At 40.9% G+C, this 241,189-nt stretch overlaps 3 protein-coding genes across 9 annotated transcripts; 2 read left to right on the top strand and 1 right to left on the bottom strand.

Annotated features, from left to right (window-relative positions):
* The first annotated feature begins 1,905 nt into the window (after positions 1 to 1,905).
* arfgap2 (ADP-ribosylation factor GTPase activating protein 2) lies at positions 1,906 to 16,675 on the top strand. 2 transcript variants are annotated; one of them, XM_061245908.1, is made up of 17 exons: positions 1,906 to 2,042; positions 3,565 to 3,683; positions 3,898 to 3,970; positions 4,816 to 4,947; positions 5,410 to 5,490; positions 6,801 to 6,903; positions 7,432 to 7,488; positions 8,059 to 8,103; positions 9,814 to 9,866; positions 10,334 to 10,470; positions 10,989 to 11,120; positions 11,595 to 11,723; positions 12,671 to 12,820; positions 13,155 to 13,281; positions 13,624 to 13,714; positions 14,104 to 14,225; positions 14,627 to 16,675. In XM_061245908.1, the coding sequence occupies exons 1-17, from the start codon at positions 1,971 to 1,973 to the stop codon at positions 14,645 to 14,647; spliced, it is 1,644 nt and encodes a 547-aa protein (XP_061101892.1). In that variant the 5' UTR covers positions 1,906 to 1,970; the 3' UTR covers positions 14,648 to 16,675. The 2 variants fall into 2 exon arrangements, with proteins under 2 accessions (XP_061101892.1, XP_061101893.1); XM_061245909.1 differs by lacking the exon at positions 8,059 to 8,103.
* Positions 16,676 to 18,706: 2,031 nt separating this feature from the next.
* Positions 18,707 to 32,726, bottom strand: LOC133130794 (peroxisomal membrane protein PEX16-like). Its single transcript, XM_061245638.1, has 11 exons — positions 32,482 to 32,726; positions 32,050 to 32,085; positions 31,701 to 31,777; positions 29,053 to 29,186; positions 25,666 to 25,766; positions 24,301 to 24,381; positions 23,850 to 23,999; positions 23,261 to 23,333; positions 22,030 to 22,149; positions 20,680 to 20,744; positions 18,707 to 19,706 (listed from the first exon to the last, which is right to left on the bottom strand). Exons 1-11 carry the CDS (start codon positions 32,606 to 32,608, stop codon positions 19,648 to 19,650), a joined length of 1,023 nt encoding a protein of 340 aa, XP_061101622.1. The 5' UTR covers positions 32,609 to 32,726; the 3' UTR covers positions 18,707 to 19,647.
* Positions 32,727 to 35,581: 2,855 nt separating this feature from the next.
* large2 (LARGE xylosyl- and glucuronyltransferase 2) lies at positions 35,582 to 214,359 on the top strand. 6 transcript variants are annotated; one of them, XM_061245633.1, is made up of 18 exons: positions 35,582 to 35,655; positions 75,444 to 75,535; positions 131,408 to 131,463; positions 170,776 to 170,857; positions 199,028 to 199,209; positions 201,143 to 201,432; positions 201,808 to 201,890; positions 202,274 to 202,397; positions 202,893 to 203,064; positions 203,313 to 203,417; positions 203,567 to 203,679; positions 203,921 to 204,046; positions 204,475 to 204,630; positions 205,728 to 205,891; positions 207,312 to 207,590; positions 210,284 to 210,430; positions 212,036 to 212,231; positions 212,719 to 214,359. In XM_061245633.1, the coding sequence occupies exons 5-18, from the start codon at positions 199,110 to 199,112 to the stop codon at positions 212,914 to 212,916; spliced, it is 2,253 nt and encodes a 750-aa protein (XP_061101617.1). In that variant the 5' UTR covers positions 35,582 to 35,655; positions 75,444 to 75,535; positions 131,408 to 131,463; positions 170,776 to 170,857; positions 199,028 to 199,109; the 3' UTR covers positions 212,917 to 214,359. The 6 variants fall into 6 exon arrangements, with proteins under 6 accessions (XP_061101617.1, XP_061101616.1, XP_061101618.1 ...); XM_061245632.1 differs by lacking the exon at positions 35,582 to 35,655 and adding an exon at positions 35,684 to 35,818; XM_061245634.1 differs by lacking the exons at positions 35,582 to 35,655; positions 75,444 to 75,535 and adding an exon at positions 35,684 to 35,818.
* The last annotated feature ends 26,830 nt before the right edge of the window (positions 214,360 to 241,189 follow it).

Raw genomic sequence — 241,189 nt, 5'->3', positions numbered from 1 at the left:
TTGGTTGATTACATTGAGACTAAGTGTGTCATTTTATGCCACAAAAGGTATTAATTTGATTTACTTCAAGTGATATGGACAATTACAGGGGAGATTTCTCTTGAATTGACTGCTTCTGATTGGCTGTAAACATCGGCTGAACAACTGCTTTCTGTTTTCTTTATAATATCTGTGGACTTCCTTTTCCTTTGATATTGTTGTTTTAGGTTTCAGCTAATATGATCACTGCTTATGAAACTTGAGATCAGTGGGAAGACCGTACACAATGTATTAAAGTGGAAGGCGCGTCAAAGGCAAAGTTGTCGACAAGGAAACTAAGAATGAAAAGGCTGTGCTTGCACCACAAAGCTGTATGCTGTGCGCTGGAGAATTCTCTGTAATAATGAGATCCTCAGCAATAATTCAGCATTATCACTATAGCTGAAGTCCATTGGATGTGACACCTTTACATCACTGAGGCTTGCACCGTATAGTAGTGGGCTATCAGGAAGCTGTCCGGTTTGAATATGTAGAGAAGGCTTAATTTGGACTGAATTTGGTCTTGATGCTTTAACACTGCAGTTTCTGTTTCTTCCTTTGAAAGAAGAATGTTTAGAAGCCATACATTCACATTGTTGCTAATGTTATTCACCATAATTGTGGATTGCGTTCATGTAGCATCTAATAATAATTTGTTCGCAGAGGTTTAGCTACTGGTATAGCCACAATATGATGTGCAAAGCTGGACCCTGGAGCAATGCGGGGTTAAGGCCTTGCTCAAGGGCCCAACAGCTGTGCATATCATATTGTGGCTATACCACGGCTTGAACCATCAACCTTCCAGGTCCCAGTCATTTACCTTAGCCACTAGGCTACAGGTTCCACAGCATATTTGATCCTATGATCCCAGACCAACTGAGCCAATTTGGGAATTTTGCAATGATATCTGGGATCCCCCTACACAGTATGACAAGTTCCTGGAGAACTTGGATGGCCAAAGTGTGACCCTCAATTTAGCATCTCACTTGAAAGAACTCCTTAATGGCACTATGTTCCCATGACTGAACAGAAGCAATATTTGGTCAATTATTTGGCCTAGGAGCACTATCTGACAAATCTAAGGATTTACTGCCACCTACTGTAGGGAGTCTAGATTAAAGTACAGATTGAGTCATGTCTATCGGTTATTCAGGATTGATTTTGTCATAATAACAGTATTTAGGTTTTATACCATGTTCAGAAATCATTGTGAAGTACAAAAGGCCATTAAGAAGCTCAAGCACACAAAAACAATTCATGTCATGACTACAAATAGACCGCAAATGATTCCTATGTACACCCACTCTCTAACAGTAGCAACATCAATGTCAGAGTCGGTATACTGCCAACACCTAAGTGGTGTCTGTCCCTTTTATTTACCCAGGGAGTTTCATCAAATACTTCTTAGCGTTAGTTTACATTCATCCGAGGCCAAATGAGAAAAATGTAAATGACTTAATTTACAAAGTGACACACAAGCTTCAGTCACAATCTCCTGACGCCTCCAGCCTTGTTATGGGTGTCATTTAAAATTATATTAACAGTTTTTAATCGATATGTCCTACTCGATTAAATAAAACTTTGTTTCAACCTGGGGGGGTAGGTCGGTCTGTGCCAAGGACCCAGTCACGTTTTCCAAATTTGGCACGCCTTTCTGAAATGAAACTATGAGGTCCGTCGATTTATTTATTTTTTTACCTTGGGGCACTGCATCGAACGTAAAGCTTCATTAGCTTGTTCATTTATATCTGTGAGTGAGCTGATATACAAATTCGAAAGGAAAATTAACATTCACTCTCTGTCTGACGTTTATAGTTCTTTGGAAACTCCCTGTCACCGAAATCCCATGAGTTACGTGGCTCTCCTCTTGCGGAAGAGGAGGTGCGTCAGGTGTACTGTTTGACCAATACTGCTGTCCGTAGTTTTAGTTTGATGTATGCGAAGGTGGCAAGATGGCGTTGGAGCCGAACAAGACCGAAATTTTGACAATTTTTAAAAGACTAAGGTCTATTCCAACTAACAAGGTAACGACCGCCCACTTAATAAGGTTCACGCGCCGTCTCTTCATCTTTGTGTTGAAATGAAATATTTTAGTAAATTATTCGATGTTACCGTCGCTTTCTTATTTTGTAACCCGGCAGTTAAGCCAGACAGTTAGCTAGCTAACTAGGTAGCATAGCTAACATTATGTAGCGTTGGCATTATGGATGCTTATAATCGCTAGCTAATGTAAGCTGACATGTTGTATTCACTAGGGCCCATAAATTAAGTATTATACCCTGTAACCAGTAACGTTAGTGATACGCGAGTAATATTAGCACAGTTAGCTATACAGCTATACATAATCTTTAACGGGTAGTTGTTAATGCAAACAGGAAATTGCTAGCCAGAACAGCTAACGTTGGTTGTGGTAGGCCGTCGGCTACTTGCTGAACAAATACTATAGGCTAACTTTGCTAACCGACATTACCTACTTAGCTACATTTCGCCTCGTGGTTAGCTAACTTACGTAACGTTAGTGGACCACGTAAATCTTTTTCAAGTTGGCTAGCAGTAACAATTCCTTATTTAACAACATTTTGGGAATTCGTCCTTTTTCCGTAAACGTGAGCGTTCTACGTAACGAACATATGGTGGGACGCCTCTTTGAGTGTATTTACAATGAACGTTGAGCAGGTTGACAAGGATTTTCAGACTCTACTCCTTAACCTTTGAAAGTCTTGTTTTAAGTTTAGACTTTGAAGTCGAAACCATACCCTTATTGGGTCATTGTGTATGCCTTTTTTCGTTCCGCGGGCTTGAAGACTAACGTTAACCTTTGAATCTATTGGATTCTAGTGGCCTTATTACTATTATTTTTTAAATGGCATGAGCAGTGTTGGTTAGCAGGGTATATACAGTACATTGGCTTCTATACTGAAATTTTATAAAGGATGTTTGACAGATTTGAATACAAGAGAGCCCACGCATATTCGACTTGTCTTTACCGGTGTCGTGTTGCCCAGCCTCTAAAATACCTAGGTCTATCTACAGCCTCAATTGCCATGTATTCTTAAGACATGTATTTATGGTCTCAGCCCAGTACTATATGTGTTTACACAGTGCCGTTGCCCTGGATGGTTTACGCGGCTTAACCTATGTCCAGGATATTATTTGCATTTTGACGTTTGCTTATGACATTCAGATTAAGGCTCTTGGTGCTGCTAGAAACGCCTCCGCTGCTACCCCCTCAATGCTACCAAACAGGGAATCCACTTCACTTTAGAAAATCTAATACTGAATCTGCCCTCTAGGAGTGAGGTTGCAGATGCCTTCTCTACTTGACTTCTGACAACAAACCCAATTCTCGCTTTTGAGCGGTTATTTGAAAAGAATTGTCTTTGGGAACAGTTATTTTTCATTTGTTTAGATTGGTAAACAAAATGAACAGGATGAAATGGAATGGCTTTCTTCTATCTATGGTGCTTGCCTCCAGTGGAAAAGCTCACAGATGTATCTTATCTTTGTAAAAGGTTCATTATAAACTTTGCGATGTCTATGTTTTAGGCCTGCTTTGACTGCGCTGCTAAGAACCCAAGCTGGGCCAGCATACCGTATGGAGTCTTCCTGTGTATCGACTGCTCCGGTCTCCACCGATCTCTAGGAGTTCACCTTAGCTTCATCAGGTATCCGTTGACCTTTCCGCTGTGTCTCTAGCGTGCATGAATGGTTGCTTTCAAGAACCTCCCGCTATCCAAAATCTCATTACATTACAAATTGAAACAATTGATTGTTAATTTAGGGGTATTCATTGGACGGATTTTTCTTTGTGTCTCTGAGATCTCTCTGAAAATGAGTTGGCTTTTATTCAATACCCTTTTTGTTCCTTCTCCCGGCCAGATCCACAGAACTCGATTCTAACTGGAACTGGTTTCAGCTGAGATGTATGCAGGTTGGAGGCAACACCAATGCGGTTAGTATTCGCACGGACTCTGAATCATCACACATACGGTCTGATATATCTGCTGTAGGAGAAAATAAATTGCATAATGTCAAGAACACTTTGCTAAATTAATTTAGTCTTGGGATATGTATTGATCTGATGATTGGCAATGAATAATTGCTATGTAATGCTTGTTAAATACTGTCAATGTCAAATTATAAATGTTATATTCAACAAGCTAATCTACTGACCTGGCTCACTAGCAAATATTAGTTTGCTTAAGTTGGCAAGCTAGCTGGAATTGCCTCCAGGATGGGCATTGAGTTGTGATGTTCTTAACTGGGGCAATTGAACACCTCTAGTGTTAAGTAATAATTTCTATTTGTACAATATTTTCTATACATAGGATGTACAGTAAATCACAGCATTAGAGGTAACAAGCAAAGCAAGTCATTGTATTGGAAGTTCCGGATATTCCATCTGAATATCATGATTAATTAGGAAATGTTTTTGTTAATAAGCAAAAAGCACTTCCTCAGAAAGTGTTAAACTGGCTAACATCAGAAACTTTCTTGTTAGTCAGTTGTGCCGAACAAGAGCCCCTGAAAAAACATGCACACTGCAGTTTAATGCACGGGTCCCATGCGTATTTTGTTGAATGGCGCAACAGTGCACTGCTGTTGTTTAATGGTATGGGAAATGCTGCTATTCTTGAAGTGTAGTAGCCTGCACTCTGTTAATTGTCAATTAACGCTGCTAGGTGACTTTGCCCGTCTCTCGCCCTGACGAGCTTTGGCCTCCACAGCAGGTGCACTGGGGCAACGCTGAGCTGGTCACTCGGTCCTTAAGCCACTGTTTTTCCTCTTTCTTTGAAGGCCGCATTCTTCCGACAGCACGGGTGCACCACCAGCGACACCAACGCCAAGTACAACAGCCGAGCCGCACAGATGTACCGCGAAAAGATCCGGCAGTTGGCGAACGCGGCCCTGTCCAAATATGGATCTGATGTGAGTCACAGCTGCAGAATCCTGTAAACAATAGCCACTGGAGACGGTGGTTAGCATCCTGGTGTGTTAGTGGGTTTACGGTTCTTTGCCCCTGCATTTATCTGCATTTTAAGTTCCTTTAGGGAGGGGTAGTTCTGGAATCCCATGTAAATTCAGATGTGTAAGGAGCGGTCTGTCTTTGACATGAAGATAAATCTTGCATTTGGAAAATGAGCACAGAACGATTCAAAGCGATTTGGTGCCTCAAACGACACGTTGGCCTGTTGAGTCATCAGCTGTTGGACAACGTTATCTTATCTGAGCTTTATGTAACTGAGATAGTATGTTCAATTGACAGTTGGAAATAGTTGTGTTGCACACCATTAGTCCATAAGTCCCCACCAAGTGATGCATGGTGCACATTATAATTGATTCTTTTTAGCCCAAACCCTGGAGTGTACTGAAAAAAATGTTATGTTTCAGCTGTGGATTGAGACTCCTGGCAGTGCTCAAACTGCAGCCATCGATAAGAAAGAGACCGATTTCTTTGCGGAGCATACTCAGGTAATTACTTCTCAAGTTCCCTGTCACTCCCCTTCATTATGCCATCAGCTGCATTGTCACCAGTTCACATTTAAAGTCCTACTGTGTAGTATTTCTACCTTGGAAAATATTTAAAAAATAACCATGCTAAGGTGTAACTGCGATGCACTTCTGCCATTTTTTTCTTTACCTGTATTTGTTCTAAGATGTGTTCTGGACGTTTGTGGGCACGGTGCTCTTTTCTGTGTGCAGAGGGGTTGTGTGTATCTACACAGCCTGCGGAGCGGGTGTCGGGTTTCAGTCGCGCAGCGTTTGTCGTTCGCCGCTGCAATGGCAGAGGTGAAGGAGAGAAAATACTGTGAAGTGAAACGGCCTACGGGGCTTGTTCAAAATCCAGTCAACCTCGGAATTGCTTTTCCTCAATGCCGTTCGGTATAGAAAAACAGATATGAAGATAAACACGGATTTCAAATGTAAAAGCAGAGGCGAGTGGGCGGTGTTAAGCACGGAGGAGGAGATGCCTTTGAATGTAAACACAAGACCGCAGCATGGCTAAAAAATCCTGCATATTATGCCTTTAAAAATATTGCAATTTTTTTTTCTATGGAGGTACGATCTTTGTGGGAAATCAAGGAGCCACACTTGGGATGCTATTAAACCTAACAAAAGTGCAGTTAAAGTATGTAGTTCACATTGAAATATTGAAGTGCAATTTGGTTGACATTGATGGACAGTGTATGTTCAAGGTTCATAAGCTCTGATGGATATTCAGTAACTCTTTTACGATGTGTCTGGCTGAGCTGATGGAATTGAATTAAGCAGGAGACACTTTAGAGATATAATCAGGAAGTAATTTCTTGCATATTACGGCAATACCAGTTATGAATAGGAGTTGGCGCTCTCATGCAAAACCGTGCTATTCAGTTTTATGTTATTACTCTTTTGAAAGTAAGTCATCTGAAAATTTCAAGTTAAACGCTTTGCTTCTGACCTTTAGAATGCTACCTTTTAAGTTCGGGCTGCTTAAATCTACAAATGGATATTTTTATGTGGATTTTTCTGACTTTATTGCAAATATCATAAGCCATTTTGCTTTGAGGGTTTCAGGGTTGTGTCCTGTGGCCGGTTGCCATGACAACAGGCAGAAACTCTGCTGCACTTTTGTTTAACGGAGCGTGGTCGGATGTTCACGTCCAGATCAAACTATCACAGAGACGCTGAACATTTGGAATGGAAAAGGGGTCAGGGTAGTTATATAAGAGCCAGTGTGCGTGGTGTGTTTGTAGCTTTAGCGCGTCGATGCTAATCCTCATTCCCACCGCACCCTGCAGGCTGTGAACAGCTGGGACTTGGCCCCCTCTCTGTCGGAGCAGAACGGTGCCGACAGCCCCCCGGCAGAGGAGTCGGCCAAAGTGAGCGAGACCAGCAGTGCCCGTGAGTGCTCCTCCGCGTTCATAACCGCTTTGAAAAGGCTGCACAGTGGGACTGAAAGCAAGGATTATCATAAGTGGGATGTTTCTATGTGTCATTACATTACATTACAATTACATTCCTTCCCTGGAGTAATGTAAAGGTTAAGGGCCTTGCTCAAGTGCCCAACGGCTATGCGGATATTATTGTGGCTACACCGGGGATCGAACCACCGACCTTGCTGGTCCCAGTCATTTACCTTAGCCACTACGCTACAGGCAGCCCTATGAGTCATAAGGACTCATACTCTGATTGCGCTTGCCGTTATCTGCGGTGAAGTAACTGGCTCTAGCCGTATGGCGTGTTGTCAGTCTTGTGCTGACTCGATAACCCTATAACCACCAAGTGAGGAAAATGCATCTTACGATGACTTGTTCTGTTGACTTAACCAAGGGTCTGTATTGACCCGTTTGTTCGTGTTTTCTGACTGGTGAATCTGTGCTCCAGCCAGAATTTTCATTTTAATATATTTTTCTAAACTATCTTTCCTAGAGCTGGAGGAGGGGCCAAGCATCGAAGGTCTGAGCACGTCTCCCAAAGCTGTTATGGGTGAGTCTCCGTCCTGGAACACCTAAAGCACAGCACCGTAGCAACTAGCAGGACCTGCACTCCTCACTTCTCACCCCTCCACCTTCCCTCCTCATGACCCTGGTTTGTAGAGTAGACTTGAATAACCCAGTCAAACCGCTCTGGAATCTGCACTCTCTTTCGGAGAAAACCCCAGAGGTGAAGCCTTGCCTTCATTGGCCATTTGCTGAATTCCACTGCGAATTGGTTCTGATGTTTGACTTCCCTTTATCCCGGAATCCGTGACCGAGAGGCCGTGCACTTACCTTTAAGAGAGAAGCGGCTTGCACTGTGACCTTATTAGCCAGTGTAGGCCTCTGTACATGAACAGTGCTGTACATGAACTGTGTAAAATGGCAGGATAATGGAGTTCTCCCACCCTACAGCAAGCCCGATGTTAGTTGGGGAATATTTTGTTCAACTGTTAAGACCCAGCAAGAATTTTAAGTCAGGAATATTTCCCTTGACTGTTAAGGTTGCAGTGTACCTTGAGACTTCTATGTCCATGTTCTGTGAAGTACACTCTTAACAGCTGTTTATTTTGTCACGTAGAACAATCAATGCGTTTGTCGTCCGACGAACCTCCGCCTTCTAAAGGTGATTAAAAGCACGATGCGGCTGACAGCCTAACGGATCTGGCTGGATCCCAGGCATGGTTCTGCTTGGCGTACTGACTCAACCCCTCCTTCCACCATGAGTGCTAACGCATATCTCCCGCAACATCACAGGTTCACCTGCTCAACTAACATGTTTTCTCTGCATCGCTCAGGGGCTGTAGTCACAGTGATATAACTCTGCTGGTACTGAGGCCTTAATGGCCTGTATGATCTTGGGCACTCTCAATAAAAACTGAGGTGCTGACTGTGGTAATGCCACCTGTGAAACCATATTAAAGCGAGGTTTTTAGTCTGTAAACCACATTAAAGCGAGGTTTTTACTCTGATAATGCCACCTCTGAAACCACATTAAAGCAAGGTTTTTACTTGTATGGTAATGCCACCTGTGAAACCACATTAAAGCAAGGTTTTTACTCTATGGTAATGCCACCTCTGTCGTATGGGAAGTGATATAGACTGCCGTCACTAATTGAGCTTTCTGTAGATACTGTATGTTGCTCTGGGTAAGAGAACCTGCCAAGTGATTGTTATGAAACTGCACAATGAGACTGTCCTCTCCAATGACTCATTTACAAATGAAATGTTTACTTTTGGAGATATGACCACCCCAAAATTGGTCTCTGATGGAGGGGGGAAAAAGAACATTTGTAGGGCCAAATATCTCCAAAACCAAACTAGATGCATGTTTTTGTGGTTGGATGGATTCTACATGCAAAAGTATCCCCACATGCACATTTAAAGTGTCTTACAGCTTTTCTTTAGAAAACTCTAAAAGCCTCATTTTGTGCCGTGAAGCGTTGTTCATCACGACCCCCAGATAAATGGCTCTACCGGGTAAACAGAATGGAGAATTTAGCTAAAACCTTTTGTCTACCAACACACAAACAAATCCGGTGGTGTGGTGTGACCTCCTTGGCTCGCCCCTGTGCATTCACGATTAGCCTTTTGGTTCTTCTGATGTTGCGTAAATACACCTGCTCGATTGGAAATGGTGGGCAGCCAGTTAGTAGGCTCATAAGTCATAATTCAAATCCTGCGTTGTAAGTTGCTTTGTATATGAGCATCTGCTAAGTGAACCTAATGGAATATCCGTTCCATTATCATCCATCTACTTGTATACGCTTTGACGTAATACTGTATATCTCGGTTGTAGAATGGGGTAAGCAATCAGGTTACTTTAGTACTGAGCCTCTTGCAGCTAAGTGCCGCCAAGCCGACTTGCAGTGGGTGGCACTGATAAATGAGATTAAATAAAGTGCAATTAATTTGCAGCTTTCAACGGGGGAGAAAAACTAGTGAAATGACGCTGTGGTCTTACGACATTAAATTCCGTTGTCTAACGTGGTAGAAATACAGGTGAAAAGCATTTTTCCTGGTGGAACAGTGACTGAACAGCTGAATTTGAACAGGAGAATAACGCAGTCCCCTGCAGTGTTAGAGCTTGTGTCTCCCATGCGCACTGGCATCTTGCTTCGCTGTTGCATGAAATGCCGTGTCTGATTCTTTTTATAAAGGTGTAAAAATGCCACCATGACGAGCTGGAGAGATATGAACTGGGAGGGGGAAGGGTTCAAAGTGCATACTGAAGTCTGTGTTGTGAAACTGATAAAAGGGTGTTTGTACAGTTTGTATTTATGGCATTATCAGCAGTGTGCTGTAGGATTGATGTGCACTCTTCTTGTTGTTGTAGATGTGAAGCCCTCCATCATCGGGAAGAAGAAACCCACAGCAGCGAAAAAGGGGGTATGTTATCGGATCGTTTTTCTTTATGGAGTAATCAGTTTGTGGGTCGTGCTGCTCCTTGCAGTTTTTCAGCTGGGTGTCAGACAAAATGATTTTAAACAAACGGTGCGAATTGGCTGCCATAAAGCATATTTGCAGTTAAATGGTGCTGGTTTTGATTTGCACATTGTTTATCAGCAGTGCTGCTGTAAGTATGAAATAAATTCCACCTGTTTTTTTTTTTGTTTTTGTTTTTTTTCTGCTGATTTGCAGATTCATGTTGATATGTTACAAATGCACTTGGGCTGATGAAATTTTTATATACCTTTTTTTTGATGTATTGGAATAGTTAGCATCAGGGAATGCAGGAAATAAAAAATGTTTTGTCTGTCTGTCTGTCTGTCTATAATATCTGTGTCTATATCTGTGTCTATATCTGTGTCTATATCTGTGTCTATATCTGTGTCTGTCTGTGTGTCTGTCTCCAGCTGGGTGCGAAGAAGGGCCTGGGGGCTCAGAAGGTGAGCAGTAAGAGCTTCACAGAGATGGAGAAGCAGGCCCAGGTGGCTGAGAAGCTGAGGGAGGAGCACGCCGTGGAGGTCAAGAAGCAGGCTGAGGAGTCCATGTGAGTGTCAGAGTGCATGCAGGCTTAATGCATGGGGTTCCTCCTGGATCGTCCTGCAATCGCAATTCCTTTTACATTACATTACATTAAAGGCATTTAGCAGACGTTCTTATCCAGAGTGACGTGCAATGAAGTCCAAATCAAACCCAAAAAATCTTTTGTAGGAATTATCGTAACTTTCAGTTAAGATTAACAGTCCTAATCTGAATAGTGCAGAAGATATCTTTTCTCATTTACTAAAATGCAAGTTGAGTAAGTAATTTTATACTTAAGTATGTCTGACTGCAAACCAATTGTACTGAAAGTATGAAAATCATTTTAATGTAACTGCTGCAGTTTTCTTGTTAATATTCGCCAAATGTGTAGTTTGAAGAAATTTCAACTGATAATGGAAGCACTTTTGAAATTGTTTTCTATATTACATCTATATTTATATCCTCCTTTGAGAAAGCCTGTAGACTGTGGCTGAGGAAGCTGGCTTTGGTTTGGTGTTAACACTCCTCTCTCTCTCTCTGTAGTGTGGCCTCCATGCGGCTGGCCTACAAGGAGCTGGAGATCGACAGGAAGTTGGAGGAGAAGAAGATCCAGACCCTGGAGGGGAAGAAGAGAGAGCAGGCTGAGAGGCTGGGGATGGGTTTTGGGAACAGGAGGTGAGGCTTCAGCCTGGGGGAAAGTGTTTTAAGTGTGACATCTGGGCTGAGAAGACGCGATTTGCTGATTCCAGCTTCAGGCTTAAAGCTTATGGAGGCAGAGCCTCAGTGTTTGACTGTATCCAGAGGCGGCATTACAGAAGCTCTCTGTATCCATTCAGCATCAAGGAAATGTCCCAGAACGTAGGTACTGTTTGTTTCACTGGATGGCGAAGAGAATGAAAGTCAAAATGGAAAAGCAACTGGAATGCAAAGAATGAATTTTTGTCATTTTCATGGAAAGTTCTGGTCTGACTTTTCAGAGTTTGCAGGCCTGAGAGCTCCTGGTGCCTTTGCGGTGTTGTTTGAATTAAAAAAAAAAGAGTTTCTGGAAGTTCCACAGATTGTCATGGAAAATTTGCTGTTATTTTCCTGAATACCGTGGTCTGAGGTTTGGGAGTGGAGCAGGTCTGAGAGCTCTCTGTGCCTTTGCAGTGCCGTGTCCCACTCGGTCATGTCGGAGATGCAGGTCATCGAGCAGGAGACTCCCACCGGGGCGAAGACCTCCTCCCGCTCAAAGCTGGACATGTTTGATGAACCTGGCTTCACCTCTGGGCCTCCAAAGTAAGTAGCTCTGGCTGTTTCACAAACCACAATAAGGGTAGCTGGACCATACACAGTCCAGAGGCTTTTACACAAACCACAATAAGGGTAGCTGGACCATACACAGTCCAGAGGCTTTTACACAAACCACACTAAGGGTAGCTGGACCTTACACAGTCCAGAGGCTTTTACACAAACCACACTAAGGGTAGATGGAACATGACGATAATTGAGTTAACTGCACTGTAAAAATCCGGACCTCCCTAAAATCTGGAACGTGGACTGAAATAAAAAGAGATGTTCCAGGCCTTACGCTGTTTAGTTGTATGACTAACTTCAATCCTGCTTTGTGGAATAGGTCTCTTGACTCAAAGGCCCTGGGTATTAGTGCTGGGATTGTTTGTTATAAAGCCATGGCATCCTTAGTGTGTGCAGTGTAAACCCAGGCTCTGTACCAACTGCAGAGAAATTGGTAAAATTTCCATATAGCCGTTTGTGTGGGGAGATTATGTTTTCCAGGGTCTCTTGGAGTTTTTGTGCAGTGGAAAATGATTATTAATGGTATTAACTGCTTTAGACTTGCGGCTGGTTTAAAACCGTGGCTTTCAGGCTTGAAAACATGGTGGTTAAAAATTGTGGTTCTTGGCTTTAAGCCTCGATCTTCTGTGACCAAAACATAACAAGCATGTTAGCCTTATATTGAGACTTTATTATTATTCCTTAACTTTTTTGCCAAATAAGACAAATATTGCCTACGAGGTAAGAGTTTGATTTCAAGGATAGAACAAGAACTTTTATTTGTCAAGCAGATCTCATCTCAAGATTTGCCAATGTTAGAATAATTTCACTTGTCAGGCAAACTACCTTAAAACAAGCTATTACTTTGTCCTGGAGAGAAAAAAAGGTCTCGAGTGTGATTAAGTCAGAGACGGCGAGTTTGTGCAGTGAGTGACGGCTCTCTCCGGCAGGTACAAGGACAACCCCTTCACCTCCAGCGATGGCTTCGGCTCGCGCTGGGACTCGGACAGCGGCTCGACCTTCTCCTCCTGGGCCCTGGAGAAAGAGGAGCCCAAGGAGAGCGAGGTGACCATCTCCAGCATCCAGCCCATCGGAGAGCGGTGAGGCCCTGTCCTGGGATCCTGGTTAAGGGCGGCGATGCCTGCGATGCGTGCACTGATTGGTCAGAAGTTTAGTAACCGTGGAGAGAATTCTCAGTTCTCAATTGGCTGCTGTATACAGCACTGTCTAGATGGTTCATCTACTGTTCCCTTGCCTTTGGAGGCCAGTCATGCTATTAAATTAATTCACAAATGAAATGACACCGTTTAGAAGAAATTGGTATTGTCAAAGACTCATGCGCAGTGGTGTGTTGGATGCTGTGGCTGGGAGGGAGGTGTCGGTGGGTTTGCCCAGCACTGGAGTGTGCTTTAACTTCAGCCCGCATGCCCGCAGGTTGCCGAGCCGACGGAAGCCGGAAGCTTCCGTCCCTGTGGCGGAGTCGAGCGAGGCGCGGCAGAAGTTCGCCAACGCCAAAGCCATTTCTTCTGACATGTTCTTTGGGAGAGAGAGCAACGCAGAGGTAAGCTAGGTGGCTGCCTACTATTTTCCAGACGACATTTCACGAAGTCGACAAACAAACGCTAGCTGGCTAATCCTAGATTGTTTAACTTAGAAATAGAATATACAAGTATTAGAAGCTGAAACTTCAGAAGTGTGGAGCGGAATTCAGCAGGGGACAGAGGAGGTAGTCGCACAAGCATCAGCATTGATATTGAAAGTATAATGTGTAATTCTGATGGAAAACGGGCATTAGGATGTAATGAAGTGTAAAGTATGAAACGGAGGTGAAAGTAAAGCCTGTATATTAGCCTATATGTTCACACTGTGATGTTAGCATTTATCCGGTGCGGTGTGTTTTCAGTATGAGGCGAAGACTCGTCTGGAGAGCATGGCCGGCAGCACGTCCATCAGCTCGGCGGACCTCTTTGGCGAGGGCGGCGACCGCTCCGCAGGTCAGTGCAGCTCGGCGGCCATCTTAAGTGATGGCAGAGCCCTGCTCCATTTTACTTTGCTTTGCTGTAGAGGTGTTAATGTTTATGTTTACAAAGGAACATGCGCTCAAAGCAAATTGCGTGGTGCTACTTGTAGTACGTACAGCGCTGAACTATGTATTACCTGCATGTTATTTCAGTAGCCGCATGGTCCAAAATGAGTGAAATTCCTTTGCAGCATTTGAAAATTCAGGACGCGCTATGTTTACATAACGTAACTACTGAAATATAAGTAGTGAAACTGAAGTGTGGCAGTATCACAGTTTAGAAAAATGAGGGTGTTCCTGCTGTTCCCCTACCCAAGCGTATCCTGAAAGTGCCTTTAACGCGTGTCTGTGCGGTCCCTCCAGGGGCGTCAGGCTTCGACAGTGTGCTCCCGTCAGGCCCGGACATCGCTCAGTTCAAGCAGGGGGTGAAGACCGTGGCGGGCAAAATGGCCGTGCTGGCTAACGGAGTGATGAACACAATTCAGGTACTGCTGCTCGGATCATTATCGCCATCATGCTCCTGCCGTCGCGCACGACTGGAACAGTCGGCAGTAACCCTGGAGTCTAAAGGCCCATCCACAGCAAGAACGATAACTATGAACTTTGTTTTAAAAAAATAGTTTGAACTCAAGTGCATGAGTTACACAACTACACGACATTGTTACTCAACTATAACAACAACTGAAAGTGACTATAACAATATTCTTGGGATCATTTTAAGAGCTTTTTTTCAGCTGCTGGAACAATTAAACACTGATAGTCAATAGAAATCCAACCAAATTTACAAGCCGTCATGTGCAACGTTATGATTCAGCAGTGTGGATGCTCACATCATTATAGTTCTTGGTGTGGATGGACTTTAATGGTGTTTTTTCCCCCTGTGCAGGATCGCTACGGATCATACTAAACACAGTGGGCGGAGAATTGGGAGAACTCCAAGCCAAAAAGTATCACCACGGTAGACCTCGTATCGCTATCCACGGACTCTTCTCATTCAAGGGGATTGATTCAGACGTCGGGGGGAGGGGGGTGCTGGGGTGTGAAAACATTTGGAATTGCATGACTTTGATCTTGGCCACCTCAACCTCTCCATCTGCCCACCGGCCCAGACTTTTCTAGACGAGTGACTGAAACAGTATTGTATCTTTCTTTTAAGGAAATCGAGGAGATGGGAGAGGAAAAAAAAGCTTTAGGTATCAGTGTGTTCATGGCATTTCTTTTGAAGTTTTTCTATACAGTTTCATCTGTATTTACAAAGTAATTACCGATTTAATTTGTTAAGAAATATTTAACTCAACCTTTTAAGTTCAGTTGTTAGTTGTACACATACATGAATTATGTTTTTCTTTTTTAATGTAGTAATGTTCAAATTGGTTTATATTTTTCTGCATTGAGCTCTTCTGGAAAAGGACTTCAAAACTGAAGAAATTTTATTATTTCGTTTTTCTTGCGTATAATTTGCTAGGAAATTATGATACCAGCCCTTTGCCTAATTTCATAGTCGAAAGCTCCTACCATTTGGTCTCACCTCACAACTTAAAATAATTGTCAAAACAATGCCTTCTAATGGTTTTAATATATCTGCTTCAGGAAATATCCTGAGTTTTAAAATGTTCTGCACAGGCTTTTTGTTTAGTCATTTCCCTTTCTTTTTTTTTTTTTTACCAGAGTTGCAGAAATGAGTTGCAATGACTCTTCATTTTCACTGGGAATAATGGTTTTGGATGGGCATCTTAAGCTGTGCTGTTCTATTCACTTGTTGGCCATTTCGTGAATGGAACATTTCCCTTTTGACAACTTTACTGCTTTATAACTTTACCAATCACTACTTCAAAGTCTTCTGAATCATGCTGTGTCTTCTCATATAGGAAACAGAAGTCTATACATCTCTATCAAAATAATCTCCCAGACTGTGTCCCCCATATTGGCGGTAATGCTAAATGATTAAAATGACAGTTATATGGTCTCCCAAGCCTTGGGGGTTCAGCAGAAACCAGACGGGTGTTGAGGTGAGGATATCCTCACGCCACATGTCATCTTACGATCGGCAGGAACCAAGGCCAAGCAAGCCCTATTACAGGCCCTCAAGGTGTAGCTGGGTGAACTGTGAACTGGTGGGACCTATGAGTTTACTCGCTGTGCCTACAGTAGCACTAAGGCAAGAAAAGGAAGGTTCATCAAAAGCCAACAGTAACTGAACTCTTCAGGACTCTATTCTTTCTGTTGCATTGACACACACACCACTTTCGTTGCTCATGGATGGTGCAGCTCTTGTATGTACCTGAAGTGACAGTTTTAAGCGCAGTATATGCACACACAATACAGTTTGTGGCATAAGGTATTGTCATAGGAAGTCACTGCAGTGAAGTTCATTTTGAGAATTGCCGCAGTGCAGTAAAGATCATGGCTTTGCCAGACATTGTGCTTGATTTCACTGTGAGTTCTATGCGAGTCACATCAAGTGTGATTTTTCCTTTGGTTTTAATAACACACAAAGCACATAACAGATTGGTATATTTTAATTGTCTACCTTATACTGTATATGCTTATGAAAAACAATACATCTTGGTCAGATACAAGTATAATTTTATGCCCCCAAAAGATGTACAGTATACGAGTAGGTTATATAATGTCAAGGACAAATGTGGGGGTTTAGGACTGATGATGACAGTCATCTAATGGTTGTCATTAAGGGATTGTGGGTTTTTAGAAATGAGTGATCGAATGGTTGTCATTGAGGGATGTAGGTTTGTGTTCTGGCCACAGCTGTGGTTCTAGCCAATCCATGTTTGTCCACTGTTTGCCCTGCCTGTCTTATTTGTGCCCCTGTGATGTGTAAAAAAACAAAACAAAAAAAAAACTCCTAAAATACAGTTATTTATTGTAGGAAACTAAAGATGCTACTAAATTTGTGTCAATAAAGGTTTAAAATTCAGCTGTTTCCTGTATGTTGAACAGAATGGTAGGGAGAGGGTAAATGTGAAGCATAGTTGATCAGCATTGCGGTCTATATTCAAAACGGAATCACACTAAGTAACTAAAGGTTCTTCTCATTGGATTATATCTCAAATATACCTAATTAAGTACTAATGCCAGATAACCTTCTTGATGGTTTGTTCAAATACCAGATAAATGGGGTGGGGCGAGAAGCAGTAACTAGAGAGGCGACATGGCTCAGGCAGTAAGAGCAGTCGTCTGGCAGTCGGAGGGTTGCTGGTTTGAACCCCCGCCCAGGCTGTGTCGAAGTGTCCCTGAGCAAGACACCTTACCCCCAAATGCTCTTGACGAGCTGATCGGTGCCTTGCATGGCAGCCAATCGCCGTGAGTGTGTGAGTGTGTGTATGAATGGCTGAATGAGAAGCATCAATTGTACAGCGCTTTGGATAAAGTCGCTATATAATTGCCAACCATTTACCATGGGTAATTTTCCAATAACATCAAAGTACTTTGAAGAGAGGTTACTAAAATGATTGCCGAATTGAGATAAAGCCTATTTTATTTGTTGAGTTGAGCACTTTGGCCATCAAAGATTGAGACAAGGACAAAAAAAGGCAAGATGGTTCTGATTCGCTCACACTTAAGTCTGCATATCTTGTTCAAAACTGATAATCTTGGGGTTTAACTCCTGACCTTTGTGCTTCCATGTAGCTTGCTAGGCTGAAGTAACATGAGCATTGGCAGGGCCCGACAGTGAATCACTTATAACCCAGAGCAATGAGCAGGTTTCACCTCAGGGGCAAAGGGGGGGTTTGGCCCTCATTCCTGCTCCATCAGCTTGATACTGATGACGTGCCATATAATACTGGATGCCATATTTTATTAAAAGGGTAAACATCTCTGCCAGTGCCAATTGGTGTTACCTCTCTCCTCTTATACTCTGTAGACTGTGTGTTGATTGCAGACAACTGGCGTATCCTTAAGATTTGGCTGAAGAAATGTGTTTCAGACAGCAGCATTATCGTTGAAATGGAAAAGAATTATGGAAAAGAATGATGCATTGTCTAGGCTATACTTTTAAGTCATGCATCATTATTCATACTATGGAAACAAAACCTTTGGTTGAGAACTCCGTTCAACCAAGAATTTGCCATCAGTGAACTGTAAAATACCACTTTTTGCCAATAGATGGCACCCACATATAATGGATGGGGAGAATGGGATTTTCTTTAGTTAGCTAGCTAGTGGGCCAAATTGAATATTTAATGTAAGTGAATGTACAGTAGTTAGCCATGACTGTTTAATTGGTCAATTAATTTTGGACAAATAATTATGTATAGGCCCATATACATACATACTGTAAGTTATGTATCTGCTTCTGCACTTTTATCCAGAATGGCATGCAGTAGGCCTATATGAATGAGATCATAGAAATATACACTATATACTCCACAATACACACTTTAATCAATTAATTACCCTAGTTTAGAAATTGTATGCTACGTACCAACAGAGTTTGTGGGCAAGCTATGCTGAAAGAGTGATACAAGATATTTGGTCCCATATAGGATACATGGACATTGGAAATAAATCATGCTTTAGAAAACTGCAAAATAAGTATATTGCCTCTTACTTGAATATGCAAAATTGGCAATACACTTTACTGTTAACTACTTTCAAGATTAATTATTTGAAAGATTTGAATATTAAACAATCTGCCCAGTGGTGAGCATATGGTGTTTGACGTGTAGTAGATGTTATCCGTGGCTGATACCTTGATGGAGAGCAGGCTGATGTTAGTGTTAGGGCTCATCAATTTACTTACCTGACTTTTGAGGCTTTCAGCAAATGCAAACATTTCACGTAAAACATTCAGGTATTGAGGTATGCTACATGAAGGTGCCCATAGTGTAAAGTGTGCTTCAACATTAATTCCTGAATTTGCACAGGACTAATGTATGACTTCTCAAGTCTCGTATATAACACCACAAGCAGGCAAAGAACAAAAAGTTATGGGAAAACGTACCAATACATCTGATCATTTTGAGATTTATTGAAAGGTTTTACAAATTTTTTTACAAGATTTACAAAATCATAGACAATTACATACCCCCATAATAATAAAACGGTCTTGATTCTTCAGGATCTCTTAACCTTTTCCCAAAAAGCCTTCACAACTTTTATATGTTCCTTGTATTAACAAAAGCCATTTTCACAAACCTCCATAAATTACCAGCTGGGTCCAATTAGTGCCAAGACCCTATGGAAATGGCTCATTAAAATCATAACGTGAGTGTCTGGTGGGATGTACAATACCCATTAGCGCAGGAATTCTCAATATTGTCAGATCATTTAATTCACAGTTATATCCGTGCCTCGTGCGCCCATCCTCTGAGAGAGTGCCTGAATGAAACGGGGGCACGGACGGGTAGCCAGCCCGCTAGTGCGTGCCAGCCCAGTGCCCGCGCACTTCATCAGGGCAGCCGACTCACTCACAGAAAACTACAATCAGAGACATGCTGGTACCTGCTTGTTTAATGCAGGAGATATCTTTCATTACACAGTAATAACTGCAGGGTAAATAATACTTACTATTTAAGGAACACTCAAAAGTATGACGAATATGACAACTGACGTCAGGACAAAAAGAAAAATGTAAAATGTATCCAAAAGGATTATCCCCCAAAAAGAAATCACAATAAATAGGAATCTAATATAATTAATATAATGTCCTTTCGATGTAATGGATACCTACCGCAGTGACTCAATTGAAAAGTAAAACATAGATGAGGTTGTTCACAATTTAGTCAGACGCATTATATTTTTACAAACAGTTTTGTGGAGGTTGTGAGTTTTTCTTTGAAAAAACCAAACTGCTGGCAGAGATGTATACTGGGATATCCCATCATGCATGGTTCATCTTCCTCTGAAGCCTTTTTTCCTTGTGTAACACATCCATATGCGATGATCTCACCCCCAATTGTAAAAGTAAATCTTCTGCCAGACTGGGAGGTAGTCCATCAGAGGACCTGCGGAAACACATAACACCGAATGACCAATCCAGAAAATGGCCTTCTCTTTAAACACCTTGAGGATACGCATAACACCAAATGACCAACACAGAAAATGGCCTTCTCTTTAAACACCTTGAGGATACGCATAACGCCAAATGACCAACACAGAAAATGGCCTTCTCTTTACACCTTGAGGATACGCATAACACCAAATGACCAATCCAGAAAATGGCCTTCTCTTTAAGCACCCTGAAAACACACATAATAATGAATGAGCAATCCAGAAAATGCCCTTCTCTTTAAACACCCTGAGGATACGCATAACACCGAAAGACCAATCCAGAAAATGCCCTTCTCTTTAAACACCCTGAGGAGATACGCAAAACACTGAATGACCAATCCAGAAACTGGCCTTCTCTTTAAGCACCCTGAAAACACATAATACCGAATGAGCAATGCACAAAATTACCTTCTATTTAAACAGCCTGAGGATAGGCTTAAGATTGAATGATCAATGCATGAAATTCCCTTCTCTTTAAACACACTTAGTACACACATAACACTGAATGACCAATGCACAAAATGGCCTTCTCTTTAAACACCCTGAGTACACACATAACACTGAATGACCAATGCACAAAATGGCCTTCTCTTTAAACACCCTGAGTACACACATAACACTGAATGACCAATGCACAAAATGGCCTTCTCTTTAAACACCCTGAGTACACACATAACACTGAATGACCAATGCACAAAATGGCCTTCTCTTTAAACACCCTGAGTACACACATAACACCGAATGACCAATGCACAAAATTGCCTTCTCTTTAAACACCCAGAGGATACGCATAACACCGAATGACCAATGCATAAACTGGCCTTTTTAAATGCTCAATCAAAGTAATATGCACAGTCTTACAGATGTTGTGCTTAAAAAAAAAAAGTCAGCTGTTTTGAGAGGGGCGCTGCAATGATTTATACTCACGTGTGAGGAATCCAAAACCTGGTATTTGGTCTGTGAGAAATCTGAGCAGAAACAGAATCTTTGTCCTGTATAAATAGAATGAAATGTGATGAAAGCTGAAAAGATGGCAGACGTGTCTATTAATACCCTGTTCTCCCAAATGCTTTACATTCCAGAGGGCTGTCAACTGCGCTGAAATATACCACTGTGACCCCCACGTCCCCCCCAGTGCCAATCTATACGCTTACTGAAGTGTGTTTTCAATAAGACTCCATCTGCCTATGAAAATACTTGCCAAAGTTTTCACGTAATATTGTAAACCTGAAGATTATGATGGTTGTAATGTATGCCTCACATTGATAATCGTGCACAAAGATTTGCAACATTTCACTGGATTATTTACATTAGCACAGCTTTACTGCACATTAGCATAAATTAGTACAGACCACTTTGTACAACCACTTTGTTCAACAGGACAACTGTATCACTGCTGCAGATTAGACTAAATGAATCCCAGTAATGACCTATCTTTTCCAGAGACAGATACTGGGGGGAATGAATGAAGAAATGTGGTGGCAGGCGCGGTGCTTTAGCTGTGTCTGCCTCAGACGCCTGCCTTTCTCAAAGGTGCAAGAGGTTAAGGCGTCTTTAAATTATCCAGCAACAGTCAATACGGAAGTTAAGAGCAACATAATAATCTTGAATACGTTACTCAAATTGCACACCTTTCCAATTAGGGACAGAAGAATGAGGACCGATGTCCAGTCAGAGAGAATCAGAGCAACGGAGATGCTCTCACTCTCACTCACTCACACACACTCACTCACTCACTCACTCACTCACTCACTCACTCACTCACTCACTCACTCACTCACACTCTCACTCACTCACTCTCACACACTCACTCACACTCACACACACTCACTCTCTCACTCACTCTCTCACTCACTCACACTCACTCACTCACTCACACTCACACACACTCTCTCACTCACACTCACTCACTCACTCACTCTCACACACTCACTCACTCTCACTCACTCATTCACTCACTCACACACTCACTCACACACTCACTCTCTCACTCACTCTCACTCACTCTCACACACTCACTCACACTCACACACACTCTCTCACTCACTCTCTCACACACACTCACTCACACTCACACACACTCACACTCACTCACACTCTCACTCTCACACACACAGGCTCTTACTCAGAGTATCGGTCATAGAAGCACACACAGGCTCTTACTCAGAGTATCGGTCATAGAAGCACACACAGGCTCTTACTCAGAGTATCGGTCATAGAAGCACACACAGGCTCTTACTCAGAGTATCGGTCATAGAAGCACACACAGGCTCTTACTCAGAGTATCGGTCGTAGAAGGGGGATCTGAGCAGGTAGAAGCAGAGCAGTAGCGCTCTGCGTCTCATCTCCGCTCGCTCCGGACCATTCAGAGACTTCGTTTCACTCATGAGGCCGAAGCTGGGGGAAGATAAATAGCGTTACACTACTCCACTGTACACAGGACAGGGGGTACGTCCTGTTAGAGAGTGTGTGTGTGTGTGTGTGTAAAACTGGGGGAAGATAAACAGCGTTACACTACTCCCCCACACACAGCAGAGGGTACATCCTGTTAGAGAGAGTTTGTGTATGTGTGTGTGTGTGTGTGTGTGTGTAAAACTGTGGGAAGATAAACAGCGTCACACTACTCTACCACACACACTCCACTGTACACAGCACAGAGGGTACATCCTGTTAGAGAGTGTGTGTGTGTGTGTGTGCATAAACCTGGGGGAAGATAAACAGCGTTACACTACTCCACTACAAACACTCCACTGTACACAGCACAGAGGGTACATCCTGTTAGAGAGTGTGTGTGTGTGTGTGTGCATAAACCTGGGGGAAGATAAACAGCGTTACACTACTCCACTACAAACACTCCACTGTACACAGCACAGAGGGTACGTCCTGTTAAGAGTGAATGTGTGTGTGTGTGTGTGTGTGTAAAACTGGGGGAAGATAAACAGCGTTCCACTACTCCAACACACACACTCCACTGTAAACAGCAGAGTCCTGTTAGAGTGTGTGTGTGTGTACACAGCAGAGGGTATGTTCTGTGAGAGTGTGTGTGTGTGTGTGTGTGTGTGTATGTGTACACAGCAGAGGATACATTCTGTGAGAGTGTGTGTGTGTGTGTGTGTGTGTGTGTGTATGTGTACACAGCAGAGGGTACATTCTGTGAGAGTGTGTGTGTGTGTGTGTGTATGTATGTGTACACAGCAGAGGGTACATTCTGTGAGAGTGTGTGTGTGTGTGTATGTGTGTACACAGCAGAAGTACATTATGTGAGAGTGTGTGTGTGTGTGTGTGTGTGTGTGTGTGTGTGTACTCAGCAGAGGGTACATTCTGTGAGTGTGTGTGTGCATGTGTGTGTGAGTGTGTGTGTACACAGCAGAGGGTACATTCTGTGAGTGTGTGTGTGCATGTGTGTGTGAGTGTGTGTGTACACAGCAGAAGTACATTGTGTGCCGTGGGTAACACGGAGCTCTGCGGAATGCCTTCAGCCCACAGCTACCTGAGAGGCTGCCATTACCTTGTTACTTCCAAGAGAGCCGAAATGAGCCAGGGCTTCCACGATTTCCTCCCACAAAGCCGGAGGCAGAGCACTTTGATAGGAGTGTGTGAAGGAAAGAAAGCCACATCCACAAACAAAGCCCTCCACAGCCATGGGAGCTTTATGCAGGTGAAAAAAATGACAAGATGGCTGCCTGACAAAGCCTGCTGCCGAAACCCTGTCAACATTTGAAATGCTAGACAGTCAGTCTTGAGATAACTTTTAATGGGTAATTCTGAGATGATTAAATGCGTGTAAAACTAATGGATCCCCTAATCTAGTCAATGGGTGTCGATCAAATCAATCCCATTATCAGTCTTATCAATGCATTTTTTCTGTGAGTCTGTGGCACTCCTGTGTGTTCACTGCTCATGTCGGACGATTCTCACATTTATAGCCCTCCAACAGGACTTTTACTACTTGGAATTTGGACACTTAAGACAAGCATATTTTTTCTAAAAGATCTCAAGTCTTGTTAAGTCACTTTTCGCAGTGCGGGTAAAAACATTTGAAGCTGTGAAAGCAGTCGGTACGCAGAGCCAGTGGCTGTTTGAGCGGGCGAGGATACAGTGGACCAGCGGTCGGCTGATGAACATAGACTCAGCGATAGTCTCCTGCAGACCCAGCGGAGTGGAGGCTGGGTGCGGGTCCTCCTGGGGCCTGCCCCTCCTCCTCTCCTGCCGAGGGGCTCCCCACAGACGGGTGTGCAGGGCGGGCTCTGGGGTATAAGGTAAATGTGCATTTATATAGGGCTTTCATCCACAGCACTTTACCATTAATGCCTCTCACACACCAAGTGTGAAAGGCTGCCATGCAAAGGCACCAATCAGCTCAAAGGGAGAATTTAGGGGTTAGGCGTTGTGCTCAGGGACACTTCAACACACCCAGGCTGGGGGACTGAGCCAGCAACCCTCCGATTGCCAGATTATGTCTAATGTCACCCCCATATGCTGAAAGCAGTTTTGGCCAACCACCTCAAAGCACACCACAATGAAAGAGGGGGTTTGGGGGGTTCTTACCACCGCTCAGCGGCCGCACCACCCTTCCGGATCGCTGCCCCACGAAGGTGGGCTCCATCTCTGCACCTTCACTCTCCTCATCTGCAGAAAAACATTCATGTCCAATCTGTCCATTTGAACAGAGGCTGTTACTGCTAACAGAGCAGAAGTGCATTACCACTGCGGCTACGCTTGAGTGTAACATAACATAATGATGATAATTCAGCCCAGCAAAGCTTGCCTTTTCCTACCACTAAAGTATACCTACTGCTTAGTTTCCCCATCATGGTCTGGAAAACCCCCAGTGTTTCTGCCTCCACTACATGTCCTGGCAAGCTATTCCACACAGTGGCCACTCTGTGTGGAAAGAATACTTCCTAATGTCTGTACGGAATTTATCCATTGCTAATTTCCATTTATGCCCACACACATTAGTGCCAATACTTCATCACGGCACAATCGATTAGAACTACCGTGTTTCACACAGTGGGATTTTGGGCAAAACCAGACACAAACCGTCCTTTATTAAACTGTAATTTAAACACACCTTATTCTGCTAGTTCTCAATAGTTCATTTCCTTGGTATAAATTTAGACCAAAAATATATTCATGTAGAAGAGGATTCCAGCAGACATCATTGCCTCAGTCAGTTTACTTTCAAATTTGCTGATGGCAGCCTTAACAGAATACGGGTCACTTCTCCTATGCACAGTAATATTTTTTTTCTAATCCTTCATTTTACCTGGGGAGATCTATTGAGAACATGTTCTCTTTTGCAAGGATGCCCTGGGAGAACAGTTGCCAGTTGGGCGAGAGAGAGAGAGAGAGAGAGCGGGGTAAAGCAGTTTTTGGGTTAAGGGCCTTGCTCAAGGGCCAACAGCAGGGTTCTTTTTTCCCCCATTCAGGACATGCCTGTGATTATCTTACCATCTATTAAGAGTTTTCCTAATGGACTTGGATGGCTGTGTTTTTCTTCTTCCAGGCGAATGTTAAACAACTTTCCCTGGGAGCCTATCAGGCCACAAGCACAGCTGTGCAGTTCCTCAATGGAGGGTCAGTGGGCCCTAGTGTACTATGAACTAATCTTTCTCCTCTTCTCCTTCCCTGCGTATGGACAGGAAGGTCTGATTAGACCATGTTGGGCGTTAGTCTATAGGATAGGAATGTATGGTGGGAGTGAGGAGGGGGTAGAGGGCGAAGCCATTGAGAGGAAACTCCAAAGCAGTATGCTGTTGTTTCCTGGCCATAAGGGTTAACAGATGTAAGTTTATTTTAAAGTGGTGGTATAGCTTTTATTCACATCTCTACAACCATCACAACTTCAGAAAAACCCACATTAAAGATGAACAGAACTGTAGAACTGCAGAGGTGAATCCTGCTTCTTACCCAAGCTTCTGAGATGCCTCTCTCTGTCCAAGGGGAGGATGGGTGGAGATGTCTGGATCCCGGACTTGTACCAGAACAGCAGCAGGATTCTCAGGATGGCTCTGAAGGAGAGCGAGACTTATTACACCTCACCCTCGCCCACACAGCAATTCAGCCAGGGCGCTGGAAACGGCCTCCATCCCTCATTTCACCGCGACAGGAGAAATCACTGACACAGCGATACCGGGACAGTGGAGGGACCTGCTAATCCTCTATGGCTGCAGCAGTGCTAACGGTCGCCACTGCGCTAACAGAAGCCTGGGCAGATATTAAGCGCTAATGATTAGCCGCTCTCGCGCGGCGTAATACGAAAGTAAATGAATCCACGCTGTGCCTGCTCGAACTCCAGGCCTCGGTACAAAGTGTTCCCAACATAATGAAAGATAACAGCTGCGACAGCGCAGAGCAAATACAGGCTGTTTTGTATTTATGTAATTCTGGATTATTCACAAGCATTATTACATTGTGTTCAACAACTGCGAAATGTTTGCAAATTGTGATTTTTTTTTTTCTCGCCAGAACAGACTTGTTTGTAATGTCATATTTATCCTTGACTTAAGTAGTTCCCAAATCATAAAGTCTGTTGACAGCTGGCTCTCGACGATAAACATTGCCCTCCCCACTGGAAGATAAGTACGACAAGGTTTATGCAGAGTGTACTGTAATTATGTGTACCTGTGCATAAAGTGCAAATGTGTGTTCGCCCACGTTGGCAAATTAACAGCACTACCTTCGCTGTTGTTGTAGTGAGCTCTGTCCTAGCAACCAATTTGGTTTTGGGTTTATGCTGCTAGTTCAGGAGAAGTACACAATTAGGAGAAGTTACATTAATGCGATCTTCAGACTAGGCATATACACATTTGGGTTAAAGCTTGAAGGTTGCTATTTTTGCATATTTGCCTTTGGGTGACCAATATTTAATATGCTTCAATAAAAAAACATTCAACAGATTGCTAGCTGTTCAAAATGGAGAAACAAGCAGTCTAATCTATTAAGCCATTAAATGTTGTCTTGAATGTTCAGTGACCAGTGCTGGTTGGACATTGCTCATGTTGATTTTGTGAAGGTGTTCCCCCTGAGATGAGGAGATGATGTATACACTCACCGAGCACTTTATTATTTATGCGATTATCTAATCAGCTAATCGTGGGGCAGATGTGCAATGCATAAAATCATGCTGATACAGGTCAAGAGCTTCAGTTAATGTTCACATCAACCACCAGAATGGGGAAAAAATGTGATCTAAGAGACATTGATTGTTAGTGGTAGAGAGGGTGGCTTGAGTATCTCTCCTGGGATTTTCAAGCACACTAGTCTCTTGAGCTTGCAGAGAATGGTGCGAAAAGTGAGCAGCAGTTCTGCGGGCAGAAATGCCTTGTTAATGAGAGAGGTCAGAGGAGAAGGACCAGACTGGTCAAAGCTGACAGGAAGATGACAGTAAGGCAAATAACCACACATTACAACAGTGGTATGCAGACACAACTGAACACACAATGCGTCAAACCTCTTAACTGGATAGGCTACAGCAGCAGAAGACTTAATAAATCTAAAAGAATAAGTCTACCTAATGAAGTGCTCACTGATTGTATATTCTTATGAAAGTAATAATTACTGATGTGCAAACAGATGTTAGTGTAGCTCAGGCGAGATCAGAAAATTCGGACAACACAACTACATGCACACACACATGCACGCGCACACACCCGACCAAGCCAGCCGCATAAATTTTGCTACCAACTTCTCAACTTTGCCAACTTTCAACGTGATCCTCTGCTCTGTCATAAAAAGACATTTTATGGCCAGAACCAGACATGAATATGCAAAAGTAATAAAGACCTACAGACTAGCATATCCATGAATTATGCCTTTCCCTTTAATTACCAGACCGACATGTTCCTTTTTTTCCCCCTCCTTAAAATTTCTCCCTAATTCTAAGTTGGCTATTTCTGCATCTGTGCCACCCAGACCCTGTACAAGCCCAATGCACACTTTATACTACGATAAAACTAAATTACTGCATAGAAGTTTCTGTAGTCTGAAGTCTGAAATCTTTCGGACTGAATAGTACTTTGAATTGCAGGTGTCTTCATTACTGATCCAAATGTGGGCTTCATTTCAATAATGAAGGCTTTGAAATGAAATAAAGGCAGCCCGTAACAAATTAAATTATACTTCAGGGTAATCTCCCTTCGCACTCAATAAAATTAATGACTTTTTCACCCGATAACAGCACATTATAAGGGTTTACCGGTTCCTATAAACTGTGGATTAATTAATGCATGAGGCCAACGTGTGAAAGAGTGAGCAGGGGGGTAAACCCTGCTCCAAAAAATCTCAGGTGCTGAACCCAGTTCCTTCAGTCATCCATTGTCCATAATCACTCATTTCCATTGTCTTATAACAATCAAATAAATCATTTGTTATTTAGCTGACACTTTTTGTCCAAAGCGACAGTTGATTAGACTAAGGGACAATACGGTTATCGTGGCTAAACCGGGGCTTGAACCACCAACCTTCCACTCGGCTACAGGCTGCCCTAGTCTTAATTAGGCCATTTCAACCAACTGCCAATAAAGAGAGAGAGAACTAGAGAACATGGTAAGGAAAACATGGTAACACTTTAAAATAAGGTTACCTGAACTGGCATTAACTAATGTAGTTGCTAACTAACTTCTCATAGTTCACTCTGCACAACGTTTGTTTATGTATATGAACATAATTACATCACATTAACAACTACATTAGTTAATGCTAATTCATATTGGAATTAAAAAAGAAACAGTTCATGTATTTGACAATGGTTAACTTATGCAATATGTTCATCCTATGTTCGCTAACGTATAAATATTCATGTAAATAATACAGTGTGCTGGCTTTCATTATTACTCAGCACTTAATGGGTCAATTAAACCTGGTTTTTGGATCTGAATGAGTTGCTGAAATGAAGGTGAAAATGAAAACCAGCAGACCCTACAGCTATCCAGGACCAGGAGTGAGGATCACTGCTCTAGTTAGCTTATGAATGTATTTGTACATCAATTCATTCATGTTAACAACTACATTAGCTAATGCCAATTCCTGTACATTATTGTAGTGTGTAAGTGTAAGTGTGACCTAAAACGATTTGTGTTGGCTTGAATAAGCATTATGCTTTATGGTCTGGACGAGGGCTGTAGTAGTCTGATGGACACGTGTGAATTAACTGGAACCAGTGAACAGGCCCAGAATCGATGACGCTGGCCTGCCTGATTAATGTCAGTTCTGACGCTGGCCTGCCTGATTAATGTCAGTTCTCACAGGGGTCCGAGAGCCCAGGCCAGGCCACGGTGAAGGAGAAGAGGTCCTTACTTGCTGATCTGGAGGAGGACGATGACCAGCCATCGGCCCACTTCCCCCCACAGCCTGCTGGCACCCAGCTCAATGAAGACCTCCAGGTACTCCAGCACCGACAGCCAGGTGAGCAGCCTCTGCTCAGACAGAGACTGGAAGAAAGCGCACACAATCTCTGTAGTTATTGTTTTATTTTGGTCCTTAAAACAATAGTAACAATGTGAAGAAATGTTGTATTTTGTTACAACAACAAAATACAACGATAAATCAACGCATCAAGACAATAATGCAATTAATAAAAGGTATAGGCTGAAGCCTTAGCTTATTAAACCTATTCTTCTCACAATATGAAATGATATACAAACTAAAACAAACTAGTAGAAAACACACACATTCAGGCAGGCATATACACACACAAATATTTTCCTGAGCAACGAAGGACATTTTTTCCATCCAATGGCAAAGATTGCCACAGCCAAATTACTTTTTAAGCATAGAGGTCTGTGGAATTAAATTACATTATTTTTAAAAGACTACATTTTTCCAAATTCAAATTCAAGTTTTTTTTCTTCTTTTTTTTAAAGCTGCAGCAAGATGGCAGTGTTGTTTATTTCTTTAACTTCATAAAACCCTCAGAAAACAGAGAGGCCTCTTACAGTCGTACCTATTATACAGAAGATTCTTCTTCCTGTCTATACACCTGTTAATGCAAATATTCAATCAGCCAATCATGTAGCAGCAACTAAATACATAAACGCATGCAGGTGGGGTCAAGAGGTTCAGCTGTTTTTCAGACCAAATGTCAGAATGGGGAACAAATGTGATCTAAGTGTGGACCGTGATCGGATTGATGGGGGTGGTTTGATTTTTTCAGAATAAGCAGTTCTATAAAGCTATTAAATGTTGGCCTGACCAGTGCTGTTGGATATTGCTCATATTGATTTTGTGAGTAAAGGTATTCCCCCTGAGATGATGAGATGATGTATACACTCACCGAGCACTTTATTAGGAACATTTTCACTTTATTACACCTAGCAGTGCAATGCATACAACCATGTAGAGTCAGGAGCTTCAGTTAATGTTCACATCAACCATCAGGATGTGAACAAAATGTGAACTATGTGACCTTGATTGTTGATGTCAGACAGGGTGGTTTGAGTATCTCAGAAACCGCTAATCTCATCGGTTTTTCACGCATGACAGTCTCTAGAGTTTGCAGAGAATGGTGCGCAAAACAAACAGCATTCAGTGAGCAGCAGTTCTGCGTGCAAAAGCATCGTGTTAATGAGAGAGACTGGTCAAAGCTGTCAAGAAGGCGACAGTAATGCAAATACCAACACATTACAACAGTGCAGAAGAGCATCTCTGAACACATAATGCATCAAACATCGAATTGGATAGGCTACAACAGCAAAAGACTTATTAAGTCTAAAAAATAAGTCTAATAAATACCTAATAAAGTGCTCACTGAGTGTATATGAAGACATGTGCTCCATAGGGGGATGTTTTCCAACTACAAAACCTGTGAGCTTTCCTGTGCTGTTACAGACCTGTATCTTTAAAAAGAGCATAACTACTACCAGGTCATCTCCATACTAAAATCCTTCACAAGCTATAGGCTCTCCAATATTTTTGGTTTCACAAATTAGGCCTAAGCAGCCCCGTATAAACCCAATATAAATTTGCTGATGACAACGTCACGCGTATTAATGGGATACGTGTCACTTTTCCCATTCACTGTGAGCACAGTTCTTCAGTATCATCACGATATTGCTGATTATTATTGATGATTATTTTAAAATACTTCTGGGAAATTTGTGAGACTGTCCATAGGTATTTTAGCTAACCTTCCAGGCAGGAATACCGAAAGAGCTGTTGTGCCATTAGTGAATGCACAATAAGTTATTATTATAAATAAAGTACACTATATAAATACATTTTGATTTAAGATTAGGCTAGAAAATAAAGAGGCTTCAGGAATGGCAGATTGGCCACGAGAAAGGCTTATAGACAAATGATAATGATAAAGAAATCATCTTCAAGCATCAGAGGTTCAGTGTAGGTTTGTTCCAGTACATAGCACTGTGGGTGCTATGGGTCTTTGTCCCAAACATTATGGAGGGCACTGTATATGTTGAACCGGTTTCATATTTGGATGGCATGATACCTAATCATTTTACTCGGTGCTCAGTGCCCAGACAGAATGAATCACTCATGTCTTGTAGTTTCATGTAATATTGTGTTTCATTGTGCATGTTGTTTTTCTGTTCTTTTGCCAGTGTCCTCCAGGGTGACTTTCAGGGTTATAAATGTTGTATGTGCATAATAGCAATAACAATTAGCAAGTGAAACAAAAAATAATGACTATAACTCAATTTGCACTACCATATCCACTGGTATACATAGTGTAGTAAGCAGACAGGACTGGTGATCAGGACTGCCCCCACCACATATTCCTATGTAGCTCCATTTCCTGACAAATGCACAGTAAAAATCGTGACGCGAGCCCCAGATCAGAGCTACAGAAAAGAATAACATGAAATGTTGGCAAAACAGAGGGCCTCGCCACGGCGATCTTCCAGCTGAGACAATCTGGAAACAAAAGTCTCCATTAGCCCCGAGGCTAAATAATTCCCCACCTGACAACTTTAAACAGCTGCACTCACCGCAGGAAGAGCTCGGCTCTGACCCCGGCGCAATATCCCATCATTCAGCAGGACCAGCAGGTTGGAGGCGGAATACACTGAAGGACAAAGCAGCGCACACTACCTTAAAGCTCAGAGGTATTGAGGCTCTACAGAGTACAGTAAGCAAGAAGTCACAAGTTTAATTACGGCTGCTCGGCCAATAGCATTTCAGATGTAGGTAAAACACCTGACCTTGTATGTATTAAAAAACGGTGCCAGAGTTCATCACGTATACTGCGAGTGCACAGTATCAAGAACACCCGTTAGGGTCTAAGCCTGCAATCCACCTGCTTGGGAATTCTGAAGTCTTTGAGAGAGCACTGCTTACCTAGCGCAGAGAGTTCATGGGAGTCAGAAAACCGACCTGCAACAAAAACAGCAGCACAGGTTATAACCCTTATACCGTACATGTTTGTATAACATGTTTTTAAATGCATTTTGTGGGCATAATTATTTCAGAGGACGTGGTTTTAGTAATCATTCCTTGCGTCAAAAGTATGTATGTATGCATATATCCATACCTTTGACACAATGAATAGTGTATCACAAAGAACAGGCCAATGCACTGAATTATACATTTCTTCTTTCACAGAAGGTCTTGTTCAATGTTTTGGTGAAACAATTAAAATAAATATGCATAAATAATATTAATATTATTAATAATATATACACTATATTAGGTGGCATTAGGTGCCATTTCTGACAACGTGCAATTAATACGAAATCGGCTTTCTCGTTTCACCGTTTTTAAAAATAGTACCTGCAATGAGATACGAAAGTGTTCGGACAGTGCTTTCCAGATGCGACGTGGCTGAAGGGTTCTTCGTTACATATTCCTGGTATTTTTGGAAAAGACGGTCAAGTCTCTCTAGCCATTTTGCTGACATTTTGTCAGTTTTGTGGTTAGTTATGAAGACACCGTGTGAAAAACAAACCGAAACCAAAAGGTGAAACTCTGAAGACACGATACTCTAAAGTGAATTAAACTTCCGCATCGACGTTTCCTTCCCATAACACGGATTTCACTTCCTGTATACAGAAATTTTAAAGAGACAGTTACAATTCAAATATGTCATAATGTACGTCTATAGTAGTATGCTGTTGATTGAGCAATAGGTAATAATAATAATAATAATAATAATAATAATAATAATAATAATAATAATAATTTAAAGAATAAATAAATAATAATAATAATAATAATAATAATAATAATAATAATAATAATAATAGATTCTATAAAAGAAGAATAACTATACAACTAGAACAAAGTATTTAATTTCACAATGCAACTATAGTGGATATAGGGATTACATTAGTAGAATGCATGTTACGAACACTCACAGAAGCTGAAATGCAGTCTTGACTTATTAAAATGGGTTAAAGCATTAAGGATCAGTTCCACCTGCTCCCAATTGTATGCAATTTTATAACAGTTTTGTATTTTATTTCATTTTATTAATTTTATATCACTATTATGATGATCAATTTTATATCTTATTATTGTTGTATTTCATCTCTTCATTGATCTTTAAAAAAATATTTTTTATGTTAAGTGCATTGCACTGCAATCATGCATGGAAGGCGCTATGTAAATAAAGTTTACAATGAAGGCACATAATTGATTGATTTCAAATAAAACAGCAATACCCAGTCAGTTACCAGCTCAGAACTGCACTCACTGACCACTATATTGGGTACAACTCTGCACCAGCTCGTTAATGCAAATATCTAATCAGCCAATCATGTGCCAGCAACTGAATGCATACAAACTTGCAGGCATGGTGAAAGGGTTTAGTTGTTATTCAGACCAAACATCAGGGGGGAGAACAATTGTGATCTAAGTGACTTTGACCATGGAATGATTGACGGCGGTGGTTTGATTTTTTCAGAATCTCCTGATATTTTCCCACACAACTGTCTCTTGAGTTTACAGAGAATGATGCAAAAAACAAAAAAAACTGAATGGCAGTTCTGTGGGCAAAAATGCTTTGGGTAGCATCCCTCTGAACAGCATCTCTTAACACACAACAGGTTGAATCTTGAAGCAGATGACCTAAAGCAGCAGAAAATCACACTGGGTTCTACTCCTGTATGCTAAGAACAGGAAACTGAGGCTACAGTGGGAACAAGCTTCCCAAAATTGGACTGATGAAGGCTGTTGCATAGTCTGGTGAATTTATGCTGCGACATGCAGATGGCAGTGTCAGAATTTGGCATAAACAACATCGCTCCATGATCCATCCTGCCTTGTCTCAACGGTTCAGGCTGGTGGTGTGTGGTAATGGTGTGTGGTGTGGGGAGTACTTTCTTGGCCCCTTAGGGCAAATGTAATATTGTTTAAGTGACACAGCCTACCTAAGTATTGTTGCTCACATGTGAATTCCTTTATGGTCACAGTCTACCTATTTTCTGATAGGTACTTCAAGCAGGGCACCATGCCATGTCATCACAAGTTGGTTTCACAAACAACTCAATGAGTTCAGTGTACTCCAATGCCCTCCACAGTCACCAGCTCGCAATCCAACAGAGCATCGTGGGAGAATTGCAGCATGAGTGCCTAATAAAGTGGTCACTGAGTGTATAGAAATGTAATTTTTATCTACATCAATATATCATACATAATGTACCTCTGTTCAAGACCTAGAAGTTATGCAAGTGATTGAACCAATTAAATGGCTGTTTGAATGTTATTCTCACTGTTGGAAAGATAGTTACTGAAACCACATTCCACCACATTTATTTTAATTTCTAATGTACTTAGAAATGTTAATGTACTGTTCACCTTTTTTTGTCTTCCTGCCACTGTTTATCTAAGAGGAGACACGTTTATGGAAACTGCACACATTTGTGGGAAAGTTCTGACCTAGCCTAAAATTAAAGGTTTCAAATGGTAGTATAGCCATACCACAAATGATTAGATTGGGTTACTGTACACAGTGCATGCTATGATGAGCTAAAACCACCATCTCTCAAATGACATTTATTTGGAGAAGTTGTCAGAGTTTGGGGCTTTTTGTGTATTTTAGCCATGCAGCTTTATTAACATTATTAACATGGTAGTGATTTTGTTTTTGGCGGGATTCCCTTCATCACAGATATATTTGCAAGATCTATGGGTAGTCCACTGTGTGACCTTTCACCTCCTGATTCAGTGTTCCAAGAGGATTTTTGTAATATCAGGCAGAATACTAGTAATCCTTCTTATAAACTGTTTGCACTGATGCCATTTATAGAAACAATTTCTTTCCTTTTCCATAATCTTTTGAAATCTACTTTCATTGGTAGTCTGGGATTAAAACTCTGCCTTGCTTTTTTATGTAGCAGTGTGTATTTTTTTCCATTTCTTATCTTGATACATGCTGATTTTATGTAAATGTAAATGTATATTTGAGACTTGTGTGGCATGTGGAATAATTATGTACATCCCCTCTTACTTGTAGCATACATAAAACAAAAGTATGTATATATATATATATATATATATATATATATATATATATATAAGCAGTAACGTTAATAATAATAAGCACAAGACTTTAAAGCCACACAATATTTTATTGGCCTGAATATGTCAACATCTTTCTTGTAGGGTTTCAATGTTTAATTTTACAATGTCAATTTCGGGTTTTTATAGTAGTTAATCTTGCGATTCTGACAAAATTACCTTATTTAGTACCTGCTGTATGGATAAAATCGCGTAATAATGAAACGATATTTATTCATGTAATGCCTGTTGAATTAAACAGTACTAGAGGAAGCAGGGAACTGACACGCAGTTTAATGCACCCCCCCCCCCCCAATAGAAATTGTATCCTGTACGCTCGCTTCTGTCCCTAAAACTATTGGCTGAGAGTGTGAGTAGGCAACAGCTGCTGTGTCCACACGAGTGCCCCGAGAACTGGTGAAATCGATGGGACGCAGCAGAAAACAGGTACATCGGATCAGTTGCAGAACAGATAGAGAAAGAGAGCGCTGCATAGCCTACTGATAAGAGAAATAGCTAGATATTTAAATTGAAACGTTGTGAACAGGGTTTCACTGGATTTCGCAGATCGTTCGAAAATCCAGCGGAAATAGCAGTATGCAGACGTAAGGTACGTGGCTATTGTGGAAGATAAAGACACAAACTAGTTTTTTTCTTCTTTAAGCTGTCGCTGTATACATATTTTTTTTAGGTTAATGTGTATTTTCCCCTGCTCTATCCAATTGCATTAGTGTGGTTGACTCAGCTACACCCTTAGTGTAGGACATAGGCTGTTTCTTTTTTCAGATAGCCGTCTTCCCAGAATGTTTCTCGTTGTATATTAAATAGGAGTTGACATAGTGATAGCGCTGCTTCTTTAGGGTTAACGTGAGTTTAGTAGCCTATAGGTTGTCCATATATTTGCTAATATAAGAACTTATGTCATAGGCTGCCATTCCTGTTGCAAGCGAAATCAGACCCGAGTTAATGATTTTGATCTGAGTTACCGTTACAACTAGATGAAAGTAGGCTATCACTGTGAAAATATTTTCATAATTTATGAATTAGAAAACGTACCGGCAAAACACTGTGTACGGCTCATTTTAGTTTGGGTATTAGAATGAATGTTGGCTACATTTAAATAAACGCATGAAATAGTGGCTAGTTACATTCATAACGTTGCTTGCAGCTTGCTATTTTTACATGCCGGTGTGGACGTGATTGCTCATCTCAATCAATTAAACAGAAATGAATTGCTTTGATTGAACTTGGAAATCGCAATTGAAGGAGAGGACGTACTATAATTCAGAAGAATAAATAAACCTGAATTGTGATAGGTCCATTTCCGAAGAAAAAAAAAGTATTTTGCGTAAGATGCAGAATTTAAAAAATTCCCTGTCGAATATGCTCGTCGATAGTATTCAATTACTGTTCGACTGAAAATGAGTAGCCTCATTCAGGTAAATGAGCAAATCTGTTCGAAATAAAGTGTTTCATCTGGGCTATTGCGTGTAACCTAAGCGTTTGGAGTGGTCAAGATTTCGAGATCACAAGAAGCGAGATTCATAGCTCTTGGTTGATCCACTGTTGTGTGGCCTGCGCCTATCCGGTCCTGTCAAGTCAAATAACAGTGACCATGTGACTTGGTTTTGGGATCCGTTCATCATATAATATACAGTATATAGACATTATAATATCAAGATAATTACCATAGCACAATGCGTCATTCGTGAACTCGGTTATGTTATGTGTTATCTTTTGAACTAACAGCAAAGGGTATTGCAGGAATTAACCTGCTGATTCAGTTTACTGGACGCGCCCGACGCCACTCTGAGCTAAGGGTTGCTGGGGCTCTAATGTGTATGATAGGTCTAATGGACATGGGGAAAGTCGATAGTTCACTCGATGAAATGTGTCTACTTTATGACTGCAAAGGCAATAATTAATTTAATTTCTATATTTTTGCGTGTCATTCTCAAAGGTTCGAGTTCCTGTATATGCCCTTTTTCATGATCAGAAAGATGAGCAAAGACGTTTGTTGAGCAAGTCATTTTTGTAGAGGGAACAGAAACTATCGATTGAAGAGGAGCTTTTTTTGACGATGTTTTGGCCCTACCATTGTAGTCATCTACTTGAAGTTATTCTAGAAATTTTGCTTTGAAGTGGTAGAACAGAACTGGATTAAGTATGATAAAGCCAGAGGTTGGTTAGTTTTATGGTGGATAGCAGGTTACATAAGCCCATTCATCAGCATTCCTTGCCTTTTCCACACAGTAATTCAATAATATTTTCTGTTACATCCTTCATATTACATATTTGTTTCTGAACACTATGGCTCAATTGCAGTGTTCTGAGTTGGAGTTTGAACTGCAGGTTTAAACCTCAAGGCCTTAGAGCAGATATCCAAAGTTGTAGACTATGATTTAGCTATTCCGTTAAAATGTTAAAATGCAGATCAGTGGTTTAAACTCCAGCTAAGCACACTGCAATTGACCCAGTGATTCTGGTAGTTTTGCATAATTTCATTTTCTGGATAGGTGAATTTGACAGGACTACTTGCAAGCTGCACCTTCAGAGCATTAAATTAAATTACATTTAAGGTATTGTAGTTGCATAACAGATGTCTTTTTCGAAACTTGGCTTTATTGTTTGCAAAATAGTGGAATAAACTGGAGCAACATCTGTGAGTACTGTATATCTAATACTTATAGTCTTACATTGACTTAGTTAGTAGGATCTTCACTCCTGTCTCTTGCTGTGAAAATGTTGCTGTGTAAATCACGTTTCCAGAGTTCAACAAAACAAAACAGTCTATTGAAACAATGACGATAAACATCAGAGCTTTGTGAGCCCCAGGCTTGCTGTGTCTGCATCTGAAATTATTCTATTTCGTCCAAGGGTAGCGATTTCTGCTTGTGATTGTTCTGCTTTCAAATTCAGGCTACGTATTCTACCTCTACTGTGTATGACGTATAACAGAGGCACTCTAGTGGTGCTTGAGGTCAGGAGGGTTTGAGATCTTTTTTGTTAGAGGCAAAGGAGACAAGTTATAGCATCATCAGGAGCTCTGTTTAACTCTGTTTAAGTTGTTTCAAATGCTTTATTGATGTTTGTTTCATTTTGAGAAGCTTTCTATCTCTATTATCTCACAGAAAAATGGCTGTGCTTCAGTGCAGTTCACACCTCTTGCTCTGTTGTTCCCCAGATTAATGCCCTGCTCTTTTGCTGCGTCGACTTCCTGACCGAGATGAATGAATTCTTAGCAGACTTTGTAGTGCAGTATTATAAATTCTGTGTCTTACATTGAGCGCCTCTGCTATTTTTTTTTTTTTACCTTTTCATCATGGTCATGGGTGGGCTGCTTTTTCTTTCTTTTGAAAAATGAAGGACAGCCGAGTCCATTGTGACTTCAGCCGGGGTGAGAAGAAACCAAAGAGGAAGAGAAAACAAAATACACAAATCTGGATCATTTAATCATGATTCTTAATGGGTTGTAGCACTCTTTAACACTACATTGATGTAAGCACACGCGTGATCCATGTGGTTCTGCTCCATTTAGTGCAGTCATGCGTATACACCTTCAGACTTGCATTTCATTTCAGTTTTTATACATCAGCAAAACATTAATGATGATGTACTGTGCAGATGGAATGGGTTGATTTCAAAGCCAGGTTTGTCCCTGTAATGCACACAGAGTTGGAGCTTGTCTCGCTTCTTATGGTTTCTAGTGGCTACTCAAAGTTATTCAAAAAAAACAACAAAACAAACAAAACAAAACAATAAAATTGTCTTTTGAAGGCAATTCCTCTACATTTATTTTCTGAGAAGCCATTGTATTGCTGTAATTGTTTGCATAAAGGCCAATTCAGTTTTTACAAGAATTTTTATAGTTTTCTGACTTGGATGACAATGACTTCAAAACCATTCTTATTTCTGGATGGGAAGGTAAAATTAAATTGCTTAGGTTATTTCTGGCCGCCTCTCAATTCTAAATTATGTGTAGCAGTACTGACCAGCTTGTTTGTTACTGCCCCTCTGCTTGACCAAGAAGGAGGTACATGCATCTATAATTGCACATTTCCTATCAATATGACAGTTCCAGATAAAGATTTCTATTGGACCTTGGTAGCCAGGTAGCCCATATGTGAATAATCCACTTTGGCCAATTCCTATGAACTGTGGCTTATGTTACTTAAAGATAAAAACTTACTGCACAATAATGTAGCCTATTATTTATTCAACACCTAGCTAACTATGCATGGAATTACAATTAATATATATTTAACATGACAGTTAGCAGGCTAGCTGGAAAGAAATTGCCACTAGTAGAGACAAAATCATAGGTTAGCAGCAGAGGTTAAGTGTCCATTGATCTGGTTAGAGATGAGTAATTGGCTAGATAGCATCAATATCTGTGCTATCGTATAATTTTATTTTCTTATATTTTTCTGACCAATATCTATTTTCACATATCCTGACCTCAAACGTGCTTTGTCAGAGCTTACAAAGCCACATGTACAGTGATGCAATTTTGCCAAAGATGACACAGTAAAAGAGAAAGCCCCATTTTAGAATACCTTTTTTCGAATTAAAAGTAATTGTTCCGCCGAGCAATGCAGGACCTGTTACCCCCTGGAGCTCATGAAATATCACCTCCGTATTTTTTGAGTTAAAGGATCATAGCTTAAGTGTGGTTTTTGGTTGAGCTGTGTTGATGACATCTGCGTTCTGTGGGTCCCCCTGTGGAAACCCTCCCTTTTCCTAATGATTGATCGCTGTGACGAGGAGGAAGCAGAGGCTGTGGTCCTTTCCATGCGAGAATGTTGACTCTTCTTTTCTCTCTCCTGTCCCAAATGCATTGGAAGTAGAGATCCTTTTCCATCACTTCGTGTGGGGCTTGGGGACCTGAATGTGCAGTTTATTTTTAAAGCCCCCCCTTGCCTTTTTTTTTTCTTTTTGTGTGTGTGTGTGTGTGTGTGTGTGTGTGTGTGTGTGTGCCTGTCAGGCCCTTTGCTGACTGTTGTGTTATCTGTTGATGATGAAGTGGATAGCTTGTCCACCACTGTAATGTGGCTGTAAATATGGCGGGTGCTTGTCCGTTAAAGGTAACGTTGAAAAACATGGCTCTTTCTGTGCAGGATTCATTAATCTACATTCAAAGTTGCCAATTATCTTGAAATTGCCTCTTGAAATTTTCATGGTTTTGGCCTCGTCATCTATAAAATAAAAAAAAACAAGGTTATCCGTAGTATCACAGCATTTCCAGCCACATATTTTGCTAATTATTTCCTATTTTTGTGCTGGATAGATGAAACATGTAGGCAAGATGAAACATGCCTTGTGTTTTTCGGCCAACGAGGAGCGTGTTTGGATATTAGAACAATGATTCATACTCATTTCAAATGAAATAGGATATTCAGTGTGCATTAAATATACATTTTAAGACAAAAGAAACCCTGAGTGCTTTGTGTGGCGTATTTGACTGTGGGGTTTATTCGCAGTCACGCATCCCCTGACCCAGAATCTGACCCTGATTACACCAGGTCTGACTGTGGCCAGCAGCCCCATGGGGTAGCCTATAATTGGCCGTCGCCTATGCTGGACGTTGTGTCCTCTGCCACAGTAACTAATGTACAGCTCGGCGGCTGTTCCAGAGGCCACGCCTGATGTTGCGTGCCCCCCTGAATTCATCTTATTTTGCTTTGAGGAAGCCCAGGGACACCACGAGGGGTTCAAGTTTGGGTGAGATGCGTGGCACAGTCCAGAGGACAGACGAATCTCTATCTACAGTCAGGTCCATAAATATTTGGACGCTGACAAAGTTATTGTTATGCTGACTTCCAGCTTTAATTTGAGGGTAATTACATCTAAATCGGGTGAACGGTTAGGAATTACAGCCCTTCTTATACATCACCCCCCATTTTTGGGGCTCAAAATTAATCTGACAAATTTACATAATCATAGATTACATTGTCATTTTTTATACTTGGTTATCCTTTGTATGCCATGACCTCCTGATGTCTGTGACCTATCAACATCATCAGAGTCTGGATATCTTATTTTAAGATTGTCCTACAAGCGATACTAAAACTTTGCATTTGAATATGTGATTCTATTGAGGTAGAGGGTTGATTCCTCCCATTGTACTTTGTCCGCTGTGGTTCTTCTAACTGCTACTCTCCTTACTGTCTGGGTGCGTCTGAAAGGGCGGGTTGTCCAATTGCATGTTTGGATACTTGGGGTTTAAGGACAAATTAAATGGTACATGTGTCTTATGTATTTAATTGCATTTAAAAGCCTTAGGGGAGATTGTATAATGTAATGCTAAAGGCAGTCCAGTGTAGAGCTATTTCTGGTTAAAGTAGTTTTTTATTACATAAATGAAATTATCCTGTCCTCCAGGTGGGCTGCTCCTTTGAAGGCCGTGTTTAATTAAAACGCATCGCCGTTCCTGATGAAATGCACAGCTCGCTGTCCTATTCTACGGCGAGTCGAGATTCGGTGTCATCACTGAAAATAACTATGGTAACGAGAAGCCGAAGGATGGCCCGAAGTGAGAGGTGGATGCTATTCCCGTCTGCGTATGGTCTGGTCGTAAAGCGGTCTGAGGACCAGCTCTTCCAGGGGGAAGACCGTCCAGCATTAAACTCCATTTGACTCCACAGACACTGCAGGGGGGACTCAGTGACGGGCAGGCCTTCAGATTTCATTAACATCAAATAAAATATTCATCAGTGATCTTAAAAAACGTTCGAGAGCTGGTAAAAATATGAGCTGTGGAGTGATATGAATATGCCAGATGTAATTTTGGATAATTTGTTTTGGTGTTAAGGGGTAACAGTATAAATTGGAGAGTTTCCTGGTATTATTGGCATGTGCTGTAGAGCCAACTGAGATACCCATGTTGATCTTTTTCACAGCGTTACAGTGATATTAAAAAATGCCACTAGTGTATTCTGATTAAAGTCTAATGGCCAGTAATACATGGCACAATAGGCAGTATGGCCAAGCACGGCACAAGGGGCCATTGGGTATTAGTCAGTGTTAGAGAGGGGCTTTAAAGAGGTTGAGCTTCACGGACATGCTGTATACCATGCTGAGTCACATTTACCAATGACAAACAGTAGCAGCTGGAAATAATCTTCATCCAAAAAATGTTTCAGGCTGGTGTTCTTTAAGACAGGCCTGATGAAAATTAACAATGACATTTGTGTTTGTCCATGCCCATGTATGGTTAAGGGTTAGCATGGTATAGTAGAGTAGAGTAGTTTGCTCCAACGAATGAGAGCGATTGATTGTGTGTTAAATGTAATAGCGAATGCCCTAAAGCCAATACCTTGTGAAACACATGAAATGGATGGTGATAGCACAGCTTGCTTGTTAGTTAATTTACAGCTAATGTCAACTGGCTTGTTAACTTTGCTCACTAACTTAATGTGACTACTTTAAGTAGCTAATTAAAATAATGTCACTCACTTGTCAGTCTAGCTAAAACGCTTTGTCTGTAGGAAAATCTGGTACCCGCTCAGTTCTCTTTTGTCTTCTTTACCTTTTTTGCCCTGTCGGAGATGCTTCAGTGGTATTAAAAGTATTTGCATTTGATGCCAATAATATTTACATGCATTACATCAAGGGAACAGCACTTAGGGTATATCACATCTCAGCACAACATAAACTTACAAATACATGCAAGCATTATTTATTTATTTCAAGCAAACACAATTTCGGTTCATGTCTCCGAAATGAACTTGCCATACACTGTTTAGAAAATTTTTATTAGTATTTATGTAAGTCACAGTTAAACTTTGATGTACTGTATGTACCTGGCTCTATTTAAAATAATAGATAAGTAAAAATAACAATAGAGGCTGCAAAAAGGCTGCACTCTCAGAAATAAAGTGACAGTGGAGGTACATTTTTGTTCTTCAATGGTCAAAATTACAGGACAGTAGTACAGTAATGTACAGTAATGTTCTCTTTGGGTACAGATTTCCAAGCAAAAAAGGAAAAAAATGCTATATTGCTGGCTAGGGTACTATAGGTACAATTTTATGTACCTATAAGGTACTGCCCCCGCGACAAGCATTTGTACATTTTCAGGCTCTTTCCATACCTTTATTTCTGAGAGTGTAGGCTACTCTTCCTGGATAAGGTGCATCAGTGGTAGTTTGGTCCTCTTGAACCTGAGGGGTCCAGTGCTGGAGAGGAGTGATCGTCCCCACCTCCAGTATTTGATTTCTCTTCACTCCTAAATGTTGGATTCTGAAAAAGCCAAGCCTTCCACACTTTGGAGGGATCAAGGGCAGCAACTTTATAGCACTCTAATGTCCGCCTGCCCGCTGGCTGCGATCCCAAAATCGCAATCCCACGTCAGTACCCACGTCACAATCCCACGTCACAACGTGGTTTTCCCATGCAGTGTTGTGTTTATGTAGAACTGTGGATGTGCACCTACTCTGGGATAACATTGTCATACCTGTCCTGAAGCAACTGTTTAATGATGTAGTGGCACTGTTCAGCGAAATTATAACAGTAAGAGTCTCTTAAGCCTCTTTTGAGAAATCAAGTGCACTATGTCACATTATAGTGCACGGTTGACGCTGTTTGGTTGTAGCATATTATTAAAGTGCAGCTTCTTTCTCCTTTCTGATATATTTTATTAAAGCTATTATTTTAAAAACTGGAGAAATAATACCTCACTTTCCAATACGGTACCCCTCATGTAAGCACATTTTTGGATTGGCTATTTAAAATGGCCACCATCATTGTTACCATTAAGTGAGCAAAATGTCATAAAATCCATGCATGAGATCCCAACTGGAAGAATATTCTAAGGGCTGTAGCTCGACTATGAAAAAGCTAGCCATTTACCAGCATTGGTCAGTCCATATTAAGATCAGTTCAAGTCAGTATTATTTGTATTGAGTTTCTTACAGTGACACTGTCACAGAGAAGTGTTGCAAAGAAAACAAAAAGATTTGGCCAAAACTAGGCCTGTACCTCCAAAAGGCCATTGACAAGACTTTAATATGCTCTTTTGATGAGAGTCTGAATGCTCATCTAGAAATAGATATCTCAGTGTCAAGACTTGATGGCTCTGTAAGCGTATAAATTCCGTAGGTCTACTGGGAGCTCTCGTGATCAGCCCACAGTACTGCTAATATGAGGTTTTTAAGTCTCTGGAGGGATTATCCCTGCGTGCTCTCAGTCTGCATGTACCAACATGGTATCTGACAGTTTCCAGCTCTTCAACACTGGCTGCATTGAATGTGCTTCACTCTTGAAATTAGTCACCAACTTCTTTGGTGTCTCATTCCTTCAAATCTTGCTGTGCCGTTGTCAGAAAATCTAAACAGTTTACCGTTCATCCCACTACAAATAGTTCATCTTCTTATTCATGTCCTTATTTGCATCCTTTTTGCCGTAGTGATTTTGACAAAAAATGCTCAACAGGAAATTGAGGCGACAGCATTATTAACGGTGTTAGGTAATTGATTAATTAATTATCTGCTTGTTAAAATAAATTGCTGCTTGTGTCAATCTACGAGAGAAGCCCCTCCCTCACCCCCCACCCACAAGATATGCACAATGCTCTCTCTCTCTTCGGATCAATAGTAATAATCCTTTTTCCGCTTAGTCAATACCGAGCAACTTAATTTACATTGTTTACCTTTAACCATTTGAGAAACAATTCCACAATAGACTCGTAATTACAGTTTATGCAGGGGGTCCCACAGCTAGCCACTTTATGCTTTTAAGAATTGCCTCTGCTGATTTAGGTAATTGCTATTATTTCTAAATGGCAAAATCAATTACTTTGTGATTAACATATGAATCTAACCAAGGGTTCTACTTTGATTTTGGCTGAGTAACACCATTTTTTACAAGCAATGGTTCCACAAGAAACTGCAGATTCTTTGTTGTTGTTGTTGTTGTTTCTCAGTAATAAACTGTTTTTCAGTGTATGAAGGGGATCTGTGAGAAATCATCTTGAATTATGTTCACGCTGATTTTTTCTCATAACTTTTTGTGACCTCCAAAGTACACTGCATTTGATACAGTTAAGGTGAAGACAGAGCTAGCAGGAGTGCCTTGGATTCTGTGAAATCCAGTGGGAATGCATTTTGTGCATTGGACACCATTATAGAATGGCACAAATAATTCCTGATAGGAAATTTAAAATAAAGTTAATAAAGTTAAATTAATTTTACTTCTGTCATGCAAAGATTCCCGTATTTGGAAGCAGTAGTTCACAGTATTCAGGAGTTGTCTCTTTAAAAACCATGGCACAGGAGAATAGGGCTAATCGTTCTACTCAGTGCTGGGTGAATCAAGGAAAATGGAAGTGTGAAAATAGGAAATTTATCTGTGGATTTACAAAAAGCATAGAATGCTTGTTTTGCCACCCCACAAAATACGGAACCATTGTTGATAAAGCACTGCAAAAAAGAAGACGTTTTTTACAGGTTCATCCTGTAACCATTTTGATAGAAAAAAAAAACATTAAAGCTATAAGAATAGAAAAAATATTGCCAATAAACCCACTCCGGCCTGCATGTGGGTTAATATTGCCCAGATACAACTTTTTTTATTCATTGAAATTACTCTTGAAGGAGTACAAAATTGATTTTGTCCAGTTTGATGATGTGTGAAAGGTTTTTATCTAGTATATGTTTCTGGTATATCTAGCCATATTTAGACTTGCAGATCAATTTTTCAGAGCTGTAATGCTGAGATATTTCCTTTCTTTCCTTTTTCTGCGACCTTGCCGAAGGGGAGAGGCTTGTGTGTCTCAAACACCCTGAGAACTGTGCCGGTTGGTTTTTTTTAAACAACCGGATTGGCTTTGGGTCAGAGACCAGGCAAACAACAGCCCACTGGTCCAGTAGGTTGGGGGTTAGGAGTGCAGCCAGAAACGCCACCCTGAAGAACAATTAAGGTTCCAGAAACCTTCACAAGGAAAACCCAAAATCAACCCGTGCCAAGGCAACAGAAGGACATTGACATTAATGCAACCTTCATGACACCTGAGAGCCAAAACCAGTCGGAAGCTACCACACAGAAATCTCTTCTGAGACAAAGGCAAATATTAGAGATTAGATGTTGGATGGATAATGTACAAATCAATAAAAACAGTGCAAGTACCCAGAGAGTCTGAGCTGCACCACATAATGGCTCTAATGGTTCTCCCCAGACAAAGAAAACAAACAACAAAAAAACAACAAAAATGTCATGTCAATTTAAAACGGACAAGCTAGTTACTAGAAGAGAAGTTGATGTAGGCAGCAACTAATACTTTGTTACCTCCAACTCAACAGCAGCAAATCCACCTCCAACTCAACAGCAGCAAATGCACTTCAAACTCAACAGCAGCATATCCACCTCAAACTCAACAACATCAACATGTACGAAGTGCAGTCAACCACCCCAGGGAAATTTAGCAAACTGCCTCAATCTCTAAAACCTGTATAAGAGCAGAACCACCATTACAATTTACAAAACCTAAAGTGAACCTAAGTCAAAACATAAATAGAGCTTTTCAAATTAATTATATGAATTTAAGTAAATCATATATAATAAAGTATATGATTTGTATGATCTGTATGGCTCAGAATTCTGGAAAATCACAAAATACAGTAGCAAACAAACTTTAACCTGCATCCACAAATCCCGCAAAATCATCTAGAAAATGGCCCCTGAACATCACAACCCAAAGCTTAAGAGACACGTACAACCAGGAAGACATCACGATGGACCTGTCCAAAAAGGGCTTGAGCTGGATTGGGCAGTGCCTGGGGAGAACAGCACAAACAGACTCAAAGTGCAGGACACTAGAAGAGAAGAGAAGAAAGCGAACAAAGGGAAGACCAAGGGTGGATGCACCTTGTGGAGGCATTTTGTGCCACTTGGCAAGGAAGTAATGCTGAGATATTCTAAAATCAACATTTAATTACTGCAAATGTTATGCTTGTAAAACTCTTCCTATGACAGTGTTTTGATACATTATACATCTGAGATTGTCACAGTGTTTGTTGTGAAATTATATAGGTTGACTTGGCCAAAAGCATGATTAATTACACAGGATTTTGAAGCATCCTTTCTGGCCAAAAATAGTATTTGCCTGTTTCAGTTCTGCAGAAGTAAATGAACTGACCAAAAAGAAGCGATAAGCACTGCATATAAATCAAACTGATATGAAGGCACAGCTCGTGCATAATTAATTGAAGCACAGTCAAGTTAACTTGTGAAGATTAATAAAGAGCTCAGATTCTCATTAGCGGGCCTTCAGTTTAGAGTTTAATGGACTCAAAGTGGATATATTGTCTATCAGAACCTCAGTGGAGTAACTTGCGTCTTTGTATTTTAAAGTTGGATAGCAACCAGGACATTTGTGGTTGCCTCTTGGGGTGATGACAGAGAAGAATGAGGCCAGCCCTGCTTTCTGCCGCAGAGTTGTGAAAACATGGAGCAGGCATCCGTTATTGGTACTGGAACTGCCCTAATCCAGTGTGATGGGGTTAAATGTCTAGGGCCTGTCTCCATATTTGATGTCTGCTGCACAATACTATACGTTTCAGATATCTTGTTTATCTTTGCTATATCCAGAGCTTGCACTAGGAGCAGACGCCAAACCATCCATTAGAACCTTTTAAACAAAGAGCTTGAAGCACTTTAATGTACCTGGCATTATTTCCAACTGGTCTTCAGTCCAACCTGCAGATTTGCATGGCATTTAGGCCAGACAATAATGCTAATTGGTGTGCTGTGTGCAGTCTGCTTGCTACTGGTTGAGTACCACAGATGTAAGCTGTTCAGCTGATCAACCACAGGACATCTAGAGCTGTCATAAAATCCAGAAAGGCGTATCTTCAAAAGAAGTTTGGTTTTAAATAGCTGTAAACAGCGGTAACTATCCGCGAACACGCGTCTTAGCAATTGAGAGTTCATTTTCATTTTCACCCTCGAAGAGAGTTCGTAAAGTGCAAGATAAAATTAATGACACAGACGTTTTACAGTGGGATCATTTTGTGTGGAAAAAAGTGAACATTTCATCTGAAATAGCCAGCAACTTGAGGATCACTTCAAAGCCATATTGCTTTTTTATTTTTCATTTGGACAACTTGATGAGGATATTCTAAATATATAGAGTATTATGTTTCATAGCTATGTTAGAAAAGTTGCATATATTGAATAGCGACATTCAAGTGATGTTAGCATCCACTGTAAATAACAGACAGCTTTCATTCTACTGTCACTGCACAAGAAAAATACATTCTGTCTCGTGAAAAAAACATATTTTATTTAGTAGAAAACTCACAAAGAGCATGATGATAATTAGCACATTATGTAAACTGCTTTTCAAATGTCAATTTATCTTCCGGTCTTTGGGTGAGAATCAGCCTTTTATTATATTTTCATCATTAAGCCTTTTGAGAATTATGACAGTTCACCAGATGATTCAGATCCATCCTGTTTATACATATCCCATAGTTTATTCAAGGTCCCCATTAAAACTGGTTGAAAAAGTAGGAATATTTTGTGAAAGAACAGAATAATATTGTTCATTATTAAGCAACGAATACCTTTATAAAGTCTTATACCTTTAAAGCTTTTTTATTTCTTAGCTTTAAAGCTTTTTAAAACTCAGCATCGCTTAAGTCTGCCTGAGAGCTTCTAAACCTCTGGCAAGGTGAAAATCGCACCCTGCTCCATCAAACCCGAACAGGGCTCTACCTCTCAGATCCATCGTAGGCTGGCCGAAGACTGACAAGTACGGAATAGAAATAAAAAGTCACAGTAATTGGCTGATTTTCTCTCTTGGATGGTGTCCATAAATCAACAGTATTGAAAAGTCTACAAAACAAAGTGGGGGGGAAAGTGAAATGAACTATGGAGCCAGCCCCCCTCCCCCCATCTGTCTCCATTTATATTCCCAGAGCCTGAAGGGTCCCTGGGCCCTTTTTAATGATGTAAAAATAGTGAGCTGTGTTAAAGCCAGTGGCAGCCTCCCTGACTGATGTTCAGAGGATTTTCCCCGATGATCCCAAGCCACCGGGCACTGAGAGCCAAGTGCCTCCAGCCCAAACCGCAAATGCATTGCGGGGACGAAAGCGAAAGGCTACTTTTAGCCACTGCGGTGACGGATGGATTAATCCCTGGATTTTCAAATCACAACAGACTCATTTAACCGGAATCAGAACATCGAGAGTTTATGGGGTGAAAAGTACAATCGGTGCGTACGGTCGTGTTTTTGCGAGCGTCTTCGGTCTTGTGAGAATATAATTATTGGTGCCATGGATGATTGCCGCTGGAAAGTGGGTCAGGTGTCAGAAGCGTGCTGCCTAATCCAGAACAGTCACCTCCGGGGAACAGGAAACGTATTACTGTGTGAGTCTATGAGGTCAGAAGCACTGGGAAAAAGTTCTGTCATTTTTTTGCCCTCTTCTATACTGTGAGCTATTATGTTCTGATCAATTTCAATATTTACCCATAGCAGAGTGTGGCAGATATGAATACTGGTCTCTCCAAGTTGCTGTAATTGCTTTTTCTTAAGACAGATGCGATGTACGGAAGAAAGGGCTTTAATAGAAATATGATGAAGTGTTTATCCGCTGTTTCGTCTGATAAAATGGCTCCCAGAGAGGTAGAGGATTAATGTGAACGGTGCAGAAATTTCCATCGCCAAATTAACTGTACATTTTAATTAAGAGGTTTTCATAAATTCACAAGAGGATATTCTTGGTGTCCCCCCCCCCCCCTCCTGGATAGATAGATTAACATCTGGATCTAGATTAAGAAATATGAGATTCCAATTTCAAAGGTCAAGAGCATTGTTTGCGATGCTTGTGGTGGTAATTAGCTGTAATCAGAACGTGAATGTATGCTGATGTGCGAATTCCTCGCGGCCACGTTGGTGAAAGGCTGTAAAGGCTGTAAAAGGGGGCCCTTTATGTGCATGTTTTATGTCAAGGCAGATGGTTTTCACAAGGTGTCAAGGAGATTTGGAATTCACATCATGTCAGCTGTGGCCAAGCCTGCAACCTTCAAACTGCACAAGGGCCTCTTCTATTTTATCATACAAAGACATGCGCGTTAGGCTACTTGGGGGCATTAACAGGGCGTTGCTGCAAAAGAGCATGCGTGCTCAGTCAACTTACCCTGTATAAATAATGGTTAATAAATAAATAAATAAATAACACGACTAGTTTACTTAACCAAATAAAGTGCCCTCGAAAATGATTAACTATAAAATACACTAACCAAGCACTTTATTAGGTATGTATTAGACTTTCAGACTTCTACTGCTGTAGCCTATACACTTAGAGTTATGATGTGTTGTGTGTTCAGAGATGCTCTTATGCATACCACTGTTGTAATGTGTGGTTATTTGCGTTACTGTCACCTTCCAGTCGGCCATTGTTTTCTGACGTCTCTCATTAGCAAGGCGTTTCTTTCTGCAGAACGGCTGCTCACTGGATTTAGAGACTCTAGGGACTAGTGTGCGTGACAATCCCAGGAGATCAGCAGTTTCTGGCTGCTCAAACCACCTTGTCTGCCACCAACAATCATTCCACGGTCAAAGTCACTTAGATCATATTTTTTTCCCCATTCTTCATTAACTGCAGCTCCTGACCCGTTTCTACATGATTGTATGCATTGCACTGCTGCCACACAATTGGCTGATTAGATAATCGCATGAATAAGTAGTTGTAATAAAGTAAAAATGTGCCAAATAAAGAGCTCGGTGAATGTATATACAGGCCATTATCTGTATTTGGTGCAAAATTATATTAATGCATACTAATACAGTCACTCAAATAAAATTATTTTGTTGTTTTTTTTACAAAAATAAATTTGTCACAATTATTTGCAGACAAAATATACCTGTTGTGGCCTGTTTACTTGTTGGCTTCCTGTTTCACTTTGGTAATAATGTAAAAATAAAAAATCTGTGTGTGATCCGTTACCATGTAGAAAGGAGATGGGAAGAACTGTGGACCTTCACAAGTCAGGCAATGGTTACAAATAAGTAAATAGAAATCTGAAGATAGCTCTTTATACTCAATATTTAGGTCAATGATTAAGTTAAGAAGTTAAAGACCACTTTAATTTGTAAACCAGCTTGGGAGAGGATGCAAGTGTTTCTTGCTTCTATTCACAATAAGTGCACCTTAGGTACACAAAGTTTCTAAATCTGACACCACCTCCATGCCAACAGGCGTTTTGGAAAGGCTGCCAGGAAAAACCTCTATAGAGACATTCACAAAAATAAGCATCTGGCGTTTGCTAAATGGCATTGTAAGTGTTGTGGTCAGATGAGAACAAAATTAATCTTCTTGGCCCATATGCCAGCAGTGGGGCATCAGAAGGGAATGATGCTTATGCGGTAAAAGGTGTCATACCTACCGTGAAATATGGTGGATCTTTGGTGTTATGGGGTTGATTTCATCTACTTGTCTTGGGGCTCTTGTGTGGGCGAATTGAATAATGAACCATCAACCAAGTTCAAAGACATATTTGTCAAAATCTTGATTCTCTCTGCCAGGATGCCCAAATTTGGCCACGAATGGATCTTTCAGCAAGTCAACGATCCCAAGAATATCTGATAATGAACCAGGAAATGGTTACTGCTTTCTAATGGCTTTCCATTCTCATTATCTAGTCTAGGCCAAAGGAATTTCTACGGAGGAATGGTCAAATACACCTCTCCTAATATACTCACCAATCTCATGAACTGTTAGAGCAGATGACTCAGCCTTAAGCTTCAACCCACAGGGGTGTGAATAGTCGTGACATATTTCTTTTTTGAAAAATCCTTTTTCTTGCGCATATATTATATAAGGAATATCATTTTCCATTTTTGAATAGGCTTATGCAGGTCTATTTTTTACAGCTTTCTATCCATATTATCAAAGGTGTCAATAATTTTGGTCAACACTTTTAAATCCATCTTTCCATGAAAAGAGTTTTCAGCTGCCATGTGTAAGTTTCATGTGGAGAACCCAAATGAAATCAATCCGTGGAGAATTCTAAAGTGCATTCTGACTCATCCTTAGGCTTAGCCTGCTCAGTAACTGCAATATTATTTCCCCCTTAAATTAGAATTGAAGGTCTGAAACAATATTTACAACAATTGGTTTCTCAGAATTTAGGCCTAACATTATGTTTCTGTGAATAGACGCATAAGTCTTACATGGACTGAAATCATGAGGTACTTTCAGTTAAATCGTATCTTCATTATGTGGACCAGTTATCGGGCCAGGTCATTCCAAATAGTAATCAATTCTTGGACTGACATCAACATGCTGCACTGTATAAACCTATATTTTTAACTGTTTTTATCTATGGATGCATTTATCTATGGGTTAAGGAAATGTAAAATGGCAGATGAGGCCTATGGCATTGGGTACAGTAAACATTTTGCAGGAGAGCACGTGATTGTCTACAGTATGCTCTTCTGAGTTGATGAAGGGGGTAGTTATTGGGACTGGCCTAGAAAAACAATTAAATGTTGGAAAAAAAAGTTGATGAGGCTTAAAATGGTTAAATGAGGCTGCACACGCACCAGAGGGAATGTGAGGGTTTCTGGGAAGGCTGGCGGGGGTGAAGTTTAATTTACCCTTCCCAGTGCTCTCATGAGGTGTGCTGCAACAATAACTTTACATTTCCACATGGTGAGCACTGAACATTGGTTGAAAAGAGCAGAGAACAAAGAACAAAACAAAGGCATTTCTTACAGTACATTTAATACAGGAGCTGTGCTGCTGGAAAGTGTATGTGTGGAACCCTAACTCTGGGAGCAAAGTTAACTGCACTGACATCTTTGTAGACTACACATATATTTATTTAATGTTATATAATTTTTTATGGTCATATTAAAATGTAAGATGCCATAAATCTTTAACGTTTCTTTGAAAATATGGTAATAAATTGGTCTGTATGACACAGAATGGCAAAGTTTAAAAAACATTAAATATGACATAAAATTTCTGATCTCATAAACGATATCATAAAAACGGGCCCTACAGTAGCATTTTATCGATGGCTATATGCATGTTAGACAGATTCACACTTCACCCATTATGACCCGCTATGGTAAATCCCCCTCAAAAATGTGCGTTCTAAAAGCAGATGTGTTAACAACTAGCAGCATACATGGTTTGATTTCAAGGGATTTTTCAATTATCTTTCTACTCTAAGTAAGCACTTTATTTGATATATATTTTGACGTATTGGTCTTCTGCTGCTGTAGCCTATTCACTTAGAGGTTTTATGTGTTGTGCATTCAGAGATGCTCTTCCGCATACCACTGTTGTAATGTGAGGTTATTTGCGTTACTGTCAGTCTGGCAATTGTCCTCAGACCTCTCTCATTAACAAGCCGTTTCTGTCTGCAGAACTGCTGCTCACTGGATTTTTTAGTTTTTTGCACCATTCTTTGCAAACTTTACAGACTGTTGTGCTTGAAAATCCCTGGAGATCAGCAGTTTCTGAGATACTCAAACCACTCTGTCTGGCACAAACAATCATTCCAAGGTCAAAGTCACTTAAATCATATTTCTTCTCCATTCTGGTACAGGTCTACCCAATAAATTGTTCACTGAGTGTACATTTCCATCCATCCATCCATTATCTGAACCTGCTTATCCTGAACAGGGTCCCAGGGGGGCTGGAGCCTATCCCAGCATACATTGGGCGAAAGGCAGGAATACACCCTGGACAGGTCGCCAGTCCATCGCAGGGCACACACACCATTCACTCACACACTCATACCTACGGGCAATTTAGACTCTCCAATCAGCCTAACCTGCATGTCTTTGGACTGTGGGAGGAAACCGGAGTACCCGGAGGAAACCCACGCAGACACAGGGCGAACATGCAAACTCCACGCAGAGAGGCCCCGGCCGACCGGGATTCGAACCCAGGACCTCCTTGCTGTGAGGTGCAAGTGTATATTTATTTTTTGAATTAGATTTTATGAATAAACCATTCGCTACATGTGCATTTTTGTTTTCCTGTTTTTCCTTACATACTTTTTCAAATTACTGAATGAGGACTTAAAAAATAATGAAACTTTGCAGCATCTTGTTTCACTGTTCAGCATCATATATTTTAAAGTTGTCTGTACAGTTAATTTTCAGTTTATGCTTTTATTTTTATTTTTACAAAATCAATAAATAAAAACCCAGCATGAAACGAATTGTACAAAAAAAAAAATTAAGATAGTGTACACACACCAGCCACTTTATTGGGTGTACCTGTCCATTACCAGGTAGGATCCCCTTTTGCCCACAGAACAGCCTTTCATGGGATGGATTCAGCAAGGTTCTAAAAACGTACCTGAGGCATTTTTGTCCGTGCTGACTCGATAGCTTCATGCAGCTCCTGTAGATATTTTGGTCACACACTCATGTGGCAGACCTCCCATTCCACCATATCCCAAAGGTGCTCTGGAGTAAACTGAAGTCACTGCCATGTTCACGGAACCAGCATGAGGTGACGTGTGATTCGCGACATGATGCATTATCCTGCTGGATGTATCCTTTTGAAAAAGAGTAGACTGTGGCCATAAAGGGAGGGTCATGGTCAGCAACAATTCTTAGGCATGGTGTGGCTGTATAAATTCAAACTCATTTCCTGGGTTAATTTCTAGCAGTAATTATTGGTCATTGTAATAATTAATATTTTTTTCATTTTAGATGTTACATTAAGTTAAGTTAAAACATCTGCAAAAACAAGTTGTCAGACGTTTGTATGTTTAAATTCATAATTATTTTGTGTATGAATCATTTTCTGTAATTTGATATTGTCACTTTAAGATGGTCTCCAAACTTTGATATTAAGCTTAGAAATAAGATGTATTGCAGTGGTGGTTGGTGTTGTGGAAAACTTCCCCTTGGACTGATTATTGGTCTCAACCTGTTTTCAGTCATTTTCCTTGATTTTCTATACAGTGATTCATTCACAAAATGCTATTAGGCTATTTAGCGACTAATATAAATTTTTTTATTTGTATAGCAAAATTGTTCACATTTTATCAACATTATATACCTGCATGTTGACCTCTTCCTTCCCAGCACCAGCACTCATATCATAGACTTGTAATGCATAGATTTTCAACAATGTTGAAGCGCAGGTTTCATTATAGCTGGTTATGCTGAATGCTAACATGGTAGTTAACAGAGTGGTGCATCTTTGTTTACTTTGTGATTCAAATGGATTTTTCAAAATGAAATGTATCATTTAATTTCCCTAACATGATGTGAAGAAGCCGTGTGTTACTTGCTGATTGATTCGTCAGATTGTTGGCACAGTAATGTGTGAGAACAGTTTGAAGCCAACGATCAGTTTAAAGGAAAGTCTTGTCTTCAATTGTCCAGTTTTGGTGATCTCTGCTTGCTGTGGCCTCATCTTCCTGTTCTTAGCTGACAGGAGAACATTGTGTCAGACCTTCTCAATACTTTTTTGACTATTAAGCCTATTAAGCCTCTAGGCTCAGCTCTAAAATGAACTGAACAGTTTTGGAGTTAATTTGGTCTTTGGCTATCCAATCTTATATCTTGGAACTTTACTTTGAATTTTTCTATTGGGAGTTCCCATGCTTATTTGAACTAGTTGCTATAGATTATGTTCGCTTTTATTTTGCATCCTGGAACTTTCCAAACATTGTGTATTTGAAGGAATGGGAAATACCCATTAATGATGCTCAACAATTAATATGGGCATGAGCTAGTAAAATCCTCATGATAGTTATCGAAAATATACTGACAAATTATGATTAGTGCTGTAGTTATTTTGTATGCATCACTTCCAAGTGTTATTCAGTATTAACATGCTGAAAATAAGCAGAGTCACCTCCTCATAAATGTAATGTCCAACTTGTAAGGCACAGATTCTATTTGCATAATAGTATCGGCTGACTGATTTGCTGTAGATTAAATAAATTCTTTAGATCTATTTCTTTGGGTGACCAATACATTTCCATTTATACTTACAAATGTTTCCACACAAAAAAAATAAAAATTCTGAATTGCATGAAATGCTCAATAAAGACTGCTCTAAACTGAAGTGGTCTGGTTTAACATCCACCTGTGTTATCTGGACATTTCTACTTTTTTAAATTAGTGACTAAATACTTTCCAAGGGATATGATGTTTAAAATGTGCCAAACAAAAACACATTCAATGTGTCTGTGTTTTTTTAGGTTGTGTAATAATCTAGAAATATTGTTGCACATGCAATTAAAAATGCAGCTCTGGGCTAGATGCTATTTTCTCAGGAGATAAGAATAAGTCTCTTTGATTCTATCTGTCTAGTAGTCAGCCAGTTGCTGCAGAATCAGAACCCAATTTCCAGATGTCAGTGGTCAGGCTGCCCTCACCCATCCGTCTAAGAACAACCGCACAATATTAATTTTCTTGAATTGCACCCTGGATGGTTGTTTGTGGGCTATATTTTCAGGACTGGGATAAGAGACCTGTTCTTGTTGATTCACAAAGCTTTGAAAGATCCCATAAGGTGTCTCAGATGAGAGGGAGCTGAGATTATGTTTTGCGGTTGTGCCAAGGTGGTAGAGATACTGTTAAGCTCCGCAAAATATAGGTTTTTGCAGACATACTGTATTTTGCCCAGAAGGTGGTAATTTCAACGGTTTATTCTGAGATTGGATCAGGTCTCGAACCTGCCACAATGCAGTTCACACTTAACTTCAAACAGCAAATTTGAGTTGTAGTTACAGAATTCACTGGGTGGTACTAGTTGTGCAGTGGATAAACGTGACTTGTGAATCAAATGCTTGACAAGTCAAGTTCATTTGTGTGCCCTATAGAGGACATGAGTCCATCCAACCATTCATCCATTTTCTAAACTGTTTGTTCATGGAGAGATTTGTGGGAGATGATTTTCAGGAGCCGCTTACAGCATACAATGGGCAAGAGGCAGTATTACACTCTGGACAGGTCTCCAAGCCATCAGAGATATTCAGATATTCTCTCACACAATGGGCAATTTGGAGTACCTGGCGGAAACTCATGGGGAGAACATGCAAATTCCACACAGGAAGGCCTTGGTCAGGATTCAGACTCTGTGCCTTCTTGTTGTGAGGCAGAAATGGATATTCACTGTGCCACTATACCGTCTCTGGTCGTAATCTCAAGAACCGTATAGTCTGCTATGATGAAACCTACACTACAAGGGACATTCAATAAAAATAAAGTAAATCATATTTTGGAAAGTAATTTCACCCAAGACACTTGTATTATGTCAAAAATATTAAAATAAACTTTTTTCTGCCGTATTCTCTTGGGAGATTATACATTTTCAAAAATGACTCATGGCGCTAAAAGATTATTTTTCAGAGCATAACACATTTTACTCTAGCTTTTGGCAGCGGAATATTAGCCCCCATTCTTTTTCAGAGTTGATGTGAGAGACAGAGAGCTGAACTGTGAGTTTATATATAACTATTGTTGTGTAACATAGGTGTTCATCCACAGTATTTGGGCTGCATAGCAGCGTGTGCACATCCAACTGTGCTGGATAAACAAAACTGACAGGAGACCACTCTCTTTGGTGGATTAAAGGGACTAAGCCCTGAATTATTACAGATATCTTGCATCTTCTGAATTATGGCACAGGCCTGTATATTGACAGAATTCTAATTTACATTGTGGGCCTGTGGAGCACTTCTTGAATCTGGGGAAGGGGGAAGTCATATTTCTTGCAAAAGCAGCCTGCCATGGTTTATGCTGAGGCTTTTGAGAAAGTAAAGGTTAAGTCGCCAATAAAATGGGGGAGGTTTTATAAAGTGCCTGCCAGTCAGATGGCCATTGTGAAGTTTCCCTTGTGGCCTCTCCAACAATGGCATTCAATGGTGGATTAAGGTGATGAAAGTACGTCAAGAGTGGCATGATGTGCTGCAGTGGACATTGTAGGTGTCTGTGTGTGTGTGTGTGTGTGTGTGTGGGAGGGTGTTCCAGACTGTATAACAAAAGCTACCGCACCCTGCAGGCTAGCCATTTAATTGAGTTCCGTCTTCGTTTTGAAATTGTACTAACAGTGTACATTTGTGTGGTTTTAAGTACCAAAAACGATCTCCAGTACCTCTCTTTGGGCTTTACCAAGAGCAGGCTGTTTTAGTGACTGTGTCTTTAAGGCTCATTGATATCAATGACCCACTGTTCTGATTCGCTGGCTTGCTCCAATGAACTGAACGCTGTCTGTGCACATGCACATTTTCTTCATACAGATTTTGGATTGGATTTATTTTGGGACTGCATTTTGATACTTTCACACCTTCAACTCCTGTATCACCCACATATCCAAGGGAAATCATTTCCCACTATGTGGGACCTTTAATGATAATTTGGTTTCAGATATGTTGGATTTACAAGGGCGACACATTTGGATGACATTGTTGTCCTGCTCATTAAACCCTGGAGTGCCCTGTGGATAAGGGCATTGTCATCCAGGAGGACACCCCTCCCGGCAGGAAAGAAATGCTGCAATATGGGATGGAGGTGATTACTCAAAAGCATTAAGAAGTGATTAACATTGACCTTGCTTTCTTGGGCGATGAGTGCACCTAGACTCTGCCAGCAAAATGAGCCCCTCACTATTGCCGAGCCATCAGGTCCCTTCACTGTTAGAATCCAGCAGTCGGGCCCTGTAGGCTTGTTCAGGTGTGTGCAGAACGTGCTCTTGTCTCTTTGTTGAGAAGGTCAATTTATCTGACCAGATGATGTTTCTCCACAGCTCAGTTGCCTATAGCTCATAATCCTGGCACCATATTAATCACAAACATGTATTGCTAGATGTTGGTTGTGCGGTGGAGCTTGACTATGGTGTCCTTCTCTGTAAACTTCTCAGTGGTCTGTTCATGTTAAAGAGCCTGCACATGCCCAAGCATGAAATTTGAGTGAATCAACGGATTTGGTTGCTGGCCTGTTTAGCCAGTCTCTTTGTGTATGATTTATTTATCTCAGAATTCCATGCTAACATGTCCTGATGAAAAAAATAACAGCCCAGGCTAGGTTTTGAAACAGCTACTAGCTGGTTGACCAGTTCAGATCAGCTCCCCGCTCAACATGGTTTGACTAGCTCAAGCTAGTCTAATTAAGTTTGGTAGCTGGTAATTTCGAGCAGGTCATAGGTGGATTTTACAGCAGGGTATACACCGTTCCTTGTGACACCTCAACAAGTTGAGCTGTCTTCTTCTCTGAATCACCTGCCAAATGTGCCCAAACAATCATCTATTTGAAGGTCACTGAGGTCTCATTTTCTAGCCGTGCTAATTTGAGGCATCCGGGCCAGCTCAGCATTTTTGTACAGGGCACGCTTGAATGTTAACTGCTTAAATAACTCAGAGACCATACCTGTGGGGAAGCATCTGCTTTCAGCATACTTTATGTACCTCATTATTATTATTATTTTGGCCACTTAGTGAGTGGAGGTAGCTAGAAAAGTTATGGCACTATAATGTACACCTGAAGCCTGATAAAATTCTGTAGCAGCCTAATTTTGCGCTGAACAATAACAGTGCCTGCATGTAAAGTCTGAAGTACCATTACCTCGTCACAAGCAGCCAGGATGCCGCTTCTTGCCGCCTCTGTGTAATTGTGACTTGTGCCATCAGTATGCTGCAGGGATTGCACTACACACACGGCTACGGCAGTCAGCCTGTACCTCCTCGATTGAGCAGATGAGTTCCTCTTATTTGGTGCGACAGGGATAGTATCATGCTGACTGAAACTTTCCCTCCCTAGTTATGTTCCTCCCTGAGGGGGCGGCGTGCCACCATCGGCACTGACACGGTAATGATTTAAAACCAGACTGTGGGATGTTTTAGCTGGATGCATCACCCGATAGTGCAGATACTGCCGCCTTTTATTATCCATAGCTTACAGGGCCTCTTTGATATGGGGCTGCTCTTGAATCGGTGTCTTAGCTGGCCGATGGTGTGGTATGCTTTGTTCATTTAACATTTAATACGAGAATATCTTGTACAAATATAGGGGAATGCTCTCATCCCTCCCTTTACAGTTATTGTAGCAGGCTCCATTAACTGTGGCATGTAAGGCTCAGATCCCCCAGGCTGTTTAGCCAGGTTGTGAGGCTTTCTGATTTAAGTGCTTTGTCTGATTCGGGATTCATCTCACTTTTGCGAGCGGATCATGGTGCTTGGCTGTAACCGATTTTATTTATTATTTTTGCAGTGACCTCTGTCTAATGCAACTTATGCATGTTTAATTCAAATGCTATTCCCTCTGCCAGATATGAACTGCCTTTTCTATCCTTCTAGACAACAGGCATATGTTTTCCTTGACATTCTGGGCTAAGGGTTAGAAATGTGGTTGGGAAAAAAACATATTAATTGGTGTAAGAACGCTTTGAGTGTCCTCCATATTTGCTGACATTGTTTTTATCTATTCACTGCAATCACAATACAGCGATTCCTCATGCTGATTTCAATGCAAGGTGAGGCATAACTGGCCTTCTTTTATCTGTATTCTATGTTCATCATTTTGACGGGTTTGGAATCTTTGTGCCTGAATATTTCCAGTATGTTATTGTATTTGTTTCTTTATTGAGCACTGAGCATTTATTGAACTTGGCTGTTAAGGTCATTTGCATCTGCATTCCCCAAACGGGCTAAAAGGAATCCATTAGAACACAAAAACATTACCTCACCACATAGCAGTAGCACATACACAACAATGTCCAGCAATGCATCACACTCAGTATAGAACAAGACATGGTTGTAAGAAAAAGCTTGTACAAAGCTTTGGCCTTTAAAGGGCAGGATTTTATTTTCCAGTTTCCCAAAGTAGTTTGAAGGTTGTTTTTTTTCCTTCAAATTTTTGTTCAGTCTCATCAAAATATCATGGGTGAATAATTGTATAAGAAGCTGATTGCAAGTGGTGCCATGCTTTGGTTGATTAATTATTTTGTACAGTGCAAATTGGCATAATATAACAGCGGATCAGTGCCAGGCTTTTTTTACGAGATCCTTCTGTAGTAGCTGCTTTCCTACCAGTCTGATTTGTGACCGAAAAACATTGTCGTATGTAAATTAAAATGTGTTTAAAGACTAGACTGAAAATTTAAAACTAATTCAGGTTTTCATTTTACATCAAGAAAATATACTTTGATGATTGTCATCACAATTACAAATGATACTGGAGAGTGAAGATATTGATATAACCTACAGTACTTGTTAGTTGCAAAATAAATAGAAGACTTTGCTTTATATTAAAGCATCCTGTGACCTCATATAAGCTGGCACCAAATAAAATGAGAAACTCACAGTAACTATACCATGATGGAACATTAAACGATGATACTGTGGTGGTGCTTGCACATAAAAGAACAAGCTTGCAGTGGCCTTGAAATCGTTTCTGAAGCTACATTTGTGCTATTCCCAGGCTACCTCTCATTAATTTAGCAGCGGAATCGTGCTAATCAGCGTCTCTGAAAGCCCTTTTCCCAAGACTTCCTTTTTGCTGTCTTTGCTCAACAAGCTGCCGGCTCCTCTCCGATGAGAACTGATCCGATAATGTCAACAGGATCACTTCAGCTGCTCCAGTGGGTGTTTCTGGAGGTACGGATCACTGGACGGAGCCCCCGCGGTCACCCGCTAATTGTGGAAGGAAAACGGGCAGAATGAGCTTGAGGGGTGGGTGTACTTTTGGACCGAAATGGTAACAGTTGTTCAGGGACTGAGTGTCCCCCCAATGCCACATAGGAGCCAGGGTGCAGATATAGCCCATGCTGTTAGCAGACAAGGAGTGCTGGCCAGGGACACTTCAGCTCTTTGGCTGCAGGGTTTTTAGGGGTGTGGGAGACTGGAGGCTCCAGGAAAACATTGTTTTGCGAATAAGTATATTTGGAGTTTATTCGTGGGGGACCTTCTGTTCTTCTTTCGGTGTGTTATTCTGTTTCTTCAATCTCTGGAAAAAGATGTGCTCCTGATGCGAAATCTACCTGCCAGGCATACAGCAGCCTTGTGTGAGATGTAAGATGGAAGTGTATAAGAGAAGAAAAATTTGCAAGAACAACAACACAACTTTGTTCAGACAAGCGAGCTGTTTACCTACATGGTCCCTATAGTCATGCTCAACGGATTTTTTAAGGAGAAATGTTCGCGATTCAAGATTCATCAACTTGATTGGCATTCTTTCAGTTCTATACTATCATGTGTTCATTATTTTGCAGCAGAAATGTTCTTTTTTCCAAAAACAATTCAGTGAGCTTTGCATTTGTATATTTACACAAGGATGAAAGGACAAACTGTCAGGTTGTCTTATGCATTTTATTGTTTATCAAGCTTTGGGCATTTCCCTCAAAAGCCATTGAAATAACAGTCACAGACAGAAGGTATCCGAGATGCTATGCCTCATCTCTTCAGTGATTATGTTAACAATGCTTCTTGCCTGATGTTTGGGGTGGAGGCGCTGCATAAAAGGGTGCGATTGTCGACAGCCTGTGTGTGTGTGTGTGTGTGTGTGTGTGTATTATTCATATCAGTGCTATGAGTTCTTTGGTGAGTCATTGAAAGGAGCGGAGATTCTATAATAACCACAATGACTGAGAAACGGCTAGTACTGAATGTAACCATAGACTGTTCTCCACACACACACACACACACACACACTATTAATTCACACTAAGCACCTTTGTGGTAGGATTAATCCTGTGTTCCATACTCACCTCTTAATGGAATCTTAACTTCGCTGTTGCCTGGCAGTAAAGAATGACCCCCCCTAATCTTCACTCCGAATCGGCAGTGAAACTTCTTGGCCGAACGTCTGCATGAAGGGGAGGGATGGTAATGGCAGGATCTGACCTTTCATTGAGACCCATCCTGGGTGACCCGAAAAGCATATTCCGCTTGTTCTGCGTAACCCACTTTCCTGTGACATGGTTGTGACCGTGCCATTTATCTACTCCACCACTCTGTTTTGTGGCCTGCACTCCTTGTGTGCGTTTACATAAACTCTGCTTTATTGCACACAGCCAGATTTAAAGCCCCCTAGCCCGGCTCAGCTCTCAGTACATGGACTAATGTGGGCAATTATGCATGACCCAGGGGGTGAAGAACTGCTTACCCACCTGCAAAGGCAATCTGACGAGCCCACAGTGCCTTCCCTCCAAGCTCGTTCCCCAGCCTGACAAACTGACACCAGACTGCTGACTTTGTACTTTGCTCTCTGTTCTCTGTCATTTACATGCTATCACAGAAAACGTCTTGCGATTGTTGCTTAATACAGGACATTTTTTCTGTGAAGCCCTTGTGGAATAATAACTAATATCTGATCGGTCGGGGGTTTAACCCCTTTGAGATTGAGGCCGCTGACAGTCCCAACTGTACTGTAAATTCAGAAATGAGCCCGGTACCCCTGTTAGCCTTCTGTACTTTCAGAGTGTAATAATAATGTCTCCAAAATTTTCCTATGTATATATTTATGGCTTTGGAAAGAGAGCTGCAGTGAAGGGAAAATGGCATGTGTAATGAAGTGGAGGAAATGATCGTTATGCATTAGCTGATATTGGATATTTGATGAAAACCATTACAGCAGAACTTCCGTATGCTCAGATTGTAACCAGTTGTCGGAATGATTTACCACTAGAGGACTGCAAGGTTGACACTGCTAGTTTTTATAATAATATGAGTCTCCACTGCAACATTCACCCAAGAGTGCGGTTTTAGTGGTTGTGGGATGTGGGAAGCTCAAGTCATTGAATGTGTCACGACGGGGAGGACAGAGGAACCAGAAGCAGACACAGGGGTGTGGAAAAAATGGCAGGTTTAATGCAAAAGCAGGGGCAGACAGAGCGGAGTCAAAAAAGGTCAAAAACCAGGAGGTCAATCCAAAAAGGCAGAGGTACAAATATCCAAAGAGCAAAGAAGAGTCCAGGGAAGCAGGCAGGGGTCAAAACCAGATGGGCAAGGGCAAGGGCAAGGGCAAGGGCAAGGGCAAGGGCAAGGGCAAGGAGGCTAGAACTAGGGGACGGAATCAAGGGCTCAGGACAAGAAAACAGGACTAGACGAACTAGCAGCGTGCAACTGAAAAGGACAGGTATAAATACACAGGGGAATGAGACAAACTAGGCGGGGCATGGGAGTGAGGGCAGTCTAACAAATAAACATCAGGTGAGACACATGAAAGGGTAATAGGACAATAACGAGGGGGAAACGAAAACGCGGACTGGATTCACAAAGACACACATGTAATACAAACGGCTCCGGACAAGAGAGTAGACAATTGCAGAGAATCAGGAGATGCAGAGATACAGAGAGACAGGTGCGAATACTTCGCTGAAACTAAGCAAGTAATCAGTGATAGAATAGGGAGGCGGAGTTACAGAACAGAATTGAAACTGGAGATGCGTTAGTAAGTTAGTTAAGTGATTTAAATTACAAATACCCAAAACTAGTGAATGTTAGTTTGTTAGTTTGACAAACATATTAGTGTGTTAGTATAATTAGTACTGTACAAATTCTATGTTAGTTGGCATTAGTATATTAGTGCTATGTACAAACATGAAATGGAGAGAGAGCAGGAAGTAAAGAATGCAAGATTGGAAGGAAGGTTGAACCCCGGAACTACCGTAAACTCCCGAATAGTGGGGCACGCAGACAAGGGAGTGACTGGGCAAGTAAACATTCAGACTCAGACATCACAGGGGAAGACGAGTGCAAAGACTAATGACTATAAACAGAACACCAGACATGAAATATGAAAAATAATAAATTACAAGAATAATGATGATAAACAAAGATGAACTAACCCAGGACAGAATACAGGAACATAACAGAATGGGCAATATGTGAAAGTAACCTTGCTGTCTCCCAATGCAATGCCAAGGTTACTGTTTATTCCCCTTCCTTGTTCAAAGTTATAACTCGGTCTGTCTTTTCAAGACAGTCTTATTAACTTTATAATGTAAGGTTAATGAATTATGCTCACTTTTCACCTTTCAAGTACAATGTGACTTTTCTCAGGGTCTTAGTTGAATCAAAAGGGTGGAGAGAATTTTGGTAGTTGTAATGATAATTGTGTCTGCCATTCAATATTATTTTATACTACTTTATAGTGTGTAGGCCCAGTTGTGTGTACATATTGTTTTTGAAAAAACTCTTTTTGTATCCCTCATATTGTGACCCTTCTGTGGCTTCAAGTTGTATTAATAATGTCTGACAACTTTAGAAATAAAAAATCAGTAATTAATTGACATTAATACTTCTTTCATAAATGTGGGAACTTGGTTGCCGTTTGCAATCGTGCTAGAATGTATAGCGACAGTGCTGGCATTGGCATTGTCGACACGACCAAGCGAATAACGATTATTGATCGACCATAATCTCAATATCATACATCGAATCTCAATGCATGAAATGGAATTCTTATGACTAACAACTGTCATTACTGTCATTTTTAAATGCTAGAAATTCATTCTGGAAATTAATTAACTGCTCATTTTTACTGTAGCATATTTGCACATAAAATATGTTTGTGTGGATTCAGCTCAGGTACTGCTGAACAACAACAGGGCTAGAAGTTCAGCTTGCTGCACGCCCACAGAAAGCATTTTTACGGTGGGCGGGTAAATACCTGTTTTGGAAACAATATCCTCACGCCAGTACAATAATCCAAACTAATATCATCTAACCATCCTCAATGTTCTTCAAATAAACATGACTGCAGTGTTCTATAGCAGTACCTTATTCATTTCTCTTTTAAATGAGTAAAAAGCTATGCTGCTGTAATTGAAATTCTTCCCATGCCCAATGGATATTTTCCTTCCAGCAGTCTGTAAGAATGCCACCATACACAAGTTGTTGTGCTGTTGACTGTGATAACAGTAGTGCTATCCTCAGGGATACCTTTAGATATTTCCGTGCACCGCGAGTAGAACTCACCACTATTTCAGATCTTTGTGAATTGCCTTAGGTGCATTCTCCTTATTTCCTGTTTGCGTCTCATGGCAAAGAGCAAGGTGTTGCTAAAGCGTAGCATTGGTGTTCATTAAAAGTAGCTTTAAACTAAAGATGTTTGCCTTCTTACTCGGGAGAGAACAACCTATCCTTCACTCCCATTTATGGATGCAATAAATATATGTATATGAAATAATATGAATACATATGAAATGTAGACACATTCTGTTGACAAGGTGCAAACTGTGGTGTTCATTTTTTTTATTTGTGACCTATGGTACAGTGTTGATCATGACAGATTTTCTGTGTGTTTTGGAAAGCAAACTGAGACATAATGATGAAGAGATGCAAGAGGTGTTGTCATTTCCCTCCTTTCTGAGAGCAGAAGACCAGAATGTAAAGGCTGATCTGTGTTTCCCTGCAGTACAGTCATACTACTCATCTCAGATTGTATTGTATTGAACTAAAATAATCTGCCCTCGTCTGTTGAAAATTCATTTTATTCATTTTAACCTGTCACATTGGCTTGCAGTTAAATTATTGGCTCCATGGTTTCTATGCATTCTTTTGATGTACACGTATGCGAGCATAAATGAATCAGTCTGAATGAGATAGGGATTGGGATTTCCATTAAATCCGACTGACATTTAGAATAAATCTTCGGCGTCAGCTATTCTGCAACATTAAGAATGGGAAACCTCAGTCTTGTCAGTTTAACAATCAGTCATTATTTTAAATGTGATAGGAAATATATTTACAGGTGTACTTCTGGGAACAGCGCTGACAGTGGAGCTATGAAAGAATTCGGTGGTATAGTGTAGGACATGACAAGGGCGATTTGTCAATGCCTTGTCCAGGAACGTACCACAACCTCAGAGACAGGACTGTAAGTCAATTTCAGAAGACACTGTAGAGCGGTATGGATTGAATTGGGGGCAATCAATGGGAGATACGTGGTGGTCCAGGCAACGACTGGCTCTCCATTACTGCTCTTTAATTGCAAGGGGTCATTCAATCCACTTTTGGTGATCCTTGGTACTGATTTGTGCCTATTGACATCAGGGTATGTGGGAGGGGTGGACCATTTTCTCATAACCCCAAGAGGGGCCTACTCAATATCTCAAAAGACCCCAGCCTCCATAGAGCTGGCCAGAAAGGCTGTATGGTCTGTTTTTGTCAATCTGGGAGTAGAGAAAGGCTAAAGGGGGTAGATATTCTGCAGGGTTGAATGTCTATTCTTATTGTAGGGCGGCCTGTGGCATAGTGGTTAAGGTAAATGACTGGGACACGCAAGGCTCTAATCCCAGTGTAGCCACAATAAGATCTGCACAGCCGTTGGGCCCTTGAGCAAGGCCCTTAACCCTGCATTGCTCCAGGGGAGGATTGTCTCCTGCTTAGTCTAATCAACTGTATGTCACTGTGGGTAAGAGCGTCTGCCAAATGCCAATAATGTAATGTAATGTAATATCAGCAGCCTTTGTAACATTTGTGGCAATATAATAGAAGCAATTAGTAGACTGGAGTTCAAAACAAGGTATCAAACAAAGGATACAATCATAGTGTAATTCTGGCTGTAGTGGATGTAATGGTTGGGTAGGCACAGGGTAGAACAGGCTCTTAAGGCAGAGAAAGTCAGTGCCTTACCATCAGCTTTCCACTGGTGGTGCAAGTGTTGAATGTCCCAAATTGCACACCTTTCCAGTGTTTACCAAGAGCAAGCTGTTTTAGTGATTGTGTCATTAGACTCATTAATCCTCTGTTTTGATTGGCTGGTTAGCTCCACAACAAACTGAATGTTGTCTGTGCAGAGTGCTTCAATGTGACAACAATGGTTAATGAACCCTGGGAATTCACAAGGTGGACACAGTCCCTAGCTAACCAGACCTGGGTTTGACTAAGCTTGCCTAGTGTAAGCCCCGCCCATCTGCTCCTCCTTGCATGCTGAAATGCTCCAGGCAGGATCAGTAGAGCACAGAAAAGTATTTGAATCCAAAACAAATACTACTTGAAACCAGGTTTGTGGCTTTCCTGGCTTCACTGTAATGTATGGCCCTGGTCATCTGAGTCAGGGGAAGGTGTGTCTTTGTGTGCAGGGACACGTTCCCCTTGCTAAAGAGCCAGCTCAGGTCTTCTCTCGGTCACCAGTCTCTAAAGAAAGAAGCAGGTGCACAGATATCGCCTATGCTGTGCATGAATAATGGGGCCCATAGGTCTAACTTGGGTTTGACTCTGGAAATGGCTGAGTCAGTCGTGAACGCTGCTGTGTCTCAACATAATAAATGAGCTTTTTTCTTTTTTTTACAAGCGCACAACACAAATTCTGGATATAAAACTGGGTATTCAGGTTTATTCCTCAAAACAAATGGTGCCATGATATGAAAAATTAATGTGTTGGGTAAATGTTTCCATTTAAACCTAAAATAAATCTCCTCCCTGGGAAATGTGAAACCAGGCTGAAGCTTTGTACACTTCACTCCAAAGCAACATGCAAAACAGTGCATATCAAGGCCATATAGCAAGCAACCGAACACGCTAGATAAGGTACAATTCATATAGGATTAGTTGTAAGGGCATGGACATATGTCCGAGTTATATGTCTGGAGTCAGAGTTTTGAATATGATCCTAGTAGCTACTGGTGGCCAGTACAGTGACTGTAGCAGGGGCGTGACATTTTGGAAGGTTGAAGACGAGCCGTGACGAGATGTCATCCAGGCAGGCAGATATTTTCTCATTGACATGTAGGGAAGGGAAAGACAGGAAAAGTTGAGTATCATCAGCATAAGAGTGATACAAAAAGCCATGTGATTCAATTAATGAGCCAAGAGATTTTGAGTAGAGGGAAAACAGCAGAGGTCCCAGTACAGAGCCCTGTGGGACTCCTGTGAGAAGGGAATGAGGCGCACAAACAGGCCCCCTCCAGGCGACCTGGTAGGACTGCTAGATAGGATGCAAACTAAGAGAGGGCAGTCCCAGAAATGCCCATCTCAGTCAAGGTGGCAATCAGGAGTTGGTGGTTGATTGTGTCAAATGCTGCAGACAGGTCAAGGCAAGCGCCTCCGTCACAGCCAGGAAGCAGTCTTTTTCGAGTGCCCGGGTCAGAAGCTGGACTGGTGATGGTCGAGCAGGTCGTGCTGCTGGTAAAACAAAGCTTGTTCTAGAGCTTTGCGCAGTAAGGGAAATAGTGATACCGATCGATAGTTCTTAACATCAGAGGGGTCTAAGGATGGAACAAAGAGCATACAGGTAAAGGTGTAAGGCACAAGATAGGTGTGGGCAGGGAGTAGTGTAGATCATGTAGGATTTTAGCATTAGGGACTGAAGGAGAGGTGCAAAGTGGCTGCCAGAGGCCTCTGGTAAAGAATACAAATAGGTGCGTGATTAGCTAATACAAAAAAAGCTGATGAGTACAGCTAAACGACAGGTGAAGCTAGCTACAGCAAATGAGCACAATAACACAAAAGGAACACTTAAGCTAAAGAAAGATACCCTGTGACTAACAATTCATTCAAATGACTAACAGCCAAATCTAAAAATCTAAAAATGAAAATGATATGCTTAGCTTCCCGTCTACAAACAATGCTTGATTTACATGCACATTCAAATTCAAATGAAAAGTGTAAACCCTGTCCATCTGCTCCTCCTTGCAGGCTCAAATGCACCAGGCAAGATCAATAGAGCACAGAAAAATATTTGAATCCGAAACAAATTTGAACCTCGGTCTGCCTGCTAATTGTCCATGACTTTGGTCATTTGATGGAGCTTCTCATAATTACCAGTGTTGTACTACTATTTGTACTAATCACTAAAATGAACGACTCACCATTACTCCAGTTTTCACCTATATCCTTTGCCTGAAAATTATGCATATGATTTGCATGGTACTTCAAATACATAGACTACGTGAAAATTGACAATCTTTGCATAGAGATTGAATTTAGAATTCTAGAATAAATCTTCTGGCTCATGCGGCAAAATTATTGCTGCTGCTTTTTCAAGTGACATGTATTTTGCATGTATGACTAGTATAGTAGTGCAAGTGGTGCAATAATAGATTGGAAGGTATTGAAAATAATACCACTGGCATTTTTATGTACCTTGGCTTACGTAATATTGGTCCGACCTTGTCAGTCTGCTTTTCCATGCAAGCCAGGAACACTTTCTCTGTTCCCTGTGTGCAGTCTGATGAACAGTAAGCAGAGTGAATATAAAGGAACCGATCAACCAAAGATTCCTGTGGAATACAACCACAGCAGATTGCATGTTTCGGAATCGCAGCCTCTTTTAACCATGAAACAGATTTGTTCCACCTGTACAGTGTTCAGTGCTAGCACTAACCCTTCAGTGTGAGCTAGAGTCACTTGTGAGACTATTAAAAACCAGAAACAATGAATGAATGACAGTTACAATGTATGTACAGATTATCTAATCATAAAGAGACTGTACTGTACTTACATACTGAATGACAGCATTATTAGGTAGACCTGTACGCCAGCTCATAGTGTGAAAGAAAAATTGAGTGAGCAGCAGTTCTATGGGCAGAAACGCCTTCAAGAATGCGACAGTAAGTCAAATAACCACACGTTATAGCAGTGGTATGCAGGAGAGCACCTCTGAAAACACAACAAACCTTGATGTGGATGGGCTACAGCAGCAGAAGACCAAAGTCCAAAAAATAGGTCTCAATAAATATCTAATAAAGTGGTCACTGAGTGTATGGTTCTGACGTATCCTGTATTCTTCAGATGCAGATCATGCAGTGGTAGTCTGTGTGTAACATCCTGATATTTTGAGCGTTACATTACACCCCATTGCAATCTTTCACTTCAACATCCTTCTAACTGATTTGTTTGAGTAGCATAGAACAGTCAACACAACAGTCACGTAGACTATAGAGTGACGAGAGGTAGTTTTATATTTTATATAAATGCATATAATAGAGCATTTTCCAAAGTGCAGATAACTTCAATCCAACTGGAATTACTTGAAGATTTATTTATATCTTGAAACTTTCCACATTGGAGAGGCCTGTCCTAGCAGTTCAGTGATTAATTCATTTGGGTGGAATCATTATGAGAGAAAATCAGAAGCCTTTCAACTCGCCGGAAAAGATTGCAACGTATGACTCACTGACACCAAAACTTGACTGTTGTGTCAACTCATTTTCTCACATAAAGTACGTGTCTGCTAAATAAATGCAGTGTGAAATGATAACAATAAAGGGCAATGTTATTAAAGGTGAATCTGTCCTGGCTATGTATCAGTACTTTGCAGTAATAGGCTTAGAGCAGTCACATAGACAATCCCGCGCACTTCCTTGCAGTAAACCATTCAAATGAAACTCCCATCTCCTCCCCTATTTCCAATTTATTTATTTATTTGTTTCCTTTTGAAGTGTGACCTTTGTTCCAGACTCTTGTTTACTTGGGAAGCAGTGGAGCACCCAATTAGTTGAGCTTTAAAAAAACCTTCTGTTCCAGCTCTCTCATGTAGCAGAACACCGTCTCATCCTCTGCTTCCATTGGTTGATCTAGTAAACAAGAATTATGATTCTGGGCTTTTTATATTACCGAAACATTGATACTAATGGTCTAGAAAGAAGAGATTAATGGTGCACTTCAAATGGCCTCCATTCAAAACTAATACTCTATTATTAGGCACAAGGAACAGGCCTTTCAGCATTTTATATAAAGTAGATGGCATATAATGAAAATTGATTTTTTTGAAAGTGCTTCTTTCATGTCATTTTGACCTCTAGTCTAAACTTTGTTTTTACCTGGTCCCGTCCATAGTCTTTCCACTATATGTTTTCTATTATTATTGCTATTATTATTATTATTATTATTATTATTGACTATTATTTTGTCAGTCAGTTCAAATAAAAACTTACTTGTTAAAGCCAGTATAGAAAAGACTAGCAAAGATAATTATACATTTGATTTAATATCTTTTATGTTTGTGCTACTAGGTCACAGTCATGCAGAAATGTATGATTTTTGGTGAATGTATGTTTTTTTCCCCGTAGTTTGGCATGCCCAATCATAATTTACTACTTCTGATCTCTGTTATTGATTTTGGAAATTTCAGGCAAGCACATGCTCCACTCCAAAACATGTGATGACTGCAAGTTGTTCTTGCGCAGACAGTCAGAAGAAGAAAACATTACATTACATAGCACTTAATTAGCTGATACATTCATCCAAAGCGACTTGCAGTTGATGTGACTAAGCAGGAGCAATGTGGGGTTAAGGGCCTTGCTCAAGAGCCCAAAGCATGGATGTTATTGTGGTTAAAAGGGCCAGGGTGGGTGCAGGTTTCTGTTTTATCACAATGACATCTGATTCTACTTGTCAAGGTCTTGATTGCAGACCATGATTAGCTAATTCATTAGCTTTTCAGATTAGATCGGAGACTCCTGGTGAAAAGGCATCGAGTTATACATTTGTTAAAATGTTTTCTTTTAGTTGTATGCAATATTCATTCGGTTTTGTCATTGACAGTGTTCTGGTATTACCAGTGAACATTACGGTTTTAAACCATAAGCTGTTAAGACCATTTAAATATGACATTGCCATATGTTTGCACAACACACAGCGCCAAATGAAGGAGCCAGTCCTAGCATAGACACACATACAGAAAGAAAACAGCATCCTAATTTGCACATTGCACAGTCCCTCTATGATGAGATAACCTGTACATACTTTGCTCACAATATGGCTTTTTCCTTTTTTTGTGTGAACACATAACACCATACTTCCCATATCAACTTCCCTCACATGTAGAATATGTTTGTCTTCCCTTTTTTAAATGAAATATCACTAATTATGAAATGTTATGCTCTCTGTCTTATACCGACTTCCCCTTTTATTTGAATGGATCACCTAAAAGCAATATTCAGTGTGATGTCTCTAAAATGAACCTCTTGCTGTATCTGGCTATACTGTATGTTTTAAGCACTTAGCCAGGCTTGTCTTCCGCAGCATCTACCCTACTGAAAGGACTCAAACACAATTAAGCACCATTATCTTTTCAAAATGTCTTCCTCTAGCCTATTATTTGAAAACAATTTGGAAATGCAATCGCATGTAGCATTTAGTATAGTCATTAAAGCATTTGGTAAGTGCTTTTATGTCCATCAAACTGTCATACAGTATGTGGTGCAAATATGATATTTCATCAATATATTGTTTCCTCTGAATATAAACCACTTTGGGCTGACCTAAATCAAACTGTCCCTCAAATGTTACAGTAAGTGACACTGCTTTTGTATTGCCGGACAGAAAACCATTATCTTTTCATTTTCATGCTCATAATATCCATCTGGTGATTAAAAGAGAAAAATGTTTCCAAGCTCTTTTGATCGCAAATATGAATCTGCATTTCCGGCCGTCTGTGTGCGCTTGAGTACAAGCACTCAGAAGCACTGAGCCTGTGCTTTTCTTTGTAATGATGCCTGAAGGTAAGTTGTTGGTGAGAAACTCTGCAGTGAGAGGCTAGCTAGGAGCAGTGATTGGTTTGGAGATGTCTGTGGAGAAAGGACTAAAAGGCTGATGCGAGTGCTCAAAGAAGGAGTAACACTCTTGCAACTGCGGATGTGTTCAGCAGCAAATGCTTTTCCTGGTACAAAGCTAGGCTGTCTGTACGTTTCATGGCCGCTCATTTGTATGAACCATTCAGTTTTCTTGTTTCTGATGCGTGTGCTCCAGAATGCCAAGCTTTGAGATAATTAATTAAATTGTTGGTTACTGTCCTTTTCAAAAGATTTATCCAAACACCTTGAGCCTTTGCTCATAAGTGGGAACATGGCCTTTGTTCAAGAAAATGTCATGGTATTATTTATTTTCAAGGACACCAAAGGGTGATCTTAATAGTCTCATTTACAACATGGATTGAAATAGACATAATTAATGATAGTAAGCCAACTTACTTTTAAGTAGATTAAAACTATTTCACTATTGGACAATTTCACAAAAGCGGAGTGGTCACTATGACTTTTCACACAAGTAGCTAATACAACGCATATTAGCAATTAATTATTAATCCCTCCATGCATTGTTTGTCTATAGTTTTAGTAACTGGAATGGATGGAAATGAAGCACCTGTTGCTTAATGGGGAAAATAAGTTGATTCACATTTAATTCCCCATATGCAAATGTACTCAGAATGAGAAATGTGTCTGCTCATCCTACATACATGGAGTAGTCAGAGGAGTTTTGGTGGAGAGTGAAAAAAATTAAAATGTTGCCTTAGTGAGAGGATGTTTCAGATTCTGTGATTCATCGCCCATGCCCAGAATACACTTAGTGGACGGATCAATGATTGAGCTTCAGGGTTTTTGTACTGGTTAAAGTCCTGCTTCTCCGTGAGTTCTATTGAACACAGACTCAATGGAATACTCCATTGAAAAAAGGCTTGCCACTCGCTTATTTTTTTACTCAGTTTGAGTATTGAGTGTGGCTATTTACAGATGTTCTTGTTCTTCTACCTTACATTATCTGAAACTTGACCCACTATGTCCTGCTGTTTTACCTGAATAGGACCACCTTATGTAGTTAGGTTAGCTGAACATCCCTTGCTACACAGATGATGCAATGTCTTGGTCTAAAAGGCTATCTTATGAATGAGGTTTTTATCTTTGCAAAGCATGCTTGTTTATTCTAGTCCATAGTCAGATTGAGCCTAAATTTCAGTCCCTTATTATCTCATTGCCAGATGATAGTAGATTTATTTCTTTTGTTAATAGCACTTGTTACTGAAGATAACTGGCTACAGGAACTTTAATGCCAGACACTTGTTTTATGTATTGTTATGTGTGTTCCTCTTTGAGATGTGTTTTTATGCATTGTGCTGCCAATTGGCCCGGCATCCCATGTAAAAGAGATTTGCCTCAGTGGGAATTTCCTGGTAAAATACAGGTTTATACTGTATATTAGGATAATTTTGTAATACTGTACAGTATGTGTCCAGATGAATATATCAGCTTCTGTAGTGCATTTCCCATTGCACTGATTGCACCCTGATAATCCACTGAATTATACTTCTTAAACATAATGTAATAAATGCAGCCAATAAACTGAAAATTGAAATGAGCAATTGGACCAAACATTTTGATTTTGATGAGAATTCCACATTACAGAGCTTACGGGAGAGGCCCATCGGTTCAGAATTAAATAAATGTGACATGATAGTGGCAGATGAAGAATTCCCAAAGACAACGAGTTGCCCTTGCCTACAATTTACTCATCCACTTGACTTTCCAGAGTACAAAACTAATCCATTAATGCTTTCCCTTTAACCTGAATGTGACTTTCTCTGCATGCAGCCAAGAAAGCCTTTTAGAACAGAAGAATAGAGGCCTAAGTGAAGTTGGATCGAAGGCTCCCTGGCGATGAAGATGGTACTCTGATCTCTTCGGTAAGTCTGCTGTTTCTTACAGACAGTGCTGTATAATGTAGTGGTGAATTATTCATTTATTAAGTTATTCGTTTAGAGAATATTCTGTGCTTCTGTACGTCGCTCAGGATACGAATGACTGCTAAGTGAGTGTGATGTAATGCAATGACGATCTTATTGGCAGGCAGGAGGATTCATACTGCAAAAATAAAAAATAACTTATGCTTATTATTTTATATAATCTTATATTTAGACTTAAAATTGTATTTCTTTTTTTCAAAATAAGATAAAAATATTGACTTGAATCAGAAATGTTTGCCTGATTTCAAGATTCGCCAATGGAATAAGAAAATATCACTTGTTGAGCAAACATTTACCTAAAACAAGCTGGTATTTTCTACTAGAAAATGCTTTTTAAGCTAAGAAGAAAGAAAAATTCTATTTACCCACTTTTTGTCTGGTAGTAAAAATATAATTTTGCTAAATTAAGCTGAATACAATTCTCAACATGGTGAGACAATCAGTAAAACATATTACACAGACAATTATGAATATGAATCCGGTAGAGAAGTCTCCCTCTTGGAATACACCAATATAATAAGAAAGCCAAATCATCTTTGCACCCAATAACGTTGCATTTACAACATAGTCAATCATAGGTCAATTCAGTTGTTATGGCAAGTTGTGCATTTCTGAAATCCAGACCTCAGTCAGTCGATGGCACGAACAAGTGGTTTCTGTTACTTGAATGGCCACCAGTGACATTTCATAGTTACAACCAGCTGACAGCAATTGATTGCAGATTATTATCTATTGATTGTATCCTTTCTGAAATACAGTGCTGTGGTACATGTCTCAGGTTGCCATGTTACTGGCAGTTGTGAGACAGCAGCCTGTGCCCTAGTGGTTATGGTACCGGACTAGGACCTGCAGGGCTGGTGGTTCAATTCCTCGTGTAGCCATGATAAGGTCCGCAGAGCTGTTGGGCCCTTGAACAAGCCCCTTAACCCCACAATGTTCCAGGGGGGGATTGTCCCCTGCTTAGTCTAATCAAGTGTAAGTTTCTTTGGATAAAAGCGTCAGCTAAATAACATATAATGTAATGTAAGCTCAAGACATACTGTATATAGTTAAAGGACATGTACACTTGCAGTGCTTCCTAAAAACAGTATTATCCATTAAATGATGTCAGTGAGATATCTTGGCAAAATGGGTTGTGTAGTTTATTCAAGGACCAAGGTACTCTTGAATTCTTGGCACCTTAGCCCTTTGAATACCCACACTCTTTGGAGAGTTTCACTTCCGAGAACAGATTTAAAGGTGCAGTATATACAGTTTCACCCTTTTGGCAACAAATGCAATTTGCTTGAATATTGAGGTGAAGTTGAATACAACAGACAGACATGACTGGCTTAAGGGGAAAACACACACCAAGAATGTCCATGATTGGGATCGCCTCATGGTGGCCCTGGTAGAGCAACTGAGCGATATGTACATACACATATGTACATACCCAGCAAACTGACAGCTGTGTTACAGACTTGTAGGCACACTTTGAAAATGAGGATTTGCTAAAAGAAATGCAGGCATTATGAACATTACCAATGTATGTTTCATAAAAGAGGGGAAATTCTATGATTCTCTAGTCTGGCAATAGTCCGACCAAGTCTTGAGTCTGACTAATAGCTATAAATGCAATCCAATATAAGAAATAAATAATGTATCTGTTTCAGTTATACACTGTAGACTGCGTGTTTAATGGCATTCGAGTGAAAAAAAAGTTGCACACTGCACCTTTTAATCAAGAATCCATGCAGCATTTTAGGTGAAAGTATGCAATTTTACTGGTTATTCGTTTTTGAAGATATCTTCACTGTCTTTTAATGTGTACAGGTATGTTCTTTGTATATTGATTTGCCCTGCTGGTCAGGTCCCCATTGTATAAGAGATTATTTAGCTCAATGGGGCTGTCTAGTTAAATAAAGGTTTAATAAATAAACTTGTACAAATGTGTTTTGTACTGGGCCACAACTGGTCTTTAGGGTAAAAAGGAAAATATTATTTTTAATTAGGCCATTTCTTAGTTTACTGTAGGCCATTTTTGGTGGAGGTCTTTATCCCATTTGTCTAATATGTTTGAAGCAAGCCATTAAGCAATGCACAAAGGCATTTAGAGCAATGGAATATGTGGTCTTCCTCATGGGGAAATGTTAACAAGAGAAATGCAGACATCGTTATTACAGCCAGTGCTCTCTGGCCATTAGCTATGAAGAGCGGTGCTGTAAGAGAGAAAAACAGCACATGAAAAATGAATAAGGCTATACAGGAACTGGGCATACTGTAAACACATTAAGCTCTGAGCTTACAGGGAAATATACTTCTGTGCATTTTTTTCCAAGCAATTAGCACAGCATTTTACTTTTTTGTGACTCAAGCCTTGAGGTCAAGGTTGAACATCACCAGGACTCACTGAACCTGTTGGCATTTAGACATAGATTAAGAAGTAAAGAAGTAAAATGTGTAGCCTCCTATTTATGTTAGTATCAGTATTCTCTCACCATTTATTTTTTTGCTGAACGGAAGAGCATAGTGCATATACAGTAGATGTGGCTAGTTTTCACATTACCGCTGTAAAAAACAACAAATCAAGCTTTGTCTTCATACATTTGTACAATTATCTGTTTATGAGTCTGCTTCCCCTGTGCCTGGTAATAGTAGTTCAAGGTGCTAGCAACCACTACAGGGCCCAGAAAAAGAATTAAGCAAATGACCATATGGGCTGTCAACCTGAATTTCAGCAATTATCCTCAAGAGATTAATTGAAATAAATCAGCACGGACAGTCCCCTCTTTATGACGGCTTCTCTCTACATTGTTCCACACAACCGTGTGACATTTTACTGATTTAAACTGGGCACATCACTCAGCCTAAAGTCATGAAAATGCTGGCTCATATTTTATTTTGGTCACCTCTGCCAATTTCTGGTGAAATTAAGATTATGAATAAAGACTATAAAATTGTATCTGGCAATTTTATTTCAGAAACTCATCAGTTAATAATATTCACTTGCATTATTCATTTATTTGGCAGCCATCTCTCCTAGAATAACACAATGAAAGCAATACAAATATTGTTCGCAGTGCTTTCCTGATAGTACACAATCACTATTGTTCAAAATATACGCGTACACCAGGCATACAGTATTATTGGACGAACCTTATATTTACAAGTCATCCAACATGAGCAGTGCTTCCCACAATATTAAAAATGTTCAGGTATGGATATTTCAAACACATTGCATTGATTAATTGACATATGATCTGGCCACGTCTTTCTTGTAATAGGCATTTCCTAGTTTAATAAAAGTTAAAGAAAATAAATCATATGATTTGTGTCAACAAACATGCACATGCTGTCATTCATCTTATCGCCTGATTAAATGGCAAATTAACGATCAACTGAGACAGTCGCCACCAGTAATTAAACGATTCTTTGACCCCAGCTTGAAATAGAGACTCTGTCAACTGGTGGTGGAGGACTGAAATATACACTGTATGATTGTTTAAACCCTATTATTTCCCTGGGTCCAAGTGATTAGTAATGACATAATACAATGAACAGTGGGGAAGTGACTTGCAGTGACAGGGCTATGAATTGAACTCATGTTAATCCACCTATCGAAAATTGGTTGCTTTCCATATTTTGTAAATAATGTTATTTCTAACATGTCCAGTTCATGTGCTAAATGAAACTTAACCCATTTCATGTTGATTGGTATTAATAGGTGTCTGGGCATAGGCTGCATGGATAGTGCTGACAGCTATTATTTATCTGTATATATTTTTTTACAAACCAATGAAATAAAATCTATGCAGAACTATCGAGAGGAGAGGTGAGACCATGGGCCAGATTTCCTAACCCGCTTATCCTGAACAGGGTTGCAGGGGGGCTGGAGCCTATCCCAGCGTACATTGGGCGAAAGGCAGGAATACACCCTGGACAGGTCACCAGTCCATCGCAGGGCACACACACCATTCACTCGCACACTCATACCTATGGGCAATTTAGACTCTCCAATCAGCCTAACCTGCATGTCTTTGGACTGTGGGAGGAAACCGGAGTACCCGGAGGAAACCCATGCAGACACGGGGAGAACATGCAAACTCCGCACAGAGAGGCCCCGGCCGACAGGGATTCGAACCCAGGACCTCCTTGCTGTGAGGCGGCAGTGCTACCCACTGCACCATCCGTGCCGCCTGGGCCAGATTTCCGTACATGAAATTTGCAGCGTGAAATGTGGCTTGACGAGGGTATGTTGGTGCGGTCACAGTCATCCTGAAATGAACGTCTTATTTACGAAGGCTACTGCTCATTACGCAATCAGTGAATGGGACTGCCTGCATTTTGCAATTGAGGCAGATCTTAAACAGCTGGTAAGTGCATTGAATCTCTTCACTGCATGTGGGGATATCCATGTATTTTGTGCCATGTAAAAGTTTTATTTGTATTTTTTTTGGCCATGTGAAAGTTTATCCAGCACCAGGACAAAATGTGCAGGTAATCTAGCTGTGGCGGCAGTTCTCATTTGAATTAGACAGGATTACTTAGTATTTTGTATTAGAATGACATTGTCATTATTGCGGCCATGTTAGGCCTATTTCTTCTATATGTCACTGTGCGATGTCATTAAATGTGCAGTAGAAATCGCAGGCACAATGTTGTTCCATCATTGTTCCATGCACAAAGCCAACAGTTAAAATAAAGGGCAATGTTTCTAATTAAAATCTAAGATTTATCTCGGAAATTGGCATTATTACCACTCATTTTTTTTATATCACACTTTTTCACGATTTTCACCCGTTTATAAAGATGAAAAATAAAACAGATTTTTGAATAAAATATAAGCTCCTTTTGTATAGCGTACCGCCCCAGTGACAGGCACCTCTACAGCCACCTTTCGTACCTTTATTTCTGAGACTGTAAACAAGCTCACAGGAAGAGAAAACTCCAACCTGTACACATGCATTAATATGCCCACTTGGAGCTTATTTCAACAGAACAATGCACCTGCTCTGGACTACAGCAGATACATTCCCCTCTCTGCTCTCGCTGTGATTACTGGAGAGCTGTCACCGTCAGACCCTATGTATCGACAGATGATCAAAGAGTGTGCTGTGGACTCTTGTCTCAAATTTGTTTACATATTCTCGGTATTGATGGAGAGCCGGCATCAGGGGCACTGTATTTTATTTGCGGAGCGTATTGCTTTGATATTGCACTGCCAGTGTGTACGTAGACAGAATCATGAGCGATTTAAAATGATAACGTCCCAAAATATACGTCGATATTATTATTTTTTGCCTTGGGGCTATGTCAATTTGACATAGTCCTACTGCATAATAAATAATTTGTATTTTTTTCTTCTCTATGTATTCATTGTTAGCTTTAATCCACAAAAACAATGGTCTGTGTATCTAGGGGTCTATGCATCCACAGGTAAAACACTTTTGAGGCAGATTTACCTCCCTGTAATCTCAAACCAATTATTTCAGATATGTTGTTATGTCTACAGAATTATTAAACTGCCAAATGAGCCCACGTGACTGAACAACTGGATCTTGAGCCAGCGTCGCTCTTTTTTTCTTTTGTCCATGGTCTTTGGTCACAGAAGCCTTGGCCAGTCTCGATCCAGGTACTCTGTTTGCTGCTTGCATTTTGCAGAATGGAGGACTGAGGCGTTTTCACAGGTTGTTATCACTCAATTATTATGAAGGTGATCACCTGACCTTCTGCTTGCCCACAATTCCCTTACCTCATCTGCTCATATTAAATTAATCTTTGTCCTGGCAAAATTACATTTAAGGTGAATATGTGCTTCTTCTGAAGGCCCTCTCCTTCAGAGTTCCTGAAAGGGTCAACTTTGTTGATCCTTGGATGCAAACTCTTGATTCATGCATAGGATTCTGATTCAGGCTCTTGAACAGTAAAATAGGGCAATAATTTCGTTCATGCGATGAAGCATTGGCCCATGGGATACAAGGGTTGAAATCAGTACTATATGAACTAATCTTTCTGCTCTCTACATAGTGACAACAGGGGTTTGCGCCTAATTATGGACATTTGACTTGCTTCAGCATTGAAACGCTGACTTTTATGATATTTCATTTTTTATTGTTGGGAGGCATTTTATATTTGTCTACTTGATAAAGCATTATGTTCCTGGTATACTACGATTCCTTCAATTGTTTGTAAGTCACACCTTTTGATAGCCTACATTGTAATGGCTGTAGTGCTATCTCCCCTTCAGTCTTAATTGCTGTCATTGTGAAACCATTCTTATTGTTATTTCTCTATTATGCAGGTAGAAGAATTGGAATGAAATTTAATTTCTCTCTTTGTGCATGTAAAGTTCTCAGAGTTTGCTACAGTGGGGCCTCTCTGTTCTTCCTCTCCTGCTTTAAGAGCACTGTTATCATATACACTCACTGAGCACTTTATTAGAAACACCTGTACACCTACATATTCATGTCATTATCTAATCAGCCAATTATGAGGCAGCAGTGCAATGCATACAATCATGTAGATATGGGTCAGGAGCTTCTGGTAATGTTCACATCAACCATCAGAGTGGGGGGAAAAATGTGATCTAAGTGACTTTGACTGTGGAATGATTGTTGGTGCCAGACAGGGTTGTTTGAGTATCTCAGAAACTGCTAGTCTCCTGCGCACAACAGTCACTAGAGTTTGCAGAGAATGGTGCACAAAAAAAAAAAACATCCAGTGAGCAGCAGTTCTGTAGGCAGAAACGCATTGTTAATCAGAAAGGTCAGAGGAAAATGGCCAGACAGGTCAAAACTGACAGGAAGGTGACAGTAACGCAAATAACCACACATTACAACAGTGGTATGCAGAAGAGCATCTCTGAACACACAGCGTGTCAAACTTCTAAGTGGACAGGCTACAGCAGCAGAAGACTTAATAAGTCTAGAAAATAAGTATAATAAATACCGAATAAAGGATATATACAGTTGCACTCACTGAGTGCAACTGTATATATCGAAACAGGCAGTGTCAGCCAACAGCTTCTCTCCACACAGCAGCCATAAGCAGTGCACTCAGAGAGCCGTTAATGCACGGCCTACAGGAGTCAGTCGGGCAGTGAACACTGCTGTCCCTGCTGACGGAGCCCCTGTCACGCCGTATATCTCTTGGGTGACGCAACGCCAATTGGGCTGCCGGCCACAGTCGGCACTGACAGGGGTAGGATTCGTCAGAGGCTGCGGTTCTCACTCCTGCGCTGTGAGCAACACTTTCACCGAGTGAGCGCCTGTGAGACTGTCACAGGAAATGCTGGCTAAAGTCATGGAGCAGTCGTGACAAAGCTGTGGAACATCGCGCGAAACTGGAAAAGAGGCAGAACATGGAGTGTTTAAAAGCATTAATTTGTCCAATTAGCCAATAGATGTCATGGGCAGCAGTGGAAAGTGAATGGAATAGCAACTGTATTAACAGTAACATGTGCTAGCAGTGCTTCAGAGTGCTTCAGAGGGCAGCTGCTGCTAGTAACAAACACAACTGAAATTCATTGATATGCTGGTGCATTTGATCGCTTTGGTCCATCACAGAAAGAAATAGTAAGCAGCAATAAAATGTTGTTACAAAAATATGCGATCAGAAATCAAATTCAGTGAAATCCACCTTAAAATAGGCCTGTATCGTGAATCATGATAGTAGCCCACATATTGCTTTAAAACAACAATAAACAAATATAAGCCTTTGTGTTGTTGATATAATCATTATGTTTTATTATTTCTGCAGTTCTGAATGTGGCATTTGGCTTCGGGCATACCACTTATATGTGTGTTTGTGAGTGCGTGTGTGTGTGTGTGTGTGAATTACAACTTTCCTTATGCTAGTATTTGTGACTTGTGGATCAAAACCATTTTGGTCCAATTGATCTGCAAATATTTCTACTTGCTTGCCTGAGCATGTTGTTAGGAGGGTCTGGCAACATCAGCCATATTAATCAGGTAAATGCACTTCTGTTTCTCCCAGAGTGCAATCTGCTGTGGGTGAGAGTGTCTGCTAAATGAATGTAATGCAATATAAATATGCTATCGTCTAATGCGCTGTTAATGCTCTTTGTTTTATGGTCTCAGGGAATACAAAAGCCTTTCTATATATATGACCATCTCTCTGAAGTATACATTGAACATTGCTATTGAAAGAAGAAAGGAGCAGTATGCATCAGCTCTTCAAATGTGGGTTTTCTTTAGGAATTCCAGGTTGGTGGAGCTGTTTGAGGTTTGACAGTGTGAGATACATTTTGTAACATACAGTGTAGGAGCAAATACATTCATGATTGCTGCTAAAATGCCTCTCCATCATAATTTCTGCAAAGACCACAGCTCACGCGTTTAATTGCACCTGAGGTTATGAAACCAATTCTGCTTCCATCCAATTCCCTTGTTTTAGCTGACATGGCATAACATTTTAATTTGTGCATTCTTAGAGAAATATAATTTATCCTCCAAGGGAGCAGTGGTGGTTAGGTGGTTGTTGTTGGTTGGGGGGTGGAGGAGGGGGGATAATGGCAGTTGGTTTGTAACTCAATCTGCAAAGCCATTTTTTGCTAGCCATTTGATTGTGAGGGGCATTATTTTATTTGCTATCCAAAACAGATACACTTTATATAGCAAATCCATATTGCAAATGCTTTTTGCGCTGGGAAATCATCTGGGTTTCCTGGAAATTACATCATTGTTCCTAATCAAATACATACGCCTTTCTACACCCTGGCAGAAATCTGTACCCTGAAACTCATCTCCACGGCACCTCTACAAGAGATACATTTTCTGATGGTGTGGAGTCAGGCATTGTAACATTGAAGCATTAACCCAGGAATTCAGCGCCAGATCTTTAAACTGTTCATAGCTGCAGTGTGTAATGGAGTAGGCTTTCCTCTAACAGCAGAGGGACACAGCGAGAGGTCATCCTCAGAGATGGGAAAGCCGTCGCATTTTCATCTCGCCTCACACTTGTGGCAGCTTAATTGAAACCGTTACTCGGATCAAAGGTCAAATTGCGTAGTTGCTGCGGGTGGTATTTCCTTGAGGTCGGATGGTGATGGATAATATATACACACCCTCAAGGCTCCTTCTGTTTTTCTAGCTATGGCATGAAGGTCAGGAAGACCATTCTCAAGTAGCCTTATGTTTACCTCATAAACATGTATAAGCACTACCACTCTGCTTTGGTGGAGTGTAATAAATCACGGGATGGCGCTGTGCTTTACTATAGCTCTGAGATAAGGCAGTCAGCACTTATTTATCTGTTTTTGATGTTCCTTCTGGGAGGGGTGAAATACAGGATAAACATTGTGATGGAGTGTGAGGTGGAGTACCTTAATATGCGCGAGAGCATTCTGTCCACCCTTTCTTTATATGGAAGAGTTTGAAACATACAGAACTTTAAACGCCCGTGCGTTGGACGACGTCGTTTTTCAATGTTGTTTTTTCTTACTATCAGAACAAACGTGAACTGAGATGGCCCTTAGCTTAAAGGAAGTTTAAAAGTGTTCTCTTCCTGGTTTTAGTATCTAAAATGCCGACAAAACATCCCTCTCCCCCTACTCCTCCTGCAATCACCTCTCTGTGTTAACAACCTTTCTGTTGTCAACCTCATCCAATAACTATGCACCAACATACGTCATGTCACACGGGAAATCTTTTTACTCTTTTTTTGTTTTACAAATCGGAAGCTCCGGGCGGATATGAAAAGCTCAATATGAAATATTGCCGTTGAATCACACGGCAAACAACCTGGTTTCTAACAAACCAGTCTCTGTGGTTTAATGGTAACTGAATCTCATTCTGTGCAAGCAGTGCTCATTGTTTGTGAAAACCATTGATAGCATCCTGGCAGAGCTGCTCAATTTGCAGGAGTTTGAGGACATTTACAAAGGTCATACTTGTCAGTGAGATTGGCATTATTTCCGATTGGCTCACCCGGAATGGCACACCACAAGCCACAGTGTTCTCTTGAATCCAGCAGAAAGGCATTCATTATAAATGTTTACAAATCAGTGCCTCAGTCTTAGATTTTGTAAATGATACTTTTTAAGTACAGAAAAGCTGCATTGAAACTTAGGGATAAAGTGTGCTGTGGTTAGATGAGATTACAGATGGGATTGTTACAGTATATGTTACAGTTTGTCCTGGCCTTGACTGGGAACTCTCTATAAACCTATGCTGATGAGATAGCAGCAGACCCTTCCTGTGTTGGCTGTTTAACTTTCTCTGCCATTTGCCTCATCCATCATAAATCACCGAGTTATCATCTCCAGTACTGTGTGCGTGTAGGCCTGAGTGAAAGGGACCATAAATCAGGATTTATTGTCAAGAACTCCTGCAGGGACAGCAGGCTTACCTCACTGTCGATCTGGGCCCTTTACCTGTAACAGGCCCGGGGGAAGGCTCTCTCCTCCACCGACCGGACCAACGTGCTCAACTCAACATAACCGCGTATGACGCATGAGCTGCTCTATGCACCTAGTATCTTTACCTTCTCATACTTTGTTTAGACAGCATGTGGCAGCTGAGGTAGGGAATTCTTTTTTCTCCCAGTGCAGGCAAAATGCCCACCCACATCATTTCTGCTCTGTCCTTCAGACAGGAACAAAATGGCTGCATTCTTGTTCATTCAAATGATTTTAAGGGTATTTTCCTTTGTGGGATGTTTTAAAGTGATAGCAATGTACTCATAACTTTGTACTCTTTTTATGTGGTTATAGAGGGATGTGGTCGGGTTACTGTTTTGTGGTCAGCTTTCCTCATGAATAGCCGGAATGCCATGATCCACAAGTTTTGGGAATTATTGTTTAATACTGAATACAGTACTGTAAACAGTGTCACCAGCTTAATCATTGCTGTTGTCAAACATCTGATGACCATTTATTTAGTGAAACGTTCAAATTATGTTCAGATCACACTCATTTCATCCAAACCTCTGAGATACTGTAATAAATAAATGCACTTGAAGGTTTGCTAAATCAGCTCATATATTTAGATGTGCTTCTGTGTGGAGCTTTTTGAAAATCTCATTTTGCGTTTACACTCCCTGCACAACTTCCAATTTATGTTTCTGCTGCTGACAGAATTACAGGATTTACTCATGGTCAGGGGATAATCTGCTGTATCCTTTGGTAATCATTGCTTGTAATCAATAAAGTTGATTCACCAATCTGCCAGGCTGTCAAAGTTTTGCGGTGATTACACCAACATCTGTTGAATTTATTATTCTCCTGTAGCAATCCTGCAACATTTTGGTTGTTTACTCTGAGTTTGATTGATTATTTTGGATTATGGATTATTTTCAGAGTGCATTCAGTAACTCTAGGCTTCAGTTCAACTAGAACAAAATAAAATATATTTTTATTAATTCCACAACAAAGCAGCCACCACAAAACGAAAAGATTAAAAGACATATGTCTCCTACTCCAAGGTAAATGCTGCTCAATTCTTTTGAACTCTAACCTCTCCTTTTTTAAGTTAAGTGGCTTTTCTTGTTCACACAACCAATGACTGTCCATTTAGTTTAGTTTAACAGGTTGACTGCATTCACATACAGTGGTAAAGTTATCAAAATAGGTCAAAAGAAAAATCAAGGCATACAGTTCTTGTGAGGTATAGTTTCATTAACTTAGGCTTACTAGGCAGGGAAGCTAGCTAATGCCTGTGTGATGGTGATAGTGTGGACTGTGTAGTTAAAATATAATATAATATAATAAACTCCTTTTATTATTTTTTTCTGTAGTAAAAAGCATAGCTGGTCGATGTCTTTGTGAGATAAGTTCAGTTTTACATTCTTGATCTGTTAACATAATGGCCTTGTATTGATTTTGGAACATTCTGTAAATGTTACTAGGTCTTGAGCTGGCAAATTACTGGAGTAAGGCTTCCAGAATTCAGAATCTGGCTGTGATTCACCGATGGCCCTTAAATGGTGAGTTTCCGGAACATTTCTGAGTAAGGTTGTCTCTGTGTGAAAACGGTTATAAATACCTCACTCTGCGGGGACTGAAGATGCTGGCACACATTGGATAATGCTGAATGAGACCCTGAGGAGGTCAGGTACACCTTGGTAGAAACTGCTCCATCTTATGTCTGACGAAATAATTTGAGTTTAAAAAAAGGAGCAGAGCAGAATTCAGCACCGTTATATTACCATCAAAAGGCTGGTTTAAGCCCGTTTTGAAAGCCAATGAGCATGAAGATGGAGATAATTCAGCATGGTTAATGAAATTGACCTTAATAAAGTTAAGCGAGAAGTGAAATCTCCATTTTGAGACAACAGCTATACCATGAGAGAAGTCCATTCGGAGCTCAGCCCTTACCTGTTTGCTGTGTACAAAACATGAATGACAAACCAAGAAACCTCAACAACTGCAGTATAACTTGTGTGCTAATTCAAATTTTCACTTGATATTACAAATGTCACAGCTTGCTCTTTTTATTTCATAATGAGCCGTTTGTAGGCACCATAAGCATTATTTAATTGCCCAAGTAGTTCCCTTTGATGTGTGAGGAGACGGGAGAGAGAGAAAGAGAGGAGTTTAGACAACACAGCACAGCTTGCTTACAATGTTACAATGAGATACGGCAGGATCTTGAACCTATAACCTAATATCAAAGCACAGCATCCCCATCAGGCCCTGCAGTCCAAAAACTATGTATATGACTCCAGGCACTAAGGCGGCCATTTTGCAATATGCTTGGTAGGAAGTTATGCAGCTGCTTTGCCTGATTCCCTGAGTGCCCTCGTGTCTGTCAGGGCATTGAGTCAAATAAAGCCATCCATCCTCCTCTGGCCTCCTCCCCTAGACTGGAAAAAACCACCCGATGGAGCTTCCATCCTGTCACACTGCGTTACAGCGATACGTTATGATACGGGCAAAGTTATTACTCGTCACAGACCCTGTCTTCTGCTGGATTCTGAATTGCCTGAAACCTGTCATGCTTTGAGTGAGTACAACAATACTGACATTTTTAAAGCAAAATGGTGTTTTTTTTGGGTGGGTGGTGTTGTCATTAGACTGACAGTTGTCTCTCTCCTGGGGACCTTGTCGGCCAGCTGTGCATCAGGGACTGCCAGAACTGTTGAGTGAGAAGTTGACTCGATGCCCAGGAGCGGGCAATAACGGACAGAGAGAGAGTCCTCGGATCTTCCTTCCAGAGATCTGAGAGATGGCTCAGGGATGTAGTGCGGTAGTGTTAATCAGAGCACCGGAGTTGTGGATGTGCTTTCTGTGAACGTGTGTATGTGTGTGTGTGTGTGTGTGTGTGTGTGTGTGTGTGTGTAGTCATAGTAGAAAAATATGCAAGAGTCTATCAATTATACAAGGAATAATTATGAACGAGTGTTTGTGTCAGACGGGTTGCGGTAATAAGCTGACCCTTTTTGTGGTGAAGTGATGAAGCAGAAATGGAAAACAGCATTTTTCAATCAAGGCTTTGCATGTGGAGTGGCTAATGCGTTTGATGAAACAAACGGATTTAATCTTCAAGCAATTAAAACGAATTAGCAGTAATTACATCAACAGTATGATTACAGAGAATGCTGGGAGTAAAATATACTATTTAAAGCCGTGGCAGTTTCTCTTGGCTGCTGTGCGTGAGATCACCTGCAACTGCCAAGTGCAAGTGGAGACAGAATTCAATAAGGAGTGCAAACACTGTAATTGGCTGTTCTCTTTTGATTTAAGATAGTCATTGGTCAGGATTGCTTTGCTTGCAATTCTGATCAACGCCTTTGCATTTCTTCATGATGTTGGCACCTGATTATGAAGGCAAACTGCATTTATTAAATAATACTTAAAAATATGGTATAGTATAGTACAGTAAAATAAATCATCATTTGAATACATTTGGCTGACCATTATTTCATATGTACAATTTGTTGAGAAACATTTTTGTGTGGAACAAATTAGATTATGTTTCGACACCAGTTTACTGTATATATTTTCAGTTGTTACAGCAAAAAAACAATTGGTTACAATTAAAGCATGTAAACCATGTATTTATTTCTATGTTCAGGAGTTTGTTTATGCAACTGAATGTGCTTACCAGAATGTTGGGTACAATTTGAAGATCTTTGAAGGAGTCCTGCATTAATTGCACTGATAGGCCAGCCACAATTGATTAATGAGCTTTCAAGATGAAATGACATAGTCATCATTTCATGTTAATTTGAAGTGGCTGAGGATATATGCAGTTATATATGCAGTTACGGCAAGCCAAATGAAGAGTTCACCCCTTACAGTAGATGTGGGAGAGGGCTATTTGTTTAGTTTATAAACACCCCACACCACTGAAATCCTGCTTTGGCGACACACTGGCCTCCAATTAACTAGGAATACATAAACTGCCATTGGTCCCACAATACATTTTTTCCCCTATCTGGCTGACGGGGATTCCAGCCAGCTGTGCCGTAGTATCATATGTTCGGAATGTAGCTGGGGGCTGACAACTATTTTCCCATAGGACTCAGGCCATGTTATTTTAGTTTTCACTCCAGAAGGTTCCCCTATGCTTTCGAATTGTTGGCAGTATTAAAAATTGAATTTCAGTAAGTCAATCCATTGAATCATTTTGAATATTGACTACAGTGTGCTCAATATTTTTGTCTTTGGAGGAGAAAAGTGGTCTGAAGACGTTTAATTTATCTCAACCAATTTACATTTTATTTCAATATATATTTGTATTCATCTTCCATCATGAAACTACAAAAGAGTTGCACATGGTTGACTGGAAACAAGTTACTATTACCTGGTAGCTGAAACAGCTGTATAAAAAACACAGTTCTGTGATTTTGAAAATACAGTATTGGTGCTGCGAGGTTGTTCTGCAGCCCACAGGCTGGCTGCAGAGTTCTCATTGTGGTGGGGGGATGAGGGAGAGCAATTTCTTGCAGAGGTCATAAAAATCCCAGATGCCTCGATCCCAGGACTAACCATGGCAGTTTCACAGCGTGAAACACAAGCAGGTGAGGGTAGATCCAGAGGCACAGTTTCCTCATGAGTATCAGAGTGTTCACATTTTGCCACAGAAAACACCTCCATGCCCTGAAGTAAGGAAAACCGAGACCAGAATGAACCCTTTGCACCACACAAGTTCTTTCTGCCAACAGAAAAAGGAGAGCAACTCCTCTGAAGCAGAGGTAACAAGATGTGCCTTGTTCTTCCAGGAACAGAATTGTTCACTAGATTTAGGATCCTGTTACTTTCTCTTACAGTCTCTCGCGTTAACACTCATACTAATCTCTGTGAATGTCCGTAAGCACGCTTTCCAGACCAAAATTCACTGATTCAGCTATGAGTACCGTGCTGTGGCTTCCATGCCAGAATCACACAGTTATACATATTTTTGAGGGAGGTTGTTATACTAGGGTACACAGTGTATTCTCGGTCTGGTAGAATAGAAATTGCTTAGTAAAAAAACAGAACTATGGGTATAAAGAGGCATGTAGGGAGAGGTGAACCGCAAGTCTTAACTCCAGAACCGCTTTTAGAAACAGTCATGCTCAAACTGAAAACTCTCAAATGTCATCACAAGGTAACTAACTAACTTGCAGTACAGGTCATGCACAAGGAACTTTGAACTCCATGTCAGCACCAAGTCTGTTACTGCTTTGCAATTTATTAAAGTTTGTGCCATTTGGCGCAAGTTATATCAACCGCAAACCATGACAGTACAGTGCTGAAACTGTATTCTATTATTTATTATATGAAAAAATGAAAATCTTCTACATGCACAGATTTGCTCCTCTTGCCAAGGTTAACATTGATTGGTTGAACCCAGGGAAGTGGTTGTCTGTGGTGTTTAGTAGTCCTGCCAGTGAGGTCAGGTTCAAGTTGCCCAGGGCGTCTTGAGTTACGCTGCTTCAGTTTCCTGGAACAACTGGCACCCGGAGGCTATCAGTTATCATTAGTGAGAAGAATTCCCCCTGATTGACCAGCTCTCATTTTAAGTTCATTTCTGTTAATAGAGCCCTCTGTCTTATTTGAATAAACTAAGAAAACTATTTTAACAGACACATTTGTATTTACAAATCCAAAAGATATACATTAGAAAAATGATTCATTATATAGGTATGTGCGTTATATAATTATTTCTGCATTATATATTATACAGAAAAAAATTATACTCTTTTGTTGTATGTAGTGGTTAGAAGTGTTGTGTGTATAGAACATTATTTTTATGTTACAATGAATAGGATGGCAAATGTTGGCTATTTAGAGTATTCCAAGCAATTGATTATTTGACTATTTCCTATTAATCTGTTGTGATAATTGAGGACTTTTTTGGCAGATGACACATTTTGCAAATGCAGCCGACACTAAGTTAAAATGGTTAACATTACAGCACCTTTGGTGCCTGAAGACCATAATGGGCACAATGTGTACTGTAACTGAATACTCAAAACTTTTCTACATCTTTATTTCACCAGGTATTGGTTACTGACTTAATCTATATACAGGATTAAAGCACAGCAAACATTGTGCAATTTAATGTGTCCTAATAATACTGAAGTGAGAAGGCAACATCAAACGACACTGGTTTTGCTGCCAAGTTAACAGCTTGTGCAGCACCCCCTGTGTTTAGACTAATCATTGAAAGAAAATCATAATGACGGTAGTTACTGTATTACTGCAATTGTGTAAAACATTGATTAAATAAACTGCAGGTGTTGTAGCAATTAAATCTAAATTATCTTGCATCCTTCTCATCAGCCAGTGGTGGCTGGATCTGGATGAACTTGAAGTCCATTCAAAGCTGTTGGTCAGGTCTGGTCGGGTCGTTCCGGTGTCTTCTAATGAGGTCAGGGAGTTTGTTCTCCAAGTTGAGAAGCAATGAGGTTCCTCACTAAGATGTTTTAATACATTTTTTAAAACCTAAACAAGATCTTAATGATCAGTAGCAGTGCTCATTAAGTCCAAACTAAAGTTAATGGATTCATCAGGCGTTAGGCCTTGCAAACAAATAAACCCTTAAAGGTCCCATATTGTGGAAAACGACATTTCCCTTGCTATGAGGATTATAAAGGAGTTGTAGGTCCTATAAAAACTGACTGTGAAAGTTTCAAAACCCACAGTCCCAAAAGAAATCCACACAATGAGTATTAAGAAACTGTGCATTTAACGAGCCATTTGGACCGTAACTTTACAACAACACAACTATACGCTAATTTGCATATTTCCGCCTTCAGCACGGTCCACCTTGTAGCCAGAAGAAATCCAAGCAGCGTTCAGTTAGCTGGAGTTAACCAGCCCATTGATTTCATTGATATTCAGGTTCATTGATATCACTGCCTTTGTGTCGTACTGTAGGGCAGCAGAAAGCTAATTCTGGCTGCATCCAGTAGATGCTATTTCAAGCCACTGCTACAAAGCTTGGGTGACAGGACCCTGCATCATAATCTGTAAATAGTTTTGATGATTGCTGTTGAGGCTCAGTCTTAGAGGAGGGCAAAGTGGAACTGTGGATGCAGTAACGAGTGAAGAGCCAGGACTTGTGGATTTTTGATGTAGCCCTCGGTGCAGTCAGATGCACGCACTTTAATAACTGAGCAGAATTGTTGTAATGTGACAGACTGCAAGACATGCAACAGGCATAGCAATCATGTGCTGGGATTTAGAAGTCTGTGGAGTAAGTGGTGTTTAACTTTTCCTTTTATGTAAATTTTCTCCTGTTGTGTTATTAATTTCAGTTCCAGTACAGTACTTTACGCTTTTGGAGCACATTTGCTAAATAGTAATTACATTGTAAAATTACAGCCTGTTTAGAGAAATTTCTGTTGCGTCCTCTGTCACTGCCAAAAAGTAAATGACTTGTGAATAATCACTTTGCTGAGAAGAACAAATATATTCATATTTTCCAGATCTTGTATCAACTATGGTTGTCATGTTGTGCATTGGCTGTAGTAAAACTGGAGTAAAATTTTTACTATGGGCAGAAGTCCTGGTTTCTCAGGACCATGGTCCTGAACCTTTCTTCCCTGTTTGTTTCAAGATGGGTTGGGTGCTACAATAGGGGCCGTGACGATAGAAACATTTGGCATCCTGCTAATTTGGTAGTCAATAATGTGTTTGTGTTTTAAACTGACCCAGACAAGTTTTAAAAACATTTGGGGGGAGAGTTTTTGATTTCACTACACCTCATCTTTGGAATACAATTTCAGGCTATATTAGAGGTGCAGCTACAATCGGCTCCTTTAAATCAAAATCTTGAGACTTACTTGTTCTCCAAGTGCATATTCCTTTTAGTTTGGTAGTTTTCTTTTTGTAAACTACCCTGAAATGTGTGTATAAGAGTGTTATATAAGAAACGTTTTGTAGTTGTTGTTGTTGGAAACTCAAACACTGCTGCATTGTGCTAGTTCGGTGGTGTTTTGAATGCATTGTAAATATGAATGCATGCCATGAACACAATTGCAAGAAATATTTGGTTTATTCCCATTTTATTTGGAAGCTGTGCTCAGTTATGCAGTACAATGTCAGCTATTTAGGCACTGTACCTGTTTGAAGTTAATCCATGTAAATTACTTTGAATGAGAGTCACAGGGAATGCGTGAGATACATGTTTGTTAAATGCATTTATGTGCACTTAACAATTTTGAACAGTCTGTTTGTTAACTGTCACTGCAGTATTACTGTTGGAAATGCCTCAATTTGTGTTTGACAATCATGTTTTGACTATTGAAATCGGATTATACTGTGTGGATCAAATTCAGACTCTGTGCAGACTACCCTGCTGTAAAATCCAGCTGTGACCAGCTTGAAATTATTGTTTCAAAACATAGCTTGAGCTGGTCAAACCATGTTGAGCAGGGAGCCGGTCTGAACTGGTTAACCAGCTACAAGCTAAACATTTTCTTTTTTCAGCAGGGCAGCCAATGCATGTATCACTTTGTTCAGTTACAGTATGTTTTGAACTTGGAACCTGTAAACAGGGACCACATGACTACCAGTATTCTAAACTGAGGTTCACCACCGCATATCCCATAATGCTTGGAGCTACATTTAGCTGTCATTGACTTGTTTGAACTTCGGATTTAAAAGAAAAAGTTTCTCTTCAAAGAGAAACGACTTGTTGAAGTCACTGATAGGATTTTACATTATAGCTTTTTGGCTTCGATAAGCCTCTGGTGGTCTCCTGGGGGAATCTCACAGCAGGAGAAAGCAGAGTGATTGAATCAAGCCAAATCCAGCACCTTACTCTTCCCTTGCTCTTGTCAGGAGTCAGACAGTGGAAGCTAATTTTGCTGCCCAGTACACACTCTGTGTCGTCCTGCTACACCAATAGTCCTGGAAGCCTCGTTTATAAAAAATTCTTAGATTCATACTTGAGCTTAACCTTAAGATCATTTCCGGCGGTGTGCTTACATTCGATTCACAAAAGGTACTGAGCATAAAAACCTTTATATAGGTTAAAAGCTAACTCCTTACACAGGTTCTAAGAAGCCCAGTGGGCTGACGAACAAAGCCAAACGGGTAGCTTTGGAGTGTGTCGCCGCTGTCGTGAACGTGGTGGGGCAGCGAGACAGAACTGTGGCTGATCTGACCTTAACCTGCAAGGGAAAGAATAACCACACAAACCGCAGCATCAAGGTAACGGGAGGGGGGCCTGGAGCTCTCCCAAACGGACTGGCGCATGCTCCGACGGCAGCCCCCACGGCTGCATCATGGTGAGGAATTAAGAGAATGTTAATTACTTAGTTGTCAGTGAGTTAATATACAAGACATGAAGGGATTTATTTTATTATTTTATTCACCTAGCAATGGGGGAAGCCCCTGGTTCCCAAGTGCCACAGGTGCCAGTAGTGAGGGGGAAGGTTTGGCCACAGATTGCTGCCACCTCCTCCTCTCAACAATCTCTGTATGAGCTGAGGGTCCATGGGCAGGTGCTCCATTGAGTGGTGGGTTAGGAGGCTCTTGGGGGTCCATTCTACTCCCCACATTCATTTCAGAACCATGCCCCAGGGCTATGTTGTGGAGCACACCACATACTAGTATTATGCGTGTCACCTTTGATTGGGTCCTGTCGCCATTTCATTCTTAAAACAGGCCAACATTTTATATTTAGGTTTGAAATGACATAGCCCAATGTTCTTGTATGGTGCATTGTGCTACATTTATCTATAGAAAATCTTGACAGTGAACTTTTATGACACATTTGTGAGAAATTGCAGGCCATTGATATTACAGGATACCTGCTTAAGTTGTAAACTATACAGGAGCTACAGGTTTGGCAACAAAAAAAGGTTTCTTGTTTCTTTTAAGCAAGGAGGGCTGTCTGGTTCTGGAGTTCATGCCAACTGCTGTTCTTAATTATTTAAGGAAGCCAATCATTTAGCTGATCCGGCATTTACTGTAAGCTAAATTACTTGAATGGCAGCTGCATATTGTGTTTGTGTCCCTGTATGAACAATTTACTCTGGGATAATTTGTGAATGAACCAGTGTTGATGTATAAAACTAATTAGCTAATTGAGCCAGGGTAATTGGTGGAAAAACATGCACGTACACTGGCCCTGCTGACCGCTGTTTTAGACCGTTTTATTTATTTAATTTTTCTGTTTTTAAAAATAGCTCATAAATGCTGAAAAATGATTTTAATATTCAGAAAAGCGTTAGCAGCAGATATGTTCGAGTACAGGCAGAATGCTTACCTGTACGGAGCGATCATTGCTGCAGTCCAGTGTAAACTCAGCAAATGAACACAACCAATCAAAATGCAGCATTCTGGCTCAACAAAATGACCGTATAATGTAGAAATGTAATGCGATCGTTTGGCCATTATTGACACTGCATGAGTGCACAGTGTAGACTCCTGACAAAGATCTGAAGCGCTTTGTCGGTGGAGTTGTAATTATCTTTGCACGTCCTCATTAGCGGTGCATATGTCTTAGTTCAGAAGAGGCGTTCTAATGGGGATTGAATGCTCCTCCAATACTTCTTTGTCCTGCGTTTGCACTCTGCGAGTCATCACATCATGGTACAACTGCAGCTTTACAAATAAGTGCACAGTTGAGTATAACCTAACATTAATAATCTTTTGACAAGACCACTGTTCCTAACAGTCCTTGTTAGAATGAAAAATAGTACTGCACCAAGATTGCTTAAAATGGTGTTACTTTCTACTCGCCTGTCATCCGAAGTTAGCAGGAGGAATTTTTACAGTAAGGATATGCAAATTAGAAAAAAGGGCTTGATTTGGTAGGTATTATTATCTGTCACTTTAATATCTTGAGTACATGGGAAAACAATACTTATGAATGCGGGGAAAGGGTACAGGAACGATGGCTATGATGTCAGCCTGCATCTAAACTGACCAGTGTCATGAGTCAAAGCACACTGTCTGAATAACAATCAAGGAGCGGAAGGCAATGAGAGACTCTGCCGGGATCCAGAGCCACGGCAAGACCTCTGGGAATACTGGGAATACTTTGGGAATCCAGCGCAGGGTGATTTAAGACACGGGACACCAGCTTTACCGCGGTAATGGCAGAACTGCTGAGTGGTCTTAGCAGTGAGCAGAAAGCTTCCCCATCAAGCCCGGTGATGTATTGCGGTGACGTTGAGTGGGGCAAAAGCACGTTGTGAAATAAGAAACATCCCTGCTGAAGAAAACAGCTCAAGCTAGGCTTTGAAACACCTGGTAGCTGGTTGACCAGTTCAGACCAGCTCCTAGCTCTACATGGCTTAGTTGGTTGACCAGTTCAGACCAGCTCCCAGCTTGACATGGTTTTGCTGGTTGACCAGTTCAGACCAGCTCCTAGCTCTACATGGCTTAGTTGGTTGACCAGTTCAGACCAGCTCCCAGCTTGACATGGTTTTGCCGGTTGACCAGTTCAGACCAGCTCCCAGCTGGTTTGACTGGCTCAAGCTATCTTTTAAAACAGCACGTAGCTGATTGACCAGCTACCAGCTCACACAAGCTACCAGCACTACCTGGTTGACCAGCTCACATCCAGCTTCACCAGCTTATGACGACCTCAGTTTTCAAGCTGGCCGAGCTGGCATCACCGGATTTTCCAGCCGGGATCAGCGAGTGGCGTGGATTTGGCGTGCGAACATCAGCGCTCGGAGGGCCAGGAGCCAGACCTGTGCCCTCGGCTGGCTAGCGGGAGGCCCCGCGCCGTGCTGCCGGGATCGCCGTCTCTCGGGGGCGGGAGGGGGGGCTGCAGAGACTTGGCCTGCTGTGAGAGCCCTGCTTATCTGCTCGGAAACACAAGTCGCTGATATTTGAATCAAACCCGGCGTGTCGACTGCCAGGCTTCACACCGCGGACCCCCTGCCACCCCACTAAGGGGTCCTCCGCATGCTTTCAGGCCTGTCACAGAACAAAAACACGGCCAAATGGTTTTGAACTGATCGCTCCGTTCGGAGGAAAACTGAGGCAACCGACTGTCTTGAGAAGCTTGCTGCCCTTTTTTAAAAAGTCGGTAGTTTTATCTTAGTTTAGTACTGTTTTTTCTGATTGCTTGAAAGAAACAGACAGGTGGCAGCTAAAACCATTTCTTCAGCACTGCATACCATATTAGAATTTGGGAAATTTGGGTAATTAAAACCCAATTTATTTATATTTAATTATTGAATGCGAAATTTTAATTGTCTGATCTTTGCAGCCTCCTCTGTCACTTCGGCGAGCCGATCTCCTCTTGCGTCTGCTGCCAGCAACTTTGAGAACTCCCATCTTGGCGTTAACTTCCTAGTCCAAAGGCAATTGCCCGTTTTCACACGTGAACAGGGGCCCGCCAGCTGCGCGCGGTTCTCAAAGGTCAAGCGCCGCTCACGCTGTCCACTCCGCTCCGTTCGCGGAAATCCCCGCCGGTCGAGACAGCCCGGAACGCTCCTCCTACCTCCGCTTGGAATCCGGGACGGAATCCCGGCGGGCCGCGGGGCTGTGGGAATTTCAGACGGGCGTCCCCCGCGACAGCGAGGACAGGGGGGGGGGTGAATTAGTGCACGGGACTGCGAGTGGAGGGCACTGCCTCGAGTGACAACTCTATGAAACCAGGACCCTTTGTTGTCGGAGATGGAGCGATACTGCTCATCCGAACATCAATCCCTGTCAAGACCCGGCTGTCAGCAGGTCCCCCTCTCTCCCCGTCGCTGAACTTGTATTAACGGGCTGTCAGCCTTTCATTCCTGAGAACCTCCCTCCCTCTCTCCGTCCCTCTCTCCCCCGGGGTGGATCTTGTCACTGCGACCGGCCGGCCCTCCCTGACCCCTGACCCCTGCCGTACTTCTCAGCCTTCCCCTTGTCCCCCGGCTGGAAAAGAAAAAAACAAAACAATGGCAGGGAAATGCCCTCTATGCGTTTTACAACCTTCGGCCCAGGGCACGACTCCCCCTGCCATTGTACGCTGTAGAACATTGAGGATGGGGAGAGGCTTGTGAATGACATGACCGCTCCCTCTCTCGCTGCTCCGTCTTGTCTCCCGTTCGAGCGGGGGCAGGAGCCTCTGACAGGTTTGTCATTGAATGACGGGACGCCATTTTGAAGGCGGTTATCCTGTCTTGTTGTATGACCATGCCGTGGTATTTTCGTACACACGCGCACCTCGTTTTGGACGCAGGCGTATTTTGAACGTTGCAATCTCCAGAGTGGGCTGGGCAAGGCCGGGCGTGCCTCAGGACGTATGCGGCTCTATTGATGGACGAGGCCAACATGCTCACACGTGATTGGATAGAATGCAAATCCGCGTTTGTCCTCAGCGGTTGTCAGGGATGAACCGTTTGACTTTGTGACCGGCCTTGCGTCATGCGGGATCAAATAAAATGAATTATATCTGTGACGCAGGGAGAGGAAATTAGCATTCAGTTCCTGTCCCTCTGCAGATACAGTTTTTTTTAATCTTGTTTTTGTTTTAGGAGGAAATATTGTGCAACATTTTGAGAGCACCTAATACATATACAGTACGCCTTACAAGTGCTTGTGCAGCCATGCATATGACAAGACTTGCTTTTTTGTAGGATCCACGCTCAGTCAGGGTAGGACAATGGTACTCCCTTGTTACTAATAGCATACCTACATAGCATACCTAGTGTTGTTGTCGTTGTTTAGTCTTGCAGGTCTCACATTATTTGGTAAGTGTGAGGAATATCCCATCTCTCTCCTCCGGTGCCATTCATCCTGCTGTCGCCAGCTCATGTTACTGGAACTGATGTGTTTACCACACATGTGTGCCCCTCGACATGTACACTCTTTAGCTGTTAGAAGTCCTTCCTGTATTTACGCATAATAGCAAGACTAACTCAAGGATCTCTGAAAATGTTTTGGAAACACTCTTTATAGTCCAGTGAGAGAGTGTCGCTCGATAGAAATCAACATTCATGAGCGTTCTATTGTCTCCCGACATAAACTGTGGTTGTTGTCCTCAGCAAAAAGTATAAACGTACTCCAGTGGCCTCAAGTATAGAGCAAATTTTGCTCCGACCAGTGACATCCATTGCATGTCGACGGTCAGAGCAATGCTCTGTCGCTGGACTATAAACTGGTCTTTACTATTGTCATCTTTGCTATTCTTCACTTTAAATCAACTGCAAATCAGGCTTCCTTTCAGTTCAGTCAGTTTTAAATTGCTGGCTACAGTCAAACATATTAGTGATGCTTAACGTAAACTTCTGATTATGTGTTCGATCAAGGCAGGGTGATAAAACATGTTGATAATTATGACATATTTCTTTAGCACAATAGCAATCATCTCCGCCATGCTGCATATTGGCTTTCTGTTCATATTTATTTCTTTAATCATACCTGATGAATGAATGGTATCTATTGGGTGTGTTAATATGACAGCCAATCAGCAGCAAGGCAATGCAACTTCCATGCAATGATGTGAGGTCTTTTTGTCAACCTGTAGAAGCTGTACAGCCGTGATTGTCATTGGCTGTCATATCAAAACCCAACAGATAAAAGTGATGTTATTTCTGGAAGCATGTGCTCTGACACTTGGAGGTTTGCAACCACATCAGGTATTATTACATGAAAAAAGGAACAGCCTTATAATAGCAACAGTAAAGCTAGCGGTTCAGTTCAGGACCTAAAATCAAACCATCAGAACCAAAACTTACAAAAGAAAAAGAAAACTTACAGAATCAATACACTGATAAATGATAGTGAGTCATGAGGGAAACATAATTTCTCATTTAAATTCACATAATGAAGTCAGAATTAATCTGCATTAAAAATGCTTCATTGGATAAATCTATCATTTTTAATCAATTTTTTTCCACCTACTGTATACTTTTTAGGTATTCTCAAAATTAAAAATTGTTGGTTCATTGAAATGAACCAAAGAATTTTCTATTGAAAAAAAAAAGGATATATATTTATATATAGCTGTAAGAAATAGGTTTATCCGTTGAAGCATTTTTTTCAGTGTGCATACACTGTAGTCGACAGTACATTTTTTGCATAATAACTGGAAAGTGATGTATCCAGTGCCCCTGAGTTTAAAATAGCAAATGGCATTTTATTTTGCTTATTCGTGGCAAAGGGACAAAACAATACGTTTCCAGGGCCTCCTTGCCGTGTAATGGCCGGGGCTGCAGTAGTTGCCCAGTAATTAAAAGTCAGCCTGAGTAATGTTTCAGGAGGTTGAAGAGAGACTGAGCAGCGCAAAGTATGCATTACTCTCGGAAGGAAGGGGTGTAAAATATTATCCGTGACAATTTTCCCCAGACCTGGGATCCACCAGAGTCAGCTCCCAGAATGTGAATACTGAATCAGATCTCTCTGCCTGCTGCTGCGTAGTTAATTTCTCTTCTATAACATAATGAAATAATCTATCACGGGCTTGTCATAATCATAACATGTACATACGAGGGCCAGCTTGTTTGCGGCCACTCTGAGGCATCGAGAATCCATCTTAATCTCTTGCACCTGCCTTGCAGAGGAGTGTGCGGAAAGGGTTGTACGGTTCTTATACGTGGACCTTGAGCGTTTTCATGCTCAAAAGAACATGACATCACAGCGAGGCTTCTGTCGTGGTGAAGTCGCACCTCTCCACCAGTGCAAGACGATTTCACGAAATTCGAGTCGGAAATAGTAACTGCAATTATCTTTTCCGGCAGTTTAAAATGTTCTTGTCAAAAAGGAGTGAGACACATTATTTAAAATGAAGTGCTTGCTGCCACTTTCTGATGCATGGGTGCTGTAGAACTGCAAATTAACTGCTGAATGGCTATATGGGTGATGGCAAACACTCTCATTGTGGGCAGACAGATCAATGGAGAGGGAATTACATCATCTTGACACCAATAAAAAATTAATGGCAGATGTAATGCCTGGTAAAAGCATAAATGTTTCTCTTTCTGGAAACACATTTATTTGTTGTTTAATAACCTCCCTCGTATTTTGACTGCAGTGGCCAAAACGGTTTAGTCTATTATAATTTAATTATTGAGTAGTTCTGCAGAGGTGCTGCGTGCTGAGACTTTGATCGATGTTGAGCAATTACTGTAATTTTCTGTACACAAAGGTCTGCAATTTTGTGCTGTCATTTCTTCATCTGTTACTGTTCCTGGTATTGTGGTTTCGTTAATTGGCAAGTGTGGTATCCTTTTCTGCATTGAAATATGGAGGCAGTCTCGCAATGTGTTTTATGTGAATGGGTCATTGCATTGCTGGGTTTTAGTGCTGGAGGAGTATTGATATGATATTAAAGTATAATAGTGTCATGTACATACAGATTGGGATAAACTCCATGGAACCATTTGCCAACACTGCCACTTTTTTGTCTCATATTTCCAGAATCTGAGATATTTGAGAAAATTCACATGGTAAGCAGAGTGATTCTTGAGGCCTGTATTTTTGTATTCATTTGTTTAAAGGCAACCAAAGAGATAAGTGTGTCAAATGTGATCAACTTGGCCCCCTTGTGGTTGAGTTGCATATGTATTATCATATCTATATATTACAAAAAACAAAAAACTGCAGTCGCAAAGTTAGCTCAGGTAAGAGTGGTCGTCTTGCTGATTCGATCCCCTGCCCTGGGTGTGTCGAAGTATCCCTGAGCAAGACACCTAACTCCCAATGAGCTGATTGGCACCTTGCATGGCAGCCTATCACCATTGGTGTTTGGGAGAATGGGTGAATGAGAAGCATCAATTGTAAAGTGCTTTGGATAAAAGCACTATATAAATGCAGTCCCTTTACCATTTAATAAAATTGCAAAACCATTCTGATGCCAGATTGTTAAAAAGACTAGCAAGAAGAGCAGTTTAGATGATTATCAGCCTCTTATTTGCAAAGCAGCACAACTCCCAGTCTGCCCCTCGCCACACTCATGGTTTACAACCCGCATCTCGCTACATACTCAGACAATGAAATGCCCCTATGAGCATTTGCATTGCAGGCAGACCTTTGTCTTAAATCTGTGCAGAATACAATAAGCTTTCACCACAGGGATGGGCTATATCACTGTAAAATAATGTGTTTAACTTATCCTGGGGGTATTTATCTGGCTGTTGTGCATACATTACTGTAGAAAATGTCAATGTCAAAGGACTGGTTTTTTTAGCATGTGCGTGGGTTGAGGTTTGGTGGCATCATGGTACAACAGACATCATAGTACTGTTGGTCTGTGTATATTCCGATATTGTGCTTTTGTAAATAGTTTTATGTTTGTTTGCCTCCTAAAATCCAACCCCACATCCATGTCATATGAGGTGGTAACAGAATTACAGGATTTGCACCTGCTATAGATAAACCTGTAATTGTACTGGCTAATGGGGCTAACGAGTCTGGTTAACCTAAATTAGAAATAAATCTCCAGTTTAAATGTGATGCAGGTTGGTTAGAAAGCATTAACGTGACTAATCCTTTTTGGACCCTTTGGGCATGGTTTATAAAATAAACTCATATATATATGAATAAAGCACATGTGAAGTTTAATTTTCTTTACATTTTGTATTTAAAAAAAAGATTTTCTGATCTTTCATGTGTATGGACAAAAAGATATGTAGATGTTTTGTATTTGGAGAGATTTGGGGACACTTGAGGATATCTGGGTGCAATTTAGGGAAAACTCATGTGGAATTGCCTGTCGTTATCTTTACCAAATTTTGTAGAAAAGTTAACATAATACATTTGTGTCATTAAATAAAAATTAATTTTGGGTTGGTCCTTGACTTAACTGAGATATTCAGTGCTAAACTATAATAATATAGTTTTATATATATATTTTTGTATTGTAATGTATCTTTTGTGTACACTGTATGTACATGCTCTGGCATAAATTAAGCATCTCATATTTTCGTATTTTGGTACAAGCCTCTTCTTTATTAATGTAAGTGTTCAACCATGTGTGTGCAGTAAATAGTTTTTGAGATATTGACACTTTTATAGGACTAGTTCAAAATAGGTAGAAATGGCTCTCTAGGAGGAAAGCTGCAGCTCAATCCAAGACCAGTTGCCTGACCAACAAAGCAGGATTACAGAGTTTTGCAGATAAGTCAGTAAAACATGGACCCCACCTAAATCTGGAACACGGAGTTACATAAAAAGAGCTTAAGACGGGTTTTAATTTGTGTGGCTAACTCAGTAATCATGCTTTGTGGAACAGCCCTCTGGGCCATAATAAAACAGACTCCTGGGTGTGAAAACCCTGCTCTGGATTCAGTGTTTACAGGGTATGGGGCAGATTGCATCTGTGCGATGTAGTTATTTCTTAACCTGATTTGTCCATTTATGTCATATTGGCATACTGTTGATATGCTTTGTGTCTTGTTATTCATTTTTCATTCTTACTTCAACAAAATCACATATTTGGTTTGATGAAAAACGTTGACACAAAAAAACCCAATGTAACTTCATTGTGTATTTAAATTTATTTTATCTGTATTAGAGCAATGTGAAACTACATTTATCTGGTAACTGGAGTAATAGTATGGGTAGCAATAGAGATCTCCAAACCTCTCTACATTGATTTTGGCCATATTTAATGGTCAAAACCATTAGCATTTGGAGCCTCAAGGGTATGTATTGACATACTAGTAATCAATATAATTATGGGAAGAAAAATGAGGTGGAATGAATGAAGTGGAAAATTATCGCTTTTTGGTGATTCTGCGTTTAATGTATAACTAACAAATGCACTGCATTTTCACCAGAGATTGCAACCTTTGACCTTTTGATCACCCTGGTGGTGTTTTCTATCAACATTGCTGGCCATTAATTTGGCATGTCTTGCAGTTCATTTATAAGGTTTGAATGATGAGTGGAAACTCCCGGCATTGACTTTATCCAGCTTTCATAACTGTCCATATTGGGCCTGTGGTGCTAGTGGCAGAAGTGGAATAGTTTGGCTACTGTAGGAGAAAATACATTTATCCCTTTTTTCAGATTAGACAATCCCCTAGACTCAGTCAAATTCAGTTAAAGGCATATACAGGTACAGTGTGTTTACATTCAGTCAAAATAATATTGTGTCACACTAACCTTAAGGTTCTGCCTGATGCTAATAAGGAGAAGCCTTATGATCATAACACCTGAAAACCTGGTGCCTGGCAGGCTGGGGCTGAGAGCTCTTTTAACAGAGTAAAATCTATCTCAACTGCTTAATAGGATAATTTTCCATGAAACTATTGGTATTAATGTTTCAGGTACTTTGCGTAAATCTCTATTCTGATGTGTTGAAGGTGTTCTGAATTTAAGAAGATTTCATATTTGCATGTGGGGGTTCAAATTATCGGTTGGTTAAAGTAACTGCGATTTCAGGACCGTTGCTAACTGCAGATCAGATCACATTAAACATATTTATGTATTGTATGTTGTTCCATGCTGAGTTGCTTCTTGGATGTCTATTTAAGGGAGATCTCACACATTTTAATGCCATGCCTAGTGCCACATAAAAATAAACAAACAACCTCTTTGCTTCACATAGTATGGGTGGCTAGTTTGTGTATAGCATTAAAACAAAGTAGGCCATATAGTGCAATTACCTTGGAGTGGATGTCACTATCATGCTAATATGTAATTTATGGTCTTCTGAATATTACTGAAACAATAGGAGGCCAAGAAAAGACATCGAGCACTCTAAATGTGCTCAAGCATTTCTAAGTCAAACTATTCACAGGTCTGTCATTAAGAAAATGCATTGCACACAGGTAAAAGTTAAATCACATTATGTATTAAACTAAATGTGCTATAAACCATGGTAGATGAGATAGCTGCAGCATACCGGCTTGGGTGAGATGTAGTACCAGTTTTTAATTGAATCCTTTCCAATCATGTATTCAGACATTGAAATTAGACCAAATCTGTGACCCTCTGCTAATTTCTATTGATTTGAAAATCAATCATTGAGCAAACTGGCGTTTCCAGGTTGTCGTCACTGCTTTAGTCATTAAAGTTCACATGTGCGTATATGAGAAATGCAGCTATTTCATCAGCAGTTATCACTGCCAGGAGCAAGGGACCCATTTTATATCTGCAGCCCAGAAAGAGAAATAACAGACCCAGTAAAAAAAAAAAAAAAAGAAAAAAGAGCAAACACAATGAAAAACCAAACAAACAGATATATATATATATATATATATATATATATTTTTTTTTAAACCAGTTAAACGGTTCTCTATGCACACTACTGCAGCTCAGTTTGTAGAATTGCTTTGAAAATCAACAGTGGAAAAAATAGTTCGAAAAATATTGTTTATAAGGTCAAGGTCTTTTGAAAGGGGAAGAGAAATCACAATATGGAGCGTAGCAAAGCTGTAGTGAGGCATAAACAAATAACAAGTGAAATTCACTTAGGCAGTGAATTAGTATGGCGAAAACCAAGGCCTCACTTAAGACATATATCCTGACAGCACAATGTAGATGCTTTTGTAATGCCCTTTCACAATTGTGGATATAAAGTTGACTTTCTGTAAGCATGTGGCATGGCGGCTGATGCAAACCAAGAGCAACAGGGAGAGGTTATATGTAGAACTGCTGCACCTCTACATTCAGATTACGTAATGCTGTTGATGCCTTATATCCAGAAAAGTGAGTGCAATGTAAGACTTTACTGGGTACAGGCTATTTAAAGTTACAATATGCTCACGTTTTCTTTTTGCTAGGCTTACTGTGACCAGCGGCTATACTATGCAATGCCCAGTTGCTAGCATCACCCAGGAAAGGAAGGGTATCAGTCGGCAAGTTTTATAGATTATATTGTATATTGTATAATAGCAAGCCCAGCTACTCGGATCAGGTACCCGCGTTCCGTCTGTTGAGCTGCGTCTGAAGTGTGAAAACCTGACTTTTCGACTTATCGCTATGTCTAGCATAGCATAGCATAACTGCAGCATAACATTAGCAAGTGCCCCTCCACACACACACACATAATAAATAAATCAATAATAAAAGTCAAAGCTTGTTCAAGACCGTGCCTTTGTTGTGCTCCTTCGTCTTTCCTATTACGGACCGCTGTCTGGGTCTCCTGGCCCGATAGCGCTTGTTAAAATGTCTGAGAGCCAGACCACGGCTGTGTACACACAGTCACTTGACCGCCAGACTCCCCGTTCTCCAGAGATCAAAACCGTCTCATTATGTTTATATCAGCCGGGTCCACGGAGACAGACCCCCATGCCATGCCGGTGCCATCTCCTCTCGCGAACATCAAGGGTGCAGTCCTCCTTCTCATCTCTCAGCCGGCCTTTTCCCCAGGGAAAACCTCTGAAATCTCAAGGAAATAAATATCTATTACCTATCTTTGTTTTTGTTGCCTTGGTGACTGAATATGTTCCATTTTGACCATTAGTATATCCTCATGAAAAGTCACTTTTATGACTCAGAAGAAGACTATTATTTTTTAATAAATCAGTGTTGTTGCAATATGAAAGGAGAGTATGTAAGCCACTCTCAATAGGCCTTGCTGTGGACACTTTAAGTTAATATGGACAGTTCCCTTGGTACCACAATTCACAATGTAGTGATAGGGTGTATTTATAATGAAATATGTTATGCACCCCTCTACCCTGGTGTAAAATCTAGCTATGACCAGCTTGAAATTACTCGCTGCCAGCTGCTTCAAATCATAGCTTGAGCTGGTCAAATTAGGTTGATTATGGAGCTGGTCTGAGCTGGTCAACCTACCAGCTGTTTAACCCTCCTATTATGACTTAAAAAACAGTTGATACTGTATGATTTTTCTAATTTTCTAATTTGACGGGATTGTAAATTGTAAATTGTAAAAAATGCAAGTCATGTACCAACTTGGCTTACAAATGTGCTATGCATTGTTCTTGTAACCCTCTGTAAGTGCATAAAATGTAAGAAAATATAAAGCCATTTTTTTTTCTTTTCAGATTTCTTTGTGAATGATTCCGATGGCAATTTCCCATACAGGTGCCCCACTTCCACTTACTGCTATTTAGGCTCTAAAATGAGATTTCTCTCATATTTTTCATATTTATGGCTAGTAATTTGGGAGACAATAAGATGGCACCGCACTACGTGTGGAAATTATTATTTTTGTGTTCATTCCAACTGTTGGGCTAAATTTCACCCCAAATATAAAACCTGAACAAAATAGCCTAGCTTGAGCTGTTTTTTTCAGCAGGGTACTACATGTTAACCACAGTAAATGCATTATTTGTCGAAATGGTTAATAAACTGATATGAAGTGACTGTGTAATAAGTAACTTTGATAGTAGAACCACTTCTTCTGAAAGAGGGATTCGAGGGAAACCTGTAAATGTCATTCTGAAAAGCCAACAATAATTTTAAACATACATATGGCCATTGAATATGTATATTTGCTTTGTAATGATTTCTAAATTGTTTCATACTTTTCAATCAGTATTCTATTACCTCCTCATTATACTGCAATCAAATAAAAAACTAGGTCATGCTTAATATGTAGAGAGGCAACTGTCAACATAAATCCACCCTTCAAATGAAGTGTGACTGGTCACTGGGCTCACATAATTAAACTGCTTCTGCATTCATTTAAAATTGACCAGTAATGCTTTCACAGCTTCAGTTATAAACATAAATGAGGATCATTCTCTACGATTCATTGTTTTGAAAAGGTGAATATTCCATTTTGAAAGCGATGTCATGAAATGTTAAGTTTCAGAGGAAATGAAAGTAAAAAGAACCTTTAATGTTGTGGCGCTGTAGCATTGAATTACGCAAAACAAGGATGATCATATAGTATGAGATATTAGTTACAGTTTTACTGTGAAGTTTTTTTCTTCTTGTTTCTCACAAACAAACTCTCTCCGAGAAGTAAATCCACTCTGACTTGTTTTTATCTTCATTCCTTTCTCTGTAAGCCATGAGGAAAGCAGGCATAAATTCCCCAATATAACGGTATGTAAGCGCTTATGCTCAGGGATTCTGTGCATCTTTTGTTTGCATTGGTTGTGAGAAACTACTTTTCCTCTTTCAAGAAGACAGATAAAAGTCCTGGAAATATTTTATATTCCATCTCCAAAATAAAGCCTTTAAAACAGACATTTTCTGTTTTTCACTTCCGTTCATTCATCACCTATCTGAATGCTTATCGACGACGCATACATAACAGTACTGCATTCATTTAGGAAATTAAATTAAGGAAACTGAGATGGTGTTATGCTCAGTCTCATTATAATGGTTGTAGCTTTGTATAGGCTACTGTAGAAGTCTTTGCTCGGTATTAAAATATCTCTGTGTGAAGCTGTCAGTTAGTTGTCATATACGGAGTGCACATCTTTTGGTTGATTTATATTCTAATATTCTTTGTCTGTGTTGTTTCAGAGCTGGCCCTACAGAATGTAGCACTTTTCTTATCCGGAGATATGCATCATGCTAGCAGTTTCATACTGTACAGTGTAGACAAAGTAGGTGTTGCAGTCATAAATAAATATGAAAGATGTCTACCAATGTCTGCATTTACTTGGCAAGAATGCATTTTTTGTTTCGGTCTTGTGGCTTTCCTCAGATTGCCAGCTGAATTAAAGAGGCAAGGCCAATCTTTCCTTTAAGCCCACTTTCCTTGTTATGGTGGTAATATTTTCTATTTTGTCGAAGTAATGACTAAAAAACTTGAAGTAAATACAGAATCTCCACATTTCTTATAATGATTAAATGTTCTTATGTCAAACCATGCAAAAAATTAAGGAAGCACGCATAATACAATATGTTGTATTCCCGTTGAACATGGCTTTTCAAAATGGAATTATGTATTAGTTTTATTTATTAAATTTTATACCTGGTCCTGATTCCACCAGCCTTCTCTGTTCCCACCCCCAACCCCCTTTTGTCAAATGCAACCAACAACGACGCAACTCAAAAACAAACCTGATCAGCCTTGATAGCCCACAGACGGCCTGACATATGGGTAACTTGCAAGCCTGGACTTTGGGGATACTAGTTTTCTCTGGGGAGTAAACAATGCAAGTTGGAAAAACGATTTGACAGCACGCAAGTTGAAGAAAGCATCACGTCAGCGTGCGTTCATTTTGTTGATTTCAGGCATTTTGCTTGATGCTGGGTATGCAGAGACCCCCCCCCATTTCACAAGGGTGCGATTATCAGAATATCTGGCTACTCCAGGGAGGTATATCACAAAGCAGGATTATTGAGTTAGCGTGATAAGTACACACAAAACCTGGAACTCATCCAAAACTGGAATATGTACTGAAGTATAAACAGCTGTTCCGGGTTTCACTCGGTGAACTTATCCAGCTGACTCAGTAATATGCCCACCTGATGTTGTGGTGTGGCAAATAAACAAAATGAATGCTGCTCTTGAACTTTTTTGTGCTATAAAAATATCTGGCTGAGTTTATGGTAGATGGCATAGCCAGCAGCTGGCTTTTTTGAGAACTCTGCTCGATAGCAAGCTAATGTCACCAGACAGGGGAGAGTAATGAGTCACAAGTGCTCCACTGGAGGCGAAGTTAGCAGGGCCAAGGGCAGAAACAGCCTGCAGTTCCACTCTGACTTGGCATTTGTTTCCATAGGTTTTCCAGTGGCCCGCAGGCAGATTCAAAGCCTTTTCAGAAAGATGGACGCTCATTTGTTGCTTGTTTTGCGCAGTCGGCAGGCTACTGTTCGACCTCCACTCATTTTATTTTCTTTATAGCCTGCAGTAACTGTATTTACAGTATAAAAATAGAAATGGATACAAACGGAGTTAATTTTGTAAATATATTTTGTTGAAGCAGCCTTCTTTAGTACTTTTGCATAGTCATATCGATACACAAAAGAAGAATCCACAAAGAAAAATGTCTATTTTCATTCTAGCAGATTTGACCACCATATCGGTAATCAGTGAATAGTTCCCCTCAAAAATAAACACCTTTCTGACCACATATTGATCAGAACTATGTAATAACAATTTGTGTTTTAAATCTCATAAACAAATCCTTAACACTTTAGTCATCAAGCCAGGCCATTTTGGGTTCGGTTTTACTTGAACTGCATTAATAAGAATGTTAGCACATTGACAAATAAACAGTTGTGGGCTCATCTGGAGAATCAATATTAATTTAAAATCAGAACCATAAAATCATGATAAATACAAATTATTGGGCTGCAGTATCTGTTGAGTTGTACATATACAGTGTGGTCCATAAGTATTTGGACAGTGACACAACTTGAAAGGGCTGTAATACCCACATGGTTCACTCCATGTGGATGTAGACTACCCAAAGTAAGTCAGCTTTTAACCGTGTAGGAATTACAAAAGAATTACAAAAATGTCATTTCTTGACTCCATATATACTACTGTCATGTGAATTGAGTATCAAATTTCTTCACCGTTTTCTGAATATTCCCAGGTCCTGCCATTATTTGCCTATAGTATTTAATTTATGAGAAAGGGAGAACCCAAATGTCTTCATGTGGTCTTCACGCACGGGCTCAGCCCACCTCAGCCACCCAGAGTGCCTCTGTGTATGCGTATTGCACAGAAGCAACACTGATATCATCCTGCCTCTTTTCTGACCTTTTCAGGCCTTGTTTGCTAACAGCCAGCAGCACAGTTTACAGAGCAGAGTGCCAAGTGTATGCCAGGTAATTTCATTATGGTGCAGCGGGTGAATGCCTAATAGCGAGCCCAGTCTCCCGGCTGCGGTTCAGTGGGCCTGCATTTTTATAGTTACCGTTCCGAAGTTGATGGCAGCTTTGCAGATGTTGAGCGTGTGTGCAAGCTATTATCGTCATGACATGCATATTTAACAGATTTATTTAACACGTTTCTATTCATAGCCACCCTCTCGAATTTAGTTTTGATCATTTATATCGGTTTGAATTGCATTCTCTTTGCTTTCTTTGCCGTCCGTTCAGAGAGAAGGCAGTAAATATGTCGTTATAAAACTAAGAATTCAACTAAGAAATTATTATTTTTATTTTACCATTTTAGAGAAGAAGGAAAATAAACAATGTAGATAAGTGAATTTAGACTTGCACAGTATTGACATAAATGCACACACACACACACAAACATGCAAATCATCCAAAGAAATAGATAATGTTTTGAACAAGCAGACATTGTGTGTTTTTCACATCTGAAGAGGCTGAGAGTCGAGGTTTGACGGATCTGCTCATGGCACTCCTGCGATGATTGATAGGACTTCGAAGCTTTGTCTGATTCCATCTCCCATCATCCCCCTCTGGCGAGCCAGGCACATTTTACGATGACCGGGTGTACGTTGACAGATCGAGGTCTCGCCGCAGAAATATTACAACAATAAATAGCGATTGAGATGAAAAACGCACGCGCGTCCACATAATATTATCGTGCATTTTTCAGGTCCTCCATGAGTGGGGAAAAATATTCACAGTGGTTTATGCTCTGAGACTCCATAAAAGAGCATAACTAACAACAGCAATCCCGTTCTGCTGCTGTTCCTCAGAGATAAGGGAATGGTGTCGTATCGTTAAAGGTCATCATCAATCTAGTCAAACACTGTCTAAGAGGAAATAATTATTGGAAAGTAATTTCTTGTAATCTTTCAGGATCAACTTGAATAATTTGAAGTTCCTATATTTCCGCTTCAAGTTAGAACATGAAAGTGCTTTGAAAACCAAACTAAACATATTTCATTCCGACGAATCTAATAAAATCTGATCTGAACTATTATGTACATATTTGTATATGAATTATATATTATGCAATATAAGACTTCTGCAGAGTATCATTCCCATATTTCATTTGATTTTACAATTTGTGATATCATGCAAACATATTTATTGACTTCTCAATAATTCATGCCCAATGTTGCATGCATGTACTTAACCTAGTTATAAGTGGGATGTACTGCTCTGCATGGTTTCTTTTCCAGTAAATATTTTACTTACTGTACCTTTGTGTTTTGTGGGTGGGAGGTTTGGGCTTTAACTGGAGATTTTGCACAATTTCTCATTTGGGAGGGGGGCGGGGGTCAAAACTTGACCCCTTGGCAACAACATAAGAAAATTCTGGAAGAATTTTTGAAGATAATAACAGGTAATACAGGATTTTCTCTCATGTAATCTTCCTTCCTGATTATTTATTTATATAATTGGCGCAATTTTCCATGTGCTGGCTAATAAATATGCATATTTGTTTATTAATGCAGTATAAGGGTTGCGCAGAGCAGCATTTCTATATTTCATTTAATTTTGCAATTTGAGATATCATGCAAGTAAATGTACTGACTTCTCAATAATGTATTCCCTCTATTGCTAGCATGTACTTAACCTAGTTATAAGTGGGGTTAACTACACTCCTGTTATACATTACTAATGTATTTATAAAGTATTTTTTGTAGCCCTGAAAACACCAGCACAAAAACCTAAAAATGAAGGATCCAACAGGCCATCTGAAATTATCAATATCTTTGACATACCTTTGTATTATGGGTAGATTTTCTCAGTTATTTCCATTTTTCTGACACATGACTTACATGTCTCTGCCGTTCTGTGGGTGGTGGATGGCGTTCTTGGAGGGGGTTCCAGCTACTTCAATAATAGAAGGAAAATATTGAAGATAGAAGAAAAGATGTCAGATAAGAGACATTTATCTGACATATCAAGAAATCTCATCTAATATCCCTTATATTAGTTATGTATTAATATATTTATTTATAAATGTGCAATTGATAGGTTGTAGTGTAACATTGATACTGCTCTGGTATGAAAGGTATGAAAAGTGCCTAAAAAGATGCTTGCCATGACAAATGCTTGCCATTGGGGCGGTACCCTATACAGTGGTGTGAAAAAGTGTTTGCCCCCTTCCTGATTTCTTATTTTTTTGCATGTTTGTCACACTTCAATGTTTCAGATCATCAAACAAATTTAAATATTAGTCAAAGACAACACAAGTAAACACAAAATGCAGTTTTTAAATGAAGGTTTTTATTATTAAGGGAGAAAAAAAATCCAAACCTACATGGCCCTGTGTGAAAAAGTGATTACACCTGACTTAATTAAGAGCTAAAAAAGTTGTGTACATTGGTATTGTCAGGCTTCAGAACAGAGGAACAGGAAGTAGACTGAATGAGAGTCTCTATTAAACAGTTGGAAGGTCGGGAAGGCAATGGTCAAGTTCAGGCAGATGGGAATATCAGATGTAAGCAGGCTTGTGGTCAATGATGCAGGCAAAAGTCCAAACATAGGCATACCGGACACAGCATGGATAATCCAGAATGTGGTTGGGGTTACAGACAAAAGTTTGTACACAGGAAGGCAAGCAAAACAGGCATAGTTACAGAACGTAATCGAGAACTCGTAAAGCAAAAGTCCAGCAACAGCAGATCAAAACACAAGTAGAAGGATAATCCAAGAGGCGGAGGTCGGGGTACAAGAAAAGGGACAATACACAGAACAGCCAGGCAGAAAACCACTGGCAAGAATGGCAAAAACACGTTGCAATCTGGCAAAGGATTGCAATATACATAGATGAAATGAGCTGAAATGATGAACAGGTGTGAAAGCGGAGAACAGGTAATGAGACACAGGTGAAATGAATAACAAGATGACTAGACAGAAAGAAAACAGGGACAACAAAAAAAGAAATACCGTAGGAAAACAGAAAGGTGGAGACGGGGGAATACAGAACATGTCATAAATGAAAGTGAACACATTTTGCACCCATGCCCAGTCTTGTGAATGCATCCTCTAGCCAATTCCCTGTGAATAAGGTTGTAATTTGACGTTCTTTGCAATCTTCATGCCTAAAATTCATTATCAATTAAATGTTCTTTTTAAATGTGAACACAGCCCACTTTGGGGATTTGGTTGTGGTTTACATTGAGCTACAACATTTTTGGCACATATTTTTTCTTGATTTGGCTCTGCACTCCATAATTTCTGAGTTGTAATTGCACAATGTTGTTATAGAGCTTTAATAAAAGCTGAAAGTCTGAAGAGAATCTGCACTTTAACCACTTGTGAATTGGTTAAAGTAGAGTACAAATTAAAAATTGTGGAATACAGAACCAAATCAAGAAAAACAATAATATACTTTTGAAACATTTAAGAGCTCATTGTATGTACATACTGTATGTATACTCACCGTGCACTTTATTAGGTATTCATTAGACTTATTTTGTTAGACTTCTACTGCTGTAGTCTACCCACGTCGAGTTATGATGCGTTGTATGTTCAGAGATGCTCTACTGTATACCACTGTTGTAATGTGTTGTTATTTGCGTTATTGTCACCTTCCTCTCAGCTTTCACCAGTCTGGCCATTCTCCTCTGACATCTCTCATTAACAAGGTGTAACAAGATTCCTAATTAAGTGCTCGGTGAGTGCATGTTAATTATAGATTTGTTGATCTTTAAGCAAAACAATCTGACGGTTCCATGAAATGCCCATGAACCCCTCCCCAACAGTAGGGTCTCTCCAGGGAGAAAGTCAGGCTCCTACAAACATGGTAAAAGGAGCTCCTTTGAACAATTTTTTTCCTTTGATGAGTGAAGCTGTTTTATTTATTTATTTTATACATAAAAGCAGGGGCTGCAACAGTCATTGAATACATCATTGCGTGGCATTTTCTGTCGCTGGTGGTAACATGAGCTCCCTCCTCGATTTCTTTTCCCGCATTGTGAGATCCTCGAATCGCCTCTGGCTCAACGCTCTATTCTCCCCCAGCCGGCAGGCTTCAGGAAGTGGGGAGGACATTAAAAGAAGAGTGAAGATTCTCGCTCAGAGAAACGAGCGTGGATGTCCGAGGTTCCTCCAGTTCAAGCCTGAACGCAACGGCCTATCAGAACCTTTCAGGTGGAGAGGACTGTTGGTTGGCTGCTCCCGAGGTGTCATTTCCTCATTAACAAAATGGATCCTGGTCTGGTTTTCTTTGCCGTGTGTCCTGCTCTGACCTCTGTCCTACCCAGCCAGTTATTTATGTACCTCGCTTTTGGAGGGGGGACGACAATGGAACAGGTGTGAGGACACAATGCCCTTTAACCAGACATTTCCTTTTATACTCGAGATGACACATCACAACCTACATCAAAGCCCTCTTGGGTATACTGCTGTTATCCCCAGCTGAAGTGACCCCTTGCTATTTAAAGGTCTGCTGGTTCTGTGCATTTATGTGTAATTGCATGACATGGACTCAAAATCCTCTGCCTTGAATGAGCCACAGTGCTTTCATTCATTCAGCTGCGTAACCTGTCCATGAGAGGAAAAATAGTAACAAAAGTTGCATTGCCCTGAATTTCATGTAGAATCTCAGTCATGTTTGGTAGATTTAGTAGACATTCCTCCAGGTCATTGTTATAGATAATATGTATAGATATGTATATAAATGATAAAGTCAACTTTATCGTTAATTGCCAACATAATTGTCCAGAACACATAGAAATAATAATGTTAATAAGAACCATACATTTGAACTGCAAAGGACATTAAGTCCTCTCTATGTGTCTGTCCGAGGATGCAGAAGGATTGCTAGTGACAGGTGTTTAATGTTTTAAAGGCAGCAGTGGCTCCCCTTTGGCCCCTTGTCATTTTGAATTACAATCATCAGTGAAAACGGATGGGTTAGTCACTGCTATGACAGTTGCTCACTGTTGCTAGGCAACACACACTGCGGGGTGAGGCTTTAATAGTTGGGCTGTCGGGGTGTTGACCAGGGGGCTGGTAGTCTTGTCCGGCACAGTGGGAAAGACGCTAGAAAATGTCTCTTTCTTTTCTTGCTCTTCCCTTCCCTCTCGCTCCTTACTATTTTTGCCAGCAGGAAGGAATTTCTCTGACCTTTCTTTCATTTGTTTTGTCCCCATGGTGACAGAGAGCACTTATGGCCTCACGGGCAGATACGACTCTGGATTTCTTTGGGGCGACTCATAGAACCTCCAAACCAGGTCCTATAGAGTGAAATGGCAGAAGGTGAATTTATTGACTCTTAAGGTCAGTTCATAGTTCCCTGATGTATGATCGTTGATACCAGCGGTTATCACATTTGATGTTTGGACTTTTAGTTTATGCTAGCACGATGCCATCGCTACTAACGTTGCTCAGCCTATTGCTGAGGCATAAATTGTATTGAACTTTGACCCCATCGCTCCCTCAATTGGAATGACAACCTCTTGGACATTCTCATCTGTAATTATCTTTAGCAAAGTGTCATCAACTAGCGTCCGTGTCTTAAGCTCGCAACGACTCTACTTCGGCATTCTATGATGCATTCTTAGTTTATACTTTTTATGAGCATCAGCATTCAAAATCAAAGTCCATTGATAATGGAATGTTGGTGTCAATGTAGTAATATTTCCATCGGCCAATCATACATTGCTTAGCTACGAACTGGCCTTTATTTGTCCTGTATCTCTTACTGGGGTCTGATGAACTCAGCAGCAGTGAGACAAACTGACGGGTGGCAGAGGACACTTCTCTGGACTCTCTCCCATATCTACAGAGGTGATTACATCAAGTTCACTCTTTTCTCCTGAAATACACTCACTGATCACTGTATTAGGTATCTGTCAGACTTATTGTTTAGACTTATTGGTCTTCGGCTGATACAGCCTATTCGCTTTGAGGTTTGACGCATTATGTGTTCAGAGATGGTCTTCTGCATACCACGGTTGTAATGTGTGGTTATTTTCATTACTGTCACCTTCCACCTTCTGGCCCTTCTCATTTACAAGGTGTTTTTGCCCACAGAACTGCTGCTCACTGGATGTTTTTGGTTTTTCACACCATTCTCTGCAAACTATAGAGAATGTTGTGCATGAAAGTCCCAGTAAATCAGCAGTTTCTGAGATATTCAAACGATCATTCCACAGTCAAAGTCACTTAGATCACATTTCTTCCCCATTCTGACATCTGAAAAACAGAACCTCTTGACCATGTGCATGCTTCTATGCATTTTGTTGCTGCCACATGAATGGCTGATTAAATATTTGCATTAAGAAGCTGATGTACAGGTCTACCTAATAAAGTGCTCAGTGAGTGTACACTTCTGTGGTGACTTACTTATCCATTATAAAAAATGTAATATATGTTGTATTTAAAGGTGCAATAGGTAATTTCGGACTTCTAACGGTCAAGAGAGGAATAGCTGCAACAAACACCTTAAAACCACAACACTATTTTTCCCTCCCCCTTCTCTGTAAACTCTGTAAACATCATTGGCTGTGGCAATTAGAACCAATTTTCAAGCAATGAACTTTAATTATTGTACAGTGTACATTTTGGTACAGAGTGTCAGGCCGTCAACTGTATAATTTGAAACTAGAATTTAAGGACTATAAACACAGGCAGAGGGTGAGTCAGCATGTCAGTGATCCTTTTTCAATGATAGGAAGGGATTTACAATGGTCTTGTAACAATGTGTTAATACAAAAATCTTACCTATTGTACCTTTAAAATGTCTTATTGTACACAACTTACTTGGAGCTCCAGATTCTGTATGGATATTTCTCATAATTTTATTCAGAAATGGCTGGGATTTGAGTGTAAGGATGTGTAATCTGCTTGCCTTCAAACCGCAGTACTGATGGAGAGTGTGCTTGAGGATGTCTCTCTCACTGGACATGGGCAGCATACCTTTTTTTTTCTATGTACGTTTTTGCCAGGAGAGTCCTCGAGGCTCAATCATATCACCATCGAAACAGCCAGTGAATATCACTGTGTAAGTAGGCTTAATGAAGGTAAGATATCTACTCACACCGTTCATCCTACAAGGTTCAACGTTTAATTTAAATAAATTCACAGTCAGTAGATCTCAATGATGGTGCAAACATTCTGTAAAGCTATATTCCAATACTGTAATCCTATATAGACTAACCAGACAGTTCATTCCAATATTTCTTATGTCCTTATGTTTTTTTAATGAAATGACATTTTGATTGCAGGGGCAACTACAGTCAGCAACTTTAGCTACCTAATATAGCAAGGACAGCTACATTGTGAAAAGTACACCAACCTCTGAAGTGAAAGTGGGCAAATTCCTCAAAGGCTACGCGACTGATCCTCCTGACCCTTCATTGTCTCCACTACCATCACCCTCCTGTAGTGTTTGGCTTCTGAGAAATTGGTGTGCTGTGAGGTTTTGTCATTTCTGCAAAGTATGCCACAGTTGAACAATATATCCCTATAGATTAGCTGAAATAGCCTGTTTTTAAAATGAGACCATGACCAAACTGAACACATTGTAAGTAACCAAATTTGGATATAGTGTGTTCCCCACCCCAGTAGCAAGTCTTTTTGACCATATCTTCGATACAAGATGGTTTAACTAAAATAACATTCCTGCACTGAGAAAGGTTGTACCTTACTCGAACAGCTCCTGAAAAAAAGGAAAATAATGACAGAATATGCAGTTGAAAATAAACAGTGACCTGTGGAATTAGTCAGGGAGGGAAAATTAAGTCCCAAGCAGCCTTGCACTTACAGAGCCAAGCCACAGTAATCTTTCTCTTTCTCCCTCATCTCTCATCTCTCACATTCCCCAAAAACCACATGCCAAACACCCACATACCCACATGCCCCCCAACCAACACACACACACATACACACACACACACACCGCACACACGCGCGCGCATAGTAATTACTCTCCGTCTCAGCTGGGTGATTATGTTCACAATCTGCTGCATTCCCTTGGGTTCCTGCGGAGGGTTCCAGAAGCCACCTGTTATCCTCTGTTTCCAAGAATCAGTCATTTCTGACTCAGGGCTTCCCTTTGACCAGCTTGGCACTGGGAGGCGACCACTCCTGTCCCACTGTGGGCTTCTGTCCCGTTCCGTTCACAGCCCGCACACGCTGTGAACACGGCCTGGTTGGGAAGGGTGACTAATTTTCGGATTCATTGTGTCTCCGAAGGACAAATGCCCTGCTGTCTTCCTCCATTTGAAGACCTGCTCCACTGTCTGACTGAAATTCCGGTCATTATATGGCAAAGGTACAGCACATACTGTATTGAAGGAGCGGGGTGGTGTCACTACATACCTATCAAATAGCTGCATGCTGTTCTTTCATTTTCTGTCAGAATTACAGTTCCATTATCCTGCCAGTGACTCTGAAAATAACTTGATGTCTGCCAACACCTCAACGAACGCCCGTTCTTGAACAACTCGGTGGGAGACTGCAAATTATCACTCTATTCATCATTCTATCCATTCAGTTGACTGACTACGTATATTTCTTTAGAAGAGAACAAATCTAAGCAACACGTGTAAAAGTGCAATTTGAGCACTGTATCTCATAAGAACCAGTGCAGAAATTGTGACATCTGACCGGCATGTCACTGTGCAAGAACAAAGGGTGTGTCATTTCAATTTCAGTCGCTTCTGCCAGATCATGGAGACCAGGTCCATCCATATTGATGGCTGTGTGGCCAGAGGAGGAGACTTAAAACCACCCCCAGCTGTGCAAAAAGGCTGTAGAGGAATTTGGAAAATGATGTGAACAAGAGGGCTCCTTTCTCCTTGTCAAAACAATAATGGTTTATTGCTATCATGGACTCCTTTCTGTTTGGAAGAGTGCCCCCCCCCCCCCCCCCCCCCAAGCTCCAGCAGAATAATATATGGCAGGAGTCCAGCGTGTTTTTTCTTCTTGTCTGTGTATGTCTAGGTATAAAAATGGGTGAAAACATAACACTTTCAGAGAGCTACAAATGCTTGTACTTCTCTCCATGATCACCTGTGTAGGTCTGAATTATTTTGAACTGAATTATTCCTCGACAAAAGCATTTTATTGATAGTGGTATTTCTCCTGGATACTTCCAGAAACTTCTCAGACATTTGCAATCATAAGGAAGTCCCGCTGCACTGCGCCCTGCTAATGAGCCACCCATCATCAGCAGCACTCCCCGAGCCCTCCATACAATCTGTATCTGAGACTGATTAAGACGATCACTGGCACGGTAATGTGGTGTGCAAGCAATGCCGGGGCCAGGACAGGCATACTTTCACAATCTCTGTCTCGCTATTAAGGGGCAAGTTTTTAACCTGATGGACTGTGAAATTCCACCCATTGTACCTTTTCTGTCTCGCCTTATTTCACCTCTGGCTACTTCTCCAGTGCCACACGGATACGGATACTGTGTACTCTCTCTCTCTCTCTCTCTCTCTCTCTCTCTCTCTCTCTCACGGCATCCAGTCGAAGGTATCAGCAGTTGTGATCCTCCAAGCTGCTACTTTGCAGAGCTCTCGTTGGCTTTAATGTCATGCCTCGGGGGCTCTCCTGAAGCCCCAAAGCCATCCTAGATCTCCTCTTTGGAGGCTGAGGATTGTGTCAAAGGCAAAATTCCACAGACTTTCTGATCTCTGCCCGAGCCTCTTCCTCCTCTGAAAAGAAATGGGTGGTTGTCAAATCCCCACCTTACTGTAACGCTCATAATGTTGAGTGGCTCAGCACTGAAGAGAATGCTAAGTGTATGACTGAATCTCCCTGACTATTCCACAAATGCATGTGTTTAATCCAAGCATCTAACTTATGCTTAACAAGCAAGATGGAAACACAAATAATTTTGCTTTTGCTCCACAAGTCTGGCTATACTCTTCTGCATTTGGCATGGTAATACAGTTACAATCTCTGCATCTGTAAGTATTGATATTCTGCTAGTATGCTTCAGATACATACTTTGAAATTATAATATCTACTTCTACTAGTTCTACTACTCTTGAGTTAGCAGTATAATGTCACATACCCTCTCATCACAGTGGATCTTTCTTCAGCTCAGTTTGCTTTATTTGTCTCAACCAGGACGAATAGGTTTACTCTTGGACTTGGACTGTACACTATATTTTCACCTGGCTGGTGAGATGTTTGCAAGGAACATTCTTATGTTTGCTCTGGACTTGCAGGGCTTGCGGATATGTATTAATCCACACAATGTCTTCTGTTCCCATTCTGGCATTGAAAGCTATGTGTACATGTGAGTGCAGGACTGGTGTGCAGGCATTTGATCATTAACTAAAATAAGTAATAAAATACTTAGATGGTGTTGTAAATGGTTAGAGAACAAACTGTCAGGTACAGGCTCTGTGTTTGTTTATAATGTAATGTCATCAGAATTTTTTACGAGGTTAATAATTGCATTGCTACATGACACACTCTCTAAATATGGTTGCAAGTTCTGTTGTTTTTTCATTATGATTGTGTGTGTGTGTATGAGAGAGAGAGAGATAGAGAGAGAGAGAGAGAGAGAGAGAGAGAGAGAGAGAGCATGGACACAGTATCCTTATCCGTGAATACAGACGGTTACTGTGGTCTCCTCTTGACTCTTTATTCTTTATTTATTTCACCAGGTACTGTATATCAACTGAGGACTCTTATGTATGGTGATGACAGAGGAATCAAATCAAGCTGAAACTACCAATCAGATAGCGTGCAGGGAATTCTTCCAATAACCCAAAATGTTCCCTTTTTACTTGAGAAAGGAGAAGAAGCCACTTCCGATTCCTGTCTACCCTAAATAAAGAGTAGCATATGCTTGAGAGCTGTTTCCAACGACTCAATTACAAATAAAGCAACAAGCAATGAGAAATCATGCCTCCACCTCTGTCAAGGGCTGGCATAGTAATTGAACTGTTTATGACACCAGTTGCTGTCACCAGTGCTGTTGACAAGCTCAGTAGCGGGGCAGTGTCTGTTAAATGAGCTGTAGGCCTTGCCGGGGCAGTGATGTTTATGAAATGTCTCAATTTGATTGATCTTGAGAAATGTGAAATGAATGAGGAACGAAGTGTATGAAGCTCAATTACAGATCCAATCGAGTAATAAATGAATGTCAAAAAATCAAGACGTCTGGGCAGACACTCAGGATACAAACCTGAAATATTTTGAAATCAACCCAATGTGAACTGTGGCGTTTTTATTTCTCTGTGGTTTGCCAGATATACAGCACGTATCCTTATTACGAAATGAACACAAGGACAATATACCTGGTTGACTTTGGCTGTGTCCGAAATGAAATATTACACACTACGCACTATGCATGCATACTATCATTTGGCGTTAATAAGGCGGTTTTAGTATATGAGCAAAAAGTAAGATGGATTTTCGGACATACTACCTCGTCATAGAATGCCGACATTTGAAACACAGTGCATGTGTGTAAAGTTCACAGTGTGACTTTGTGGAATGTAGATAGAAAAAAGTATTTAAAGCTCTTTTTGATTTTAACTCCGATAAGCAAAGTTAAAGGTAATATTTGCTTTGAAATTGTTCAACTCTTTCACCACTTTGGTTTGCTTGAGTCGTGACCTAGCGCAATGCACTGTGGGATACCCGTGCCAGCATAGTATCTTGTGTTCGCACACTTTGATATTTCACCAAAAGTTGTGTGGCATCCAGGTTACTTTAGCACGCTCTAAATCACTGCAACTTTGGTTTCGGACATACTTATACTATTTTGACCTAAATAGTAAGATAGTATACAATTTCGGACGCAGCCATATCGGTGCTCGTTCTGTACTCTCTCCTTCATCCCAGCTAGGCACAGTAACGGAGTTACACACAGGAGAGCCTGCGCACGTCAGCGTGACAGCCTGACAGCTCGTCACTCTCTGTGGATGCGTCTCACTCCAGACAGTGATTAAACTCCTCTGTGATTGACAGCTGCATTGCTGTTGTCTCTACCACTCTTCGAGAAGAACAAAGGCCTAATGGGGTTTAGGGACTTTAATACAGCTGCATATACAGATAAAGTTGCGGGAAAGAACACCTCTTATTATGTATACTACTCTAGAGAGATTTTTCAAAAAAAGACTACCAGTGGTACATGTTTATTTTCTTTTCGGTTGGTGTATGGAGGGGGCCGGTTATGGGTACTGGATAATATTTATGGATGCTATTTCTTATCCCCCTATCAGTGGATGGAATGCCCAGTTTGTGTCTATTGTATTGCAGGTATGTCCTATGCCAGTTCACTAGGGAGCAAACAGGGATGCGTTGAGCTGACAGTAGTTACATTGTGAGAGGGACACGCTTCATACACTGTTGGCCCAGGCAGACAGCAGAAGCCTGATTGACCGCAGAAGTCTCTCTTGTGTAATGAAATTAAAGCCCAGCCGACTGTAACCCTCTCTCCCTGGGCAATGCCAACCCTGTGAGGCTGCCAGACAATCTTTCAGTATTGACAGGATCAAATAAATATAAATAAAGTAAAAATGTGTTATCTAGCTGACCCTTTTATCCAAACCGTCGTTTAGAGTTGAGCAATGTGGGGCCCAACAGCTGTGTGGATCTTGTCATGGCTACACTTGGGTTTGAACCACCAACCTTCTGGGTCCCAGTTATGTACTTGTATGCTGCAAAATGTCCCAGGGTTGAACTGGGTCGAACACATTACATTACATTACATTACATTATTGGCATTTGGCAGACGCTCTTATCCAGAGCGACGTACAACAAAGTGCATACCCATAACCAGGGATAAGTTTGCTGAAAGACCCTAGAGGTAAGTACAATTTCAACTGCTACCTGTACAACAAAGATAAGGACAAGGGCCATTTTTTTTTTTTTTTTTTTTTTTTTTTTTTTTTGAACAAACAAACAAACAAACAAGAGCAAAAGTGACCAAAGTTAACTATCCAAACACTGCTTACCTAGCCAACTAAAAATACCGATACACAAAGCAAGTCACAGAGACAACAATTAAGGTTCACAGGGAGGTAGGGAGGGATGGGGAGAGGTGCTGCTTGAAGAGGTGCGTCTTCAGCTTGCGCTTGAAGGTGGGGAGAGATTCTATAGTTCTGACCTCAACGGGGAGTTCGTTCCACCACCGTGGAGCCAGAACAGACAGTAGTCGTGAGCGTGAGGTGGAGGTTCTGAGAGGGGGAGGTGCCAAGCGGCCTGTGGAGGCTGAACGAAGAGGTCTGGCAGGGGTGTAGGGTCTGATGATTTTTTGCAGATAAGCTGGGGAAGACCCTTTAACTGCTTGGAAGGCTAGCACCAATGTTTTGAATTTGATGCGAGCCATGACAGGCAGCCAGTGGAGGGAAGTAAGCAGGGGGGTGACGTGTGAGTATTTGGGAAGGTTGAAGACCAGACGAGCTGCTGCATTCTGGATGAGTTGGAGGGGTCTGATGGCGGACGCTGGGAGGCCAGCCAAGAGGGAATTGCAGTAGTCCAGGCGGGACAGAACCATCGCTTGGACCAGGAGCTGGGTCGAGTAGGGGGTGAGAAAGGGGCGGATTCTCTGTATGTTGTAGAGGAAGAACCTGCAAGACCGGGTCACCGCCGCAATGTTCTCGGAAAGGGACAGTCTGCTGTCCATCACCACGCCGAGGTTCCTTGCACTGGGTGACGGCGTGAGTGTGGTATCCCCGAGAGAAATGGAGAGATCCAGATGGGGAGAGGTATTAGCAGGGATGAATATCATTTCAGTTTTACCTGGGTTGAGCTTTAGATGGTGGTTGTCCATCCAGCTCTGGATGTCCCTCAGGCAAGCAGAGATACGGGCTGAAACCTGCGTATCAGACGGCGGGAACGAGACGAAGAGTTGGGTATCGTCCGCATAGCAGTGGTAGGATAGCCCATGTGCAGTGATCACAGGGCCAAGGGAGCGAGTGTAGAGAGAAAAAAGAAGCGGGCCAAGGACTGAGCCCTGGGGAACCCCTGTGGCGAGGGGCCGAGGTGTCGATACCGAACCAGCCCAGGCAACCTGGAAGGAGCGACCAGAGAGGTAGGACTCAATCCAGTCCAGGACTGTGCCACAGATGCCCGTTGCTGACAGGGCAGACAGGAGGATGGAGTGATCCACAGTGTCGAAGGCAGCAGAGAGATCTAGAAGAATGAGGATAGAGGAGAGGGAGGCTGCTCGTGCGGCATGAAGTGACTCACTGACGGAGAGGAGCGCAGTCTCTGTCGAGTGGCCCGATCTGAAGCCAGACTGATGGGGGTCTAGCAGGTTGTTGTTAGAAAAGAAAGAAGAAAGTTGAGTAGAAGCAGCTCGTTCTATAGTTTTAGAAAGGAAAGGAAGAAGAGATACCGGGCGGTAGTTCTGGATGATGGAGGGATCCAGGGTAGAACACCCAGGGTGTGCCTCTACACCTTGTGTGCTGCTAGGGTGAGCTCCCCAGCAACCATAATAAAGGATTTGTTGAAAGTGAGAAATCAAATACATCTTGCCAAATGAACCCGAGGGACACATTAACTTGCCCTGTATTGTATACTGTTATGCAGGCAGTTAATTAGAAATCATTACTCATTTTCTGCTTTACCGCATGCAAGCGTAAGGTAAATTGATTCCTTTGGATTTAACCTGTAAAAAAATAAGAGCAAGTCTCCAAGGGACAGGGTTATTATTTAGGCCAACAGTGACCATCACTGCTGTCTTTTAGATTTTTTCTGGGCGACTGCGGTTTAAGAAGCATCTCTGAAGCAAACGTGATTTAATGACAGTTGGTTTTTCAGAAAGTAAGAATAATGTACCAGAATTTCCGCTTCTTTTTTTTTGCACAGATGTCTGTCATACTGTTTGTTTGTTAATGTTGTGGTTGATTATGCTGCCTTCATAATTGCCCCTCAGGGATTAATAAAGTTTTCTGCATCTGAGTCAGTTATTGTAGCCTTCTCCATTTTTTTTTTTTGTTTAACTCGATTTCACCCCAATCGGTGTCTTTTCCTAAGCCCCTTTCAGACATCTTAACCTGTAAATGTTCTGGCAATTTTCTGTGTTGGCGTCATGTGTGAACAGGAGTAAATTGTCGGCGTAAGACCAATTTTTTCAGGTCAGTCCCTGCTGAAAAAAAAAGCTCAAGCTAGGTTTTGAAACAGATGGTAGCTGGTTGAACAGCTACCAGTTTCGACAAGCTACCAACACTAGCTGGTTTACCAGCTCATACCCAGCTAGACCAGCTTATGACCAGCTTAGCCATGCTGGTTGACCAGGTCATACCCAGCGTATGACCAGCTTGACAGTATGACCAACTCTAGTGTGAACAAAAGCACCTGATAAAGCATGCAAAATATGACAACGTTCTTATGTAAGACCTTTTGTTTCTGGCACAATCTCTTTAATAAATAACCTACTTCACTGAATCTGCCCTCACAACAATTCTGGAATTTTCAAATATGAGACTTTGCACATAGAAGATACTGGAGCTGCATTGTTTGATTTTGTTAGAGAAATGTGAACATTTATTTTAGGAATGGTGTAAACAGTGTCACTGTCCTTTCTTGTGATGGATTTATCTATTGTAAGAATACCATTACGAATGTGTCTTATTTCTTCATTGCTTGTGTGCTATATGTCTACCTGGTAAACCCTGTTGTCAGGATCTTGCAGTTTTTTTTTTTATACCTATGATATATTAAGTCTTTTAACCCAATGTAGTAAGCTGGCTGGCATCACATATCAATTGCATATATTGCAAATGTTTTTTCATTAATAAAAAGGACGTAATTAATATTGGAGTAAACTGTCTGGTTAGTCAATACACTCACTAAGCACTTTATTAGGCATTTATTGGACTTTTTTTGCACTATTCTTTGCAAACTCAAGACTAGTGTGCGTGAAAATCCCAGGAGATCAGCAGTTTTTGAGATACTCAAACCACCCTGTCTTGCACCAATAATCATCTCATGGTCAAAGTCACTCAGATCACATTTCTTCCCCATTCTGACATTTGGTCTGAAATACAGCTGAATGTCTTGACCATGTCTGCATGCTTTTATGCATTAGTTCCTGCCACATGATTGGCTGATTAAATATTTGCATTAAAAAGATGGTGTACAGGTCAAAAATAAGAATGTGTATCTAGCTACATAACTTCCATCCATCCATTATCTTAACCCACTTATCCTGAACAGGGTCGCAGGGGAGCTGGAGCCTATCCCAGCATACATTGGGCGAAAGGCAGGAATACACCCTGGATGGGTCGCCAGTCCATCGCAGGGCACACGCACCATTCACTCACACACTCATGCCTACGGGCAATTTAGACTCTCCAATCGGCCTAAACTGCATGTCTTTGGACTGTGGGAGGAAACCGGAGTACCCGGAGGAAACCCACGCAGACACGGGGAGAACATGCAAACTCCACACAGAGAGGCCCCGGCCGACGGGGATTCGAACCCAGGACCTCCTTGCTGTGAGGCGGCAGTGCTACCCACTGCACCATCCGTGCCGCCATGTTGATGTACATCTGTGCCAAAACTACAGTGAAATGTCTGTCAAATTTGGAAAGCAAAGACAAGCAAGCGCTCTCCTTTGACATGAGATGTCGAGCCATGCCGCTTGTTTTCACTCCAGCAGTCAAGCAAACGCAGTCATTGACTGAGTCAGTGTGGCTTGGGCAGGCAGCCCGATGGTGGCTAGCTAGGGGGTGGGGGGAGGGGGGTCACTGGCGTGCAATGCGATGTAGATCCCTTTGCCTGAAATCTCAGACTACCTGCCCTGGGCAACACTATACTGAAGACATTTCTGCACAACCATTCAGGGGCGGCCGGCCACAGTTGGCACTGTTGCTGTCTGTATTCAATCCATCCATGCTCTAGACCAGTGCTTTAACAGGACCCACCCACCAAGCAGCCCGATATTACCAAATGTTCAATTAATGTACAGTATACATTTACTTAGCGCTTTATTAGGAACACCTACTTATTAGATAATTCCTGCAATTATCTAATCAGCCAATCTTGTGGCAGCAGTGTAATACGTAACATTATCTAGATACGGGTCAGATAATGTTCACATCAACCAGGAGAATCGGGACAAATGTGATCTCAGTGACTTTGACCGTGGAATGATAGCAGAAAGGGTGGTTTGAATATCTCAGAAACTGCTGACCTCCTGGGATTTTCATGCACAACAGTCTCAAGAGTTTGCAGAGAGGCAGAAGTTCTGTAGGCAAAAACATCTTGTTAATTAGAGAGGTCATAGGAAAAGGGCCAAGCTGACAGGTAGGTGACAGGAACAGATATAACCACAAATTCCAACAGCGGTATGCAGAAGAGCATCTCTGAACACACGGCGCGTCAAACCTCTAAGTGGATAGGCTACAGCAGCAGAAGACTTAATAAGTCTAAAAAACAAGTTGAATATATACCTAATAAAGTGCTTACTGAGTGTATATGGAGAGGCCTATGGCCTAGAGCCAATCAGCATTCAAGCTTGACAGGGGCTCCCAATTAAATGAATGTTTAGCTTCAACAAAGTTTGGCAAGTTCAGAAATCAACAAAGTTAATTGGCAAACTTTAAAAAAATGCACATTTTCAATTATTTTTGAATTCATGGAATAAAAGTTTAAAAAAATATTTTACAGTACACTAATCTCGTTGAAAAAAAATGTCTGTGTGACGATAAGGATTTTCTTAGACATACAGTGATGCAAATTTAAACTTCAAAGGTTATCTGTTTCCCTCAATTCCATAGCATGCTGAGTACTCTACAGTATCCAAAAGAAAAAAAAAAATACAATTTAGCCTGATACATTATTGGATTACAGAACTGGTAATGGTTTATGACAGATCTGTTCTCTTGCCACATTCATCCACCCCGAAATCAAGATTTGAATGAATAAGTCATTTTGTGCACCCTACTGAATATAAAGGCTAGCTGATAATAGAAGTCTGTGGTAATGTACTGTGCATCATTCAGCTGAAATGTATCAGTGGGGAACATCTCTCTGCAAAACCTTGCGATTTACCTACCGTTTTCTGAGCACAGTTACTACGAGCTATCGGGGAAAAAATGCCCAAGACCTTTCTTCGATGTGTATGCGGCACCCATGCCTGGCCTTCAGAACTTTTGATTCACAGGGAAGTTAATTGCATTTCCAGTCAGAGTTGGCTCCTCTGTTCTGGGTGCTGCCCTTTCCCTCTCTTGGCTCTGGTTAAATATTCTGCTCACTGTCTGTGGCAAAGTGCTCCTGGGATGGAAGTGTGTATGAATGACTAGCAATCAGGCCCGGGCTGTTTACCGCCCTATCTTCTGTTGTTGTGTTAATGATTGGGTCCGAGCCCCCCTCCGCTAATACTGTACCTGCCATTCCCGCCAAGTGTCCTCCGGGTCGTTAGGAAGGCTCCATGCCCGCCTCGTTAATTTTCTGAGTCGTACCGCACAGCGCTTTTGATTGGCTGCCTCTTACAGTTTCCCTGCGATGTTATGATTTTCAATGTGATTATGGCCCACTTATATTCCTGGATTTCTTCAGTATGTCCGCGTTTGCGGGTGATGTTAAAAAGGAGACCCTGTCGGTCTCATTGGGTGAGTAGCTTTCTCCGAATTATTTACACGGAAACATGAAATCGCTGGAATGCTCGTCAGAAGAAATTAGATGCCTGGCATGTGGCTGCTGCTGTTGAGTTTTTGTTATGATTTCAGTTATTCGATTTGAGTTCTCTCATTACATTACATTGCATTACATTACATTACATTACGTTACATTACATTAATGGAATTTGGCAGAGGCTCTTAGAGCGACATACAGTTGATTAGACTAAGCAGGAGATAATCCTCCCCTGGAGCAATGCAGGGCTGTGCGGATCGAACCACCGACCTTGTGGGTCCCAGTCATGTACCTTAACCACTATGCTACAGGCTGCCCCTAACTATGCTCCATAGCCTGGAGGGTTGGGGGTGTCACCAGTTTATGGGGAAAAAATATTCAATGATCTGTGTAATTTTTTTTTTGTAAATGGTAAATCGTTGCCATTTATATAGCGCCTCTATCCAACGGGCTGTTCAATTGATGCTTCTCATTCACCCATTCATACACACACTCACACCAACAGCGATTGGCAGCCATGGAAGGCAACAAACAGCTTGTCAGGAGCATTTGGGAGTTAGGTGTCTTGCTCAGGGACACTTTGACACACCCAGGGCTGGATCGAACTGGCAACTCTTTGACTGCCAGACGACTGCTCTTACCACCTGAGCCAATGCTGACCCTGTTTTTCCACATAAATAATGGTGACATTTCATTGATATTCATTAAAACAGCACAGAACAATGTAATTTTCCTGAAGATAGCCATTTAAAGTTATTCAATAGTGACTTTTTAGGAAAGAAAGAACTGTTTTGAGTTTGCTATGGAAACAAATTTGGCTTTCCTATTACATATGCTGACAGTCATTTGCCAATTCTGGTGGTGAATCAAGTCGTACATGCACATGTACTGTAATATACTGACACTACTGTAAATATAATGCATATAAATATATTATATATATAATCTTCTTCATTTGTTCTTCAGTGTGTTTAGTACCTATCATAGAGTAAACAAACACTGCCTTTTTTATTTTTAACTGTAAAATCAAATTTATAGTTGTGGAGGATTTAGTAGCTGAAAAGCGGAGTTGCTATCAGTCTATAAAAGAGACATGGGCTTGTTTGAGTTTTGCTGTCATATGCAAAGGCTTCTGTTTGAGAACAAAAATTTCATTTCGCCGTCCGTTAAATGTCAGTTTGATATGATCGCTGTGCTGGTGAACAGAATTGACAAAGGCTTATCTTTTATTTCAGATTCGTTCCTTCCTCCTTGTCCCAGCCCCCTAGTTACATCGAGCAGAAGGACAAAGGTGAGTTTTTAAGCCGCCAGTTGTGTGCTCAAAAGAGGCATGGGGATCGGAGTGAAATGTACAGACGCAGAAACCGTTGATTTTGGAGCCTTTGTGCTGTGAATTTAATTAGTTTTATTTTGCTGTGTAAGCCTCTTCAACAAAATGAGGGCTCGAGCAAGGCTTTCACTGCAGATGTATTGCATTTCTGTTATCACAAAACCAATTCAACGTGTTTTTTTGCATATGTAATATTCATTCTCACACTTCCTGTTCTACTGTCTCTTTCTCTCTTTCACTCTCTCCATCTCTTTCTATCCATCTCCGTCTGTATCTCTTACACATGCACAGACATGCTGTGTCATTGCGACACTTACACATACGCATGCACACACACAGGATATGGATTTACTTGCCAGTCTTTCTGAGCACGGGGAAGACAGTAACTATATCTTAAATTAATTTGGATGTGGTAGATTGTTCAGAAACTAAAGCGGTTATTGGGACGTCCCTAACCCTCGTGTTTTGACAGACCCAAGGCGTTCCAGTTCTAAACTATGGCTGCCAGGTTTCATTGCAGCCTTTAAAAAAATAGAGATTAGGACCAAATCACACTGTGTAGGATGGCCATTATGGCTAGATTCATGAAGAGATATCAGGATTGAGAGCCTTGGGGCTGTTTCATCCCATCATACCACACTAGCTGAATGTGTAGCGGTGTGATTTTGTGTCATAGCGAGTCATGAGAGGCATCAGTTCTCATTTAATCTCTCGGTGCCTCATTTTCCGGGACTCCATCTGTGAAGGACTGATCTCGTTTACCCTTTATGATTAAACCTATCTCCTGATGGACTCCTACCCCACCCAGCTTCAGTTAAGGAAAGACCTTCAGATACCTTTCATGTCTTTAAAAAAAAAAGGGTTTGAAATGCTCTCCAGGCATTCTGTATTTCATATTCAGTTTATCCTTTTTACCCTATCAACTTGTCATTTCGCTGTCACCGAATGAGTGCTCTGTCTCCTGAAAACATGGATTAAATTGTCTGAAGGATTTCATTTAAAACTCTGCATAGTTTTAGGCCAATGTTTAGTTCTGCTTTCTCATTTTATTGGAGGGGAGGATTGTTACTGCATTCCATTCCCCATTAGAGGGGTATCTGCTTAGCCATATGAATAACTTCCATCTTTTCAAATCTGCTGAAGTTATGAAAACAAACTCCTTTGACGACATATGAACCCACTCCCATTGTTTTTAAAAACTCCAGTTCAAGTTCAAGTTTACTGTTTCGAAAGGTGAAAGCGGTAAAAAAAGAGCAACATTTTAGCAGCTGATGCTGCTCTGCAATATGCTTCCGGAAAGGTGATGTTCATTAGCATTGCAGATGAGTCACAATGCCTATATTTTGATAAACTCTTCGCAGTTCACAGAAGTGGGCGGATTTGACAATCTTACATACTGATTGTGTCAACCTCTTACCAAGTCTCCACACAGCTGCTTATTCATACATATTTATACATATTTATGTAAATTTTTTTCTTGTTTAATTAAAGGACGCAATCCTTTGACCGAGTAGAGTCTTTTACCTGACAGTTATTGTATAGGACAAACTGGAGATTGTGTGTGTGTGTGTGTGCATGCATGCGCACTATTGGTTGCGTGTATATATGTGCATGTGTGTTGGTGCAGGGATACATGTGTGTGGGTGTGTGCAGGTGAAAGCAAATGTGTGTGCGTGGGTGTGCATGTGTCCTTGAAACTCAACAAAAGTGGTGATACATAACGTAGTTCTCGGTTTTTTTAGTTGTGGTTTGTGTTCTGTCCAGTTTTATCGCTATGGAGATGGCAGCAGGAGGAGACGAGGCAAGGTAAAGTATACTGGTGACAAAAGACTGCCTGGTGTGTAGTTTGTATTCCTGTAGGATTTCAAGATGGGCTGGAATCCAAACAAGAGCTGTTCTCTGATGGAGGTGGCGAGTGTGGTAGATAAGCGGTAGTGTGTGTTTGTGCGTTTGTGTGTGTGTGTGTGTGTGTGTGCGTGTGTGTGTGTGTGCGCGCGTGTGTGTATGTCTGTGTGTGTGTGTGTGTGTGTGCGCGCGTGTGTGTGTATGTCCGTGTGTGTGTATGTCCGTGTGTGCGTGTGTGTGTGCGTGTGTGTATGTCCGTGTGTGTGTGTGTGTGTGCGCGTGTGTGTGTATGTCCGTGTGTGTGCGTGTGTGTGTGTGTGTGTGTGCGTGTGTGTGTGTATGTCCGTGTGTGTGCGCGTGTGTGTATGTGTGTGTGTGCGCGTGTGTGTGTATGTGTGTTCATGAACTTGAACAAAAGCTTGGAGCTCCTCCCAGTACCTGATATAAACTATGATTTCCCCTTGACTGTTTTAGAACCAGTGTTGTTATAATGCAATTTCAATTATTTAAAGGCAGACGGTAAACTCTTGGGTATTATTTATTCCATTCAATTTGATATTCTTCAATGTCAGTGGTGAGATAATTACATGCATATTTTCTTCTTGTTGAAAGCGCATCGTATTTATGTTTTTCTTTCAAGCTGTGATTTTTTGCATGAATAAGTAGTGTACCACTACTGATAATTCTATTATTACTGTTGGGAGGGGAAAAAATGTATAATTAAAAAACTTGTGTTATGCTTCGGCGACATTTCATAAATTATTACAGCTGTACTGAGCATGGATTTATGAAGTTATGATAGCTTTTACTCAAAATGCACCCTGCTCTTGGAACATGCTGCAAAAAAAGAATCCTGTGACTTTGGCTGAATCCAAAACTTTGGTTCAAATCAATGAAACAGCATGAAAGTGACGTTCCGGGTAAAATAAAGAATAAATCAAAAAATGTTTGAATCGCATCAAAATTTTGGAGCTACAAGCCACACAAGGCAAGGCTCATATGTTCTGATGTTGTTTGTGCACCATGCATTCCCTCTCAAGGTTGGCAAAGTTTTATTGAAAGAAGCTGTTTTTCTAAATTGCACTGAAGAAGACCATACATCTAGTGTATGGATCTAGTACATGGATTCTAGTACACTCAGCCCTAAGGCATGGCAGGGATCTGACAGGATATAATTCTCTCCAGTAGAATTACTGGAGTTGGATCCTCTGTGTTTCCATAAAGTTTCAAAACCCTGCCAATTTTCACAGCCCCATATTAACCTCATCATTACAGTTTAAACATATGCCACTGCATTGTACTCATGCAAAGTTGCTGGAAGTCAAATTTCAGGGTTTATTCCATTGCAGTTCCTCCCACTGCAGTTATCTAATATTTGTACATACATACATGTGTGTGTGACAATGTACATTGTCGTGAGCCACGGACCCCTTGCCGAGCTCAGACCTCACGTTCCCACGAGCAGTACCTCACCCTGAGGTGTCTCGGGGACGAACTCAAGTACTCCGAGCGTCCTGGAGCCCTGGTAAGTTCTACTGAACTTCCAGCCCAGTCTCGAAGTGAAGGGTGTGATGCAAATCTGGTAATCGATGTCCTGTATTCAATGTATTCCTCTAAAGACTCTTTATCACATATGATTATAGTAAGATATACTTTATTATAATCAATCAAAAGAATAGAGTTATACAGATTACAGTGTACATATCATCTTTTGCAGTTTGCTAATCACATGCAAGTTACATATACCCCTCTAGCTCTTTCTAAATTACCTTTCCACCATGATGTTTAAAACTCAAGGTACACCCCTCAAATATCCATCATCCTCTTTGGCCTTTACCTTATCTTATGGCTCCCCCTTCACGGAGATAAAAGCTACCGAACTTCCATTAATACAATGGGTACGAACACCCCTAAAGTCTACTACTTATTTATATTGTATATAGTATCTTAATGAGAAATAAAAAACATAAAAATAAAAGGAAACTTATAATGTATTACTTCTATGTATTACTTTTCCTACTTCTACAAGTAATATAGATTATAATTACCACCCATGCCTTAAATATAGCCAGCTCGTTTTCTGTGGGATTTGATCCCTCCTCCTTGCTGTTGATGAGCTCTTTGAACAGCTGCATTGGTTTGGGAATCTGGGGCAGGATCAGGACCCAGACTTTCGAAAGATGTGACTTTGCACTTCGTATTTCTCCTGCCTGTTGTATGGGATGTGCACTGGTATGTCTTCGAACACGTCGGGGGTTTTGCAGTGCAGCCGCAGCATATGCCTCTCCTCACTGACACTGAGGTTAGGGGGGGAGGCTTCAGGTTCTTGCGTGGGTCCAGCAGGAAGGTAGCGTGGAGGAACCCCGCGTCCCGTCTGTTGGCCTCCAGGTGCTGTTCACGGCTCCAAGCATGTCGTAAAAGCCCTTTAACTCTTTCACCAGCTTTTCTGTATGATGAGGGATGCGCATGAACACCTCTTCGACATCAGTCCCGCTGCCACAACTCTTGGGCTAAGTCCGCACCGCGTACATCACTCTGTTCTCCATATCCAGCTCCCTCTGCCCGCCACTCCAGCTTGACTACAGCTGTCCTGCGTTGCTCTCTCTTCAACAGCTCGTAGATATCTTCTGAAGCAAAATTCTAAGATCCCACTCTAAGGTCTAAAAGCTTATTCCTTATATATCTTTTTTGCATACAAAAGTGTACCTTTTTTGATAAGAAATGTCCCCAATATTTCAAGCGGGAAGACATTTATCTCTTATGTAACTTGTTTTTTAATGATCATATTAATTATTTCTGTTTTTCCAATTGTCATTTTCTCATACCTCAAAAGAAATTTCCCCAATATTTTATGTCATGTGCCCCTCCAGTTTGGGAATTTCCACCATCTTAATATACGAGTGGAAAAACACTAGCTCTTATGTAATTTTTTTTAATGAACCTATTCATCACTGGTATTTGTCTCCCTGTCATAATCTCTCCTTGGACTCTCTCCAAACTTTGACTTCATACAAGCCAGAAGTTAGTGCCCTCCAACATCTCAACACACTCTTCAGGTGCCCCTCTCCACGGCGCCTTAAGGGATCTACAAAGGACATCCAGCCAATGGCTGAGTGTAAATCATCCCCCAACTCCTTCTACAGTCAGTCCTTTGAATCTATCCGATAAATTATTTGTGCTATAATCAGGAAGGCCCTTAAAGCCTCTTAATCTTCTTTCGGTATTGACATCCCTTCCGTTTTCCTTATTTATTTATTTATTTATTTGTTTTAGCCAGGCATTGTGCCCCTCCCCTGTAGGGTTGGGGTATTCTCAGTCAGAACTTTAACCTTGCTCCTTAAAACCCTAAATCTAAGTCCCCCGACTTCAGACTCCTCTACTGACAAGTATGGCTGCTCATTCTCTGAACCACATATTTTTCTTCTTACGGGCGTTCTTACTACCACCTCGATGGCGTGTGCGAGGGGTTAACAATGCATTCCTTCCTAACCCATCCCCCGTCAATCTCGCATCAGGGGGGCCTAGGGCCGGGTCCTCGACAACATGTTCACAGTAAAATGTGCAGTCTTATATCATTTCATATGGTCTCCATTTGCTCATTGTATCATCTGTACTCTTAGAGTAGATGTAATGCAGGATATTTTACTGTGTTGCGTATGTATAATGTGGTGTTGAGGGTGTTTCATTTGTTTAGTACTTGGACAGCATGATGGTTGGTTTGAGAATGAGAAATATGAGAATGAGAAATTGAGTGAAATCGAGTTCTCTTTGTTGAGAAATACATGTCATTGAGTGTTACTGTTAAGACATTTTAAAATTACTATTTATCTTTATATATTATAATAAATATAATCAAAATTCAGGATAAGCTCTAATGAACACAAAGCCAGCATTTTATAGTTAAGATGATGGTTGGGTTGTTCTTATACATGTTTGTATAAGACTTCATTAATCCAGAACATGGATAAAATGGAACCATAAACCTTAGATATTTGCAAATGCCTGTTGATTCTTGGGTTTCATCCACATACAGTCTATGAATGGTTCACAAGTAGAGCCGTAATCACAACACTAACATTCATCTGATTCTTCCTGTTGCCCTGAAAAGATGGGGCCTCGTTCACAAACTTTTTAAATTCCGACATTCATTTCAATGTGAGATTCTCAAAACACACGCAGACCTGTGTTTTTGTGTGGATCCCAGGTGTATGAGAAGATGAATGCTAATTGTTTGTAAATTGGATGTGCATGCCTGTTCTTGTTGATTAGCATAAGGAAGAACCCCGGCAGTCCTATAAACGGCATGCCCATTTCAGGGACGTGTGCAAACATCAGCAATTCATCACTCTCCTCAGTGTGTAATGTATCTGCACGGTCCCTAAGGACACGCTTTCTCCCCGAGGCATGATTAGTCATGCAGTCCTAAGGCAGCAAAGATGCCACTGCTACAGTACGTGTTGGGTTTGGCTGCACACTTGTGTGTCTTTATATATCCTCATCAATCATCAATCACTATTTCCGATAAACAAAACGTATTTCATGTAATTCCAAGAATGTGATTATTATGAACTAAGATGAAAACTAAGTGTGAATAAACATTATCGTAACTGAAATAATAATAAAAATGTGTTTTAAAAAAATGTTTATAAAACAAAACTAAAGTTATTTTAGTTGCTGTTGAAGCAATAGCCTATTTAATATTCATATTTTAATTATACCTTTACAACATTGCTTCATATGAGGTCTGTAACTATTTAATTTGAATTTGCACAAATAATGAACTATTCTATAAGGGTAGCAACCTCCATACCAAAGATGCCATGTTTCAAAATGATTTTGATCGTACCAAACAACAAATTCAGATAAGAAATAACGATGATTGCTAAAATGTTTGTGGAAATGTTTGTAAGCACATCTACAATCGCGTATGATCATACATACTTCACACACCCATTGTATCCACATGAATGAGACCCTTAATGAATCAGCTGTAATCAATTTCCAAGGCAAATTGTGTTTCCCCTTGCCTTGCCTGTGATTTTAGTCTGATGTATTGAGGTCAGAGAAGACTCAGACAGAAGCGAACACATTGTGCTAAGAACATTAATGAGAAGGACAGGGAATGGATTGCTTTCTTGACTATTTTTTCCTTCAAACAGTCTCAGACTGGTCACAGACTGCAGCTCTAATTTCTTTATCGAGACACGGATAATGGTATGATTTCTAACAGGCAGGAGAAGAGAGAGCGTTACAAATGATCGCTGAAAGACTGCATTTCTGTTCGTAATGTCCTTGTTTTTGTTAAGTCTGTTTGTTAGCCAATGGAAAAAACAAACCAATTATAAAATACATGGCTTGGTTGGCTGAATGTCCCACTAATGTTCCACTTTGTTTTATGCACCGTTCCTTTTGTTTAATTCAATTCCAAGTCCAGACAACACAACCATATCACAAAAGTTTAGATTTTATTGAGTTATTGAGTAAGTACCTTTGTGGTTCTTACTGTGCTAATTCTGCACACACATTAGTGAAAGCTCGTCCATTGCCCTTAAGTTTTTGCGTCCAAAGAAAGAAGGAATAGAACCTGAATGAGCATTCAAATCTATTTCTCAACTTCTGGTTGACTTACAGTGTTACATTTTGAAAGCAAGTAGGCCAGGTTTTAGGAATGGTTGTGCAAGAAACAAATAAATGATATGCATACTAATTTATTGCCCAACAGTTTACCATTAATTACATTTAGTGAGAGAGGTGACAAGCCCTCATTTTAGGAGAGGGAAGTGGGACCTGTTTGAAATGAGATACAGTATTTCTGCACTGTTATGATTGAGTTCAAAATACCCAGAAACATGTTTTGTACTCTAAATGCATTTATGTCATCAGAAATGTGTTCTTTAATAACGTCTTTGAACTTTTTATTTATTTACTTTTTTTACTTTTTTAACAAACGTTTTGCTCTCTGCACTGTGTTGCTCTGAAAAAATAAATATAAATACAAACATATAAATGAGAAATATACATGTCATTGAGTGTTACTGTTAGTAAATATGTATTATAATCTTTCAAAATTCAGGATAAGCTCTGATGAACACACATCCAGCATCTTGTAGTTAAGGAGACATAGATTGCCTGCTTGAGTTGTTCATCAAATGCAAATTTCATTTTAATGCACCGAGCAACAGCCCAGTGGAAAGTGATGGATGGGAGTGTTCTGACCCAGTTACCAGATGACTGACTGTTCAGGTTTGTTGGTTTTCTGAGAAGTCATTTTACTACGTTACATGGTTCATGGCATCGATGGAACTCAACAAGAGAGTGAGGGGAAATGTTGAAAAAATATGACAGATGTGATAGAGCAAACATACCAATTTTTTATTTTTTTATTTTAAGTAAAGTGGGAAGTCCTCCCTCCTTATGTATATTTACACGTTATTCAACCGGGGAGAAAGCAGAGAGAGTGGGATAGGATAACAGTACCGAGAGTATCATGGCGGACCAACCCCCAGGCACAGAGGTGGGGATTCTATATGTGTTTGAGAGCAAGCAGTTAAAACTGGATTTTTTGGAGCTAATTTCCTAATGTTGAGAGACCGTGCTCACTAGTGCCACTGCGATTGGCTCCAGTGTAGGTCGTTTGGACCCGTTTTCAATCTAAAGCCAATGGTAAAATTGCGGTCAAAATACATAGTCAAACATTTTTTCCCACAAGAACATTTAGTCACAAACAGTTTTTTCTTCAGCTAATGTCTCCCCGTGATGATTTTCCAAGTTTTTGTCTTGTTAGGACAATACAGCAATACTAATAACAGGCATTTGAACAAATCAGGGACAGATTATGTCAGTCTCACACGCTTTGCGGAGGAGCCACACACCAAATTGTACAAAATGGCGGCGCCGGTAAACTTGAGTTCTGCAGCTTCAAAATGCTTTTCCCTAGCCCATGGATAGTCAGTGGATGACGTAACAGGCACTTTGTCCATATTTTTTATACAGTCTGTAGTTGAGATTTAGCTGTCCTGCAGACTGTATCAGATACTGCTTACTGCTTAAGTTAAAGAGATGTGAACGGGGTGAAACAGGCAGAAGATATAGGGCATTCATCATTACCCTTCACATCTTTCTGAAGTATCTTGTGACAAAATGAGCACAGTGAATGTATTATTTATATATCATGTATTATTAATATGCTGGTATTTACGACAAAAAATAAACCTGGATGTCATTGAAGTGTAAAACAGTGGGAATATATACATGAGAATTCCCTAACTCCACTGGGGTGTGTTATGTTAATGGAACCAGCAAATGGTGAGACTTTGAGATCAAGCACTTCAAAAAAATCTTTTTGGAAATCATATCCATAAGAGCTTTAGGGAATGGTGATATGTGTTTTAAGATCTTTAAAATCTGGTTGTCCAGGTACATATCATCACAAATAACATATATGTAAGCTTTAGCCCAGAGACATTGACTGCAAACATAGTGTTTGTCTTATACTTGATTGATTGGAATGCAATTTAGGGCTCATTATTTGCTGAGAGCATACTACACTGGTACATTGTACACCCTATGTACTTAAAGTGATTGAATGTTTTCATATAATTGTGCTTTGTGTATGACTTATTTCCACTTCAAAGAATATTTACTGGTGCGCCTGGACTTCAAAGCAGAATGTGGAAGTATTAGTTCACATCTTTCGTTCTGCAATCATGTTATAGCTTTGTGCATCTAATGCTGTTAATTACGCCCCAGATTTATTTAAATGTTCAAATTTGTGGCTGATGGATTTTTTTAGCACCTGGGAACCGGGAATGCTTTGAGTAAAATCCCTGCGCATTAATTTGTCCTGTTGTTCGAGGCCATGATTGCATTCCTTTATCTGAACCTCTCGGGGACTTTGATAGAGAAACAGAAAAGGCAAAATTGATTCGTTACAGACCTGTAATTAAAGTAAAATAGTTGTGTGCAAAGTGACCCGTTGTCCCTCTCTTTAATCCCATTTAAATGTACTTTTTAAATGCAATCAATTAGGTGTTTTATTTAACCCCAGTAATTGTTTCCGGTATTGCCTTAATCTCAGAAACCGTACAGAAAGGTAAACACAGACTTTCTCCTCTCCCTGCTTCAGTAACGGTGGGGAAATCTGCCAGGAAAACAAATCTCCCGTCTGAAAGCTGAAGAAAGTTCTGTTTCAGCCAAAGCCATTTTTATTCCAGCAAGTTCAACCGTATTGCAGAGGATGACATTTAGCGGTATTATTTTTCCATATTATAGTGACAGTTCGCCAATACTTACGTTGTTGGGAAAAAAAGTTCTTAAATAGAATGAAAGTACATATTGGCAAACTGTCTTCGGCTTCTGTTCTCATCTTATCTGTACAACAGGGACAGTATTGCTGACGACTGAGGGCTTGTTCTTTTTCATTTTTAAATTGTTCTTTTATATTTATTTTGGCCTGCAAACTGCAGTGGCTAATCTTTGGATACAGACAACAGCACAAATCATTGGAGGATACCTATACAGTATTTGCGAGTTGGTTTTGTAATGAAAGACGAAATGCTTTCATTAATAAACAATAGATCACAATGATGGTGTGTGCAGCCCAGTGTGTCGTCTGGATGGTGGGAAAGTTTCTGCGTTTACAAAATATCAGTTGTAGTGCTTCAGAAATTCATTTCAGGATTGCAGTGTTAACACAGAAAATGTCTTGGAGTAGCACAATACAACAGTTATAATGTGACTTTTTGGGGGTGGGGGGTGGGGGGGGGGGGGGGGGGGATTACAGTGCACAAGAGAACATCTTTTGAAACCCATTCAGCCAACTGCTCCTTTCAGACTGCAGTCCAGCAGCTAAGCCACTGCCACAACTGTACCATAGGACTGTATGACTGGCACAGCTGATGCAGGCAGATTAGAGCCAAGCAAACTACTGGAAGTGTGGCCCTTGAGAGGCTAGGCACACCCTCCTAACTTATAGTCTCCCGCCCTGGATGACACTCAAATATGCATCTTTCCCATGGGCCTCCTGCTCAAAGTCAACACTGGCTTGTTCCTGGATTCATTCCTGGAATCGTGGGGTGTGAGTTTGTTTTCAGACTCATACTAAAGTTAACTTTGGGCTCTGCTCAAAAACTCTGTTCATACTTTATCAAGCAATTACGCTTTAGCCTGTATTTATAATTGGAATTTGTGCTTAATTCTCCATTAACCTAAAGAAAAATATTTGATTGAACAAACCAATCATACATAAAGTAGAAGCGCATTATCTGGTTGACTTGTAAAATGCTTGGCTCATCCAACCAAGCTGTGGGATTTATTTAGAAAATCACCCTTACAAAGCTGTTTTTTAAATTGCACAGACTGATCGTTATTGATAGTACACAGATTGACAATTTCACAGCTACAAAATGGCACCCAGGAAAGAAGGCGAGCATTGCTTAACCTGACACGTCCCATGCCATACTGAAACCGACAGCATGCCGCAAATTCTCACAGTTTCTCGCTCTCAAGTAGGAGGAAAGATGTTCTGTTCCTCTACTTTGAGCGGCTATATCGCGAATGCATCTGTTTTTTCTTTAATTGAGCAGAGACTCGGTCTCGGGCGCCAGTAATACACTGCCATGTTGAGAGTGAATATAAATTACCATCTGCCCCCATTGCTGTGTCCATCTGCTTCGGCATTCCACCACACTCCCACGTCAGGTCGCCTAACCCGACTTCTGATGTTCGGCACCGGCAGAGCGGAATCTCAGCAGTGACACTGGTGCCGCTTATCACTGAAGTAAATAACCGAGCAGCGTGTGTGTGCGTGTGCGTGTGTGTGTGCGCGTGTGTGTGCGCGTGTGTGTGCTTGTGTGCGTGTGTGTGCGTGTGTGTGTGCGTGTGTGTGTGTGTGCGTGTGTGTGAGTGTGTGTGTGCGCGTGTGTGTGCTTGTGTGCGTGTGTGCGTGTGTGAGTGTGTGTGCGTGTGTGTGCGTGTGTGCGTGTATGTGCGTGTGTGCGTGTGTGTGCGTGTGTGCGTGTTGGTGCGTGTGTGTGCGTGTCTGTGAGTGTGTGTGCGTGTGTGTGCGTGTGCGTGTGTGCGTGTGTGTGTGCGTGTGTGTATGCCTGTTTGCGTGTGTGTGAGTGTGTGTGCATGTGTGTGCGTGTGTGTGCGTGCGTGTGTGCGTGTGTGTGTGCGTGTGTGCACATGTGTGCGCGTGTGTGCGTGTGTGTGCGTGTGTGCGTGTGTGTGTGTGTGCGTGTGTGTATGCCTGTTTGTGTGTGTGTGTGCGTGTGTGTGTGTGTGTGCGTGTGTGTATGCCTGTTTGTGTGTGTGTGCGTGTGTGTGCGTGTGTGCGTGTGTGCGTGTGTGTGTGTGTGTGCGTGTGTGTGAGTGTGTGTGAGTGTGTGTGCATGTGTGTGCGTGTGTGTGCGTGCGTGTGCGTGTGTGAGTGTGTGAGTGTGTGTGCGTGTGTGCGTGTGTGTATGCCTGTTTGCGTGTGTGTGAGTGTGTATGTGTGTGTATGTGGGTGTATGTTAGTGTGTGTTTGCATGTGTATGCATGTGCATGTGTGTGTGCGTATGTGTGTGTGTGTGTGTGTGCGTGCCTGTGCTATACAGAGAGCTCCATAATATTTGGGACAAAGACATTTTTTTCTTGATTTGACCCTGTATGCCACAATTGAAGTTGCAGTTAATGTGTAGGTTCTCATATTTTATGAAAGTGTTATTATACATTTTGTGTTTCGCCATGTACAAATTACAGCACTTTTCATACATAGTCCGCCATTTAATATTTGGCACAAATGCCTGTAGCTTCACAGGTGTTTCAGAGTGTTTCAAAGTGTGTTCAATTGCTACTTTAGTGCAGGTATGAGGGAGCTATCTAGTCTTGATTCTAGGCTTTGATTGGTTTTGGAGTCTGTTATTGCTGTTCATCAGCATTAGCAGCAGACTTGTGCCGAATAAAGTGTTGGAAGCCATTATGAGGCACAAAAACAGCGTCAGTCGTAGGCCAAACCTTAGGCTTACTGAAATCAGCCGCTTGGAACATCATTAAGAAGAAAGAGAGCGTCAGTATCAAGATTCAGTATCAAGAGCAATTTAAAACAGCGGGCTATCAGGATGATATAGGATTACAAGAGATTTTTGAGCATATGACTGCTGATACCAGCCTCATATGCAATTAAACATTTCTGATCCTGTCTTTGGCAAAAGCAAGGTTTGTCAATGTGTGAATTAAATGACTTACTGTGTTCTGATTCCTGTTTAGCAGTACCATGTAACAACATATGAGGATTCAGTTTCAAGTTCAGTGGGGTACTGTATTTATGTGTTTATTTATCTACTTATTTTTGTCAGGGGTCATTGGGTCCCTCTGTTATCGTATTCAATAATATTTCCTCACATATGTATGCACATAGAGCATGTGTGTGTGTGTGTCTGCGGTCACATGAACAAGCATACACATGCCCAGGCGCACGCATATTCACGCAGACAATTAACCATATTTAAAATATTTTCCCTGAAAATGACCATAAAATGGTAATATTCTTCGGTGAACTATTCCTTTTATCATGTTTGGGAGAATCAAATAAGAGGTTTGTACTTCTGTACGTGCAGTATGTGACATGTGTATGTGTTTGTGTGTGTGCAATTGCGTGCACTTGTGTGTATGCATTCTTGCAAATACTATATGTTTGTTTGGGTTTGCTATGTACACAGATGTGTTAGGGACAATCAGCGGTACAGATCCAGGGTTAATGGAGTTGGTTAATAGTTTTAGTGTGGGCTTTCTCTTTTTAGTTCATTATTTTCTCCCTGTGATCGTTAAGTACCTTATTGGAAATCCTTCCGAATACCAGCTATTGTAGGCTGTGATAACAACTTTCAGATGTACACCAATTCCACATTCCTGGATGTGTAGCCATTGTGTTTTATTTTGAAAATAATATGTTATGTTAGCTGAAAAAGTGTAATGATAGCTATACTTCACTGCTTAACCATGGGAAAAAGATAAAGATCTGCAGAAAGAATGTCAAGCATTACAGTGAAAGAATATCCTTCCTAGCACATTGTTACAGTGAAAAGCTTTACCCTCTGTAATTGGTCTGGGTTTTGTATTGTATGGTGTTTTTACCGTGATTACCAAGCAGCATCAGTCACGCACACACACCATGCAATCTTTGGCTCCAGGTAGGGCTGTCAACCTCCAGCATATGAGCACTGGCTACAGGTCTATTTTTACATTACTATATAGCCAGATATAGCCGTTTTTCTTTTTCATTTCTTTTCAATGGTGACTCAGTGACAGCCTGTTAACCAACTCTAATGTGTGGACAGCTGTACTGCACAGTTTTTGTAAAACTTTCTTTCCAGGCCACATACTGATTGTGGGTGGCTGTTTGTATCCCAGGATGAAAATCTGCTTGATCCACAATTAATTCATTCATTCATTCCCATTTTAGATTTCCAAAATGATTCTCCAGTTTTCATGGAAAAGTTTTTTTTGCCAAATGTAATGATTTCTTTCTTTAATAAAAAAATAGCAGTGTAATTAAGAAGTTAGAAGACCGTAAGAAGAACATAAGAAGAACAGTCATCCTCTAATATGAAAAGTGAAACTTGTTTGGTTACTTTTGCTACTTTTAATAGATTCACTGCTGCCTGCCTGAACTCAAAGACTTACATTTGTAATGGAAGAAAATTATTTTTATTTTGGTTTTTTTTCAGACGTTTGATCCTTGATGGAGCTAACTCCAGGTTTTTGCAGACATTTATAAGAACTCATCTCTTGGAGAATGACGGTTCAGATTGAGCATGTCAAGTTTGTGGTTTCTTTGAAAGGAAAAAAATTATATAGAGCAGCACAATGACAGGGAGCTTTCAATGGCTGATGGACTGGTTTGGAATGCATTTTCTGTGTACTATCTTTACCCTGGGGCATTTTGAGACTTTAGGACTGTAAGTTTTAGAAAACAGTATTTCTTTCTCACGTCAGTGACTTGACACATAGGCTCAATCCCTTTCTTTCTATTTTCCCACTGGTCTGCTGAATGTGGAAGGATGCATCACTTATGTACAGTAACTGGAGATTTCAGATCTCTTTGAATGTTCTTATCCCCCTGGGCCATACTTCTTTATACTGTTATTCCTTTCCTATTCCTGTTTAATCAGAAGTAAACTTTGCTCCTTGGTTCACTTTGGTTCAACAGTTTTAATTAGTAGTGTCCCTCATAGTTACAACAGTTTTCAATTGTCTTATGTTAATAAAGAAACTTTCGGCCAAGTGTTTTATGCTTCCCTTTATATGGGGTGTCATAGAGCAGAAACTTAATTGGAACAGTCTGAATTAGCCATATTGCATCATTATTCATTGAAATCTAAATGCAATAAATGTCTATTCCATTTTTTAACCGAGTGTGTCTATTAGAAGCAGTAAAATTGTTAGCGGTAAAACATGTGCTCTACTGAATTTTGCTCCTGTAAATTGTTTTTTGTTGTATGAAGAAGTTACAGTTACTTCTGCACCATTTTAAATAACGAGTTAATCACTTTGTAGTTTGCATGCCAAGCATGGTTAAAATTTGGCTGTTTACATGAAAAAGTACCATCTGTATAAAATAAGAAAATGTGACAGAGAAGGAACTGGAAGATCTTTCAAGAGTCTATGCCTGATTAGCAGATTATGTGTGGGTGGTCAATGGCTGAAAAAGGACATTCAGACAACAAATTTCCAATATGTTCATTACTGAACATATCTCGATTCTTTAAAAATCATTTAAGTAGATAGCTGGGGAAATTGGTGAGATTCTTGTTCAATTTCAGTTCTGGAGTATGTTAACAATGTTAACAACAAAAGTCCTGTTTAGACATTCTTCAATTTAAATAAACCATGGCCGTCTGTGCTGTCTCTTGTGATCGTACATAATATACCTACTTAGCCTAGAAGCTAATCATGCAACACAATAAAATGCTTGGACTACTATATACCTTTTTTCTAGCACTCCCAAACACAGCATCATCAGAGTTAACATAACCAATAGTTACCTTGGAAAACACCTCCCAAATTATGCAGTACTTTACCTTTTGTATTTTATGAATTAACACAAACCTCAGGAAAACATACTAGGCAGGAAGTACAAGAACAGTGTATTTTCATCAGGTAAAAACATTATTATTTGCTTTAATGAATTACTTAACAATAATGAATTATTCATCACAGTTTCCTCCAACCTCATCTCTTGAGGTCTCTTGTGTTACGACCTGGACTGTAGGTTTTGTGTTTACATTCGTTTGTCTCAGCTACGTGTCTGTCTCTGATTTCTGTCCGGTTGGCTATCAGTCTGGTCATTTCTGTCTCCGGTTACTCGGTTAGAAAAAGCCACAGTTTACTGTTCACTGGTGGAGACTCACCCTTCAGGTCTTGCTCAGTACTTGTGGATTGTGATTACAGTGTTGATTTTGTTTGACCTTATTTTGTTCGACTCTGATTCTTACCTAGTTTTACTAGTTTGTTTGCTGAGTGTATTTCCTGTTTTGTTCACTTTGACTCCCGATTTTTTCCTTTGCCCTTCTAGTTTGTCTATTCTCTGGATTGTGTGTGTTTGACTCATGTGGCATTCAATTCGACCTTGACTTTCGACTAACCCCATCTATTCGCCACATAGTAAACTCCAGTCAGTCAGCATCCCAGCTGGATCAGGACATTATTTTTATGGTGTTCAGATGTCTGTTCTCAAAGCTCAGAGTTTAGCCCTTGTGTTCTGTTCACTGGACCCATTGGTATTGTTTGCCGTTCACAGTTTTTATCACTCACTATGAAATAGATCCCTCAAAAATGTCAAATCAAAAATCATTCTGAAATGACACTGGGTAACTGAGTGTGTATATGTGCATGTGTATTCCTGCACTGGATAAAACAGAACACCTCATGATGGACAAAATTTAATCTGCTGCCTGTTTGTCTGTGTTCTTGTGTCCTCTGATAGTCTTCTTCTGATCATATTGATGGATTATGGAAGTGATGGGTGTAAAGCTGTTTTGTCCCTCCCCAAATAGGCTATGTGTGTGTGTTTGTGCCTGCATGTGCCTGTGTGTGAATATGTGTGTGTGTGCTTGCATGTGTCTGTGTGTGAATCTGTGTGCATGTGTATGTGCTTGACATGCACAGAGAAACTAGGAGGTGATTTTGAAAATAAATATGTTGAGGGAATCCTTATGGACCAGGAGTAAGGGGGTGGGTGTGTCCATATGGGGTATTCAGTGTCGATGCAAATTAAGCTGGCCGTCATAAGGCTCAGAAATGAAAATCGATCAATCAGGAACATTGCAAAAAAACCTGGGCATGCCCAAGTCAACAGTGAACTGCCAAACTCAAAAGACCCAGTAGACTGAGGAAGACAACTGTAGTGGACGACCGGAGAATACACTCTCAACAGATCAAAAACACTCCTGGTTCAGGTGCAGATGTGTCCAAGTCTACCATACGTAGAAGACTACACCAGCAGGACTACAGAGGGTACACTACAAGATGCAGACCACTGATAAACCTGAAGAACAGAAAGGCGAGTTTCAGTTTGCTAAAAAGCACCTAAAAGAGTTCCTGTGGACAGATTCCATCAAACATAGTGGAGGGAGCGTTATAATTTTATAATATTTTATCTGCTCAGATAAAGCCAAATGCTTCCAAGTGTATTGAACAGCACTTCATCATGCAACAAGAAAATGACCCAAAAACATTGCTAGAGCAATGAGTGGGTTTTTGACGGCCAAAAAGTGGAAAATGCTTGAGTCAATCACTGGATATGATGAATCCAATACTGAACATGTCCCTGAAATAAGCAGGAACTGAAGATGGCTGCAGTACAGGCCTGGCAGAGCATCACCAGAGAAGATACCCAAGTGTTTGGTGATGTCTGTGCATCTCAGACTTCAAGCAATCATTGCATGTGAAGTATATATGACTAAGTATAAAAAATTTATTTTTTACTTTATTCTGCATTATGTTAAACTGTCCAATATAGTTTGATTCCTGAAAATGGGGGGACTACTCTATGTACAAAAGGTTCGATATGGATGAAAATACCTTCAAATTAAAGCTGACAGTCTGCACTCCAACCTCATTGTCACCCTTTTCATTGTATCTTTTCAAACTCAAAAGTGCTAGAGTACAGAACCAAAATATCTCTGCTCACTGTTTGTGCCGAGGTGTATGCATGCGTGTACATGTGTGTGCAGAGGTGTATGCATGCGTGTGCATGTGTGTGCAGAGGTGTATGCATGCGTGTGCATGTGTGTGCAGAGGTGTATGCATGCGTGTGCATGTGTGTGCAGAGGTGTATGCATGCGTGTGCATGTGTGTGTCGAGGTGTATGCATGCGTGTACATGTGTGTGCAGAGGTGTATGCATGCGTGTGCATGTGTGTGCAGAGGTGTATGCATGCGTGTGCATGTGTGTGCAGAGGTGTATGCATGCGTGTGCATGTGTGTGCAGAGGTGTATGCATGCGTGTGCATGTGTGTGCAGAGGTGTATGCATGCGTGTGCATGTGTGTGCAGAGGTGTATGCATGCGTGTGCATGTGTGTGTCGAGGTGTATGCATGCGTGTGCATGTGTGTGCAGAGGTGTGAGGGCAAATCAGAGATGAAGGTAGTGTGACAAGAAGTGAAGACCCCCCTTTGGTTCATACTGAGCATGATCTGTGTTTTCACCAACAGTTACCAACCTTTCATTATTCCTGGGTCAAATTGACCTGAACATTGGATCAGGGACATACATTTGCATGAGTACTCAATGATTGCTTTTTGATGTTCTTCACAGAAAATAAGCCAAGGCCATGTAATTTCAGGTAAAAAAAAATTGTGTCTGGTATTATTTTTATTTCAGTGAAAATTTAAAACGGGTCAATTTGACCCAAACACCACAGGAGGGTTAAAGCCGGCAAATATTCTAATACTAGATTCAACATTTTTGGTAAGGTCCTTAGGGATCAGAGTTGCTTGCCCATTTATAGTACCTATTACCCATATTTCATTTTTTCATGTTACAGTCTGGCCATCATCCTGCATTATCAAACCAGCAACATTCAGCTCATTCAGAAACATCTGAAATGTCCTGTATTCTTCTTTTGTGTAATGTGCTGGGATAGAAGATCTCAAAATTCTTTTTTTCTCTAGCAAATATTTCATATTTCCTTGCATAATGTTTTCATAATCACTAACTTTTTACCTCATATTAATATGCTTTATGGCTTGCAGGCATAGCAAGCAGGGAAGGGGATTACACATGCTGTCCTTAAAGTTTGTGACTTGCAGATCTTTGAACAAACCTCAAAGCTTCCCCACATCCTTTTCAAGATGAATATAAATTATGTATTAGTGCTCCCCATTGAATATTGATTCCCATTGAATATTTTCCAGACTGACAAAATGGCATCTCATATTTAGCTTTTACCCGTACAATATTTCATAAGATGTCAATACAAAAGGTCTTTAAGTGCCAACAACAATTGAGTTTCTGCAGGCATTATTTCCGGCCAACTACTTTTGACTTCCACAGCGATACTGAAGGTTGTGAATCATGAATGCTTTGACATGAGTGAAATTCATTGTGAGACTGCATGTATTACTTCCTTATTTCCACATATGCCTTTGTAAACTCTTATTAGTCTGGCTGCCCGTTATTACCAATTATGCCTTTTTATGCTCCTCCCCAGTGAATATACGTATGCAAATACGTGATTGCAAGTACAGTTCAGCTATGCATTTATATCCAGTGGTGTACATATAGATTTCTGTCTGGCCTGTGAAGGGCACTTTCATCTTCCCTGGGTAGTTTGAAAGACTTACATTAGAGAAATGTCTGTGGTACCTGGGGAATCATGAAAGATTTATCAGCAGTTTGAACATGGACAGCGAAGGGTAGGGGTGTTGTTACAGACTAAGGCGAGCTCTGTCATCCCCCCTTTCTGTCGGAGCGGAGCTTTGGTTCATACAGGGGTAACGAGGAAAGAGGCTCCCTTCCCCATTACGGTCCCAGCTGTTGCTAAACAACTCCAAACACCCCTCGCCCACCCATAGAGATACCAGCCTCTGCTGGGGGCGGAGGTGTGGGGGTCCATTACTCTACTTTCCCATTGAGCAGCTGTTAACAAACAGTAGTCTGAAGGGGAGAGGAACCTGGTGAGATGTGGATTGGTAAGGTGGAATTGTTGGTGGGCTTGGTGAGCAGTATGTCTGAGAGACCAGGGGTTCATTCCAATCGCTTGTTTTTCTCAACTCTTTTCCTTGCTCGAGACCTGAAAATCGGCAGAGGTCCATCATCTTTAAGGACATTCCAACCCCTTAAATGTGCCTTCTCAGAGCTACAAGTAGAAGTTAGGAACTCCAAATCTTTCCTTTGAGCAAGAAAACACCAGCGCATCCTTTGCAGAAGTATTTTTTTGGAAAGCCTGACATATAAATGATCGACCTGGGGATACCCAGGCCTGCCACGCCTGTAACTGATGTGACTTTGAACTGACATTTGGAGGAGGAAGGACATTCCCATTGCCTAATTCACGTTTTCTCGACTTCTCCATCTTAATTTCTTTTTCTTGGGACTTTTCTTTTACTTTTCCTAGGAGCTAGGAGTAGATAAAGAGCTAGGAAAATAAACAAGAGGAGATCACAATAAGACCTGGAGGTGTCCTCCCTTCAAACATGCACATTTGTCTGCTTGAGTATGACGCCTTTCAACCTATCCAAAGGAAATTGAAGTTGGCAGAGGACCAAAGGCAGACAGAGAGACAGACAGGGAGAGAGCAAGAACCGGGTTTGAGATGGGCTCGCAGAGCAATCTTTTCATTTTAATTGGCTGGTTCAGTTTCCTCTGCAGGTTCAACACCACTGTAACCCTCCTTGCTGGTGTAGAGCACAATTCCATATGAACCCTTTTACACAAGTTCATTTGCATTGTCTTCTGGAACCATGGCAGCAAATGTGCTGGGAAATTAAATATACCTGACGTGTTATGGGAAACACTCTCTCTCTGTCTCTGCTTCAGTAAGAAGAGAGGGAGCATATCGTTACTGCAAATCTACAGCACTCTTTAAAGATGATCGGAAATCTAAATTCACTTTTTGTTCTTGATTTAGTCAATTTTTCATTCCCATATGAACATATCTTAAAGTACATATTCCAAAGAAATAATACAATTGTACTACTTTTGTATTTTCACACCTTTTTTTTTTACATTCACTTCCTGGAAAAACTATTTGAATTTAATATTTAGTATATCCATCAAATGTCTGTCAATTTTCTGTTCCCTCCAATCAATAGCCTTTCACACAGCGATGCGCTTTCATCTGCCTGCTCATTTGACAGTTAATGCTACTCTAACCGTTTCAGCTTGTCTTAAAGTAATCAAGGTATTATGCATTTCTCAGAAGAAGCCAAGGCCAACTTCCATCATTGCAATGCAAAACCACTTGTCTCTCAGCATCATCATTTCCTGATTCTTTATAGCATGTATAACATGACACCTGCTTGTAAGGGAACCATCCACCCCAGATGTTTTTGTTCTAACAAGCAATATATTTTCATAGGTGTAGCTTGTTAAAATGATTCATTTTTTTATTTTTATGAAATGTTTTTTATTCAACAAAGATTTTCCAACAGAATATACATTTTTTCCCCTTAGCTTTCCCCGCCACAGCCCCCCCATGGCGACCCCCCCCCATGATGCCGTATTTGTAAAAAAAAAGAAAAAAGTATTCATTAAATGCAGACCTTTTTTTATTAACATGCTACAAATGGCTAAATGCTGCACTTGTTCTTTACTATACAAGAAAAAAAACTAAGAAACATGCATCACAATTTTTGAAGAAATGACAATATATTGTGCACAGTAAGCTACAATATGACTCTGCATCTGAACTTTGGCCAAACACATTGGCCACAGGGCAACATACTCTTGAGTTCATCAACTGAAACATAAGATAAACTGCTCTTACTTTAAACTTTACATTGCCCCTAAATGCGTAGCAGAACAAGCTGATTCACTCTGTCAAAACAGTTTCGAGCTGATTTGGCCATATTAGCATAGCACATTTTCCTGCTTTCAAATTAAAAGCTTTGTTATTTTTTTCTGTTGTTAAATCTTTGCTCTAAAAAGAGTGATTATAAATAATCATGTGGCATTATTAAATTGTGCATTCTATGAGTATGTCATGACAGAATGAAGAATCCTTCTTAGATTTGGGGGGCTTTATTATGATAAATAGCATTTGAATTTAAACAAATTTCTCCATATCTACTTCCACATTATTCCTACCACCAATATGCTAACAAACAGTTGCACTGGACACACACACACAAACACACACACACACACACATATAAATCTGTACTAAATGTAAATTAGTGTAAATTAATTACATCAAGCTAAGTTGTAGCATTTTAAATCTGTGTGATGTACAACATAATTGCTGAGTGCATAGATCTGATCAGTTTTGAAATTGTTTCCTTACAATTTGCATTTACCAGCAACATTATATCTATTGCATTTGCAATGATTTGCATTGTGTTATAATCCCCAGGGCAATACTGTGAATGTGTTTGAAAGCAGATTTAAAGGAATTCATGTTTTTAAAGTATATTTTACATTGTTTGGCTCCTGTAAACTTGAGAGAAATTATTGAAGCTGTAAAATAGCTCTTGGGATTATTGTGGGGCAATAAAATTAAGAAAACAAGGGATATAAATAATTAAACAAAAAAAAAATCAGTTTTAACCTCCTTCCTTCGCGTTTCTAAATGAAAATACATTTTAAGAGCCCAGAAGGAACGATTTGGGCCACTTACGGCCGTCTTATTTGTGGATGTAAACATTACTGGAATTGAGTGGTAATTGTGTTTTCCCTTTGTTTATGTGCAAGTAAATGCGAGTGTACTTTGTGCATTTGATGTTTGAGTCTCACCACGCTGCTTTGTCCATACTGACCTGCGATTGTTTTAGGGGAGGGCTCGTGATGGGGGAGGGTGGTAGAGGGGGGAGCTGGGATAGGTCTTCCCTATTGGTCATGTCAAAGGGGGTTGGGGCCCAAGGGGCAGAGCTAAGGCTTATGGGGGGAGGTGGCAGCCCTTTCAAATGTGATCACAGTTCTTTCTGCTTCTCAGGAGCACGTCTGTGCTCACAGATTACACGGAGTGTCCTCAAAGGCTGATACAGCTGGAAAGTGGAGAGAGAGCGAGAGAGCGCTTATTCTCCTCTACCTGCCTCATGGGCTTGGCTGTCTACAACCCCAGACTCCTTCGCTCCTGCTCTCCTCCTCCTCCATTTGCTGAACCAGCTCTCTGGAGCTCATGAAAAGCCAGCCTGGGGAGACCCCCGATACGCTCATTCTTTTCTTCCTCCTCCTTGATCTTGGGCTGTTTGTTTTCACACCGGCATACAAGCTTTTTTTTGTCGATTGTGGGTTGACATCGCCTCTGCTTTGGAAGGCTCTTTTCTTCCTCTCTGCCATTCGTACGGAGTTTGACCCGCTTTGTTTCACTACCACCGATGCGCAGCTTCCGGATAACACCTGCCGTTAACGTCACGGCGAGGAGGGGATAGTTCAAACGGCGGGTGGCTTCACCTGGAATTTTGGCACGGACTCTCCTGGATACTGAGAAGCTCTGACTGGAGGGGGAAGACTACGGATCCCAAAACTTCCAAGTTGCGATAGGCTATGTAAGTGTGAGAGCCCTGACTCGCTGTTGTGTGCTGTTGATGTTGTCTGCTGTAATTTCAAAACAAAACACCTCTGTGCTAGGAAAATCACAGTCCCTCCAGAAAGGCTGTAGCCCCACAAATCCCCTTTTTCAGTTGTGCTGGGATGAGTGACAACAGTGGTGAAAGCTTAGCAGAGTTTGCTGTGGTGTCCGTGCTAGCAAAACTCCTGTGTTGTGGTGCTTGTGCCGTGTTGTGAGTTATTCATAGAATAGACAGCCACATGGCTGGTTAGCCAACTGAATCAAGTGTCAGCATCATGATATATGAGCACAAAAGCGTACCCATTCTGAGCTGTTTTCTGTTTTCTTAGACGCTTTTGCTCCCGGATGACTTGAAAACCTGGCTGTGTGATACGCCCCAACCCCCACCCCCTCAGTAATTATCAGACTCCACTGCGAGCTCCCTTGACCCTCAGTAAAACTTCAAATGCAATCAACATCTGTGAAGGTGTGACAGCGCAAAGTTATTGAAGGGGAAATAGGCTGTTCGACCTTTTATTGCAGCGATAAGCAGGAAGGAAGGGGGGTGAGAGGAAGGGAGGGAGAGAGGGGGGATGTCTAGTCTTCTGTTCCTGATGGCTCGCGTGCACCGGTGTCCCTGCCGATGATAAAGGAACACTCGCCCAACTGTAAATATTTTCCCCTGCAAAGTCAGCGAGGCAGACGTAAATATTTTTCACCCGCAACCATCGCCACCCGGTGCCGCTAGCGGGGCGCGCGGGGGGGTTCTAATCGGCCACGTTACCCAGGTACGTCCTCTTAAAAAAACCGGCTGATGTACTTCATTTGCTCCGGATATGGAGAAACACCGGGGTGCTTCCAAAGCCTGGAGTGTTACATAAATACAGCCAGGGAAGCGCATTCCCCGAGTCGTGTGAAATTTATCGCTCGCATTTCTTTATTTGAACATGTCCAATCCTGGCGATGGGGCTTATTTTATTGTTCTTTGGCACCGATGCACAAAAGCAACTAAAGCTTGGAGGTGAAGGGAAAAAAAGCAACGGCTTAAATCACGGCCCCTCACACTCCTGCTTGGGCCCCTGCTGTGTTCACGCTTTTCTTTGTTTGTTGTGTTTCTGCAGCCAATCTCTTGATCAATTAACAATTACATTTTAGGCGTTTAGCAGACGTTCTTATCCAAAGCCACTTACATGGATGGTGTTCTTTTTTCACATAAAATCCATTATACAGCTGGATATTTAGTGAAGCAGTTCAGGTTAAGCACCACGCTCCAGGGTACAGGGCTCCCCCGCTGCCCCTCAGCCCCACAGCCTTGGAGTTATCAGCCCAGGTCCCTTAGCATTATGCTACACTGCCACCGCAGTTAAAGACCAGCTCAAACGGAAGCAGCTTTAGCTTCCGTGATAGGACGTATATAGGAGTGAAATGGTTCTTTTGGGGGAATGTTTGAAGGCCTGGCGTCAAATGAGGAGGGGGGGGTGTCAAATGAAGATGAGCATTGATTGTGTGATGTTGATTTGAAGGAAATGGAAAATTGAGAAACATTTCATCGACATACATGCCCACTGGTACACAATGAGGTAAAATCTTGTTTTCCAGGAAGTGGAAAGTATTACAATTTTATAATTATTTGGGAATATATTATTTGACATGTTCATAAGGTTATGAAGAATTGACTAAATTTTGATGTTAGCTTGTCTTTAAGGCTGTTGAAGATCTTTTATTCCTTGAAATTATTTATTTACTATAGGCGTGGCTTGCTAAATTTTCCACAGATGGCGTCATTTGAGTGACCAGGCGTCTACACGTTCAGCTTTCACGATGCCATAGATTTCAGCTGTCAGTCTTAATTTCATCAGCTGGAAAAGGTTACCTTTTCTAAAGGAATCGTTTGTCATACAGGTCATTACAGAAAATGAGAACAGCCGTTGAAAATTCATCTGACTGATTAAAAATCCTGCGTTGTGAATATGGGGCAGTCAATCTTCTGTGCAACCATCTTCACATGTGGCATAATATGATACAGATACAGTTGCAATCAAAATTATTCAATCCCCATTGCACATTAGGTTTATTGGCAAAATATACAATTTCTCAGCTGTTTGCAAATAAACAAATTACACAACTGTTTAAGTAGTTCAATGAAACATAATATTACAAAATATTACAAGGGTTTTTATCCACATTCAACACAAAATGCTACTTTTAATGACTACTGCAGTCTCAAAATTATTCAACCCCTTCATGAAAAGTAGTACTTAGTAGACCACTTGCCTCCTCAGGAATCTGGTGGCAGCCGCTGATAGCTTCCTCTTTCTGCCACGTCCAGGTAGTGTAGCCACTGTTCCTTTAACTTTAAACTTGCAAACTATGCTTCCAACTGTATCTCTAGGAACATTCAGTGCTTTTGCTATCTTCTTTTGACTTAGCCATATTTCTAACATGAAATCAAACGTCACTCTCAACAAACCCCTAGCCAGTCCAGGTATTTATGTGTTTTATCTCAAGCACACCTGAACTAATTAGTTGCACCAGGTGTGCTTGAAACAGGGGGTTGGGTAATTTTGATTAGTTGCATCAGGTGTGCTTGAGACATGGGGTAGAATAATTTTGAGACAGGGGGTTGAATAATTTTGAGACTGCAGTAGTGATTAAAAGTAGCATTTTGTGTTGAATGTGGATAAAAACCCTTGTAATATTTTGTAATATTATGTTTCATTAAACTACTTCAGTTCTTGTTTAATTTGTTTATTGCAAACAGCTGAGAAATTGTATATTTTGCCAATAAACCTAATGTGCAATGGGGGTTGAATAATTTTGATTGCAACTGTATTAAAAGTGTCAATTAAGAGAACATTAGCGCCTTACAATTTTGGTTGGGATTAAAACCAGCTCCTATGGGAGCCCTAGTCTTAAAATACCCTCTTAAAATGGTGACCTGTGGTCCCTGCTAAAAAACAACAGCTCAAACTAGGTTTTGAAACAGCTGGTATCTGGTTGACCAGTTCAGACCAGCTCCAGCTATGTTTTGAAAGTGCCAGCTAATCAGAGATGCTACCAGCACTAGCTGGTTGACCAGCTCATACCCAGCTAGACCAGCTTATGACCAGCTTTGGCCGGCTCAATTTTCATGCTGCTCAAGCTGGCATAGCTGGATTTTATAGCAGGGCTTGCAGGTGAACCGTTTTGGTTGATGGGTCAGGTGCAACTGTCTGTTTCAGGCCTTTTCTCCTCATGGTAATGGTTTCATTATTAACTCTCCCAGACAGGAACAGCCTTAATTATGTGCATGTTTACAGCTCATAGACACACAATGGCTGAGGGCTACTCAGGCAGAACGAGGTAGAAGTGGAAAAATAGTGTTTAGTGAAGCAGGCAGAAAACCACGTTAACATCAACGTTAACGCTTTAGTTGTACTGAGCCACAGGGTGCATGTTAAATATACTGTGCATTTCAGGTTTCTAAAAGGTTATGAAGTGCAATAAAGCTCTACTCAGCAGGTTTTTGGTTGGGTAAATACTGAATGTATTTTTACATACTGGAACATTCACATGGTGTCAAGAGTGTGGGACAGAGGAACCAAGAGCAGACTCAGGGATAACGTGAAGTCATGAATGGAAGGCTTTAATAATAAAAGGCAGATCCAGGCAGGCAGAGGTCAAAAAACAGCAAACAAGTATGTCAAGGTACATCATGTACGTGAAGGTAAAACAGGCTGAGCTCAGTAACGGGGAGACAGTCCACACAGGCTAAAGTACAAAAACAACAATCCAGAAGCAGAATTCAAGCAATCCAGGCAGAGGTCTTAAACCAGAAATCCAAAACAGAACAAAAATAGAATGCCACACAATCAAATTTTGGTTCTGAGAAAGATGCACATCAGACATTACATTACATTACATTATTGGCATTTGGCAGACACTCTTATCCAGAGCGACGTACAACAAAGTGCATACCCATAACCAGGGCTAAGTGTGCTAAAAGACCCTAGAGGGAAGTACAATTTCAATTGCTATCCGTACAACAAAGATAAGGACCAGGGCCTTTTTTTTTTTTTTAAACAACAAATAAACAAACAACAAAGCAAAAGTGACCAAACTTAACTATCCAAATACTGCTTACCTAGCCAACTAAAAATACTGAAACACTACGTAAATCACAAAGACAACAATTAAGGATCACAGGGAGGTAGGGCGGGATGGGGAGAGGTGCTGCTTGAAGAGGTGCGTCTTCAGTTTGCGCTTGAAGGTGGGGAGAGATTGTACAGTTCTGACCTCAGATGCAAGACTGACAAAAATACCAGGGACAGGAAAATAACAGGTAATGAGCCAGGTACAGGATGAGACAAACTAGCAACAGGAACTGAAAAAGGACAGGCTTAAATACAAAACTAACAAGCACATAACAAGCAACAGGTGAAATGAATGACAAGAGACAGGAAGCAAATGCAAATGGAGTGGACTGCGGTGACACAGGTGAAATTAATCAACAGGCAGAATGGACTACGGAAAGAGAACAGGGACATACGGCACTAAATGCAAAAGGAAACAGAAAAAAATGCTAGGAAGGGGCAACAAAGAGTTTATACACACAATAGCAAAAGGGCAAGGACGTGACATATACAGGAATCTTATGAAAAAAGGCTTATAGATTACCCCTTCTTTGGTTTAATATGGAGCCAGCCAAGATGGCTGTTGGAAGGAACAATTCGATCAGTAGTTTTGTATACCATGGGGATAATGCTGTTAAGGAGCTAATTGTAATGACACTTTCAGTCATAGTTCTTTAGATTTCATTGCTTTTGTTTTGTTTTTTTACTGTAGGTGACACCAAGCATGCTGCGATATTCATTTTACTACCAACACGCTCTGTTAGTTTTATTCAGAAAAAATAACAAGAAAAGCAGTAATAATATAGTTAAAGCAGATTTGCTTCCATAAAATTCCATTCCAATGGCATATTGCAAATGTTTCTCAATATCGTAACGTATTGAGTACTCCACAAGATTTATGGTACAATAAACAGAAATGCCTGCTGACACAATAATATGGTCATATGCTTAATTAGGCACTTTTGATTGTAATTACAGAGCTTAGCGACATTTTATGTTTCTTAGCTGTATAATGCAGAATCAGTTGAAATATAGAAAGAAGCAGACAACAGAGAGTGCATGGGAACACTATGTTAATAGTCAGTTTTGTAATAAAATATTTAAAGGGTAACCTTTCTTCTGAGTGCATGAAAGCAACAGCACATCACGACACCACATGGCAGTGTGTGTACACGGACATTCACACGGTATCAGGAGCAGAGTACATTACATTACATTACATTATCAGGAGCAGAGTACATTATTGAATCTATTGTGTGGCGCATATATTCATCCAATTAATTTGCAAGCACTATGCATAAACAGTGATCTTATGTAACAAACTTGCAAGAAAAGGAAGATTTAAATACTTGGCCAGTATTGTCGCATTTGTCACTTATGAGAAATGTTACACAATAGAGTGTTCTCTGAATTAAAGCATCGCACAGTAGACCATCAAAGCTGAAATTCACTTTTTCCTCAATTTAGTCAATTCTTCATAACCATATAACCATGTCTTAAAGTATACACTCAGTGACCTGTTTATTAGGTAGACCTGTACACCAGCTTGTTAATGCAAATATTTAATCAGCCAATCATGTGGCCGCAACTAAATGTATAAAAGCATGCAGATGTGATCAATAAATTCAGCTGCATTTCAGACCAAATTTCAGAATGGGGAATAAATGTGATCTAAGTGAATTTGACGGTGGGATGATTGTTGGTGCCAGACAGGGCGGTTGGAGTATCTCAGAAACCGCTGATTTCCTGGGATTTTCACACACAACAGTCTCTAGAGTTTGCAGAGAATGGTGTGAAAAATAAAAGATGAAAATGACGCAAATAACCAAGCATTACAACAGTGCTATGCAGAAGAGCATCTCTGAACACACAACGCGTCAATCCTCTAAGTGGATATGCTACAGCAGCAGGAGACTTTAATATGTCTAAAATATAACATTAATATTTTTGCACTGAAGTTTTCTTGGAAAACAAGATTTTACGTCATTGTGTACTGGTTGCTGTGTATGTCGATACATTTTTGTTCCCCTCCAATCAATATCCTTTTCATGCTCATTTGGCGTCAGTCAAATGAACTTACCGCCCACTTATGTATACCTCATATCATATATGCAAGTGCTGAACTTCCATTTCAGTTTGTTTTTAAGTGTAGTACAGTGTAAAGTAGGAGCAGACTGTTACAGTATTTGTATGACTATAGTCTACTGCAGGCTGAAGCCAACTGAAGTCAAACCCAAGCAAAAAAAAAACAAAGCAAAAAAAAAAAATGCAAAAGGTCTGGAGAAATTCCCCTCTAATTTCCCCTCCAATTCATCAGTGTCTCTGAGGCTTTACAAAGATTTGTTCTGTCCATCTGAATGCTGTCTCGAAAGTCATTGCAGCCCCTCTGGAAAACCTTGTACATGGACATGCTTTCTGTTTTTCTTCATTTGTGTTATTTCTTTGACAAACTAGGGATGGCATTTTAGTTGAAGTGAAGGATTTTCAATGACCTTGGTAGTTTTCCAGCTCATCACAGTATGCAAAGGATGCTGAGAATTCACTGAAGCTGTCACAGTGACTTCCAGTTTGAATAACATTGCAATAACTTTTTTGCCTTCAGTGTTCCATTATTTATTCTCAATACACAAATAACCATTGAAGATATAACTCTCGTACCAGCCCTATCTAATAATATGCTGTTCTATCAAAACTTTGCTCAGAAACACATGGCTCCATTAACATTTTAACGTGTTCAATTTTAGAATTTAATCATGTACTGTTTTGTACATTTGTACTGTTGTGCCTTCAGTAATTGCATCATGTTTGCCTGCAATATGAAAATCCACTGTGGTTCTCCAAGCCCAGTTGTTTATCCATGTAAAACCAAATTAAAAAAATAACCAATAATAATAATAATAATAATAATAATAATAATAATAATACATTTATTAATATAAATGAACACACTGCATGTTTTTGTTTTTTCAGGTGAGACAATTTGTTTACTTCGACTCAGTCGCGTGGCAAATACGTATAATGGCACTGGGCACCAATTTGCGGATGACATTCTTATTTGCGCAATTACATTCTCACAGGTACACTGTGCTGCAGTTTCTAAATGAAAATGTCCACTGGGGGTGCTAACGGGAAGTTTAACTTAAATCACTGGTGAAGAAACACACGCTCAGGAGAAGCATGCTGGTTTAGAGTGGTGATTCATCTTGTGCTTCAGACGTTGCTTTGCGATCTTGGTTCGAGAACTAGGCTCCTTTATTTACACAAGCATTTTGGAGGTATTGACCTAGGTTCTGGTGGGAGCTTGGTATGAATTGCTTGTGGTTGGAGCAGCAAGACCGCATAAGGAGCAGGGAATGAGGGCTGGCGATGGAAAACATGTCTGCCTCAAAGAATAGGAAATCCTTGGTGTTCCAATGATTAGTAGGTATTTTCAAAAACAGGACAGCGGAGGCTTTTGCTGTTAGGAGTTTGTTTCGGATTTGCATTGTTGCTATTATGGATTCCACATTCCCAAAGCGGCTTATTTAGTGCATATCCATATTCAGTTTTTAAACCTGTCTTTGCAACAATTCAGTTTAATCCTCCTCTTATTTTCTCAGGATTTTCCCCTTGTATTTGGAAAAAATAGGACCTGTCATCAGGGGAAAATGTCTTATTGAAAATATTGATCAACTGTGCATGTTTTATGGACAGTATCGCGACTGTAGAAATAATGAATGGTCACTGGTTCTCTGGTTCAGCTAAAGGTGTTTTACAGTGAGGTCCTGAACTGACTTGAATCCAAATGTGTAGCATAGGCCATATTGTGTGTATGTGTTTGTGTTTGTGTGTGTGTGTGTGTGTGTGTGTGTGTGTGTGTGTGTGTGCTTCCAGCAACTTGGAATTGGAGCCTGCATGCAGAGATAAGGTGATCTGTAGGACAAATATTTTGTATTTAAAAGCTACTCTGCATATAACAACGAGGCAACCCTTTCTTCAAACCCTTTTTGTACAAACAATGGCATGAAATGGCTTATGAGCTAGGGAGCTAATAAAAGGGCATTTTTGTAATCTTTTGCAAAGCCTGGGTTGCTGGTAAGCAAGAAACCAGTGTCTTTCTTCCAACATGGCAGCTAAAAAGGCAATCTCTGCTGACACAAAATGCAGCCTGCTTGAATCATATGACAGCCTTATAATTATAATAATTAACCCGACGTAAAGCTGCTGCCTATATTCTCAAAATATCTCATGAATCTATAAAACTTGCTTGTTCAGTAGACCATAGAAGTACTGGTTGTACGTCTGAACTTAAATTAAGAGCAATGTGACGATGTGATTGCTGCCTAATTGAAAAAAATGACACGAGCGAAACAGTTGATTTATGTTTCAAAAGTTTTGTTGGCAACAGCTGCGTGTTTGGAAATCCATTGAGACTTGAGTTGTGCAATGTCGGGGAATACTTTTATTAATTTGTAGAAACATCTGAAGTCTAAAATGCATATACAGTAGAACCTTAGAAGATTTATGGACTGACAGGTCAACAGAACAGAACTTGTAAGTAATGGATAGTGCATTCTCAAGCAACTTGAGCTATTTTCTGTTGGAGCAGCTTAATGAAACAAAAACAGGGGTTCCGTCTTGAGTAGTACAGAAAATCACACAGTTAATTAAATTAAAATTCTCAACACAATGATAGAAGGTTGTATTCATTAACGTTTCTAGAGGCTCCCGCACTGATGCCGTGTGTTATATAATATGGTTTCCATCACTTTTCACTTTCTTTAAACTGACAGTCCAGTCAGCATTAGCTCATTAGTCTATTAGCTATTCTTGTGTCTAGCTGTTTTCTTGTTCAATAGTTTTCTGGTGTCTATGATCCACATGCATGTTCTTTGTAATTTTTTGACTTACAGTTTGTAATGTCATGTTTTGTAATGAAAGACAGGTAAAAATGTATTATTATTTTGTATTTTGTTATGTTGTATTATTTTTTACATATTGGCTTACATCACTACCTCTGGGTATGGTATGATTTTGTTATTTGTCCTTTTTTTGTTTACGTTTTAATAATACAAGGGCTACCTTTCTTATCAAACCGTGCAGCTATTTCGATCTATTTGTACTTCTGGCGTTCATAGTGTCAGGTCTCTGTGGACGAGCAAAAATATACCCCTTTGTTCTCACTGCAGCTGAGTAAGAACATTGGCTCTTGTTTCTGTCCAGTAGTATGTTCTTGGTACTTTGAGTCATCTTTTTGGTGTGTCAGTCTTCCTCCTCAATGCCCTGTGGCTTCATTGGCCAGGTTCTCCTGGATGCGTTTTGGTAGAATGAGTTGGAATGCTATATTGTCCATGAGTCTTTGTTCACTTTGCCAGTCTTTCCTGCAGGCTCAGATATAAGCTTGAAACTCAACGTCACTGCAGAAAATGTCCTAAGCTGGAACTCAAAATTTAAGTGATATGATAATAGGGCAATTATCTTAGCCTGCAAGCACCTTATACATTGCTGAAGCAGCTTAGCTGTTCCATCATATTGCACTAGTATCTCATGAAATCAGAGCTTAAACTATATTGTGTGTTCTAGGCTTCAGGGTGCCGACCTGATGCTGAAGAGCATTTAAATGTCTTATTATGTTTCATTTATGATTATGATTTATAAGTAGGCCCGAATATCCAGATATCCCCCCGACAGCTATGGAAGTGTTGGGGAGTGGCCTCCTTATTCGACTTGGCTCTTTGAGGTGTAAGACTGAACCATGTCATTGTAAAACACAATGTAAAAAAGTGCTTCAGAGAGCGAGAGAGGGAGAGAGAGAACAAGAGGAAGAGACAGAGAGGGAGAGCTTGGCAGGTAATTACAGGAGGAAAGAAAGAGGGCTGAGATTTAATATGCTTTGATGGAAGTCAGTAACCTAACCCTTTGAGACCTAAACTCCTCTGAGACACCAGATTGCAGAAGGCCAGAATGGCTTGATTACAGTAAATAGCACTGCTTTGTTGTTTTACTGCCCTGTAAATGCTCTCTCTGTCCATATTTCAAATCGCTCATGTCCGGTTGGCACCGTGAATGAAACGGATTTCACCAGAGCATTTACATGAAAACCAACAACAATAAATATCGAATCCATCTGAAGCATCTTCTCAGAAAATAAAAGATGTTTTATCACCGATACGACTTTATGCGTGTGTTAAATGGAGCACGGTTTCGTCAAATAAAAACAAAGGGAACAAACGCATTGCTTGTAGAACAAAGGTTTTATTTTCAGATTTATCCCCGGCCTCAAACACATAGTTGAATGGTATTAGTAATTCTGATGTGCATGTAAAACTGATTTAGCTGCCTGTAAATTATCATAATGTAGGTTTCAAATGAGATTAAATCACACATTTTATGGAACACAGCGTGAGGTTTGCTATCTGAATCTTACAATTGAATTCATGCCGCCTGCGTAATCCTGTGTTTTCTATGGTGCAAAATTAAACTATTCTGTGAAATGGAGGAAGCACAATCAATTTGCTAAGTGTCCTGAGGAAGAGATTACCATATTTCTTCAAATGCTCCCTGTGAGCCTAGAAAATATGGGAGAAATAGAGCTATATGCTATTATTACTTTAAGTTATTAGCTATAGCAGTGGTCTTCTAAGTGCTCTTGTAAAGACAATTGGAAAATGTGCTTCATTGAAGGCACCCAGCCAACAGAGAGATGTTTCTGTATTGTTGTAGGAAGAAGTAATGCAAATGTGAGTGTATCTGAATATAGATATACCCTATCTTAGTTATATTTTCCCCTTTTTTATTTCTACCATATTATACTAATTCCAGGTAAAAGGTTTTTAGGTTTTTAGATAGATGTTCCTGAATATATTATGAAATACCCTGTCAACAAAATAGAGTTGACAAGGTAAAAGTGTGTTTTTTGTGTGTGTTGTAATTTCATGAATAAAATAATATTTACACTTCTGTGAGCTGTCTTTGCCGGTTCCGTTCCAGCAAACAACAATTTTCATCCTGCGCCAAACACAAGCTAACAGGCATATCTGGTGGGTGAGAGTCAAGCATCGCGTGTTAAAAATACATAACCGAGCACCCTCCTACCGGGGGTATTATGGAGTGAAAATGGAAGTTAAGTACGGCGCTCCTGCCTCACCAGCAGTAACAAAGTCGCTCGCGTGGCAGTAACGTCCACGACGGGGGAGGGTAATGAGCCGGGAGAAGATCCTTTAACATCCCAATCACCCCGGCCGCTGCGGAGATCCTCCTCTTATCTGCTAATGTGATCATTCTACCTGAAAGGAGAGCCATTTGTGTGAATCTGTAGCTATTTAGTGAAGCATCGCTGTGGTTTATTTCATTATTAGATCAGCGGAACTCTCTGGAGAAGTGCCGACAGCTAATTAAGGCACGCGGGAGGAGGAAAAGTAGGTCAGCGACCGATGCTGCCATTGGCCGGCGAATATGAATGCACCTTAAACGCAGGAACACATTTGCGCATACGCTGATGGGAGGCCAATTTATGCGTCCATTACAATTATTCCTCCAATTAGTCCTCCCTGCACTGGACAGGGAGATCTGCCTGTGACCACAGAGATTACCCATCTCATATTACATGTCATATACCCTTAGTGAGCACTTTATTAGGTATGCATTAGAATTATTTTTTTGGCTTCTGCTGCTGTAGCCTTACTATCTGCTTGGAGGTTTGACACATTGTGTCTTCAGAGATGCTCTTCTGCTTACCACTGTTGTAATGTGTGGTTATTTGTGTTACCATTACCTTCCTGTCTGCTTTGACTAGTCTGGCCATTATCCTCTGACGTTTCTCATTAACAAGGCGTTTCTGCCGGTAGAACTGCAGCTCACTGGATGTGTTTTTACCATTCTCTGCAAACTCTAGAGACTGCTGTGTGTGAAATCACAGGTGATCAGCAGTTTCTGAGATACACAAGCCTGTGAGTCTGGCACCAACAATCATTCCACGGTCAGAGTCACTTAGATCACATTTATTCCCCATTCTGACATTTGCTCAGAAAAAATTTGAGAACAGACTGACATGAGATTCTTCCAGATGTCATCATTAAAATCAGTGTCAGGCCAGACGTGACGGCGAACACCCTTTCTCCTGGAAACACTCACGATGCAGGTCAGGATTTGCATCTACTGGTGCCTCTCACTCAGCCCTGTCACACCACTCAAGATGGAGAGGTAGCATGTGGCACGTTCCTGTGCTCAAAGATATACACAAGTCACTAAACAGCCATATGTCCATTGACTCTTTTAAGCAGAGAAATGATTTTGAGATCACTTCTAGTGCTCCAATGATCTTTAAGGCTCGACAAGATGATACCATACCCATTTGTTTACGTGTGTCTCAGTCGATTATAAATAGCTTTTGAGGACTATCACTTGTTTTTCTTTTTTATGTGTGCTGTGACCTTTCATTAAGTATGTCTTTGTATGCAAAACAGCAAACTAAACAGCTGTGAATATGGATGGAAGGAGACGTAAACATGTGAGCAGAACTATGAAGGTGCTCTTTAGAGGGGGAGTGGAAAGTTTGGTGAGAAAGGGGGATGTTTATCGATCACCTACCTCCAGGCCACCCACTGACATGGCGCCTAAACAGGGTGGGGCTGCCACAGGCAGGTGAATAAATAACAATTACCTCAACAATTACCTGTGGAGAGACGTGCAAATCACTCTTCTGAATGACGAGTGGTGGGGGAGGGGGATACATTCTTCAGGGTCATGGAGCTCTTCGTATGCTTGTTTTTCTTCACACCAATTCCCAAAGTTTAATTAAGCTTTAATAAAATAGATGGCTCCACTATTTGGACAACTCACCTTTATACATGCACAAAAATGTACTGCAGTTATATTATTCTTCTGGGGAAGGCAGGAGTAGTCCAGCTATAAGCTGCTTAATCTTTTGCAAAAATGTAATCTGTGCAAACTGTGTAAATCACTGGGATAAATACAGAATTTACAGAAAGTGCTAATTAAGGACAGCATTCGGTGCAGAAATTAACACTCACGTGCCATTCAGTTGACAATTGAATTATCCCCAAAAGCACGGGTCATTAAAAACAGTTTTTCTTCAAACAAACAGTTGTGGAGTTATATGGTTCATACTCCCTGCAACAGCCTGCCAGAATCAAGATACTTATCTCTAAAAGGTCATAGTTCAGATAGTTTAGTATTTATCTTTTGAATGAATAGGTAGATAGCTGATAGTCCACAGGTAGTCTGTTGTATTAAGGTGACATGTTATTGTCATGTGCGTCCCTGTACTTTCTTGTTAGTGTTTGTCTTAGAGACTTTGTATAACAATGGTAAGGAAGAAATTGATCCCAATGGTGCTGCTAGTATGTTGCATACAGGTTTCATACAGTAGGATACATGATGTGTCACACCTCAGTATATCTGTAGGTATTGAGACTAATATGAATGATTTACATGATGATTGTAATGGCTTTCGATTTCGATTTCAATACCTCTCTTGAATCCTGTCTTCAGTCTAACCCCCTAAAAACGGAAAGTTAAATATTCAAATGGTTATTTATCTAAGTATCTATTAGAATGTGTTGTCATATGCCAAACATATGCAGATTTTGTCTCATGTGTCCTGCTGAATGAATAATGCTTTAGCTTGTATTCTATGATAAATGATTCCAATAAACTCAGGAAGAGAAATGCCAAGGATTTCACCAGAGCTGATTATTTTCTGTTCTGGTCTCAGAATTCCATCTGCTGAATGGCATTTTCACATGCCTGTGGTCTAAAACTGAATTCTGCTACTGAAGCTCTGTGGCACATATCTCAGTGGCTGGAACTGAACAGATTTGACCCAATTTGAAAGCGAGCAAATATCATATATCAAATCGAATCGCAAAAGGCTATCGATGGAATTTCAAGTGTGAAAACACACATAGGTGTCTCAAATCCCTTATGGTCAGGTCTAGCTAATTCCCAGAGTTGAGAGATAAGATTAAATACGTAATGTTTAGTCAGAAGAGATGTTATCCGTAACAATAAATCAATAAAAATACTTACTGCACCTGTACATTGCAATGAAATTGACATAACTATGGCCTGTACAAGATGAGAGTTACATTATATGAAATATAAGAGCGAAGAAAACAAACATTGATCCCACAATCATGTGTCAATCGAGTTTCTGATTACACTTTTGGAACTTTGCTTGTATACTGTATGTAAAGTGGCTGGGGCATTAGCAAGCTAATTTACTCCTCGGCTTGGGGATAAGACAATGTTCTTGTTAGTTAGCGACTTCTGAGATCCGACTTGATGATCACCCGCTGAGTTTTTATAAATAAGTCTATAACAACAGTGGGATTCGTTCAGTCCCCCTTTCCGGTTGAAATAATTACTTACATGTGGATCTTAAAAAGCATCACTGGGTGTCTATTGTTGGGCACCCTTGTAAAAAGCCACCATTGGACTTGTGGCTTTAATTGATCAGCCACTGCATAATAGCGGAGAACACAAGCCCTTTCAGAGAGGCATTAGATTAGGCTGAAAAGCCATCACAAAAGCCCACTCTCCCCGCTGTTTAATGCTTTCTGTTTCCATTGTGTTGTAGGGACTTGCCTGAATATTCTCCTGCAAGTCCCTGCAACACCCCCGCCTACACCCACAGTGGAGACTGGGCCACAGTGCTGTGTTCACTCAATATTACCTACCACAGAGTGTTGATAGGAACATTTTCGGATGCGTGTTCTAATAACCGTGTGTCTGTTGGCTCTCAGAAACCCCCTGTGTGTTGTACGCCTGTGGACGGCTTCCTCTCGCGGTGGCTGCATGGATTCCCCGTGACTGTACAGTGGTTATTTCGGCTGTTTTTTATTTTTTTTCTTCTCACTAATGGATTTTATAAAAGGTCATGTTTAATTACCAGCTGGGCTCAAGAGCTAAGTGTTTGACTGGGGATTCGCCTTTCCGGTTGAAATCCCTTCACGCGTCATAGACTGTTCACGTTTAAATAAAAGTGTTTTTTTTTGGCTGAGGATGTATAATGTCACTTTAAAAAGACGACTCAAGAAAAGGAATGATGAAACCACGCTCAAGAAAAGTTTAAAATGTTTAGTATATACTGTATAAACATAAAGTAAAGTCGATTACTGCAGCTGTAGAGGAAATAGCAATGCTTACATTGTAATATGACTGGGTATATAAGGGGTGGCTAGACCCCTGACCAGTGGTTTAAACACATACTGTCCATGTATGTCACCCTTCTCCAAAAATCAGTGTTGTGTGTGACCATAATGATCATTGCCTTGTCCCAAGGCCTACCAATAAAAAAGAAAGCAGAATTAAAGAAAAAATTGTTTCTTGAAATCCTGACAATATTTATTCTTACCACCACACAGACCAGCATGTTATCTCCTCAGAAACACAAGGCTTTGCCAGTCTTGTGCAGATGTGAGGATGGAGGAGGTTAAATTATGCAGGTTAAATAGGCAATCATGTGGCTGCCAGACTGACATGACCAGCAGCCGAATGGAAGCCTCCCTTCCCCGAGGGTGACCGTCAAAACCCAACCATGGGGACCGTCCTCGTAGCACTGTAGAACGTCCTTTAGAAATAAGCAAGTTAGTTAACCATCTTTTTCTTCTGTCCTTAACAGACTCAGAAGAGAGCACCTGGGAAATTTCAGCTTCTGTGACGTTCCCCGGAATACTTGTGGAAAAACTTCAGGCAGAACCCTGGTGAGTATCCATGATGTATAACACTGTGCTGGTGTGGATCGTAAGTGTATTCGCACCCCATAAATAACCTTGACTTATTATTGGAGTGTGCGGGTAATTGTATCTCAAAGCATGCATGTATGCATCTGCACAGCAATGGAGGCACTGTTTCTCCCTGTTCATATCCTACCCGTAGCACCAACACAATTATTTCATAAGAAAAAAAAAATCTATTTCCCATTTCCATTAATATACCAAACTGCAAAATTGAGCGCTACTGCATATTACTGTTTATCTATTTGCATTTCCTCAATGCACAAATGTCTCCATTGGAGACACCGACAATGCAACGAGGAAAAACATTTTGTGAAAATGAAACCTTTGATTATCTCCCTCGGTAATCACGTTAAACTCCTCAGTTATCGTGCACATCTGGGTTCCTGAATATGCTGATATTGGTAATCCTCTTACAGCGCCTGCTCTCTCGCATTCTACTCAGGCTCGAATTCTTCTGAGATCGGTGAATTTTGAACATGCACAGTGTGCATATACATATGGCTCATTATTACATGCTGTAGGGCCACGCTAAGTGGATATTCACTTTGTATGTTATTTCTGGGAATAAAATGCCGGCGAAATACCAGCAGCGGTTCTTTTCACGTGAAGGCAATGAGATGGAATTGGTGGAAGCCAGTGGTGTGTTGTGAGAGGGTTTTATGTGAGGGGATCTTATGTCATAATGTTGCAAATGAAAACATCGGGGGAAATTACTTATCTGGGCTCTTTCCATCATTAAGTGAACTAATGATACCTTTCTGTATGGGAGGTTGGTAAAGCAGAGAAGAGGACATGCTGAACTTCCTTTGGAGAGATACAGAGAAAAAATTTGAGAGGAATGCAGGGTAAAATGAGAACTGCAACACAAGGAACTTGAGGCTGACAGGTTTCCCCTGTTCATTTTTGCCTGAGGATCCAGCTATTCTATTATAGCGCTGACCCATGGGGAAGAGCTGTTCCCACAATCCTCTTCTCTTTTTCTCTAGTCCTTTGACCTGCAAGTGAAGTGTACAAAGGATGTCAGGGACTTAAACAACAAATCATTTTGCCTGTAGGGATGAGAACACCTTTGAACCACTGACAGTTCAGACTGCCGAAACAACAGGGAGATGTGAGAACCTTCAGTGGAGGGCAGAGGAGCTCATTAAGGTCATTTTAAATAAATCATCTCTCTGAGATGGGAAGAGGAAGTATGGGTGAGATGTACTGGTGCTGTCAAAACCAGAAACTCAGGCAGTGTTGTGCTGTGGTAGTTAGGTTACTGCACAATTCGAAGGATGAAAGTCCAAGCCGAGATATTTCAACACAGAAATCTACCGCATAGTGTTCTGAACAAGGGTTCGTTGAGCTAAATCATCGAAAGCAATCTTAACCGTCACAACTGACTCAACTGTTATCGAGTCATATGCTTATCTGTGCAAACGGTGAGTGTTAAAGCTCCACATGTTCACGCTGCTTGGTTCCCGCAGACGTCTGATGGCTCGTTCGTGGATTACTTCAATTTCAGCTCCAGTGCTGGCACACAACAGCAGTCAGGATGAATGCGACTGGGAGAAACCGCACACAATTTGTTGAATCGCTTGGCCCTAGAGTGCTTTGCGACACACATTTATGTGTTCCTTAATTCAGTTACCGGAGAAGAAAAAAAATCCCCGGAAGAAACTCCTAATTATGGTGCCTTCGCTTCCATGAAAAACCTTCCCTCTTTCCAAGCTTTTAGATTTTGTCTCACTCCAGGACATGCACTGAAGTAGAAATGATTATCTCTGTCATAGAGTAAAGGAAACAGGCACACTACAAAGCTCTTTGTCCTTTGCCCTGACAGGCAAATTTAAGTAAGAGTGTTAGGCTTTTTTTCTCTTCTTAGTCAAGAGTATAAGTTCTGCAGAAATTTGTTCAAAACAAGTTTTCCCTTATTTACAATTTCCTGTTTCGCTTTGTTTTACACTTAAATATATATTTTTAAATCCTTTGCCACAGCTGGGGGCCGTTGAACCTCAACTGCTGCGAAACAGATTCTTAATGTTTTGCACTCGGTTTTTGGTTCTGTTGGTTTCTATCATCGATACACAAAGTAGTTTTACAGCTTGAATGCCTTGGTTCCAATGAGACTGAATGTGGCTGTAGTGAATCTGAAAAACTGTCTCTATGTAACTTAGATGAACTGGCTAATGATGAATTGGACATGATGATGATGTAATAATATATTTTTGCTTGCTGCTTATTTTATTGCTTTTTGTTGAAAGAATGTTTGAATAGTAGCTGGGATGTGTGTGTAGTTGGATTCTATAATTCATATTTTAAATTATATTTATATTTCATTATTTTAAAAAAAAGTTGTGAAGACAGGGGATAATGCTACTTGCTATCACTTGTATTGGACACATGATATCGATAGCAGGCAAGGAACTTTCTTTTGTGTTCTTGATGTTTGGTTTGGGGGTTCGTCTTGAAGTAGTTGTGGGCAGCTATAGACAGTGTATTATAGTGATGTGGTGGTAAGGTTTTGTGGTGGTTTTGGGAGAGACGCTCCCTGAAGGCATGGTCTGCTACTGACATAAATGCAGTACCAGTCAAAAGTAGGGACACAGCTTGCCTTTTTCTGGCTTTTTTGGTTAATGTTTTATTTCCACTGCAATCAAACAATTCATGTGGTCAAAGTGCAGATTCCCAGCTCAATGTTTGAGACAAATTGACATAATGTCAAATAAAAGGGTCATGTTTTGTGTTTGGTTACATATCCATTCCATACCATGACTTCCTGATGTCTATGACCTATCAACATCATCAGAGTCTGGATATCTTATTTTCAGGTTGTCCTACAAGCGATACTATTGAATGGATCTGTAATGGAATTGGGGAGTGGGAGGGGATTCAGCTGTAAATTATGGTGATATAGTATGGAACATATTTGTTGGCATTAAGTCATCAAGGTCCAAGGTATCAAATGAGTCTCAAACCACCGTGCTGCTGCCAGATAGATACTTCAAGGGTTGTTTCTCCTGAATAATTCTTCCATTGAGTTTAACAGGAGTTGAGATAAATGCCCCCTGTAGTATCTACAGTATATCTGGCAGCAGCACAATGGTTTGAGGTTCATCTGATACCATGGACCCTTAATAAAGCCATTTAACCAACAAATGTATTCTGTACTGTTAGGACATAATTCACAGCTGAATCTTGTCCCACCCCCCAGTTCCCATAGAGATCCATTCAAATGCAAAGAGATTTTTGTATCTTTTGTACGAGAACTTGAAAATATGATATCTGGATTCTGGTGATGGTGATAGGTCACATACTTCAGGAAGTAATAGCATGCAAATAATATGCAATCAAATACAAAACATGACTATTTTATTTGACATTATGTTAATTTGTCTCAAACATTGAAATGCGGGGCTATGTATAAACAGTACCGCAATTACTACCCGGCGAACCCAAAATATATAAAAATACCCTTTAAGAAAAGCTGAGAATCTGCAATTTGACCATATATGAATTGTTTGATTATAAACAGTGGAAATAAAACATTAATCGGAAAAAGCAGGAAAAGGCAAGGTGTGTTCAAACTTTTGACAGGTACTGTATCTATATCATCACCAGCTTTCAAGGACCCTCAGCCATTATCTTTCTAATCAATAAATGGAACAATTGCTTGTTGATAAGATGACGTGTTTTATGCCATCTGCCTTTTCAGAGCAAACTATATGTTCCACAGTAAATTATATATTTTATTGTGAAGGTTAAACATAGATTATGCTGTGCAGCAAGGCCTTGGAATGTTCACTCTGATGAGTAATGTTTAATTCTCTGGAACAGAAGTATGTATTCATATCTCTGTCAGTGATTATTCTTATCTATAAAAATAAATACCATGTGACTCAAATGAACCAACACACTTGGGACAAAATATGGCAAATGTGACCGCATTTTGCAAAAGTACTTAGAAAATCCAAAAGCAGATTGTAAGTGTTGATCATATCGTTTTCAATCCACTCTAAGCAAATGCATTCATGTTACAGAATATCTTGCCTTGGATCAGAATATGAAGTTACACTTTTGTTCAATAAGCTGCTTTGGTAAATGGGTGTAATTTGGTTAGACCAATTTGCAAGCTCCATCCTCATGAACCATAACTCAAAATACACTATGAACACATCTGCTATGAAGTGAAAATTACACCGCTGAGTGCAAATGTCTTATCGACCACTTACTGTATATCAATGAAGCTTCAAGTGCACCAGAGATGCTCCATACTGATTCCTCACTGAGGGGCGACCGTCCACCGAAGTCACTAAAATAGTCTGCAGAGAACCTTCGGCCTAACACTCGCTTGCCACTATTTTGTGTTTTCAAAAAAATAAGAAAAAGTTAAATGAGTCCTCTACCAAACTGTTTGAACATGGGGCCTTGATTTTGTGGGTTTAACATGTCAAGCGTTTGTAGGGAACTGGCCCTGCACTCTATATTGAAAGTCAGCTTGAGTTCATGCTCCCAAAGATGAGCAGAATACCCATAGCAGTTGTCCAGTAAGGGCCTCAGTAATTAGTAAAGTTAAAGTCTTGATGAACATTCTCTCTTTCCCTTTTCCTCAGCATTTTTCTTAATCTCACCTAAATGCTTAAATTGCTGAAACTATTCCAGCATTTTACAGTCAGAAATCTGATCCCAGCACCCATAAGGGCTTTTAAAAAAGAATCACGGTTTGTTATGGGCAGCCGATTAACAAACTTTATGTGCTCCCCAGGGACCAGTTCTTGGGCCAGTATACAGTAAATGCAATGGCTCCTTTTAGATGCACTCAGGTTCTGAGTGTACGTACAACTCTGGAGCTACTTTCCTGTGTATGAATGTGTGTATGTGTCTGCGTATCGTACCCTGAAGTCACTTGAGCCAATTCATATTTTACGTGCAACATAAATAAGCCATGAGCACGACTGATCTAAAGGGTCTTTCCGTTCCCACTGCCTGTTGATGGGAATGTTGTGCTTTATTTTCTGGCTGGTGCACCAGCACATTGTGAGCCATCACACTGGCAAAGTGGTATGTTTTTGATGGATTTTAATGCGCCTGAGCATTTGGTCATTTTGTGACTGGCCGTGCACTCGAGTAGGAGGAGAGCTGCTTTTGGGAGCGTGTCAGTCAAGATCCAGCAGTGCCTACTAATTGTGGTGCAGCTCATTGCAATTTTCGTGTCGACTTTGTCTGCGATTCGCGCCCCCAACACCCACCTGCTCAGGCCGGGTCTCAGGTGCAAGTCACAGCCAAGTTTATGACAATTTGCTAATTTTGAGGCTTTTCCATGCAATTTACATTGTCATATATACCATCATTTATGTAGCTTTGCATATACTATGCATTTATTGTTAATTCGTTTCAAAACCGGAACAATAAAAAAGCCCTTTAATAAAAGCTGATAATCTGCACTTCATCAAAAAGTGAATTGTTTGATTTGTGAAAGAGTAAACTTAGGTTTGACTTAAAGCCATACTGTGACGTACAGAGCCAAATAATAATAAAAACATGTCTTTGTTCCGCACATTATGGAGCTCACTGTATACAATATACACACTAAGACCCTAAGGCCACAATAAGGCATACACGTATGAAACAACTGCTTAACACATTCATTGGCATAATTTGACGAAGAATTTGATATAAGGCCTTATGCTTACAACAGTACAGTACCTTACATTTAAGTACTGAAATTTAAGATTCTGAGCTAGACTTTGGGACTGGAGTCTGCCCCACCTACTGTCCAGTTCATATGATATTCTATCTGTGGAAGACGGGTGAATACAGGGACTGGCTGCCTGCAAGTTATGCCCAGATGGCTTCAACTAGACAAGCTGCAACAGATCCCCCCTGTGACTCGACCTGACAGCATATCTGAATACACTTGGAATCGGTGCTTTTCCATAGCTGTTGAAAAGAGGCGGCCAGCTTCTCATGTCCTTAGGAAAAACACATTATTGCTCCCCGTCTGATGATGACAAATAGCATATCGTGTCTCAAAGCCAGGGAGTCTGACAAATTTGTTTGAATAAATGTACTTTTCATTCCTGCTCTGTAGATTCATTTGCATATGTATGCATCGCACTAGCTTTCACAAGTAGCCTGGAGAGCTCATTAAAGATCACAGCAAAACTCATGCATATGCCAACGTTATGTGTCATGCAGTATGATTCGTACTGCATTACTTGGCACATTAAACCATGCGATTCCATCGCATTCGTTCCCCGGGTTATGGGGTTGTTCAGAGATCGATGTGTGAAAAAGTGAAGACACCAGACAGGTGGAAAAACAGCCCGAAGAGAACTAAGTTGATGCAATGAAAGATACTTCTCTATTTTCCGGAATCAATGTCAATGGTACCGTGTGTGGGTGTGCTGGGTGTGGCATTTTTATAACCAGAGGCAAGGAGCATACAGCTGAGAATGCATGGCATTGGTAGACAATGGGCTTGAATATATGATATAAATATGATCTATATATATGATCTGTGGGCGTGTTGCACCCAGATTCAATCATAGCCAGAAAATTACCTCTTTCCATTCCCTTTAAGAGACGTGCATTTCGGCATACCGCCAATTTCTGCGGTCTATCACTGCAATGGAAGACACGGATATACTGTATATAGACGGTTGACAAATTATTGAAAATAACTCCCGAATAAATGAGTGGAGAAACATAATGAATGCAGATGCTTCCATTCAGGTGGACTGCATGATACAGTTAAGCAATTAGCATCCAATCATGCTCTGAGGCATGTGTATAAATGCTTTAAATGATTTCGGTAAAGCGAAATAACTTTGAGAGAGGGTTCATTATTGGGCAATGGATGGCATGGGCTTCAGTCACAAAGACTGCTCAACTGGCTTCAATAGGAACATTGACTAAAGTGACATCTGCATTTAGATTTATGGGAAAGACATCACTATATTGGGTTGGAAATTATGGTCAAAAGCGCACATTCGATGACCATCTCGTGCATTAGTGTGATATGTAAGGAAAAACAGAAAAGCAACTCTTCTTGAGGTGACTGAGAATGTTAATGCAGATTGGATCAGACTGTGTCAGCAAGAACAGTCCATCATAGACAGATTATGGTAACACTGCAGTGCATAACCCCCTCATTACAAATACACATTTGAGAATTCAGTGGTGCAAAAACCACAGGCACTGGTCTACAGGGATGTAGAAAAACAGTGATATGGTCGGATGAGTCATCCTTCACCATATTCTCGACAAGTAAATGCGTGCATATGTGGTGTACACCAAGAGAACAGTACAGTTCTGAATGCTTACCCCTACAGTGAGGGGGTTTGGTGGCTCAGTCATGCTGTGAGGGGGCATTTTCATGGCGTGGTCTGGGTCCACTTCTCGCCTTAGAGGGATGGGTCGCTGCAAATCAATACAAAGTTATTCAATATAGAGTAATCACCTTTATCCTGTGACCAAATATTTCAATCTAATGGGAGTGGTCTCATTCGGGCACGAGGGGTCACTGAATGGTTTGATGAATATGGAAATTATCTGAATCATATGCTCAAACCTAGATCCCAACCCGACTGAACACCTATGGGAAATTCTGGATGGACTTGTTAGACGGTGCTCTTCACCACCGTCATGAAAACACCAAATGGGGGAAGTTCCAGAGACTTGTACAATCTATGCCCAGGCACGTTGAAGCTGTTCTGGCAGCCCGCGGCGGCCCAGCACCTTACTAAAGACACGTCATGTTGATTTTTCCTTTAATATGTCAGCCGCCTGTATATAGTAGTAAAAAGTACATTTTAAACAGTCATTGGTGCTACATCTAGGAGAATTAGTTTTGCATCACTGCACCACAACAGTTTGACCCTGGAGAGGAGCCTTATTTCCCTGAAATAGTTTTCAGCGCGATAATGAACTTTATATCCCCAAGCATTCCAGACAAAAAACTTACCGAGTGGTAAAAGCTGTCAGACTCTATTATTTCCTCAAAATGTACTTGCAAAATTACAGGGATTATATTGCGACAACACCAGAGACTTTCATGGTGTTGGTCCTGGTTGGTGGGTAATCACTGGCACAGGAATGTTCCCAGAAGCCCCTGCTGTGTCCTTCAGACATAGCTTTTCTCACCTCTGATGCTCACACCCCCTGTTCACTTTCACAGACGAGTGAAAAGCCGCTCAGTGTGAAACAGAAGACAGGAGTATGTGTGAAAGTAAAATACCTTTGCCTACGGCTCATCCATGTTTCTTGGGGCTGCTTGCAGAACTGCCTGAGTTGGTCACCTCAGGTTTCTTGCTAGCTGTATCCTAAGAGGCCTGATGAGAGGCAATCATCAAGTCAAGCAGGCTTCGGCCTTCTCAGCCTCTATACTTGAGGATTTCAAAACAGCTTTGAAAGTTTTCCCCCAGCTTGCATCAGCTATTGCTCAGCAGCTGTTCGTTTGAGTTGGGAGTGCCTTTCTCCTGAGTGTTCTAGAAGAAGCCCTCTAACAGTCGGTAAAGCGAAGCAAGACTTCCTATCGTCGACATCAGCATTTGTTTACTTCCTCTGCCTGAAGCGACGCAGGAAACATTCTCCGCCTTGATTGCATCTGTAGGTAATCTTTGTAACTGCATGAATTGGAACTGTTGAAAACCTTGTTTGTGATTGGGTTGACTGTTATATATTTTTTATCGTCATTTGAGTGTTGCTTTCTGAGCCACTGGATTTTTGCTCACACACGTTGTCTTCAGGCGTCATGCTGGAGTTCCTCCGGTCGCTCATGTTAAAGATACACCGTGACAGAGAGATGCTAATGACCTCTTGGCAGGATTAATGTAAATTCCTCAGAGCCAACTCAAGCCAGAGGGAACGGCTAAGTGGCTAAAGCACTGTGAGAACCACAATCAGCATGAACACGCAACCTTGATGGGGCCCTTGCAAAAAAAGGACAGGCGTGCATCATGCAAGGATGATCTCGGAACGGCACAGCGGATGTCTTCTTCTCATTCCCGGAGCTCCCTGCACACCGCAGGTTTCACGGAAATTAAATCCCCCCCGACTGAGAGGATCCGATACTCGTTCACACTGCTGCTATTCCCCAAAGGCTTGGCTTTACCCATAAAATGCCTGCAGTCAGCTCTTCTGGGACATAAGGAATGTTGGTGAATGTAGAAGCATTGTGTTCTCGGCTGCTGTTACTGGATCAATAGCGATTATCAAAACCCACAGCAAACTTTGTTTTCACCAATCGCTGGAGGTGGAGTAGGGCTTTAAGTTCCAGGTGTGCCACGCAATTTTTTGTTTGTTGTTAGCCCTTCACCTTTAGTACACGTCACAGGTGGTGACGTTTTTTTTTCCGGAACTCCATTTGCTGTTGTTATCACTCATTCATTTTCTTTTGCATACAGTAAGTCTCTGTGAAATGTCGAAGAGATGTAACTGTTAGGTGAATGTAGGAGTGTTGTGTTCTCTGCTACTGTACGACTGGATCAATATCCAGTATCAAAAACCTCAGCAAACTTTGTTGTTGCGAGACCCCCGTGTACCAATAAGTGCAGCTGGAGGAGGAGGTTCTCGACCCGGGCTTCCAGGTGTGGTATGCCACAGTGTTCATTACACAGCTCAGGAATGTCTACAGTATTATATCAGTGTCTCCCCAAGAATGTCTGGAGGGGTATGTGGAAAGAGCAGGTGCCATGGAAACCCAAGGCACACAAAAACCCAAAGCCACCCTTTGTTTGTGAAAGGATATCTTGTTTCTTTGTTACTGCGTTGCTTTTCTTTTTTACAAGTTTACATTTCCCTGGATTTGCAGGAGCAGGGGAAATGGAATGACCTCCAACATGAAATGCAGGGGTGTTAATCCTCTGCATATCTGGAGAGACAGCTCACATTGCTTTGCCCTAGCATGTGATTTGCACCTTCGTAGCAGTGCCGGTCAGAGCCCACCGCTCTGGCTTGCACAGCTGAGATGGATGCCTTTTGTTCGGCTCTGACTGCTCAGTCCTTTTTACTCCTGTAAAACACAGGTGGCATTGTGGAACGCGGTAATAAGATCAGTGTTCAGCTCACTTCGCGTTTTGAAGCCGCTCCAGTTTCTCTCCGACAAAGCCATATTTTGTGTGCAGGATTAAAGCCCGGCAATGTTTTCAGACTTCTCATGCAAACGCTGTGAAATGTAATTTAGCCTGCTTGATCACTTTCATTTCTGTTTGCACAATGCGCTTTGTACTTCTAATTTATTTCCAAAATGACTCATTTACATAGGTGGTCTTTTTTTAAGGAGCCAACTTCATTACACTTATCAATAAACAGTTGTGGCTTTCTTTCCAGTCCTTCATTCCTTTTTAAATGCTTGCTGTAACCGTGGAACGCAAATTTACGATGTATTTTTCTTACCTCCCCGTTCATTAAAACGCACATTCCCTGTTAATCATTTCTGGGGGAGGTCACATTGTAGCACCGCGAAGTAAGCCAGACTTGGTCTGACCTTGCAGCAGGCTCCAGAGAGGGGGCACATTCCTCCCCTCAGACCCGCTCTCAAAGTTCAGCTCCTGTCTTTTGTCATGGATGGATAATCATTTGCAAGATTGCACCCTTACCCCACGTCCCCACCCTCCACCTCCCCCCGACCATCTGCCTATAGCTGGAAGACATGTAGTAGAATGTACAAGAAACAGAGGGGGGAGAAAGAAGAGAAAGGAGAAAAAAGTGAAATTGGAGAGTCAGTGAAGGGGGTGTGTGCATTGAGCCGTTGTGTTTACTGAGAGGGAGTTGGAAGTTTCTTGTCAGTCGGGGGAAAGTCACTGGAGGACAGCGGTGGAGGAACCTTTTTGCAGGGTGGGGGGGAAGTTATTTTAGTGAAGAGAGGATTGGGGGAATGGAAATGAGAGATGCAGAGGGGAGAGGGAACCTGGGATGATTTTGTGACCGTGTAACGCAGTTTTGTTGCCAAATGTGGTCGAGCGAGCGTTTGAAGTCGACCTACAACCATACACAAAGGAGAGGAGTGAAGCAGGAAATCAGGTAGGGCAGACCAATTATTGTTGGGGGGGAGGGGGGAGGAATAATCTTACCTGTCTGGAAATCTATAAACCAGAAATTATACTGCTTTCTGTTGGTTGTTAGCCCTTCACCTTTAGTACACGTCACAGATGGTGCCGGTGAATTTACCACTGACATCAGGACATAAAGCACCTTTATTTCTGAACTCCATTTGCTGTTGTTATAGCTCATTCATTTTCTTTTGCACTAGTCTCTCGTCAACTGCATGTGTACGTGCGTGTAATGCACGACATTGCCATTTCCCCCTTTTCTCTGCCGTTGTTGTGTGGTAACAGTTTGTGCTGTGTACGTGTGACCTCGCTCTCTCAGTGTATCGGGCAGCAGAATTAAATGTGTGTAGAGCAATTCAGTCCCGCATTGACACAAGGGGCTCTTGTGTTAACAGAGGTGCAAGCTATGTGCTGTGTTTTTGCTGCGTCAATTATCTCTGGCTTGTTCAACTTCTCCTCGCATTACAAATTATGTCTCTACCATCCAAGAGCGAAAAAATACAGCATTGATTTTTTTGTGCTACAGGGGTACAGTTAAGTTTGTTGACATAGCTCCCAATGGATAGGCATTTCAGAACCTTTGAACTTAACATATGTTTGATTTTGTTGAAATGCTGAATGGGACCGTTCTGCTGCTGTTCATGTTCCTACATGGAGGCCTGTTGCTGTCTTAAACTGTAAGGCAAAATTCAGGGAAAAGCGAGTGGCGCTTTCTTATCCTGCAGTTTATGTTTTGGCATCACACGGCTCTTGAGGCTTCAGACGATCTTGGAGCCGCGAGATCAAAAATAACCCAGCCGATAATTAGACAAGCATGTCAAAGGCAGAAACGCACATTGCTCCAGCAAGTTCTAGCTTTTCTCCCCCAAGCACTTAAGAGATGTAATTCCTTAGAAAGATTTGTTCCTGTGATTGTGCTTTGGAATCAGTCTTTCCGCTGAATGGTGTTTCTGTCAGATCTTACCTCATTTGACAGGAATTTTCTATGTGGGTTATAGGGGACACAATGTGGCTCTATGAGATAGATAATCTCAGCAAATGGATTTGGTTGGGTGTACCAACAATTTATCAGCACTGACAGCAACCGAAACTGATTTGGAACTTATATTTTACAGTTCCATGAAAAGTTCAAGCTGTAATTGCATGTGTGTGATAAATGAATTAGGTGAACTATCGAACATACTGAATTTAACAGAACAGCCCCTTTAAATAGTTAAAATGAGTGTACAAGAATAGGCAAATGTTATTTAATTATTAAACACTGTGCTGAAGCAGTGCTCTGCACATTATCTTTCTCCCTGGACTATGTCGTCACACTTTTATGGATGTCTGCAGCAGGACAAGGTTGTGTCCCACTGGGCTGGACTGGGCTTGAGTCAGTCAGGCTTCCTGAAGTTACGACTTCATCGCTGCCCCCTAGCTAACGGCCGAGGCACCTATAGGTCAGTGGTGCGCTTTTTCCAGGGAATGGTGCCAGCTCTCCTGGAGAACACTGTGTGGCTTCTCATGTGGAAAATTGCTACTGATTCACATGCCTGTGTATCTGTTCAACAGCAGTGGTCCGTACACAAGAGCCACTGGCGTTGGACGGACTCAAGGTTGACATTTTTCTGTTGACGCAAACACAAGGGGCCTCATGCAAGAACATTTTCATATTCTTATTGTAAATTTCTCTTACTTTTGAGGCTGGAACATATCCCAACAACTGGGAGCCAATCCAGGGCACCAGTCCATCGCAGGGTACTTTAAAACATAAATAAACAAAAATATATATATATTAAAGACAGATTACCTTGGCATTAGGCATTCAGGGCCCAGAAAGAGGAGCCCAATCTGGGAAAGATTATTATAAAATGTATCAATGAATCCTCCAGACAAACTGACAAACTATGGTATGACGCATCAGGAACACAAACAGTTAAAGGCCCAGTAGATGGCTGCTGTTGCATCTGGCAAACTATCTGCATTGCTGATCAAATGTCAAACAGCACTGCAATTCATCACTAATTTACCAGCCCTCTGATAAACAGAAGTTTACCCTGGTGTAAAATCCAGCTATGACCAGCTTGAAACGACCTGCTACCTGCTGTTTCAAAACATAGCTTCAGCTGTTCAATCCATGTTGAGTACGGAGCTGGTCTAACTGGGGAACCAGCTGCGAGCTGTTTCAAAACCTAGCTTGAGCCGTTTTTTTCAGCAGGGTATCGTCCCTAATCCACAGTTGACTGAACTCAACATGACCAAGCCCCGGGTTTGCATGAGGAAGACAGTGTACTTTAAGTAGCGGGTCAGGTTAGACTGAGCGTGTACAGGAGATGTGTGAATTTGAGAGACAGTGGGAGTAGAATGGTGAAATGCTACACATGCTGGAAACTGCTGAGTTGTACTTGGCTGCTTGTGTCAAATTGGCGCCCCACATATAAACAGCTCATAAGAAAACTGAAGTACCATGCCGTAACTGGAGGGATGCAAATAGCTCCCCCAATGTGTAGCGGCTTGTGTGCTGTGTTTTAAAAAGCTTGCAATGGATCCTGCCCTATTGGTCACGTCAAATCACAACTTTGCCTGCTTCTGATAAAACCTGGAATGGATCAAAGCTATGCGTTGTGAGTGCTATTTACATCTCTGCTGCAAATATCCTTTTGTTTCTGAAAATGTGTGTCTGGAGTGGAGTTTTTACATGCAAGTGCTAGATTTAAGTTTTGAAAAGAAAAATACTAACAGTGCACCAGTTATGGAAGCGTATATGTAGATGGCATGACTACCAAAGAAATGTAGCACACATTAATAAGAAGGGAAGAAGATGGGGAAAACTACCCTGCTGTTGAATGCAATTTCATTTCCAAAGAAATATATTACATCCCTCTGTTACCTTGTCTAATTGAATCCATTTGTTAGCTATTGACTAAATGGCCATGTGTATATACATCTGTGTGCCAAATGAACAAATGCAGTGCCTGGTGCCAAAACAATCATCAACTTCAATAAATATTTTTAATAGAATTTTTCTGATAAAGGGCTGCGTTCCGCAAGTGTGTGTCGTGCTGTGATTCCAATGCCCTCCCCCACAATGAAATTAAGTCCCCTTTGTTTAACATGCCCCCGTATTTGAAACTACCTGCACTGTCTGTCAGGTTTCCATATTTAACAAACCTTTGAAGTTCCATTATTTTCATCCCCTTGGTTGGCATTGTGCTTTGCTTATTAATGCTGACTGGAGTCCTCTTGAATTTTATTATGCTATGAAAATTCAAATCAACAACCAATGGGAGTTTTTAAAATTAAGTAGGCTATAATGAATCTGAAAGCCTTCATTTCTAGTTAATTGTTTATTCTCGAAATTATTTTACTTTGAAATAATGGCTTGTGGTTACTGGCTGTGTAGTGCAGCACACTTAAGTTAATTAAGAGTTAAAATATCACCCATAGGACCTCACAATTGCTCAGGCCATTGAGTAGAGCGGTAGGTTTGCTCACTCCCTTGTTCTTCTCTAAATAGCTCATATAATTTCAGTAAAATACCTTCCCCATACACATGTATTTGTCAACCAGGCTCTTCTTGTAATTACAGAAAGGCACTGCCTTAGATTGGATGGACGCTCTGAGCAAAAGGAACAAAGTTCCTTGGCTTGAGTGGAGCATGGGCTAATTTCAGGTCTCTATTATCAGCCAACTATGATCAGGAGTCCACAGTGACTGGATACAATCCCCCTGGGCTTAACTAGGTCAGGGCTGTTCTGACTGCATGTGCATCACGGTCATTATAATACCTTGTTTTTGTTTCAGTCGTTGCTTTCTACAAAATGGGCCCTGCATACTAGTAGAAGGAATCTTTAATCATGACCTTGGTTTGCTTTCAAGTGCTGGGCTTTGATGTAACTTTCCAGCTCATTGTATTTATCCTCGTCTTATTTAAACAAATGGCACTGCAATTTGTTCACATCACAGCAGTGACCTGAGGAGAAAATACTGACTTGACAGCATTATCTTGACAGTATGTGCACCACATTTTAAACAACCACATTGCAAACCCTGAAGTTCACTCTCAGAAATAAAGTGACAGTGGTGGTACATTTTTGTTCTTCAAGGATCAAATTTCCAAAATGTTCCCTGAAAGTACGGTCTTTTTGGGTATGTTATGTACCTGTAGGGTACCACCCCATAAACAAGCATTTGTACCTATTTTGGCACTTTTTTGTAGTGTTGGAGAGTGTTGGATTTGAAATATACTATTTTTGGGGGTGCAAGGCTCTAATTGAAGCCTGCTGAGTCTTCCTTGAGAAAGTCCGGCCTGGAATACCCGCTCTTTCTTGCATGTTCTCGAAATGTTGCCTTTACTGGAACAATGCATGAATTCGACAGATAATGCTGCTCCTCACTCTCTGTCAGCATCTTTGTAACTTCCGCTGGCATTTAAAGTGCCTCTAAATAACCTTGCCCAGTCCTTGAAATTATTTTACTTTGCTGGCCTTTATGGGGCGGCACGGATGGTGCAGTGGATAGCACTGCCGCCTCACAGCAAGGAGGTCCTGGGTTCGAATCCCCGTCGGCCGGGGCCTCTCTGTGCGGAGTTTGCATGTTCTCCCCGTGTCTGCGTGGGTTTCCTCCGGGTACTCCGGTTTCCTCCCACAGTCCAAAGACATGCAGGTTAGGCTGATTGGAGAGTCTAAATTGCCCATAGGTATGAGTGTGTGAGTGAATGGTGTGTGTGCCCTGCGATGGACTGGCGACCTGTCCAGGGTGTATTCCTGCCTTTCGCCCAATGTATGCTGGGATAGGCTCCAGCCTCCCTGCGACCCTGTTCAGGATAAGCGGGTTCAGATAATGGATGGATGGATGGATGGCCTTTATGGACCAGCTTCCTCTCTATGTTGTAATTAACTGGAGTCAGAATTTGCACAATCCCTGTTTATGGAAGTCAGGTATGTCTAGAGAATGCTTGCGGTAGACTGTAGGAGCTTGACATGGGTATTCTGTCAGCACAGCCTGTAGTTCACCGCTCATTCCCAAATCCTTTCCTTTCAGACAAATATACAGCAGCACAATGCCTTCAGTCTCTACATGGGCTTCACGGGCAAATTGTCCTCAGCGCAGTTCAGCTCACAGATGTGCTTATATTCTGTCTCCCCCTGCAGCTCTGGGGAAATGTGCCACTTTGATTGTGTCTTCTGTAAATTTGGGTATGACTCAGCACCATTAGCCATTACCGCCAGATGAAGCGTCATGCAGAGCGGAATGAATAAATAGTCCTGCTGATCTCTTTAGTCTTCTCAATGGGCTAGCATAGCAGATGGTTCATCTGGAGTAAAAACTTACAAGTTCCTTACAATCTTGTATGGCCCTTATTATACTGCTTATTATTTATTGAAAAAGTCACCTTCTGTTTCCATTATGTTTGTTCTTTTGAATGCAGAAGGTGCTTTGTTATTCAACCGTGCCGTCTTAACCCATCCACTCTGCCCCCTTTCGGTTGAGTCGTCAATGTCTCAAATTATTGTTGCATTCATATTTATATCATATAAAAAACTGTGACGTAATGAAACTGCAAAATGGCGATGCCAGATTGTTAAAAGTCTGTCCACTAGTGAGAACATAGTGAGTAATTCTCATCAGTTTCTTATTTGCAGTGCAGGGCAATAAAACAGCAGGCTCCCCCATGCCACGCTAACGATTTACAACCCTGACCCGGTCACAGACTCAGACAATAAAAGGCATATTCTAACAATCCTTGATGCCATTTCTCTACATCAAAAAATCTCCTTTTGTGTACACTGTATGTACATGCTTCGACATAAATTTGTTCAATCTTCGGAATGGTACAAACCTCTTCTTTAATTTAAGTTTTCAACCATGGGTGTGCGGTAAATAGTTTTTGAGATATTTACACATTAGATTGCCCTCTAGGCAGGGAAATGGTTAAAATTTAAAATTTAAAATTAGTCATGATCTTCAAAATGAATAAAAACGTTTGCCAACATGGTTACCAACAGTTTGGTTCATTTCACACATGAACTGGCTTCAGAATGCCTGTCTGCAGTATTGCAGCAGAACAGTCATTGAAAAGAAGCAGAGCTTTGGTCAATTTAGGACAAACATTTCATTCAAGTATAGCACCAGGTGTAAATGGCAGCTTGACTTTTATTAAACCACAGACAAGGCAGGAGGACATAATGACTTTGACATTGTGGTTAAAAAGGTCAGTCATCGATGTCGCCTGGCACGCTTGGGTAATTGTAGCCTCCTGCATGAAGCTGTTCTCTATGCCTGTCATGTTCTCACTGTGGTAAAAAGTGACAGTTGATTTTAGATCTTCTTTACTGGATAAACCCATATTTTGGTCTATTTTAGATGAGTAGGCAGCTATAGCTACTGATAAATGCATAGATATGGCACACAATGAGACATGGGTCAAATCTTTATCTTTCAATGCAATTCAATATGCAGCTGAGATAAATGCGATATCATGCCCAAGGACAGGTCAGGAGTTCACAGACTACCAATTGTTTTCAATGAGAGATACGTTGCTTTGCTCTAATCCGATATAGATTGTAGGGTGCAAGATAGTCATCGGTGCACAAGTGAGTGCATTGGAGGATTGCACACACTTCAGCCAGGTTTCGGTGGCCTAGCAGTAACACAAGAGGCAAAGCTTTGAGTCAAATTTGCGGAGCAAAATAATATAGGGCACAAACAATTGTGATAGAAAGAAAGGATATTTTCTCCCCAAAAAGCCACACCATTGCCTGTACCTTATGGACCTCATCATAGTCAACGCCATGCAGAGTGGTTTATTGGTCTTCTGCTGCTGTAGCCTATCCACTTAAGAGGTTTGATATATTGTGTGTTCAGAGATGCTCTTCTGCACACCACTGTGATGTGTGGTTATTTGTGTTAATGTCCCCTTCCTGTCAGTTTTGACCAGTCTGGCCCTTCTCCACTGTTTTTCCATACCATTCTCTGCAAACTCTAGAGACTGTTGTGCATGAAAATCCCAGGAGATCAGCAGTTTGTGAAATTCTCAAACCACTTTGTCTGGCGCCAACAATCATTCAACAGTCAAAGTCACTTTTCTTTCCATTCTGATGGTTGATGTGAACATTAACTGAAGCCTCTGACCCATATCAGCATGCTTTTATGCATTGCACTGCTGCGATACGATTGGCTGATTAGATAATCGAATTCGATAATAATGAATAAGTAGGTTCCTAATAAAGTGGTCAGTGAATGTATTTGCATGAGCAAGCTGGTGTACAGGTCTAACTAATAAAGTGGTCAGTGAGTGTATATATATCTATGTATAGTCTGCTGCAGTGTTTGAAAAGTACTAAACAGAGGTACAATGGGTTTTTCAGAGGAGAAAAGGGAAAATAAACAGAGACGAAAAGGGGCAGAGGGGGACATTAGACCTGTTTCAGCCATTTTGTATAAGCACCGCCATCTGCTCTCCCCGGTCAGAGAGCCAGAGACTCCTGTCTGTCAGTGTGTTTGGGGGCTTCACGGAGAACCCCTTGCATGTCATTACTGGTCTGATCCTCCGCAGCGACCTCGTTAAAAGCGCATTAGAGACAGACCCAGAGTTACACCCCTATTAGTTTTCTTACCACACCGATTTTGATGCAATATCAATTATTATGGGCACATGGTGTGACTTGTTTATTGTGCGTTTCAGATTTACTGGGTTCCCTCAGTTGGAAATAACTATTTGAACTCCATGAGAGAGCGCGTGTATGCTGATATCACCTCAGTTGCCGTTCATGGTGGTTAATTTGTAGTTGGAGCCTGGAGACACAGATTAGGGGTAACACCTAAGGAGATTAATTTGGTTAAGTACACAGCAAGGCCCATCGTTTCCCGTTCTCAGTTATATGTGAACTGAAAATGCAGCCTAACAACTGTGGAGAGGATTGCAGAGGTTGACTGTCTTTGAGGGAGAATGAAATTGAATACGCGGAAAACCATGGCCTGCCAATTTTTTTCCCCTGTGAAAGTGGTGTGCTTGGTCTCTTTGGTCTGACAGGGGTTTTGGAAGACTGTGGCAGATTTCCGGGTGTCTGAAGGAGTAGTGGAAGTAGATTAGCCAGGGTTTTGCTGTGGAAAGGACAAGTGGACTATGTCAGAGTGAGATAAAGAACAGATGATTCTCAGTGGTTTGAAGATATGAGCTCCTGGTTGTTCTGCTGTCACACTCTGGGATAAACTTAGAGCCGAAATCTCTGATTCATCTCACATCCGAGAGGGCGACAGAGTGAGATAGAGAGGGAGAGAGAGAGGGAGAAGGGAGAAAGAGCCCCAGACATAAACAAAGAGAGAGAGAAGAGAGAGACAGAGACTAACCTTCATCTACCTTTATGGTGTAGCTGGTCATTTGTAATTATAGTGCTTTGCAGCTGCACTGACTTGTTCTCTTTTCTCACCTAAACCCTGCCACCTACCACTCAACATTCCTCACTGGTATTATCACAGATTATACAGCAGTCCTTTCCGCAGCTGCGGGTCCAGTAGACAGAGAGAACCAGCAATTTAAAAACACCTTTGTTTGTGTCTACGACACATTGCAGTTCACGTACACAATCTCCACGGGGAACAAAGTGCCTTGATGAAAGGGCCTCTAATTTTGGCAGTAGTATCAGTTTACCTAAAATAAGCAGAGGACAATTCAAGCTATCATGGGCACTTTACCATCGCACCGATTTCACACACAAAAAAAAAGCCATTTCCATAATTTATGGCTCCATTTCCATGTCATCCACAATTACTTGTAATCAGGTTTCGGGGAGACAAGGATAAGTGTTTCTTGATTGAGTATTTACTCTCCTTTACCTTATGAATGGTTATTGGAAATGCTGCTCCCAAGGTCAAACTGGAAAGAAGTTCATTATCTTAGACTTGCTTATCAGAGGCAGCTTTAATGGAGGAAGCGTGAGGCTGATTATTTTTTAATCAGTGAAATCTTTCCCTCTGATTAATGGCTTGCTAAAAAGGTACGGTCTGCATTTATAGGGAGGATGTTCGGGAAAGGCTAGGCCAAGACAATTAAAATGATTTGTCACCCCTTTAATTTCACAGTAAAAGGATTTGTGGAATCAGGTCATTAGCAGAACGTATTCTAAAGAGCTGGAATTCAATGTAATGTCTCTCTTTTTTGAACGTCGTATGACGTACAATATGGTTCATCTTGCGAGGTCAGGTTCGCTGGTAAAAACAACAATCAGGGAGATTAAATAGATTTTCAGTGACATGTTGTTTGTCAGATAAAAGAATGCTAAAGACTCTACTTGCCTTTGCAATTATGCCACTTGAGGCGATATTATTGCACTCAAATCATTGACAGCCAGCAATGCTATCTGTATAAAGATGCATGCATATGATCAAATACACCTCAAAAACATAACTAACAAATTGTGGTGATTATCAATATAATGTAAATGTATTTTAATACTGTCAGATATTGTCTGTAAAAGACTGCTCTGAATATTTGTATGATTTGTATGATGAGGCTTTATCATCTCTCTTTAATAATTTCCGTTATTACTGTATGTGGATGGAATCTACGTAATATAATCTCAATGAAATCTTTCATATTTTTATTGCATCAATCACATTTGTCACCAATGACTGGTGCTACCTCTCTCTTATTGTGTTACATCTCTCAGTGCTGCTAATGCATCGGGCAGATTTTGAGGATCCAGACGATGATTTTGCAGCTGAATGAATGAATGGCCCATTAGCTTCCCCCATCCACCCTTCCTCTGCTGTTCTTTACATTCCGGGCCTGTTGTGTATGGAGTGTAATTGCATGCAGTCAGTATGTGTCAGTGGTGAACTACAGGCGATTCTTCAGGATGAGCTCGGTTAGCAGAAGGCGGGGACATACACGTGTAAATGGAAAATAGCAAAGGATAAATTCCGCACAGACATTAGGAAGCATTTTTTCACACAGTGTGTGGTCTCTGTGTGGAATAGCTTGCCAGGCCATGTAGTGGAGGCAGAAACACTGGGTGTTTTCTAGACCGTGATTGATATGCAGCTACATACTATTTGGCTTTTAGGCAGACTAAGCAGTAGGTACACTTTAGTGGCAGGAAAAGGCGAGCATTGCTGGCCTTTTCTTATCATTATGTTATGTATGTTATGTATAATTTTGAGTGCAGGTAGAGACAGGTCTTGATTGTGGAGCGCAGAGAAATGGAGGGAGGGAGAAAGAGAGGGAGGAAGAGATTGAGAGTGGGGGGGTGTACAAGACAAGGACAGAGGGAAGACCAAAAATATCTTTGTTTACTTGAAGCAGTCTCTCTGGAAAATACTGAAGAGTTAGAGTGTCATACCTGCAAGAATAGAGTGCACACCCCTGGCCTTATAAGAGCACTTCAAGCCCGGAGCATTTCCAATGCCGATTTTCAATGGATAATAGTTATTTGCATGTACAGCCAAGTGTGGGGAAATACTAGTGTTTCCCCCGCCTTGAGACAATGCTTATTGAATAGAGGCCTATAAGTTCACAACCCAAATAGTCTCAACAATAACAATAATAACACATTATTATTATTATTATTATTATTATTACCCATGCATACCACTGGGATACATTTATCAATAAAGATTTGTATCAGTAGAGCAGTTTACAAAAGAACAGCTACCATATTTGGAATATGAATGTAAGACTGCTTGATTACAATATCAGGCCATTAAGCCCATCTAGGCGTGTCAATTTGAGAGTACTAGCCCCATGCCAAGATTTGTGCTGAAAATTTCAAAGGTCTCCATTTCGGCTACTGTACATGATCTGGAAAGCCATTCCGTGCATTAACAGCTCTACGCTTGAAGAAATAGCCCCTGATAGACAAGGAAATGCAGCTCAGTAAGTGTTGGTTTTAATGGGGATAAAAGTGAACATGAATCAAGCTTTATCGCTGCTCTGTTGTAGGAAACCATTTCCAAAGCAGTGATTTTGGCCAGTCATTTCATTATGCCTCCTGACCTTGGCACCAATGAGGGAAAATACATTCGATTGTAACTGGTTGTCAGTTTCACGAGTGAAATATTAAATCAGCCAATTGTTGTGATTTAATATCGTTTGCTTGCCATTTGCTTTGATCATTTTATCATTTGCTTACCAGATGGCGGAGTGTCGGCTGTGAATCCCTGCAAGCTACATTTAGCGCATTACCCAGTCGGATGTTCGCTGATGAATTGCAGGTTAAACTCATTCAGGAGTACAAAAACAATTTCACTACCGGGACACAAGCTGAAACCTTAGAGCTACGAGTACATCTCGTAATTGATTACATCACAGTTCGTTTTCTTCTTGCAAGTAACAAATTGAATGATTTCTAAGAGCCATTACCATTACGAAGGGACTTCATATGAAAAACGCTCTCCAGACCATTGCCTATATCAGACCTGGATATACATCACACCAATTCCTAGCACAAATGACAAACCTTGTCATGTTCGAATCATTGCATATCTCGTTTTACACCATGGACATTCATGGTTATCTACAAATAGCACACGATAAAGGCAAACACAGATAGCAGGTCTGTGTCCCTATTTTCATTTGTCTGTTGCTGTCATCAGCATGTCTTACTCCATCACACATCTGTGCTGTTTGTCGACTGGCTGAATTTTATCCGGTCAATAGGATTATATTTCCATCTCTCAGCTCAGAGTAATTGGGTATTCTGGTTGTCTTTTGCGATAAAGGGCACTGACACGGCTCCATTTAATTTCATACATGCTGGGACGTGGTGCAACTGAACACCTCACATTGTTAACCTAGGCTGATGATGGCTTCTGATTATCGGGTGAAGGTATGTCTGGTAACACGCAGTGAGTGGCTATAGGTCTGTGCACGTCTCATTAACGCAGTGACTGCCCACTGGCACTATAAAATGTGAAATCTGACTGGAGAAAATACAAAAAAATGAATAAAAAAGGAATAGTATTGATATGTTAAATGTATATAAATTATTCAAGGTACAGGCTGGTGAAGCATTTTTATTCATTAGGATATTAATTAATGCATTTCTTGCATTTATATAGCACTGCCGGCGACTCAAAGGGCTTTACAGTGATGAGAGGCAAACACACCTCAACCACCACCAATGTGTTGCACCCACCTGGGTGATGCAACAGCAGCCATTTTGTGCCAGAATGCTCACCACACATCAGGTGGAGAGGGAGAGATGATTGAATGACCAGAAGCCAAGCCATCGTTTAGTTTTCTCCTGTCAGACAGCTGAAGAAGAGCTGGGCTGGGCTTGGTTGGTACTTTGCTAGTCGGGTTAGTTAGGTTAAGTACCGTTTGTTGGCCGGGGACTAGGCTGCATTTTCAGAAACTTTCTTTAAAATCTTCTGTTGTTGCAATGGTGCCATCCTTTGGGTCAGACGTAAGAAAATCAAGGTAAATGTCGAATAATTATGCCCTTTATTCTTGATAAACATAACTCAATAAAACTACAATTTTGTTTGCATAGTGTTAATTCAGAGTTAGTCACAGTGCCCGTTTAGCAGTTATTTAGCATCCATTTTGAAATGCAATTAAAATAGACGTACCTGTAGCTGTGCCAACCCTATGTTTTCACCCTGTGGCATTGCCCATCTTCCATATCAGCGTGCTTCCTATTCCGGCCTGTTATTCCCCCATTGAAGGCTCAAATACCGCTTCCTCTCTGTGACACATTACTTCACTTCTGAAAGTTACTTTAAAAATGAAAATCTGTTTGCGTGATGCTAGCAGGAAGCAGCAAGGCACTCTGCCAGTGGGGGCCTTCCGGAGTGTATTATTTGAATGCATTCCAGATTTCGCCAGCGAAAGCTCTCAAACTAATTGCACTGACAAAGAAACACAAAGCAAATTAATAAATTAAGCATGACCCCTGGTGTGCATCCAGTTGGAGAAAGCAACGTACACACAAGCAACTTGCAGAGCTTCATATCATAGCCTGCAGCTGACGAGCCCCTGAAACAGTACAAATTGTTTCACAGCAGAGGCATCTATTGTACACCGTGCATCTACTTTTTCATTTTATATTTATGCGTTATTACAATATTAACATTTATGAATGTTAGTTATGAATGGCTTATTTATTGTTATTGAAGTAGTTGCCTGCCTTAGACACTTGTCAGCCACTATAAATGACGTAGCGTTAGTGTAATGAAGCATTAGATGACTGCGGAAAAATCTATGTGTAGGATGTCAGCAATCTTTAGTTTCAAAGAGACACTGCAATAAATGTTAATTATATAATAATATTTCATGTTTGTGGCCTTTTTATTTTTGACATATATTGGCTGAGTCACTAAGAAACCCTCATAATGTCTTTATAAATGACACTTTAATAAACAGTATTAGCCCTTAGTTGTAGTGGGTACATAAGCGTGTACCTAGGCATAGAATGTAGAATGAGCCCTGTCATCTACCCCCTTAGAAAAGGCCCAAGTGAACAACAGTACGGTTGGTGATGCACTGTAGTTGAATGTGGTGTGCATGTGTGTATGTGTGTTTGTGTGTGTGTGAATGTGTCTGTCTGTCTCTTTATCTGTTGTTGAGGGCTATTGAGTAAGTACCTCTTCAGTTCTGGTCAATTACACATACAGAAACAAAAGAAATGTTACATATTAGGTAGCTGGCAGCCACTGATTTCATACTGGACAGATTGCTGCTGGCCTGGATGAACCACTGTGCTAGCTCTGGCTGGGTGCTAGCTGTTCAGCATCACTACCTCCACCTCTAAGCCACTGGCCACAGTCACAGATCAGCGCTTCCCACCTGGCTATCTTCCTCCTCCCTAGCCTGTCTTAAGCCGCACAGCCATCAGTAACAGTCGGGAGAACATAGGATCTGGAGTAGGCCTATTGAAGATTACCTTCTGTGCTGCCACTTCCCCAGTATGGACAAAACCCTCAGGACCGTGGTCTTCATTCCTGGTCCTGGAGAGCTGCAGAAAGTGCTGCCTTTTGTTACTCAGCACTGAATTGATCAGTGAAAGCTTTTTATTACACAGTTAACTCACCTTACCCGGTTTCTTGGGTCTAAATTGGTTGCTGCTATTAAGGCAAAAACAAAAACCAGCACACCCTGCGGCTCTCCAGGACTAGGCATGAAGACCACTGTTCTAGGATTTTAGGGAAGGGGTTTGCATAGTCACCTTGGCAACCAAAAGGGAAGATAAAATTCATGTTTGCAGAATGTTTCTAAGAGTCATTGGTTGCAGTACAAATATATTGTAAACCACAATAGAATTATGCATGTAATCAATTTGATTATTCATTTGCACACAGTACTTGTAGACCGTTGTGATTTGTTATGAGTGGACCTTTTAAAAATGTGGATGAGTGGTTTTGAATAAGTCAAATAAACAAATACATATTTTGCTTCAAGCTGAAGTTCCAACAATGAAGAGAGAAGTGTCTCTTGTAGAAATGCGTATGGACATCACTGAGGTTTCTGTAATATCAGGTCAGCACAAAGGCAGTAGATCATTTTTATCATTGAAATGTGTGCAATAACACCCTTGCACCAGGAGAGAAAGATATATAGCAAAAGGGGGACCAATGACAGTTTTGCAGACTTTGAGAAGTTGTACTCTATAAATTAATTCCAGGCTTGGAGCAAGTTTTGCCTACAAAGTAAACTCGGAATCTCTCCCAGAGGCCCCTTCCAGGTTGCGCCGATGGGTTCCTGGAGAGACGGTTAACTCCGGAGCCATTCGGTGACCTGCGCTAGGATTTGAGGGCATGTATTTACTCAGTCCATTTCCTCCTGCCTACTATTATCACTTCCTGAGCAGCGGGCCATCCCGGGGGTGACATTTAACACCTCATGCTTTAAAGCACAGAGCCCGGATTAAAATGCTAAACTTTACCAGCCTGCCGCAAAATACTTTTAAACAGCGAATAATATCAACCGCCGGAGATACGCACGACGGTTTCCCTGTCACAAATATCCGTCGTTTATCGGGGAGGGGGAGCGAAACAAACATTGCATGACCAGATGTCGCTAATAAGGACGGCGTGCAGGCTGAACGTTTGTGGATATCACAAACATAGCCTTTAACAGCTGGGATTTAATTTGATTGCACTGTCAAGCAACAGGGCATTCGAATTTGAAGCAATGGCCCTTGGATTCATTGGGGCAATTGTCTATTGCTCCCTCTAATTAAAATGTTGTCCTTGTAACCACTGCTCTGGAATAAACACTGTTATATAGCCGGTCTTTTAACGCTACTTCAGCGACAAGCCTATTCTTTTCAGAAATGAAGGTGGGCTGTTGGCAGGGAGGCAACCTGGGCATATACTTTCTTCTGGCTGCTTTCATTTTCAGATTTTCTTTTTTTTGAAAGAAAGAAGCACTGTTCGGCACTTGTGACAAAAGGACCCTATTAATATTGACTGGTCTTTGCGGTGTTGGCGCAGAGGTGACGTGCTGCCAAATGAAAACATTGTCAGGTGCTAATGGCACAGGGACCCCGTTGCTGCAGACTGGCATCTGAAGTGTTATTGGCCGTCCGAGACTGGGCTGAGGCATGATGGTAAATGCCACCTCGTAATTGCTTCCTCATCGCCAGGCTCAGATGTGACTCTCCGGATCAGATTAAGGTGGTGAGCCATGCATGAAGGGAAGGGTTGGGCAGGAGGCATGGGGTGGAGGGTTAAAGGTCTCGGTGGCTAAACGCAATTCTGGATTTTTTTATGGCAATTTATCTCCACCTCCCCCTTGAATTTAGCCCTCTTACTGTACGAGGATATCGGCAAAAATGAGATGAAAAGACATTCGTTATGGTGTTTATCCCTCAGGAAATGTGGCAGGACTGAAATAAGATTTGTCTGGAGAATTTCTTTATTCAACCCATGCACCTATGGCCTGACCATGACCTGGTGTTCCACAGAACTCTTCAGGTTAAGGAAAGTAAGGAAAGTAAATTTAATTTCCATAAATATTCAGAGCTAGTGCATAAAGATGTCATCTAGAATGTCTTAGGGTGACATGGTTTCTAAGTCAGTGTGAGTGGGACCAGGTTGTGCCACATAATGCCATTATGCACTGAAATCATTCAATCATATTGGCACCAGAATGGTGTTTTCATCTTGCTATCTGAAAGGTCTAGGTGCTGTAGATACTGATGGCATTTCATTTTTTTTCCTTTGCCAAAAACTAATGTCACTATTCTGTGCCTTCATCCTGCTTGACTGCTTGAAGAAGCACACCAAAACATTTGACCAACATCTAAAATCTCAATTGCAATGGGCCAAGCCCCAATGAAGATCCTATCCTGAGTATTTCGGGTCAGATGTTTATGGTAATCCTCATGTAAACACTGGGGCATCACACAATAGTGTTTCAAATAAAATAACTCCCCAAAATGTATATATTTATATTTATACATGAAAAACAATTCTCAAAAATGTACATATGTAACATATAACACACTCTGGCCTGGCCCTTTGGCTAACTTTTCTTCAACAGCCCTCAGGCTGCTCTGACAGCTGATTAATTAAAAAATAACAGTCTTGCTCTACCATAGATGCATTTTTCTGGAAGCATCTTATGTAAGAGAAGGAAAGCCATGTTCATATGTCACAGCAGGTCTCGTCACACACGTGTGCTTTCAAATAACCCAGTTTGAAACACTTAATCTTAAATATAATCCGGCAGCGTCACATAATATTGTACATATCTTATGTGGGACACTGCTAAGATATAAAGTATTCAATGTATGTTCGTATGCACTACACAAGAATTCCATATGAAAACATTTTAATGTGCTAAAACTATTTTTCTATGTGCAATGCTATAGAACCTCACTTTACATCTCCTCTAACATAGCTTTTCATGATTTATGGCACGATAACATTACTTTTTTATGTGCACATTAAGTTGTCCCTAGAGTGGTTTGTTTAATATTTATAACAACTTCATGCTATGCCTAATGCAATGTTTGGACTGACTGTGTAAATATGTCTTATGTACTGTACATAGGCTATATTAATGTAGATTCCCCAAAAAGTAATAAAATGTATTATATGTATAACTGTGAGTTTGGGAGAACAGCTAACTCCCACTCCTTGTTTTGTGTTTCTGTTTCTCCTTAAGCAGATGATAGGATGCTGCAGCTAGCCAGAGTGGGACTGAGCCCCACCTGAACACCGTCCCATCCTCACACCCTCGTCTTCCCACAATGCCCTGCCCTTGCCGTGCGAAGCTGAAGCTCTTGGTTGCATCTGTGGCTTTTGTGTTGCTTTTGACGTGGCTGTACCTTATTGTCGGGAACCTGGAGAGTGAGTATCACTGTGCCCTGCCAGATATCACTGTGTTCGTTTTTCTAGTTTTCCTGCTACACTGCTAAATCTTGCAATGTCCTATCACAATTATAGGATTGTCCCATTGCAGAGAAATTAGTAGGTGCACCCTCTAAAAAGAATCCAGACAGTGGCTGTTCTTTAAATTCTGCAGTTCAGTATTTGACCTGTGCAGGGGACTACGTAGAAGACTGCACAACAACTCCAGCTATCACCGGAAATTCACAGGCACACAAACAGTCATAGCTCAAACAGTTATGGGCACAAACATATACCATTGCAGAATGGATTCACTTTATGTTTGACTTCCTGTTCAAGCAACTGCATAAACATTTTATGTATTAAGGAACCCAGGGTTGCCCATTGCCCCAAGGTTAACCATTACAGTAGGTACCAAGCAGTCACTGTAAGTGTGTTGAATAGCCAGTTTAACAGTCCTTACAATATGGACTAAATCATGGTTTGGTAATCAATCTATCAGATCGTGTAGCAAGAAAAGAGTGCTAACTGAAGTTAATGTATTACTTTAATTCCCTACTTCATATATTAAATCCTACCAAAGCCTGTGTATGTGTCAAGACTAAGCTGTATGATTAATATTGTCTATTGGATACAGAATGCAATTCATGAGTTAATTTATAAAACCCTGATTGTTTCATGACTACCCCATTCAATAGGACACACTGAAATGTTAAGCTGTACATTTAGAAAAACATGACAATTAGATACTGTTTCACATTGTGAAGAGCAAAAGGCAGGTCACATTCTCCTTGGCCTCTACAGCCCAGTTCCAGGCCTCTCCCTCGTGTTTCAAAGGTTTCTCCCCTGGATATGACTCATCATCTCCTGAGCTTTGTGTTGAAGGCAGCTTACTGAAGTCAGCTCCCACATCCCCCACCTCAAAGACCTTTGGCTTGAGCTTTTTGTTTCTGAGGAAGGGTTCACCATTAGCAATACTCACTGTGAGTGGGATGCACCATCATCATCATCTGTGCCCTGAACTCCTTCTGTTTAGGAATAGTGAACATTTTTCCAGATTCCCTCTTGCTCCAGGGGTCAAAAGGGAACTGCTTTTAAGCAGAGTAGCTAGAAAAAACTGTGTTAGGTCCTAAACTGAAAACATGTCTTGACAAAGTATCAGCAATCCAAGATGAAAAGTTTGGCCTAAGTACAAACTGACTAACCTCCACCTGGCTATTGAAAAGGACATGCCAAAAACGACTGTGCTCTCATTATGAAGTTCTGCCAGAACTGACATGGAATGCAAAGGAAACTGCATGACTTATCCTTAAATTAATTAGATTTGTTAGACAAGGAATCTGTTCCCCATTGAATATCAGTTAATAAGACATTTTCAGAGAGGCTAGTCTCCCATTTCTTTTGTGTTGAGTAAGAGTAAAAACGAGAGTGTAGGAGGTTATTATTCCCACAGAAATGAATTACAGTTCAAAAAAAGAGTGGAGGGATTTTGAGCGCTAATTACTTCTGTAAAATTTAAAAATAGCAAATAGCTACTTATTAAAATACAAGTATAGTATAGTATTAGTATAGAATGGAAGCTACGTGTGAAAATCTTTACATACATTCCTAAAGAAATATTTTTTAAGGCATACATTCAAGGCATTACATTTTTTGGTCCATGATTTTCACCTGGATACATCCTCATTTTGTTATCAATTACAGATCAGCTCTCCTGTACCTTTTTAAAAACGTGACAAAAACTCATTACCACACTTGTCGCTTTTCATAGGCTGTCAGTGCATGACACCCTGAACTCTCTATAGAGCTACTGTGGTGACTAATATCACAAGGGAAAGGTGCACTAAATTCTGCTCTCAAAGGAAGCATAAACTCAAAGTTAAACTTTAACTGAAAGTGCCCAAACTGAAATGTCGTTGCCTGTCCCCTCCAGATGGGCGCTCCCTGCTGCTCTCCCCCTGCCTAGTTGATCAGTCTGAGCCGCGATACCTGGACCGCTATGTGCTGGAGTCGCGGGTGCGGGAAATGGAGGAGGAAAATCTGCAGTTGCGGCAGCAACTCAGCCAATCGCCTGGAGCCGCGGCGCCAGCCCAGGAGGGGAACTACGGCAACCAGCAGTGGGTGGCATCAGCAGACACCGGGCCCGAGGATGGGGAAAACACAGCAGAGGAAGGGTCCAATCACACCGAATGTGTTCGGCAGCCAGTGGTGGAGAGATGTGAGGTGGGCACTGCTGAGAGATTCGCCCACCTGTTCTACAAATCTTTTGTGTCTGGATTTAAATATTTGTCTTAAAAATGGGACGAATACAAGTTCTTTCCATGCTGTGTTTGTGATGAATATGTAACACTTGCATTTAATTATATAACACTGCATTTATTGGGCAATGTGTCAAATTTGGCAAATGTTTATTGAATTAATTATCTTCTAAAATCAATATTTTTTATTGTATATCCTATTATGTTCTCAGACCTGGATTTGAGAAGGATAAGAGTTCATATGGCAACTCATAGTCCAAGCCGTGTGGGATTCTAGAAAGAATCGATGTCAATAGCAATATAGCAACCCCAACTTCTTCCTTTCTTTTTCCGTCCCCAGCTCATCCACGTGGCATGTGTGTGTGCCGGTCACAATGCCAGTCGAGACGTGGTCACTCTAGTCAAGTCCATTCTGTTCCACAGGTGAGCGTGCAGGCCCAATCATGGTGTTGGTTTAACCCTAATATAGTAACCCTAACATTACATTCCAGTTATTTAGCTGATACTTTTTATCCAAAGTGACTTACAGTTGATTAGGCTAAGCAGGGGCCAATACCCCATGGAGAAATGTTGGGTTAAGGGGCTTGCTCAAGGGCCCAACTGCTGCACTAGTCATATTGTGGCTAGACTGGGGCTTGAACCACCAACCTTCCAGGTCCCAGGTCAAGCACTTTACAGACTTACAGATCCTCAAAGTACAGAGTACGAAAGTACACACGCAAGACCCCTAACACTCAGTCTTTCCAAAGAAACAGCCTGTAATGTAATAAGTAGTCACAGACTGATTGTTCCTCCCATTTTCCCAGGAGAAACCCGCTCCACTTCCACTTCATCACAGACGCCGTGGCCAATCAGATCCTCAGCTCCCTTTTCCAGTCCTGGATGGTGCCGTCAGTGCAGGTCAGCTTCTACGACGCGGACGAGCTGAAGGTAATGACCCCCTTTTCATTAATGCCTTGTTTGAACTTTAGATTATGTGTGGACCAACACAATTTGCCCTCATGATCCACTCCTTCCGCTTATCTCTGTTGATTCCTTCCAATTAGTTACCAGAGAACTTGTTTGAAGAGCACTCACCTGATGTGAACTTCAGCTTAAGAGATGAAAGAGAGAGAGAGACTTTTTTTTTGTCAATGTGCTCTAATACTAATTATGTGAATTTGCCGCATGCCATGAAACAAATGTGATTAAATAGCATTAGTGGTGGTAGATGATTTTTCTGCAGAGAAGGAATTCCTGAATAAAGCTCTAGTACCTTTTAGTCTGAAGAGAATGCTACATGGCTTTGTGCCCAGGAAGAAATTCTAAGCTTTACTTACTTGGCCATGACAAAGGCCATTCTTTGTTCTGAAATGTTTAATCTTGAGAAGTTGAACTATATATGTGAACGGCCAAGTACTAATGATGGCCTCTCTTCAATTGCAGTCAGAGGTGGCCTGGATCCCGAATAAGCACTACTCTGGGATATATGGCTTAATGAAGCTGACCCTGACCAAAGCGCTCCCATCTGACCTCACTAAGGTCATCGTCCTGGATACAGACATCACCTTCGCTACAGATATTGCTGAGCTGTGGGCAATTTTCAGGAAGTTCACAGGTGTGATTGGATAGTCTGGCTGCTGCTTACACTTGCCTAGATTGCGAAGTGCTCATTTGTCAGTCATTGTTCTCCATATAAAATCACAGCCATGGCTGCTGCCATTCCGAAGTACTAACTGTGGAAGACTTGTATTGTATTATGTATAAGATGCTGTCTCTGACTTTGGGATGGAATTACTTGGTATGACAGGTGATATACAGATTAAGTCCTGTGGACCTCATTCTCAGAACCTTTTATTTTTCCAGACAAGCAGGTTATTGGGCTGGTGGAGAACCAGAGTGACTGGTACTTGGGGAACCTCTGGAAGAACCACAAACCTTGGCCAGCCTTAGGACGAGGATTCAACACAGGTCCGTGATTAGATATAGCAATATTGCTAGGACAGATTGACATTTGTGCTGACAATGGGGGGTTGAACTAGCAGATAGATGAAATTGCATTGTGATTTGAAGGAAGTCTAGTTGTGCTTATATCTTCTAAATCTTTGGTTCCCTCACAGGTGTTATCCTTCTCCTCCTGGAGAGATTGCGCAGGATTGGCTGGGAACAGATGTGGAGGCTGACCGCAGAGAGGGAGCTCATGAGCATGCTTTCCACCTCATTGGCCGACCAGGTCAGTTACCCTCCTTAATGTTGTACACCCATCCCATTATTAAGCTGACTTTTTTAGACGCCATGTTTTATGGAACCTTTCACCAATTTGGACTAAAGCATATGCCAAAATATTGACATCACTATGGGATCATGTTCATGATTTTAATCCTGCCTAATCACAATGTATATACTGTATGCAAAATCGAAATAGTGCGGCATGTGTGATTTGTCTAATGGTTGACTCTTGAAATTGTTTGCAGGATATTTTTAATGCATTCATCAAACAGAACCCTGTCCTGGTCCATCAACTTCCCTGCTTCTGGAATGTTCAGCTGTCTGACCACACCCGATCGGAGCAGTGCTACACCGAGGTGTCAGATCTCAAGGTAGGTCCAGGGTCCAATCACTCTACATTGTGCAATAGTTGTTAGGTTACTGGGCACATTACAAGCTGATCTATTTGCCCTCTTCAAGTCAAGACTGAAGGTACCAGAGTCCAGTCTATTGATTGCACATAAGTATTATATGAGCTGGCTGTAATAAAGCCCAGAGGGAATAGGGAGGTATGGTAACCAGAAGTCATGAATGTTAATGAACCTGCGCTCATGTGTGGAGTACAGGACCTACCACTGACCGCTAAGGTTGGGCATATGTCTTGATAGCCTAACAAACTCAAAATCAATCTAAGAACATTCACAGGAACATCAAACAGCAAGGCCAAGTACAAGTTTGTTGAAGTATCTCTATTCCTCCTGCTTTCTGGTATGGTGTTTTCCCACTGCTGGTCAATGTTTACAGTACATTGTGATATCAGGTCATCCACTGGAACTCCCCCAAGAAGCTTCGGGTGAAGAACAAACACGTGGAGTTTTTCCGGAACCTCTACCTGACCTTCCTGGAATACGATGGCAACCTGCTGCGGAGAGAACTTTTTGGCTGCCCCAGTCAGCCCAGCTCAGAGAGTGTCCGGGTGAGCACCTCCATTACCTGGAAGTAGCAAATGCAATTATGCATTATAAAGCAACCTCCTGTCAGTGATGCACAGGGCAAGCATTACGAGTGACACTTTTCATTGATTAAAACCTGGAAATGATATTATAATTTGACTGTTGGGGGCAGCCTGTTGGTTAAGGTACATGGCTGGAACTTGGATGGTTGGTTGTTCTCCAGTGTAGCCACGATAAGATCCACACAGCTGTTGGGCTCTTTACAAGGCCCTTAACCCTTCATTAGTGTTTAGTCCAATCAACTGTAAATCCCTGTGGATAAAAGTGTAAGCTAAATAACTAATTTACTACAACAAAGAAATTCCTAGAATGTGTATATTTTCATGTCAATTTCAAAGACCTCAACATTTCTGTTTTAAATATCTCCAATTTGTTTGTATGTTAGAGGTTCTACTATATTTATGAAGTAGTTGTCATGACTACTATAACTGAAATTTAGCAAGCAGCTGCTTAATTATAATCCAGATTCCAAAGGAGGTTTAAATGTATTCTTGTTAACCTTTCTGCCCCTCATTTTGAATCTTCCTCAACCAGTGTATAGTAATTACATTCATTAACAGATTGAAGTGCTTCTTCTTTGGGAACCATTGAATATATTTGCATTTTTAAAATATATTTAAACTTATTCATATTTAAATATTGTCAAATAATATTGTTTTGTGGGATCAGTAGTGAATATCAAAACAAGTACTTGCTTTAGTTCAGTGTAATTATTTGAATACTGAAACTATTTGGAAGGTTAAAATTAAAGGTAAGGTTGAAGGTTAAAATTTAAATGTAAAATGTAATTGCTTTTGACAGATATTTAGTAGGTTATAACTTTTCAGTTCACAACTTACCACTTTAAAAATAGTAATAAAAAAATAAAATAAAAAAAGAATCGGCACTCACTCATTTCACAGAATTTAGAGCCAAAATATGTGCATACATGCATGTGATGAAATGATCAAAACAGGCCAATGTTTATCTCAGCTTCAGATAGATTCAAGCCAGCCATTTCCAACCTTCCCTCCTCTGTCTGTGTCCCTCCCTCTGTCTGTCCGTCTGTCTCTGGCCCCAGCTACAGGATGCCCTTGAGGAGCTGGATGAGGATGACCAGTGCTATGACTTCCGCCGTGAGCGGATCACCGTGCACCGAATGCACCTGTACTTCCTGCAGTACGAGTACACGCCCACTGAGGATGACAACGACATCACCCTGGTGGCCCAGCTCTCCATGGACAGGTCGCGATTACAGCCCTATGCTACTCCTGATATTCACCGCAAAATGGAGAGGACTGCAGTATAAAGAATTTATTTTGATAATGAATTAAGTTACTTCTGCACCCAATTAAGGGTCTGATTTTTGCATGGATTTAAAGAGTTCAGTCTAGTGCTTAGGCATTTCCAGAGGCAGCAATCTCCCGGTCTCATTAAGAAAAGGGCATGGCTCATCAGTCCGTGATCCTGGGCAGTAATTAGATTGGTTCCACACGTTAAGCCCCCTGGTCCTTCTTACTTGGGTCGGAGGGTTCACTTGTTCAAAAAAAGAAACTTTAATACAGTCAGAATTGTACTGATGTTGCATCAATTTCACTCGGGAAACTCTCAAACAGAATAGATGGATGGCTCTGGTCCCCACCCATGACAAATAATACTTTCTTTTTATAAATTCAGCAATATGATGGCTAGAAATCAACGTATATAGTTATTTAAATTATACTGTTGAGTAAAGCGTCAAAAGAAAAGACTAAAATAGATTTGATGACGAAAGTTTTTTTTGATCAACATAATACTTATAATAATTTAAAAGGGTAACTTGGCAAACAGCACAGCAATAAAAATGGATTTGCAATTGCCCTGTTGGAGTGCTGTTTTAGCTTGAGAATCTGGATTTCTGATCAGCGGACAGCGGAGATCTCCCAGCTGATGTATGTTCTGAAGTATCATCATCACAGACCTCTTTTGTCTTGAGTGCCTTCTGTTGATATTGTGTAATTCCAGTCATGAGGAAAATATCCTCTTAACTCTTGTAATTGCAACCTTTAGCATACAGGATGTTGCCTGTGCTCCTTGTTTAAAAGGGTTATATTTATTTTTATACCAATTGAACTAGATGGATTTCACATTGTTAGCTCCCTTGGAACTCTTGAGGAATTGTAATGGTTTTGTGTGTAGCAGAATGTGCACATGAGCTTGCAATAAAAATGGAAACATCATCCCTACAGTCCTGACAACCAATGGCTTCCTGTGTATGGGACATAGATATTAAGCAGAGAGTTCTCTTGCAAGAAATGTGCCATCATGGTTTTTAAAGTCTCCCTGTCTGGACCACAGCAGTTACCGATATGTTCTGGCAATTCTTCCACATCATGGCTGTTTTGACAGAACACTCAGAAATAAAGTGAGAGTGGAGGTACATTTTTGTTTGAATTAATTTACTATTTGGTTTTCCAAGCCAAAAAGGTACAAATACTGGCTTGGGGTACCTACAGTTGTACCGACAAGCAGCAAGCATGTGCACTAAGCCTAACCCATACCTTTATTTCTGAGAGTGACTGTTCTCTTCTGCTAGGTTCTTCCTACTGTTTGTTCCAGATAGTGTGTTAGTCAGAGAGAGAATGCTACATCAGTGTAAGATTGTTTTCCCCCTCACTTTCTCCAGGCTGCAGATGTTGGAGGCCATCTGCAACCACTGGGAGGGCCCAATCAGCCTGGCTCTCTACATGTCGGATGCCGAGGCCCAGCAGTTCCTGCGCTACGCCCAGGCCTCTGAGGTCCTCAAGAACCGCAAGAACGTGGGCTACCACATCGTCTACAAGGAGGGGCAGTTCTACCCCGTCAACCTGCTGCGAAACGTAGCCCTGCGCAATGCCAACACACCTTACGTGTTCCTGACCGACGTAGACTTCCTGCCCATGTACGGCCTCTACGATTACCTCAGGTGAGCCACTCTTGAATGTGTCAGCTTTGGCTTTTCTCAGGATAACTTTCTCAGGCTTTTCTCAGTGTTGGTTTACTCCTCCCTTCTTAATTTAGTTTTGCAGTAGGACATTATGCCTGTTTTAGATTCTGATAATTCCCCAGTCCACTATATCATCTCACCACGCTTTGATTTCCTGGGTCCAGGAGGTGCTGTAATGACTCTGTACTGTATAATTCAGAATTTTGGGTCAATTAAGAAGGTGCTAAGACTGGCAGTATCTGTGAGAGGCTGACTGGAGGGGCTCCTAACCCTACCGGAGCTTGAAAGAGCAACTAGTTCAAGCTGGCAGTTTCATAGGGAGCACTGCTGCTAAAGAAGAACAAGGATCCACTAGACTGCACCAGCTATCTCCCCTGAACTACAGCACTATCTTTGCAAAACCTTTTCTATATAAATCGCTTCACCTGGACCAAACTGACTTTAATAGAGGCTGGTTGGCAACAGACAATATGGTGGGAGACATGTACTATTTATAAGGCTGGGTGGGTAGAATTCATACTGTAAGCTACACCAAGGTTGACAGTTGAAAAATGTCTGTAGAATCATGGGAACCTTAAAAGTGGAGGAGATCATAGACATGGAAAAAGCGGGTCATAGAACTGTAAAAAATATATATTTTTAAAATCGCAAAATTCTTAATGCCCGCAGCTTCCATCACAATGGCCCGCCATAACTATATAATATGGCAAATATCTAATTAGCTTTATTTGTGATTGATGCTGCCAAAGCTTTTGATAGCTCTGAATAGTGGAGATATTCGATATTTGGATGTATTTCTATCATCATGATCTTGTAATGAACTCAGTGCTAACTGTTGCCTGCCAGTTTACAGCATTTTAGTTATGGGGGGTGGATGGGCGGATGTGGGGACTGGGTGGGCAGATAAGGTTGCCCCTTCCCCACATAATCTTTGCATTATCTGTGGATCCACTGGCTTCAGCCATTAAGCAGAGTAAAACCATTTCCTAATTTCTGTAAAAGGTTTTGATAATCATATTTCATTGTGTGCTGATAAGCTTTTACCTTTCCTCTTCAATATTAGCACAAGCTTTTCTGCTGATGTTTAATCATTTTAGTGAGTTATCTAGTTATTAAACTAATTGGACTAAATAGTCTTTATAATGATGCTTCCCAAAATATTCCCTCTTAAATTCCTGTTAGTGAGTCTTTCACATATGCAGATGTCGGATTATCCTACTCTGTTTAAAATTAGTCAGGAGCGATTTAGTGGCCTTCTACAGAGTGTTTTTAAGGATGGAGAAATCTGCAGGTCTCAACTTAGGATAGTATCCTGAGGTAACATCATAGTTTTTCAGTTACCCATTTCTCCTCCAGCAATGTTTTGATTAAGAACATTCTATGGCAGTGCTACTCAACTCCTCGTCCTGCGGGCCGAAGTGTCTGCAAGTATTTGCTTCAACTGTGCGCTATACCACCTGATTTCACTAATTAGCTTATTACCCAAACCAGGCAAGTAAAATAATTAGTGAAATCAGGTGGTGTAGCGCACGGTAGGAGCAAATACCTGCAGACACTGCGGCCCGCAGGACGTGGAGTCGAGTAGCGCTGTTCTATGGTCAAATTCATTTGGCAGGGAAAACATCCAAAGATAAGACTTCCCTCATGTCAATGTAGAAGAGACCTTGGTGGTTTGGCTCTTTTTAAGCTAAAACTGTACTTTTTGGCCTCTCAGATAATTCACTGCTTGATATAGTTTTTCTATTACCTTTCGTGGTTTCTTAAGCTATTGCAAGCCTAAATATTTAACAATGCATTAAATGTGATAGTTCATTACAATAGATGCCATTTATGAGACAGTCATATTGTATCTTTAGCATTTTATTGAAATATACAGAGCACTTACAAGATTTCTGTGCATTAGTTTCCCATTGTATTCAGTGGGCATGGAGACTGAGGCACATTTCATCTTTTTATGCTTTGTATTAATGCTTTTGTTTTACCTCAGAGACTATGCATTGCAGATTCGGTCTGACAATACAGAGACTTGATTATCATTGTGAAAATGTCAGCCCTTCCACTGTATTCATTTGCATTCCAGGCAGCATCAGGCAATCACTTTCATTCATTTATTAATATTCAGGTAATAGATAATTATTTCATGATTAACATAGAATCTCTGGAAAATATGCGTAACATTATCTGAATACTTGATTTAAATACTACGGAATACACTAACGTTACATATTATATTATCAGCATGACAATTTAAGAAAAGTTATTATTATGTTTTTAAATACATTAATTTCAGAATTTCTTAGTGTTTGGTATGTCCCCCTTTTGAAACGTGCACTTGAGCTGGCATGGACTCCACAAATTTCTGCAAAACCTAATGATCCATGTTATCCCAGCATTATTTTAAATGTCCCTAAGAGAATCTTGTGATGTTACTGAATGCTTAAAGTGCCTCCATAAATGTTCAGTGGGGTTGAGGTCAGGTGACTGTGGATTGTGCAGCACTCCTTGCTCTTCTTTCAAATTCAAGTACTTCTTGCAGAGCTTGTTTAATTTGTTTCTGTCTATTTCCAGGATTACATGAAAAGCAAAATTGCAGATTTTAAATGTGGTCTCACACATTTGGGCCCCACTGTATATGTAATGGACATGTTCACTTATTGTGGTCTCTTCTTTAGAAAATCTATGCTCCAGCTGGACATGGCTCACACTAAGAAGGCTCTGGTGGTCCCGGCCTTTGAGACCCTGCGTTACCGCCTCTCATTTCCCAAATCCAAAGCTGAGCTCCTCTCCATGCTGGACATGGGGACCCTCTACACCTTCAGGTTAGACCTCTCGCTACTTTGCTCTATATCTGTCGCTCACAAAATACAATGTAAAATTTAACCTTAACTTAACCTCCTGAGACCCAGGAGAAAAGTATTTACTTTTTTTGACATAATACAAGTGTCGTGGATAACAATAACATGTTGCATTGAAAATATATCAAAAAGTATGTTATATTTCATTTTTAATTCAATGTCCCTAATGTTAATGGAAATACTCTATTGAGCTAAGGGAAGCCACAATGTAATGTCCTCGTTAGAGAATGCAGGGTCTCAGGAGGTTAATTAATCCACCCATGGGATGGTTTTATTTTTAGCCAGGTGAAAGCGTGTAAAAGCACATTCACAATTTACAGCACAAATTTCATTGTGCCCTCTGTGATATCACTTTATACATGTGCAGTATTCGCAATTAGCATATATTATTCAGTTTCATCCCACATTTGCAGTTTCTAGCACTCTCCGGAGACTCCCAGTCCAGCATATTGCTGGTCGCTCTCACAGTTTTGCTTGTTGTTTGATTGCCCTTTTAACATCCACCTCTGGAATAAATGCATCATTTATTTAATGATGTACTACATTTCATTCTTTTATGATCATATTTTAATGAGGAAAATGGATCAGGAAGGAATAAATGCTTCTAATGTTGACAACTGCATCTGAACTGCACTTAGTTTGAGTACACCAAAATGTGTAGCAAGAGGTTGGCAAGGATGATTCACTCAGATATGGACAGATACAATTATGGTTTATGATTCATTTAAATAAGCTTACAAGAATAGAAATTGCATGTTTATGAACCAGTTCTTTGATTTATTTGAATTGTAACTTGGAAAACTTGGACTTGAATTGGAACTTGGCACATACCATTGTGCATAGCTATTGTAACCTTTTTAACTGGATAAGCATTTTAATTCTCCAAAGGGAACTTCATCCAAGAGAAAAATGTGCATATTTCTCACCAAAAGTTCTTTCAGCGGTAATTAAAAACAACACTCTTCTGTTATTATCTATTTAAAATAGTGGCATCCATTTACTGCCCACAAGGGTAAATTTAGAACTAGAAAACAAGTAAATCAAATTACTTGTGTAGTATGCATTTTTTTACTCATATCCCAAATGAATACTTGTTTTTGCAACTTCTGTTCTGAAAATAAACTTAATTTACATCTAATACCGCGACATGCAAGCCATACGATTGAAGTAATGAGCCACCTTTCATTTTTAGATTCAAATGCTGAATTTATTTTTAGCTCTTTGGTCTCCTTTATTAAAACAAACACAATTAAAAGATGTACCATGCAAGGCTGTTACAATATAGGAGATGTTGATCATACGGCAGACATATAACTACTTTACAGCTATTTAGCTGACACTTCTATCCAAAGTGACTTACAGTTGATTAGACAGAGCAGGGGAAAATCCCCCTGGAGCACTGTGGGGTTAAGGGCCTTGCTCAAGGATCCAACAGCTGATCGTATTGTGTGATCGTATTGCGGCTACACCGGGCTTGAACCACCTTGTACCTTAGCCTCTAGGATACAGGCTGCTCCATATTGTATGTCCAGAACTGAAATGCAGACCTTCTGCTTTTTGATTTACTAGGTACCATGTCTGGACCAAAGGACATGCGCCGACCAACTACGCCAAGTGGAGAACGGCCACCACGCCCTACAAGGTGGAGTGGGAATCTGACTTTGAGCCCTATGTGGTGGTGAGGCGGGACTGCCCAGAATATGACCAGAGGTTTGTGGGTTTTGGCTGGAACAAAGTGTCCCACATCATGGAGCTCGATGCCCAGGTAAGCAGGAGGGCTTTATTGAGTCTCTAGGGCTGGATTTTAACGGTTTCAGCTGCATTTCCACAATTACCATGACCACACCTCACTTTGAGACCAAACTGCCCACATGAGCGCATTTGATACTTTAGCAGCGTAGGTGTTGGATAGCATCTGTCTGAAACTAGCAAAGACACTTGCCTTTGGGCCAGATAGTCCAGGATAGTCTTGACGAATTTTTTTGAGACAAGATAATTGAATATTTCAGTTTTTGTTGTATGTTATTGTAAAATTTTACTGTAATATAGATCCTCTGCAAACCCACAGTGCGCCCTCTAGAGGCCATGCAATGAAGTGTAGGCTCCGTGCAAACTGTCCCTGTGTGAGTGAGGGCCTGGTTGAGTAACTGAGTGAGTGACCTGAATTTGCCACTTTCTGCCCCCGGCAGAGTTGCCAGAGTTGAATGAACATTTGAGAAAACGACGGTCCCTTTGTCTTCCCTTCTTCCCAGGAGTATGACCTGATGGTCCTGCCCAACGCCTTCATGGTCCACATGCCCCATGCTCCCAGCTTCGACATCTCCAAGTTCCGGTCCAGCTCCAGCTACAGATACTGTCTGACCACGCTGAAGGAGGAGTTCCACCAGGACCTGTCGCGGAAGTACGGCGCTGCCGCCCTCAAGTACCTCACCGCAGAGAGGAACATATGAGCCAGGGCGTGGCCGCTGGAGAAAACAGCGCTTCAGAACTGCTGTCTGACAGCAGGCTTGAGGACAGAGTGCCACTGCCCTGAAGAACTCTTGGAAGTGTAATCACTGGAATATCCTTTTCTCTTTGCTGTTTCCCATACCACTTTCCGGAATAAACAAACCGATGTCAAGTAACGTGAGGAAGATTGCTGCAATTCGTGACCAAACTGTCCAGATATGAGATTTTATTTAACAACCAAAATTGTTGGATTTTTGTTGGATTTTCTTTGCAAGCCATTTCGCTTTAAAGACAGGGGATTGAAAAAACAAATCTCTTTTTTGACAATCGGGAGCTTTTTTCATGATAAAAAAGTGGATTCGCCCATGTTGATGATCACGACAACAGTCACTGGCTGGAAATATACAGGTTACAGCCCTTTCCCGCAGCCTGTGGGAAGATTCTGTGGGACAGTTGAGTGCATTAAACTCATTCTCAGACTTTTCAGTGAAAGTGGAAGTCAGCGGAACTGGAATAAAATGTAGGCTGATTTTCGGATTTTCGTGATATTTAAAATATTTAAAACAATTTCTTTTTTGATGTAAATGATTAATGAAAGGAAAAAAAAAACATTTTTGATTATGCTGTTGCATACAAATTGCATTATTTTTTATTTCTATTATATTTTTGCCCCTCAGAGGAATTAAATTTTATTGGTCATATTTAATAGAGTGAGTGTTTGTGAGAACTGTTGAATGATTTTCAAAAGCTTTTGTGGCATATTCTACCTTTTTGGTCTGAATTAGCATGTGGAGCAACATGGACCCATCATTCCACTGGTGCAGTCACCACAGGCTGCTTTCATCTCCGTTTTACTAAAAAAAACCAGACTACCTGGTTTGCATATTAGTTCTGTTCGTCACTCTTCTTCAGTATACATACATTATGGCCTGAAAAGATACTCTGTGCCAAGTTAGAATATGATGTTCTGTATGTGCCATTGGTGTGATCTTCACTTGCCCTGTATCATTGTCAGTGCTGACCACAGCACTGAAAGCAACCTACCATCTAGAAGAGATTAGAGAGGTGCAGCAAGAAACTAAAAGAGAGTATCCTCTGTAACTTGTCTAAGATTTTACTTTTGTGAGGTCAGGTTACCGGAATGAAAACCATTACCCTTCCATCCTCTGTAATCGTAATGACCTCAGTGAAATGATGACATACCATTCACTTTAGCGCCATACACTTTAGTCTCCTCCACCCCCGCCCCTCTCCTCCCATCCTGCCTGTGCGGTAAATGCTAGTGCCTTTGCTGTATTGTGAAACTGGGTAATGATTGTACCACTATACATTACGGACAGAGCCTGGGATGTGACAGACTCTCTATTTATTATTGTCAACTTAAATCAATCATATTTTTATATATTGGGGAAAATTGCTTTAAATAAATCTGCCCATTTTGTAAATGCTTGTGTTTTTGCTTTATATTTCTTTTTGTAGGAACAAAAATCCAGTCTGGAAATGCAAAGTAGTTACGCCTGCTACTGCCTTTATACTGATTTATACAATCAATCTTTTTCCTTTTCAGAGGAAAAGTATTACAACTGCAGTGGAGGATGTAAGACAAAATAATGTAGGCCGATAAGACAAAGTGGCAAACATTATTTTATTCTATCTTGCTTATGAATGTGTAGCTTTAATGCAATGTTTTGCAGGTCTTCAAAAATATTGCTGGGAAGCCTCTTGGAGGTATTTTAATCACTGGAATTGCTTTTTAAAACTCTGCCTGTCTATAACTTTTAACATATCTCTTGGTTTTCCCATTATATTAATGAAAGGGGAGTAGTAGTCTTTATTTTAGCGTTCATAATTACCCTTCATTACTTGAAAAGATGAAAATGGGAGAGCTTCTGAGACGAGGGGCAACTCATCATTTTAAGATGATTTAAAGCATTTGCCAAAAGGGGACCGAGAAAATGTGCCCACTTGGTTTCTATGTCCCCTCTTTGCGGATGTGTAATGACACTGTGGTCCCCTGTTAGATAATATAATAATAATAATAATAATAATAATAATAATAATAATAACTTGTTATTTAGCTGATACTTTTATCCAAAGCGACAGATGATTAGACTAAGCAGGAGGCAATCCCCCCTGGAGCAATGCTGGGTTAAGGGCCTTTCTCTAGTGCCAAACAGCTGTGTGCATCTTATATGGCTACACCTGAACTTGAACCACCAACCTTCTGGGTCCCAGTCATGTACCTTAGCCACTAGGCTACAGGCTGCCCAGATAGGTAGACAAGTGCAAACACACTTACACTCACCACAGTCATTGCCATTACACTGGAGGAGTGTACTTTGCAACAGCGGCAGGTAGACTCCATCCTGCTATGACCAGTTCTGCCTCAGACTGTTCTGACCACAGTTTGCACAGCCACAGTGTGCACTGGACTCCAGACCAAGGTGTGACTTATCCTGGAGGCCGATTGAGCTACTTTTTTATAAATGTCAATTTTTCACAATGAAACACCAATCTTTCCGAACATACCTAAAAGTCATGCACATTTGCTGGATCTCAGTCTGTTGGATTTAACAGCCTCCATTTCCTAATTGGATGTGTGCAGGACTCATGCAAACCAAAAGTTTTCATCGCACCTGAGAGACCTTGTCTACTCTGTATCACTACAGTGGGGACTGAAGAGCTTCTCAAAGGAAAAAGAATTCACACATTTGTTCTTGGTTATGATGAATCATTTAAAATAAATTACATTCATCACAACAAGAAAATGTCCTATTAACGGCATATTGGGTGTTTGAAGGTTGAACTGCCAACCATGCTGCTTTTGTTGCATTATGAAAGAAAATTGGAAAATACATTTTCAATGAGTTTGATGTCTTGAACATTTCCACTTAGTGAGTACAACGATAATAACCCCACACTGTACAGGGCGAGGGGGAAAATATGTGATATTGTGCAGATTTTTAAAAAGTAAAATCCAATTACAAGTTCCATTTTTAGCTTTAAAAACACTTCCCTAACCCAATAGGCTAGATGGACTGCTTTATATACACCAGACAATCCCAGCATTTTTCCAGCTTATTTTAAACATGATGGATGGAGATTCAGATTGGTCACAGCGTTTTTATGGCAGCCTCCTCTGTGAGCCCTACTGGGTGTTGTCCATTGAGAATGATTGATTTTTATAATTGGACACAAATTCAGTCGCTGACCTTTTAGCCTTCCCTTGCGTCCGAAATTCACCAAACGCTGCAATCCTTCTCAATAATTTCACGCGTCGAGCGTTTGGGAGCGACCGAGAGCATCCGGGAGCATCTGAGCCTCGTCGGGCTTCGTGTTGTTTAAGCTTCTGCTGTCTGCGCTGTCTTTTTTTTACCTCCAGATGCCGTCATCACGCCAGACAGCCTCGGCACTTCACAGCTGTGTGGTGGCAGACACTCCGCCCTCTGATGTCAGGCCCACCACATCGCTCTCCCCGCTGGCTGACGGCATTAATAATAATCGAGAGTTCTCCACGCGCTTTTTAGCTAACACATGGGGCTACTGCGTGGCTCATCTTACCGAGTCACTGTTCCACTGCGTCGGTGCGCTCCAGTGTCTGGAGATCAACTCTCAAAGCCCATCAGTGTGGACTGTAGCCAGCCACCCAGCTGGGTGATGCATAATTTTCTGTGGCAACACCAGCGGTCGATCTGCACCAGCTGTGCAAAAAGCGCACTTTTCCAATGCATTGGCAGCTAGTGTATTTTGAAATGAAAATAATTGGCAGCTGTCGCCACAGCACAGCGAATCCAAACTGAAATGATATTCCGACAAAGCACTTCTTACATGGAACCATACATGGAAATCCTCCTAGTATATGAGGTTATTTATTAGATGCGAAGCACCTCATGGACTTGGCTTGTGAGGAACTGAGCGGCTGACTGACTGACTTACTGACTGACTGACTCACACGTGTTTAGCAGACTGAATATTTTCCACAAGGGGGAGCTATTAGCACTCATGGTAGTTCACATCAACGGCACTGGGCTCATTCCAATCACTTATTGTATCATTCCCTGTTTTCTTGTTACTTGCCCAACCCTATCAAGGTCCACCATCTTTAAGGACATTGAAATCCGTAATGTTTCTTCCGGGAGCATTAGTCAGGAACTAAGAAGGCTGCTGTATATTTATTGATAAAGGAAATATGAGTGCATCCTATGTGGAAGTATTTTTTCAGAATGCCTCATGTATAAATGATTGACCTGTGGATCCACCTCTCCCCATCAGCCGACGTGGCTTCAAACTGACGTTTAAAGGAGCAAGGACATTCCAGTTGCCTAATTCACCTTTTCTCTCTTCCTTACCTTGCCTCCTCTAATCTGTGGAGCTAGGAGCAAGGAAAGGACGCAAGGGAAGGAAGACAGAGGTAAAAAAATAAGTGTCCTTGTTTAAAGGTCCCAAATAGTACTCCTTTCCAGTGCTTTATTTTAGGTCCTGATATCCATTAGAAGATGTCTTTGTGGTTTTAATTACCATAATCTATCCAATGTTTTCCACGTCCATTCTCTTGCGTTTCTCATGAGCTTTACCAAGAGCGGGCTGTTTTAGTGACTGTGTCTTTAAGGCTCATTGATATCAATGAACCTCTGTTCTAATTGGCTTGCTAGCGCTAGTGTTTGTTCCGGCTACCAGGTGGGCTGTGCTGAAGCAAATGAACGTATCGTTGTGATGTCACAACTTCACGGAAGTCCAAACAGCTTGTATAAATGCAGATTTTCTTCATACGGATTGTCTGCATTTATTTGGGATCTGTGCATTTTGATACTTTCACAGTGTTTTTATAGCACCTTCAACTTCAACTTTATAATCCACATAGCAAGGGATTTTTCTTTAAGCACGGCCAGTATTGAAACTGATTGCTGGCATCTTTTGAGTCAGTGATTCCATGGCTGCGTGTGATCATGACAAATAAAGTCACCGTTTCTGAGCCGGGAGAAGTTGACCACACTGATCCGAGTGCGCTTGTCTTTTGTCCTTGTCTCTGTTCTCTCCGGAGGAGGAGGAAAGCACTACTGGTCTCTCTTGCACTCAGCTTATTAAGATCCTTCCTTCACCTCTGAGCCAAGGAAGTAATAAAGGGATTATTTTCAGTTTCGACCCCAAAGCGCAGAGAATCATTGCACTCAGTCACTTTCTGGCACAACGTTGGAATGCCAAGTGAAAATGTACTTCTGTGGAGGCAACGAAGGGGGAAAATGACACCGCCCAGGATATGATTTTAGTTCAACAGTTTATATTTACAGCCTGCTGACTAAATCAATATATCACCTGATATCTGCATGCTTTGATGCATTTATGTAAATATTCATAGCCTGACAGTATCCGTTGCCACATTTATAAATACATTGGAAAAGGAATGTATGAATAGGAAGTCTGAATAGGGCTTGACTTGGCTGTCAACACTGAGGTTGACAACAATGAATGCATAAACATGCATGCATGTGTGTGTATTTATGAATATGCGCTGAGAATTCATGTCTTCTGGAATGGAGTTCTGAATGAACTCATTTCTATGCCACGGCATAACGAATAGTCCCTTTCAGAATCAGATTGCGCATGTCATGGGAACTTTGCCTCCCAAATCAACAGGATTGTGCTGGCAAATACTCCATAAAACAACGGGTAACACTTTATTTGACGGAAAGCCCATTTAGAAGCACATTCATAAGTGCTCTTGTCAATAAACAACATAACGATCTTCCGTCAGTTTAATGTTTACCAGTTCATAGTTACGTCACTTGCTGCATCAATTTTGACATAGCGCACCATGTGCCTATTTGCGGTTGTTGGCGGAAATGCTTTTGAATGCTTATGTAGTGTTCTCTTATGTAGGACTCCTCAAACAAAGCATTACCAAACAACGGCATCTGGATCAGAAGCAATCGGTGAATTTTATCCTAGTTCCGTGTCCATCTAAATCAGTGGAGCCTGGAGGGTCCCAGGATCCCTTTAGATAGTGTAATGTGAGAGATCTCTGGGCAGCCTCCCTTATTGAGGTTCCGAGGACATCGCTCCAATAAGCAGGAGCCAAGGGATGCAATGCGAATACCACAGCTCTAAGTCAGCCACAGAGGTGTGTCAGCACTGAAAAACATCCCCCACACCGCAGGACGTGCCTTAGACGACCACCCCAAGTTTTTATTTTTTTTATTTACACTTTTTTAAATCAAAATTTCAGGATTGGCAATAAGAAAATGCAATTACACTTACCTTTGTCCACCACTCACTCAGATTTTAGTTACTGCCCTTGTGTCTGGATTTTGCAAGGTTGTCATGGGGACTGTGACCAGACCTGGAATAGACAGCTAAGAAAGGAATAGAAAGGGGGATTGCTTTATTAGTTTCTGCTGGCTGCTGTGCATACATGCATACACACTCAGTGACCACTATATTTGGGACATGTGTACACTGGCTTATTGATGCAAATATCCAATCAGCCGTGGTCAAGAGGATCAGCTGTTCTTCAGACCAAATATCAGAATGGGGAAGAAAAGTGATTTAATGTCTAAGTGACTGTGGAATGATTGTTAGTGACAGATGGGGTGGTTTCAGAATCTTAGAAACTCTTGATCTCCTGGGATTTTCGTGTACAACAGTCTAGAGTTTACAGAGAATGGTGTGAAAGAAACATCCAATGACCAGCAGTTCTGTTGGAAAATGCCTTTTAATAAGAGGTCAGAGGACGATATAGGCAAACTGGTTCAAGCTGACAGGAAGGTGACAGTGACTCAAATATCCATGCCTTGCAACAGCGGTATGCAGAAGAGCATCTCTGAACACACAACATGTTGAACCTTGAAGTGGACGAACTACTGCAGCAGAAGGTACAGAGCGTAATACTGTACAGTGCCGTGCAAAAGTCTTTATTTAAAAAATAAATACATTTGGTGTTAGTGTGTCTGTAGAAAAGAACGCATTTCAGATTTCCAAACATTCATTCAGTAACAGACCCACTTTTCAGATTGATCAAGGCTGTCTGGGATTACTTGCAGAGCCAGAAGCAAGGAAGAAGCCAGAGTCTGCAGAAGACCCGTGGCGAGTTCTCCAATATGCGTGGAGAACAACCTACCAGCAGATTTTCTTATAAAACCACAGGACAGTGTGCCTAAAGGGAATTGATGCAGTTTTAAAGGCAAAGGGTGGTCACAACAAATATGGATTGTAATCATTTTTTAACAGTTTATTGCGCTTTATAGTAAATATTTAGAACGTTTTTATTTAATAATTTTTTTAAACATCTTTGCTCTTGCACAAGCAATGTCTGCATATATTTATTTTTCTGCTGGCTTTGCGGTAGTCCTAGTTATTATTTTTTCACACTGAAATATGTTTCACCGCGGCTTGCCCTCATCCAAAATGACCAAGCGGTGCCTGTGTTTCTTCAGACAGCTCAGCTGTGATCTTTATCTATCGGGACTGCGCTGATAGAAAAGTGATGGAGTATTTACCTGCAGTGGCCTATAGGAGAAGGAGCTTAAATCAATAGAGCGCCAACGTGCCATTCAAGGACTTCAGGGCTCAACCGCGGCATGCTGTCATCTCGGGCTAAAGTCTCCTGTCACATGAAAAATGTTCCGCTTTTGTAGAAGGCCCTCTTTGAGAGTTGTGTTTTAGCTCCTGGAGGTAGAAAATGGACAAGCAAAGATTTTTTTGGGGGGGGGGGGGGGGCGGACAGCTCTCAGGATGTTTAAACAGGTTGCGCAGAGGCCTAGACTTCGAGTAACCTCTAAATATTCTGATCACCCAGCCTTAACTGGATTGAAAGAGAGCTCAATCCTGTGACATGTACAATTTGCCTGCCTTTTATGAATAAGGATTAGATTAAATCAATATTTATATGCCTGTCAGAATTCAATCACTTAAGCTCTCATTTATCTCTTTATGCTCCCGAGAAGTCATTCATTCAGCATGCATTCAGTCAGACGGCAAACAAATGTCTCTATTATTATTTGAAGAGTTATCATGAAGTACTGTGGGAAAATCTTTTTACTGAACCATGTACTTAAATATGCTATTTTTCATCATTGCAATGACTACACCTCACTGGAGTCCATGGAATTTCAGATTTAATTATCAAACAGTCTTATACTGGTACAATGAACAGCAGTTCTGTGAAATCTCACTGTGAAGTACATTTACCAGGATATGCCTTCAGCATCCCTCTGTTGCTGTAGGACTCAACAATGCTTGTAAATTGCTGAGGCCTAATCACTTGCGATTTAATCCCCACAGTAACCCGATAACATATTTAACCGTGCTTGAGGTTTGACATTTTAATGTACAAGGATCAGAAGTCATGATTGTTTGCAGATATAGGTCATGACAAACATAGATTTCACTGGCAATCAGTGCTTTTGCTGTTTTTGTTTAGAACGAGCAAAATTCACATTCAAAACCTCAGTAACCTTGAGTAATCTTTGTTTAATCTGCGATTAAATCCACGGCAGTGTGTGCAAAACCATGCTATGTGGGAATAAACCATTGTAATTAAAATGTAAAGCCCCATTTGTATTAGAAGTGAGATGGAGGTTGATGATGATTGGGATTTCGGTATCTCTAGTCGTCAATGTTACGTACATTGGCTTTGCAGGAAATGCAGTGCTTACGATAATGGCTTGCCCCGAATCATCGTTAAAAGCATTCCACTCCAGTGTCAACAGGCCAACAACTGAGCAATGTATGAATTTACCAAATAACACTTCCAGCTGATGGACAGCTTGGGGTCAAGCCAAAGAGTTGCCACCTCTGATAACGGAATTCTAAACTAAAACCCTCAACCCTTTTCATAGTGACACTCATAAATTAACCACCGACGCTGAAACAACAGGCCAACAACTGAGCAATGTGTGAATTAAAAAAATAACACTTTCAACTGATGGACAGCTTGGGGTTAAGCCAGAGAGCTGCCACCTCTGATAACGGAATTCTAAACTAAAACACTCAACCCTTTTCATAGTGACCCTCATAAATTAACCACCGATGCTGAAAAATGTCTGTTTTTAATGGAGAACAACCTCCTTGCCAAAAAATCCCTTTGAGTCATTGTTTGTACAAAGCAATAAAAAATAGACCAGGATGCTGCAGAACCTGCTACTCTGATCTGTGGTGTGTCGAGAATGATTTATGCACCATGCTGGATCAGTAAATGAAGTGATGTTTCATCAAATTTTCACCTGCCCATTTATTTTTGTCAGCATAGAACAAACTTTCCTGACTCCTTGTCCAAAGCATTTCCCAGAATTTTTCCTGAAGGACATCTGGCTTTTTCCACTGTTAAAACAGCCTGAAAGATATTTGTCAATTGCATAAAAACAATGCTGCCTATTCAGCAAGAATGGATTATACATATTGCAAGCAGATTTTTAATATTGAAACTGTCCCAAGCTGATTTATGTTTCCCTGTGAAATTTGGAGATTGTAGGCCTACCATTTACCAAGGGAATTGAGTTGTATCTGTCTGTTCTCCTGTTAGCAGTCTCTGCTGAATTAGAACCCAATTTTCTGATGTCAGAGGTCATCAAGCACTTAACATTTGTGATGATAGGAATGTTTGTGATATGAATGCTGAATCGCTTGGGGCTTAGATAAAAGTTTTAATCTGTTCTCCTTTACATTTTTCTTTTCATTTTGTTATAGGTTTTTATTTGTGCAGTATCCAATGTTGTCAATATCTTTTAGGAGTCACGTTTTGTAATTCATTTACTGACAGTGCAAACACAGGTGGAAAGATCAGGGATTAAAGTGCAGCAATTCCCCAGAGGGTGGAAATATAATCCCAAGTAAGACACAGCGGAGGAGTGTAGACTCGATTGATTAACCCTAACCATAAATTGTTAATTACCCTATTGAACATTAAACATTAAAGTTTAACATTCAAGTTTTACAAACGTAGCAGGCATGACCTGTGACTGGCTTTGCCCCTGGCCTGCGAAGGTACCTTGCTCTCTACTTTCCTGGAGTTGCCAGACACGTTTAAGCGCACACTTCTCCTGTGAACCCATGAGGTCGCACAGTATTTGCTTGGTGTTAGTATACCCTCACCAGAATTGTTTGCTGGTTACTACATGCTGGAAGAACAAATCTCATTTGTGACTGTGAGCTCCGTGGCAGTCTCCCGTGGCAGCCATACGTAGTGTTCGGCTTTTACACGCATCATCATACAATATAATTGGATTAAAATTCTGATGGAAGAAATTGAAAAAATTTACATTTATGAGATTCATTCAAGCTCAATTTTTGATAAAAGTGACAGCCCAACTCTCCAGCTCCCACAAAAGAATGTCTTTGGAGGAAAATCAGCCTTATCCTCATCTTCTATTGCAGTGACAGACAATGGAAAGCACACCCTGTGCAATGCACACAGATTGTAAAGAGAATAAAAAGAGTTCATTTGATTGGTTATGAATGAATGAAGCTGCACCACAGCCACTGATAATATATTCAGCATAATTTAGCCTAACTATTATTAGACCTTAACCACCAGGGGCTGCTAGCATTATAATTGGGAGTGGCGTAATCTAAGTTTAGCTATTAAGAGGTGCTTTGTTTTGGTTACAGATATAGATTTTTTATTTAGGCATTGGTATGTAAAACTTGAATGGTGGGAAGGCTACCAAGCATTGGATTCTCTTTCTTTTTTGTGCTTAAAGTAATGATATGAGTACATTTTCATTCACATGATGGTTAAAAGTAGAGTATTATTTTACTCTTTCATAATTCCCCTTCCAATTCTCTTCATTGTGTCATAAGACTGTAAGGGGCTGTTACAGCTTTGGCCTGTGTTTAACCTACACAAGAAGGACAGCAGACCATCTGTGTCCCAGTTCAGGGCATGCTGGACTGGATGGAGAATTTTCTGGAAAACATCCAAAATCCACCTCCCAGAGACAACACACTGCTGAGCCTATTTAATCTACCCCCCTCGAGTTCTGATTCCTGATATCTAGAGCCTTCTAACTGAAGTGATGAAGTAAAACTTGACCCAGTAGCATTTTCTTTTGTGACCTCTTGGTTCTAAGCGCAGATGGTTGCACATGGAGTGGAGTCATAGTTGTACTGCCTGAGGTGTCAACTCAGTGTCATGCCACTAGTTTATCAGCAGACAAACCTGAATTAATTGGGTCTCCATATTTCTCGACTAATATGGGGCCCTGGCCAATGTTGCCATCCAATCAACCAATGGATAGTGTTATGAAGGAGAATCTCTTTGTTGCTATGGAGACATTCCTGTAGCTCGACTGATGAAATATATTTTCTTTTTTCTTTGTTTTTTCAAATATTTTCTCATTTCATTTGTGAATGTGCAGGCACACCACAAAGTAATTAGTGTAAAAAAGTACATGCAGTACAGTTTTTAATTACACATATTTCAATATTTCATGGAAACAAATCCCATCAGTCATGAATGCATCATCTTTCTTTGTACAATTCCCACTTCCACGAAAACTGCAATCCATCAATTTCAATGGAATCAGACCAAGTGAATATGTTGACTATTTTACTGTAGCATTAATTCATATAGGCTAGGAGAAGTGCCCTGATTACTACATGTACACTCAGTGAACGCTTTATTAGGTATTTATAAGATAGATTCTTTTTGACTTATTAAGTCTTCTGCTACTGTAGCCTATCCACTTAGAGGTTTGACAGGTTGTGTGCTCAGAGATGCTCTTCTGCATAACGCTGTTGTAATGTGTGGTTATTTGCGTTACTGTCACCTTTTCCTCCTGTCAGCTTCGACCTCTCTGACCTCTCATTAACAACGTGTTTCTGCCCATAGAAATGCTGCTCACTGGATGTTTTTTGTTTTTCGCACCATTTTCTGCAAACTCTGGAGACTGTTGTGCGTGAAAATCCCAAGAGATCAGCAGTTTCTGAGCTACTCAATCCACTCTGTCCGGTACCAACAATCATTCCACGGTCAAAGTCACTTAGATCACATTTCTTCCCCATTCAGACAATTGGTCTGAAAAACAACTGAACCTCTTGACCATGTATGCATGTTTTTATGCATTTAGTTGCTGCCACATGATTGGCCAATTCAATATTTGCATTAACAAGCTGGTTTACCTAATAAAGTGGTCATTGAGTGTACTTTGTAATTAGAAGTGTGAATTGTACCCAAACCAATTGTCAAATCTCTTCAGCTCACAGCAGAAAAAGGCCAAGAGTATAACTAAGGGCTGGGGTAATAATGTCATAGTGGATACTATGGACTGAGATGATACACTATGAGGTGGTTTTCCATATTCTTTCAAAACAGCATTAATCTGCTGATAAAAATCAAAGAAACAACATTCACTTCAGTTTATTTTTATGGTCACTGTTCGGTCACATCATGAGACCGGCGGGAAAAACCATCCCCTCTTTGATCAATAGTCTTGGTCCCTCCCCTTTCATTTAATTGGCTCACCCTTGATTAGTGACATCAGCGATGCACCAGCAACTGCACAGGGAGTGTGACAAGACAAATGAGCCCCCTCTTATTCTTCCTGCCTCAGTGGGTGCCACTAAATGACATCATTAAGTGAATTAATACCTGTTTGGGAGTAAAATACACAATCACTCAGTTGTATTCCATCATCCTGACATGAGAAAAATAACTTTTCAAAGCCTCTGAAGTCGTATTTTCCCAGGAAAGAAGTGACAGGGTAGCCATATCATGACACATTCTTTTGTTTTTCCACCAGTTGTGGATAAGAGCGATATAACCGTAATGGTGACAGCTGCTGAGAAAGATAAAAGCTAGTGAAAAGCCATATTTATATGATGGTTACTGTTATGCTGAGACAAGATCGCCTGAAGAGTTTATAAATAATGCTGGTTTGGAGCTGAATTAGACCAACGATCAATGGAGGATATTGATAACAGCACACAGAAATATTTACTTTGTCTGGATTCTTTTACATTTATACCTCAGTGTGCTTTATTAACAATTCAATGCAATCAATCAAAGTCATTTTTCAAAAAAGAAACGAAAGTTATTGGCGCCCCTGGATTAATACTTTGTGACACTTTGTGTGTTATTTAACACCCCTGGCAAAAGCCTGTCCTCTTCAGTTCAGACTATAGGTTTTTCATGGGATTTAAGTCCAGTGACTGAACATGATTGTTGTCTTTACTTAAACATTTCTGTGTGGATTTTGATGTATGTTTGGAGTCATTGTCCTGCTGGACAATTTACCTTTGACCAAGTCTCAGCTTCCTAGCAGAGGCAACTAGATTTTCTGCCAAGATTTCCTGGTACTTTGTTGATAGTGCTTAAATAGTACTTAAATAGTGCTTAAATAGTGCCCCTGGACCATTGGCAGCAAATCTCCAAACATCAATGACTGTGTGTTTGACCAAACTGTTCAATTTTGGTCTCATCTGACTAAAGCATTCTCTTCCAGTCATAATTCCAATGAGGTTTGGCAAACTTAAGATGCTTGGTTTTGTTTATTGTGCTCAGTAAGGGCTGTCTAAATAGTTTGTTGGTATGGAGGTGCCAATTCAACACAACCAATCTCTGAGATTCTTAAACTGTGATCCTTGGGTTACTTATGCCCTCCTTCACCTTCTTGACCATCAGTGGGGATAACATGCCCTTGCATCCTCTTCCAGGCATGTTTGCAACCATTACATATGTTTTACACCTTTTCATTGATAAGTGGTATGTTTAACCATTCATGTTTTTTACCCGTTAATTACCATCAGTTTTTTGGGTTTTCCCATGCTGATGGTTGACAAGAGATTTTGCATGCTTGTTACCTCATTTTTATACTCTAGTGAAACAGGAAGTGATTGAATGATTCAATATTGTTTCTTTTTCGACTGAGATTAACAGAATTTAAGTAAAGTTTTATTGCCAATTTCACTTTGTTAGGCCAGCCAATAATTTTGGCACCTATGGTTTTCAAAATAAAATTGCTAAATAAAAAACATTGAAACATGACAGTAAATATATTTAAAGTATATTGTTTTCCTATATGTTTGAACAGAAAATATAGATTTTTATCCATGTTTTTTTATTATATATTCATTTTTATTAAGGGTGCCAATAATTCGTGATCGGGCTGAATATCAGTAAATTATATCTCTTATGACTTATAACATACATAACATATCGTATATCAATAAATTCCTCTCACGCTGCCTCTTAAGTTTGTTAAAGAGTGTCTTCCCTGCTATGTCTCCTCTCCTGTATCCATCGACCACACTGGATATAAATATACCAGGATTAGCCAGAAGATCCTCCTGGCTGGAGCACAGTGATAAGTTATTGACATCCCCTCTTCATTTCTTATCACAAAAGAAATCTTCTCTCCATTTGCGGCTTTATCTAATTGATTCCTTAATGAAACCGAGTCCATACCTGATGGGTCCTATTCATGAGATACAAAATGCCTTTGTGAGCACTGTGAAACGCACAAGAACAATGCAAGCCTCCTGCAAAAGGTGCTGAAAAGGAGCTTGTTCAGATAACGGAGACAGAGCATGACGCTCTCTTAGTCATCCTGGTCGCAGCCATCATTGTACCTTTGGATTGGCACACTTTTTCACAGCGTGTATTGGTGCGAGAGAATTGTTTTTCAACTGGATGTATTTATAATGGCCCATGTCGAAGAACTAAGAACCCGCTGTTATCTAGGGATGGGGTTTCAGTGTGGGAAGTGATTAAGTACTAGACAGCACCAATACAACTACATTGTTTATAATTTGTCCTCATTATTATCAGCCGTCAAATTCAATAGTTTAGCACTGTGTTTGTTGCACTTCTATTGATCCATTTTCTAGGAAAGCCAATGAATGGGAATTCAATTAACAAAGCAATAATGAGACAACACCTCCACCGGGGAATTTACCTCAATTATGGAAACAAGGCAAGGGATCTTAAAGGCCAAAATGCAACTTATAGATAATGACCGACATTTGTTTGTGCTATTTCATTAAATGACAATGAATTAGCCACATCCACAGCAGCAGCTTGGCACTAAATCATTACTGAGGGATTTTCTACCGGACAGTGTTTCTTTTTTTTGGCTGATGATTACAGTTGCACTTTTATAAAATACCATTGTACTTTCTGAAGTGGTGTTTTCTGACTATTTTTTTGTGCATATTTCTGCTTTCTCCTATCTGGTGGCTGAAGCTAACTGGGGTTGAATCCTTCAGGGAGAACACATTGCAGGAAGAAGCATACCGATGGGCCAATAGGAAGAATATTTATTTCAGTGCCAAGCAAAAAACACTTAGGATATTTAAAAAAAAGAAATATTCACTTTTTTTCAAAAACTCTGGATCAATTTCTCGGTTTCTCAGAGTTTTACAGAAAAAAAGATGATCTTTCCTGGTTAAGAGAAGTTGATAATTTGTATTTTATTCAAACTATTCTTTTCTTTTCAACAGACAGTTTGCAGTGTCAGATGGAGAATATTTTGGGACTAATTGTATTTTCTATGCACGGCTAAATTATCTGGAAACGCTGTATCTTTTCACATTTATGCAGATGGTACATAACTGTGCATTTCTGTGGAACTTTTCCAGTTAGTAGAAATATTTGTTTTTCATTAGCATCTCAGTATAAATATAAAGGAATTAACGACTCAGAATTCGACTCAGACTCCCAAATGATTTCAGATAAAACTTTGGTTCCGCTAGGTAGTAGCAGAATCCTATTGGACAGCAAAGCATGGAGAAACCAATTAATTGCTTCATTAAACCAATCATACAGACAACCGATAATCTGGCACCCAGTTACATTTTGTGAAATTCCAGGTGAATCTCAGCAAAATCCCTCCAGGATTGTTCATGTTCAAGAGAAAACATTCAGCAAAATTGGAGAGGTTTTGGCAAAGTACATTGGTGCAAAGAATCAAAATACTTTGTAAAAAAAAGCTGCTTGAGCTTTAGGGGAATCAGGTGATCCTCAAACTAAAATTATAGACCAGGGAAATGCTCATCTAAGTCTTCAGTTTCCACATCAGATCTACAACAATGAGACAAGGATACCCAGAATAAAAGAGTACTTAAACCCTTGAGCCACTTATCCTGCTCTTCATTCAGTCTAATCACCTGCTTGACAGATTTGTTAATCATGTTCAACTTGATTAAAAGGAATATAAAAAAGTATAAGTGCTGTTCATTACCACAGTTCTCTGCCAACTTGAATCTCTGATGAATATTTTGCAAGTAACCTCTATTTAACATTCTCACATTTTGTTTTGTCTATTAAAAACATCTAATAGAGAAAGAAAGACAAAACCAGCAAGAAAAGCATATACCAAACTAATTGCTGTATTAACTACATAAATTGACCTCTATTGTAATTGTAAATTGGAAAAGTGTGCGGCTCTGGTATAGGGAAATGTCCATGCATCCAGCAGTTGTACAGGAGCTATGCATACTAAGTAGACTGATGAACACTGTAAAAAGACATACCTGCATACTGCAATAAGAGGAGCAATAATACATGGAGGGGTATTAATCCGGACACTAGGGAGGTCTCTCTGATAATCACCAGAAAAGATGTACACGTCAGAAAAAGAGTGTGGTTTCCAGGCAGTTCCTATTCTTGCCGGAAATGAACTTGGAGAACTGCCTGCAGTGCTGAAAATATCCATATCACTTTCACATGATGGAATTTCCTTGTATTTGATATGACACGCAAACCACACATAATCACAGCAGGCTGACCGTGGACCTGCTGCAAAGGATTCAACGGATGCCACTGGACCAGGGCTGGGATCTCTACAGGTTTATATGTGAGCACACGCTCTGTTGGCAGCAGAGCTTGTTACCAACCATACGCAGGTTGAGCCCCGTCAATCATATGCTAATCCTGCCGCTGGCTCCCTGGCTGAAGACATTAACTCTGTCTGGGGAAACCATGGCTACAAATTTAAGCCCCTCACCCTCTGTCTCTTATCGCACTTTTGTGATACAGGATTAAACATTTATTTATGTTTTTTTGTGGATTTGTGTTAGGTATCTTTCAGCTACACAACAGAAATAAATTACTGTGAATGGATAATTTATCAACTCAAACCACTCTCTTATTGTCATTTTTTGCTTGATTACTGATGAGGAACATTCGTTGTATTTTGATTACTACTGCCTCAGGGATTTAAACAACACAAATGTAAAATCCAGTGCGGATATGCAAATCAAGAAAGCAACAGAAAAAAAACCAACTAAAACATTTATCCTGCTATTTCATTAATAAAGTTATTTATTTCTTCTTTTCACTGCAATGCAATGCATTCCGTGTGTACATAAAACCGTGGTTACAAACTGGTTGGCCATCAAGCACGGTTGATTCCGTTCCTGTATGCTCCTGACCTCAGGAGAGAGCCCTGCGGCATAGCCCTTAAATAGTGCTGATGATTCCAGTAAAACCTCAGCGATTACTGGCAGAGTGCAGTGGGAGAGCACAGATTACATTGAGTGTTATAAATGTTACCCCAGCATGAAGCCATCCCATTACAGTACAACTCCCCGGTTCTGCTCATGTTCTCCGACTAGCAGCAGCATCTGTTTCCCCCATCAGCGGTTAGGGACCGACCTAAATGTTAGCCAGCCTTTTATGTAAATAATGCCGTGTGGGTTTTTATGTTGTCGATAAAAGCCTCCTAACTCTTACTAGACTACTGTATCCCTGAGCATCTAAGTGCGAAACAGCAACCCGTTGCCTGCTGCAGATACGGTGCTGTCATGCTGTGATCTTAAAGCCCAGGTTTGTCACCTCAGGAGATCTGAGGCCTGCCTCCAGCTGGTTAGCTGAGGCATCAAAATGGAGGGGTCACTTACAGGAGAGGCCCGGGTTGGACATCAAACAGAATGGGCACCCTCTGTTACATTTTTAAAGAGCATCATGATGTCAGCCTGCAGCCAATGTGATAAGTCACCTTATGGGCCTTTAGAGAACAGTTCTTTAAACTTGCTGTGTGATTAAAAATGGACATATCTTGACGATGACCATCGTGTTTTGGTCATAGCCAATTTTTTTGTTCGATTAATTTAATTTGATCTGAGAATTAGTCAGCAGCCTGGGCCTAGGTTGACTAAGTGCATAGCTATGATGTGATGAGGGCAAAATGCTGCAAAGTATGAAACAGAATATTCATGCAGTGAAATCCTATAAAATCCTATACTTATCTCCAAGGAAACAGACGTCTGGGATTTCCGGACAAAACGCATTGTGTGAGTCCTGCCACTCTAGTCTGAGATACTAATTTTCATATTGTGCATTTGAGGGGGCACATACATCCCTCATACTGAAGGACAAAATGTGCAGTCATACAGGAGTTTAAATTTTGAACTGAGTGGCGACAGGAGAAAGAGGTCACCTGGCAGTTGGAAGTTTGCAGTTTCGTTCCCCGCCCTGGGTGTGTCAAAGTGTCCCTTTGCAAGACACCCAACCCCCAATTGCTCCCGACGAGCTGATTGGTACCTTGCATGGCAGCCTATCGCAGTTTGTGTGTGAATGTGTCTGTGAATGGGTGAATGAGAGGCATCAGTTGTAAAGTGCTTTGGATAAAAGTCGATTTGCCATTTCACCACATAGGCCCGAACATTTTCTAATCTTTTCATCAGCGGCAGGTGAAATGTGGGAGTCTATAGAGAAGCTGCAGAGGCTGGATTGTAGTAAAACACAGCTCCCCCTAGAAGGCCACCAGACCAGTCTCATTACTTCTCCAATAGGATGATGACTGGATGATAGTATTAACAGAGCCAACCCATATGTGCAACCTCTCAACACCTTGAGGCTGTAAAAATGTCGAGCTAAGACTGATGATACAGCTGAGGACTCATCATTGCCTAAATTATTGACCCTCATATCAACCGCAATTTGTCATATTTGTTTAACAGCTTTCATAAGTAGAACGATCAATGAAAGGTCACGGAATAATGGAATCTGGAGCATTCATTAATGTACAGTATGTAAATTTGAATAGCTAAGCTTATCACCCACACACACATTGGGCCGGATCTAATCAAATGCCCTTTTTAAAAGCATATGAGATTCATTGAAATACTATGGATTTAGAGTCATTTTTCATTTCTCAGTCAACTTTGCTGGCTTCGCTGAGAAAAAGCAAACAGATGTAAGACATTCACGTCCTTGAAAATGAGTTCTCATGAAATTCATCGCACTCCTGGTTCTATTTTATTAGTCAAATCACTTTTGAAATCCCTGCCATTTCATGCAACAGGTATGTTTGGGTTGTACTTTTTCAAGCATGCTATATTCTGTTCAATGTTCCCGGAAGCATAGAAAGATGTCAAACCATGGGAAAGTAGACTATTGCTAGTATATAGTATAGTATATAGGTTATTGTCAAGATTACTTTCTACTATCCTGGTAATTAATTTCATTAATTAATTTTGTTTCTGGCGGCATGGATGGTGCAGTGGGCAGCACTGCCGCCTCACAGCAAGGAGGTCGTGGGTTCGAATCCCCGTCGGCCGGGGCCTCTCTGTGCGGAGTTTGCATGTTCTCCCTGTGTTTGCGTGGGTTTCCTCCGGGTACTCTGGTTTCCTCCCACAGTCCAAAGACATGCAGGTTAGGCTAATTGGAGAGTCTAAATTGCCCGTAGGTATGAGTGTGTTAGTGAATGGTGTGTGTGCCCTGTGATGGACTGGCGACCTGTCCAGGGTGTATTCCTGGCTTTCGCCCAATGTATGCTGGGATAGGCTCCAGCCCCCCTGCGACCCTGTTCAGGATAAGCGGGTTAGAATAATGAATGAATGAATTTTGTTTCTTTGGTTTCATTAGACTGCATAAAACCATCACCAGTTCACATGGTGAACTCTACTCCATTTGTTATGCCTACCAGGACTTAATAGATGTAGAAGTTTTACAAATGGTTTCATTAGTTCTAACTACAGTTGTGTTCAAATAAATAGCAGTGTGTTAAAAAAACGTGAATAAAGTGCAAATATTTTTTAATAGCCTTTAGTTCAATATTTAAAATGTAGTGGAAACATTACCCATTCAATTCTATATCAAAGCATTAGCAAATTTTATCAAGTCTGTGTAATTCTTTTACAGGAAGCAAATAAAAGGAACATTAATCTGTTCAAAAAAATGGCAGCGTCGACATTTTTCTCTTCAAACCCTCTTCAAACTGTATAAACAGAAGACATTTTTCAAGATTTAACTTCACCTTAAATTACTGAATTTAGTTACATAACCATTGTTTTTGATAATTGCTGTGCATCTGCGTTGCACCAACTTCTGGCACCTAGGAACAGGTATTTCAGCCCAGGATGAACAAACTACATTCCACAGTTCCTGTGAATTTTTGGGTTTTGCTTCAGAAACATTTTTAATGTCCCACAACTTTTCAATGGGGATGAGGTCAGGAGATTGAGCTGGCCTCTCCATTACCTCAATCCTTTTTGTCTGGAACCAAGATGTGCTCGCTTACTCGTGTGTTTGCGGTCATTGTCTTGTTGAAACATCCATTTCAGGGGCATTTCCTCTTCGACATACAGCAACATAATCTCTTCAAGTATTTTGAAGTATTCAAACTGATCCTTGATCCCTGGTATACAAACCCAACACTGTAGTATGAAAAACATCCCCATACCATGATTTTTGTGCCATTATGCTTCACTGTCTTCACAGTGTACTGTGGCTTGAATTCGGAACCCGGGGGTCATCTGACGTACTATCAATGACCACTAGATCCGAAAAGACCAATTCAAACATTTCAAAGCATTTGAGATCATTTTAGCCGAGAATCCTATAACTTGCTGCACTTCTTTATATGTTTTCCCCTCTCCAATCAACTTTTTAATCAAATTACGTTATTCATGAAACATTTGCTTCCCTTTTTCCTTAATAAAGGACAATTAATGACACCTGTTTTTTCACAGAATTAATGAATTCTCTAATTCAAAACCACACCTTTCAATGAATGAGTCAATTACTCAGAACAAGCAGCGTGCAAGTCATGACAGTGGGGTCTGTTGTTTTTCTATTACACTACTACATCAACAAGTAAAGTATTTGCTATGCAGGAATATCACTACTATTAATAACAGTGGTTCATCAGGTTACTGATTTTGTACTGCTATTTTCTTGAAAATGTAGCTATTTTAGAAATGACAGCCCTGTACATGGATCTGACCAAGTGAGTTTGTTCATTTGGATAGGCACAGTATTATAGAGGTATGAAAACACCAAAATACCAAGTGCATTTCAGTGGTGAACTGTGTAAGGAAATTAATTCTATGTATTACAGAACAACATTCCCACATGTATTACTGCAGGCTAAAGAGAAAGCCCAGCCTCAATATACCATCCATCCATCCATTATCTTAACCCGCTTATCCTGAACAGGGTCGCAGGGGGGCTGGAGCCTATCCCAGCATACATTGGGCGAAAGGCAGGAATACACCCTGGACAGGTCGCCAGTCCATCGCAGGGCATACACACCATTCACTCACACACTCATACCCATGGGCAATTTAGACTCTCCAATCAGCCTAACCTGCATGTCTTTGGACTGTGGGAGGAAACCGGAGTACCCGGAGGAAACCCACGCAAACACAGGGAGAACATGCAAACTCCGCACAGAGAGGCCCCGGCCAACGAGGATTCGAACCCAGGACCTCCTTGCTGTGAGGCGGCAGTGCTGCCCACTGCACCATCCATGCCGCCAGCCTCAATATACTGTATGTATAATAATTAGATTAAATTAATTCAGCAGACCTTCAGAGATACTTGCAATGTACACTCAGTGAGCACTTTATTAGTTAGACCTTTACACAAGCTTGATAATGTGCATATCTAATCAGCCAATCATGTGGCAGCAACTCAATGCATAGATGCAGACATGATCAAGAGGTTCAGCTGTTTTTCAGATCAAATGTCAGAATGGAGAAGAAACAGTCTTCAGAGTTTGCAGAGAATGGAGCAAAAAACAAAAAACATCCAGTGAGCAGCAGTTCTGCAGGCAGAAACGCAAAAATGAGAGAGGTCAGAGGAGAAGGGCCAGACTGGTCGAAGCTGACAGGAAGGTGACAGTAAGACAAATAACCACACAGTGGTATGCAGAAGCGCATCTTTGAACACACAACAGATCAAACCTCTAAGTGGATAGGCTACAGCAGCAGACAACTTAATATTAATTTAGAATGAATTAAACATGTACTTTTTCACATGCTGTTAATATTAAAGTAACGACTCTTGACATTGCTTCTAAATCACAAGATTAGCCACTCAAGCTTGTAAATTTGAGGGAACACAATTTATTTTAGTCTACATTCAGACTGCAGCTAAACATGGCCCAATTGTGATTTTTTTCCTTTCTATGTGACCTAGTTTGAATTAAATTTGAACTGTATGAACAACAACAAAACTTAATGCAGTCACATATTTTCAGTTCTGATTTGTGTCACATCTGTATGTGGTAATAAATTGGATGCATTGCTATTAAAATTGCATGCAATTTATGTGGATGGTAAATTGGCATTGTACAGTACAGGCATGCATTTTGTACAGTTCCAGCTGGGAAGGGAATATCTTTAATCAAAGATGAGATTGGGACAGAGATGTATGTCTAGCCCAAGGAGAGGTACATTGGCCAATTGATTTTTACATTACTTTTGCATTACTCTTTATTTCACCCCCATTCTGCATTGGCAGTACTGTTGAGTTGCTTTGAATAACCAGTCAAAATAAACCTGATCAATAACATTGGAAATTTGCATTAAGAACTGCAGTCTGAATGTGGATTTGTAGTTTTGGTTTTGAATACTAGTCCAGGCGCTCGTCATTTCCCGCCTGGATTACTGCAACTCCCTCATAGCCGGTCTCCCAGCATGTGCCATCAAGCCCCTCCAGCTGGTCCAGAATGCTGCAGCCCGCCTGATCACCAGTCAGCCCAGGTCGGCTCATGTCACCCCGCTTCTCATTGGCCTCCACTGGCTTCCTATTGCCGCACGCATCCGTTTCAAGGCCCTAGTGTTGGCATTTCAGGCTGCTAAGGGGACTGCCCCACCTTACATACAATCCCTGATCACTCCCTACTCCCCAGCTAGATCACTCCGGTCCGCCAGCTCTGGTCGCCTTATGGTCCCCTCTCTACGTGCACCTGGCGGTCGAGCTGCACGTTCACGCCTGTTTTCCGTTCTGGTTCCTCAGTGGTGGAATGACTTGCCTACCACTGTCAGAACAGCAGAATCCCTCCCCCTATTTCGACGCAGACTCAAAACCCACCTTTTCAAACTCTACCTTACTCCTCCCTCCTGATTTCCCCTGCCCCTCCTTTCTGATATCCCTATCCTTGTCTAACCACCCCCCCCCCCCCAAAAAAAAAAAAATGCACTTATGATGACAACTATGTTTAGAACAGCATTTCATGTGTATTTTGCTAGTTCTGGATGTGATGCTTTGACTTATGGTAGAACCTATGCACTTGTAAGTCGCTTTGGATTAAAAGCGTCTGCCAAATGACTAAAATGTAAATGTAATACTGAATGTCCAAATGAAAATGTGGCTTGTAAGACGAAGCTTGTAAGAAGAGAGTCCTGGGGTCTTTTGTTTCGTACAAGCCACATTTGCATTTCAGGATTTGGGTGATTGAGGAATGAGAAAAAACCTGAACTCGAAATACTGACATACTGTCGACAATGTTATAATTAAAGTCGCCCGCGCCTTGTAGCACACAATAATGGGTTTTTCTCAAGGAAAATACATGGAATAGGACCTCCAGGCAAATTGACATTTTCCATCTGTGGATATAGGTTGGGATGAGCTAATTTAATTGCATTCAGTGCAACTCTGCGGGCCACCCATTTCAGAGGTAAGTGATTGTGTTTCTCAAGTGATGATGTGTGTACCGAGGATGTCCTGCATAACTGGGAATGTGTAAGAACTTCCTCCAACCATGGTCCACAGACAAGAATAAAGGTCTTAGATTCAAATCCTAGGGCTTTTAATTAGTCAGATCAAGTCATGTCTTCTCTGTTATTAAGCAGAAAAAAAAGGGCAGTTCATCCAAAAAACGAAATTAGAGTAGGTTCTCAACCCAGAATACTATCTAGATGTGACAATTTTCTAGATTTCTTTAGATGCCACTCACCGTGATATAATGGAAATCCATGGACCTCATGTATGATGATGGTCCAAGGACCATCATTTTCTGGTAATCAATGACAAACACAAAAAACTCCTCAGCAAGGTCTCTTTCTAAATATAATTCCACAGTTAATCGGAAACAGAGCTGTTTTGGTAACACTTAATTTTACAGCCCGTTAATTAAATTACCATATGTTCTACAACACATTTCATAGTACTTCCCTCTGAAATAAAAATAGTTACCTAATAAATACCTAGTATTTACTCAGTAAAAACAAAGTAATTATCTAGCTTTGCCACTATTTCTTTTACAGCCGGAACTCAAAAGTTTCTGCTGAAGAGTCCACGTTTTCTTCGTAGTCTGACATTTCCAGCTAAAGGAATTCATATATTGTCTTGACACAGTTTCGCTAAATAAAGTTCACAGCTGGGTAACACAAACACTGAAAGCTTGATATGCAAGCCACATGCATAAAACAGCTTGCTAAAACACTGATCAAAACAGTTGATCCCCAGAATACTGGTGTGCTTCTGCTTTAACTGACACTGCTCCTGTTTTTATTTATTTTTTTACATTTCATAATGATTCTCCAAATAACTTATTTCCAAATGCCTTTTTCCTAATATAATTCCATATTTATTTATGTATACAATTATTTATACAACATCATTTTGGCATGTTTCGGCATATATGAAATTGAAATTGAACATTTTTAAAATATATCTCAGGCTCATGAGAACCTAATATGCCACTTTAAACTAACACCAGCCATGATTTTAACATTACACTGAACCTTAAATCCAGAATTTCCCAGAAGATTTAAAAAAATGAAGCCCCTGACCTGGGTTCATGGATATGACTGCTGAATTATGACACAATTCAGCATTTCTTCAAAAAAGAAAAGTATTATATTTACATTACATTATTGGCATTTGGCAGACGCTCTTATCCAGAGCGACGTACAACAAAGTGCATACCCATAACCAGGGATAAGTGCGCTGAAAGACCCTAGAGGGAAGTACAATTTCAACTGCTACCTGTACAACAAAGATAAGGACGAGGGCCAATTTTTTAAATATTTTTTTTTATTTTTTTTGAACAAAGAAACAAAACAAACAGAGCAAAAGTGACCAAAGTTAATTATCCAAACACTGCTTACCTAGCCAACTAAAAATACCGATACACAAAGCAAGTCACAGAGACAACAATTAAGGTTCACAGGGAGGTAGGGAGGGATGGGGAGAGGTGCTGCTTGAAGAGGTGTGTCTTCAGCTTGCGCTTGAAGGTGGGGAGAGATTCTACAGTTCTGACCTCAACGGGGAGTTCGTTCCACCACTGTGGAGCCAGAACAGACAGTAGTCGTGAGCGTGAGGTGGAGGTTCGGAGAGGGGGAGGTGCCAAGCGGCCTGTGGAGGCTGAACGAAGAGGTCTGGCAGGGGTGTAGGGTCTGATGATTTTTTGTAGATAAGCTGGGGAAGACCCTTTAACTGCTTGGAAGGCTAGCACCAATGTTTTGAATTTGATGCAAGCCATGACAGGCAGCCAGTGGAGGGAAGTAAGCAGGGGGGTGACGTGTGAGTATTTGGGAAGGTTGAAGACCAGACGAGCTGCTGCATTCTGGATGAGTTGGAGGGGTCTGATGGCGGACGCTGGGAGGCCAGCCAAGAGGGAATTGCAGTAGTCCAGGCGGGACAGAACCATCGTTTGGACCAGGAGCTGGGTCAAGTACCTACCTCTCTGTGAACCTTAATTGTTGTCTCTGTGACTTGCTTTGTGTATCGGTATTTTTAGTTGGCTAGGTAAGCAATGTTTGGATAGTTAACTTTGGTCACTTTTGCTCTGTTTGTTTGTTTCTTTGTTCTCAAAAAAAAAAAAAAAAGGGCCCTCATCCTTATCTTTGTTGTACAGGTAGCAGTTGAAATTGTACTTCCCTCTTTTTTCCCTCTTTCAGCGAACTTATCCCTGGTTATGGGTATGCACTTTGTTGTACGTCGCTCTGGATAAGAGCGTCTGCCAAATGCCAATAAGGCGCGCAGTCTCTGTCAAGAGAAGCCAGACTGATGGGGGTCTAGCAGGTTGTTGTTAGAAAAGAAAGAAGAAAGTTGAGTAGAAGCGGCTTGTTCTATAGTTTTAGAAAGGAAAGGAAGAAGAGATACCGGGCGGTAGTTCTGGATGATGGAGGGATCCAGAGCAGGCTTTTTTTAGCAGCGGAGTGATGTGGGCCCTCTTGAAGGATGCTGGAAAACAGCCGGAAGACAGGGAGGAGTTGACAAGGGAGGTGACAAATGGGAGAATGTCTGGTAGAAGAGGGGATAGGGTCAAGGGCACAGGTTGTAGGGCGGTGGCAGAGCAGGAGTTGACAAACATCAGAGTCTGTAAGGGGGGAGAAAGTGGAAAAGAAAGGGATGGGCCTAGAGGGCGGGAAGGGCACAGTGAGGGGGGCGGTGGTTGTAAAGGATCTGCAGATGACTGTGACCTTCTCATCGAAGAAATGAGCAAAGTCATCAGCAGCGAAAGAGGACTGAGGAGGAGGAGGCGGTGTGTTGAGGAGAGAGGAGAAAATAGAGCAAAGTTTCTGGGGGTTAGAACCGGAGTTCTGAATTTGTGTTTGATAGTATTTTGCTTTGGCGGCAGTGACAGCGGAAGAGAACGCCGCCAGGAGAGACTGGTAAGTCGTGAGGTCTGAAGCGTCCCTGGATTTCCCCCACTTCCTCTCCGCTGCGCGGAGGCTGGCCCTGGAGGTACGGAGGGTGTCAGATAGCCAAGGACTGGGAGGGGATGTGCGAGGTGGCTTTGAGACAGAGGGACAGAGAGAGTCAAAGGCGGAGGAGAGAGATGAAAGGAGGGTGGCAGATGCAAAGTTAGTGGGGAGTTTGAAGAAGGATTCGAGAGGGGGGAGTGAGGCGGTGACGGTGCTGGCGAAGGAAGAGGGTGAGAGGGAGCGGAGGTTACGGCGGGCTGAGGAAGTATGGGTAGGAGGAGGGGGAGGAGGATGGGGAGGAAGAGGGAGGGAGAATGAGATGAAGTGGTGATCAGATGTATGCAGAGGGGTAACCGTGAAATCGGAGCATGAGCAGTTCCTCACAAAGACAAGGTCTAGGACATTGCCCGCCTTGTGGGTTGGAGGAGAGTGTTGCAGGGAGAGGCCGAAGGAGTGGATTAGCTGTAGGAAGGCAGCAGCCTGGGAGGCTTCTAGGTGGATGTTGAAGTCTCCAAGGAGAATCAGTGGGGTGCCATCCTCAGGGAAGGAGCTGAGAAGGGTGTCTAGCTCATCAAGGAAGTTTCACAGGGGCCCTGGAGGAAGGTAGATAACTGCAATGAAAAGGTTAGTAGGATAGGATACTGCAACAGAATGGAATTCAAAAGTGGATATGTACAGGTCAGAGAGGGGGAGAACAGAGAATTTCCACGAGGGGGAAATTAAAAGACCAGTACCACTGCCACGGCTGGAAGGCCGGGGAGTGTGCGAGAAGGAGAAGGAGGATGAGAGGGCAGCGGGAGTGGCGGTGTTGTCAGGTGTGATCCAGGTCTCTGTGAGGGCAAGGAATTGTAGGGACTGGAGGGAGGCATACGCAGGGATGAAGTCAGCCTTCCGAGTGGCAGACTGGCAGTTCCATAGTCCCCCTGTGACAGCAAAGTCCTCACAGGGGGTCAGCGGGGGGTAGCTGAGGTTCGAGGAGGCCCACGTCGCAGGGGGGGTCTTCGAGGGAGAGAGCAGACTGGGATGGGGTGAAACATAACATCACAAACTGGGACGGAGCGTCGCTCTGACACGCCTATTTAAATCGCCTACAATTGCTCACAAGCAATATCAAATCAAAGCTAATCTACTGATAAATTCCACAGCTATTTAAGCTATTTAAGACAAATGTTCCCTTGTATGCAACCAGTAGAAGTGATTAACAGGTAATAGACAAACAAACTGGCTCAAGCCCTAACCCTTGCTGTTCAAATGAGCAATTTAAAAATCAACGTTACCGCGTCTAGAGGAAAGTCCGCAGCGATACTAAACACCTGGTCAGAATGATGCACTTACTGACTAAGGACAACTTTCGCGAGTCTAATATACGCTAGTGTCGCTCTGACACGCCTATTTAAATCGCCTACAATTGCTCACAAGCAATATCAAATCAAAGCTAATCTACTGATAAATTCCACA

This window comes from Conger conger, chromosome 6 (genome assembly GCF_963514075.1).
Source record: "Conger conger chromosome 6, fConCon1.1, whole genome shotgun sequence".
NCBI classification, from domain to species: Eukaryota; Metazoa; Chordata; class Actinopteri; order Anguilliformes; family Congridae; genus Conger; species Conger conger.
This window is presented reverse-complemented; position numbering and strand designations above follow the sequence as displayed.

Coding starts and splice junctions, on each gene's coding strand:
- arfgap2 (XM_061245908.1), top strand. CDS start 1,971: ATGGCGTTGGAGCCGAACAAGACCGAAATTTTGACAATTTTTAAAAGA. Junction 3,971..4,815: donor TTGGAGGCAACACCAATGCG/GTTAGTATTCGC, acceptor CTTTCTTTGAAG/GCCGCATTCTTCCGACAGCA. Junction 7,489..8,058: donor GTCTCCCAAAGCTGTTATGG/GTGAGTCTCCGT, acceptor TTTGTCACGTAG/AACAATCAATGCGTTTGTCG.
- large2 (XM_061245633.1), top strand. CDS start 199,110: ATGCCCTGCCCTTGCCGTGCGAAGCTGAAGCTCTTGGTTGCATCTGTG. Junction 203,680..203,920: donor CCACCTCATTGGCCGACCAG/GTCAGTTACCCT, acceptor AATTGTTTGCAG/GATATTTTTAATGCATTCAT. Junction 205,892..207,311: donor GCCCAGCTCTCCATGGACAG/GTCGCGATTACA, acceptor CACTTTCTCCAG/GCTGCAGATGTTGGAGGCCA.
- LOC133130794 (XM_061245638.1), bottom strand. CDS start 32,608: ATGTCAGCAAAATGGCTAGAGAGACTTGACCGTCTTTTCCAAAAATAC. Junction 25,767..29,052: donor GTCCTCCTCCAGATCAGCAA/GTAAGGACCTCT, acceptor GCTCTCCTTCAG/AGCCATCCTGAGAATCCTGC. Junction 20,745..22,029: donor TTCTACGACCGATACTCTGA/GTAAGAGCCTGT, acceptor CTATTTATACAG/GACAAAGATTCTGTTTCTGC.